Source organism: Pocillopora verrucosa, chromosome 5, assembly GCF_036669915.1.
Source record: "Pocillopora verrucosa isolate sample1 chromosome 5, ASM3666991v2, whole genome shotgun sequence".
NCBI lineage: Eukaryota > Metazoa > Cnidaria > Anthozoa > Scleractinia > Pocilloporidae > Pocillopora > Pocillopora verrucosa.
In genome coordinates, this window is record NC_089316.1 from 11,239,983 (window position 1) to 11,472,160 (window position 232,178).

General features: G+C 38.7%; 17 protein-coding genes across 31 annotated transcripts; 6 read left to right on the plus strand and 11 right to left on the minus strand.

Annotated features, from left to right (window-relative positions):
* Positions 1-25,792: 25,792 nt before the first annotated feature.
* Positions 25,793-37,659, minus strand: LOC131777294 (insulin receptor substrate 1-B-like). The gene is made up of 7 exons (XM_059093566.2): positions 37,302-37,659; positions 36,080-36,374; positions 33,302-33,584; positions 31,540-31,817; positions 30,205-30,324; positions 29,728-29,810; positions 25,793-29,232 (listed from the first exon to the last, which is right to left on the minus strand). Exons 1-7 carry the CDS (start codon positions 37,371-37,373, stop codon positions 27,970-27,972), a joined length of 2,394 nt encoding a protein of 797 aa, XP_058949549.2. The 5' UTR covers positions 37,374-37,659; the 3' UTR covers positions 25,793-27,969.
* A 468-nt stretch (positions 37,660-38,127) lies between these two features.
* On the minus strand, positions 38,128-61,104 carry LOC131777293 (ATP-dependent RNA helicase DDX54). The gene is made up of 29 exons (XM_059093564.2): positions 60,857-61,104; positions 60,187-60,364; positions 59,585-59,655; positions 57,976-58,027; positions 57,337-57,401; positions 56,395-56,466; positions 55,898-55,947; positions 55,585-55,626; positions 55,080-55,175; positions 53,345-53,407; positions 52,488-52,546; positions 52,098-52,159; positions 51,511-51,547; positions 51,048-51,142; positions 50,605-50,662; positions 50,222-50,289; positions 49,501-49,585; positions 49,189-49,247; positions 45,077-45,241; positions 44,146-44,275; positions 43,727-43,800; positions 43,237-43,298; positions 42,885-43,014; positions 42,276-42,345; positions 42,108-42,183; positions 40,981-41,082; positions 40,062-40,160; positions 39,515-39,612; positions 38,128-39,289 (listed from the first exon to the last, which is right to left on the minus strand). The coding sequence occupies exons 1-29, from the start codon at positions 61,001-61,003 to the stop codon at positions 39,096-39,098; spliced, it is 2,559 nt and encodes an 852-aa protein (XP_058949547.2). The 5' UTR covers positions 61,004-61,104; the 3' UTR covers positions 38,128-39,095.
* On the plus strand, positions 46,082-49,157 carry LOC131777295 (kelch-like protein diablo). Its single transcript, XM_059093567.2, has one exon. The coding sequence runs from the start codon at positions 46,192-46,194 to the stop codon at positions 47,878-47,880; it is 1,689 nt and encodes a 562-aa protein (XP_058949550.2). The 5' UTR covers positions 46,082-46,191; the 3' UTR covers positions 47,881-49,157.
* A 3,216-nt stretch (positions 61,105-64,320) lies between the features above and the next one.
* Positions 64,321-73,893, minus strand: LOC131777292 (dentin sialophosphoprotein). Of its 2 annotated transcripts, XM_059093563.2 has the most exons (7): positions 73,635-73,893; positions 73,045-73,147; positions 67,475-69,251; positions 66,983-67,052; positions 66,104-66,344; positions 65,422-65,750; positions 64,321-64,711 (listed from the first exon to the last, which is right to left on the minus strand). In XM_059093563.2, the coding sequence occupies exons 3-7, from the start codon at positions 69,225-69,227 to the stop codon at positions 64,642-64,644; spliced, it is 2,463 nt and encodes an 820-aa protein (XP_058949546.2). In that variant the 5' UTR covers positions 69,228-69,251; positions 73,045-73,147; positions 73,635-73,893; the 3' UTR covers positions 64,321-64,641. The 2 variants fall into 2 exon arrangements, with proteins under 2 accessions (XP_058949546.2, XP_058949545.2); XM_059093562.2 differs by lacking the exon at positions 73,045-73,147 and having other exon boundaries at positions 73,635-73,892.
* Positions 73,894-74,484: 591 nt separating this feature from the next.
* On the plus strand, positions 74,485-78,457 carry LOC131777289 (probable NADH dehydrogenase). The gene is made up of 2 exons (XM_059093560.2): positions 74,485-75,486; positions 76,775-78,457. Exons 1-2 carry the CDS (start codon positions 74,517-74,519, stop codon positions 77,203-77,205), a joined length of 1,401 nt encoding a protein of 466 aa, XP_058949543.2. The 5' UTR covers positions 74,485-74,516; the 3' UTR covers positions 77,206-78,457.
* A 5,808-nt stretch (positions 78,458-84,265) lies between these two features.
* Positions 84,266-88,994, plus strand: LOC131777280 (uncharacterized). The gene is made up of 2 exons (XM_059093545.2): positions 84,266-87,185; positions 87,310-88,994. The coding sequence occupies exons 1-2, from the start codon at positions 84,266-84,268 to the stop codon at positions 88,992-88,994; spliced, it is 4,605 nt and encodes a 1,534-aa protein (XP_058949528.2).
* Positions 88,995-92,078: 3,084 nt separating this feature from the next.
* LOC131777279 (ras-associated and pleckstrin homology domains-containing protein 1-like) lies at positions 92,079-95,178 on the minus strand. Its single transcript, XM_066166366.1, has 2 exons — positions 94,851-95,178; positions 92,079-94,319 (listed from the first exon to the last, which is right to left on the minus strand). Exons 1-2 carry the CDS (start codon positions 95,176-95,178, stop codon positions 92,089-92,091), a joined length of 2,559 nt encoding a protein of 852 aa, XP_066022463.1. The 3' UTR covers positions 92,079-92,088.
* A 1,030-nt stretch (positions 95,179-96,208) lies between these two features.
* LOC131777278 (uncharacterized) lies at positions 96,209-106,871 on the plus strand. Its single transcript, XM_066166367.1, has 5 exons — positions 96,209-96,390; positions 97,002-98,789; positions 99,270-99,281; positions 102,659-104,545; positions 105,271-106,871. The coding sequence occupies exons 1-5, from the start codon at positions 96,219-96,221 to the stop codon at positions 106,869-106,871; spliced, it is 5,460 nt and encodes a 1,819-aa protein (XP_066022464.1). The 5' UTR covers positions 96,209-96,218.
* Positions 106,872-108,531: 1,660 nt separating this feature from the next.
* Positions 108,532-142,446, minus strand: LOC131777281 (neurogenic locus notch homolog protein 1-like). Of its 6 annotated transcripts, XM_066167131.1 has the most exons (39): positions 141,676-142,446; positions 139,657-139,764; positions 137,128-137,238; positions 136,089-136,199; positions 135,333-135,449; positions 134,614-134,733; positions 134,144-134,254; positions 133,571-133,681; positions 132,571-132,681; positions 132,186-132,296; positions 130,115-130,225; positions 129,551-129,661; positions 129,283-129,393; positions 128,455-128,571; positions 127,953-128,063; positions 127,551-127,667; positions 126,940-127,056; positions 126,382-126,492; positions 125,988-126,179; positions 124,969-125,082; positions 124,121-124,264; positions 123,700-123,807; positions 123,227-123,337; positions 122,074-122,112; positions 121,406-121,516; positions 120,900-121,010; positions 120,340-120,450; positions 120,028-120,135; positions 119,369-119,473; positions 118,631-118,741; positions 118,048-118,101; positions 117,733-117,825; positions 117,021-117,143; positions 116,269-116,421; positions 115,539-115,840; positions 114,746-114,827; positions 114,463-114,588; positions 112,377-114,073; positions 108,532-109,538 (listed from the first exon to the last, which is right to left on the minus strand). In XM_066167131.1, exons 1-39 carry the CDS (start codon positions 142,343-142,345, stop codon positions 109,323-109,325), a joined length of 6,798 nt encoding a protein of 2,265 aa, XP_066023228.1. In that variant the 5' UTR covers positions 142,346-142,446; the 3' UTR covers positions 108,532-109,322. The 6 variants fall into 6 exon arrangements, with proteins under 6 accessions (XP_066023228.1, XP_066023225.1, XP_066023227.1 ...); XM_066167128.1 differs by lacking the exon at positions 108,532-109,538 and having other exon boundaries at positions 110,763-114,073; XM_066167130.1 differs by lacking the exons at positions 108,532-109,538; positions 124,969-125,082 and having other exon boundaries at positions 110,763-114,073.
* Positions 142,447-144,847: 2,401 nt separating this feature from the next.
* On the minus strand, positions 144,848-152,011 carry LOC131777277 (uncharacterized). Of its 2 annotated transcripts, XM_059093542.2 has the most exons (5): positions 150,171-152,011; positions 149,608-149,721; positions 148,752-148,862; positions 148,295-148,393; positions 144,848-147,814 (listed from the first exon to the last, which is right to left on the minus strand). In XM_059093542.2, the coding sequence occupies exons 1-5, from the start codon at positions 151,993-151,995 to the stop codon at positions 145,764-145,766; spliced, it is 4,200 nt and encodes a 1,399-aa protein (XP_058949525.2). In that variant the 5' UTR covers positions 151,996-152,011; the 3' UTR covers positions 144,848-145,763. The 2 variants fall into 2 exon arrangements, with proteins under 2 accessions (XP_058949525.2, XP_066023452.1); XM_066167355.1 differs by lacking the exon at positions 149,608-149,721.
* A 2,257-nt stretch (positions 152,012-154,268) lies between these two features.
* LOC131777276 (neurogenic locus notch homolog protein 1) lies at positions 154,269-167,359 on the minus strand. 2 transcript variants are annotated; one of them, XM_059093541.2, is made up of 19 exons: positions 166,156-167,359; positions 165,953-166,063; positions 165,293-165,403; positions 164,656-164,766; positions 164,300-164,413; positions 163,738-163,866; positions 163,107-163,175; positions 162,425-162,577; positions 162,125-162,235; positions 161,617-161,745; positions 160,961-161,071; positions 160,423-160,551; positions 159,770-159,889; positions 158,884-159,039; positions 158,080-158,205; positions 157,149-157,247; positions 156,650-156,751; positions 155,998-156,102; positions 154,269-155,078 (listed from the first exon to the last, which is right to left on the minus strand). In XM_059093541.2, the coding sequence occupies exons 1-19, from the start codon at positions 167,285-167,287 to the stop codon at positions 154,762-154,764; spliced, it is 3,435 nt and encodes a 1,144-aa protein (XP_058949524.2). In that variant the 5' UTR covers positions 167,288-167,359; the 3' UTR covers positions 154,269-154,761. The 2 variants fall into 2 exon arrangements, with proteins under 2 accessions (XP_058949524.2, XP_066023453.1); XM_066167356.1 differs by lacking the exon at positions 163,107-163,175.
* A 1,847-nt stretch (positions 167,360-169,206) lies between these two features.
* On the minus strand, positions 169,207-170,463 carry LOC136280707 (RYamide receptor-like). The gene has a single exon (XM_066166368.1). The coding sequence runs from the start codon at positions 170,461-170,463 to the stop codon at positions 169,207-169,209; it is 1,257 nt and encodes a 418-aa protein (XP_066022465.1).
* Positions 170,464-172,518: 2,055 nt separating this feature from the next.
* Positions 172,519-178,191, minus strand: LOC136281007 (uncharacterized). Of its 3 annotated transcripts, none has more exons than XM_066167149.1 (9): positions 176,596-178,191; positions 176,014-176,262; positions 175,601-175,720; positions 175,157-175,267; positions 174,879-174,989; positions 174,474-174,587; positions 174,267-174,296; positions 173,789-173,897; positions 172,519-173,257 (listed from the first exon to the last, which is right to left on the minus strand). In XM_066167149.1, exons 1-8 carry the CDS (start codon positions 178,088-178,090, stop codon positions 173,800-173,802), a joined length of 2,328 nt encoding a protein of 775 aa, XP_066023246.1. In that variant the 5' UTR covers positions 178,091-178,191; the 3' UTR covers positions 172,519-173,257; positions 173,789-173,799. The 3 variants fall into 3 exon arrangements, with proteins under 3 accessions (XP_066023246.1, XP_066023245.1, XP_066023244.1); XM_066167148.1 differs by having other exon boundaries at positions 176,014-176,199; positions 176,293-178,191; XM_066167147.1 differs by having other exon boundaries at positions 176,014-178,191.
* Positions 178,192-178,843: 652 nt separating this feature from the next.
* On the plus strand, positions 178,844-184,564 carry LOC131777284 (notch homolog 2 N-terminal-like protein B). Of its 4 annotated transcripts, none has more exons than XM_059093553.2 (8): positions 178,844-179,699; positions 180,228-180,332; positions 181,005-181,118; positions 181,271-181,381; positions 182,001-182,111; positions 182,605-182,715; positions 183,360-183,511; positions 183,848-184,009. In XM_059093553.2, the coding sequence occupies exons 1-8, from the start codon at positions 179,282-179,284 to the stop codon at positions 183,878-183,880; spliced, it is 1,155 nt and encodes a 384-aa protein (XP_058949536.2). In that variant the 5' UTR covers positions 178,844-179,281; the 3' UTR covers positions 183,881-184,009. The 4 variants fall into 4 exon arrangements, with proteins under 4 accessions (XP_058949536.2, XP_058949535.2, XP_058949537.2 ...); XM_059093552.2 differs by having other exon boundaries at positions 178,846-179,699; positions 183,360-183,467; positions 183,848-184,564; XM_059093554.2 differs by having other exon boundaries at positions 178,849-179,699; positions 183,434-183,467; positions 183,848-183,985.
* A 394-nt stretch (positions 184,565-184,958) lies between these two features.
* Positions 184,959-201,223, plus strand: LOC131777282 (fibropellin-1). Of its 2 annotated transcripts, none has more exons than XM_059093550.2 (21): positions 184,959-186,092; positions 186,409-186,525; positions 187,180-187,290; positions 187,741-187,851; positions 188,175-188,288; positions 188,892-189,005; positions 189,441-189,557; positions 190,120-190,242; positions 190,427-190,546; positions 191,308-191,376; positions 192,891-193,010; positions 193,555-193,671; positions 193,759-193,869; positions 194,723-194,833; positions 195,230-195,355; positions 195,785-195,925; positions 196,283-196,393; positions 197,125-197,223; positions 197,710-197,805; positions 198,103-198,198; positions 198,629-201,223. In XM_059093550.2, the coding sequence occupies exons 1-21, from the start codon at positions 185,030-185,032 to the stop codon at positions 200,074-200,076; spliced, it is 4,635 nt and encodes a 1,544-aa protein (XP_058949533.2). In that variant the 5' UTR covers positions 184,959-185,029; the 3' UTR covers positions 200,077-201,223. The 2 variants fall into 2 exon arrangements, with proteins under 2 accessions (XP_058949533.2, XP_058949534.2); XM_059093551.2 differs by having other exon boundaries at positions 198,555-198,714.
* Positions 201,224-202,699: 1,476 nt separating this feature from the next.
* LOC131777285 (microfibril-associated glycoprotein 4-like) lies at positions 202,700-213,391 on the minus strand. The gene is made up of 4 exons (XM_066167398.1): positions 213,071-213,391; positions 210,316-210,430; positions 209,811-210,222; positions 202,700-203,331 (listed from the first exon to the last, which is right to left on the minus strand). Exons 1-4 carry the CDS (start codon positions 213,389-213,391, stop codon positions 203,100-203,102), a joined length of 1,080 nt encoding a protein of 359 aa, XP_066023495.1. The 3' UTR covers positions 202,700-203,099.
* A 6,293-nt stretch (positions 213,392-219,684) lies between these two features.
* Positions 219,685-224,866, minus strand: LOC131777290 (microfibril-associated glycoprotein 4-like). Its single transcript, XM_066167144.1, has 4 exons — positions 224,543-224,866; positions 223,540-223,654; positions 223,034-223,445; positions 219,685-220,911 (listed from the first exon to the last, which is right to left on the minus strand). The coding sequence occupies exons 1-4, from the start codon at positions 224,861-224,863 to the stop codon at positions 220,680-220,682; spliced, it is 1,080 nt and encodes a 359-aa protein (XP_066023241.1). The 5' UTR covers positions 224,864-224,866; the 3' UTR covers positions 219,685-220,679.
* Positions 224,867-232,178: the final 7,312 nt, after the last annotated feature.

Sequence of the window (232,178 nt, forward strand, 5' to 3'; positions counted from 1 at the left end):
AAAGAAATTCGTTGCGGAATGGCGAAACAATCTCACACAGTGGATAAGGCCTTGTAGTTTTGGAAATTTTCGCTGCTCCCAGTCGATCAGCAACCATTCATTTTTGCCGCGGCGTCCTTAGGCGGCTTTTTAAGTTGAAAGAAAGAAGAAAAAAAATTAAAATCAAAATTGCCGTTCAGCAGAATTGAACTTAAGGTCTGTCACGGGTTACTGTTAAGTAGTTACCGCAAATCCTGTTTTTGCTAGGAACCCCTGAGACTCTGCAGGACGCTTTTATGATTTTATTAGGGGTTGGCATTTTAAGTTTTTCCGAGTTTTGACATAACTTGACATGTGTTCACCCAAAGACGTGAATTACCGGGAAAACCTTAGAAGCATAAAACAATCTACGTCGTTTGCACGTGAAGGTGCATTTTTTTGAAGAGTCAACAGGGCATGTAAACTTTACTTATTGCCTTATAATTTGGTCTGAAGACTCCCAAGATATCAACCTAAACGACCGTGTGAGGGAATTGCGTCTTTCAAAATGGATCTCCGTGATGGCCTCTAACGTAATGTAGACCGGTGAAGTTTTGATTGGTAAACTTGACAGTAATAGACCTCGAAGGTCTACCGTATCATTAACTTGGTAGTTATTACTTCTACAGAATAAAACGTGTAGGCGAAGTAACAATTGCTCAATACAATTTGATCTACCATTTGACCTACAAACATGACGCCATCGACGTTGTTCATCCTAGCAGTATGCAGGACGCGTGTCATATGAACTTCATAATAGACCTCGCTCACCGTAAAGTCTCTGTGGCTCAGTGGTAGAGCGTCGAAGCGCGGAATCCTGGAGTCTGAGGTTTGATTCCTCATGGGGACTCAGAATTTTTTTTTTCGTCCTACGCTCGAGACCAGACGAAAAATATCTTTTTCTACTTGTTTACCAAGCTCAAAACCTACCACCTCTTTTACTCTATTAACCAAAAGTCTAGTTGTTTCTGGAATTTACAATTAGTAATAGATATATATCTATATGCATATATATAGGTATGTATTGATTTATTGAAAGAAACATCATGCCTGTTTCATTGATGGATCTGGCAGTATAGAATACGTCGAAGTTATAGAGAGCTGTCCCGATAAATTTCAACCACATGTATCGTCCACTGGATCTCACTACTCCAGTTCCGTAATCTCCACAGAATTCACCAAGAAGATTGGCTGACTGACTGCTGCCATCACGAATTTCAAGATTAAATCCCCACAGACATAGTCGTGGAATGTTGCTGCGTATTGTAAAGTTTAGTTCCACATAATTTCCCCGTGAAACTGAGAGAAATTTTTTCCCGTCAAACTCCTGGACTCGTTTCCAATCTTGTGCACGTACTTGCGTATCATACTCAATCAGACCTGCAATAACTGCAACGAGTCAATTAGTCTGATTGCAACAAAAGCAACTGATAGTTATTATGAAGAAATTATAAATGATACATTAAGACCAAGAAAAAAGACAATGGCTTGCAAAAAAACTGAGATCTGTCTTGCGAGCACAATTACTCCATTTATTGAATTTTAGACCATTAAACAAATCCTAAATAAAAATATACTTTATTTTATACTCCGCGCAGGAGAGAGTGAAGTAGTACCCACAAATCGACCTCTGCTCCGGCTGGGACAAAACGAATGACGATTTCAAACATTCGAGTTAAATTAAATCTTAAAAAAATCCATTTATTACCCCGCAGAGGTTATCCTAGCTTGACAGAAACAAAATATACAAAAGCTAAATGAAGAAATAAGCACAGACATTGTGTGAAGTAACTAGCTCAATAACACGACATAAATTGTCGGTCAGGGCTAGGGCTCACCAAGCTTGGAGTATAGCCACTGCACCAAAGAGTCTCCGATTCCAAATGGAAAAAGTGCCAGTGATTTAGAATTAAGACCGTTAATCTAGTTTCCTTGTGAAAAAAAGTGTATCGAGGATAGAGAAAAGTTGGTTTACCACTGGTTTTCAAATACATTTCATTGGAACTATTTTATTGAATTTTAATTTGAGTTAATTTTGTTGAACTTAAAAGAGATATAAAATATGCAGGAGATCCTTATTTCAACCTCAGATGGGACAATCGTGACGTCTTAGACAATTTGTAACAAAGAATGCGCCCATTTCACATGTATAGTTTTTAACTTAAAAGTTGCATAATACATTCATATTCAAGAGATAACGATCTCTTGCTCATCTTTCAGCAGATGCCGTCTTCTTTCATCCTCTAACTTTTTAATGCCCTCCTTTGACGAATATCCTACTCATTATCTCTGTTCCCTTCCCAGTGGCGCCCACCCCACCCATGGAGCCTCCCCTCCTTCATAATTAGAAAAAAAAAACGAGAAAGCTTAAAATTTTTAGATAATGATTGTAAACAACCAAGGCGCTTACAGAAAACAAGGATGAAACTCCACTTGGCCATTGAAGATACCATCACAATGTTGTGTGCTCTAGAAGTAAAGTTCATATGCTTAATTTTTCCTTATTCACTGTAGGGTTACATCAAGCCAACAGAGATTTGTAAACAAATCCATGTAGACACAATGAAATGCAATTATTGTTTTCAAATAGAAAATTATGTTTATGTATGCTTTTATCTTCGACGAAAGTGATTCTTTTTTTCTATGAACCATTATTTCACCTGAGTTTTGGAAATCAGTGCTAGTTTGAGAATCAACTCTAGAAAAAAGTGTATTGAAAAGAAGCCGAATCTCTTGTTCAGTCCATTACGTAGTTTGGGACCAAAATTGAAAACAACAAGATCATTTATTATACGGTTTATTCTGGATAGTCCATAAATGATGAATCTTGTTTTTCTCGACACCTATTTCCTGAAAAAAAATGTTGATATGTTGAGAGAGTTAACTCTTTTTTAAATCTGAAATTGGAATAATGTACTTTAATTACCGAGGCTGATGTCATCTAATATCAGCATAAAAAAATATTAATTCTTGGAACCCTGACTGACTGATGGATGACTTTTCTGCATTCAGAATCTAAATATAAATTGAATTCGAATGCTGTCTTTTTTTTTAAGCTTTCAATATTTCATGGTAAAGGAGAAAAAAGTCCCTGCCTATGGTCAGCAAAAGCCAACAAGAAAGATTAATAAACCGGTTGTAAAATCTTTTGTTGGACTAAGAATTCCAAAATAGGAACACGAAATAAAAAGGAAAAATAATTGAAAGAGCAGCTTTGTGAATATAAGTTTTTGTCTTGTTTTAACGCGTGGAGTGATATATGTATCTAAGGAAGCTGTAGGATTAGGCTTTGCATTGCATGCTGGGTTAAAGGTCGGCCATCTTGAATAAACCTCGTGCTAGCTTGTGTTTACTCGAAGTCTCCTTTCTTCTTCGTCTGATACTACAGAAGCCATATGTATTCACATTATAAGAAAGCAATTTTTATATTAACTTCATCTACATAGAGTCGGCAATTTTCGAAAAAAAATTGCTGTTTCCCTTTTATTTTGATCATAGGCAGGTAGTAATGATACTCCTTTATTCACTGTAATTACTAAAAATATTTACAAAATAATGATAAAATCCTTAAAAATCGAAAAATACATGAAAATGTCAAATAAATATCTAAGAACAACTAACGAATACACGCTTCGTTTACGTTTACTTCTTGAACTTTGAATAAGAAGATAATTGGAAAAAAAGTAATAATAGTAATGTGAAGAATATTAAACGTTTTAATCCTAAAAAATCTTGGTAGTTCGCTACCGATTCCAAAGCCCCTACTAATCCTGAATGTGAGGAATAGTAAAAGGTAGTAAAAGCTAGTTCCACTTTGATTCCTTATCACTATTCTTGCCTTTTTTTTAAAAAAAATGACCTCAAATACACGTACGAAATTTTGTAGAGCGGATAATTATTCTTCTTTTCCTTCCTTAGCCAACATATCTTGGAAAAGAAGCAATTCAAAGTATCTCGATAAGTTCATATTATCAGGTTTAAATTACGCAGTCCATCAACATGCACCCGAAATGAATCAGTCTCTCAATTCTCGCTTATAGACTACTTAACAACCCAATAAAATAAAAAATAGGAATTCCAATGTGATCACTGAGCTTAGTTAGAATTCAGTTACGAGATGAATCATTGATAAACTTATTGCTAATTCATGGCGACCGATAAAAATATTCCACACTATATTTGGCGCTTTTCATTCTCTAAACATGAAATATAAAGGTGATTTTTATTCCTTTGGAAAAGCTGAACAAAATCCCGACCGTTGCGCAAAGTAAATATTATGTTCGTGCATTTTTAATGTAAGGAAGAAAGAATGTACAAATTTTTTGGACTTTCCTTCCTAAAAAGAAAATGCTTCTCTTTTCCCTTGTGGTGTTCTCCAACCTCTTCGGCGAAGATATTGATGACACATTTACAGTTTTGGAGGAAATAAATTGAAATCCTCGCGCTGGGAATAGTTATCCTTTTATCCATCACTCAGCTGATAATTTTACAAGTTGTATGCTTTTTGTTTGTGCTCTGATGTCATTTAAATTTTTCATTTGATCGAGTTGATCGTTTTCCAAAATTCTCAACACTAATTTTCTTGACAATATAACGATGTTGGATGAGGGAAATGAGATTTCGATAAATTGAATGAAGTGTCATCATGAATTGATTAAAGTTTTACTCATTTTGTCGTGTACTGGTTTTGACAGGGCGTCAAATGCACATCTAGAGCATAACTCACAGATACTATGGTTATAAACTGAAAGGAATCGAGTTGATTATGCAGTGGAAAATATTTTAGACATATTAGAAACTATATTGTGGTAAAGCACGTAGCATATTCATCAACAGGATCGACATCTGTACTGACTGTGTACATGTAGTTATCTCGCAATAAAAAGGAAGGCTCGCCACCTTTAGATAAAAAGAGCTCGTAATAGAATAACTCGGTTCTTCATTGTTCCAAAACTTACCTTAAATTCTAAAACCGTTACTATTCGTTCTTTTTGGTAAGAGAACGGCTATTGCCCTTTAAACAACAGATGTTTCAATATCTATATATATGTATATATATATATATATATATACTAGTTATATTTTGCATAATTTATGGTGCGAATGTCGCGAGAAACTATTCAAAAGTGTTTTTTAATCTCTAGATGAAGAAAAGCCACAGAAATGTTAGGTTTGCGATTTTGTGGTTTAACCGGTCTCGTTCTTCTCAAAGTAAATCTGCTTAATATCATCATATATTGACAATAGAAGGAGAAATTGCGCTTTTATCACTCTACTGCAAAAATTACAGCACATCATCAAAGAACTGACAGGAAAAAAGATCTGTATGCGTTGCACGCTTTCTATATCACGTAAAAGAATAATTAATTCAGCAATTTTTCCAATCTCTCATCAGGACAGATTTTTGAAAAAGTCTTCTGGAAAGACTCCACAAAATCGAAGAGTTGTAAATTTTTTTTTCTAAAGATTATGTCCGATACTCTGTGAATATAACTGTTAATCGTTCACAAACTGACTTTTTCGTGTCTTTTTCCTCAGGTGTCATTTGACTTTCAAATTAACGTTTGAACAACTTACAAGGAATATGTTTCCCTTTCAGTAAAATTCGATTCTCCATTGTAAAATACCATTACAAAACATACACTCTTGTTTATTTTTTCGAGGATAATACTACTATTTGTGTTTTTCGAAGAATTTAGACTCTTTTCTATGTCGATCAATTAGTCGATTAATTTGTTTAACTTTTTTCGTGTCCTTTGTTTCTCAAAAAAGGCGGAAACGATAACATAAAAATCACAAAAATAGAGAAAACAAACTAAAATGATCGAATTACAGAACTCAGAAGCTAGAATAGTTTAGGATAAATATTGTTGTAACAAACATAACAAAAATGATATCATCGAAAGGATCGCCATCTGTCAACATCTAGGAAGCTTATATCCTATGAACAAAAAAATTCTCTCTACTTTCAAATCTAACTTTTGTACCGTATAGTGAGCGAGAGAGATGAATTAAACTATTATGAAACAAGAACAGAAAGAAACGAAGCTCTTATGTTTAGTACCTGAATGTTGATTGTCCCTTTACTCTGAAAGAATCTGATCGCGTTTATCCGCATAAGCAGAAGATAATTAATTCACACAAGGGTAAAGGGTTTTACAGCTGTTTTAACTGTTGTTTTTAATAAATTAAGTTTTAAATAGACAAAAATTTCCATCACGTAATTTTCTAAGTCCACGTCTACCTCAAAAGAGGAACTGAAATAAGGTATATTTGTTTTTTTTTCTTTTCCCTTTTCTCTTTGAGCAGTTTTAAAAACAAATGAAGTCCTGTCATCGTGAAAGCATCTGAAAGGTTGTGTTCAAATAAGTGGTTAAAGATGATCGCGTACGTTTAGAAAATACTGTCAACTTACTCTACGTATAATTCATATCGAGCATCCATAGTACACAATTCTATGTAAACACAGCGCACTTCAAATACGCTTTCTTGAAAAGTTTAGAGTGATAGATTTCGTAATTCCAGTACCTAGATGCATATCAGAATTAAGTATTAGGACCTGCCATTTCTTTATTAAGAAAAAAGACGCGTGCATAAGCGAACACCGTATAAACGGAAAATAATGGCGTCCTTGCAAGCTTTTTCTTCTATCGTTCCAAGCATCTCGCAGGCTCACCCATAAGATTTGCTTACTGTCTAACAGTTTTCTAACGTCGCATTTAGTTTTTAGAAGTTCTCTACGTAAAGGGCATTTTGCACGGATGACCTTTCATTCACCAAAGCGCCCTTGCACAACTTTCAAGAGAGTTAATGTAGTCCAGGAAGCCAATGGAACCAGATTTGCCCCTGCAACAAAAATGTGTTTTTTCCATCTTCTGCGCCAGACAGCCATGACAAGCCACGGAACATGATCGCTGATCCAAAATACAACGGCACTAGCAGGGTGTACGAGTATCCTGGATGAATAATTCTCGTCATGCGCTGAGCGCAAAGTCTTAAGATTACCTTAAAGATAACTGCAAGGAGAGGTGAGAAGAGTGCAATAAGGAGTTTACCATGTTCAGTTTGCTTTTGGTACATTGGATAAATAAACGATTTTATAATGAAGCCAGTAGAGACAGTGAAGAAGTAGGGTGTTGTCAATTTTATAAATAAACTCGTTCTACTCGACAGGTTCCGGAAGTGATTTGTTAGAAGATGAACTGGCCAACATATGCTCATTAGAAATAAAACGTTGAGAGGAATCCTCTGAATCATAGAAGTATGAAATATTCCAAGGGCTCCAAGGACAACACGATACAATGCATCCATACAGAAAAGGAAAAAAGCAGCAAGAAAGAGTTTTCTTTTCACACCCTTTAACTGATACGGTCGAAAGAGAAAAAGCATTCCTACAAAGAACCACATATAATAAGAGGTAACACGTATTATGTATAACAATGTTCTGATCCACTGTATTTTAACTGGGATTGTCTCCTTCGGGTGAAATTTCCAGTGCCGCTTCGGTTCGGATGAGAAGTAAGAGATCATGATATAAAAAAGGCCGAGGATAACAGCGGTTAGAAGTGAAATCAATGCGCCGATGTACATTGATTGACAAACTGTGCGAAGAACGGATGGTCTGAATCGCTTCCAGGCCATTTCATCATCTTCATTTTGCTGTTCGTCTTCGCTCCCTTCTGGTGAGCTTGCGTTGATGATCCGATATCTAACTCGAGAGTTCCCTACTGACAAGAAATAATAATCGTTGTCCGATGGCGGTGAATATTCCTGATAAATAGGTTTATCAACGGGCTGACAATTCCACTCTCGACCCTCACTGCTTAAGCTATCGTCATATCCAAAGATCTCCACTTCAGGCTCATCAGTGTCGTAATGCTCTGTCACGCCGCGTGTGAAGCTGAATAAAATATGGGCTAAAACTTCAACCAGAAAACTGTTATTCATTATCTGCGTTAGAGAGTCTTCGAGTGAACACTTGAGATCTTCGATACCGAGCGAATGTGTTTCGAATCAGCTCCAGGTTTTTTATTATAATGTTTTGAAAGTGGAAATGCTAACAAAGGAGAAACAATACTCCGACCATCTGCATCTTAGTGAAAGTATTGATTATTCCACTTTTTTACTGAATATTGAAGAAAAAAAAATGTTGACGATTAATATCATTAATTTATACATTTCCATCATTTGAATTTTAAACAAATGCTGTACTCATCGCTATATTAGGCGTGACGTAAAATTTTGTTTTCTCCGAGGTTTAGCCCATTGTTCTTTAATATCCATTACTGATTGTAGCTCTGAAAGTGAAAATACTACACCGAATCAGTTCTACGTCAATTTTAAGCTGAGTAGGTTGTCCTTAAGGCAAACACTTCTTCAATGACTTCAAGATACGTTCCCTAAGTATCAGTCTCGTAAAATGTCTCTTCCAATTTTTGTCCACGATTGAAAATGGTTAGAGAGTTTTTGCCAAATAGGTTCGAAAGCCAAATGATATCAAATGACCGTGACTCTTTTGCATGGATAAAAAACTTCCTTGGCAGAAACGCCGTGTCGAATAATAAGTTTTCGGTTAATATTTTGAAGCTAATGAAATAGCTCTTACCAACCGAGTTGGAGGTCCGTACTTATATATAAACTATGGACCAATTTTTTTCTGCTTGGATTTATAGATCAAGCTTGAGGCTTAAGTAAAAGAACTGAATGCTTGTAAATTAATCGCATGGAACTGTTTAATTTCCGTGGAAGATTAGAAAAGTATGAGCAAACGCAGACATTATTTATTGAGGATGCGAAGTCCTGTCATTCTATACGCGCATGAAAGGATACTTTGACCTATCAAGTGGTTACTTTTTCAACAAAATTGTAAGAATTATGATTGGGGGAGGGAGGCTTAATGGGCTCTATGCATTGTGAAATGTTCGCTACACTCGCTCAATTAGTAATGGATATCGATTCACGATGCACCTGAAATCAGGAAGAATAAAATAATTTATTCGACACATTACGAAAGGTAACAATGATCATTGGAAAAAGCTTAAGGCAGCTTATTTAGAAATAATAAATGGACACTGGGAAGCTACAGTTAAGTTGGCCGATCTTCGTTATTTTGACTTACTCCGTAACTGTTGACCGAACATCACTGAAGCAGTGAAATCTAGGAACTCCAGAAGTTCTTACCCTGAAATGCGATGGAAACTTTTTCACTCCGCCCCCAAGATTCCAGCAACAATTTTCCTAACTGTCTACTATTTACTTCAATTAACCTTTCAGTTCTGACAATTTTTTGTCGAATCAAACAATTTCCTTCATTATAATGCTTTAAATTATTGACTGAAATTATATGTCAACGAGCTGAAGTATTCATTCGACCACTATTGTAGGCGGACAATTGTCAACCTGTTGATAAACCTATTTATCAGGAATAGTCACCGCCATCGGACGACAATTATGATCTCTTGTCAGTCGATAATTCTCGAGTTAGATTTTGGGTCATTAACGCAAGCTCACCGGACGAAGATGAAGACGAACAGCAAAATGAAGATGTCGAAATGGCTTGGAAACGATTCAGATCGTCCGTTCTTCGCACAGTTTGCCAATCAAGGTACATCGGTGCATTAATTTCACTTTTAACTCCAGCCTTCATTGGCCTTTTATACGTCATAATCTCTTACGTCCCTTACGATACATGTGGTTTTTTTGTAGGAATGCTTTTTCTTTTTCGACCGTATCAGTTAAAGGGTGTGAAAAGAAAACTCATTCTTGTTGCTTTTGTCCTTTCCTGCGTGGATACAGTGTATCGTGTTGTCTTTCAAGTCTTTGTACTATCTAATTCCCAACTTTCTGTTTTTCAGAAGATTACTCTCAACATTATATCTCTAAGTAGCATATGTTGGCAAGTTTATCTTCTAACAAATCACTTCTGGAAACTGTCGAGTAGAGCGACTTTATTCATAAAATTGACGACACCCTATTGCTTCACTTTCTCATGAGATTCTTAAAAGTAATCTACTGAACTTCACACCTGAATATAATTTCTGATGCACTCATGCAAGAATTCCACGCAGTGAACCAAACCCCTGGTTTAGAGTTTCAGGCTCGAAAAGAATTTTTAACAGTGACCTTCAATATTCCGGCAAAAATAGACTTAAACCAATCTATTCTAAAGTTTTAAAAATATTCGCTAGACAATGTTAGATGCAGTGTTAGTAAACTTTTGCCCTCTAAGTACAACTGCTGGTGCGCAACTGAAAAGTCCCCTACTTCATCCTGAGGGGTGAGGTGAGGATTGAGAAAAGAGGACGCACAATTGGCTATAATGTCTCATCTTCCACTTTTATTTACATAATGACTGAGTGGAGGAACCAGAAAGGAGAATATTTGACTGGAGATCCTGACCGAGAGCCAAACATTTTCCTGTCCTTAATATTATGCGAAAACCTAATAGGGTAATTGTTTTATTATACATTTTTTTGAAACAATCTGCCATGAAAGACACTTCTCTATGAGTTTAAAAAAAGTTTGAGAACACTTCACGGACGAGGGGCTTGGAAACTAGGAATACTCAACATAATAACCTAATATCTGCTGCAGATATTGGGTTATCATGTCAACTTCACACGCCTATGTGTACTGTCTCTCAACCAATCATAGTTACTCTAATGTATAATATTCCATATCATTTTGTTAATGTTAGAGAAGCAATGGTTGTTGTATATTAACAGAGATTTTTACCCCAAAATCCACTTTCGTGAAAGAAATCTAATCTCACTTACTTATTTGATTGTCAACGTATTTGTTCTTGGTATGTTTGTTCTAAAAACACCTGAAAATCGTTTGATGTATATCGTTGTGGACAAGCACCAGCGAGCCGCGTTGAAGTTTCTTGTTTGTGTTAACTGGCTTTTTACCAAGCAAATGAACATGGTTATGAACATGTTTAATCACAACCTGCTATCCCCTTTTTCACCTTTAAGCACTGAAGATGTGATTTTGTCTGCAAAAATTATTAACAGTATGCGTTTGGCTTTACTTTTGTTTGCATGTAACTAAAAGGACGTGGAGTGGTCAGACAAACATTTTGTGGTGCTCCGCAGAGAAGTGTTAATTATGAAGCCCTACTAACATCCGTATAGAAGCAAGGAAAGAGGGGATGTATGAAGCCATATAGCTGTAAACCTGAATGGCTTTGATCATCCGAAAATCCAAGTCAATAAAAGATCCACAAGAGACAGACTGACCTTGTTAATAACCAAGAATAAAACGGATATGCGCCAAGAGGAAAATGACTCTGGAATCGCTTGCGAAGAAACTGAACTAGACCAAGCTCTCAAAGAGATAATTGATAAGGAGAAGTTAGCCAACGAAAAAGGCTCCGAAGCAAAGAAAAAAGAAAAGGAAGAAAAAGCAGCTGCAGAGGAACTCAGAAAAACAGCTATGGAACGTTTAGGGCACACTCAAAAAAGGAATTCAGAAGGCGAAAGCGACAGAGCCCAAGCAAAAACGAGTAGAAGGAGATCTTTTGATGACGTGCCTTAAGGAAAAACATGAAAGCGATCAGAGAAAGGAGGGACTGGAGTTGAGAAAGATAGAGCAGCAGGCGAGCGTGGAGCTACAAAAGCAGCAGCATGATATGATGAAGCTATTCATGCAGCAGCAGCAACAGCAAACTCAAATACTGCTGTCTTTGCTTGCCAAAAAGAACTAAAGTAGAAGACCATTACAGGTATATGTGTATTTTGCAGAGTAAAAAACCGAAAATTTGTGTTGAAGATCAGTTACCGTTTTCCAAACATTGGGCCTAATAAGCTAAATATCTTCTGATATTTCTTCCAATGACGTTATTCATTTGTTGTGTTGCTGATTTATATTATTTTCTGACACTGGTAAATAAGCACTTTTGACTGCAGTTTTGGTGATATTACCTTACTGGAAAGTATCCCACTTTCCCAATAATTTTCCAGTTGTTTTAAAGAAACATTATTTCTTGTGAATAATTGTTGATTGTGAAGCAGAATTAAATGGTTTTATCTGATACATTTTGGCAAAGTATTCTCTATTCTTGGTGGTTCCAAATAACCAAAGCAAAGTACCTGTTTCAAAATATAAGCAAATGTGGGCATTTATTTTTTTCAAATACTGTATGTAACGAGCATTAGTGACTACCATTAGTTTCAACACCAGAAAAATTTTTTCTCCCAATTTTCGGTTCCAGAAAATATCCACTCCTTTCTTACAAGGGGGGGGGGGGGAAGGAGAGGAAGAGAAATTCCAGGGGGCTGGAAGGGGTCAATTTGTGTTATTTTTACAGGGGGTATTTTCCACAGAACCTAATATTTTAAATTTCAGAGTGGAGGCTAGGTGGGGGTCACTAATCAAACTCCATAAGGAAAGGTAATTTTGTGTTAACAACTGGGTTGAAAACGTAAATTAGCTACCGTAAAGAGTAAAAAAGCTGACGTTTCGAGCGTTAGCCCTTCGTCAGAGCGATTGGAGGAATTGTGGGTTGTGTGTGGGTTTACATGCAGAAAGTGGAGCTACGCCATTGGTGGGAATATGGTGACGGAATTTTTGGAACAAAAATAAACAACAGAGAAACAATGCGAACTTGACATCAAACATTTGCCACTAGCTAAATTTATTTGTACAAACCCCACATAAAATATATCCATGCTATTGAGATAAGTTTGAAAAACTATCACTGTGTGGAAACAGGACAACAGTACAGTTTCATATGGTCTGGTTCGGGTTTACTTAGGCCCCTGAGATGAGGGACACCACAAAATTTACTTACATGACCAATTCATATCCATCATGTACTGTTTAAACAAAGTACTCGTGCCGAGATGGGGGATCTAATTCAAAGAAACTGGAAGTTTGATTCCCACAAAGACATACGAGGGCATTTCTGAGGATTGCATAAACCACATACATTTTCCCTACACTACCCAGACCAATTTCAAGTTCTTCCTTAAGGTCTATAAGCTAAAAATAAGTAGCAATATCATTAAAAAGCCACTCCACAGACACCCTAACTGTGCTCATGGACGTATTGAAACCCATCATCAAAGGAGTTAAGGCTCTAGCCTTTAATGGTGCATGTAGGCGTATCCTTAAGGGGTAAGCAGGATCCCCATATAGGCAAAATGAATTACCCAATGGTGAATCTGTATACAGCTGCAGCAGATCTAGGAGTGTTGAGTCTGTGAGCATCCACGCGTCATGTTTCCTTCCCCCTAAAAAAAAGCGAAGTAACTATTATTTGATGGATTGGTATGTTTAAATCTTAACAGAGCAGACCTTTGTTGGGTAAACAGTAGCATAATTTCAAACGAAAGCAAAATTTGCTGAACATTAAAGTTTTGTAAAAAAAAATATAAAGCAATACAAGTTACGTTTATGGGGTCATTTTCATTCCACAGGTTGAAGTTTTTTGTATGCTTCGTGGTTTAGCCCTTTCAAGTGAAGGAACGCGACGGAAACAGTTTTAAATAAATTTTGTTTTCAAGAGAATTGCGCTAAATCACTAAAATGAACACTAAGAATAAACCACTGATAATTTCAGAAGACAAATAAAGACCTAAATATTTTTAAATCGCTCGGATGCACTTGGGTGATAGACCACTATTACATAAAAAATGGCAGACTAAGCGCGCAATGTCTTGTGGTTGACTAGGATCCTTTAATAGCCAAAATGCTAAAAAACTCGTAACCCTTAATTTATTAAATAAATAATCGAACAGATAAAAAAAGGGAAAAGCAAAACAAAACGAAACAGAACGAGTTGTATGAAGACTATATCAATTTTTTAAACCCTTGTCCTAAATTTGATTTAATTTGATGTTTGTCTTACAAAAGCAATTATAACAACAACGACGACGACGACGACGACGACGACGACGACGACGACGACGACGACGACGACGACGACGACGACGACGATGATGACAAAGCTTAAAATGGAAACTTCTCTGAAGACGAAAGTGGCAGTTCTCTCCTGGCCCGTGAGTGGCCAATGCTAGTCAAGGCGGGCAGCTTTATAAAAATATACTTAGGAGAATTCATAATCAAAGGAAAAACATATAAGCCTCAATAAGAGAGAAATGAAACGATATGAAATCGCGAAAAAATGTCATTAAGTGTGTAGATGATAAGGCTGTTAGATGAAGAACAACTTATTTTGGTTTTCTTCCATTTCTAAAAAGTTTTGAACTTCTCTGTCATTAAAGGTGAGTGACGAGTCAGCGGCAGATTGGTCCCGCCAAACGATACCATCCCGAGAACCCATTGTCACATGACCTTTCGTTGAAGACTGTGACGTAAGTGCTCCTTCTATCGGCATCACTCAGGACTTTGTAATTAATACGTGGGTCTTAAGACGCCTGTTACTCGTAAAGCGTCGTTTGCGTCGGGAAAACAATTTCGATTAATTCTTTATACTCTTTAGTATTCGTGTTCTCCTCGCTGTCCTCTTAAATTTACAATAACACTGACAAGGAGAATTTGTTGGACAATCAAGAACTTCTTGAATTTTTTATTTTTTATTCTCGTGACCTTTATATTTGATTCAAGGGCGATACTGTCAAGAGGAATTTACAAGTTAGTCACTCTTAGGAGTTAAAGGGTAACAGACTATAGAACGAAACTCCAACAATATGAATTAAGTTAATAGTTAATTTGTAATTTTTACTTTCTAATATTTTTCAGAGCTCTGATCTCTACACAGATATGGATAAATTATAAGGTCACTCATCTAGAGATTTTCATGACAGTGATACTGACAAGTTGTCATCTATTATATTTTTTTAAATGGACTCAACAGATGAACAGGAGGTTTGCTCATCTCTATAAAGCTATGGTTCACAGACCAACAGTTCTGCAGCTCAGCAGCCAAGTTATTCTTGCAGTAATATCATTACTTTATGTGGGGTATACTTTGAGGGAGATACCCGTATCAGCTCCTCTGTACAATCAGATTTTCATGAAGTTCTAGATTTGTCAACTTTGTAACCGGACAATTCCCCCGCCACATCTACCCCAAATATTGTTGAACACTCTGGTCTGAAAATTTATCAGACAGATGTGAAAAGCATCCAACAAATGCTATGATCACTGACACAATACTTTTTTTCTAGTTCAAGTGAGTATATAATTGTCAGTGCAATCAAATATATATTGTAAACATAATTTCTGTTGCTTGCAATGTATAAAGAAACATGTTTACATACATAATAACAATTTTGTGTTTTGGTTAGGCAGTCCTTCTTCACGCCTACAATATAACCAGAAATAGATTATGTGAAAAAGGATGGTCTGTCTAACTCTGCTACATGTGCTTGGACGTGAACTTTTTTTACAAAATAGACCTTTATTAAGTATAAGTTAATTTGTCTACCTGTGTAGTGGCAGGTTTTCTTTGAGTCCAGTACTTTCTCCATAACGAAATTCTTCACACTTACTTACCAACTGAAATCGTACACGTTCATAGAGTTGAAATAGGTTTTAATTTTGGAAATCAACGCTTACTTCTACGTTCTACAGCGATTCGTGGGTACTAATCTCCTATCAGACGTGAGTTTATTTGACAACCTACGCACTTAAAATCCTGGAAATACCTGATCAGATAAATCACTGTACGCAGAACTAGTTCGATTATTCCATGCCACAATTCTTCCAATCACATTCTGCGCATCTACTTCAACGGCAGCAAAATAACAACTTTCTTGATAACCAACCAAGTAAATGACAAAAGAAAGATGTCAATTTTGAGCGAAGAAACGATTCTTGAAAGTGGGAAGTTATTTAAGGAACTGAAATTGCCAAAGCCGAAGTTTGGACATGTGTGCTGCGAGCTCAACTCAATGTCCGAATATTCGGGGTTTGGTTACATCAAAAGTCACGTGACACTACACGTGAAATCTGAAGCCCAAAAGGTGAATTTTGTATATCTGTTATAAATTTTTTGTCGAATTCTCAGTTGTTCAGTTTGATTAAACACAGGATCAGTTAAATGCTAACCAAGAGGTTGGTTTCCTGTACTTGAAGAAGTTATAATCAGTAATAATGCAATCTAGTTCTCGAGTTAAAGGGCTCTTCGGACGGAAGCTTGTTCCAGGGATAAGCGATTGAATGGATTGTTCATGAAGTCGGTTAATATTCCACAATTCGTTAGATAAGAAATTGCATAGCTGCCAAAGGGTCTGATGGCTCAAAGAGGGAGATTTTAAATCTCTCTGTGGCTTAGTAACGTCACGTCTTCGAGACAGTGACAGTAAAATCATCTTTACTCGAACGTTGAAAAGTTTCAATGTTCAAACGCCATTTTGGAAAAAGGATCTTCCAGTGTATGATGACGAACACGTGGCATTTACTGCTGTTATATAACACTAAGGGCCCATAGAGTTACTGAGTTAGGTCATCAAATAATTGCCTTCTCCCTCGCTTGTTATTTGTCTAATTATAGTGCGGGGTATTTGATCACTAGCAGTCCCTCCTTTTCGGCCAAGTCCATCACGCGAGTCAAAAAACAAAACATACTGCGAAAAAAAAATATATTTGCGCGCCGCGCAGAACTCCTAGGAGCCCGTAACGCTCTGCACCTCGCTCCCAGAGTTTCACGTGGCGCGCTACCATCGATTCATTTTTTTGCTGAAACACGCGCTACCATCAATTAATTTTTTTGCTGAAATTTTTGACTCGTGCAACGAACTGCTCCAAAATTGAGGGACTGCTCGTAGTCTCCTTGAAATAATAAGGAATAATTTTATTTTATTGAACGATGCTGATGTTTTCAATGAAATTATTACAAGACTGGTATGGTGTGTTTGTTCTTTGTTTCGTGGGGAGTCCTGTTTCGTCAATAGGGAGTTTAAGCAACGACGACAGCTACGCCGTGGACAACGTTGGTTAAAAAATGAACTTATTTTTTACCTACGAGTCTTGCGATACTCCAAAGTCATTTAGCTTGTTTCTCACTGTCAAAATTATCTCGAAACTGAATATGGAACACAGCGTTGAATTAGAAATAGGAATTTGAAAAGACTAGTCGTCATCGTTCACGTTACCCAGACAACGCAAAGTTTGGTCATTCCACGTTGTTGTTTTTCAGAGGATGCAAAGAAATTTACAAGGGTTTATGACGCACGTGCACAGCTATTGTTCTGCTCATTAAACCTTTTGTTTAGTGACGTTCCCGTTACCATTGCCGTCGTGAGTTTCTTAAAACTCCCCAACGCTACGAGACACCGGAGTCCGGGAATAATACAAGTAGATTTTTAAAACGGCCTTCTTCTGAAATGCTTTCAGGTTTTCGCTCCTTCAAATTGCGTTCCAGACACTGTTTTATCTTCAAAAATCTCGAGCTACTTATTTATTACATGCTGGCTAAAAGTGCAGACCCGAAATTGCGTGCAACCCTGTTACTCCCAAGATCTCATTTAGTAATTTTACTTACTCTCTGTCATCAAAATTCTTGTGGTAATTCCCCAATTTATATTTTTCTTTATTCTCATATCTTATCTGCTTGATATTGTATTGATGTTGTAAAGAGAAATTCTATCTTAGTCACTCATTAAGAGCAGCGTCTCCTAAATGCGCTAAATATTTAACAAATTTACAGTGATTTAGCGTGGTCTGTACACTCTTATTGAAGACGATATTCGCCGTCAGAATGGCCAAAATATCTGCTCCTTGTGAGTCCGTAACAACGAGCTTAATTTATGTGATGAAAATTATATACAAAAATAGGAAAAATAGGTTTGCTTCAATATGCTCGTTTTGAAATTAAAGTAAACAAAAAACGTCAGTACAAAGTAGATAATTTTCTTTTTAACTTTTCGAAAGTAGTATTATTAGTTAAGCTTCTTCTGAAAATGACTTTACCATGTAACGTCTGATATGGGAGGTTGTCTGAAAAAGATAAATATCGTGCTAATTTTCTCTCTTTTTGCCACGTTTTATTAAAATATGTTTTCATTTACCATTTGTTTAAGAACTTTATTTACAAAGATTTGAGATGAATATGTCTCTATAGGTTAAATAACCTCTATATGAGCAAAACACTTTGGAATTCTTCTGTTCACAATTTAAATCCTCAAAAAGTGATTGAAATTAATTCCAGTTCTTGGAAATGTTTACCAATTAATTCATGGGATTAAACGCCAAGAAAAAACTGGAAATCCCACAAACAGTTTAATGATAAAACCAAATTTAATTTCGCATAATAATCAGAATATTAAATTTCGGATGTACGTTAGGTCATAGGAGAAGTAACTGTAAACGTTTCTTGCGCTTTATCCGTCAGTTAAAATTAATGTCTGTCCCACAAACCTAACTTTTCCCATCTATCAAAGAGAATGACGAAAAACTTGTAGCGTTTTTTTGCTTACAAATGTAATTAAAACAAGAACTGCGGTTTAAATTAATGTTGCGTCATGTGTATCAGTAATGTCAACAACTTAGTGAAAAGTGAAAATTTTCATCAATGCTGTTATTGGTTCATCACAGGCAGCTGCTAAATTTGTAAACCAATAATCAGAACACCTTTGTTTCATGATAAAAGTATCAGGAGCCTCGCTCCTAAATTTGCCACTTCTGAGCGATAACTGTTTTGAAACTCAAACAATATTCGTGGTATGTCTGAGATATCAATATAGAAACTCCGTTGTCTTTCGATCAACCATGGAGTTTAGCGTGCTATTTATGTTTTTAACTTGGTCTGCAGTGATGACTTATTTGACGTTTGGTATCGGTGAGTTGCAAACTGCGAAACATTTTTAATTTTCAAAGTCATTCTCCGTGCGTGCAATTTCGAACGTATGTTTAGTTTTCTCGTTTCCCTGTTCAAGTCATAACTGTTCATATCTGTCTGTTCAGGTGCCTGCGGGAACCAATTTAGGCAACGATTCATATTTCCGGCGTCCAACCAAAACGAGAAACCCGAATTCAACATCAATGATTGGAGAATCTCTTGGGTAGAAATTAAAGGGGAAATGAACGAAAGGGTATTTTTATCGAATGCCATTTAGAAAATCAAGAAATTGGTCATGAAAGAAAGTAAATAATTTCGGATGCAAAGGAGAACTTCTACTTTTCTCCAAGCTTATTCAGGAAAAGTATTTTCTAATTGCGAAAGCACTGGGTGGGGCATGGATTCCGAAGGTCTGGGGTTCAGTTCCACAAGGGAATTCAGAAGTCTTTCTTTGTCCTACGTTCGTGACAAGGTAAAAAGATATCTTTAGTATATATTTTAACAGTGGACAGTGTTGAAAGCGTGATCTAATATTCACCTCCAAGCAACTTGCGCGGGATTTGCGCCTGAAAAAATTGTAATCGTTGCAGGAATAAATGAGTTCATGTGAGTTTAAATCATCTTTGCGATGCGCTTTATCATCTGGCTTCGAGGCTCGGTAAATATGTATCACTAGCCACCTCCGCTTCGGTGAAAAGTTGTTAATTATTATTGAATTGTTTTATTTTAGAGAGAGATCGCACGATGCTTTTTCCTGATTACTACTTCTTTGCTGAAAGACGTTTGGTAAATCATACGATTGCAACAAAATACGTCAAGAACTTTGATGACTGCGAGCTTTTGTGCTACTTGAACGACAGCTGTGTCAGTGCTAACTTCAAAAAGGATCCAGAGAATGGTGGAATAGCTTATGCCTGTGAACTGAATAACGCCACTCATCTGGAGCACGAGGTGGACCTGATAACTGATATCGTTTTCTATTACCGTGGGTCTAAGGTGGGTTACAACTTAATTAGTTAGTGCAATAGTCGTCTCGGAATGAATAATAGGGAGCTTAAGGAAACCCCGAGGACAGGTGTAATGAGTTTAACAATGGCTGCGCACACGCGTTCAAAATCTTTGTAAATTTCTTTCGTCCTCTACAAAACAACAACCTAAAATGACCAGACTTTGCGTTGAAAAGAGAACGTGAGCGACGACGAGCAATTTTTTTAAATTTTTATTTATAATTTAACACTATAGACTATATTCAGTTTCGAGATAATTTTAAAAGTGAGAAACCAACTGAATGACTTTGGAGCATCGCGAGATTCGTCGGTAAAATTTAAATATAAAGTCATTTTTTAACCAAAAACGGCTGCATCTGTTTACCGTCTAATACGGCGCCACACCTCAACTTCAGCATAACGTATAAAAGAAGCGTTAAGTTCTAGATGGAAATTAAAATAATTTGCCGTCGCGGTTCCGGTTCGCAGATGACGCAAATTGTGGTGATTTCACGCTGTTGTTTTGCATAGGACGGCTAAGAAATAGACAAAAGTTAACGTACGTGCTGAGCCATTGTTCTGCCAACTAGATCTTTTGTTTTTCCATGTCCTCGTTGCCGTCGCCGTCGGGGTTTGCTTAAGGTCCCTAATAGGGAGTGTAAGGAAACCTCGAGGACAACAGTAACAGGAACGTCTCTACACAAAAAGGTTAAATGAGTTGAACAATGGCTGTACACGCACGTTTAAATCTTTGTAAATTTCTTTTTGTCTTTTGCGAAACAACAACTCGAAATGACCAAACTTTGCGTTGAATGGAGAACAAGAGCGACGACGAGTAATTTTTTTAAATTTCTATTTATAATTTAACGCTTTAGTCTATATTCAGTTTCAAATTAATTTTAAAAGTGAGAAACCAACTGAATGACTTTAGAGCACCGCGAGATTCGTAGGTAAAATATAAGGTCATTTTTTAACCAACGTTGTCCAAAGCGTCACCGTCGTCATTTCTTTAGGGACCTTAAGCAAACCAGGACTGCGACGGCAACGAGGACATGGAAAAACAAAAGATCTAATTGGCAGAACAATGGCTCAGTACGTGCTTTTTAAAACTTTGTACATTTCTTAGCCGTCCTATGCAAAACAACAACGTGAAATCACCACAATTTGCGTCGTCTGCGAACCGAAACCGCAACGGCAAATTAATTTCATTTCCATTTGGAACTAACGCTTCTTTTATACGTTACGCTGAAGTTGAGGTGTGGTCCTGTATAAGACAGTAAACAAATGCAGCCATTTTTGAAATTCTAATTAAAGACAGAAATTCATTTTTTTAAATGAAGTCTTCCTTGGCGTTACCGTCCTGACTGCTTAAGGTCCCTTTTAACTCCCTAATTAGGAATCTTTAGCACTCTGAGCGGCAACGCAGAGGATGACGTCGATGAAAAAAATAGATTTTCATTTTCACTCAGAATTCCGCCAACGGCTGAATGTATTTGTCATCTCTTACGACGCCACACCTCAACTTTAGCATCACGTCGTAAACAAATTTGAGTTCCAAATGGAAACTTACATAATTTGCCGTCGGGGTTTACGTTTTCAGAGCAGGCAAATTTTGGTGAGTTCACGTTGTTGTTTTTGCAGAGGACGGCTAAGAAATGTACCAAGTTTTAAAACGCTCCTTCTGAGCTATTATTCTACTCATTAGATCTTTTGTTTTGCCACGTCCTCGTTACTGGGGTTTGCTGAAGGTTCTTTTACAAACAAACTCTTGTTTTTCTTTGTTTCGTTATTACCCTTTCTCTTTCGTTAACATTTCTTACTTTTAAAAATCTTTCTTTTCTGATTCAGAACGCCTGCAGCAAAAATCAACTCTGCCAAAATAACGCAGCTTGTCATTCTGGTTACACAATTAAGGGATATCGATGCACGTGCCCTCCTGGATTCGAGGGCGAATATTGCGAAAAAGGTAAGTTTTAGATTTCCGCACAAATGTCGCTCTGATATTCATGCTAGCACAACGCTACTACCCGTGGGTTGATTAACAGTGCGTTTGGTTGTTTAACGTGTGTCTCGTTTAGTTTGACGTTTATACTGTACTCCTTCGAGTTTTCTGCAAGGGGGGAGGGGAGAGAGGGGGTCAGGTTAGTTATATTTCATTCCATACGTTTTATCTCAACGTCTCTTTAAGAAGAAAAACGAAGTGTCTCATCATACGCAGAGGATGCAAAAGTACCCTTGAACTTGCATCTAATTCATCTGCAAGGTCTAAATGAAGAAACACAGGAAAATACTAACGTTACAAATACGAGGATCGAGAAAAGTGTATGGTATTTGCTGAGGCAGTATGCATTGTTGGTGGAAATCGTGAAACTGAAAAAAGGTTCCTCCGCTCTCCCTTTTTTTTCTTTTTCACTATTTGTCTAATTTTATGTTTCTTTCGATCACCTTTTTTAGACATCGACGAATGCAAAACAAATTCTCACGATTGCAACGCAAATGCCTACTGCAATAACTCAAAGGGATCGTATCACTGCTTCTGCAAACCTGGATATATCGGAAATGGACGGAGTTGTACAGGTAAAGTCGAGACCTTCTGAGACCTCTGGGTTCTCATATGCAAGGCCTAGATACAGAAATCCTAAAAAAATGGCCCAAAAAACTGTTCTGAAATCGTTTATGTTCTAAAAACGTAGTTTGACCCTGAAAACCTAACAAAATCCGGATTTTTGTATCAAGCCCTGTCATAGGCAGCAACTGAAAGGATATTTATCTTTTTATTTATCTACCTTTTCATTTATTTGTCTATTTCATCATTGATTATGTGGTTTTTTTTTCTGATTGCTTCTTTTGATATCGAGCCAGTGACAACACTGAAAGTCGTTTACTTCTTTTAGATCAGAGCGTTTGTTTCTATTCATTGTCGTAAAATTAAAACCAAAGCAATGACAACAGCCAATCAGAGCAAGGGAAGTATCATGAGGAACCAATGAAGCGCGGAATCTGCCTGAAGCGCGGGAAAAGCGAGTGACCAAGTTGTGTTTGGTTTTAGTGTTGAAGCTGATTGGTCGAGAAAGTGGCGCGAATTTTCAGGACCAATCAAAGAGCGAAGTAACGAACGATTTTTAGAGAGAGCTATACTCTATGTGCTCATGATGATGGTCCACCACTTTATAAAGTTTTACAACGGTTTCCTTTCGTTTTTCCCTTTAAGTTGATCCATGTCAATTCTATACAGTTTTAAATGATGAAGATCGAGACATTGAGAACGATGAAGAAGGCGAAGAGTGTGATAGCCAACTAAACACTAGCTGGTATCGTTTCTTAGAAAGGACAGGGATACGAATGCCGAATAGGTGTCCATCGAATAATTTTAGGTGTGGTACATCATGGCCAGGTTGGTTAAAAGGAGATCATCCGACGGTGGAAGAAGGAATAGTAACAAGGACTGTCTACTTTAAAAAGCGTCAGAATTGTGAAAAAATACTTGTACACAGCATAAAAGTGAAGAACTGTTCTTCCTTCTTTGTTTACCTTTTGAGACCAACCAGTCAATGTCCTTGTCGTTACTGTTACTCCTCTAATTAACCACTCCACCCCTAGTCACCAGCATGTAATTTATCCTTACTATATCGCCCCTTAATCAAGCATTAAGGTCAGGAGAATGAAGGAAATGATCAACAACTAAACAAGCTTTAATTTAGATGGCAAAATCCACTTGTAAGTACCTCAGGAATGTACAGAAAAGGATCTAGAGACTATGCACACTGATGTTGAGGTGTAAACAAAATTGTAAAGACAACTGAACAAAAGCTGGTTTTCAGTAATTGTTTACACTTTTTGTTAAAGGGATCAAAGAATGGTGTGCCTTTGTAAACTGTATAACAAATAAAAATTAAAGATAAAGATTAAAATATAAATAAAACGCTAAGGTAGCAGTATATGAAAAATTAAGTTGTAAAAACTTGCAAGGTGGCTCGAAAACATTATTTATCAATTATGTAAAATTTGTTCACTTAAATGGCCAGACTTTTCGCAGATTTAATCAGTTTAAAAGGATTAAATGAATCACTTTTACAGGTATATTTGCGGTGTTGGCTATGATCGGCCATGTTAGATTTTGATAACTCGAACCCAAAATAACTCAGTTTTTCAGTTTTCTTTTTTAATTCTTATTATTGTTTGACCACGTTTCCTTTCTTATTAGTACCTAACTTCAGTCTATTGGAGCTCTACTCGGTAAATTTAACCAATTTTACACTGAACACAATTACGCTGGTACACTCATAATAGCGGAGCTGCAGCACTCACAGAACCCTTGCAGGGTATCCATACTTAAGAGAAGACGGTCTGCAACCAAAGGAAATTTGCTCAACGATTTGTACCGCGATTAAATACGCCAGTCCCTTCGTACAGATAGACACACGTAGCCCAACGGATATCCATGAAAAACCTCGACGATGTCGCTTTCAAAAACCATTTACCCGTCCATCTAAACCATTTATGTTTGAATTCGATCGGGTCCATAACGATTTTAACGCCAGCAAAAAATTAATCAGCCGGAGCTCCGCTTTCCATCTTGGCTTAATCTTCGTTTAAACTGAAAAATACAAGCCTGAAAATAAGCTTCCTCTTGCTAGTTTGTAAAACGGAGATTCGGATAGTTTTGCTTGGTTATAGAAATTATTTCCAGTATAAAAGATCCTATTGTAGCTCACTTTCGGTGAACACGATGATTAATTTTCCAGTGGTGTGTCATGACCTAAATGTTAGAATTAATATATAGTATTCCTTTTAGCTGACAACAGTTAACGATATCGATGATGAAAAAAAAAAATTAGAGTTTACAGAGCACAAATTACATGAATGTATGATCACACGCACTTCACAGAAAATAAAAATTCTTGTTGATGATGACAGCTAATTAAAATTAATATCAAATGAAAATTAATCAAAAAGTAACAAAATTTAATAATTCCCTCGAGAGAGGATAAAATTACTAGTAAGGCAACAAACTTAGAAATCGCCTGAAAAGGTAAGTTTTGAGATTACGCTGAAAAATAGATATGGTGTCCAAGCCAGTGATGTCACTAGGAAGACTATTCCAAAGGTATGGGGTTGCAAAGGAGAAGGCCCTTGTTCCGAGTGTAAGAAACATCTTGCAATTTGGGACCAACAGGAGAAGTTTCCGATCAGACTTTAGTTCGTATTTAGTAGAAATCTTGAAACAAATAAACTTACAAATATAATCAGGTATTTTATCATGTCTTGCTTTGAAGTACTGTAAGAGAATTCTGAATTTCCTACGGTACGTACTTAACTGATAGCCAGTGTAGCTGGAATAATAGTGGTGTTATCAAATTCTAGAGAGAGAGTTCCCTCGTCTGACACTAAAGGCCTGAGGGTGGTTCTTGCACGTGAACCAGCTTGTTGTCCTCTATGATTCCTGCATGTCAACAGTTCTCCCCAAAATATTCACATTTCTCTTCCCTATGAACGTACGCTTATTTTGTTTTGAAAAACAATGGAAATGAGGTATTGACTTATGCGGCATTATATTTTGTACCCGTTAAACGGTTAAATTTGCTTAATAAACAGTTTTTTTAATTTTCCCATGATCGGAGATTTTTTTTCAGCCCACACAAGAGGTGTAATGACACTCGCTAAAATCAAGGCCAACTGCGCGCTTTGCAGCAACCGATCTGATCTCCCTCAATTGCCTATTTCGGGTTGATGCTGCGGCAAGAACACTCCAGCCACAGACTTTCGTATGCGAGTTAAAACAACCCTTCTCAACCAAGGTAAGAGCACTCCACTGATTAAACCTTCAAAACGGATTTGGTAAGTCGACCAGGGCTGTGACTTTCACTTCTGCACACAGTAAATCGCATCCTCTCTAACGCTGTAAAAATTCTCTCCAAAATCCTTCCTACGCCGCCAATTTAAAAGCATGAAGATTGAAAAAACAGAATTGCATTAATGAGCGCAAAGAGCACTAGAAACACAGCCGACCACACTCCCTTGAACAGTCAATTACCAATGCTACAAAAAATTCAAAATAACTTTATTTGAAATGTCGTTCGATTGGGCAATTAAAAATAAATACAGCGTGATTCTATCAATTCAAAAAAGTTTTCTAAAAGTTCTGACACCAACCACTTGTAAACTGGGTCCAATCGAATTTACCTTGTACTAATTGTGCTAGAATAAACAAGATTCTTATTACGCATTTTTTCTTAACTCTTGAACTTTAAAATCATTTCCGTGTGAGTTAGTTTGTTGTCCTTACTATTACATAACATTAGCGCCCTCTGAGTCAAAAGTTGAATTTCTCCTTACAATATCAATACAACATCAAGCAGGTAGGTGATGAGAATAACGACAAATATTAATAACAGGATTTTTAGATGATCCAATAGCAAATCCTCTGAACTAACATCACAAGAATTGTATCGCAGATAGTAAGGAGAATTACCAATGAGATCTTGGGAGTGAAAGGGTTAAGGGTTAAAATTTCGTGTATGTAACAAGGCTGAGTGAATAATTATGAAGAAAAGTTAAACGCCGATAAATTCGAAGCTTCTAATTTCCCCCTCCCCCCCAGGCAACTCAGTCGTCCGTGCTCGGGCGTGGGTAACTTAAGCCCTGTCTAGGTGGGGTGGGAAATTTGAACCGGAAGTGTCAAGTATTCCAGTGGAAAAAACGTGTTTTATCGTATAATATGCATGTATTCTGGGATAAAGAGTTCACTTTCGCAAGCCTATGGCTAAGAAGAAAACTTGAATAATAAGACCAATTGCTTATCAATGACCAGAAAGTCACAGTCGCCGATCTTGCTTTTCACAAAAAAAATTGACCATCAAAGCCGGGACTTGGGTTGGGTATTTGAGCACAATTTTGGCCTTGGGGGACGGGAATTTAAACGAACCACTTTCCAACTGTTCAAATGCCCAGTAGGGAAGGCGGGGGGATGTTGAAACTTCAAATTGATCGACGCATGATCGACGCATTAATCTTAAAATCAATTATAAATTGGACTGCAAGTTATTGTGTGCTTCAAGAATTATATCCACCGGTCTTTCAGCTCTTACAACAAACTTACTCTAACTGTCTAGTTGGTTCAATTTTATTCTATAAGTAAGTGGTAAGTAAACCCGACAGATTTCTTGGTTTCGTGGACGTGACTGGACACAACGTTTAATGGTATTCCGATAAAGAACAACTTGCCCTCTTAGGGACCTGGTACCGGGTTGAGCAATCTCTGTCTTCATTCGGACGCCAAACTAATACGCAGTTAGGGAGCTCCCAACAAAACCTGCAGCACTTTTTTATCTTACACATTAACAGGCCTTCCCTTTCAGTTATCACTTCTAACATTGGTCACAATAAAGCCGAAGTAATAAAAAATATCAAAATCCTGGGTTAAAAAAAATCATAGAACTATTTCCTCATGCATCGCAATCGCTAGCGAATGATCACTGCCTTAAATAGAAAAATATTGTTAAATCAATTCTATCATAATATTTTCCAACCAGTTAATATCGATTGGCCAACCACGAGAGGAGCGACCCTCGGCCAATTCTCGTCAAGAAACACGATTGTTTTCGGATCCCCGAGCAATCGCCGAATACGATCTCGTTCTTGGAATCAAAAGTAGACTGAGAGACGTTTCACGAGATTTCTAACGAAATAAAAAAATTTCTGCGACATTAAGCTGCAACAATGATACAAATCGGCTCGTGCAACATCGCCTTTTACAAAACTAATTGAAAAGATCCTAAACAAAACATTTTCAATGAAATTTCTTCTATGCTATCAATTTTCAATCAGCCCTCGTTCAAAGGATGTGGTTCAGGCTAAACTTGGCACACCTCATATTCTGTTTGTCACTTGCCACAGACCTACTGATCTATTTTTCAAAAGTTAAGAACTAATTTAATTTTCAGCTACAAAGTTTCCGGAATGAGCAGCCACAAGAAATCATGTCTTAATTGGAAATGTTTCTTCTTAGGAAATAGTTACCTTGGGCAATCCCACCAAAGTGAATCTCTACATGCTCATCCAAACATAAATTGCTTCTGTGATCTAGCAGTAAATAGAGCTTCTTCTCAGTCCCCAATCGTTTATATAACGATGCAGGTAAATACGCTTGCCACATCGACGGTTCAACAAATAGTTTGAATCACGAAGTACCTACTTTCGTCCGCTCTCGTCTTCTGCTTAGTTGATGACAAGAGCGTAAGCTGATTCCCTTCTCTCCTGCCTAGCTTGCCTTATCCCATCAGATTTAGTGAAGTCCACCTCAGCGTACGCACTTCTGATGGGAGCAGATTTTGGCCCTGGCGACCCGCGCTGACACGAGCTTAAGTCTATGTTCGGAGGTCGTCGGCGCTGACGACTTGGAGACTCAGAAGAGTTGTCGGGATTGCTTAAGTCGAGCATGACGTAATTAAGCTGCTTAATTTCCTCATCTTCTTGAGTTGTGTCTAGTGGTGCGATAGTCACAAACTTTGGCGTCTGTATTCTGGCTGGTTCACTGTCTCTTCTGTAAGAACGAGGTGATTTTCTCCATCTTTGTCCTTCAACTTGAATCTTTCCAGGAGAAAACTCGTCATACTCTTGGGCCTTAACTAGGCCGGTGTCCGGATCGTCATTGACTGAGAAAACGTCATTTATGCTACTTTCGCAGATATCCCCTGGAACAAAGTTTACGTACTCGGGCACATCTACTGCGCTTTTGCTTTTTGTAATACCTCTGAGATCAATGTTTTCGTACGCGCGAGGTTTGTCCAATAAGACAGACTCCAGGCTATGCTTCTTAAAACTGTTGTTCGAGTTCTTGTCATCAGTGATCTTTCCGGGACTAAAGTTAACGTAACTGTGCATATCTTCATACGAAGATGAATCACCTGAGTTGTTGAGACGTTTTAGTGAAGTCGGAATTTCTAGATATTTCCCCCTGTTTGAAAATTCTTCCCCAGGGGTAAAGTTTACGTAATAACCGTTCGAGTCCTCTTTACGTTGTCTCACATCGGGGTTCGGAGACCGCGACCTCGGAGAGTTCATCCCGGGCGAAAAATTTACATAACTAGGAGATCCGCCTGATTCTACAGCGAGGGGACACATCGAAACATAATCCTGGCTTGATCTTCTGCGGGAAGAGGATGGAGACATTTTGATGGCAACGAATTCACGAATGTCTGGTTTGTTTGGCAACGCACTTTCTGTGGTTCTCAGCTGCCTGGGAGACGACGATTTGGACTGCTGTACAAACCCAGCCCGCGGGCTCGAGCTTTGACTCTTCGCAGTCCCGTTTTGTATGTCACTGTGTTGTTTTCTTAGTGACGTCATGTCCATGTAGCCCCCATCGGGGGCTGTGTGTGTCGTTTTTTTGTTCAGCTGTTCATTGTCGACGATCTTAAATGCTTTCACAGCCTTCGACTTGGTTGCCTCCATATCCACGTAGGAATCACTATTTTTGCGCTAAAAAAAAATCACATAATGGTGACCATTATTGCTCTCTCCTCCCTCACTACTCTGCTAAAGTTTAATATTACCCTCCTCTCCCCCTCCCCCTTCCCCTCCCCAACTATCACCAGCAATCACCTCGTCTGTGTTCTACTGTGAGTTGTCAGTCACGAATGCAAGATAAAGGAAGGACATACCCAGGTGAAGTACTACAGTGACAAGCTTACTTATTTTTTTAGGCGAAAAAAGAAAAAAATCAGCCGACCGATAAACACGTTTAGACAGGCTACCTTCGTTCCCACCTACATTTTTTTCGCACACAGAGAACATAAAGATCCCTCTTGGGTCAGCTCATAGACTTCTTTCCGTCTAATACCTCGGCCGTACAATTCACACCTTTTCGACCGAAACAGACCCACCCTCCACTCCCTGGCGCTGGCTTGGTGAGAAAGACGATCAAAGGAAAACTTGAGACAGCAAAGAGTCTAAGCAAAAGAATTTGATACTTACGCCTCCAGTTACCCCATTCATCGCCATGTAATCCTGCATGCTCGATGTTTCTTCTACATTTTTCGATCCAAGATTCATGTACTCTGTTTAAAAAGGAATCACCATTTGTAACATATTTAAACAAGAAAAATATCTGAGTATTTTAAAAAAAGACAAATCACTGTCGATACCAAATCATCCAGCCTCCCATTCCCCGTTCAGAGGCCAGCGGTCCACCCCTTAGTTCATACTTTTTTTAACAAGTGTTATTTCCAAGCCGAAAAAAAAGTTTTAGAGTTGTGGTCGCAACTGAATTTGTCAACAGCTTAAGTGCCGATGAAAACTAAAAGTAAAAAACAACAAAACTGCTTAGAGCACGAGAAAAACGCAAACGATCAAGTCGTGATTGGTTGAGAAAGTGGCACGAGTTTCCTGAACCAATCACAGAGCGAAGAAAAGCAAAACCAGGCCCTTAATTCCATGTTTTTCCCCTCTTACCCGGTTGGTCATCTTTCTGTTCTAGTGGTTTTGACGGGGGGCGCATCAATACTTTGTCACTGAAGTCTGAATTTTTTTCTTCTTGGTCCTTGACTTGACTTTCCGAGCTCATATTCAAACCTAAGAAAAAACTAAACATTAAACCTTCTTGCAGATTTTGGTAGGGACTCAATGGAGTTTCCCAGAACTATGTAATCATGTAATGAAGGATTCCCATAGCGACATATCCATTAGCTGCTGGCGCTTTACAATAGTTTGCGGGGAACTTTGGCCAGACTGCATGGATTAGTTTACTATTATAAGTCTTCAAGGTCATGCGCATCATATCCGGGGCTCAAGGGTCAAGAATGACTACATAATAAAAAGATAAATCCAAATCAACTTGCAGATCGCAATATCCTTAAACTGTACACAACTTATAGGCTCTCACACAGGAATGGCATTTAAGGAATGGGCATTCAACCCTCGACCCACCCCACCCTTAAAGTATCATTGCTTGACTCTTTCTTCTCCAACATCAGTTGGTATAGTCTCCATACTGTTTTATACATATTTTTTTAAAGTGCTGAGAAGGAGAATTTGTTTAACAATTAAGAGCTTATTTAGTTGCTGATCATTTCCTTTATTCTTGTAACCTTAATGTGTGACTCAGGGCTGATAATGTAAGGAGAATTTCGATTTTAGTCACTCTTTGGTGTTAAATGGTTAAAAAAAAAAGCTGTTCATCGTTCAACCAGGTGCTTGGAACTCTATAAAAAACAGGAAACCCCAAGAGGGACAGAACTTCAAACCTTTGAATTTAACGCTTCGATGCTTCAGTTTTCTCCTTAGTCCTAAGCTCGTGACACAACAGATGTGTTCTTTCTTCATTCAACGAACAGGCTTGAAGTATACTATCTTTCTTATTTCATTCACTCAATGTTTTTAGAAATTCCGTTTGAACCTGTGCAAATCTGTTACACAACATACCAAAAATCTAAATTTGTGAAAGGGTGCCAATTTGAAGCTACAGTTATAAAACACATTTGATGACGGGCATAATCAAGCACCTAGTAAAGGTAGAAGAGTCAACTCTTCCGCCAAAATTACGGGAAATTAGGAGTAAAGTTATATTCACTCATATTCAGTGACATAATAATTTGAATAGCCGGCGAGCAGCCCCTCGTTGTTATCAGCGGTGCAGTACTCGTTTCTCCGCTCGTGGGAGGATTTGAAATGAGTCTGGCACTAGTGCTAGACTCCTTGCAGGCCTATAGCCAGACAAAGAAAAGTTCGTGCCAAAATGCTGATAACAGGTGCCTGCTCGCGGGCTCAGTGATAAAAATACGCAAGTACCTTCCTTTGATCTTCTCCGCGGCCGCAAGCGATTCAACACAGATGACGTTTTGTTCTTGGGACTTTCAAACTCTGTTAAGTTCCGAGTTGAAACTGAGGAGCTCACAGTACGAACCAACGGATTCTGAGAAGTTGGCTCAGTGTCTGAACGACCACGACTGGGTGGATACATGAGAGCTGACACTGGACGAGGTCGAGACTTTCCTCGTTTTCCTTCACTATCACAACGTCGCCTAGGAGCCGGTGGAAGATCAGATGAGGAGATGTTGTGCATGGCGCTGTTAATAGTTAAAAGATACAGGATTAGTGAAATATGACAAGAACTAAGATTTATCATATAGACTACGTGTAGCCGTACCCTCCCCCGCAATGTGAAACGGAACAGAAGGAAAGTCTACGAAAACCTGACACTAATCGTGTTCTGTGACGTCACTCTAATCTATGCAAATTATGTAACTGGATAAGTTTTTTTTGTGAGGTTTCACCTTGGGACGGGGGGAGCACGGCTGCGCTTATGCTACTTATTATACATTAGACTTCCTATGAAAAATCTTATTGGTCGAGAGCACTCAATCAGTATACAATAGCGTTGAACTCAACATGATAAATGCACTCTCTACAGTGGATGTTACATTTATCATGTCAAGCTCAAAGTCTGCTTCGTTTCTAAGCCCCCTCGTCCGTGTAGTGTTCACTCAGAGAGAAACTCAAAGCTATCAAAAACTGTTATATAAAACAATAATTGAATTCAGTTTTCCCACTAAGTCACGAATTATCAAACTTCACATCTGTGTTATCTACCACGGACCTCTCTTTTGAAAATTCTTGATGTCATGCTTAACCTCGTCCAGTAATTGCTTTTTGCTTACAGGCTTCAAGCACAAATTTTTTCAAATTGTCTCTGCTGCAAATTCTACAAAGCAAAAGCAATGATCACACCTTGGACAGGTGGTTCAAAGTCATGCAGGAAAAGTTGCAATAAATCCTTTCACTCCTAAGATCTCATTAGTGATTCTCCTTACCATATAACTTTTACAATGTTAGTTCAGAGAATTTGGTATCAGATCAACTAATAATCCCCTAATTATATTTTCTTAATTCTCTTTGTGTGTCTGCTTGATATTGTATTGATAATGTAAGGAGAAATTCTGTCTTGGTCATTCATGGGAGTTAAAAGTGTAAAGGCAAAAAAGGTAAGTCTTCACGCAAATCAAAGCAAGTTCAACGCAGTTTTTGTTCCATGATGGACCTGGGAGAGTTCCTGGTCCCTCATATGTGTAGTCCATCACAGATTATTCTTAGCATTTCATGAGATTTCATGACCAGTTTGCTTATACCCCAGTGGCAAGTATATCCCTGAGTGAAGGGGATGGAGGGGGAAGCAACTATGTTCTGTTCAAGAAAACAACAAAAGAAATCCTCTTGGGGCTTAACCTGGTTCCATGTCTCCCCAGGTAGGTAAAGTCTGTACTTGAACCAAGTGGCACCAAGTGACAAGGACTATTACTACCCTCCCCTTGCATGGAATGCCAGTCCGGTGCAAGGTTACCCCTCCTGCATTTAATCAGGCTTCCCTAAAAATTTTTTCCAACCAATTTGTACTCCTAGGTAAAACAGCACTGTGAGAGTAAAGTGTCTTGCCCAAGAACACAACACAAACACTGATCCCTTCCCCACAACCCCACCCCCTTGTCTCAAACCCAGAACCCAGCATCTCCCTGATTATTCAGCAAATGTTTACAAGCTAATGAAAACAATTTACCTCAATATAGCTTCATGCATGTTCTGTGCAATAACTTGATCATCAACCTGAATCCACAGCTCACCAGCCCCAGTGGCTGCAGACCTCCCAAGCTCCATAAAGAAAAAACAGTCTGTATGGCCACAGCGTCTAATATTGACCAGCTGCACCTCTATGGCTGGTTCTTTGGTGTCCTTTTTAACCAGTGCTAAGTTACGAGTTGACAACTGAAGGTCATACAGACCAGCTAGGTTCTTGCTAGTTCCCAATCCCCTTGGTTTCACAGCGACAGGCCAGGTTGATACTAAAGGATTTAAAAGAGTAAAGGTGACATGTAGATGTTACTTGGGACACCACAGTCTCATGAAGATGGGTTTAAAAGGGCTCCATCTTTCAACAGCTGTCCTTCATTAAAATGGGCACAGAGTCATTGATTAAGTTTACAACCTGATGGATCTTAATTGTCATATCTTAATCCTTTACATCCTAACATCAGTATGCAAACTCTCCACACTATGCTCTATATATTTTCAAAGGTGCTGACAGAGAGAATTTGTTTAACAGTCAAGAGCTTATTTATTTGATGATCATTTCCTTAATTCTCATGACCTAAATGTGTGATTCCAGAATGATATTGTAAGGAGAAATCAGTTGCTAATCATTCTTAGGGATTAAAAAGGTTAACAGAGTTTTTTGTGATATAAAAAAATCTGGAGTATTTCCTTTCCCCTAGAAGGAACACTTGTCCATCACAGAAAGCCCCCTGCCCCCACCCCCTGTAACACTACACCATATACTGGACCAGACCTCATCAATTTGAACAGGGTGTGCTAACCACTGGATAGCCGCTGATCTGGAAGAAGCTCTTGATTGTTGAACAAATTCTCCTTTTCAGCACCATAGGAAGTAAATAGAGAACAGTATGGAACATATGCATACTGGAATCATTTTTTCACTCCTAAAGAAACTGAAGTTAATCAGCCCACTCAGCTGGAGCTAATCTTAATTTTGTTTGCAAGAAGCCTCTGGGAGTAGTGCTACTCTTTATGGCTGTAGGCTAGACTATGATAACATAAACTTCAGCCTTTAACTTCCAAAAGTAATGAACATGTAACTTCTCCATATAATATCCAAACATTATTTAGCACACAGGTAACAAAAATACTCAAACTTATTGGGTGGAAGTTTTTATCTTGATCTGATGTCAAATTTCTTTTACCAATTTACAAGGAAATATGCAGCAGTCAAAGGCGGAAATTAGCGATCAGATTTTGGAAGTGTAAGAATTTCCTGATCTGCCAACCCCTGAAAATATTGAACCAGGAGACAATTTTTTTTTAAAATTTTTCAAAACAGCTTGATTTAATTTGGGTTAAGATTTCTCATTTTACTTTCGTCTAGGAGTTTTAGTCAAATTAACAGGTTATCTGGATTATTCATTGATGAACTCTCCTTCATAAACTGAACCAAGAGAGTATAGACATCCCATGCATCAATCAAACATCACGCCAAATTTTGCCTTACTACTTCTAATGACAATTTTTAGAAACTGTTTCAGTCTCCATGGTTAAGTTTAGTCAAATATTAATTGATAAGCTTTTCCATTTAAAAATGTAAACCTGCAAATTTTTTTGGGATGATTTGATGTATACTCCCCTTAAAATTTTCCTTTCAAAAGCCTGTCACCTCCACCCTCCCCCAAATACATAATAGGAAATACCATTAATGAATAATTAAAGGTTTCTTAAACAGCTGGTGTACCATGCTTGCCAGACCAAAATAAGACTTTTGACAAAACCAGTCCTTTCTTATTTTTGGAACCTCAACAGATGGGTGAATACATCAATATCACTTTGCATATTTTTTTTTGCCGATTTGTGCAAAGAGACATTATCATGATAATATAAATTTGTTCTGTCGTCTCACAACAAAGTCAGTAAATGTAGATCGCAACATTTCCAGCTACCACCATGAATAACTACCTATTTCTTAATAAACATACTCATGTTAAGTGTTGTCAGGGAAAAGACAGAAAAGAGTCCTCTGTTAATTTAAATTTAGAAGTCACTATAATGCAGACCTTATTTCTTTTGAATAAGTAAAATTGAAATTTCCTGCATTGTTTTTTTTTTTCAAGAAGTTATAGCAAACAAGAAAAACACCTGTACAAAGAAAAGATGTTGGCTTTGTAACCACACACAGGATTTCCAGAAAAATACCATATTTCAGGAAATAATTATTTGGCTTGCAATGCAATGAACCCTTTAACTCTAAAGATCTCATTAGCTATTCTCATTACTGTCTGTTATGCAGTTCATGTCATGTTTGTTTGGAGAATTTGTTATTGGGTCAACTTATAATCCCCTAATTGATATTTTTCTTTATTCTCATCACTTGTCGGCTTAATATTGCATTGATGCTGTTAGGAGAAATTCTAAGTTGGTCACTCATGGAGGTTTAAGGGTTAACGCCTGAACTACAGGAAACTGTTTAATCATAATTTACTTGTATATATTTTCAGGGAGAGGGGGTTGAATGTAAGTACAAGCTAGGATTATGACATAACTAAAGTTTTTAATTTTATATATTTCTAGTGAAAAGCTTTTGAAAAAAGTGAATTATAATCATTTGAAAAGTTGTCATAAATATCCTCACCCCTTCCAGGGTAAAAAATGTTTCAACCCCCACCTGGTAAATGGGTCACAACGGGTAATAAACATGCAAAGGAGCAAATCCATAATAACAATGATTTCTAATTGCATGATTCCATGCTGTGTTGTCATCAAAGAAATCACTTACCAGATGCATTAAAGATCTCATCTTTTCTCTTCTCTATATTCAATATTTTCATCCAAGCGTTCAATTCGTCCTCCGATTCCGCGATTAAGCCAAAAACATCTTCCCGTGTGTACAAAGCAAACACCAATTTGTGCTTAGAGTCCTCTTTCTTTGCGATGTTTAGGCAGCTTGCTAGGTAGATCACTCGCTTTGGTGGGCCTTTTGAGCGGAATTTCTTCTCGCTCTCGAAGTATTCTAGTCGGGATTTGCCTTTTCTTGGCGACGAACGTAGAACGAAAAATCGCTTTTTCAGCGTCTGTTGAAAAATAACACACGATCAAAGTACTTTGTCGCAAATACTTGTCACGTATTTGTAAGCGCGGTTGTTGCTGTGAACATTTCCTGCGTTGTAAAATTACGATCTGGAGAAAAATATTTTCAAAAATTCGAGGAAAAAATTATGGCATGTATAACTAATCAGTAATACCAATCAACAAAGCACGGATTTGCATTCGCATCAACGCGTTTAATTTCCTTACAAAGAAAAATGACATTGTCTTTCAATTTCGTTCACATGGGCACTTGAATTCGCACTGAAAACAATGGGTGAGTTTAACAAGTTTTAGGTCCCGATCGTAATAAATAAATAGGAAAAACATTTTCAAAAATGAAACATTGAAAACACTGACGCAAAACTGTAAACGATTTAGACCCGCACACAAAAGACAAAGGCAAGCTTTTAAGCTCACAAATCTCCTTAAGAGAGGGCATACAAGCGATGTAATTACCCCATAACGAAAATCGTGTAGTAATGTTTCAATTTATGCAAGGCTTTAAACAATCAAGATTCTCTTACAGATCTAGATAACGATGTATCATATAAACTTCACCATTATCAACAGAAAATCGTTCTCGAGAACTCAAAATTCGTTCAGAATGAAAAGCTTAGACTACGTCTAAACATGCTTGAGTTTATTGGGCAAGAGTGCAAATTAGACTGTATAAACAATAAAAAGCATTCAAGGAAAACTAACAGGACAGACCCCTGGTTGAGGTTCACAACTGATTGCAAAATGCCGCAGAAAATAACAAAAATACTAAATAACATTCAAACATTCAGCGTTTACTGCTTACGATCGATCCAAACTTGAGCCAATATTTGTAAATTACAGCGAAAAGAAACTGCCGATCGAAGAATCTATTGCAACGATTGAGCGCGCACATTTATCAAAGAGATCTTTACCTTCAGTCTCCGAAGATGTCCTTCTTTTACAATATCTCCATCGTCCATAATGTCTGATTTCCGGATAACCATAGAAAGCGATCGCCAGATTCCAAAAAGTATCCTTGTGCCCTTGGACTTTGACGACACTTTGCGCGCTCCAAATAAATGGTAAGATTTCGAAGATTTCGAAGATTTCCAACTGGTTCGCTCGTAGCAACGTCACCCCTAGGCAGTCGATGTCATTTTCGATCTAGTATTTGTCATGCTTCATAATAAAGTTGTTCTTCTTAGAGTTGGACAAAAGTGCTTGAAAGGCAATTATCTAAAAGAGAAGTCTTTGTGAAACCCCATTGCATTTTTACGACTCAAGTGATGTCTCTCTTGTGGCAAATCGGTACCAGTCTCCACCAAGTGGTGTGGGAAGCGATATGAGAGAGTGCGTAGCGTGATAATATTTCATGATCCGATGTGATAACAACGGTCTTAAAACGAGAAAGAATTTATTCCTCAGGAAGTACCAGAGGTGCTATTTTTTTTATTTGTGCTCATTTTTTTTAATAATCGTGTGCAAATCTGACAAAGGAATTGATGACTTATGGACGTGGACGTGCTGACAACATAAACTCGCTCTAGGCGGCTAGGTGTAATTATGATGGAATAGAAACCTTCTTTTAGTTAATTTGCTTCTTTGTTGTTCACGAGAAGGCGACAATAATTGTTTTGACAAACTCTTAGCTTCCATTTCATTTTTATTTTCCCTCCTTCAAAAACAACAATAACATTTGAAATCGTGACAACGGCATCAGAAAAAATTTCATCCTTCGTAATTTCATTGACCGTGAAAAATGGAAATTTCTGATGTCCAATGTACATTTTTCTGGATGTTATTTCGTAAAGTTTAATTTAGAAAATACTGAAACTTTCCAACTCACCAATAAATCTTTTGTTTTTTGGTATGGCTGATTTTCAAGCGCGAATATCATCACACATGGAGGGTGTGCTTCTTCCTCAAACCGGTAAATATTTTAAACAAAAAAAAGAGTTGACCGGAAATTTTACAGCTTGCCAATACATTTCAATCTTAAATTAAGGAACAAGAAACCAGCCTCGAGGCACCTTGCAAACTGAACTCAGAAAAACACTATAATTAATCCACCTCTAACTTTTTTTTTAACTGAAGGAAAAAATGCTTTATGAGACCTACAGGTGAGTTTGGTTCCCATACAAAGAAGGGGAAAAAATAATACCTTAAAAAACCACTTCTCAGACGTTATGTAAAACAGTTTGATGAACCATTCTACAGTGAAGTCGTTAAAGATGCGTTTCGAGCACGTATCAAAATAGAGAAGAAAAATTAACCAACGAAAAAGATGTTTCAAACTTGACCCCAAGTTGTCTCAATCTGAAATATCTTTAAGATGAACAAGAGAGATACTGACCAGAATAAGATATTAGGATATTCGGTTTAAAAGTGGAAAAATATTAATTGCTACAGACTTCCGCTTTCAAGATTCTGCGCACTAATTCCCTTCCACAAAGTTGTATTCGTGTACCGTCGACTGTTCAGTTCGTTTCGTCGACGAAGTTCAAGCCAACTCATTTTTAACGCAATCGATGACCTACTGCTGGTGCCCACGGTTTTCTATTTAAAGCCATACTGAACCTGAAATGAGCATAGAGTTTATCATAGACCGAGTTACAACTTCCAAAACACGTAGCCGATTATGATTGGAGAATATTAAGCGGTAACTCCTTGGACGGCTTCCGAAGGTTCCACGAAAAGGCGCCGGAAACGTCGCTAATTCCCCGCCTTCACTTTTTTTTGCCCGGTTTTCCTTTTACGCCTTTTCCCTTCTGTGTTCCTCTATTTTGCCGCTGCGTAGTTTGTTGCTTCCTGTGTCGAGCTTTAAGTATTTGTTCCTTGGATTTTAGTTCGTTCCCACGCGGTTTGAAGCTTTTCCCCGCCACTCCTTTCCTGTTGGCCGAGTATTTGCTTCCACCGTTACCTAAAGCGGGAAAAAGAATCACAAAAACCAAAATATACATCAAAACCATCGCCCCCTCGACAAGAAACTCCTTAGGATATCACACTAATGAGGAACAGCCTGAAATGCAGTTCCGTCTCTGCCCTGAGAATTCAGTCGCCCAAAATGACGGTAGCTCAGAGCAATGCATATGCTTAGAAGAAAAGGAAAAAAAAAAACAGTCGAAGTCTTCGAGGTCGTTTTTACCTTTCTTGCCTCTTCTATATTCCGGTCTCGCTCCATTCTCCTCACGATCTTCGGATCCGGGAACGTCCATCTTGTGTCTTTGTAACCAGTCCCGGTAGCTGATTATGATCGTTAAAGAGGTGAACAGAAAATCTTCAACTTCTTAAAAAATGGTGTCATTGCGGCTTATCTGGCGCTGACTAGCAATAAAGCAAGGCGGTTTTTAACGCGGTAGTCGACTGAGGAGCCGCCTTCTCGAACACATCAAAACAGGGAAGAAGAGAAATCTCTCTTTCCTTTACATTCACTTTTGACACTGCGCGTGCGTTGCCCCGCTGCTTGTAATAGGATCATTATTTCGAAAACAAGAAGACCCTTCATTGAGAGAAGATCATAGAGTAAAAAGTCATAATAATTTGGTACGACAGAGAACATCAATAAAAGGTTCAAAAAGAGCAAAATGAGAGAGGATGATTAAGACTACTATGGAGTGCAAATATGAAAATTGAAAAATTCTAAGCTTGACTTTCTAGGGATCAGAGTGCTTCCATTGGCGTTTGAAGGATACATGTTTTTTCTGTAGGAAGCTGGAATCCTAATGCCACTTTCAGTTCGGATTTTCTTTACATTTCCATCCTCACCAACGAAATTTTTCCTTTTACGATCCCTGTAAAGAAAACGAAAGATATTTTCTTTCCTTTCAGTCAGCCATATTGTACTCATAACACTTCTAAAACTTGGGTGTTCTATAAAACAATATCCTCTAGCTGAAATATCACTTTATTTTCATCACCTGTCTGCCTGAAAGTATAGTGAAATCATCATTAAAAATTGTTTCGTGAATAAAGGGGGTAAGTTTCTAAGGGAACTTTAGTGCCACGTTGGTTGAGGAGTGTAACAAGATCGTTTACTTTTATCAAATGAGTTGAAAATGTAAATTCGCCACCGTAAAGAGTTTCTTCGTCAGAGTGAATTCGCTCTGACGAAGGGCTAACGCTTGAAACGCCAGCTCAGAAACTCTTTGCGGTGGTCAATCTGCATCAATTCAGTTGATAAAACCAAATTAAATTGTGTAATGGTTTGGCGTAAAAGGGTTATAAATCCAAAGAAGAAAACGCTGAAGCTCCTTAAAATAAAGAAGGAAGAATATGGAGGAATATATTCTCAGTTTTCAACAGTTTTCCCCCCTAGAAAAAACATGTTTTGTTCGACGCACTGATCTTGTTCTTTTGGTCTTGGCAAGAGGTATTTGAATCCAGAGGAATATGTTATTGTCTTAAAGGCTTTCGGTTATTTCGCCAACATGTAAACTTGCCGACATGTCAATTCACCAACAATCAAATCGCCGAAACCTTTGATCAACTCGCACACACCATTGTTCAACTTGCCGACAACGTCGATCAGCGAAGGCGGAGTAACCAAAGGCCACTGTGGCGAGTAGACCAAAGGTGTCAGCAAAGTGACCAGGTAACTTCCTCAATATTTACCATTTTTTGATTGTCTTAGCCTGTCGCATTCCTTCAGCTTCGTCAGCTTGTATATCCATAACAGCGCCAGATACATCCTTTTCAAACGACTTCAAGCCAAGCCTGGAAAGGAACGGTCATTGATTCAATTTTTCCTCACTATGACAGAATAGTAGTAGTCTTATACTTAGCGTTACGGACTCCACATCGGAAGGTCCCATATCAGGAACCATGTCAAGGACCAACCTCGTTCCCAAGGATAGGGCGTGAAAAAGAGAGACCCTAGGAACGAGGTTGGTCAGAAACTGGTGTTGTGTTAATCAGCCTGGAGAACAGATGACATTATTTTAGAGCGCAGGTTAGCAAGAAACGATAGCAGAGACGAGTGCTGCGTGACTCTCCCACGACAAACGCGTGGAACGTGTCTTTCACTTCATTCCTTCCTCGCTATCTCCTTACGCTAGCCTCTGCTCGCCTGAAAGATGCACACACACACACACACACACAAAACAAAAACAAAAACAAAAAGCAAGATAACAACAGTCCAGCAAACTACGTGTTTCTTGCGTAATGATTGTGATGAGTTATTGTTGTAAATAAAAGCTTCTAGAAATCTCCAGACTGCTTAGTCATGCTGACTTGCATACCGTAGAACTTTCCAGAACATTTCATCGAATCACGCAGTTATTAATTAATACTACAAAAATAGTTCTTTTTTTTCGTAAGCTTCTGGAAGATTTCAGAACACTTTGTGAATGTATTTAAAGATTCACTTATGTAGTAGTAGTTAGACTGTTTTGAAAGCTATACCGAGAGAAGGAATTTGGAGACAGCAGTGAGATTGTGTCAGTGGTGAGCTAGGATATAGACTGCGGTGGGCTTAATTAAGCTAATTAACGATAAGTATTGTACCGCTTTTAGGAGTCGCTCCTTGTTAAGAACATTACTCGCTGTTTAATAAAGCAGTTGAGTTTGTGGGATTGTAGTGTTTTTCTGTCGGTTAGATCATACCGTAACAGATGAAAGAAACTAAACCTCGGTGTTTCTCAGTCAGAGTAAAAAGAAAAAAAATAGCTACAACTGTCTTGCTGGCTATGGGCTCTTGGATGAAACACCTCAAGCTTGACCTTGACCTTGCAACAACTCACCCAAGTCCTTTCTCTCCGTGGTGATCCGCAGCGGTATGGGGAATGTAATTCTCGTCTCTGAAATTTTTGACAAGGCCTGACAACAGAAAGAGACAGTATTTAGAACTGTTATAGCAAAATATACCAGGTTGAACACGATGCTTTTACAAACAGTTGCGAACAAATTACCTTCAGGATCAAACTTGGACCCTTTACGCTTCTTTTTCTGGCTAGGATCAAACACAGTTGCGAAAACTCCCTTGAAAAAGAAAAAAAAGGGAATGGGAAGATGCAAGCAGAATCAGAAAGACAATGCGCATAGAAATAAAATACTAGTCTAGAAAAGGAAAAGGAGTAACGCCTTAAAAATTGGTGGTCAATCAAGCAAATATTAGCCTCCATTGGCCTTCAACACAAGTCATGGAGGAGCTGTAAAAAACATTTTCAACAACAAATGAAAAATGATCGCAGGTTGTTCGAAGACTCTTGTCGAACAAACTGAGCTGGACCTTAATGGACATTCTTCATTTGGTAATCTTATAAAGATTCGTTTTGGCTGGGTAATGTTTCAGCCGAGATTCTGTAAAAAATCTTACAGACTTGTACACATATAATCATCGGTAAATATGACCACACTCAGACCGTCATTTCTACGATAATGTTAGTTGTACGGGCACGAAAAATTGCATTGGGTTCAGTTCTATGTCATGCGCTTTCTTTGCTCTTGTAACATTTTCCTTCTAATCAACATCTTATTTTTACCCTTTCTTACTCAAGGGTCTGCTCGTATTTACTCACTTGGATTTCATCTGTAGTTAGACCGGTCTCCTCGGGCTCTTGTTCGGCACCACCACCCCTCCCCTGATCAGAGGTCAAATCATCTAGTTTCAGCCGCCGAGCTCTTTGAATTACATCACTGTGACGTTTTCTGCCAGCAGTCAAACCGAAGGGGAAAAAGAGGTTTGAAATGCACAGGTTGTGTGAATCTCACAAGGATTACTTCTCTATTTCGAGTTTGAGTTTCGCATTACGGTCCCTTATGACCAAATTCTCACTACTATTGCAGAAGGAAACGTGTAGAAGCTAGAAAGGAGAAACGGAAACGGCTCTTGAAAGCAAAAGGATCAATCACTTTCAAAATCAGACTCACCGTTTTGACATCATAATGGATTGTGCCGTAGATTTTGATGTTGAACCAATCTCAAAAATAGTCTGCAGAGGAGATACAATAAGACATAACACCGAAAAATATCATACTGTAATTAAAATCCCAAGAATAAAATCTTTACATCATTCTGTTTCTTAGCTAAACTTAACATTTGAAAGACTACGGAAACCGTAATCCGTTAACCCCTAAGAGTGACTAGCATCTAATTTCTCTTTACAATATCACCCCCAAAATCACACATAAAGGTCACAAGAAAAAAGGAAACGATCACCAGTGATAGAAGTTCTAGATTGTTCTACAAATTCTCCTCGTCAGCACCTTAGTAAGTGTATTGAGAACAGTATGGAGAATATGTATACTGATGTTAGGGTGTAAAGGGTTAATCCGTTGATCCCTTTGAGTGACTAACATCGAATTTCTTGCGCTTTCAGAGAAACAATAATTTGACAAATACATATGAAAAGTCTTTCACCTGTTTAGGTCTAAAGTTCTTCACACCATCCAAAATGTCGACCTTGGTAGATGTCGTCTCTTTGGAGGATAACTCTACAAAAGGTAGTTTGCAAAAACCAAAAGAAATAATCGTTGCTACTTTCCACCACAATTATTCAGTTATATGAATTTACTTTCACTCGTGACCATAAAAACCTCGTTAATCCCTAACAGTGACCAGCATCTAATTTCTCTATACATAATCACTACTGAATCAAATATCAAGGTGATGAGAATGAAGGAAATAACCAGCCAACTCAAAAGCTGTTGATTGTTGAACAAATTCTCCTGGTCAGTGCCATAGCGGTCTATAGATAACAGTAAGGAGAAGACGCATATTGATGTTAGAGTGTTGAGGGGTTAAAGCTTAAGTAGAATATAACAAACGAGGACGCTCACTGAATAAAGGATGACTAGAAAGCGCGCCAGTATCAATCTTTTTCGCCCTCTTCACAGATTCTGATGAAGCATTCGGCCTGGATTTGATGTACTGCTTGTATCCATTAGCAGCAACTTGTCGAAGAGAAACCTGAAGATAACAAAGATAAAAAGCAATTACTTTTTACATTCTAAACAGCTCTGGACACCGAGTTATTCGGACACCTCGACTGCCCTCTCCTTGTTTAAAAATGCCCCTCAGAACTATCCCAAAGAAATGGTCCGTGCAAGGTGAGCGGCAATCAAATTGAATGCAGAAAAGAAGCGTAAGAAACAATTTCAAATTTCGATGAGGTCATACACGTGTCTCCCCCAAACTAGTCGGGCGTGGCTACTACCAACTGAGCTACAGAGACACATGCAAGGAGCAGTGAAAATTTTAGTGAGCTCTTCGTTCCCGCAGGAGTCACTGGGGACCTTTAGCAGTTAGGACGATAACGCCAAGGAAGACGTCGATTTTAAGATAAATAAATATTTTTAGTTAAAATCTCGCGAATAAGGGGTGTGTTTACCATCTCTTACGGCGCCACAAGTTCACCTCTAACGTTTGAGAGCGGCGTTGAGTTTCAAATAAAAACTTAAATAATTTGCCTTCGCGGTTTCCTTTCTCAGACCACGAAAAAAATTGATGATTTCACGTTGTTATTTTGCGGAGGACAACTAGGACACTATTGTTCTGCTCATTAGATCTTTTGTTTTGCCCCGTCCTCGTTGCCCTCGCCTCGCTAAAGGACCCCTGTTCCACCGGCCGCTGACCGGCGTGCGAGTCTGGTTATCAACGAGCAATCAGCGCTTAACAGTCAAGAAAGTCGTGCAAATGTTCTTCATCCATTACTCATCTGTCATCGATATTAATGAACCAACAAATATCAGTGACATCCAGAATACTAACCAAGTCATGTGATTTGTCGTGCGCCGTTTTCATAAAATTATCTTCGTCATCTACGAGCAGCTGAGGAACCGTACCTATAAGCCCATCATCTTGAGCCTGCGAGTCCTTTCCAGCAAACTTTAGCGGTCGACCAAGGAAAAGATGAAGATCCACCATATGGGCTAGCTATGGAGCGAAAACAAATATAATAAGGGCAGGTTCCTGATAAGATTCATCACGCGACCCTTCCCAAATCTTCCCCGCTTTTACACTGCTCCGCTTCCATCGCGCCGTTTATTATCGCGCTTCGTTTTAAAAAATTCATGCCTGGAATAGGCTATGATTATTACAAAAGCAAGAAGAATGGTACATTAACAAGTCTCTTCTCGACCCAATTTCCCGCCTGGGCGCCGAAAGGAAACTGGGGCGAGGAGAAAACCACCAGTTACGTTTTACGATTTAAGACTACCCCTGTGTTTTGCCAGACCAAATTTTCGCCTTCGCGGAGTTCAGAAATAAACGTCGAGAACAAACTTTTGCGATTTTTCGTTAAGGAAAACATGGGCTAAAACTCTATATATTCATCCTTTACTGACCATTGCGTTGCAAAAAAACTCTCCAAATACTGAATTGTCAAGAAGGTGATGCCTACTGCTTAAAAACACTGACTCAAAACACATTATAACAAATAAACCCTACTAGTCTCCCTGTTTACTTCCTTGGGGCTTTTATTGAAATAAAAAATAAATAAATTTTTTTCGCTTGCGATAACAAATCAAATGCATATCGCGAAATCCGCAAAATTAAAACCTGTGTGATATTCATTCCACGTGGTTAACTCTAAACAATGCAATTAAACGATCAGAGGGATATTCGCGAATATACATGTGGGTTCCTAGCTCGATTTATTTCGCTATCGAGCTGGATAAGACCAGCCACTAATATTTTGTGTAGAGCGTTTCACATCAGAGGCAAAAAATTCACGAGTACACCTCAATTTGAATTAGTCGAATACTGAATACCGCTGACTCTGTAACAAGATCTGCCCACTCAGAGATAAGTTGCTTTGCGCTTTACTGTGCATTATTCGCTGTGTTCCTAGAATTTAAGAGAATCTCGAATACCTCGTCGCAGTTATGGAGCCACAAGCATGTATGAGCAGAAGGAAACATCAACAACAGCAAGACATGCTTCGCACTATGAATTCATTCAGGAAATCACAAACATTTTGCGATGTGATTCTCGTCGTCGAAAATCGAAAGCTGCCGGCACACAGAGTAGTTCTAGCAGCGAGTAGTTCTTTCTTCAAAGCTTCCTTTACGTCTGAGTTGACTCAGGAAAAATCCAGTGATGAACTCGAAGTGAACCTGCCGGATTTTCATCCCAACAGTATCGAAGAACTTTTGAATTTTGTTTACACCGGGGAATGCGGAGTTTCGGAGAAGAATGCCGAAGAACTTTTGGTCATTGCCGACTATTTCGATATTCCCAGCCTAAAAGAAACTTGTGCGGAGTTCTTGATGATAAGCCTCAAACCGTCCAACTGTTTATGGATTCAGATTTTTGCCGAAAGATACAACCATGAATTGTTAAACGAAGCCGCCACTGAATACATTTGCAATCATCTTTCGTCTATTTGGAAAACAAATGAATTCTTATGTTTGGATTTTATCGAGTTAGAAGAGCTTATTTGCGGGAAAAGACTCGTAATCAAGACACAGAAAGGCGAAGAAGAAGTGTTCGAAGGAATAAGGGCTTGGATAACACACGATACGGAAAACAGAGAGCATTTCTTTGAAGATCTTTTCCGCCATGTTCGCTTGTCGGCCATGTCAACTCAATTTATCTCCGAATTCATCGAGCGTGACGAACTTGTCACGCGAAGTCACGATGCTCAAAGTTGGGCCACAGCAGCATTACGTGTCCCGGATGAAGAGCGTGACGAGCCTCGTGGTGTCACGGAGAGTGTTGTGCTTCTCAGCAAAAACGGCTGTACTTCTTGTTTCACTCCAGCCACGGGAATGTGGTATGACTTGGCCCGACTGCCGAGCTTCAACGAAGCTAGAGCAATAACAATTTGCGAAGGACATCTGTTCGCCATTGGTTGGGAAGATGATCGCTTGACGATCGAAAAATTCGACACGCAGAAAAACATGTGGTCTGAAGTGCTATCGAATTCGACCAACCTGCCAATGGCAGCTGTTAGTGTAGAAGACAGTATATTTCTTCTCAAGGAAAATGGCGTGACCCGTTTTAAGCCAAGAGACCATTCATGGGAAGATATGGCCCCAATGGACTCCTTGCGACGGGGCTTGTGTGCGGTGTCGCTAGGAGGCCTCGTTTACGCGATAGGGGGCCACGATGGACTTAGGCAGCTAGGGCTCAATAGCGTGGAGCGGTATGACCCTCGAAGCGACCAATGGGAATACGTGTCCTCTATGGACGAAAGACGCGCCTTCGCAAGTGCGACTGTGATGGACAACAAAATCTTTGTGGCAGGAGGTACTGGAGATAACTTTCTACCGCTACAGAATTGTGAGCTGTATGATCCTGTAACGGATACGTGGAGCCTTCTTTCCGCAGAGTTGTGCGTTCCTCGGTCACAAGCTGCTATCGGCAAAGCAAAGAGAAAGATCTTCGTGTTCGGAGGAACTTACAGCAATGGCATCGTGGAGTACTTTGACAGAGACAACGAAGAATGGCTAGAAATCGGAAAGATGCCATCCACATTGTCTTACAATCACGCATGCGTCACGTGGTTACCGAAGGCACTGTTTAAACAACTGAAAGGCAGTAAGCTGCTCTGTGATCAACAGAACGGATAGATACTCAACAGCTTAAATTGGCTGAAGTAAGGACAGCACAACTTCTCAACCCTTTTGATCGTAGGAGAGACCAGCATCTAATTTCTCATTGCAGTAATACAGCTCAGTCATTCCCTTAGATCATGAGAATAAAGGAAATGATCGTCAACCTAAGAAGCTCTGATTGTTAAACGAATTCTCCTTGTTAGTATCAAAGAAAATGTATTGGAAAGGGTATGAAGAATATGGTTTCTGATGTTCGTGTGTAAAAGGTTAACATGCTGGGGTATTCTTGTAAAATTTAGGTAGCTATTTACAGAAGTTTTTTTCGAGCATGGTATAGCTCAAGCCAGGTGGTAGTCATTTTTTCAAAAAATCGAAAAGGGTTATATACTCTTCTCTCTGTCTTGACCTCGTTTGTAAAAAAAGATTAATTTGGATCCGATCTAATCGCTATTTGTTTCATAATGTTATCAACTCCGACGACGGCGCTTGTTGAATTTTCGCCCCGGAAGATGTAGCTTCCTTTCGGGGACGGCGATTGTTCAAGGCCTTCGATCATCTAAACTTCGTCATATTCTTCAAGAAATAATGCACAAAAAAAGTATGTGTGTATATAATGCGTCACTGTATATGTCAATAAGTTTTTTCTATCTAGATTTTCGAACCTTTTTAAGTTGTTATTGTATCGTAATTAAACATTCTTGAATAGAGCGATTATAATTAGCTCTTTCCTCAAATGTAACGCTCTTTTCTTTCCTATCAGTTGTTTGGTCTTGTTATGCAGCCCGCTCTTTCTGAGAAGGTAACGCGTTGCGTGACCAGACCAGCCGACGACTGCGAAGAAGACTCGAGTGGCTGTCGCCTATTTGAGGAAAGGTTGTGTAGTTACTTTCTCTCGCTATATTCAGTATTAGTCGCCGTAAGAAAATTCCTAATCACTGACAGTGATCTTAAATTAAAACTAAGTATCGCAAATTTTCAGTGTCTTGAACAACAATTTGCCTAGTGACTTGACACTTGTAGAGTAATACGGGAACAAGCACCCTGTAAAAAAAAAGCTTCCTGCTCATCGGGCGTGTTTAAACGCCCAGCCCCTCGAAGCCTAATATTTGCTCAGTAATTCTCTCTCTAGTAGTTAGTGGACATCTCCATGTAAATTAGAAAAGAGAATTTTAGTGCTTAAAAAATTAAAACAAGCTTCTAGCTTTCTTTAATACCAGCAACACAATTCTCCGATTTGTTAGCGTGTGGACATTCTGCATCTAAACAAGCACACCTACATCGTAAGAACACACAACACCGCAATACATAGAGCAATATACATACCTCATCACCGCTCACAAGGGAGTAAGCTGTCCCACTTCGACCGGCTCTTGCAACACGACCTGATAGTATGCGAGGTTTTAACGAGATGGAATCAGAACATTCCTTAAATGTGAATATTGTTGCCTAGCCCCTATAATCCAAGATTTAAAAAGAAATTCTCGGCTTCTCGTAACTTTTTTAAACTGGAATTTGGTGTCGCATCACATACTATCCCTCATCTGAGGTTTCTACCCCTACAATTACCCCTTTGAAAATGGATTATTACTGTGAGTATAAATTCCTTTTTGATCACATAAATCTTTCTTCACCTACCTACTCGATGAATAAAAAGCTTCGGTTTGGCTGGGAAGTTATAGTTGATCACGTTGTCTAACATGGGAATATCAATTCCTCGAGCCTATAAATTAAAACGATGGCAAATAAAAAAGAAAAAAGGAGAGAATATAATGACGAAATACACAACAACCCTCAAACAGGTAAATTACAAAGAGATCCAAGAACAATAAAAAGGCAAGTAAAAAATACAACGTTAAACCATATACACGAGCTTTCAGCGTTGTTTCAAGCGCAACGGCGCAGTTTGTGCAGCTTCAAAAGTTTGGCGAAAACTTGCCACTGTTCCAGTTTGCAATCCTTGTCGATCTTCTTTATATCTCCTTTATCAACTAACACCATTACTAGTTTGGATCAAAACTTATCTCTTTTGTTGTTTTGTTGTCTTAGCCGACTGTAATCATTTAGCCTCTACATAATCAAACTACGCTTTCAAGGTCAAAGAAATGACTCAAAAACATGATTACTCTGCAAAACAGGTGCCATTTATGTCCAATCAGGCGAACCTAGGCTATCGCGAGGCGAGCACGAAGCGGGATTCTCGCGTGAGACTCATCCTTCGCGCTCCCCTTTCTCGTGTCTCGGGCTCAGCTCCCTTAAAATATAACACCCATTCTGCAGGACGTATAAAGATATCACTTTTTTTTCCTTTCGATACCAAAGATACTATATAAAGCTTTTTAACGTAATCTTTACTTACGGCCACGTCGGTAACAACCATCACGTTCGTCTTCTTGTGTTGAAACTTGCCAATGTTGATCTTTCTTGCTGCAAAAGTGACACAATCATAACTCTTGTTATCTCTTGTACGAGCCTTTTTAAAGAACTGCGGTACGGTTTGCACATCTCAGTCAAAGCAACCAGATTTCTCAAGTCAAAGGCTCACAACCATCATGATATCTAAGCAGCATCTACAGAGGGGAGAGGGGCTTTTTATCTTTTTTTTTTTTTGGGGGGGGGGGGAGGTGTGCACTAACGATGGACAGTTCACTTGGCTCCAAAATTGCTAGTAAACTGTATTCCCTTGATGCCCTACAAAAGGGCAAGTTATATCTTAAAAGCAAGACGGTCTTGCCCATATACCTGTTTGGTCCAGGGTGCTGTAAACAAAGGAGCTCTCTATTCCAGCAATATCTAGCAGCTGTGAAACAGAGAAGAAAATTATATTACGTGCATCAGTTCACATGAGAACTTTGTGGCTTGATGGGTAGCAAATGAGGGCCGCACTGTCTGCGATGGACTAGGAACCGGCACAGTTCTAAAGACAGGCGAGCTGAAAAGTTCAGCCTATTTATGTTGCAACGTCTTTCAGCGGTTTCCTAGTTTCTAGTTCCCGCGCAGCATTAACATTCTAAAACAATTTTTCGCGTCAATTAATTATCAGTCAGAATTTTTCCTTGAGTGTCTCTATGTTGTTTCGTGCAAGTATCTCAACCGTTGGGTATGTTCATGCTGTCCTTTCTTCGTTTGATATTCATTTACCTTGTTTGTTTTCATTGCAAATTACTGTTATATAAAAGCGTTACCTCCTTCAAGTATTCTACATGATGCTTTGTGGCCGTAAATATAAGGGTCTGTTCACTTGGTTTGATCACGTTTTGAAGAATGTGCAATAGCACAGCTAAACAAAAAGACAAAAAAAAAGTTTTTCTAATATCAATTACTATGATCCATCAGATATTTTACACGTGCTATTGGTCTAGACTTGATGACCACTTACACTCCGCCCACGACTGTAAAATATTCGAAAATAAGCTAATCAGAATGTCTTTGAATTCAATCGCTCAATTTTATTGATCCATTCATGGGTCTCAAATTCTGCTCTCTCATTAGTCAACTGCATAAACGAGCTGAATTCGTATTTGTTAAATACTGTATGGCACATATCAAAACACTCACGTCACCAAAATCTCAAAACTAATTCTACAAAAGACTGCTAGCTAATAGAGACTATTGATATAATGAGGTGAGTCTGGCCATGATTCTTACCTGGTTTATCGACTACCCTCACCGAAAAGAAAGCCAGCTTAAAAAAAAAGAAAAGAAACACCGTTCGATAAGAAAGACATTTACAAGAACTGTTCTTAAGAAGTCATCACACTGAAGTGTACACATTTGGGAGAATGAATACACAGTAAATTCAATGTGAGTCGATGAAACAGCATCACTTTAAGGAGACACATTAATCTATTGACCCGTATGAAGGACTAGCGTCTAATTTCTCCTTACAATATCAACATCAGTCACCTTATCAGCACCGTAGGAAATGTATGGAGAAGAGTGCATACTGCTCTTTCGATTAGTTTGAAAAGCAGGAGAGCAGAATAAATAAGTTCATAGTGTAGAATGTCTAATAGTCAGATGAAGAAAAATCAAACATGTGATCACAACTGCAACCAACACATTCTGCTAATTCAACGAGTACTAAAATTCTGTCAAATTTTATTTACTTCTTATCTAGCTATCAGATCATTTCTGGGGTAATTTACAAGAATTTCTTGCTCCTGCAAAGAGCAGACAAATTGGATCAATAAATTTATACGGTATCAATACGATGACCAAGAGTGAAATATTACCTTAAGCTGTTCACTAAGTTTGGAGTCAACATCCAGTCTTATAAGCACAGGATCAGTCAAGCCTAACAAAAATGAGTAAATAATTTGTATTTATTGACTGAGAGGGAGGGCAAGAGAATAACAAGTTCTCAGACCTATCAGGTAGAAGTTGTTATCTTGATCTAAAATCAAATTCTTGTAATTAATTTACAAGGAAATGTGTAGTAGCTATAGGGAAGAATTGACAATCAGTTCTCGGAGTTTAGGGGTTTAACTATTAAAATATTATAGAGGCACACAGTCAGTCAGTTCGGCTTCATGTAGGCTGTGGCAAGCATTCAGTTGATAACCAGAGTCTGAGAAAGAAGAGCACCCAAGGAAGTTCATAATGACAACTGAAGCCAAAATTACCTGCTTTGGTAAAATCCACCAGTAGCTTTGGAAGAGTTGCAGAAAACAAAAGAGTTTGCCTTAAAGATAAACAAATGCTCACTTCACTAAAGCCAAATATTTCTGCTGCCTCAATATTTCAGATAAAGATAAAAGAGGCCAGAAGAGGAGTTGGAGAATCCAACTCCAAACTAACAGTTCAACACATGTATCGAGTTTATCTCTTTCTTTTTAATTAATCTTAATTTTAATACAATTGTATAAAATTTAACAAAATTATATTACATATTATCATAGGTATTGTTTTATTTTTGTGGGTTACTTCCAAATAGCACTATTGCCTTCCTGTGCTTTTGTTACCAATATATTCTATTAAAAAAATTTAATATGAATCTGTGTAGCATAACCTTTAGTCATTATTGGAAAACATCTTTGTAAAGTGTAATTTAAATTGTAACAGAAGAATTTGCAGCTGAAGATGGTGTGAGAAATGTTAAAACATGTCTTAAAAACTTGAAAAAAATAATAGAATAGAACTCAAACATCAGTTTGGTCTTTTCTAATTGAATCTAATTATCATCGCCATCATCACTGCCACCACAACTCTTTGTTGCAGAGGCAAAGGACTTCATTATACAGTCATGTTGTTTAATCTTATCAAAGGTAGAGAATGATGTTCTATTTTATATCTTAATGATCATTACCCTCAATATCATTCACTACATGTTCTGATGTGTCACATTGAAAGAAAAAATGAAAAAAATATGAGAATCAATTGAAATGATGAGTCAATTAGTCAATTAAAAGTAAGCTTTAATCCATTTGATAAAGAATAACATGCTTATCTATGTATAAGCCCTTTGAATGCTTTAAAGTACCTGGAGTCTGGAAGACGGTTCAGGATTTCATGAAGTTGCTGGGCAAACCCCATCTCAAAGAGCCTATAAGTACAAATTAAATATTCAAAGCATGAGTTTAAGTCTGGAAATATTACCCTCAGTATTCTATTACTAGTAAATTTGCTCATAACAAATGAGCATGGAATAGACTGAATGTTGACAAGATAACAATCCATTGACACTACTTTCAATTGGTAGCTATTTCATTCACAAAATAAGCTTCATGACTGCAAGCTTCATGAAAAAAGAAACAAATCTCTAAAATGGGACAACCCCTATCAACTAAAACCACCAAAAAAAACCATAATATAGCCATAATATGGGCAACTCCAATTTACTCTGACCAATGGGAAACCTCTAACATGGAATCAGTTCATTTTGAAAATAATTAAAGGAATCCTGATTCTCTTTGTAGAACTCCCACAACAGGGTTGAGTACCTTTTCACACCTTTCATTGTCAGCTGGAAAGGCAAGCCATAAAACAAGATTGCAAAAATGTTACAGAAAGGGGCAGTTTAGGTGGTCTGCCCCCTTAGAGGGGAGTTTATGGCCACAGTTTTTCTAGTAAAAAGAAGGAGGGGTGGAACAGATGAGCTGTTATAAACTTAAAACAGTTGAACAATTATGTTGTCTACCAACACTTCAAAAAAAGGAGGGGCTACATTTACTGGAGCACACCAGAAGGAAGATTGAATGATAAAATTTGATCTAAAAGATGCCTTTTTTACAGTGTCAATAGCCCCTTAGTCTCAGCACCTCCTTCATTTTATTTATGGGGGTACAAGGTACTAATTTTGGTGCCTTCCATTTGACTTGGGTCCACCAACCCCTTTCTAGTTACCAACTTTTAAAATCAACTGTAGCCTTCCTATGAAGACAGTCGTACTCAAAAAGGTATTTCACTGCAGGGGCTTACAGCAGCACCTGGAAACAACACAGTAACTGGTGGGATCAAAGGAAAATGTATCCCTATTTCTCCATGATGACCTCTGTAGCTGACTACTTTACAGGGCTGGGTAATAAGGGCACCATTAAAAACCATAGATCACCCATATTGGCATTTCACACACCCACTGAGGGTGGGGTAGCATAAGTTGATATATAAGGTGGTCATTGCTTGTTTCATGGCCAATCTGCCACAACCCAGGTATATGGTGACTTGCGATGTCGATAAGATGCTTGATTTAACATTCACTCTCTTGTGGATAACTCTACCCTATCAGACAAATGTTTGACCCTACACCTATCAAATTTCTGTACATAAAATTCTTCAAATTTAGATACTGTGACCCAAATCTTTCTTGGTATGCACAAGCCAATTTCCCCTCTTTCTATTCCCATGTCACATTTCACCTCAGAGTGGCTCAAGAATATCTGCAGTGTAACATGATGATCGTTTGTTGACAGGGTTTTCTCCTGCTTGCATCTGATGACAAACCTAAAAGTTCTCTACCTCAAAAGGGTGTACTGCAGAGCGCACTTTACAAGACTGCAAGTGTTTTTAATTGATTGAAATTGAAGATAGGCGGCAGTGTATTCCACAAGTTTTCTAAAAAAAACTCAGGATTACTTTTGTCCACAAGAGTGTTTCTGGTGATCCAGACACTGTTGTCAACATAACATAACTGGATTCAATCAATCAGCCAACTGACTTAAACTGTTCCCACAGTTCTTGTTTCACATCATGTACCACCAATTAGACTTGGCACGTACCTGTCAGCCTCATCAAACACAACATATTCCACCGATGTAAGTTTCAGGTCCATTTCCATCACAACATGAAGAAACCGTCCTGGAGTGGCTACAATACTGTTAGATGAAAAAAGGAGAAACAGGTAAATTCCACTTGATAATAACAAAGAGGAAAAAGCTGTTCTTAGTTGCAGCGCTGTCTTATTTTTATTTCTGATGTACATGTTTACATTTGATTCTTGGAGATTGTGGATCATAGGAGAAGCTTTCAAGTCTGACCCCTTGAACTGCCAGAAGTGATTACCTTGTAACTTCTTCCTATAATATCCATACATTAATATCCAATAAACAGGTAATGAGAATACTCATAATCAGGAAAGAATTTTTATCATGATCTAATGCCAAATTCTGATAACTAATTGACAAGGAATTGTGCAGCATCAACTGAGGGGAGAACTAACAATTAGATCTTGAGAGGTAAAGGGCTAAATCAGTAAACAGAAACATGCAGAGCAAAATTACTTACATATCTGGATTCCCATGCAATGCAGCAAACTGACCCTCCAAACTGAGAGCAAAATAAAAATAAAAAATTAGGTGGCAATGTTATCTTGAACAATTTAATTCATAACTAGCAGTTCCTAAAATTACATACTGAGGCAATCCCTCTGAAAATAACAACTAGTACAAGACTAGTACTAGAATATCATGAAAAAAAAAATTTTAGTGCAAAGTGCTACAGTGTGTAATGAGGATACAGAACATTAATCATGCTAATAATTCAGACTGTTTTGATGACGTTTTTAACATCTCCAGAGGGAGACAATTAATATACTCACCTGTCTCCACCTAGCACAACAGCAGCCTTCAAGCCAGTAAACCTTCCCAGCTGAGAAAAACAACAGTTTTAGGAAATGTTTCCCAGAAGAATTGACCAAAGAGTGTTACTGTATATCAAATATAGTGAAAGATTAATTAAAAGCAGAAACTCCCATGCCTTAGGTGAAACTCCCATTTTTATAGACTAAAAACTAACATCTCAAGCTAGCTTATGGGGCCAGTAACTTTCTCACACCCAAAAGATAAATTCCAGCCATAACAGCAATAACTAAGACTTTTTCTTATAAAATATTCAGTTGTGGAAGGGAGTCAGAGCTCTAGATCTAGAGACAAAATGTTTGGCATCTTTTCAGAAATGTTCCAAACATCTTGGGAAATTTTTGGCAATCCTAAATCCATGAATCAAGCTCTGAACAGATGGGCCCATTGGCTAGAGAAAAGTCTTCATCTGGCTTATAACAACAAAAAACCTGTCAACTTCTTAACTTGTCCCAACCTCTTTGGTGAATTTCAGGGTCTGGAGGGCCAGCTCACGGGTTGGTGATAGGATAAGTCCTCTAGCGCCAACCTGACAGAGAAATTCAAAAAGGTGATTGACATTTTTTAGATAAACCACACTTCTTGCATTCTTACATAACAATTCAGATCATGCGGCTTGATTGTCTGGGGAAGGGCAGCATTGAGAAGGACTGTTGTCGGCAGCAGTGGCAAACTTTCGACAAACAAACCAAACAGGACAACCTCTCATTACAGATGGATTGAAACTGACCAATAATGACCAACTTTTTTTACTGACTCAACTTTAACTGAACTGATAACACTTCTCTAGATCCTGATTATGATTGATTAAGGTTGTTCAAACATCCGTCACCACGACCCACAATAGTCCTTCACAGAATTACTCTCACAATTGGACTTCATAATCAAATGTTACCTTCAGGTAACACCCTAATATCAGTATGAATAATCTCCATACTGTTCCCAATACATTTCTTAAGGTACTGACAAGGAGAATTTGTTTAGCAATCAAGAAATCCATTAGTTGGTGATCATTTCCTGCATTCTTGTTACCTCAATGTGTGATTCAGGGGGGGTGTGGTTAGGGGAAATTAGATATGAGTCAATTTTTCAGGGTCCAAGAGTTAACTAACCACCTCCAGAAAGAAAGCTTCAAGGTCACTTTTGAGAGTCAGACAATTCATTGATATTATAAATCAAGTTATTTATAGACAAGGCTACTTGTAATAGTTCACAGCCAATGAACTTTACTTTTGCCTTCAACATTTACCCCATATTTCTTCAGTTTTCAATTAAAGAGGCTGCTTAGTGTGGTATTATTATGTACAGCAGTGTTGGTACTGAATGATACTGTACCCTCTAAATAAATACACTATGTCATGATGATTAAGAGTTTATCTATATGGAATTCAAACACTACCTTAGCTGAATGGGCCTTGAGTCTTTCAAACATTGGTATCAAGAAGGCTGCAGTTTTACCAGAACCTATCAAAAAGTTAAGAAAAGTATTTTTTTTTAAAAAGTAAGTTTTACTACATGTATGTGCACATTCATTGAAATTCCAATATCTCATATTTTTGCTGACTCAAACCTTGTGCTGAATCAGTTTACTCTGTATTTCCTTGATACATTTTATCTGTTATTTTGTCCCCTTCCCCTCTGCCAGTAGCTAGAAGCATTGATGACTTGAGCCTCCCATGAACTCACAGCAATTTGGTTGACCCTTAAACTCCCAGTTCAAATTTGTCATTCTCCTTACTGTCAACCATACCGTTCTTATGATGTTAGTTCAGAGAGTTTAGTATTGGATCAACTAATTATTCCCAAATTAATATTTTTCTTTATTCTCATCATTAATTTGGTTGATATTGTAAGGAGAAATTCTGTCTTAGACACTAATGGGAGTTAAAGGGTTTACCCATCAGCAGTTTTCTATAGTGACAATATTTGTTCATTCACAAAGAGTAAGAAAACTGTATTTAAAAAATTCAACCATAGCTTACAATGCCAAAAATTACTTGAACTCCCTAAATCTTATAAAATCATGTGTGTTATTTACCTGTACGTGCCATGGCCACCACATCCTTCCCATCCATAATTACTGGTATTGTCTGAAGGAGGACAAAAAATGGATTTGAATTTCACCATTAGTTGACTCCTTTACAAAAGTTACCCTGTTACAGAACATTGAATGTATACATGTGCAAAAACTGACCCTTTTTTGTGGTAATAAAAAAGGTACTCATGAAATATATAGATGAATAGACTCTCAGTAATCAAGAGCCACATGATAAAGAGTTAATGGTTTTCACCTATGCTGCTAATGATACCAATGATGTGCACACACAAATACATGCATATATAGAAGAACTTCTTCTTGGATTATACTGTATTACACATTACTGGAGTTGTGATCATGTATGGACTAACAATATTTCAAGCTTCTGGTAGGGTGAACAGAAAAATCAAAACTTTGTATGATTAAGAGGAAATTTTCATGCAGTTATATGCAATTTAATTGAGTTAACAACAAAGAGCATCAGTGTTCTCTAGTAGTAGGTGGTTTTCTGCATGTGCACATGGGTCAGAATTCCATTTGCTCTTTGATTCAGGTGTTCTTGCATGTGCTTTGAGCATGAACTTGCAACATTGTAAGGAGTGGTAGCTCATCATCCAGGCAGTTTTCCCTGCCTTTTCCGTCCGTCTTTCCACTGCTTATTAAGTGTGACGGGTGCCTATCTCCCTTTCATATGTCAGCCATGGGAGAAGTATCCGTCTAGGAGCTGGCTGCCAATAGTGGAAGCTCCTGAATGTCTCAGGCACCCAACCTCCACTTAGCAGTACAGTTGTAAACCAGAATTGTTGAAGAAATGTAAAATGGTTTCTGTGTTTACATAGCCTGATGTAAACATGCAGGAGGTTGGGAGAACACGAGATAAGCATAGGAAACCACGACGCAACTTGGAGTGGTTTCCAGCTTATCGAGTGTTCTCCCAACCTACTGCATGTTTACATCAGGCTATGTAAACACGGAAGCCATTTTACATTCCTTTTATAAAATAACTAATGAAAGAGGAATGAAAACCGTGTTTACATACGCTCATGTAAAATGTGTCTATGGCCAATCAGAGTGGGCATACTATTTGAATTATTTTATAAAAGACATTGTGCATCACCTCTTAATATTTAAAACCCATGCGTGACCATGAAAGGATTTTCTCATCATAACATCACGACATTATCAAGTAGACAAGTGATAAGAATCAAGAAAATGTCAATCAGGGGATTATTAGTTAATCCAATATCTATTTCCCCAAACTAACATCATAAGAATTGTGTCACAGACAGTAATGAGGATTATAACTGAGATCTTGGGAGTGAAATCATAAAACATCTCTTATTGCAATCATGATAATCACAGACTGGACCTTTATTTAAAGGAGAATCATGCAGATAAAAGAGCAAAGGCCAATGAAATTTAGCCAGATAATTTTCTGATCTCCAATCCCCCTTAAAAATCCTGCATTTAAAGATGTAGTAGTAATAATGACACAAACCCAAATGAGTAATTCCTCATTGAATTCAATGACCAGAAGATATACACTTATAATGTTAACTATTAATCGCTACTACTATTATCAATCTTGGTTAGCTACATGTAAACCTACCTTTCTTTGAATAGGTGTGGGAAGTTTGTAGCCTTTCTTCATAACTCCTTTAAACACTGGGAAACTTAAGCCTGTAGATATAAAGATAAAGTTTACAACAGTACTCCTCAAATTCTGACTTGTTAACCTTTAACTCCCAGAAGTAATGAACATCTAACTTCTCCCCACAATATCAATATATTATTCAGCAAACAGGTAAGGAGAATACTCAAACATATCAAGTAGAAGTTGTTGTTTTGATCTAATACTAAATTCTTGTAACTAATTTAAAAGGAAATATGTAATAGCTGGAATGGAGAATTGACCATCAGATCTTGGGAGTTACAGGCTTAAAAAACTTCAAACCCTTCCTAACAAAAGTTACAATAAAATAAACTGAATGTTCATAATCAAGGACAGGTAAAAAGAGGAATGTTTTCAAGGAATTTCACACATCAACTTATAAATGGTCAAGCACTGGAGCAAGGATGTGAGGGTCTGATGTCCAATTCCTCTCGAGGATGCAGAATTTTTGTTGACCCAAGCTTGTATTAAGACATAAAGACATCTTTCTCTACATCTATCTTTGTCCAAAATATAATATTACTAAAAATCTTCAATACCCATAGATTGAAATCCTCCTGATTTTTTCTTCTTTTTGATGTGTTGAGTGACAAGTCCTCTGGTATAAAGTCCAGCCTCATCGTCAACATCATCATCATCATCATCAACATCATCAACATCATTATGATGTCTTAAATCTTCATCTTGTTCATGATTATAGAGTCCATCAGTTTCCACCTAATATAAATACACACTTAATTTGCACACTTTACTCATTTCATCACAAAATTTAAGAATAATTTGACCCAAAGTTAGCAAGTTAGTCAATCTACTGCCTACGATTGACTTAATTGTCACATAGAATGATGAAGAAGCTGAAGAAATTAAAAACTAGAAATTAAGGAAATTAAAGAACAACTGATAAATAAGTAAGAGGTTAAGAGGTGTGCAGTAAGGATTTGCAGAAGAGCGATGTGAAACGTATCAATTTCAGTCCAAATTTTGACATCGATACGCGAAGTAGTATTCTTTCATAGGTGTATTTTTAACAACATGATAAGCATGCAACGTACGTAGTAATGTATCTATAACACGTGAATAATTTGGGGAAATCGAGAGAAAACTTACTCTCTAATGCAAGGTCCACCAAACTTCCTTTAAATCTCAGGCTCTAAGAATTTCCTCCTCGAAGTCGATGCAACGAAAAATAAACAAACAAAAAAAGTTTACCTCAACAAACTCATCAGCCTCTTCGTCTCTTCTTTTCTTTCTCCTGAACTTCGATGGAAGATTGTTAGTTTTTTTCTTGTTCTTTTTCTGTTGCAAAGTTTTATTTGGTTTTCCCTTTGAAGCAACGAGAGACTTTTTCTTAGCCATGATAAACAGCAATATTAACCATTTATATTTGATTATCGACCATAAAGCGAAAATAAACCATTCAAATGTGGAAAAGTTGCGTTGCTACACTATTCACTTCGTCCGCCATCTTACCATGCTTAAGGAGCCTGCGTTTAAACAGGATAGCGGAAGTGTGACATTTTTTAGTTATTTCATTGGTCAATGCTATGACAACGCAAAAAGAGTAAACCAATCACAGCCTGGCCGAGAAGGCGGCAAGCCCAAACACGCGGCAAACTTGTTATTAATTGTCACCTTCGTTAGTTACCATCGACGAAGAAACGTAACGAGTGTAAGCGTCGTGCTGGAGGAACTTCTTGTCAAACCACAGCATTGTACACTCTCGTAATCTAAGCACGATAAAGAAGATGGAGAGATGCCCATCGACTGTACAAGCAACTCCACCGATAGAGGACAATCCTTCCTTCACTCAGCACATTTTGTGGGCACCGAAGAAGAAGCGCTTGCATCGAAGAGTTATTTCATCAGAACTTCCTTCGAGCGCAAGAGCTCATTCACATTCGAAAATTAGAAAGCGCTTGATATACCCATCTCTGGAAGACGATGACAGAAAAGACGAAGAAGAAGAAAAAAGGCACCTGCTTGAATGTAAACAGGATTCATACAACGAGGAAAAGCATTCTTTAAGGACACCGGATTGTGCAGGAAACAAGCGAAATGATGTTCATCTCAAATTGTCGAAGCCAACGGATGCACGCGCTCAGCTGCTCAAAACTAACCACAAAGGCAGAAATGTGGATCCACAGCGCATTAAAAGGAAGTTGGCTTTGAGCAGCTTTCGTTGAAGACACGGAAAAAACTTTAAGTGAAGGAAACAGACATTAAACATTGCATAAAGTGCATGTCGTAAAGTTGTCGAATTTGAAACTTTGATGCAGTTAGAGACTGCGGAACTTTGAAAGCTATGCAATTTTACAGCAATTAATTTATGAGAACAGCGTTCTGAGAGCGTGCATCAATCTTTGCTGATTGACATTTAATTCAAACTGTTCTAAACAGTCGAAGAAATGCGAATTTAATTTATTGTAAGCTGGACTTGCGATTGGCCGGTGCAATTATTTAACTTGCCGAAAGCTAGCTTTGCCTGCAAGTTTGGAAAGAAATACCTTTAGATAAGACTGGCCCAAAGAGACTTGTAAAACCATAAAAATTAATATATGAATCCTGTAAGTTTTAAATATCATGTAAAAATATGAAATTAATTACAGTGTATTTCAACAACTGGTGTACTGGTAACTGCTAAGAAGTTCTGTTCCCCCATCTTAACAAAAATTTTGAGTTAAACGAAAAAAAAAGGAGCCCTCATGACAGTCTCTACATGACGAAGAGCCAATGAAATAAGAATCTCAGTGTGACTGAAACAAAGGTCGTCCATGGATATCTGTCATACTAATTTTCTAACAAATTTTCCACCGAAACAACATTAGTGCCATATGCCATAACAGTCACCATTTACCAAGCTCAAAACAATAAAATTAGCCTTTCACAAACAAATTCAAACAAAACAATGATTCCTAAGTTTGATTCGGCCAATGATTGCAATGGATCAAACCAAGGACAGAGAACAATAAATTAACTCCTAATTAATTGCATGTTTCCAGGAAATACATTGCTTTGATTTGTGTAGATGAATCTCTTTATAGTTGTTAAACTATCAACCCTTCACACAACCCTCACACCAATGTGTACACTCTCCATACTGCTCCTTACACATTTGCTAATGTAATGACTAGGCGAATTTGTCATAATTCTGAGCTTCCTTATCATGGGATCATTTTTCTTTATTCTCATGACCTTAATATTTGATTCAGGAGTGGTGCTTTAAGGAGAAGTTGGAAGCCAGTCACTCAGAGGTTAATTTACATGCTGAAACATTAAATTTCCTAATCCTTCAGTATTGAACTTTCTTGTGCAATTTGTGAATGATACAAAGTTTTATATAAACAATGAGCTATGGATGGAAAAAACCTAAACGACTCAGTCTACACTAGCTGACCAAAGGTTTCCAATGGTCTTTACTCACAATGACTTCATGTGAATTGTTACATCATGAACAGTTGATGGTAAGGAAACTAGAAGTTTTATTTACTAGTGTTTATTGTCAGGCCAGAAAAGCCACTTACACTCTCCAATTTTAATTAACAAAGGACAAAACTGAGAACAAAATTGGAAGCAGTATTCAAAGTGAATATCTCTTTAATGAGAAAACCAAAATAATGTTACGTTTAAAACTTAATGTTGGCAGTGCGGCTATTTAATTTTTTGATATTTATTCACAAGCAATGCTTTCATAGCAAGAACTACAATATTATAATCTTTCTGAATCTTAAGGCCCAGTTGGTCAAAGGGTAGATAAACCCTATCCAAAGGATAAATCACCAACCACTGTGCTGTCTGCCATATGGAAATTTATCCAGAGATTAACATTATCCACCCTTTGAAAAACTGCGACCTGGACTGCAAAGTACAGCTTCACCACCATTATGTTCTGTCTCCCCTTCAAATTTTGCTATTCAAGAATGTGAAAACATTTGTGTTTATGAGAACAAAAATAATTATCAATGGTAAAAATTGTTCAACATCAAACTCCATATTCTCAAAATAAATTTCTAAGAGAAGCCATACAAAATCCTGAGCCTCTGATCATGTAAATTTGTTGCCCACATAAGCAAAGATCCCACAAAATTGTTACCTAGGAAACTATCTCAAAATGCTTTCACATTATTAAATTAGGCAAAATTTGTGGCATAATTTAAATCTTCATAATGACCAAAAGAAAAAATTACAACCCAGTGCTTAGAACACAGTGTATAAAAATATCCAAAGAGGGTGTATGACAGCTAAGATTCTAAGGCTGAAAGATGTTTAATTTTACATACACTCCTATGGTAGAAACTGTATCATTCATAGGCATGTTTGTATAAAAAAAAAGTGGTACCAATAGCCATTATAAAGATCATATTTGCTTTTCTAAAGTATAAGATATATGTAAAATTATTTGTAAAATTTTTCTTCATTTCTTATATATTTCTGAAACATTTAACAAAATTAACAATATAACTTGTTCTCTTGTGTTTCTCAACCTCTCCCAGATCTTGAAACTTGCAAAAAATATTAAAGTTGAAGACACTATGGTCAAAAAAGATGCTAAAAGTACATAGCATAGTAGGTACAGTGACTCAAAAATTGTCTTGAATCAAGAGCAACACCACCACAACTATATTTACAATAACAAAAACAACAACAATAGTAAACAAATTCACTCTTAGAGAGTCTTTTGGTTTTTTTTTTTTTTTGCACCCGCTGAGTCACCACTCCACCCACACACACACACAGATGACTCAACACCCTCCCATTATGGTGCCCATTTGTTTCTCAATTGCCTCACTATTTCTTGAATTGTCTTCCTTTCCCACTGTTTCTTTCTTTCTACTCTCTCTGTCAAAAATTTTACACAAAAAAAATGTGTGTTGGATATTCCAGGTTAAAACTATTAAAGTATTTCTGATCCATTGCCACTGGTTAAACTCACACACAAAAGTGAAGACCAGCATTCACAGTTCTAAATAGTCACTAAAAAAGGTTTAACCTCGAAATTATGCTTTCATTCCTTCTCCACAGATTATTGATCCTTTCTTGATGGAGTCCTCCAGTTTTGAAAACCACCTACAAAAAAAGCCAGAATAAAAATGGCTATTATTAGCTTTACTGGCTTTATCATTGTTAAGTCAGATAATAATTGAACTCTTTACAACCTAACATCACTATGTATATTCTCCATACTGTTCCCTATACATTTTCTTACGTGCTGAAAAGAAGAATTTGTGTAACAATCAAGAGCTTCTTTAGTTGTCATCATTTCCTTTGTTCTCCTGACATTAATGAGTGATTTGGCTGTGATATTGTAGGGAGAAATTAGATGCTAAGGGGACAATTGTGAATGGTTATTCCCCATTGCCAACCAGCCGTGGATCACAGCTGACATAAGATTGCACTAAGACCAAAAAAAATTGAAAATGGTGCATAGCTGCTGGAGAACATTTCACTGCTGATCATAAGTGTAAAGATTGAAAGATGACAACTGAAGACCTATCTGGCAAACTTGGACTGAACTCTTTACCCTCATAATGTCTCTCCCTTTCTCTGAAGGAAAGAATATACCTATATGGTGCTGGCATACATGTATGTTCAGAAAATTTGAATACATGAATCCCATCAAAATACCTCATGCTACAGAGGAGCCATAAAACTCAGATATCATAACATTACAATAACGTGTGACCCTAACAGCAAAATCCACAGGCCAACCATTTTGGAATTGATTCTCATGAATGATGTCATGATGGTATTTCACATCTACAACTAAGATCTCCTACCTATTCCTGTCCATATCACTATCAGCAGCAAAAAAGTAAGTCCTATATAACGGATCTGTAGAAACAGCTTTAAAGTAGTATTTCTTTTCCTTCTGCTCTCCTATTTGAATTGTGTAGCCATGAAGCTTTGCCACGCCCAAGGCAACAGTGTTGGACATGTCAGAGTAGTAGTAGAGAAAGCCATCCTTAAGGACAAAATAGCGTTTCCTCCAAACCTTGATACCCTGGCCTTGCTTGTGTAGGTAACCATGGCAATCAGGATCCCTGATTGATAGGGCAGGAATGCTAACATTGTGGACACTTCCTTCCGAAAGAGTGAATGGATTGGACTGCATATGAGAAGGAAAGAGGAATATATGATATGCATTGTTGACAAAGTTTGTTTCATTAATATGGTTGGATATTGGAAAAACCAGCAAACAAACAATCAAACATCAAAACAATGCCAAAAGCCAATATCCAACAGGAATCACTAAAATACCTCAATAAATCTCAGTCCATTCAAAGCTCATATTCTGTGACCAAATGTTTCTTATTCTATTTCTAAAATCTGAGGTGGCAGAGGGAGGTGGCATGCACAAGCAAAAGAGCCTGTCAAATTCACTAGCTGCCAGCTCTTACTGAGAGCTCTGATAATTACTTGTGATATTTGTTAAATAAGAGATTAAAAAAAACTACATACACTGCCACATGACCCCTTGATTGCATCCATCATGGCCATCATCCACTTGCGCATGTCCACATCACTACCTGCGCACATGTAATATGTCCTTGCACCACCTTTGGTCAGCTTGAAGCAGTGGGGTTTGTTAATCTCAGGTGCTTTTGATATTGAGTAGTTTGCCAAGATGATTGCACCACAAGGTGATTTATCTTTTTGTTTGTTGTAGTAGTACAGGCAGTTGTCACTTCTCAACACAAACCTAATGCAAGTAAGTAACATATCAAGACATGTTTATTTGATTGAAGGTTCATAATAGTAATAGGATCATGTGGAGTCAAGTTTGGTCTGAAATTATGTGAGTGATTAACAAAATCAGATGATCCCGAAGTGGGAGTCCAATTTGTAAGTCAAGAGTATGATTACCAACAGAGTTGGACTATGCAAAGTCCTAAATAAAGAAAGATGTTTTTTGTCTTGTCACAAGCATGGGACAAAGAAAAATTCTAAGTCCCCATGAGGACACAAAGTCCTGTTACCAATTAATCAAAACAGTTACAATTCACTAAAATGAAATACCTTTTGGACAAATATCTCTGGTAGAGACAATAACTAAGTAAAAAATTCCTCAATTTTGGAAATTCCACTGTATTTTTCAGGACAAGTGGTTGTTGAAAGGACTAAGTATGATTGGCTGCTTCAACTGTCCAATTAGAGGTGTCCAATTACAGCCAACTGTTGATTACACTGTCTTATTACAACTGTACAGAATGATTAAAGAAAAAAAAAGCAGCTGATGCTCTAATCACATTTGAGGAGATTGTAATGGATAAGATTAGAACAAAAATTAATTGCCATAGACAGTTTGCATCATACTCCTTCACTGGACAATTTTCTTACCATCTTTTCCTCCAGTTCTTTGGGGTTAAGCCGGATCCACCCATCTTCAACAAGTGTCCTCTGATGTAATCTAAACAAAAAAAAAATTGCATTGCATAAGGTAGAAGAATTTAATCTCTTCTTTCCTCTTCCCTCTTATGCCTGATGGACTGATCATACATGTAAGGAAATGATTGTGTGGTGTAGTTGTCCATCTTCTGCTGTCAGCTTCCATGCATGACCTTATCAGAGTTGCATCAGAATGGAAAGTTTAACCCTTAACACCCTAACATCAGAATGCATATTCTCCATACTGTTCTCCAAACATTTTCTTTTGAGCTGACAAGGAGAATTTGTTAAAAAATGAAGAGTTTATTTGGTTTGTGAACATTAATCCAATATTCTCATGAACTTAATGTGTGCAGATTCAGGAGTGATATTTTAGGGAGAAATTAGATGCTTGTAACAGGATCAAAGGGTTAAAATAAAAAAATCACATAGGTCAGCACTAACCCTCCTTCGTTAATTTTCCATCAGGAATGTCACTTTTGGAAAAACTTTCACGGAAGTCTCTCTCAGAAACAGTTGATGAATCTGATGACAAGCGTTCCCTGTCTGTTTCCAGAAGCCATGACTTTCTATTAGAAGCTCCAAGATTGTCAGTACCAAAGGCATTATTCTCCTCATCATCTCCATAATCAGAAGGTGTGTCTGAATCTATCCCATCCTCATTTGATACTGGTGTTCCTGGTCGACTGTTTGATGAGCTTTCCTCTGTTCCTGCTGATATGCCACTCTCGTCTGTTGTAATTTCAATATCTGGTATTGCTGCTTCCATGCCACTCCTTGCAACTTCCAAGTCAAGTTCATCTGCAGAATCTGACTTCTCAGTGGAGGCATTGTCAGGGTCATTTTTGCATTCCTGTCCTGTTACTTCTTGCAAAGGTTCCTCTGCATTACTTACTTCTCCTGATAATTCACCTTCTTGCCCTACATCTTCATGTCCATCTGCTGGGTTACTAGTCTCCAAGACACTACTGTCTTCAACTTGTGAATCCTCACTGCATGGTAGAACTTTCTCATCAGATACACCATTTTCCTTTTCCATGACTGGTGTTTCAGTAATGTCCACTTCAGTTTCCCTGTTGTCATTATCAACTTCATCTGCTATCTTCTTACAACTCTCTTCATCTTTGTTTCCATTGTCAACATTTTTTGATGTAACCGCCTCAATGCATCCTTCTTTGCCACTTTCTTCTTCTATTTTCTTTTCATTTGATTGTTTCATCTGAGTCATTGCTGTACACAGTTGCTGTTCTAGCCCTGCTAGATCCTCCATGGCCTTTGATAAGCTCTTGGCAAGATCAGTAGTGGTTGATTTTGGGTAATTCTCACCATCAACCTCTTGGACATCACCACATGAAACATTAGCACTGTCAACACTATCAGTCTCACTACTTTCAATTGTTTGTACTACAGTATCAATCAAACTCTTTTCTAAACTTTCTTCTGTCCTTACTGACTTACTTGTTGCATCTGGATTTGACGGAACAACAACAGTTGTACCATTTTGATCAACTGATTTCTCTTCATCACAAATCTGATTAGATATTGCCATTTTTTCAGATGGTACCTCTGTAGCACCTTGCTCAGGTGCACCATGTGAATTTACCTCACCACTATCAGAAATGTATGATGCAGAACCACCTTCCACTCCATCTTTACCTTGAGGACATGACTGTTCATTCTCACTGTTGTTGGATTCCTTAACAGGTGATGACAGATCTGAAGATTCCACTGCTTCCTCTTGCTCAAGTGTTCTATTCAAAGAATCCTTAAGATCACTTTCTGTTTTGTTCTGATCATTTTTTCCAGTTTGAGCATCAGTTTGTAGTTTATCAGTGATGCTATTAGAATCATTTTGCTCTAAGATGGAAGGATCAGAAGAAGCATTTGCTTCTCCTGGATTATTTGTTCCTTCCATTTTATCGTGTTTCTCTGCATCACTACTGCTGTCTTGAAGCTTCTGATCAGGAGGGTCAGAGGGCTCTCTTACTCCATCTCCAACTCCACTTATAGCATTAGCCTCCTCTTCTTGGAGTTTAGGATCATTAGCAATCTCCATAAAAGAATCAAACAATTCATCAGCAGCTATATCATCAGCAGCTATATCATCAGCAGATGATAATTCTTGTGGGGATTTTTCCTCAGGAGTTTCTCCTTGATTCATGAGACCAGTACCATCCTCTCTTGTTTCATCAGCCATTACTCAAACACTCAAGTCAAAAAGCTGTATAAAAAAGGTAAATAAAAGATATCTCCATAAGCTGAGTCCTCAAATTTGCATATTTCTTTCATTGAGCATCCTCTTCGGATAAACTCCCCTCCTAAGACTGAAATTTTAGATTGGCTCCCCTACTTATGTTACCAAAATGATGATGTGGATGCATGGTAAGTTATGTCTGTACTCGAGGCAGGTGGTCTGTTCAGCCCCAGCTTATCTATAGCAGGAAGCAACTACGAGTATAACTACTCCCCCTTGGATGGGATGCCAGTCCATCACCAGGTTCCCCCTCTGCATTTCATCAGCCTTCCCAAGCAATTTACTGGTACCCTTTTAAACTCCTAAGTTGGGAGAGGCACTGATCTTTATGACTTTAGGAGGAGAGCTTATCCAAAGAGGATGCTCAATGAAAGATGAAAGTAAAGTGTTTTGCCAAAGAACGCAACGCGATGACAACTCAGCAAGGTCATAAACCTGGACCTCTTGACCCAGAGCCCAGCATACTAATCATAAGGTCACTGCTTCTCCCGATAAGGAGGCCTAGGTTATGTTTATCCTTCCAGTCAAGCTTGTTTTACAATCACTAGTACTCGTAATTACCCCTAACAACATGCACATAATTTCAAGGAAAGATAACAATTTCTTTTATTCCAAGTTGAATCCTTCAACATGCTGGTTTTCAATCAAACATTATTCTGTCTGTTGTTATTTTCTCTCTTCTCGTCACCTCTCTGCTTCACAGGACACTTACTACTGAAAGGAGAAATTACTTATTAGTTACTCCTGGGAGAGAGAGAGATAATTCAGTTGTGCCCTTGGCTTCTTGAGTGGAACCATCCACTTTTTTTAGAGATTCTTTCTCCAGAAAAACTGACATAACACTGTACAGCTGGATTACCACTGTTGCATGATTTCTCATGTAAGAGAGCATGATTTACAAACTTTTCTCATATTCTCCCAACATCCCAAGTGGGTTATTTTGCCAGCAAAACTATAGGAAGTGCCGTTTATTGCTTTTATAAAATAACTTAAATGGGGTCACCTGTACAATAAAAGATAAGTTTTTGACCAATCTTCCTATCTCAGTTATTTTGAAATAGTGCCTATGCTGAAAATAAAGAGAGTTGTCTAATACACCCAGATTGAGTTGATTTCTCTAAGGCAGTTTACAAATCAACCAACCAGAAGTCAATCTGTGTTGATTCACAAGTTGCCTTGTGATGCCAGAAATCAGTTGATTTGATTCAACTCCAACTGGACAACTCATCTCAGTTGAAGTTGACCTGTCACATTTGGAAGTTGTTTTGCAGGACACTTAGAAAATATTCCACAATGTGCTAACAGGGATGGTTAAACATGTTGTCGACTTGACTCACATCAACATGAATGATTCATCTCCTTTTAAGTGAACCCATCATACCAGAAGTTAATTTGCAAGACATTTAGAATATATTCCGCAACCTACTATGAGGGAGGATTGAAAATGTTGTTGAGTTGACTCCATTCAACTGAAAATCGCATGATTTGTCTCATTTGTCATTCTGCAAGTTGCTACATTGAAAATGTTGTCCAATCAACTCAATTCAACTTGACTTTTTTGAAATTGAGAATTGAACAATTCATCTCCTTTAGAACCTGATGCATACCTGATGTTTAGTTATCAACACTGAAGCCATTGGCTTTGCACAATTTGGTCTAAATCGATAGAAATCATGAAATCAAAGCTCGACATTGCCAAGCTTGGAAAACAAATACCACAATCTCTGTTTCACCCAACAATTACCTCTTTTTCTTCACAGACATACTTCTATACAACCGACATAAGCCCAAGTTAGTTTAACCCTTAACACCCTAATGTCATCATGCATATTCTCCATACTGTTCTTTATACACTTTCTAAGGTGCTCATAAGGAGATTTTGTTTACTGTTCTTTTGTTGGTAATCATTTCCTTCGTTCTCGTGACCTTAGTGTGTGATTCAGGGGTGATATTGCAGGTAGAAATTAGATGCAAGTCACTCTTAGGGTTTAAAAGGTTAAAAAGCTCCTTCCTACAAAATAAAGAACTGTTAAAAGACAAAATAAACAAACATGATCAAATGAAAAAGTCAGCCATATAGCTTTCACATCACACTAAGCCTTCACAGTTGTTGTTTTTAAAACAAAAGCTTAAAAATAAGGTAATCAGATGTACACAGGGGGGCTTGTGTGAGCAGCTAGCAGAATGGGATCGTCAACAGCTCTAGTGTATTCAGTTCTCTGCAAACTTCCCATGCATGTAACAAATGGAAGATGCTAAAAAGAAAAACCAGATATAGCATTGATAGTGTCCCTATCTTTTCATGTTAAACAAGAAAAGTTCATATGCTTTTTACCTAGGACAATTTTACCTTGTTTCCCTAAGACAAGTCAAGTCAACTCATGCAAATCATGTCAATTGGTCAACATTTATTACCCTTCATTTACTACCCTCTAGTGCTTGTAGGGTATAACTTTGTTTTTCCACAAGTCAGCATCAACTTAACCAAAAATGTATAGAGTCAACCCAAGCAAATCATGTCAATTTGTTAACATTTACCACCACCATTTAACCCTTAAATGTGTATTGTGTTCTTCTGCAAATTGATTTTGGGTGAAATGGATCTACTTATGAACTAAAAACAACTCAACCCCTGCGTATCATGTAGATTTGTCAGCATAAACTATCCCATTTAACACATGAGTGTTTATCGTGTTCTTCTGCGGATTGACTTCCAATACAGATTGACTTCACTATAAACAAGTCAAGTCAAACCATACAAATTGTCACTTCCTCAATATTAGTACCCCCATTTAACACTTAAGTTTGTATGGTGTTCTTGAGCAGATTGACATGCGGTGAGATGGATCTTTTCAACAAAAGATGAGTCAGGTTGACCTGAGTGAATTGTCCCAATTCTTCCACATTTATTACCCTCTAACACTCAAGTGTGTATGGTGATCTTCTATGATTGGACTTACAGAGAGACCAATCGACTTAACTGAAGACGAGTTGCGTTAATCTGTGTTCTTCTGCGATTTGACTTACAGTGAGACAGATCGACATAACCAAGGATGAGTCAAGTTGAATCGAGTCAAATTGTATGCAGGTTCATCAATATTATCTTCTCATGCAAATTGACTTCTGGCTGTTTCACACTCAAAGAACAAGGAAGGTTCAAGTTGCCACCATCACACTAGCTTGTGCCCCCCAGCTACCAGCATGTTAACATAATTCAACTTCCGCAGGGTAGATTAATCAACTACCCCTGATGAACCAAGTCAGTGGGGTGTATTGGACATGTATGCAAATAAAAACAAAACAACTTGTGGACCGTTGCATCTGTGGAAAATATTCACCAACATTCAACTAGCACTCTAGCTCATTTCCACAGATGAATCCTGTCACTGCATTATTGCTATGTTCTCAAGAAACCTGTACTGATTCACAGCCAAAACAATGCAACCCTGATCATGTATGCAAGAAGACAAATTCGCAACGGAAATCCATGGGGCGAAGCGGCGGAAATTGAAGATTCATGAAATATTCAAACACAATGGAAATTTCAAAGTCTCTCCAGTAGAAATGTTGCCTTAGAATACCTCAAGACTTTATTGTAGCCTCTATTTTGCTAATATAAAACAGATGCATGTCATTGACTTGGAGAGATTGCCTCACAAAACACTAATTAGTGATATTAAAGCCCCATTCAAACCGCTACAACTTGTTTTGAATCGCGAACAAAATCAAGAGTTCACCATTTTAAGATAAGAAACAATACCTTTCGCCATTTCTTGCGCGCGAGGTGTTTCTCGACACGGATGCTTTGAAACTTAATTGTTAGCTTCACTGATCAAAAAGGACAAATTCCTCTCCGAACTCGTCTGAAGAAGTAGAATAAATTATAAATTGGGTTCAGCTGGGTAAATGAACTGAAAAGCTTAGTTATGCAAATATCTAGACGACCTGGAGAGACAAGAAACACCGGAATGAGTAATGTAGTTTCCGCAGCTGAACCTCTAAAAGAATAACTATTGTCCAAAAAAAACACTCTTGGTTTATAAGCACTTCCTAGCCCTAGGCATCAAACCGCTTGTAGTGTACGATGTAGCTTACAGCCAGCGCCTAAATATCTTACGTTAACCAAGGCAGCTTAATTAGCGTAAATCTTTTTATTGATGTCTCGAGGACAGACTTGATTTCGCATGACGAACGAACTGATGCAACTTTTGTAATTGGTTCGCATAAACATGGCTATGGTCTAACTCAGTAATACTCACAAGGAAGATTGATTCACAATATTCCATACGATGAAAGGGCGATACCGAATAAACGAAATCAACTTTGATAAGATATTAAAAAAACACTCACCTTCGATCGAACACTTAATCGCAATCTTCTGACGTACTCGATCACACTCAGGCCTGTTTTCTCCCTTGCGGTCACGTTTTCAATCAAATTTTCTCTCTGAGTGAGTGAACATCTGAGCAAGACAAAAGTTCTATTCTTGAAAAGCAATTGAAAACGTCTGAAATATAGAAACAGCACGACCTTTTCAGCTCATACGGGAAGTCACGGCTGAAATTGGCTACACACGAACGCTAGCTGTCAATCATTTGTTAAGCGAAAGCCGCGGGCAAGACGCGGGAAGCTTGCTACTTGTCAAAGCTTCTCGAATCTTCTCTAAATGTTTACTCAAGATAATCTCTTTGTTTTTCTCAATTAGTAGCCTCATGATACGTCAATTATTTGCGTTGACGTTTTAATGAACAAAAGATCCACTAGTTTTGCACGGGATAGATATTTGATCCGTCGAGGCATGATAATTTATGCAATAACAATAAACAAATATACCCTTTAGAACAAAAACAGGAATTAAAGGTTGTAAGAGCATATCCATCTCTTTTTAAAGGAGGGTTAGTATTAATTGTGAAAAAAGAAAAAGAAAGTAGAAGAGTAACCCAAAAAACTCAGGAAGGCATAGAATGTCACATTGGGGGAGAGAAAAACACCACCACCCATCCCCTCATTCCCTTTTTCTGCCCTCATGTTTTCTCAACACAGTCGAATAAGGAAAATCAACAACAGTTTTATATTTTTGCGTGGTTTCCTTTCGTACGCAATATCCGCTGATTTTTTTCCCTTTGCACGCGCGAATCTGCGCGAGATCGCGCGAGTAGTATCGCGATTGGCATGCTTTGCATAATAGCAAACGTCCCAGTCAAGGGTTCAGAAACAAGATGGACGACATATATGCTGATTAAAGTTAAACAAAAACTTAAATTTGCAGCTATGATTTCAACATCAAACTTAAAAATACTTTCTAGACTGACTCTTTCTAAATGCTTTGTGACAAGAAGCCTTCGAACCAGCGCGATCGCTGTTCAAAACACGCAGAAGAAAGAACTTGGCGATCGACAAAGGCTGGTCATCTTGGGAACTGGTTGGGGAAGCTACAGCGTGTTGAAACAAATCGACAAGAAACTATTTGATGTTATTGTGGTCAGTCCTCGTAACCACTTTCTTTTTACACCGCTGTTGTGTAGCACAACCGTAGGAACGTTGGAATTTCGAAGTATTATCGAGCCGGTGAGAAACACTGGCTTTAGAGACGAGCATCACTTTCAACAAGCAGAGGCCGTAGAGTTGCTTCCAGATGAACATACGGTGGTCTGCAAGAGTACTTTGAACGGTGATCGATACGATTTGAAGTACGATAAACTGGTCATTGGCGTAGGAGCTGTTAGCAATACATTTGGCGTTCCGGGCGTTTACGATCATGCCTTCTTTCTCAAGGAAATTTCGGATGCAAGGATGATCAGGAATCAAATTCTCAAAAATTTTGAATTGGCAATGCAGCCCGGCGTCAGCGAAGAAGAGAAAAAGCGCCTGCTACATTTTGTCATAGTTGGGGGTGGCCCCACTGGGGTGGAGTTTGGTGCTGAGTTGTATGACTTTGTGAAACAAGATGTGACAAGGCTGTATGTTCATGAGCGCAGCAATGTGAGAGTGACTCTGATTGAGGCAAGGCAGATCCTGCCATCTTTTGATGAAAAACTCAGAACCTTTGCAGAAAGCAAGATGAGACAGAGAGATCAGTTTGAACTTCTCCAGAGCAGTGTAACTCAAGTATGTGCTGATCACATTCAGTTGAAAGATGGAGAAAAATTGCCTTGTGGTTTGGTGGTGTGGTCAACTGGCCTTGCTCCGAGGCCATTCACTGGTAAGCACAGCAGGCTTTGGAGTCTTTATCAACTGAAGTTAACCCTTTAACTCCCAAGATCTGACTAGTAATTTTCCCCTCTCGTTGCTACACATTTCCTTGTTAATTAGTTATGAGAATTTGGTCTTAGATCAAGATAACAATTTGTACCTGATAAGTTTGCTTGTTCTCAGAACCTGTTTGCTATATAATGTATGGAAATTATAGGGAGAAATTACATGTTCATCACTTCTAGGAGTTAAAGGGTTAAAAGTAATGAAGGATTGCTTTGGTTTTCATGTCACCTTGTTCTTTGATTGGTCTAGAAAACTTTTGTCATCCTCATCAAATGAGATGCACATATTCTTTGGATTTGATCATTCATATAAATTTTGAAGGGTTTAGGCAGCTTTTAAGTACTTAGTTTGAATTCTCATTAGCTCTTTATGTTATTTTTTTTGCTTTGATTGCCTATCATAATCAAGCTTTCATATATAAGCTAGCACTTAGAGAGAAGGTGGACAACAGGTGAGAGAGCAGATGAGGGGGAAGAGAGAATCTGCAGGGGACTGACCAACTACCTTTAAACCTCTTTTATATTAAATTGAAGCTCTGCTCTGTATGTCAAAGAAATCTGAAAAAACAGACAACTATGCAAAAAGCTGTAATTGCAGAAACATTTTATTTAATTACAAAGTATGCCAGTATAGGAGCAATAATGTTTTTTGTGTCTCCCCTCCACTTCTAAATCAAATTGGATTGGAAAACAAAATGCTATTACTCCATTATTTTGCCCTGTTTGAGGGAAGATTTGTCAATAACACAAATGACCAAAAAAGTTAACAGATGGGGTCATTAGAATTTACATACAAAAACAGGAGCATGAGAACATAACATAAATTTAAAAAGGATTAACAGGCTGCACAGCTAGCAGTATTGTCTGCTCATCACCACACACACAAGAGCAACACATCCTTTCAGCAATAAGGGGCTAGGAAGGGAGAAACTTAAAAATCACAAGTTCAAGTTCAATGTAAGAGAAGAATGTGTGTTTATCAAAAATACAGACTATGTATCAGAGCTGACACCTCTGATTACTGCACGTGGGTTTGCAAGCTAACTTAGCTAAGTAACCCAAAATCAAACCAGAAAGACAGTGATGATCTATTGAAAACTAAATACCCATCACTAGCTAAATTTCGACAATGTTTGCTCATGTCAAATCTTATGAAAAGTGACAAGTGATCAAATAGCTACTTTTTTATTTGTAGTTTCAATTAAATTTTTTTTCGCATTTATTTTATTTTAGCTTCAGTTAAACTACCCAAGAACAACAACAGTCAGCTGGTAGTTGATAAGTTCCTCAGAGTCCAAGGAATTGATGATGGCTCAATATTTGCAATTGGTGACTGCTCCTTTATTGAGGCCAATCCATACCCCTGCACTGCCCAGGTAGCAGAGAGGGAGGGCAGCTATGTGGCCAAATCCCTGGGGCTCTCAGCTCAAGGGAGGGGCTCAGAGGTGGAGCCCTTCTCCTGGAGGAACATTGGTATGCTGGCTTATCTTGGAGATTATCAAGGACTGGCTGATTTTCCCACAAGCAAGTTGCAAGGCTTTAAATCATGGATTCTTTGGAGATCAGTGTACTTTACCAAACTTGGGAGCTGGAGGTTGAGATTTCAGGTACCTTTTGATTGGATGAGAACCTTCATTTGGGGCAGAGATGTTTCTCAGTTTTGAACAGGCCTTAACACTTTCACTCCCAGATCTCAATAGTAATTCTCCTTACTGACTGCCATATAACTGTTAGGATGTTAGTTTGGAGAATTTAGTGCATCCCTTTGTTCTCATCACTTTTCTGCTCGATATTGTACTGATACTGCAAATAGAAATTCTGCCTTGGTCAGTCATGAGAATTAAAGGGTTAGCATTTTGCCACAAAAAAAATGTGTAAGCAATGGGATAGGCACAAGACTGGTCAATGTTAAGGATAACAGTCACGTTTCATGCATATATGGACCAAGAAAGAGGAATTGTAACTCAAATTCTGGAATGCTCACGAGTACAGCTCTTTTCGAATTCTCTTTCAGCATCACAAATTAATTTCTATTCACATGAACTAACTTAAGGTAAAGGCAAGTGTGGGTAAAACAAGTTTTGTACAGTAAAATATGTAAATATGTTTATATAAATATAAATACAATGTATGAACCAGCTCTTCAAATGTATTTTTATCTTTACATAAACTGAATACTTTATCACAAATTCATTTTTATTCTAATTTAATATTTGGTAGTTCAAACATCAATTCATTGGCCAGAGATTGTAATTCACTTACATTTGCATGAAGGCATCAAGTGAGCATAATAATATGTCTTTATTGCTTACATTAAATATGATAATGAAGCAATTGAGTCAACCATAATTTTTTTAGAAGCTTGTGACATCTGTAACATATAGACTAGAATTATCCCATTCTATTCTAATTCAATAAACTACTGTTACACAACAGAGATCTAAATCTTGCATTTATAGATTCATTCAGTGTCAATAAAGTAGTCAGTTAAGTAATCATTTTAGCATGGTTTGTAATGTTTTCAAACTGCCTGAATTGTTTGGAACAAATAGAGTGGTTTAGATAGTTATGCTAATTTAATTATCCTTGCTTTCTCTCTCAATTTACTGCGCATTGTATTTGCTTTCCTGGACCTTTCCGGTTTCCCCGAATTTTTCACTTTTGCATAAGCATGCATCACACCCAGATGTCAATGTGTTAGAGAATATCTCTAACTGACTTCAAGGGGAGCAGGGGCCCCACTTGACTAAATAACAGACACGTACAACCAGGCAGTAGTTTACAAAAATATCCTAACTTGAATATCACGTGATCATTGCTTCCTCGCAGTTAATAAATCAGATGAATTTGATGAATTTGATTTTAAATCTGGTTTGTTGACTGTTACCTTAAAATGTTTCTTCCCACAGCTTCGTGCAGTTAGTAAAACTAAGCGCAAAAGTACACGGCGCAAGTGTAGGAACAGCGGTTAGCGAAATGGCGCGAGGACGTGCTCTGATTTTCTCCTGCTTTTACGCGTCAATACTATTCTTATCGCTCACCAAATTCGCCGAAAGACAGCCTTCTCTTCAAGAAAATAGCAAAATCTCCATCACGAAGAATTTCTCGTGGTCGAGGCGTTTTCTCATATCAGTATACGCAAGCCTCTGCAATCAACGGAAGACGAAAACGATCCGCCATCTTGGCCTGTTGTGGCATGTGCGAGGTTTTCATGCGACCAGGATATGTTACTATGCGAACTCGCACTCAACATTCCATCAAATGCGACTCTACACAAGTGGGGACATCGACATAAATCCTGGTCCAGATGAATGTTCAGTGTGTAACAAGCGTGTTGCCCGAAATCATCGAGCGGTAAATTGCGATAACTGCAACATGTGGTGTCACATAAAATGTGCCTCGATCAGGCCAAGCGAATATAAGAACTATCAAAGACTTCCTTCATTTTCCTGGTGGTGTCCGATTTGCCTTTGGTCGTCTTTACCATTCGACAATGAGACAAACCTAGATTGCTCATCTGACTCGCATCTTTATCCATCTTTCGAAGTGGACCTGCAACTACCAACACTAGGTTATTCATCTGATTCGCATCTTTATCCATCACTCAAAGCGGACTTGCAACTACCAGGTTTGAAGATCTCACACATCAATGTAAATGGTCTTCCTAACAAGTTATTGGAAATTAAAGCTCTTTTACTTTCGATGAATTTTGACATTTTAGCCATAACTGAATCCCATCTAGGTAAGGATATTACTGACGACGAAATCGCCATTACTGGATACAAAACTGCTCGATGCGATCGAAACGATGGTCGAAAAGGCGGTGGCACGGTCATCTACTTTGCTGAATACCTAGATGCATATGAGCGTCGAGACATAAATGTAAACAACTCTCTAGAAGCTGCGTGGATTGACGTTACGGTGGCGTCTCAGAAACTTCTAGTTGCTTCAATGTATCGCCCACCCGATGACACTACGTTTTTAAATAAATTTTCTTCTACTTTGGATCGCATATGGATGAAACGAACGAATATAATTTTATTGGGGGACTTCAATTTTAATCTTTTGCCTAAATCCAGGGACACAGATTCTTCAACCTGGAAATTCCGTCAACTTTTGAATAGATTTAATCTAAAGAATGTCATCAACAAGGCAACAAGGATCACTGACACCTCCACAACGCTGATTGATTTGGTGATTTGCTCTGACACCTCAAAAATTTCTCACCAGGGTGTTTGTGATTTAGGAATCTCAGATCACCACTTAATATATGCAATCGTAAATCTCAAAAGAAAACGTCAGAAACCAACGCTCAAAACAGTCTACGATTATAAAAAAGTAGATCTAGACTCATTAAGAACGGACTTTGCTGCAGCCCCATGGAGTATCTGCAATGTCTTTCACAATCTGGACGATGCTACTTGGGCTTGGGAGTATTTATACAAGGACATTATGAAATCTCACCTTCATGCTCGACGAGTAAAGATAAGAAGAGGGGGCCTACCCTGGATGAACTCTTCCATACGTAAAGAGCTGAACAAACGCTACAAATTACTCCTTAAAGCACAGAAAACACCGAAGGGCTCACAAGCCTGGATAGATTACAAGAAGGCAAGAAATAAATGCACCAAACTCCTTAGATTAGCGGAATCAAGTTATTGGCTAACAAAATTTAATGAGACAACCTCTGCTCGAGATTTTTGGAAGACAGTAAGATCTTTCGAGGGAAAACAAACAGCTACAAATATCGGACCGATTAAAGATAGTTCCGGAGTTATTCACGCAGACGATACATCAAAGGCCAACACTTTAAATTCCTTTTTTGTCAATGTTGGAAAATCCCTCTCGAAATCAACACAAGATTCTTCAGTAAACTCTCCTTGTCAGTCCGCAAGAAAAAACAGTGCCTCTCTTTATAACATAGCCCTTAACAGAGATCTTTTAAAATCTTCTCTAAGGTGTTTGAAACCTGGCAAGGCGAGTGGACCTGATGACATATCCAGCAAAGAGCTGTACCTTATTGGAGACGCATTTTTGGATTGCTTTATGCCACTGGCTCAAAGAAGTATTTTGGAATGCAAACTCCCCAGCCAGTGGAAACAGGCACAGGTAAAATGTCTTCACAAGAAGGGGAATACTCTCGACTGTGAAAACTACAGGCCTATTTCCCTTCTTAGCATTCCGGGCAAGCTATTGGAGAATGTTGTAAGCCAACAACTTGATAACTTCTTATATAGCAACAATCTGATCTCCTTAAATCAATGGGGCTTCAGAAAAGGAAGCTCACCCGAGCTGCTCTTACTTTCCGTTACAGAACGATGGCGTTTAGCCTTGGATGAAAGCAATATTATTGGCGTAGTCTTTATTGATTTTCGGAAAGCGTTTGATTGCGTCAACCACACAGTTCTTATGGATAAATTACACTCTATAGGTATTAGTGGCTCTTTTTACGATTGGCTCTTAAATTATCTTGATAATCGTAAACAATTTGTCACCGTAAATGGTTCAAACTCAGAATTGTTGGAAATAGATACGGGTGTACCCCAAGGGTCTTTACTTGGTCCTAGACTTTACAGCATTTACTCAAATGATCTGCCCGGAGCCACAACGAACGCTTCCGTTGAAATGTTTGCAGATGATACTACTGTTTTTTGCATTGGAAATACTGTTGATGAAGTTTTATTTAAGATACAGAAAGCGATCGTTGACTTAAACAAATGGGCTAAGGATAACTTCATGACTATTCATCCCGCAAAAAGTGAACTAATGTTGTTATCAAAATCAAGATTCATCGGACCCCTACAGAAAATTTGTTTAGGGCAAAATGAGTTGTCATTTGTTTCCAAAGCTACATGTTTAGGGATTCTTATCGATAATAAACTCTCTTGGTCGCCACATATAAAATCTTTGAGCAAACGTTTTTCGGCAAGAGTGAAGAAACTCAAACACCTAAAAGGACTCGACAATCGCCTCTTAGAGTCAATTTATTTCAAAGGTATCATTCCAAGTATTGCGTATTCTATTGCATTATGGGGATCTTCTAAGTCACTTCAGACACTGGAAGACATTCACATTGGAGCCGCGAGATTTATTTTTAACCTAAAGGAATCTACCCCCAATACTGAAGTTCTGGCAGCGACAAAATGGAAGTCCTTATCATATTTCTATAAAAAGAGGATTGCCACTATATCCTATCAGGCATTTTACAATAGAGCTCCGGCTGCTATAAGCTCTTTGTTTACTAAACACTCTCCGTTGAGAAATCTAAGGGACAATCTGAAGCTATTCGTGCAACGCCCTAAAAGTGACTTCCGTCGATCTTCTTTTTCTCACCATGCGTCTGTTCTATGGAACAACTTACCCGTGTACTTGAAGAGCAAACCGAACATTGTTTCTTTCAAATCTGCTCTCAAAGCAAAATCCGACATTTTAGATAAAATAACATTTAATGGTTTACAGGGACTAAATAAAGACGTTGTAAATTACATATATTAAAGCTATTTTACTACTTTTATTTATTTTATTACTTTTTATTACTACTGTAAATCAACTGTATATTATATTACTAGGTCTTACATCCTTTCTTACTTACCATAATTTCGCAACTTGTTATTGTTATTATTTAAATTTTGTAGACACTCTTTAGTTTTGTAGGTCCACATCAGCTTTTTAGCTGCCATTTATCGACCTACGTGACAAATAAAGTATGTATGTATGTATGTATGTATGTGTAGCAGAGGAGTGAAGAACGAGGGAGGTTTGGGTCGGGTCGCGTAATTTGCGCTACGCTTTACTAGCTGGACGCCCGGAACAGGCCACCCTCAGTTCAGATATTATAGCAAACTTTAATGATTGAATACAGATGTACTCTTACTTGGAACGGTATGTCAAATGAGGCTGAGCAAACAATTAGTTTAAGCAATTTTTTATGCAATAGTACATCGGATACGATTTATTATGAGACATTTTACTGTTCATTTCTTAAATTAATTAACTCTTACAGTAATAATTATTATAGTGCTATTATATTTTCCAGTAGTCGTAGTGAACGGCTACTTGGGAGAGCACTTGTTAGTGATAATGGAAACCGTGGACAGATAAAATAATACATTTTTCATGCCGTGTTGCATTTGGGTTCACTTGTATTCTCCAAAGAAAGTCAATGAAACTAGTGTCCCTTCTAGTACAGGTCATAGGAAGCTCCAGCTCTTGTTCAATTATTTTCTTAGACTTGACCGTCTAACTCCCGTGAGTGACCAAGACAGAATTTCTCCTTACTATATCAATACAATGTCAACCAGATAAGTGATGAGAATAAAGAAAAACATCAATTATGGGATTACTAACTAATCCGATACCAAATTCTCCAAATTAACATAATGAGAATCATTTGGCAGACAGTAAAGAGAATTACTAGTGAGATCTTGGGAGTTAAAGGGTTGATCAGTGGCGATAAAAATAGCAGTTTCACAATTTTGGGGTTTCTATATTTCTCACAATGACTGCTAACAAAAAAGGGTCGGGGCTCCTTTAAAATGAGTAAAATCTTGACGACCTGTTGATTATAATTAAAATAGTATTTCAATGACCTTGTCATGTTTGTGTTCCATCTTACAATTCCGACAATACGGCCCAGCACCAAACAGTCCTACAGCACTGTTGACTACACCGTACGATGGAAATCAACTGCTAAATCGTCTACTGTTGGTCTGCTGCTCGATAACACTGGAGGGTCACAAACAAAGGGTTGATCTATTCAAAAGGGAGAATTGCTCCAAGAGCAAAACACCTGAGGTAATCTGTAAGGATCGTTTTCAGAATCGGTTTACAAACAGCACACCTAAGCCATCTTTTCCCAGATTACTTAGAAAGAGAAACGATAAACAACAAGGGCATCACGCAAAATTACAATAAACCTGATGACATGAAGAGATCTTGATCCACATTCAATTTTTCCCCTTTTGTCAGCTTAAAATAGTTAAGTGACTTGACTGGACCCTAACGTCAGGACGGGACAAACGGATGACGCTGGAAATGTCACCTATCTAAGAATAGGCAATCGCCTAGGAAAGAATTTAGAAGTCATAAAGTCATGTTTTTGAATGAAGAAGCCTTAAAGTATTCAGCGTTTTCTAATAATATTTGCAAGACCATCTTTCTCAGTTTTATACATTGTGGTCAGAAATAATTAGTTATGTGAAAACTTTGATCTAAACGCTCGTAAGTGGCGATACAAGCAAATGTTGACATCAGGGGGACATACAGAGGTCATCCGCTCGGGTGGTGCATAAATTTAATCACTTACAGCCCCGCCCTCTGCTGCAAATGTCAAATGATGTCATGAGTTGCTGTCTTCCGATCGGCTAAACTAAGACAAATGATCGCAATGTCGGCAGTATAATTTCGTTTAGCTTTGGAGAAATTTTGTTGGAAATGAATTTGACTTGCTCCATGTTAGCCCTATGGCCAATTGTTGTCCTCTGGCCATTTAGAGCCTCAGTTGGGCAAATTAAAAGAGGCACCGACAATTGGAGTTCTGCCCCTCAAGCCGGGTACGATCTAAGCACAAGGTTTCACCAGAGATCACCAGTCTACAACCTTAAACATGAAGTGAAGACTTCAAGCAGAGCGATACCACTACAAAGCGGACTTGGAAGCAAATGGACTGTTCTTCAAAACTGGAACCCTCCTAGAACAATAATGTTATCTACGTCCAGTTCTAGAATGAAAATACCTGCATTGGCATCACGATTTGAGAAAGGAGCTAACAGTAGACCTCATGTTCCAAAAGTATGGAGTTCACCGAGACCGAAACTTTATCAAAGAAGATTCTATAGCCCCAGACGTAGATCTAAGATCACAGCCGCTGTTTTGGGACCAGCAAAGACAAATGGATACAGGCACAATATCTATCAATATTGGAACCATCCAAGCCTAGGCCCTCACCAAAGACCTGACCAAACTCCGAAGCGAGAAGTGCAGAAGACGAAATTTCCATTCCAACTCCAGTATGATGTTAGAGAGTATGGTGATGTTAGCCGAAATCCCAACCAGAAACTGGCCTATGATGCAGCTGACTATCCACCAATCTGGAACCGTCAAACAGCTATTCCTGTTTATAAGCAGTTTCGTGTTGCCAGAGATAGCATCAGAAAGACAAGTTCGCCATTTGTTGGCCAGAATGGTTTCAGGAAAGGACAAAAACTTCGTAAAGACTGGATCCCTCTTAAACCCGGACTTTTTATTCCACTTTATGGTTCCGCAGCAATGACGAGAAATTTCCCCATAATAATGCACACTCGCGTAGGCCTGAATCCATATGAATCGAGTATCTCTCCCAAAGCTCCTAGCTGGTTGTTTAAAATGCAGCGCAATCGAATATCTCACATCAAAAAGATGAGCAGAATTCCAGCTCGTGCGTTAATTTTGTCCTCAGAAAACGGGAGGGCCACTCCAGGCCTCTACATACCAAGCTTAGCAAATAACTACCATCAGCGAGAATTAGCATTGCAGCGAGAGTTAGAACCTGAGTCCAGTCAAGATCTGAAAAATGCATATGACAGCAGTGATACTGCACTTCCAAACGTGTTAGGAGAGGTTAATCTTGGTGGAAGTAACTTGATTTCTGAGAGTGCACTGAACCAGCCCGCCTCGTCGAATTCAGGGTACAGGACATCCGGAGCAGAAGAAGAAGGAAGACCAGTACCAAGAACTTCGTATGGAACTACGAGCTACATAAGAAGGAAAAGCAGACTAAATGATCCGAAGCTGATCAGGTTAAGGCACATTCTTCGTAATATGAAGAAGCGGAGTCTTGATCTAACAAAAGCTCACAGAAATGATGACTTAAGTAGCTATACGCTAGGAGAAACACAAATATTGCACGATTCAAATGATGCTCGTCTTTTTGATAAACGTAACGTCAATGACGAGATAGAGAGGAGATTTTCCATGCGTAAAGCGAAGGGAAGACGGAACTGGGGCGCTCTCAATGAATTTGCATCTAACGTTACGTGGGCATCTATGATTTTATTAAAGCAAAGAAAGCAGAACATGCGCAAAAGGGCACTTCAGCAGCCAGATGATCTTTTTCGAAACTCGACTGCAAAAATCGCGAAGGGGAGGTCACCTGGGACTGCAACAGTTGAAGGTGTACCAGCGGTTTTGAAAAAGGACAAGAAAAGGGAGAAGTCACCTTCGTTATCACCAGAAAACGTTTCGTCAAATATGCATCATGCGCTTCATCCTAGCAAACGAAAGAAAAATAAACAAAAACATGCTAGGAATTTCATAAATGTAAACGGCGGTGGAATATACTTCAATACAAGAAACGCGTACCTAAATCGCCACTTAGCACCTTTTCATGACAATGGTGCGACAGAAAGATACGAGCCATTCTTCAATACTAGAGGGCCCTTTGAAGCCCACCAAATGGCTATGGCGAGACGTATGCGTGCGATGCAGTCACGTGGGTTGTTTCATTCCTTAGGCAATATTAACCCACGGTTTTTTTCTTACAGTCCATTTCGGTTTCCATTGGTGCCTATGCCTCAGCAGTTTATGGCGATGCAACGATTTGGATTACCAGTACGAAACTTTCCATCTGAGTACAGAACGCTACCTTTTCCGTCGACCCAGAATCATTTTGGCATTCCTTGGTACATGAGAGTGCAAAACAGGCTGACAGAGACACAAGGAGGGGAGACTGAGGAGGTCGAAAAAGCAACTCCACATGACTCCCACGACCAAACTGTAATACCGCAAACCAGTGAAGGTTTCAAGACTTCAATCTCCTCACAAGTAGGCAAAGGCAACTACGCTGAAAGCTTTCAAAGCCCTACGACAGAACTATCCTCCCAGATCCTTAAAATAGAGAACAATAGGGCATTTGAAGGGCAGCCTATACTTAACGCAGAAGGCGTCGATACTAGTAATCCAGGCCTAGACGGAAAGGCGAAGAATGTACAGTTGACGGGAATCCAAGTGACAGATCAATCAGCCACCATGCTCAACAAGTGGTACCCTCTGCGCAAAGGCAAAGTTTCACTTATGTCTGATCCTCGAAAGTATACCTCTCAATGGCCATCTCGTCTCCCAGGATTAGATTTGGTTGCTAATTCTGACAACCTTCGGTCAAGAGATGACTTTCCAGCCATATATACGCCTGGAATTTTCAATGCTTTTTACCCTAAAAATTATCAGAATTATCGTTCTCCTCCTTATAAAGATGATGTCTCAGAAGAGGGTAACATAGGAGTGGAAGAGTATAGCCGGGGTACTGAGACACCACCGACTGTACCATCTGTGAATCAAGGCTTTAAGTTTCACGGCATATTGGGTCAGGAATATATTCCAAGTCCTGTTCCATATCATACATCCCCATTCAAGAATCACTTTTATAAAAATTTTCCGAACATTGGAAGGAGACGAATTCTCAGGAAACGTGAGGTTCGCCGTGGTAAGACACATGCCCATAAACACCATGAAGTGTTTAATGGGCCATTCTCTTATGGGCGCCAAAGAAAGTTTAAGTCAAGTTTTAAATTATTGGACACAAACCAAAGGGAATATTCGAAGATAGAAGCGAGAGGCACACAAGCACATTTAAATGAGACAGATATTCACAACAAGAAAACAGTTTCAGGTGAGTATTCCTCAAAAACGAAATAAATGGAAATAGAAGATCAACACGAAGTTTTCTAAATACGAAGCGTTATTTCATATAGGATCTAAAATCGTTCTCTACTTTTCTTCCCTTTTTTTTTCAGTTGCTAACGACCCAAGAACACAAATAGTCTATCCCGTGGAGGATCCAATGAACGAGATCTTGAGCAAAGGATATTCAATAGCGCCTAGATCGTATGGCGTAGACGTTTCACCGGGAATTGCACCATGGCCCTTAACATATACTCCCGTTGTACCACAGCAAATTTTTCGACGCTTTCCATTGCTCTCTTTTCCAAAGGGCCCACCACGATCATTGATGGAACTCTCTCAAGCGGTAGATCAGTTCCCAGACAAAGTCTCAGCCGGTGCAAACACTCCATATGGTACAAGCCGACAGGCTTCATACACAGGCAATGGTCCTGCAAGGTCGTGGCAAGAAGTCGGAAATCAGCCAAACACTGTCAGTACAACTTTGAATATTCTTCGTAGTCAAGAGGCTTTGGGATCCACCGAGAAACCCACAAAGGAGATGCCAAGAGACGAAGGGAGTGAGGAAAATGAAACCGGCCAGAAAGGATCTCAGTCTTCAACTTTTTCACTGAACGCGAATGGCTTCCCAGAAATACTCCAACAGTCTATACCGGGGCTTGCAAGCCATAGCTACTCGGAATTTCCAGAAGAAGCTGCACAGGCTACGCCAGAAAACGAGCAGATAAAAAAAGGCACTCATGGTTTATCTGATGGAGAAGAATCATATTCGGAAGCGGGGAAATCCATTGTTGACGGGGAACGAAATGAGGATGGAGAAAGCGACTCAAATTTCACTCCAGGATTACTTGGCGGCTTAGATACCATGCAGACAGGTTTACTCAAGCAACAGTTTGATAGCACCCCTTCCCCGAAAGGGCGAGTAATGGTTAGTTCTCGTACATTTGGGCCTCACCAGGAGGGAAGGAGACTACATTCTCCTACATCAGCCGAACGAGAAAGAGCTGATTTACGCCAAAATGTTAAGGCACCTCAGAATTCTCTTTTGCAGGAACGGGCTACATTTAGCACTAATCGAGATGTTCACAAAAATGTTCCAGGGGGTCTTCAAGAAAATGGTTTTGATGCGACAGTCCCAGGAAGAAATAGCCACATGCTGACCCTGCCGAATCTTTCTTTAAACTCCATCGAAAAACTAATCGATTCAGCGGCTGAGGAACAATCGGCAATTGATGACAAAACAAGTACAGGCCATAGTTATGGTTCACGTTGGAGGGGTGAGGCAAATGAACAATTTAATGATGACAATCTAAGTAATCATGGTTATCCTGCTAAATTAGGTCAAGGCGTTCTCAAGAAAAATGGGGAAAACATACACAATTTAGACTGGAAATCGCCTCTCCTAAGTCAGTCACAGGCACCCTTCGATTTCAATTGGAAACTTGAAAGAGCTCTTACACAATGGAAAGGACCAGCCTATTCAAGACCAGATACCGCTTATATGGAAGGGAATTTGGCAGATGATCAGCCTGAAAATGCCTTTGTGAAACCGAAAGGATCAAATGATAACCCCGATGTTGTTCCCGGCTATACATTTGATACTCAGGGACAACGCTCCGTGCCGCTCTTTCTGCCTAACCCACCATCCGACCTTGCTGATGACAGCAATGCAGAAACAGTGTTGATGGTACCTGCACCAGGAAACAAGGCAAAAGAAGAAGCAGATTCTACGAAATCTGGTGCAAAAAAGGAAACCATTTTTAACAAAACGAGCCAAAAGAAAACATTTAAGGGCTAGAGAGAGAATGTTAAAGATTTCTTGTGTCTTTAAGTATTACAAATTTTTAACTATTAGTTTTGAAAATACGTTCTTCATATTCCGCAGCTGAAGAGTCTAAGATTGAAGACACCCATTAATCAACATAGGATATACATTAATTTCGTTTGCTCAGAGTAACTTCCTATTGAGATTCTGCTAGCGCAACAATAGCATAAAAGTATATTAAATAAATATTATATATAAGTGAAGGAATCAAAGACGACGCATCGATTCTCTGTTACTCTGAGTTTCGCGCCTAAGCGCTCGTCAGACAGAACTTTATTAAATGAAGAACATACCTCCCTATATACAAATTAAATGAGTAGCTAATTAATTCACTAGTGTGATGATCTGATCTATGTGAGAAATAAAGATTCTATAGAGCTATTGTTATCGGCTTGTGAAATTGGCCAAGTAAAACTTGTTCTCGTGGCGGCATTTAGAAATGAGTTCTGTTCTTTTGTTTAATAAAGACGGTTTCTTAGCTCTAACTAAATAAAGTTTTTCTGTAAGGCACCGCTTGCTTTTGTTGCTGTAGGCCGGGGCGGTCGCTAAAACACTCAGTTTATTGTAAAATTGGCGTTGCTGTCTTTGAGTGTCCAGATATGCTTTGATAGTTCCGTGCTGTTTGAATAGTTTCTGTTCCGAAAAGAAAGTTTGTGTTGTGTGTAACGTTGCTTAAAAGTTCTTTCAGTAAGTCCAATGTAATTATTTCCGGTTGTCATTTTCTGTTGTTACGTTGGCGTTGTAGACGATGCTTGAAGTGAGGAAGGTTTTTTCCAGAGGGCAGTCGTTTTTTTTCCTGCAGTTGCATTTGTTTTCCGTGGAGGGTGTCTTGCTTGTTTCGAGTATTTTTCTGTTGTGCCTCTTAATTATGGTTTGTAGGTTGTCTGTGCAGCTACAACTAACTTTCATGTTGTTTTTGTTGAAAATTTTGCTGTACCGATGATTTTTCGGGAAATGTTTACTGACGAGGTTCAGAAACTCTCTGCCAATGTTTGTTTGTACATTCATGCTGAAGGGCGGATTAAACCAAATTATGTTTCTTTGTCTGTTCTTGCGGCTGTTTTGTACGGTGTGGGTTACAGGTTTCTTGCGTTTTCTTTGCGTTTCTTATAAATTTCCAACTTCAAGACTTTGGCCATATTGAGAAGTCACAGAGGATAAAAAAAAAAACTCGTAACGTTACCTTCCACAACTAGAGTGAGAAGTTCTCTATAGCCTTCTAACCTGTTTGTCAGCTCGTGAATCAGCGCACTGCCGACTCTTCTGGTCCTCAGAATTCAATATCAGTTTTCCCTTAGTTTTTCACTGTTTGTAGGAATACGAGTAAAAAATTTGCTCGTTGGAGAAGACACAACTTCCACTAGCATTTTTCCTATCTTTTCTTCCTTAAGCTTTGCAAAGACCTGCATGGTTTGAAATTACGATAACTATTACGTAGTCATATCTGTAACAGAATTGCAACTGTTATTATCTCAAGTCGGCACAATCTCAATACAAACAATAAAATATTTACTAATAACGAGTTTGTTCGCTATACTAGAGGCTTATCTGGCTGGGGTTTATTTTGGTTTCCGTAGCATAAAGTGGCTAGGAATGTTGTCACTTCCCTTGAATGTGATGCTAGTTAATCGCTGGTTTTCCACGAGCATATTGTCAGGTTTCCCTGACAACTAAATGATCCTTGCCAAGGGCGCAACTAGGGGGGAGGGGGCTTTCTGGGGTGCCCGTAACCTCCCCTTTGTAAGCCTTTTTTAAGCAAACAACCTACAATATTCAGATGGTGATAACTGGTGAGTACCCCCTGTTTGACATATTGTGCCCCTCCCCCCCTCTTAGGAATGCAACACATTAACCCGACCAGGGCTCAAAACCTAACCCTTCGGCCCCAAATTCAGAGTGCTAGTCACCAGGTCACCGTCTTTTTCACGAAAAATAAGAAAATTATTGATATTTGTTTTTACAGTGGGCGTGGGTAACTGTCATTAGGTTGTTATCTAAACTCAGGAGCTTACAAGAGTACTCCGAGTGAACTATCTTATGGACTCTTCCTTTTGACTGGAAGCTTTATAGTTTTTTTGAAATATTCTTTAAAAAGGCACCTTTCGGCACTGGTCATATTTGAGCATAATTGGGTAATAGTGTTGTCGGTGCGTTACGCGATGTACATTCGAAAATATCGGTATTGAAAAAAGTTCACTTTCATTTCAGTTTACAAAAAAATTTACCGTAAAATCCATACCCAATCGAAGAAATTCGTGGAAGTCCTTTGTATTTTGAAACCGAGATAGTTGTGGTTGAACATCCATTTCTAATTCCTAAAATGTATTAGAATCGACCAGACAGGTGCTTCATTTCAAAACCTCGCTTAAAGAGAAAATACAGTTCTCCGGCTTCACTAAACATAGGTAATGTTTTATCACATAGAGACAAGCTTTAGGCGCTACTTACGAAACAAGCTCTAAATAGACACTTAAACGTTTAAACAAACAATTGCAAACCACCGTTTAATTTTACTGAAGTGCCGACGACTAATTAATTAAGCTTACGGCACACACTTACCTACACTCTAACTGTAAAAATATCAAATCACGTCTTTCCTACAATCCTGCTGAAATAGTCTCGTTTCGTATTGGGAAAAAGTGTTGAGGAAAATTTTACGTACTTTTCAGATTTTTTCTGCAACACACTTACTGGTCAACACGTCAATGAAAACGAATTTTAAACTTTTTTTACCTTACAAAACGTTAGTCCCGTGACCATCTTACGGGTATGTTCAGCTTTATGTTTTCCTCAGATTTTTTTGGTACTACCTGAATATAAAGTAGGCCTAATTGTCTTGGGACTGCTGCATCTTCAAATTCCGTTGTCCATTTAACGTGCATGTTGAACGCAGCGTAAGCAACGGCACAATTAGATATACACAAACCCTTTACATCTCTTGTTTTTACGCTGCAAGATGGCAAAATTTGAAGCAGCACATTTACGAATCTATACAAAAGAATATGGTTGAATTTGTATTTACAAAATATATTTTTTACTTATCTCACAGGTTGCTTGAAGTTACGAACTATTCAAGACATCTCTGGCAAATGAAACAGGCTCTGGAGTAACAAGGGTGAACAACACGCCTCCAGAATGTGCGAAACATTGCGTAATATTTTATCATGTCCTTTCCTTCCCATTGATTGATCATACGATGTATTTTTTCGTACTTATAGTCGGGAGAGTGTGCATATAAAAGAGGAACAAATGAACGAACATTATAATGCTCGTTATTATCGTACCGACCATCGCTATCGGCTTTGTGATGTCTGTGGCGAGACCCTTTATGTTGTCTTTTATCTGGACGTGTGTTTTGACTGGCAACTTTTCTTGCCGCCTTTATCAGGGCATTAGCTAAAGCCTTTCCAACTGTATTCACAGAATACTCATTTCTACTTGCGTTGGACCTTGAAGCCCGAGGGGGAGCGTCTTGTCTCGTCACAGTGGGAACCACTTCATATAGCGGCACTGGAGGACCGGAACGTTGTGGTGGGTTTGGTGGCGGTGGTAACGAAGAGGCGGGAGGTGCAGGGGCAGGAGCAGGGTTGGGGACCTGCCGCATGCTAGGTTGAGCCTGTGACAGTGCTTGCGACAACGCTTGCACTAATCTATCATTACTGATTGGTTGAATACCTTGCTGCATGTCTTGTGCCAAGGCTTGTACAAGAGCAGCTGTTAAAAGGTCTGGCGGCTGGTTTCGCGCCTGAGCTTGAGTTGCAGCGAGAGCCAAGGCAGATGCAAGGGCATTCGGCTGAGACTGGGTCATGGAAGAGCGAATGGCATTGGCAAACATTCCGATTAAACCATTATACAGAAGGGGATCATAGCCTGTTTGGCCAATAGAGGAGAGGACATTAGGGAACTGTTGGATACCAGGTAGCGAAAGAGGGGAGGGATACATGAGTGATGAAGGGTATTGTAATTGTTGGTTGAGTGGGGAAGCGTACGAAGGCAAAGGTAAGCCTAAAGATTGCATTAATGGTGACTGCAAACTGCCCATGCCTCCGGGATATAAAGACCCTCCCTGTGTCATAAGCCTGTTGTTTAAGAGAAGAGGAGAAACTGGATTTAACGAAGGTAGTCCCATAACAGGGTTGGACATTAACATGTTATTTAGTCCTCCCATTGGTGCCGCAGGTGCTGACGAGGACACCGTTATTGCTGCCGGCGGTGATGCGGCTATAGTCACTTGTCCAGGTAGAGCAGCAAAATTTTGTGACGAAGGTGTGGCAATAACGGTTCTGGGTGGCGAAGCTTCAGCCAAATACACTGCAGGGGCGTAAACGGGGGCTGGAGGTGATTGCACCATTGGTTGTTGATACATTATAGGAGCCGGTGGTGGTGCAGGAACAATTACGGGAGCTGGAGCTGGAGCCGGTTGAGGCTCTGGTGGAGATGCAATTATGTATTGTGGTGGGGGAGCTGGCACTGGGGGTGGAGGAGCAATAATGTATTGTGGTTGTGGCGGTGGTGAAGGAGCAGGTGCAAGGGCATACTGGGGTTGAGATTGTGCTTGAGCAGGTTGTGCCATTACTATTTGAGGTTGTTGACCGGCTGGTGACGCTTCCGAGGCGGCAGGCATTTGTGCAATGATTATTTGGGGAGAAGGCTGTGGGGTAGATTCTGCGGGAGCGGGCAAGGTTTGAGCATAAATCACGCGTGGTGTTGGTGACATCGGTACATTTTCATGTTGTTCAGCCTCAGCCGTTTCGCCGTTATCCCCAATCTCAAGATTTAGATTGATGTTGGCAGGAACTGGTGGTGTCCCTCTTTTAAGTAAAGGGTTTTCAGACTGGATGTCTATGATTTGTGGCCGTGCAGGCGGCGGTGGAATAGGTCGTGGGGTTGACGGCGCGGGCTGTGGTGTCGGAGGAGTGGTTGGTGGGGTTGTTGGCAGAGGGGTTGTTATCGGGGGTAGGGTAGTTGGAGTTGTTAACGGTGTCGTGAGCGTCGTAGGTGTTGTTGTGGGTGTAGTAGGCGTTGTTGGTGTCGTAGGCGTTGTAGGTGTCGTGGTAGGTATCTTCTTTGCCGTTGGTGCCGCAGTTTCAGCTTCCTCGTCCAGTTTGAAAGCCTCATCTTTAGTGTTTATTGTGTTATCAGGTGGCAAAACAATGAAAGGCTCATCGTCTACCACTGGTTCATTGTTGGAAATCTGTTTTTTATACAAGTTTGGGTCGTACCAAGGATGTAGGCCTAGGAAATGTCCCCAATAGGGCTTTCTCGCTGATGGTAGGTAAGTTCTTTTCCAAGTGAAATCTGTTAGTAGAAAAAAAAAACAAAACAAAAATTAGTTGTGATTACTTTTGGTTCCTATGGCCTGAGATGAGCTAGGGTATTGCTTGTTATCCAATCGAGGATAGCCCATCAGCCTCCGGTCTTTTTGACAGGTGTCCTTAACGTTACTCACCCGGTTGGACAGAAGCAGCATCATGTACCTTCGCCCTAAACATAAAAATACTGTGACACCAAGAATTTTTATACATTGCAGTACAGACGGTATACCTTAAATTGGCTATAGCGGTCTGAATTTTACCTTATCGGCCTTACAAAAGCGAATTTTCTGGTTCTGACACAATAATATGGCGTCGATTAGTCGGATTGTTCATGTCGACAATAGTGTATCAGGTGAAACATACATAGACTGGCCCCGTGAGTAGCATAAAACAATTTTTTTAAATTAGAAACGAATATAATCGTCTTTGTGTGACCTCGATCGGTTTACGTGTAACATGAATATGTTGGTCACATGTGATTAAAAATGTAATTCCTTGATTATATGCACCTTACCATTGGATCTTCTTGGCTTTGTTTCACCAGTGTGCAAGGAAGCAATTAGATTCCTTTTGTGATTTAAAACTGTCGTAATGAAATAGCCATTTGTATCTTTCATGGGTCTGACATTTTCATTGTCTATGGCTCTTTTGACTTGCGGGTCACCATCTCCGTGTGAAGCTCCGGCCCACTTGTCGGTTCTCCGTTTTAAAGTGATTGTCTTTAGGTGTGCGGTCTTCCTGTTATGAAAAGCAGTTCCTTCATGTATCGTCACCATGAAGATGAAAATAGAGACACATAGCATCACAAACTCTCTCACATGGAGGGCATATAAACGTTTCATGTTGCCCCTGGCGAATTCTTGGCCCTTTTCGCAATCATTTCGTCCCAAACAACATCCTCACCACAGGTCCTTGATATTTAAGATATACAGAGAAGTAAAATATCTATCTTAAAACGATAAACATCACTGGACTGTTACTAATTTTTCCATCGGAGTCTTGTTTTACTTAGAGTACATAATTAACCAACTTTTCGTTTAAATATTTATGTCACGAAGCAGAAAACTAGTGTTTGAAAGACTAGCAGGTTTAATCAGGTGCTAAGTTACCATACGCGCAGGATTTTTATCCAAAAACGCTAATTTTAGAGGTTATCGTAAATGCAGTTTTTTCTCGGAAATAGGTACCTTGATAACAATGATAACTTCACTTTTGAGATCGTATTTAACTTAAGTAAAGACATGCTAACTTATCATCATAACTCAAAAAGTTGAGTCGACTTTCCCGATCGTGAGTTATAGGGAATAAAAAAAACTCCTCTACAGGTTGAATCATCAGCCTCCCTCCAGGTTCGCCAACGGGCTTTAAAACGCCTTCTCCGTATTGTTATAATAACGGAAAAAAGGTGTAATTAAACGAGCCTAATTAAGCTACCCAGTGTGATATTATTGTTCGTATTTGGTATGTAAGCATGCAGACAAAAGGAATTGTTAACTTTTATTTAAGTAAATATTTGTTCGACTCTTGGAGTCCTGGATAACACATTCACCCCATTAAGAGAATTCCGAAGCTCCTAGTTGACAGTTTTATGAACAAAAGCTTAACTACAGAAAGTATTACTAATAGCGCGGGGTGACCTAATCGTAAACGACCAAAACTCTCACAGTGATTTTATCGCCCAGGAGATGAAAACCTAAAATTGCAGGGGGGAAGTTCAAATGGTTAATTCGGTCACACCTGCCCAATTCGGACAATAAAGCGACCAGCATGGAAACGGGTGGTGCTGAATATTAAATTTTGCCGTTCTTCTATGTAGAAGTAACCACAAACAAGATACTCTTTCTTTCTTTCTTATTCGTTTAAGTCTCGATATATTTAAGCGATGAGATTTGCCTTGTTTTGCGTGTCCATACATTTGCTTTTTCTGGGTCATGTGATAGCAAGGGCAGCACAATCAGTGAGACTTCAAAGCCGCCGATTTAAGTCGTCACATCGAATTCATTCAAGGTTATACAGTCATGGAAAGAATCAAATTGACAAGAACAACAAGCATGGTATGTAAGGCGATGTAAAAGTTAACAATAATACATTCGTATGTTTAGTCAGTGACATCATGAACTATTGAGTGTATTTTTATTGTTTTTGAACTTAAGAATAAATAAATCTTATATTAAAAGACAGCTCACTCTTGACAAGAGTCTGCATTCCGTTAGGTAGCGATCTCAAGACGATATTTCTATTTTTGCACTCCAAATGTGATTTGCCTTTATAAGCATGACTGTTAAGAATAATTGCGACTGATAATTGCAGAGTTTCTTTTTTTTTTTTTTTTTAATTTTAGATGACCCCGTTACACCAACATTGTCTTTTGTTTTTTTACTTAAAAAAAGGGGTCCATGTTGTTATTCTGATCCAAAAAGAGCCGTCATTATCCTTTCATTATTAATTCCCCTGTGGTTCCAAACGACTGGCAAAGATAGGTTTGAAATACATTGAACTTAGTTAAACTTCTTTCCCACCCGTATAAATTTCTTTAAAATTTCATTTGTTTCCTCAGGATTGAAAAGAATCTCTCCTTTGAGGCGACAGTGCTAATCACATGTTTTTAAGACCGACCTATTATACATGGCTTGAGATAAGCTGACTTATCCCTTTTTTTTTACAGGACCAGGAAGTGTACCAATGAATGTGAGGCATAGACATCTTTTTCATTCGATATTTAAGCACCGTAAAAAGTTCTTAAATGCTAAAGGTTCCCCAAAAGAAGTGATCGTCAGGGTGAATGGACAAAATGTTTATTCCAGCAAAGCTCAAGGATCAAACTTCTCCATCAATGCTAGCGTGCCAACGACTTCTCCTCCTCCTCCTCCTCCTTCGCCTCAAACACACAATATCAACCTCCACATTAACCTTACTAGACCAGTAAGCCCCCCTGGGAGACCAAGTAACCAGCCGATTATTATAGCTCCCCCACCAAGGCCACAGCCAGTTGTAGCTATAGTTCCTCCGATGGCATCACAACCTGCGCCAGTACAAGTTCAACCCATGGTGGTTCCTCAAGTACAACCTCAAGTACTACCACTTCCTGCTCCCACCACTGCACCAGCGCCCCCTGAAAAGAAGGGCCAATCAAGTCTCAGTAAAATATTACTTACGGCTGCTTTGTTGAAGACTCTATCGGGAGGAGACTCTTCTGAAAGCGCAACACAAGGATTTCCATCATTGATGCAAAACCCACTTGCCTCTAATGGCTATTCTCTTAATTCTCTGCTCCCGGGTACTTCAGGTGTTGCTGCTTTGCCATCAATAGGGAATCTTCCTCTGGGCTATCCTCAGATTGCGACTCAGCCCATCGGAAATCCCTCACTGGGATATCCTCAAGGTAATCTCCCAGTATTAGGATACCCAGCGCAAACTGTTCCACAAACAGGGTCACAAGCCTTGGGATATCCAGCAACGTTAGGCGTCCTGGGAGGCCTTAATGCGGCAAAACCTGGCGTCATGGGATATCCAGCCATTGGCACAAACATGGGATATCCAGCCGTTGGCACAAACATGGGATATCCAGCCGTTGGCACAAACATGGGATATCCATCGACGGGAAATCCAGGCATGGGATATCCCGCTGTAGGGAATCCAAGCTTGGGATATCCTGCCGTTGGGAACCCTAATGTGGGAAATCCTGTTGTAGGAAACCCATATTTGGGCTACCCTGCAAGGGGTGTCCTGCCGGGCGGTGTAAACCAGAACGTAAGGTATCCTGCCAATTGGAATCCAAATAACAGGTATTTAGACGGCAATAAGCAAAACAGTAGAGATCCTATTAGTGGGAATCAAAACTTGGGCTACCCAGGAGGAGCTAATCAAAACGTAGGGAATCCATCCGGAACCAGCCAGAACTTGGGTTTTCCTGCTGCTACGAGCCAAAATATGGATGCTGAACCAACGATACCAAACTTTCTGAGTGGGCTAGCTCCTGAACCTTCTGCTAGCCCTCTTGAGGCTAACAATCCACCATTACCTGGTCCATCACCTGGTGTACAATCAAATGCACCAATCGCTACTGTGCCTCCTCCAATATCTTATAATGCCCTATTGCCTGCGAATGCGTCGCCTGTTGGTACCGCTGGTGGGAACCCTAACCTTGCTCAAGGTCAGGGCCAGACTGACACTTCAGAAACACCCGTTGTGCAGCCTAATGTAGGAGTAGCAGGGACACCTGGAGTAGTGACAGGTCTCTCTCAAGCTCAAGGACAGGGCACTGGCACAGTTCTGCCTGCAACAACATCAGCAGGTGTTCCAGGATTTGATCCCAGTTTGTGTTGGTGTGGTTGCGAGCCGACGTGTGCTAATCCGTGTGACCTGTGCAATAGTAGCAGAGAGAATAGTTATGGCAACATTTTAAATCAGTACAATACTGGCTCAATAAATCCTTCCAATGGACGGAAGAAATAATCGTTCGTAATCAGCAGAGGCTTCCTCGCAATTTTTGTAAGAGAGTTAGAGAGAGGTCTTCGTTTTCTTATATTGTATTATTCTTCATTGTCAGCAAGGCTGAAATGATAAGTAGTGGAGACCTCAACATGAAAGTGTGTTGTTAATCTCACTGGCATTTCTGAAAATTGACTTGATATATTGGTATGCCGTATGTATTGGTGCTTGGTTAGTAGCTCGAAGTTAAATTGTCTTTGAGAGAAAAAGACCAGATTGGCGCCAGATTTCCTCTCATGAAAGATGGAAATAAACAGTAGCTCAGAATATTTCATTCCATTTTACGACAGCTATGAGGTTTTAAAATGGCTAGGATAAAATTGAATCAATGTACGGTTCAACTTAGTGTAGTTTGAGGTTCCCCTATCAGAGTAGACTGCTCTTGTGGTTACTGAAGTTTGAAAAGCTTGTTACTTAGCAACTCACTTTCTCACTTACTTAGTCAGAGAACGAAGTGAGCCGTGCTGAATGGGATGGCAAAATATATCACGTCGGGCTAAGATGATGGGTCTTCATTGGCACATTTCAAGTTTCTTCGTTCACAGACTTTGGTGCTAGATAATCCTTTTGCATAGAGATACATTTTAAACAATTTATATTAAAAAGGTTTTTTATTCAACGTTCATGTTGTTCTGTGATAATTGTCCTTGTACATTCTGTTTCAACAATTATCGTCGATAACAATGACAAAAGTCTCGACAACTTGATCTGCAATTGTTATCGAAGTCAATGATGACTTCCGTTCCGGTTGGTAAATGTCACTCACCGGTACTGGTATGGGGTGATGGCTGTTACAACAAACGATCAGTGTGTTTCCATTGTTATCACCAGAATTATTTTCACGGTTAATTTTATTCACCACTAATGATTATAATTTGTCAATTTTTACGACGAAGGCTAACGGTTAACCGCATTGATACCCCTGTTACCGAAATTAGTCCCCCTCAAAACTAGCCTCGCCCTGAAGATCATATGATGCACTAGACTGTTGCTCCCACCCTCAGAATACTTACTAGGTTTGAACTGCACTGCACGAAAGTGCTTGAACCTGCCCTGGGCTGAAATTCTTATCACTCGCCGAAAATAGTCCATAAAGTTATCCAGGACAGAGGCTTTTCATTCACTAGACTTTTGCAATTCCATAAAATATTTTTTAATGCATTAGCAATTACTTTCCTCCGCAAAATGCTTGTGAATGGTTTCCTCCAACTAATTTGAAAATCTTTCAAAATAACAGTCAGTTAAGTGTATTTTCAAGACATCAGAACTATTCTTGAAGTATTCAATTCTAATCTACATCTTTTCCTCAATTTGCATTTCTTGCCACGCAAGTAGCTCAGGATATTTCAGACGAAGATGAAGTAATTCTAGAAGCGTTCAAATGCTATGACGAATTGATTGCATGTAGGGGAAGAACTAATTTGTAGATGATCTTATGGACTAAGACCATTTTTATGGCCATTGATTTGTGCTGATTTTTTTTTGTTCAATTTCCTCCTTTCTTGTTGAACAAATGAGCATTATCGAAGCGCCTGTAACAGTCAACGGGTAATTCGTTACCCTGCTTTCTTTTCGTAGTCGTAAGAGGAAGTAGGATTCCATAACAATGGAAGTTTTGGTTTAAGAAACTTCCATCACGACTCATCTAACGTCTTAAAGAACCCCAAGCTGAATCCAACAGTTTAAGTTATAAACTTTATTTTATGAGTCACGAAAGAAAGAAAGATTACTTGTAAGCAGTCAAACTAATCTTCCCATATCTAAAAAAAATGAAGAAAGGATCACTCAGGAACAATGCAAAACCAGTTTTGTCGACTGGTGTTTATAAATATTTGATGCATGGCGTTCGAGTTAAACGGGGCATTTACAGCACTTTAGTGCTAGGTAATAAAACATGGAAAGAAATAAGGTTTGTGACCCATAACTCATAGTATGAAAATCAAGGGAGAGGTTCTTCTGCTATGGCAAGTTCTGTGTGTACATTGGGTGATCACTCTGGCTGGATATCATAGAAAAAACGGCCAAAGGTCACGAACAGAATCTGACGTGAAGGATAGAAGACACAAATTAAACAACTACTTTCTCCAAAGGAGGATAAATGGTAAGAGTTGAGTGGAAATGTTATCATGAACTATCTTTTTTTCTGTTAGTTGAAGTGTAACGGGAGTGGATATAGGATCTGAGTGAGACAAGGATGACCTAACATTAAGTATTAGGAAACTTAATCTTCCCATCCTTTACTTGACAATGAAATTGAACCGTGAAGCGCACGATCTGTAGAGACAGTATTTATTACATATACAATTAGATGCTGGAAAAATAACAGACGGTGATTGAACTTAGAATCGACCCTGTCGAATGTGAATGTGCCCAGCCGTGGTTGACGTGACAAAAAGTTGCCGAAAAATGAAAACAGATCATACGAAAACGCTGTTTGTAAAAATTTTTTCAGGATGTTTTGACTTTGTGTGAGATGAAGTGAAAAATGGTCGTTTCCTGTTGACGAGGTATCGGGTTTCAATATCAGTAACAAAATCAATGTTTGCACAAATTTGGTTGGAACTTCAATTCAGATATGCCTTTTGTATCGAAATGACGGCTGAAATCTGCTACAGCGCATGCTGTTACACTGCGCTTTAACGTGATTTGATATTAAAGCGCTCGACCTTTAAACTTAGAAGAGACAGTCATATGAACTACATGCCACCAATCAACCTGACTTTAAGATCATACTAAGGATGAAAAATGTATTCATTTATTATTTCGTACAATTCATTGGTACATTAATTGAAATTCAAAAAGAGTGCTCACGATATAAATAAGAGGAAATATGTTAGATTACAAGTAGCATAGTACAAGTTAGAAAACTGCCTTCAAATGAGAAAAAAAAGTAGACGGAGATCGTAGTTTTAAAAATGACTCAGCAACCTGACTGGACACGTGAAACGAACGTGTAATTAACGAGCATCCGCTAGGAAAGCCTTCGAATAGAAAAAAAATAATTTGAGTCATATATGCATTGTTTGTAGCTTCTAGTAGTTTAAAAAAGATCGCGATGAGATTGAAAAGAAGGCTGCGGGATTTCGTTATGTCAGGGTAGAGAGATTGAACATGGAATCCTCTTTGGTCCAATAGTTTTCTTAGAGTTGAAAATTAAGTAATGATTTCAAGATAATTTTCAAAGGATGATATAGGAATCATTTGGCTTTCGGATCTTTTACTTCTGCCATAAAATGCGTGGATTAGTGACGTTCTGAATGACCAGGATTGTATTTTCAATCATTTATAAGAATGAACTAAGGTACCTCCTAATATGAGTAGTGCTCAAGTGTATTGTGGAGTTTTTACATCAAGTGATCTAACACTTGGGGGATGACCGTGGAAACTCTTTAGATCATTATAGTACACTACTCTGAACTACAATCGTGTGGTCCCTTTTATTCGTGGTAGTCTGAGAAAATGCAAAGGACAATTGAGTATAAACTTTCAAAATGTAGTGGTGCATGGTTTTTTTCCTCTCTACAACAATTGGTGCATCCAACCCCGCATTTATAATCTTCTCAATTAGTAAAGGATTTTGCATCAAGGCTGTGAAGTGTCGCTCGGAGTGATTCAAAACCTATATCAATTGTTTGTCAAAAATGACCAAATAAATATATGTATTGATGTTACCATTTTACTACCAGAAAACAGTAAGAATTGTGGTTCAGGAAATTGAGCTGGAGAGTGTAAGGGTAAGATAGAATTAGGACTAGAGCCACGTGTTTCAGAGCAACATTTTACACCGAGAACATGTGCAGTAAAGGTGAAAGAATTCTAACTCTATTTTAGGATCTCTTCACCATCCGCTTAATCATCTAGGATCCATCAGGCGATCTTTTATCGGGCGTAAGGTACACATTAAGGGTGCACCAAAAGGTGTTATCGTGACCATAAATGGGCAAAGAGTTGACCCAAATACTGGCAGCACAATATTACCCATACAGCCACCTCAGCCAGCACCCCAGCCAGTACCACTACCAGGTCGGAATGTTCCCATTAATGTTCATGTTCACGTAAATAAAAAATACAACGATGCCAACATCATTGGTCAACGTAAGCAACCCATTATAATCACTGCAACCAATCCTTATCAAGCTGTGAGACCAATTGTGATTCCGATGCCAGCACAAGTGCAAGCTCCACAGCCCATTATATTACCTGCTCCATTACCTCCTCGTCCGCCTCCGGCTGTCCTTCCAGCGCCTGTTCCATTACCTTTACCAGCACCTCTACCACCACCAGTTGCCATTCCAGTTCCAGCTCCAGCTCCAGCTCCACCTCCAGATAAAGAAGACTCAAACTTTGCAGAAATTCTTCAAACAGCTGCATTGCTTAACACTCTAAACAAAAAAGAGGAAAGTCGCCCAAAAGTTATACCAGTTGTTCAGCCAGTAATTACTCCAATGGCTTATCAGCCTGGCAGAAATCCAGCGCAGGGATATCCAGCGCATGGAAATCCGAATCAAGGATATCCGCCGGATGAAAATCCAAATCAGGGATATCCGGCAGGTGAAAATCCAAATCAGGGGTATCCGGCGGGTGAAAATCCGAATCAGGGGTATCCAGCGGGTGAAAATCATAACCAGGGATATCCACCCGGTGGTGGGAATCAAAATCAAGGATATCCAGCAGGTGGAAGCCAAAACCAAGCCACAGCTGGAAAAGCTCCAGTAGGAGGTACAAATACTCTTTCTGGACTATCTGGAATCCTGCCTTTGTTGCTTCCCTTCAATTGTAGATGTGGATGCGAAAGAAGGTGCCCGGACCTTTGCAACCTTTGCAAAGACGTCGACGAGGAAATAATTGACACATTAGACTGTTGTAAGTCAATGCCATGTCCCTGTGTAAATGCCGCAGCAGGCACACAGCCTGTAGGGGCAACTGCAACAGGAACTGTGTCATCTCCCAGTGGGGGTGCCGTAGTTCCTCAGCTGCAACAAGGTGTTGTGCAGCCGGCACCAGCATCAACCGTAAACCAGATACAACCTATGCAAATCTCTAACGGTGCTACTGCCCTTGCAGCTCCCCCCCAACCTGGTCTGGTGCCACCATCGCAGCCAGCTTCAGCTCCACCTCTCCCTTCATTATCTGTATTACCTGGACCTCAGGCTCCCGGTGTATCATCGCAACTTGCATCAGCACCACCTCTGCCAGCCTCAGCGCCTCCTCTCACTTCATCATCTGCATTACCTGGAACTCAGCCACCTGGTCCAGCATTACAGCCAGCTTCAGCGCCCCCACTTCTGCCACTTGTTCCTACATTACCACAAGCCCCTAATTCTCCTGTTGTTTCATCGCCTGGAACTCAGTCTTCTGGCACAGCATCTCAGCCGTCCGCTCAAGCACTTAAACCTTCATCATCTGGTTCTGCTCTAGCGCCTGCTGTTCCACCCCCACTCCCACCCAAACCAGAAATTTCTCCTCCAAAAACAACCTCATCAAAGCCAGGTCGGGTCCCGGCTCCTGTATCCCCTGAAGCTGTTCCATCACCTGAGCCAGAAATTCCAGCTCCAGGTCCTCCTGGTTCGACTGTCCCACCTAAGCCGGAGATTCCAGGAAAAGGGATAAGTACTGGAACGAGTACTGAACCGCCTGGGAGCGAAAATACTGCACCTGAATTAGAGCCACCTCCCACTGATACAGGCTCTCCAGGTCCTGATAATTCAAAGACTCAAGGTGAGTTAGTTGCTCCTCCTCCGGACAACTACGGACCCATCGAGATACCAACAGTTCCAGTCTTACCGGGTGAATCACCAACTACTGGTGAGTATCACGTTTAGAGAAATTATAAGTAAAACCGTCTTTGGAGCAGGCACGTTTCTTAAACATAATTTTAAAACCGTTGGGACGTAAAGAATGTTATATTTGCAGTATCCTTTTTGAAGAAAACTGCGTTGAAAGATAATGAAGGAAAATTTTAGCAGACGTAACTTCATTTTATTGAATGGAAATGAGGAAAGGGTCGAGTTTAACGCGTGAAATGTTACAAAGAAGAAAAAAAGCATAGTTGGATCTAATGATCTACTATCCTTTTGAGTTGATGAGTGATCGAAATGGAATGCTCTCCAAACTCTTATCTGTTGGATGGTTATTTCTACAATAGACTCCTTGAGAAGTTTACTGACAGCTTTTCGTACTTTTTGAAAATATGTTGTTGCTTATTTGTAGGTATCTATATAAAAATGTTCTCTTTGCGCTGATTTGAATATATTTATGTAGAAATGCTGGAATGCTTTGTAAGTGTTTCCATTATCTTTTAGCGATTTTCACTGTAGACTTCAAACATGAGCATATCACCTTTAAAGTCTAAATCAAGCTGATGGTGTGCTTGGCTGGAAGCAGTTTGGAGATATTATTCTCTTTCCTTATGTGACATTCAAATCTATTCTTCCCATTTCCAGGTCCTTCTCAAACTACAAGTTATCCTGTTGGTCCAGGGCCACCTGGCGCGAATCCAGCACCTCCTAGTTCATCTACCTCTTCCACAAATCCTTCGCCCCCTCTTCCGTCATTGCCACTCATGAAGAATGCATATCCAGTTCCTCCTCCAGCCCCTCAGGTATTTATCATAAAGGAAAATAGCAATCCAACAAGAGGCCCAGAGGACAGTAAAAGTGCTGAGGCACTCAATAGTTTAAGCGAATCATTTGAAAGTGCTTTTAAAGAAGCGCTTAAATCAGAACGAAGGAAAATAGGAACATATAGAAGTCATGCTAAAGGGCATTTTAGTATTAAACCCGAGGAAGAAGACAATTGGAATACAAAAGACAACGAAACAGATGATCAAGAGGAAGAGGAGGACGAGGAGAAGGTGCAGTCTCATGGCGGCTCTCGGAGAGATTTCACTGACAGGGAAGACAGTAAACTCAACGAGGATTTTTCTAACGATGATATAAATGATAATGGCAATGAAGATGACAGTAATGATGATGATGGTATTGATGATAATCATGATAATAATGCTGATTCTAATACTGATGAAATAGATGATGATGATCATAGCGATGATAATAGTGATGACGATGGCAATAATATTGATATCAAGGCGGAAAAAGAGCCGCCATACGACTTGGACCAACCTCGTCATTCTCATGCTCTACCATACTTCAGAGGAAATGAGCAAAGATACGAGGGAAGACGCAAAATGCATCCGACAAATAAAGGAAGGAAGTATCTAAGACTTCATGATCGGCATCGAAATGGAAAACTACGCAATGAAGAAACGAGAGAGAGTGAGCTGTTGTATGATCGTTCAGTCAACGGTGCTCTCAACAGTGATCGTAACAATGTTCATTCTCGCTATCACAGAAAGAAATTTCCATTATCTAAAACAGAAGAGGACAAGGAAATGTCACCAGAACATGATTCCAATTCAATCCATGTAGAAAATGTTCAATACAATCCATTAGAAAATACTGAAATTTCCCGCCTTCGTCATGGAGGTGCAAGTAGGACCTTCAAGAGCCCAAAGCATAATTTAAAATCTCCAGAATCCTCTAAGGAAAAGCACCATGTGCCTTATAATCATGATAGAATCAAATTTCGTCATTTTCAGGACAAAGGCTCAGACAAGCATGCAGGCCACGATAAAGAGGGTGACCACACCTTCATCAAGGAACATCATGGTCATCATTTGAGCCATTCAAAAACTGCAATGTTACCTGAAGATGAAATAACTGAAGAGTCAGCCTCAACAATTGAAGAAACTAGTTATTCAGGGCATAACGAGAAGGTTAAATCCTTAAAGTCATTGAAGAATTTCTTAACTTATACACACTACGCGAAAGGTGCGTCTCATCACCTTGTAGAAGACACTCGCACTAAAGACAAAAAAACTCCTCTTGGTACTGTGGAGTCATTTAAATCAGGCAATCATAGGCATTTTAGCAAACATAGCAAATCAAAACAGGAAAAGGACATTGCAGAGGATTATAGTGAGAGTTCGGGTAATGAATCTGGTCAAAATTATAACAGTGGCGATTATGAAGATATTGACAGCTAGGCAAATTTAAGCACATCGTTTAAAAATAAGGTTTCTTGTAATAATCTAGACAACTGTCACTTTAAATAAAAAAAAAGTTTTTTCTTTCTTTCTCTGGCTGAATTTATTTTGTCTCATTTTAGTCATGGGAGGGCTTTTTATGATGTGAATCGCAAAATGCACATGTAGGTTTTCCTTAGCTTTCGATTTAGGTTTGCTTTTTCTGCGAGGAATATTACAGCTGACTGTTTTCAACAGTTGTGGGCTTTCAAAGGATATTTATAGCGACCTTGCAATTACGTTATATGTCTTTTTAGACGGGACACGTATCGAGTAAATAGATGAAATTTGGGCCAGTTCACATGGAGGTAGAGGACTTCAGGTAGGTGGGGTAACCCGCCAAGCCGAGGTGGAAAAATAGCCCGCGTTTACATACAATCTTACAACCCCGGGATCCCTGGTTGAAGTTACTTTAGAGGTTACTGGCGCACTTGTAAGTGCAACCTGAGCGTAACCCCGGCTTGGCGGTTACCCCACCTTGACACTTTTACATTGCAAATCGTGACCCTAGCTGTCAGGGTTATCCTACCCAGCAGACCAGGCAACCCGCCTGGCTGGGTCACCCCACTTATCATGTAAACGTGATCAAGATAAAATAAGAGATTGTATGGACAGGCGGGTTACCCCAACTAGGCGAGTCACCTCATTTACCAGGGGTCTCCCACCTCCTTTAAAACAGGCCCTTAACAAATTTGTCCTTTACGGGGCATTGGTCATTTGCCTGTTGAATGCAGAGAACGAGGTATGCGCAGTTCGAAGGAGGGAGAGGATTTACAGTACCGACTTTTAGTTAACTTTGAGTTAAGTTGTGCTGTTTTCCTGATAAAAGTAAACATGACGATTGTATTTTTTTTTCTCAGAGAGCACGGTAACGAATCCTGCAATCTGATTGGTTCTTAGCGCGGTCCGTATTTTCCTATCTCTGTCACGGGCAACGATAACTCTTTCGTGAGTCGCCGAGTACATCCCTTCCTTTGTTGCTATTTTTCATAAATGTATCTCGCTTTTCTGGCTAGGTAGTATTTTTTAAGCAAAGACGTTCGTTGGTCACTACTTCAAGCCGATAAATAACTTATTCCCTCGGTCTTGAGTACGGCCCTCGGCCTTCGTCCTTGGGCGGTACTCAAGACCTCGGGCACAGTTTTTCCTAATACGGACCTCCCGGCTGGCGAATAGCATATGCGGTTGCTTTTTTGCGGTTTTTCTCGCGTACGAGCCGTACACCAATGGATATAAAAAAACTTCACAAAAGCAAGAAATACACGAACAGCGCAAGCGCTTTTTTAACTTCTTTTCTTTTTTTTACCAGGTTCTTGAAAAAAATCACCTTCTGACGCTAAATCGTCGTCGGTAGAAGTTTTGTTGCAATTTTGAACGCTTTGCAAAATGTTCTTGAGTCTTTCCTTTTTACTTATCATGTTATACAATGAATACAGCTAACGGTTTATTTTTTGGAAGAATGTGATATAAAAAAATTGAATTGCCGTCTTGTACCTAGTTATACTTCCAGCATTGACCTATCAGGGTTAGGATTTAGGGTTGGAAGGAAGGAATGGCAAAGGAAGGAATGACCACTTCTTTTTAAACAAAAATATATTTTATTTCCGAAGTAGGCCTCTTTACAGCTCACATGCCATCGTCACAATTAGGTTATGAGCGGTAATTAAAGATGAGATGAACGAATGATGAATGAATTTTTCTTAATACAAGGTTCTTAGTTTTGATACAAAATGAACACAAAAGGAAATTTTTATGGTTTAACTCGATACAAGCCAATAAGTGTGGCTTTGAGATTTTCCCATTCATAACGAAGAATTTGTAAATGAAGGAAAATTATAAGTAACAATTGTTATGTAATTATGATATGAAACGTCCTATTTGTACCATATACTTAAAGATTATTACATTCTCGTAACAGCTGACTCTAGTAAATTTTTTTTTTCCTTTTGAAACCTTTTGAATCATAATAATTTTCTTAACATTGCTATAAACAAGTTTATGATGAATCAGGCGATCATTTTTCCTATTGTTTTTCTCTTTTCTATCCTGAAGCATGATTTTACGTTGTCAGATATTTCAAACATTGCCTCTTCTTTTCAAAGTAGATTGATCAATTTACATTTTCCGAGTTACACGTATGGTTATAGCAGAAAAGAAATAAAACTTCCGTCTTCCCTCTCTTATCTGGCATTTGGCCGAGTTCTGCGATAAAATAAAGAACACAGAGCTCTTTATTTCGCAGGGTTTTCTTCCTTCTTTCTCCCTTATGAAAACATCTTATAAGTTGTTTAAAAAACTTCTCAGTTTCCTACAAACTGTATTGCTCTACGTTGGTAAGCTGCATTCCTGAAGTGTAGATGAAAACTTGTACAAATTTTTCTTTCCTCATTGCCGAGTTAAATTTGCGAGCTATCATCTGTTCGGTAGCGCCAACAGAGCGAGTGCCTTTGCTAGTTCTCTTTCATCGTTCATTCTTTGACTCTGTCGCTGTGTCTGTGGAGGTAACCTTCTGCGTTCCGCCTGGGCTTGTTGGTAAGGTGTCGGTGTGCTTGCTGTAAATGGCCTGCGAGATGAGCCGTAGGGGACTCTCGCCGATGGCGGTATTGTCTTCATGGGTACTATATGTTGCTGAATATGTATTAAAAAGGAAGCTTAATAATAAATGACAAAGAAATCGTAAAAAAGTCACAGAAAACAATGCCGCAGCATGATTAGAAATATTCTCAACTAACTACTCCTTTTTCATATTGCTTGGTTTCATCAAATGAGTTGATGATGTAAATGAGCCACCAAAATGAATTTCTAAAGACGACGTTTTTAAGCGTTAACCTGTCGCTCGAGATGTTGATTTTACAGCATTGCCATGCTTCATCTTTTATCATCATTGTCATGATTATAATTTCTATCTGTCATTGCTATTCGTTTTGTGAATTACTATCGTTAACAGAAATTGGTCAGAGATGATTGGTGAGTCACCTTCTGTGTTAGTGCAGTCTTAATCACAAGAAACAGGCATTTAATGAAAATTGTTCTTTTAACTCGTTAGAAAGCAGTCGAATGGTTATAAGATAGAAGCCGCAAAGCTAATTGGTGAAGATAAGACGAAGAAAACAGCGTTAGAGTATGAAACTTACTGTGTGCCCCTTTGATTTAATAGTTGCAAGAGAAGTCTTAAGTTATCGTTATGTAGCAGACTTACGTCAGAGGAGGTGTCCACGCATCATGCCTTCCATACACGTTGTCACGTTGTAGTCATCAAATATCGTCATAGTTTCATTAATTAATGACGATTTATGCGTAAGTTAACGAAAGCTAAGCTGCAGAAATGTTGATGCATTCATGCCTCATTGCAACATGCCGATGCATAACAGAATTCAGAGCCTAAGTCCAAAAACCACTGGGAACTCACGTAGTCCTAAGGAGTTATATTTGGCAGTCCAATGCAAATGAAAATTCCGATTGAAATACCTTCTCATGTAAGAGCACACAAAGAAAATGGGATTGCAGCAGTTTATGCATCATTTTTTCTGTAGTCCTCTTTAAATAATTTGGATTTTATGGTTGAATAATTTCGTTAAGGGAATAAATGATCCAAAATTTCCACTAACTGTCACCAAAAGTGATTGGGAAGAGGACAGCTAACTCTTTCTGAGACGAAGTCTCGCTATTTCTGTTATTGCACGAATACAGTACGTTTTCGTCCCGTTATGTTTGCCTCAGTTTTGTTGTCAGGCAACAAATTAACAATATTATGGTACCCTTTTACGGTTAACAGAGGCTTTAAGTATTAACATAAGATATTAGCTTATTAGAAAGTATCAACCTGTTGATATATTATCTATTTGCCGTGATTTTTTTTATTTCATTATCTTTAGATAATTTCCCTCTTCAAAATTATATTTAATAAGTTAACTGATGAGCAAATTGCGTTATGAACCAACTTTTTTTGTTACATCACTTCTATTTACATCATTTTTACATACTAAAAATCGTCCAAAAAATACTGTTAGATATTTCCCTCCTACTATCATTGTTCAGAGCTCAATTTTAAAAATGTTCAAAGCCTTAGACCGACTCGTAGAGTTGCTTTGTTGCTCTTACATAGCATTTTGCAGAAATATGCAATTTGCATATACGATATTTGTTTTGATCTTTTCTGTATCATGGTTATGGGTGAGCTGATTCACAGATATTCTTTTTATGAATTGGTGGTGGTCGTATTTTTTTTTTCGTACGTCCAAAATCGTGGTTGGTGTAGGTAGACGAAGGAACGTCGTTATCGGTCTGCTTATTGCATCGTGAGTATGGGTGAGCTGTTGCTCACTTCGTTTTTGGAGCTGGTAGTGTTGCATAACTGATCTAAGTTTCTGTTTCGTCTACACTCAGACGAATCTCCTCCCTGAGAAAAATTATTCGCGAGTGTGGATCAAAATGGGACTACCTATGAAAATATTTTCAATTGAGAATTGCATTGCCAAATTTCAAGTTATCAAAACTGCCAGCTACGGTAAACATCACACCAATGAACGACTTTAAAAACGGAAAAAGGCAAGATGCTGAGCCGTGATTGGTTTTGAATTATGCAGCTGATTGCGTGAGAGGCTGGGAGCATTTTCTGTACCAATCAAGTAGCATTGTGAGGTGCAACAGTGTATTGCTGTTGCTTCTCATTTGCAGAAAATGGCCCCTTCTGATCCAGTAGTTAGCCTGGACGAATGTCTTTCATTACGTTCCTTTCACACCTTTTATGCTGTTTTTACTTTGGTGCAGCGTAGTTTTCTCTTTAGCACCACGTTTTTTCTTTTTCTTTTTACGCTTACCATATCTTAACCTGAGAATATCATTTAATACCCTTTGTAAATATTGCTGTGTGCTAGACTGTGTGTTAAGAGAAGGTAGTCTTTGAAGTTGGTAGTATAGTTGGTACGGTACAGTCTCTATGTAGATAGGTCGGTTGGAAAGTCCGTTTGCTAGTTGTGACTTTCTGCTTCCCAAAGCAGAAACCTGTGGGTAAACCGTCTTTTGTGCCTGTGCAATCGAGTTTAGTGATGTCATGAGCGGAAGAGAGCTCGGCCCTCCTTTATTTTGCCTTGGTTGAGGAAGTGAAAGAGGAGCTTGTACCTGTTGCCTTCCATATGCATTTGTAGTTAAAGGGGCCGCTGGTGTCTTCAATAAGCTTGTTAGAAGTCGGTAATATGGAGTATAAGGGGTCTGTGAGAGTTGTTTTGGATTAACCTGGGTGACCATGTTGGTTTGTTCTGTTGAAATCCTCCCTCCGGTTTTTCCTGTCATTGTAGGATTTGTATATGTCGTAACTTCCCCCGGTTTGTTGTTAAAGGCAGCACTGGAAATCTGTTTCGTTAACGATTGTAAGAAGTTTGTATTCCCTTCTTCTCCTTTGATGTTTGCTACTTTTGTTAGCGCCTTGCTAATTGTCTTAGGATAAAAATAATAGTAGAGCAATACCTGGGGTGACACTGTGTATGGAGAAGATTGCAGACTGGGTGAAAGACCAACTTTTGGAGCATATGCTGGAGGTTTGTTACCATGAGCTTGAGGACGTAAGGGGGAGAAAGACCGACTTGAAGCTGGTGCCATAGGCAAGACACGACTTCTCCAAGCAACCCAGGGCCAAGACGCTTGCCCATAAATCAAATGTGGCCTGAATGGAGAAATTTTAGGCTGTGCAATCCCTGTGGCACCCTTCCGTGTAGTTGACGAAAGCGGACCCTTTAAACTTGACTGCGTCCTTAAGGCAGGCATAAGGAGTCTTTGCTGTAGTTTTGAAGAATATGGCGCCTTTGGATAATAGCTGGCATAATACGGGTGACCAGAAGGCAATTGTTTTTTAATTGGTGGGACCATCTTTCTCGGCCATGGTATGGTCGTCAAAGTGTTGCTTGTCAAGACATGATTGGGTTGTTCAAGCATGGCCATCTTATATGCAAGTGATTGTTGTCGACTGGGAGCTGTTGCTAGCTGGGCCTTAACTCCCCCAAACTGAGTTTTCACGTTACTCGGAACCCGAAGGGGAGGCATGAAGTTTACTTTCTGCCTTTGCTGGCTTAACGCAGAATTTCGTATCGATCCACCGGAAGGATTTTGAATGCCTACTGTCTTGTTCTGCAAGGGCATACCCTGACCGATGCTTATCGGCCTTGATTGTCCTAACAGTCCTTGACCCGTCGAAAGAGCAGGATAAAAGGGCTTCTGACCTCCAGGAAGTCCTTGCCTAATGCCACCTACGGGAATGTGCCATATGATTGGTTTCTGGAATCGTGCATCATTATTCACTCTATTGGGAGACATGTTCGGCTGAGTTGTTATTGATTCTTGTTTAGCATATTGCTCTTGAAATCCTCCTGGTAGTCCTTGCCTCGTACCTCCCAAGGGAATGTGCCATATAATTGGTTTCTGGTATTGTGCATCAGTATTCATCCTATTCAAAGACATGTTGGGCTGTGTTATCTTAGATTCTTGTTTTGCATATTGTCCATTAAGTCCACCTTGAACATTAAGAGTATTTAATCTTTGAGGCTTTCCGGCGCCATTTTGCACATAAGGAGCCCGTTGGCTTCCTGGTGTATTCATTTCCATCACACTCGGAAGTGAATTTATATTCACTTGTTGCTTATTAAACAAAGCTTGCGATGAAAATGATGGCTGATGGTTGTTATTTACCCTCTGGGCAGTAACTGGAGTATAGTGCCTTATTGAAGCTTGTGTTGCATATGGAGTAGTCACACCAGGCGGATGGTTGTTCCACATATTACCAGACAAGAGATGAGGCACTGGCAGTGAGCTACCTGCTGCTGACTTTATTTTCGCGTTATATGCAGGTTTGTAAAATGTTTGTGGTTTTTTCTGTTGTGGAGGTAGCGAATACCCCTGAGGTGGTCTATAGAGCATTGGCAGCTGCACATCATAACGAGGAGGCACACCAACATTCAGACTGGCCAGTATTTGCTGCAAATTATTGGCGACGTAATCCTTTATGGGAGGTGTTTTTTGATAAGCTGATGATATTGCATTCATACTCTGAGGCTGAGGCCTGTAAAAAGCGGCTGGTCCATTCTTTCGTAGCCCATTTACGGGCGGTGTCATGATTGCGGTAGAGCCTCGTGTGGTCGATGACTCCTCTGTCACTTTCTTTGGTTTATGTGCTGGGTAAAGATAAATAAAACTGTGTTAAATAGGCTGTAAAGTCTCCTACCGACTCCAGAGAATGAAGGCTGGACTTGTCATCTTATGGCCCTGGGTTCAAGCCCTCCACCTTACTACTCAATAGACTTGTTCTCGGTTGTCCCGAGTTTAAATTTTTGGCTGTGCTTTGCATATAGCCAACTAGTATGCTACGTGTCTGTTGGGGTCCTGAGCATTAAGGGCCACAAGCTTGTCAGTTTGTAACTGTATAGGTTTACCTTAAGTAAATAAAGTCTCATTACTATATGTTATTATTATTATTATTATTATTATCATTATCATCATTATTATTATTATTACTATTATTACCATCATCACTATTATTAGATTAGCAGACTCGGAAACTTACTGAAGTAGACGCGGCAGTGTCTCATTAACACAAGTATTTCCAGGCGTGGCAGCTCACAGGGGAAAATGTAGAACTCGTCAATCATTCCTCGTAACAGGCGATTTCCAAATTGATGCTTATGACGACCTGTGGGTAGTACGAACAAACATAAACAATTGGGCTTACTTTAAAACTTTTAGCTATAATATGTTCAGAGCCATGATAATTCTCAAAGCGCAAGGAAAACCTAACGGCTCAAAAAGCCTTCAGGCATGATTTATTTTTGTATCCAAGGAACACATACCTATTCCGGCCTTGCCTCCCCAATCTTGAGACAAAAAACCTTGCCCTTTCTCCTCCTGAACCATATCTCCATTAACAAAAACCTTGAAGAGAAGCGTTCACTTGAGATAAATGTTACATAGGGGAAATGCTTCTAATATTTTTGTATGTGAGAGCACTGATTTTTTAGTTGAAGTAGAATGTAGTTATAATTAGAAAGAAAACCCAATTTTGAAGAAGAAGGGTTAGTAAAAGCAAATGAACAAACGCAATGGTTGCGGAATGATCATGGAATTAAGCTACTACGCGAGTGATTGCAGGATTAAGAATGTTGCGTTCAGAACACGACCTCGTTTATTTGCTGTTAAATTACAACGCCAAAATTGAGTGACGAACGACAGCCAAGGCAGTAAAAGGTACGACATCATATTCAACGACGGTGCCGACTTCTTTAACTCGATGAATTATGAAAAAAATTGAAGTAAGCATTAGGGCAAAATTAATTTTAAATCAGAAAATGATAGGAACAGAACAGGGAGATCTTTAAATGCATGTAATTCGTGCTTTCTCGGCCATCATTATGCTGCTTCTGCCAATGAGAATTCAGAATTTCTCACAGTGAGAGAAGTTTGGGTCTCTGATCTGTGTAAATAATCAGCATAAGCTTCATAGCTATTGGTTATTTTAGAAATTTGCACGCGTCTGAATAATGTTTAAAGCGCGTTATGTATGTTTTGAATAAAATAGTAAATAAATAATTTTACTTGTTAGTGCGTTAACTTCTTGTCATTCTTCAGTTTTATTTCAGTACTCACTCTTGCCCGCTGTTTCTTTGCACTGTAAGTCGCTGTGATTTGTGTCCAGACTCCTTCTCTCACTACGGGCCGCGACAGTAGACTGAATATGGTGTCATGGTTTTCGTTTCTGTGAAACCAACGCACTTTTCCATTTTCAATCTCAAAGTGGTACTGACCATCTTTGTGCCTAGAATGGCTCCCAACAGTGTCAAATATTGATTGTATTCCTTTGTTTGTGTCAAGTTTAACCCAAGTTGATATGGTAATTCCTGCCCTGGGGATTTGATGAAAGTGTACGCCATCCAGTAAAACATCTCCACCTGTTGTGATAATAAGATACAAAATAAAACATGATGGAAAGTGTTCATCGTTGTCGAAAAAAACGGCATCGCAACAAGTTTTAGTTTAACATAAACTGCCTGTTGACGAGGGAAATTATGATTTGGTTGGCTCCAGAACCGGACAGGATGACGGGAATCCTTGGTTAGACACATAATAGACTCCGTAACTTTAAGGCATATTTTTTGTAAAATTAAAACAGTTCACCGTCGTTTTAGCGATCACTGCTTTAAAAACACGTCTTGGACATAAAAAAGGTCAAGAAGAATTGTGAGAATCCTTTGAGTAATTATTAGCTGTAGTCTTTGTACCACATCATAAATCCACCGGGTGACATGGAAACGGTAGCAACGATGGTAAAAGACAAGGTTAAAAGAGTTCAGAAACTCTTCAAGTCGTCTTAACTTACCTAGTAAGTTTGCTGCATTACCACATTTCCCACCATGTGGAACGATTTGTGCCCCGTTGGCGAGGAAACCTCTGTTTTCACTTCCGGAATCATCTAACAACGCACTCTGGGAATACTTGTCAAAACTCAGATGGACTGAGGGTGGGCAATGGGCTGGAAGTAAAAAAAAGTTGCCTCGTTTGAAAAACTCCTTAAGCATCAGATGAAGAAATTTGAATAAGGAAATATATACCTATCTAGCTCTCCATGATTAGTTTCCGAGAAGATTTATATTACTAACAAAGGATACTTCCTAGAATAAATCTGCTTGTCTTTTTATGATAGTATTTTTGAATTCTTTTGCAATTTTATTAATCCTTGTTTCTTTGTAAGTTCTTCTCCTTTATTGTTTAATAAGTCGAATTATACTTTCATTTTGATCAATTCTTACTTACGATCTATTGGAGGACAGACGCATAGATGGCGTCACCATTTAACAAATTTTGCTTCTTTATTCTTTATTTTTATTTATTAAAGAAAAAAGTAGATTCCATACCGCCTTGAGTCTGTATGGTTATTGATCGCAGAAGACACCAAAACAAGGAGGGAGAACATCGGTGACAAACTCGGCTGCGCTTCATTTTGCCAATTTTTTTTGTTTTTAGCACATTTTGACGTGATCTGTGATCTATAACTGAACAGACTTTTAATTTTTTTCTCATTTTAAAAATAAATGAGCGTCTGCAGTTCGAGTGCATGCTAATGAATCTCACATTCACAGTAGTCCCCAACGTATCCCAGCCGGCACACGCATTTAGAAATGCCTGGTTTGCATGTTCCACCATTCTGGCACGGAGACGCCAGACAGGTCCAGTCCTTGTCCCTTGGGGTTTCCACTGAAAGGTACACAACAACCAAGGTATTAAGAAATGGTCTTTAATGCTGACTCATATTTAAGGCTCATTCAACTTCAAACAACGGTGCTTTTAAATGGAGTAAGAAAGATGATGAACTTTGAGCTCCCGTTGACTCAGAAAATTTTCTTTGTCCCACGCTCGTGACAAGACGGAAAAACTGACATATTTCGTAATGGTGCGTCATCTATGGCGGAAAGGGACTTGCCCACAAAACCCTTCGACAAAGCTCACGGTGATCGGAAGAACTTTTAGCTTGACAAACTGACTGAATTAGGGATTGTAAATGGACATTTGGAACAAAGTAGTTTTCACAGAGGTAGGTAAAAAAAGCAGTTACAACGCTGTGGTTATGTAGCCAAACGGACGCTTGCAGGGGCTGAATGAAACGATTACCGTACTTGTGGAACTACTACTGTTTAAATAATTCTTTCATTCGAAATTTTTCATTTACCGCTTTGATAATGAGAAAAACGCTAAGGGATAGAAACTGTAGTCTAAATCGCAATTGTGTTCTTTTTATTATGAAAACTAGAGGATAACTTATGTCTCGAGTTGTCCCCTATCTCACCCCAGCATTCCAAGCCGTCTCCAACAAAGCCATGCTTGCAGATACAATGTCCTCCCACACAGTGCGCGTTAAGGTCACAATGCTGGCATTCCTCTGTTTAAACGAATAAGTTCAATTCATAGGTTCAATTTTAATGCGAAACATTTGGTTAAAGGTAGATAGAAAGCGGAAGGAAAAAAGGAAAAAAAATCCACAAAGATGTGAAAAATTGAACGATAAACAGACACAAAATTGCAAAAAAAAAATGCGTTGCGTACAATCTTCTACGGACTGATAAATTATACCTCTTAACAATTTCATAGATTTGCTACTCACCGCCTCTTCCGGGAAAGAATTTAGGAGCTGAAGAGTAGGTGTATGCTCCAATATCTAAGAAACAAAGTACAAACCGAAGTTAAGAGTGAGTCTGAGACATAGAGAGTTAAAAGGCGCCCTACGAAGTCTTATGCTCGACTGCGTGCTGTCGCTGGTCTTCATCCTTAAACTTACAAGATCTGATCGTTAGTTCTTGCCTTTACCTACCATGCAATTCTCTCTCATTGCTTATGAGAGTTTGATGTTAGATCAAGATAGCAACCTACGCCTGATAAGTTTGATAATTATTCTCATTACCTGTTTGCTGGATAATGTATGGATAAGATAAGGAGAATTTACACGTTAATCACATCTTGGAGTTAGGAGTTGAGGTAGGATGTTAGTAGTAACAGAATTTACGTTCTCGTGTAGATACGTAACTCTCGTTACGTTGAGTAAACTTCTTTGTATTCAATGGGAGAGGGACATAACTTGGGGTCTAACACTCCTCGACCCTCGTCAATCACATGAATTATGAGAGACTTATTTGTCATGTTATTTGCTGTGTAAAAGTGAAGTACGTTCAGTCAACAGTCAGTCAAACCTTCGCATCTTGGTCCGGAAAAGTCACCTCGGCAAAAGCACTCGAAGTCATCGTCAATCGTCTCGAGGCACACAGCAGAGTTGCGGCAAGGATTTGCAGAGCAAGCGTTGACTAACATTTGTTAAATAGAAATGTCATGTCACTGTTTGTCACAGATGGGTACGTTGTCATTATCTTTTGAAATTACTGTATTTTCTCACTGGTAATACGTTATCGTCAGTCGTAAAGGATCTTCTGTCTTCAGTGTTTAGCTCAATGTAGGTGTCAAAGCAACTACAGACCTACCCCTCTCCTAACCCAACATTAACCCTGACTTGTTTTCACGTGGCTATTGTTGGGTATGGGAAGGAGTTGGTGCGCAATTACCCAGACGCTGAAAATGATCGTAATTTGTTGCGTTTTGGACCTACGTACCTCTTTTTGCATTATAATTGGTGCAGTGAATTCTCAATGGTTTTATTTTATTATTAGGTGCTATTTTAAGGTACATGTTAAAACAGAGGTGAAGTGACAATGTTTTCAAACCACTTGCACTAAGTACCGTTAAAGATCACTTAGTTACTCTATTTCTTATTGTAAATTGCTACGCCGTTATGCACAGAAACGATCTAAGTCGTTCGAAGGAAGATATTAAAGAGAAAAGTGTCTCCCACTTAATGGGTATGAATAATTGTCACTTGAGTCATTTGTTCCTACAGATTTCATGGTGCAACATCCCCCACAGATAGCAATTCTCACCTTTGAAGTGTTGCGTTGTCTTACGCACAGGGGATATCGCCGTCATGAAATTGGCTGAAGGTACGGGAGGTGGTGGAGAGGCCAAAGCTTTTTGTGGAATGAGAACTATAGGAAAATAAAGAGATGGATACCGTCAATTATTCCTACAAGATCATAAAGGCATTTTGAAATTGGAGGCTTCAAACGGAATTTACTCGAATAGCGTCCTGAGCTTATCTCGATTACTCTATTATAAAGGTACTAAGAGTATTGTCACTTCCTCTGGATGCCAGTGGTAGTAATCCATCGTTAGTTATTGACTTAAGATTCGGAAGAGGCGCGATAAGTTAAAAATGTGCACCGAAGACAACAGCTCTATGACTGACGTTCGAGCATAGGCATATTCTGATCTAGTATTTGGCACACCGAAATATTGAAATTTATATACATACATGAAAAAAATGCACTAAATGAAGGTTCAGAGTAACCATTGACTAATGCATATATCAACACTGAAAGTCAACACTCGATCAACACTTAATTTCATACATTTATCGGAAAACAGAGATATGTAAAAGCCATTTTGTTAATTTACCCAAGCTAATGTGGTCTCTTTTCGTGCCCCATGCAACAGTTGTATACAATATATGTAACGACAAGGTGATGAATTCAGCACTTACTATTGCATCGTGTTCCTCTGTAAGCCGTTGGACATTTACAAAGGTACACAGTGTAAAAGACCAGGCAACTGCCACCGTTATTACAAGGGTTTGGATAACATGGATTGCCTAAAATATGGAAAGCTCGGAGTTTATAATGGTTTAATAAATCACAGCTTGACCTACACCCTCGTACTCAGCATTTAAACTACTGCTGCCAGATTCTTTTACATTTTCTGTGTTTTTTTCGCTCGTAAAAATTAATCTAGAACCAAAAACATCATGTGACAGCTCTCAAACCTTTTAAGATGGTGAAAAGAGCAAGGAACTTACTCTCACAGTGCGGTCCGTTGAATCCATCTCGACACTTGCATTGGTAACCCTTTCCACGAACAGTGACACATAATCCGTCATTTTTGCAAGGGTTGGGGAGGCAAGAATTTACTGAAGAAACAGGATAAGTCAAAATAACATTATACAGTTCTCGTATTTGACTTAACAAACAATCTTTAAACTTCAAAATTTGACTCGCCTCTAAAAGTGGTATCGTGTTTCTTGTATCAATCACAGTTTTTTGAAGAATTTCTTTTATATATCATTAACAAAAAGTCCTTTCCTTCAACAAATGAAGTGAAATGTTAATTATATCATGATATATGTTAATGATACCGCAGATGCGCAATCCATATGTAAAGAATAATGTGTGATATGCTCAGATTTGTCACAGACACAGTGAAGATATCATCTTTAATATATTTTATCCGATTATCTTGTCAATATTTTGCGAGATTTAAGCCCCCTCCCCACCCTCCTTTAGGAGTCCTTTAGTGTCTCAGGCCTACTTTATTTTCACAGTCATTTAGGGAAAATAATCAATAATTTACGCCACTTACCTTGACAGTTGCGCCCCAAAAAGCCATTATGGCAGTTGCACTTGTAATGACTGGCTTTATCCCGTGCACATAGCCCTTGGTTCTTGCACGGATTAGGGTTACAGTGGTCCACTGGAGAGATCGAAACATACTTATTAGTTCTTAAGAAATCTGATATGATTAGTTGTATTCACCATATACATCTCCGTTAGAGATTCATTAGCCGTCTGACAAACTCGGTTCCATCTGGCCAGCTTATTGCGTAGTTATGCCAACTTTTCAAAGATTGGTTCTCAGAAAGTCTTTCCTCGTCAGGTCCAATAACGTCTATTTTTTTCCCGGGAGTTAGCTAACAAAACCTTATTTATGACTTACAGCATGCTGTGTCCGAGCAAAGAAGTCGGGAAATATATGTGATCCGTAACACAAAAATTAAAAAGATATTTTAAGAATAATAATCACAATAAAAACGCTTTGCGACGAAGCCCACTTCGGTTAACCATGAACTTGAACATGAAGCCAATTACCTTGACAGTGGAAACCGGTGAATCCCGGCTCACACGAGCAACTATATCCTTTTCCTTCCTCTACGACACAAATGCCTTTGTTTTTGCACGGGTTGGGAGTGCAGTAGTCAACTATGAGTGGGATTGAAACTTTGTTAATTTGGATTTAAGTACTGGCTCAGTTTTATCACTTTACTAATGTCGTCTTGTTACGGCAACTGATGTTAGGTATTGCAATCGTCGACTATGAGTGAGATTAAAACTTTGGTTATGTAGATTGCAAAACGGGGTCAGCAATGTTCTTTCACTGTTTCCGTCTTTATATATGATATTATATTTTGTTAGAAATGTTTATCATTTTTAATGGTTCAATATTTTGGAAAGACTAAGTCTCTCCGAAAAGACCAACCCAGTAGGAAGTAAATGGTCTTTCTAAAGTCTGATTTGAGTATTGTTGAGTTAGTAAAATGTGCAAACGTGAGACAATGTGAATATGATCATAAATGGATGAACACGTCTATGATTCCTGTGAGCCATAAGTTGCCAGTCGTACTTATTTGCTTCTCTTACAGTCGTCTTCCAATCGCTATACCAAGAGAACCTATCACATCACGCCCATGCTACACACTTTAATAACCTCACTGCGAACAGAAACTAAGCGAGTTGAAAAATGCACTTGGTCGACTTACTATGAGGCTTCAGACGAAGTCTTTGCGCCTTTGATGCTTCTGCAATACCAAGGTCTGGTTAGAAGCTTGCATAAGTTGTATCATTCATTTGGAAATGTCTGGGGCTGTTTACGTTTCAATTTCGCGATGGTGAAGACGAAATATCAAGGTATTTTTTTGTATTTTTAAGCACATTTTGATTACTAAAATTAGAACATCTTCTTGCTAGATTTTTATCGAAAATAATTTTTGTGAAAAGGAGTGAAGTCCATTGAATTTTATCATTGATCTACTGTCAAAATGTTAATCTTCTTTATTCCTTTTGCTGGCTCTTCACTGGCATTTACTTTATTACTTTGAAGACTTCTTTCTATCCATTACTCTTTATGCCTTTTACACATGTTGAAGCAATTGTAAACATTTATCTTAAAGCTGACAACTCATTGGCTTTTCATGGTTAATGCTAGTGTAAGGTGAACTTGATTAAATGATGATGAGTGTTATGACGAGAGAAATGATCTATCTAAGATTTCAGCAGTGTGATTAACCCTTGTTATATAATCATTTGGCCATCTAACGAGCTGACTGTGTTGTGCTGAGTCTGCTTTGCTTCCCGTCAAGTAATACGATCTTGGAAATGAACTCTTTTAAGTGATAAATGGGGGTGGGGGAGGGGGAGGGGGAGAAGGAAAAGGGGGTGGAATGGGGTAGAGGGAGATGGGGGGGGGGGGAGAGGGAGGAAGAGGAAGAGGGGGAGAGGGGGCATAGGGGCCATACAGAAGGGGATTGAACTTAAACATTTTTAGTAGTTTGCCTCGCCTCTTTGATCTGCAAATTAAACAGACGCACGCAAGCACGTGTAGACGGCAAATGATGATTTTTCTAGGGATAAAAGATATTGCTCATGGATAGTACGATATTACCGCTGCGGATGAAGCTCAAGGCTTTTTAATGATTTGCGTTGGAGCTTACCGTAATGCACACTATAGAAGGGGTTAATATTTACTGACTATATGCTTTGTTATATAAGTATCCGTCGTGTGGCAAACTTTAAACGCTCTTGCAGTTAGTTACTTTTTTGTTTATGGGTGATAAATCAGATGTTATAGACCGGCAATTATCTCGATTGTTCTTTCAACGCGGTTTTAAATTTTTTTCTTCAAATGGGACTTGCCTTCACACAACGCGCCTGTAAACCTTGCAGGACAGCGGCAAACGAAGTTGCCTTCCTCTCCCAAAAGACACGTACCGCCATTATTGCATGGATTTGGGATGCAAGAGTTCTCTGTGAGCGAGCGCGGAAAATATGGCGGGTACAAGTGAAAAAAAATCATTAATTTTCCACTAGGTATAAAAAGGTTGCATGGACATACTTACTACCATCCAACACCTCAGAGTATCTTCACTACGCTTCTAACACAAAATGACATGAATGAGCGAGCTCCTTTTTATAATTTTTTTAGTAATCGTAACAAACTCCATGAAAACATTTCTGTTGGTTGGTGTCTGTAAATTTTTACTAATCGGTCTTGATCTTTTTTCCATTTAAAGTTCAGAAATGAAAAACCTTCGAAATTGATTGGACATGAGGTCTCGATATTTAGCACAATGGAGATGGCATAATCCGAATGGAGGATTACAACTTACTTATCTGGCAACGGCGACCTTTAAAACCCTTTGGACACGAGCAACCAAATGAATCTCCGTTCCTGGCACAAGTTCCTCCATTCTGACATGGGTTTGGACTGCAAACCACTACAAAGCGAGACAAAGAATACATATATTTAGATCGTAGCCGAAAAATACAGCTATTTAGATTAGTTACAAGCCCCTCAAGAGGAATCACCAGAAGATACGTTTGTCCCAAACGTGCCACTAAAAAGCAATGTGACTTGTAGTACTACTATGTAACAAGGTATTTATTGCATACTCAGTCCATAAGTCTGAATTTTTTCTTCGCTCTTGGTGTAGGAGAATGTTAACGGTATGCATCTGAGAATAACTAAGGTATACTTGAATATCAAATTAAATAATACTTTCATTAGCTGAGGTCATAACGGGTACTCACATGCGCTTGTTTTCCTATTTCCTTGCACATCCATACTTGAGACAGCTTGTGTTGGAGATGTAACTTTCAAGTTGTTTGTAAGCGACGTTGAGTGAAAAATGGGAACTTTGTGTCTGCCGTCTGCGTTTACTTGGTTTTCAAACACTAGGAATAATGGAACGAAAAATAAATTACAAATTTAATTTTGAAGGTTTTATACCGAAATTCATTGTAATGCTGTACTTGAAATTTTCAAGTCATGTAAAGGAAATTATAGATCGAAAGAAATGCTTCAAATTCCGTCTCTCAGGATTAAGACACAGGGAACAGCTGTCGAAGTTTGTCACATAGTAACAAGCGATGTATAGAAGGACTGACGGGAGAGTAAGCTATTTACCCGGGTATTTCTTTCACTATCCCACCCCGATTGTGAACATCCTTCCCTCAACTGCAAATCTAAAATATGTTCGGATTATATGCTTTTTGTTAGCCATAACAGCTCCACATCTATCAAAAAGGCTAAAAAAACGTCTGCTTAAGGATACCATAGGATCTTCTGTTGTGAATTAGCGCAGTTTTGAAGATGCGGAATAGATGTGATGTTTTCCGTTGTAGTCACGACGGAGGTCTAATAATTAAGTATCTCTTGTATCTCAAGTATCTCCTAGCAATTCAGAGGCTTGTGCTCAGCTTACTTGGAATATCATGTGGCTATGGTAGTCAATACGCCTTCTAAACATAAAACCCGTTTTTGCAGGCCTTCATATATCTTCTAGCGAAGCTGAGTGAGATCAATCTATATAAGCTGCAGTTTACCACTCATTTCTGGTCTACCACTTGTTACAGAAGTTTATGTCGTTGTTAGTCACCTGTACAGTTCGGCCCATTATATCCTGGTGTGCAAGCGCACTTAAAACCGCCAAAGTCTGTCCTGGAACATGTTCCACCATTCATGCAGGGGTTTGGGTAACATAAGTCTAGCTCTTTGTAATACAAAGTTAACGTTGTGTTAGTAAACATTCCTTCTGTTATTCCTAATTATAATTTGGCTATTATGTTATTATTTGGTACATTAGTTACATTTCATCTTTAACCCAGACAGGATAAGTTATGTAGGTAGGGCTACGGGGCATAAAAGAGAACCTAAGTCTTCTTATACAAAAGCAAACAGGCATAAAGTACTTTGAAATTCAAATAATGGGATAGGCGTAAAATCACATCGTCTGTTTATTCTCTGGTTAGTTACCTATTTTTATAAGATGTTTTAAACATTTTGTCATCGGAGGCTTTTTTGCCAAAACCCTCGGTAATGTTCCAAGAATCAATCAATTAGAAATAATCTAGAATTTTTAAGTTACTTCCATCTTTTAGGTGTGCGAAATTTGTGGTGGCAAAAATTATATCGCTGTGATATTAGTAGAAGGAGTGTCTTGGTAACATGTCGAGGGTATTAGCGAGATTTATTTTTTCTTAAAGATAGGAAGCAATGCAGGTTTGAATCTGCTGTCATATTTTGGACGGAGCGGCAAGACAGTAGAAGTGTGTCAGTGGTCAGTTCTTTGTCAAATTGTTTGTAAAGGCTTCCTAGTGTTCTTTAACCCTCTATATCCAAGGATTGGTTTTCATAATCTCCGCAATGTTCTCTTTAAATCCTCTTTTGTACGGACAAGGAGAATTTGTTTGACAACCAGGAGCTTTTTCCTTAATTCTCATGAACTTTACTTTTGATTCAAGGACGATGATATAAAGAAGAATTATAAGCCAGTAGCTCTTAGGGGTTAAAGGGTTTAAGCTGACTGTTCTTTCACGGAGAAACATCTATAAACTTCATCAAATTTGAAAGCCTAACGTTTCGCTGTGAATTGCAACTTTTCCTTTCAGAACTTACCATGACAATTCTTTCCTCTAAAGCCTTGCTTACACGCACACAGGTAATCTTCATCATTGACCTCAATGCACCGTCCATCATGCATACAAGGACTGGGGTTACAAAGGTTCTTCACGCACTGATAGCTGTCCACTCCTGTTTGGTGACATTTGTTGCCAAATTGGCAAGGATTGGGTTTGCAGAGATCTCGTTCTGAAAATGATTGATTCGATGTTACGTCTGTTACTTACTGGAATCAATCCATAATCTTATGGCCATGGTTTTTAAGTATGACTCATGTCCCGCATCTTTTTTTTAAAAAAAAACTCCTATTCCCAGGTATGCCAGTTAGAACTGTCAGCTCCATAATAGTAGCCAATCAGAACTAGGTGGAAAGATAGTAAGAAACTGATACCTTGGCAGTGTCTTCCTTTGTATCCTCTTGAACAATTGCAGACAAAACCATCATCCGTGTGAAGACAGGCACCGGAGTTCAAACATGGATTAGGACGGCAGGGATCCAAATCTGTAAAAAGCAATGGATTCAAATTCTAACCATATCAATGAAGAACATCATCAGGATAGATTTAAGCATTAATAAAAAATTGCTCCAAACCTAGCTGAAAGTTTCTCTCGTACACTTACCTGTTTCGGTGGTTGTCAGCATCTTTTTTAGTGCTGAAGATATCGTCATTAGATATTAATTAAGTGCAAATTTATTACACTTAAAGTAAAGATTGTGGGCGTTTGAATGTTAAGACTTGCCTAGCTCTCTTAGACTAGCATATCACAAGAAACACCATTAGACGATATATTAGCTTTTGCAAAATGGCTGACAGTTACAGCTATCAATAACAAATGAACAACATCCGCTGGGGATAACAACAACAATTTGAACAGAGTGAACTAACATAACGTTGGTGTGCTGCCAATCAGGAGTTACCATGGATTCATGGAAATTGACGTGGCCTACCTTGACAGTGTGTGCCACGATATCCCGCTGTGCAATTGCATAAAAAACCCAGTTCGTCGTTGATCTCCATACACATGCCATCATGCAGGCAAGGATTAGGGTGACATCTGTCTTTTTCTGTGGAACAGAAATGCACAATAACTGTTCCGCTTCTATTTCACATTTCATATCAAAGCCAGGAAATCCTGATCTCTGTCATCCCCCAAATGAAAGAACAAATGTCTATCCTGATATTTTCAAAATCTTTACAAATATATTTAATGTAATTCAATTTATTTAACTTCCCCTGATTATTTTGACTTTCCCATCATTTTCTAAGATTTCCTATTATTTTTCAAGGGCCTTTGCAAGATTTTCCGGAAACCTTTTCCTTTACAAGCGTATGAGTTACTTCTTACAAATTATTAGGTGTAAAGGATCGTAGACAAAGAGGGAGTCGTGTGCGCGCTGAAAATCTCTTTCTTCACCTCGGCGTTGATCATTTCCCTAGGCCCCAAGAAGCAATCCACCGCTCATCCTCGTCAAAGCGATTTACCACGAGCAATACTTACGATGAATGTCTAAAATTCATCTCATTTTAGCGAAAGTATTGCTTGCAAAGGAACACTCACCGCCACACTGCATGCCTTTATATCCAGAGATGCACTGACAAGCAAACCCGGGCCCTCCTACAACTTCCCGGCAAACACCACCATGTCCGCATGGATTTGGATGACACTTATCGATATCTAGGGCCAAAGAATTAGTTTCTTTCAGAGATGCAGTAATTTGGAACTAGTTTTTCCTTGAGGAAGATTCTCAAAAGTATTCTGAAAAAACCGTGTGGGAAATTATAGACCAACCTCTTAACCAATCAAATGTAAGAAACTGAAGCTCATGGTGACTTGGTGACTTAATTTCTCCCAATTCTTTTCTTCACTACTCTTCAATTTACCAGACTTGACCCAAATCGCTCTGAAACATACATTACTAAAAATACTTTCTTAGTACGAACTAATCAGCCATTTTCTTACCTTGGCAAGTGGGTCCTTTGAACCCCAGAGTACAATTGCAGGCAAAACCTCCGCCGATTTCTGTACAAAACCCGCCATGACCACACGGATCAGGTCTGCAAGGATCTTTGTCTAAAATTTTCATGAAAGAGAAGTTTGAATTCCAATTTGACATAAAAGATGAATTCAAAATAGCTGTGATATGGATAAAAATTCTATTGCCCGATACGAAGCAAGGGCTTTTGGCTTATCTGCAAAGGTTTCCTTTTTTTCTTTGTTGAACAATTTGAGTCACAGAAACAAAGTCTGTCCCAGCCAAGAGACAAGGCCCTCAATTTCAGGGGTGAGCTAGTAATTTTGAGCCTGAGCCTTGCCAAATTACTCACTAAATATACTCTTATTCACAACCCTTGTCATCTGACAATGCTTGGCACAAAATTGTTTCCTACTGGGAGAAGGGCAGTCTATTCATTCCTCTATCCGTTGATGAAATTAAAATTTGGCAAACTGAAATTAAGCTGACCTTGACAAGTGGTCCCTCTGAATCCCATGGGACATTCACAATCGAAACCACCACCAAAGTAATGTGCCATGCATCTTCCGCCGTTTTGACATGGATTTGGCTGACATTCATCTTCCTCTGAGGATCGAAACAAGACAGTTGAAACACTATATCTTCGAGTGCCGCAGGAGCACTGATCAGAAACCGGTTGTCAGGGCACAAGGGGGGGAGGTGGTATGGAGGACTGGTACGTCAGGGAGGTAGCGTGACATAGTGAGATGTCTGGGGTGTGTCAAGGAGTTCGGTCAGTTACTCGCACGAACATTTGTTTTTTGGACTGAATTCTTTTTTCCGTTTTCCAAGTTTCCAGTGATGTATTGTTTAACTTTTTTTTGGAAGCATAGTACAGCTAAATTAGGAACCAAACCTGAACAGTATTTTTTGTGTGTGGCATACCAGGCGTAGCTCGGAATATTTTTCGCAAATCTCCCCGAAAGTAAATTTGTTTTTATCCAAAAATGGACTGCAATCGTTGCAATTTTTCCGTTTTCCAAGTTTCCAGTGATGTATTGTTTAACTTTTTTTTGGAAGCATAGTACAGCTAAATTAGGAACCAAACCTGAACAGTATTTTTTGTGTGTGGCATACCAGGCGTAGCTCGGAATATTTTTCGCAAATCTCCCCGAAAGTAAATTTGTTTTTATCCAAAAATGGACTGCAATCGTTAATTTCGAGTTGATTGCTTTTTTCGGTGTGTATACAATTTCTCTTTTCCTTTGAGAGTTAGAGAAAGCGGATGGATAGAGGACTGTATAATAACTTGCTTATTACACACCCATAACAACTGACCTGTGCATGTCTCTCCTCTGTATCCTGTCGCACATCTGCAAACGAACCCTTCAGATGTTGACAAACATCTTCCTCCGTTGTGGCATGGGTTTGGATGACATGGTTCCCTCTCTGTTTTGAAAGGAAAGAAAATTGTTAAAAGAGGGTTTGATTTTATATGGAGGGATGATCGACTCTAATATGATCGATCTGCTGTTCAAATATTCTTTGAAAATACCTCCATACGGCTTAAAATAAAAAAAGTATATTGTGCGTTACGAGTACCAACCGTTGCAAAATGTCCCCCTGTGGCTGGCAGGACAGGAACAGACAAAGCCTCCTTCCTCCGCCTTACAGCTACCGCCATGTTGACAGGGATTGGACAAACAGCTGTCAACGGCTGAAGATGTAAAACAAAAAAAAAATGGTTAGGTTTAGATTATATCATACTGCCTTGAAAAGCATCCTCGCAAGTTATGAAAGGTGGAAATAGAGCAGCATTTGGATGGTTTTTTTTGTTTGTTTGTTTGTTTTTATGTATCTATTTTAGATGCTACTCTATTCGTCTGTTTATTAGTTAGTTTTTTTATGCGACATCTTAAGCAAAGTGTTTGTATTTATTACACACAGAGTGACTTTTTCGAGCATTATGAGGGCAAGATATATGTGCATCGTTTTATGGAAATTTCTCGACAAAGCCATTTTACAAAAATACAAGACATTTTTGGCCTTCTTGTTGTCTATAGCCAATGAGATGGATGTTATTTCGTTAGTATTACTTCAAAAATAGTTTCGTTTTAACATGAACGAATGGTGGATTTATTTTTTATTCCAGATGCAAAGCTGAGCTTACTTTTACACTGTTCGCCTGTGTATCCCCGTCTACAAGAGCACGTGTAGTGTTCTCCTTGTTTTGTACACGCTCCTCCATTGTGGCAGGGGTTGGGTTCGCACGGGTTCTTTTCTGAAAGAAGAAAGTCACTCTCTGGTTAGAATCCGTTTCATTTGCCACTTGAGCAGTTCCTCCAAATACGGTAATTGTCTATGTTGCATTTACATCAGCAAGTTTGCAATGCAGTTTCATTTAGTTTTTGAACAAGAAGACTTGGCATTAAAATAACTGTCACGGACGGAATTTGGTACTGTTGATGACTTGACGTGGAATGTCCTTTTCAATGATAGTGAAGAATACTTTGTAGGGTCACAAGAACATCGGAATCCCTCAAGTTCTCTTTGATAAGTGTCAGTGATAATGTGTGATTCACAGTTTACGTGCCATGGAAAAATTGGCGATGCGAATACGGCTTTTATGAAAGACGACCTGAATTCTTTATCATTAAGTTATTATCGCGAGCAATAAATTAATATTTGGTCTCGTTTGTCGCTATGAAATCAAGTCAAATTTTGAATCGCTGAGAGTGAAGAAGGACATCGCACTATCATATGTGGCCTGAGAAAAAAATTCCATTTACCAGCCCAGCTAGACAAAGCAGTCACGCTTGTTAATTTGGAAAACATGCACTTGTAACTAAGGTCGACTTGCTCATCTCTGCCATTTCACTTTAGGAGAGGCATTTCCAGTTTATTTTAAAGTTTTTAGTGGCCGCAAAATGCCATCAAATGCTGATATTGCTCTGCTTATTAATCAGAGTTTCACACCCAACCTTGACCTTAGTTAGTGGCAACCATTTAAGAGCCCATTTTTATCCCACGAAGTCATTTCATCGCACCTTATACCACTTTGTCCTTTGACTTCTTTAACAGATTCTTCGCGTATCTAAACGGCGCGACCAAGACTCTTCGCTTAATTTCCGTTTTGTTTTAGGGCACGAAGTGAATGTTGGTATTTTGTAGCCTCATTAAGCAAAAGACAAGGAAAAATCTGACCCATAAAGTCCACCAGTAGAAGACATGAATTTTTTAATGTTAGCAAAAATACTTTCAGTGAAGAAAAAAAAGATGTGGAACTTGTTTATTAATGGTTAAATTTTTTCTGGGAAGTTAACACGAATGGTGAAACGACGATTAAAATGATTTTTGGGAGAGAGAAGAGGAGAATCAGAGTTTCTTTTTTTATCAGACTCAGGCGATACCTGCAGTTGTGATCTAAATATTCCCTGGTACCAGCAAATGCAACATACGTAATACCACTCTGTGAGATCTAGGTTTTCATCGACGAAGTTATTTGACAGTCTGTTAAGGTACATTTGCCGAAACTGACCCGTAGGCTTACTCAAAGTATATAATATAGATCCTTTTATACTGAAATGCATAGTAAATTTTTAGGCTAATAAACAAGTGCATGAGAATTTGCTTTCGTTCAAATCAGGATTTTTTAAACAAATTATTTTGTCAGTTAAATTAATGATAGTGTAGTCTTTAGTTGAGTTTAAGGCTCAATTCCTATAAACTAAGTAGTAGATCATTAAAAAAAATAAAAAACGGGATTCTTGGGCGGTACGGTTTCTACATGTCACATAAAACAATATTCAGGGATTAATGAATGCCTGATTCTTTCGTTGGCCTGCTTAACAAGATTTCCTTAAAGTCCGTAAAATAGCTTACGTTTGGCGTAAAAATGTGGAAAAATAGTGATTCAAACATAAAAACTACTTTTCGCTCTTTGCTCTCGTTTTTCCTCACCCCTGCTGGGCTCGAACAAATACTACGCCACTTGCAAAATATCCGCTCGTATCCCTCCATCGAAAAATATGTATTTATTTGACATTAGTAAGCGGTAATGAAGATATCCAAAAATTAAACATTTCATAAAATGGGGATAGATTTGTGATAGTTGCTCTGCTAGAAATTGTTGTTGATTAAGTTTGCCTTGCTCGGCTTAGAGTTCTTTAAGGATCTGACAAGAAAGCTTTTTATGCCTGAAATTATGTAGTTGATAAGGCAAATAAAGAGGAAAATCTCACCGTCGCAGTTTTCTCCTTTATAACCAGGAAGACAAATACATTTGTGACCACCTTCGTATCCTAAACACTGTCCGCCGTTCTTGCAGGGGTTTGGTATACACATATTAAGTTCTAAAGATAAAGAGGGAAAGTTCTTGTAACTGTAAAGAATTGCTGGGTGAAATGATGCGGGACTCGCCATTTTTAAAATACAAGGGTGCTTTGCCGAGACATTCATAAATATCACGATCAGCTATCGGCTTACTTTTTGTAGTGCACTATTTGAAAAATATCGGGCTCTGCTGACAAATGATCGCAAGGGAGTAGATTCCCAAGTTGATTTTAAAATGAAATTTAAAATAAAGATCGATCAATTATTTTTTACCTTAGTTTTTCGCCAGCTTACCTTCGCAACGTAATCCCTGATACTGTGCTTGGCAGTGACATTTAAAACCGTTTTCTGTTTCTACGCAGTCTCCGCCATGTTGGCAAGGATTGGGGCGACAGTGGTCTATTTCTAGGAATTTTAAATCGCAAAGAAACCGTCGGTAAGACGTAACATATTATTGAGTGATTCAATATCAAGTAAATAAATAATAATAATAATAAACGCAAAGTCTCCAAAGGCAAGTGACTCAAACCTACCCGATCATGTCTCAATTTATGTGTATTAAACTACTAAGAGCATTCACTCCCCCTGGATTGGACGCAAATCCACTGTAGGTAACCCCACCATGTGTTAGATTTCCTAAACAACTCATGGGTATTCACTGATACTCAAGTGGATGTCCCTAAAAATTATCTTTCCCAAAAAAAGAAATGATAACATCAGATTAAACTGAATGAAAGCTATCAGTTTCTTTTGCATTTAATTCGAAATCGAGGAGGCTAAAATGTTTCCTATCGTGAAAGTACAGCCAAAGAGCAATCTTAAGGAAATGATAGCCTGTTACAAATACTCGTATTTTGGTATTTGATTTAATTGTCTACTTGACTGTATTATTCGCAATTATGATAATGATAATAATGATAATTTTAAAATCTCAATTTACAGCAAACTGGTATTTTGTGAAAAACACCACAAGGTTTTTCCGGGCAATAAGTGGTCGAGTTAGGTTCTTCTAAACATATAAACTTCCTTAGCGAGTTATCTTGCACAATAGGGTAAGTTAGTATCATCACCTGAGTCGAAATCGTTAATTGGCAACCGTAAAGAGTTCAAAAGCTGACGTTCCGAGTATTAGCCCTTCGTCGGAGTGATTAGAGGAATCGTGGGTCGTGTGTGTGTTAATATGCAGAAATATCTTGCACATTGTATGACTTGTTATTATCTTGCAGTATACATTTCTTTTTCGAGGGAAGAATGAGAGCATATGAAGGTTGCTGTCTCATTTCACGTGACTTACCATCGCAATAAGAGCCTTTGTATCCGGAAGGACAAATACATCGAAAGCCACTGTCATGCTCAATACACTTGGCGCCATTCTTACAAACGTCTGGTTGACAGCTATGCCGCACTGGATATACAGATCAAAATGTTTATCATATAAGTTAAAAAGGAGAGAAACGCATGTGTAGTGAATAATTAAACTTCCAAAAGTGTTTGCTGACTTCAGATACACTGCACACAGACATACTTGTATATTTTTAGCCAAAGGCTTTCAAGTCTCTCTCGTATTATGTTCATAGATTTCCCTGCTCTTTTGAAAATACGTTTGGCGTTTAAATCATTCGTTTTTTTGCATCAGGATTGATATCTGGGTGTATACTCACTACTAGCTTTTAGAGTGATTTTTTTCACTTCTGGAGAAATTTATAACAAGATCTGAAATAGCTCAAGCTGAGACTGATAACAGATAACCTTAGTAAAATTCTTTATCTGAAAGCAAATTCTGTTTTTTTAGCATTAAGAAGTCCCAACGAGTATTTTCGGGAGATCTATTGAATACGATACGCCACATGTACTTCTTAGGTATTACCTGAACACGTTTTTCCACTATAACCCGCACGACACAGACATCTAAAGCCACTCTCTGTTTCGAAACAAGTACCACCGTTTTCACAAGTGTCCGGTTGGCATGGACTTCTTTCTGTTAACGGAAAAGAAAAATGCAAATTTTAAACAGAGATCCACAATTTCAGTTGGATATCGATTGTAACTGTTTCCTTATTCAATGGGAAAAATTTCCAAGGACAGGAGAATATTTCCTTCTGCTTAAGAAGAGATTGGTCGCATAGGGACAACATATTTTTAGAATCCAATATATGATGTGCGAAAGAAGCAGCAGCCAGTAGCAATTTAGAAGCTACAAATAATGTGCTGTTCTGTACATTGGAAGGCTGCGTGCGGATGTGAGAGAAGCGCGCAATCAATAGCTCAGTTTTTTTTCGTCAATTCTAGCTGGAGGTCCTTGTCAGCTTTCGAGAAAGCAACGATGTTTGCCTTTACCTGCGCAGTTGACTCCTTTGTATCCGTTTGGACAACGACACTCATATCCCACCCCACCCAGAGAATCAATGCAAGTCCCTCCGTTTTCGCATGGGTTTTGTAAACACTTGTTCTGAGTCACTGGAACGTAATGATATAATACATTTGTCAACAACAAGACAATGCGGAAAAAGCATCAAAAGTGACGCTTCTATAAGACCCCAACTATAATAAGTCCCTCTGTGTAGAGCGTCAAGTTTCTGAAAAGTTCACTATCCCTTTCAACTATGCCTCCTCTGCCCCGTGACCCCAGAAAAAAAATTTTTATTGGAAATCCCACTGAAAGATGAATCTCGATGAACTGTTTAAGGTAAAAAGTAAAAATAAAGGGGTTTGTAATAGGCTTTTCTATTGTGATGGCAACTTCTTGCTCAGAAAAAAAAAGCTGTTTGATTCTAAAATGATGATTAAAATTTGTATAATACTATTAGCGGGGCTAAAAATAGGAATTGTGGTTGTATTTATCCTTCACAATTAAAAGTTAACTTAATTGTTTTTGCCCCCATAAACCTAAAGTCCGAGACTTTCTAGTCAGCTTATTAGGAGTCGGTAAGAAAAATTTCCGTAGTAACATATACTTTTAAGTCTCTACTTGCAGAGAAGACATGACAGAGTAATAGCAGCTTCAGAGGATGCCTTCTGCCTGATCATAGAGAGAAAAATAAAAGATTGATGTGTACCTGCGCATGTCACTCCCGAAAAGCCCGACCTACAAACACACTCAAAGTTTCCTGATGATGTTTCGATGCAGTGTCCATCGTTATGACAAGGGTTTTCAGAACAACCGGACCTTTTCTCTACAAAAAATTGTAAATTTCTATATTAGAAATTTCTTCACTTGAAGGTATATCATTTTCGAAGATCGTTGCATCGAAGAATACTCATCTACGACCTGAGATAAATCTAACTAGTGTTAGAACTGTTCAACAGTACGCGAACCAGAAACGGCATGCCGAGAAAGACATATCAAAAAGCCCTGGTTTATCTTCTTTTACTACAGCTTGTAGGATTGATAGCAAGTTTCAAGTTTGAGATTTTCTCTCTACTTGTCAGTATAGTCAAACAGAATGCTTAATTCGAGGAAAGAACAATTACTAAGATCATGCAGTACCCTAAAACGACGGCATCAAACGGATCAGACTCTCTCGCCAAATGAGTCTGGCAAGTATGTAAAATCATCTAATATTTTTAATTGAGGAAATACTTCGATTTTCGTTTGCAGAGGAATTATTTTAGAAAATGAAAAATGTTAAAAACGTGACCCAGTTCTCGGAGGGGTGGATAACGCTATCGGTTATCCACCGGATAGCGTAGTACGTTTGGTAAGACTTATCCACTGGATAGCGATTTATGCGCCCTATGAACAACTGGGCTCTGAAATGGTTAATGTTTTTTTGGAGGACGCTAGTTGAACTATAATTCAAAGACAATTTTACCTTCACAGTTTTTCCCACGAAATCCATGTGGACAGGTGCATTCATAATCAAACTGCAACGCTGTGCAAGACCCTCCGTTCATGCACGGATTAGGATGGCATTTGTTGGGCTCTGTGAAAAAAAACAAAAATGCATTCTCTTTAGCTGATTTGCAAAGCTTGCGTCTTAAGTAACTATTTATCGTAACGTAGATCTTGTGTAATGTTTTATATGGGCCAATAACATAGCTGGTTTGGTTTTTGGTGTAAAGGTGTGTTCCGGTCATGTGGTGAACGTCTTACCAGTTTATTGAGCTGTAACTCCTCGCGTAAAATTAAGCTTGGTTACCGGACTTATTCTTAAAGATAAATTTTTACCTTATTTACCGAGATTTCAGTCGCTAAAATGGAGATTTAGACAACCTTAAAAAATATTAACAATGGACGCTATGTATTGGCTCTATATTTCCAAAAACCGACTGGACTGATTCTCGAGATATAAGCCAGGTTAAACGGAATTTTACAGAAAGATTTGTGTGGAAATTAAAAAAAGATTGCTTTAAGTGATCTACGTGGATTTTATCGACTACCGGTGAGTACAAGTTTCAAAGAACCTGAAAATAGCGAACGCTGATATCTATAGCTTCTTTCGTGAGTTGAACAATTTAGCGTTGAATAACCTCCGTGATCAAGTGATCCATCTGTGAACCTCCACCTGTAATCCCTTACAAAAACCAGGTGATTGGAAAGACCTGATTACGACGCCCGATCCGCTAAACAATCAAAAACAAAAGGATAAACAATAGGTGGTGCACTTGTTCTGTCTATGCTATCGTCCCTGATCCTTTAAATGCTACATAATCAACAAGGACGATTCAAACTGTTTTGACACGAAAAATGTGCTTGATGCAAAATAGGCGGTGGCATTTCCTCTCCTTAAGCGTAAATTCATCCAGTGAAGAGAAAAATCTAGTTCACTTAGCATTATCGAAAATTCTGGTTTTGGCGAAAAATAAAAGTATGTTCTTTATTGAGAAATACCGCACTCAAGTCGTACCTACCTTCACATCTTTCCCCTTTCCAGCCAATGGAACAAGAACAGTCGAAGCTTGAGCCTGAAACTGCACACTGTCCCTCATTTTGGCAAGGATTAGGCAAACATGGATTCCGCTCTGAATCATCATGAGAAGAAAATGCCAAAGAAAATTGAGCAGGCACCAACACTACCTCCGTAAGCAGAAAAATGCCTACGAGAAACATTGATTTTCCTACATATGTCCTTGGGCAAGACAAAACCTAATAGAAACCTTTGAAGCATGTAATTTCCTTAAGGATGGTAGGATTTGTCGATACGGAGTTCTAAACACTTGCCATGCCACATGTATGTTCACTGATTTTCTTTCATTACATCAGGAGCTAGGAACGACCCTTCTGTTTTACGAAGACGGGTGAGTAAACGCCTTGCTAATTAAAAGTCGTCGCCTGGGCGGAGACACATGCAGGTGGAGATATTCAGGACGTGTCCTTAGTGCTGACAGTTTGTGATCTTTGGCAATCGGATTGGATCAATCCGCTTTGCCATGTAATCACGAAACCTCTGCACGTTTTGACTTTCAGATCTTGCTTCTTCGAACTTCATCGTTATTTTCAAGCGTGAAATTATCTTCCCATGCCTTGTATAACTATTAAAATTTCTAGTTTACCGCGAAAAACGTACTGGTGATCACCAAAAACCCTTCGAGAGTGACTATCCTTAAAAGAAATTGATTGAAATTGCGTCCTTCAAAAAGCAACTCAGAAATATATTTCCTGTGATGTACAAGTTTCATAAGGTTCGATATGGATGATAAACCGTTTTATGTTTGCACTTAGAACGCTTAGGAAAACATAACCGATGAACCATAAAAGTGCCAATTACTGTGATAGGTGTGAAATTTTGACTTCTTTCAAGTGAAATTTTCATAAGTAATAAGGTGTAAGTCTAAACATGAATAACGTAAATTGAAATAAAGGCCGCCTGAATCTATGATCTTGAAATATATCCATAATCTTTGTTTCACGCTCGTCTTAGCTATATTTATTCCTGTTACCGAACATTTACTACCAATTCATAGTGTTTACTGATGCTCATAACCCCATGTAATTTTCTTACAATTTTCAGTTTATATTATATTAAAGGCAGTAATCCAATTTATGTTTTATTGGAAAAATTTAGTTGTTTCTACGAAACAAAAAAGGTTACTCTTTGTTCAAAGCGTAATGATTTCTCACTGCGCACAATTATATTCTCTTAATTTTAAAATGTGGTTCCAGAACAAGTTATGGATTATTAATTAAGTGGATTTTGGCCGTAGAGGTTAGCAAATGTCAAACATAAAAATATGGTGGATTCTTATTTTCAATTTGATCAGGATTTGCTATCAAGTAAGCTTACAAAGGTAAAGTTAGGAAATAAATTAATTCACTGGCGAAATTATTCGGTAGTACAGCACGCAAAAGCTGTCAAGCATCTGTTCTGCTAAGCTAGGCCAACTATTGTATTTACTCCCTCATAAAGAGTTATTTTGAAAAAGGGAGCTTGAAATTCCTCAATCACTTTTAAAAACAAATCTTAGGTCCTACGAAAACTTGTCACTTTTCATAAAGCATCTTATCGGGCAATTATACCAATTTTTGACTGAGGATCACTTCGATCTTTAAGAAATGTCTGGAGGTTAGAAATCTTAAAATGCGTTTTAATTTTGTGAATTCAATTTTCTTGAAGCTACATAATTAATGATTTTCCATCAATCCCTATTTCTGGGATAACACAATTGCAAAGTATTGTAGAATAATTTATGCTAGGAAAAAAAATTGTACAATAACTGCTAAAACGTATTGATATAGCTGATCAGTATTAGAGTTCAGCGAGCCCGAGAACATTTGGTTATTGCAAATTCTTTATCATTAAGAGATCGTTGCTGGATGAATAGTATAGAAAAAAAAGAAGTGATGAACAAGGAAGAACGAAACATTTTAACCTTTTGACCGCTAAGAGCAACTAGCTTCAAATTTCTCTTCATAATATCATCCTCGAAGGTCACGAGAATAAGGGAAATTATCAGTAACTAAAGAGGTCTGACTGTTTTACTTATTCCCCTTGTTAGGTTCTTAGGAAATGGGATCAATATCAGTATCTGCGACAGTCAACAACAGTCTATTGATAAAAAATTAGGGTTAATGTTGGGTTAGGGGAGGGGTAGGTGGGCAGTTGCCCAGATACTGATATTGACCCACGAAATGTATAGAGAACAGTATAAAAATATGCATACTGATGTTGTGCATACTGACAAAGGGTTAAACTTGAGCTAAAGTCGAAGTCTTGAGGTTTCATTCTCTACAAAAGATTAATCAGTTAATAACATTGCTAGCTTTCTTTCCGTGAAGACAAATGGTAGGTTTGAGATTAGTGACCAGACAAGCCTTTCTTCCTAAAGGGTAAACATCAGGGTTTCTACAGAGGAGAGATGGCTGAGGTGCCACATCAGTCGGCTGAGTTCAGGCCTTCGACTCAAAGGAAGAACGGCATGCCTTTTGCTCTTTGCGCTTACCTTTACACCTTTTTCCAGTAAAACCTTTTCTGCAAATACATTCAAATGTTTCACCAATGTTAACACATGATCCGCCATTGTGACAGGGTTTCGTCAAACAAACACCTCCTAGAATGAATCGTCAGAAAATTTTTCGCTCCCATTGTAATAATAAATTATGTTAGAAAAGAAAGATATTTGCCTTGCATTTGACGGCAGTTTGCTCGCTCACAATGCTTCCTTATTTACCGTTATGGCGGTCACCTTTTTGCTCCAAAACACAGCAAATTTTGGTGCGGATTGCAGTCGAACAATGATAATTTTGTTATTTATCACTTTGAGAAAATTGTTTGTCTGTCTCAACTGAACCTTCTCAGAAGAGTCCTCTCATAGTAGTACATTGCGACAAATACCGCCTTGGACTTTTTTAAACATTTGTTTATAGCAAATGCTATTCTAAACTAAGCTGGAGTCCCAAAGGCACGCTATTATTCGCCTCTGTTTCCTTTATCCAAGAACTGTGCACTTAATAAGGTTTAGGGCTTTGGGAAAATCTTGCCCTAAATTTTTATTCCTTAATGCTTGATTTTAGCGCCTTGAAAAGTCTCGTTCAAATTTGTATACATAGCAACGAACTGTGCTTAGCAAGTGCTAAAATAAAACAGAAGCCTGTTGTCACCCTTAGAAGATTCTTGGATCAAGATTGCTGGTGCTATAGTGATAAGATGTCATGCTTTCAACAAGGCATGAACGAGGGTGTTAAGGGTGACGTAACGTGTCTCTTAGACAAAAATACCTTCATTATTAGCATATCGTTTTCGTCATAACAATTTATTTTCAAGTAAAACACAAATTTCTAGCGAAATGAAAATCTGTCGTGGATACGAATATTGAACTAAGATCAAGGGCAACTTTGGTTATTAAACAAATCATAAAGAGCTCAGAAAATAAATGAAAATAGGAAAGAATGAAAAAATGTGGAAATGATAAATAAAATCGATGTCATGTCTGGTCTACCATTCCATTAAAAATGCGTCATGAGATGGAAGTAATTTGTCGAATAGACGCTCAGCGCCAATAAAAGGGATGGTAACAAACAGCTGAAAACTGAAGAAAAGCCAATAAATTGAGCCAATTCCCTAATTAGTTGTTGGTGTAGTAATTAATTGTCAATGCTCTGAAATTAAAACGCAAACAAATACTTGTTTTGAAAAATAGCGTTTTCGTTTGTTCTCAAATTGCGATAGTATGGGACACTTTTCTAATAAAAAATATCGCTACAACTGAGACCCAATGTAACGAACACGGATTTCGATTAATTTGTGAACTGCTTTATTTTCTCTTAGTTCTTATCGGACTACAGAAAAGGTAGACGACTTTTAATTTTCTCTAATGTTTGCTATGTTTTTATTTCAATCATCTCCCAAAACTTATAATGAAAAGTTCACAAGGTGTGATCTTTTTTTACCCTGAAAACTCCGCTTCCTCAGTGTTTGAAAGTTTGAAAGCGTATTTGTAATAAATGAAATAACTTTTTTTTGGGCCGTGAAGATTACTTGGGAAGGGAAATTAACGTCTTTAAGATCAAATACTTTGGGTCACTTTTCATTTAATAAGGATTATTGAAACGGAGATTATAAAACCAATTCGACCAGAAATTGGCATCATTTTGAAGTCATTGTTAACAAAATTCCTTTCAGGAAAAGTTGAGCCAAGAACAATTATAATTAATTCCAGAATCATCTCTCAGACATCTCCAAAAACCGGTGCTCCTTAGTCTTCATTTGAGGAATTGTAAATTGGGCTCTTGAATTGGTGAACAAAAAGTTATGCACTCAATCAGAGAAATAGCGGGAGACATTCTTCAGGGTGACACGCATGTAATTTTTTTTTTTTGAAGCACCTGAGGCCATAAGGAAATGAGCTTTATTTTCGAGAGAGCAGATATTGAGTTATCGCCCATTTTTTAGAGAGAGGAAATGTAATCAAATCAAATTGAAAGTGCCGTGGCAATAATACAAAGCAAAAGATATGACATACCAAGCTCGTCCAAGTCAGCTTCACTTTCATCTGACAAGTCAGAAAGACCCTGAACCCCAGCGGAGCTTAGCTGAAGCAGGGCAGGTAAACTCAGTCCGTTTCCCATCAACTCCTGTTGCTCGATGGAAGGTTTAAGAGGAATCGAATCGTATTTCAATCTATTAGGATTTTTGTAAACGTGCACGTCGGCAGCCATACCTCCTGTACTAGTTGGCAGTTGTAATCTATTTCGATAAAGATTCAAAGCAGGCAACAGCCTGGCGAGTTGAATTCCGTATGGAAGTCTAACAGCAGCTGGGCTTTGGATCAATCCACCAGTGGTTGGGACTAGCTGCTGCAAAGCAGGGGTTTGCTGATAACCCAAAGAAGCCAGCCTTGTTCCATATGGCACCGTGAGAGGGTTGATACCAAGAGCTGCTCGGTTGAGTCCCGCAAGCGTAGCTAATGAAATACCTCGATTTTTCCGCGTTTTACCGAGACGTTTACCAGAAATGGTTGCGTTCGTTTTGAACTTGTTATTATGATGTGCAGATCCATTTGTAGAAATGTTTTGAGTTTTCGTTGCGTTCAAAAACTGGCCATGTTTTTGTTTGACATCTCGTGTGCTGCCTTGTTGAACAATAATCATGAAAACAACCACAAGCAAGAGACGGACCAGGTCTTGAAACATTGTCGCCGATCATAGCCGAATCCACATTTTATCCCTTAGTTTAACCCATAATTGTACGTCGGAAAACCTTGAAAATCCAAAAAACGGACGATCGCATTAGTCACTCCGATGAGATTGTGTCGCTGGTAATAATAAATTAAAAACGGGTTCTCGGTTACATCATCTGGGTACAAATGCCTCTTGAATGACGTAAAAGATTGGCTCAATCGACATATTGATCTTTTTCAATTGAAAAATCGTACTATTCAAATTCGTTTCTATATTGGTATACCAAAAAGAGATCAGAAGGACATAATCTTTTGCAATTTACCATTTTTTATATCTTGGACAAACTTTCACACCGTATAACCTGTTTCAACCTGTCGTCTTCCGGTCAACCCATTTCAGTCTTGTGAGTGTGCCCTTGTCAAATTACTACGGGGGTTCTTCGATTACTGCAATGTTACCCAATCCTCACTTACGTTACATTTCATTGCATAAAATTTCCTAAAGAATATATTTTCGACTTAATCGAGTTTGTGGTCTAATTTTCGCTCCAAGCAAACTCATAGATTCTAAAATACATATTTGTCCGCTAATTTGGATCGCTTCAATTGGTTTTTACCCAAGAAGCATGACCTTGAGATTTATTATGGACAAACATCATTAGCATAAGAAACGTCAATTTTTTTCCTTCATCCTTACACATGAAGATGTAGCGGAAGAATCACAGAAAGATTTTCAACGAAATGATGGGTGTGTAGCTACTTTAAAGTCACCTAAGACGTTTAAGGTAAGGTTATTTCTTTGAAGAAGAAACTCCACGGTCAACTTAATTATGCAGGTATTTTGATTGCTCAATAGACTATCCAAAACGCTTTCAATCGTGAAATTCAGGTGATGACGATAATTCTAAGTGTCTCGTGATTCGGACTGATCCGTTTATCAAAAACCACAAGCAAAAACAAACCACTGGCACGAAATACAGGGGAAAATATTCCCATAAGAAATTTCTAGAGCAATCCAGGAAAACCAAAACGTTCCAATTAGTTTCGAAATTCTTAAAGCTCAGCTACCTTAGGAGGTATTGAGCCAAATTCAAATAAAAAAGTTGTATATATATATATATATATTCATATATATTCATATATATATTTGTACACATTGAATTAACTGTTTTTAAAATGCATGGAAAGTGTGAAACTGCGACCCCTAGTTTTAGTCGCCAATCAGCGCAAAAGTTTATCCACATCTGACTCTTCAGTTGTCAGGTACCGTTACAATTGCCCTCTCTTTTTTCAAGTGACACTTCAAGATCTTTTCATAAGTTTTTTAAGAACTGTATACTTCATATACTTCATACTCGGCGGAGTGTTAACAGTTGGTGTGAATACACGATATCTATCGCTTAGCTGAACAAAGCGTTCAGATTTCTATAGTGATCGCATACGAACAGCCTTTATGTCCCATCTCCTTATAATGTCATTTACGGCATGTTTCGCTTCGCTGAACTTAGCGTTTAGTTTGATACTGTAAGTTATCACATACGAACAACCCTGCGCCCCGTCTGTGTCTGTATTTTTGAGATTTTGATCTTAAGTTCATGGGGACCTTTAACGCAAAAGTAGAAGTAGTTTCGAGAAAACTTGCATTTGATCTTTTCTTTACCTGTGTAGTAAACGTGAGAACGTAATTGTTTGAGGCAACAGGTGATTACTTTGTTAACAGGATGACCTCTCTTCAACCTGTTTTCACACCTCAGTAACTTGCAATTTGATTAGACTGTGCTCAGTCAAGCGGAAGGCACCTTTGCTGACACACCCAAAGCTGAGCTGGGCAAGTCTAAGGCTAATCTGGGACAAAAAACTGAGTTAGCGTTCATTTTTCATGAAAGGGAAAAATCTTCCGACCCCATAAAGACCACCTTGTGTGCCTTTTTCGCCTTTCAACCTTAACGAATAAGTTAGGACGTTCGCTGTACGGCACGCTAAATTTAAAAGTTTGTTTCGATCGCCAAAATGTCTCTTGAAGAAAAATTTGAAAGAGACGCAAGCAAAATACGCAAACGAGGAAAGAGAGTAAAAATCTGAACTGTAAGTTCCGAAACCTCGTTTTCAGCTTCCGCTCGAATTTATGGCCTGTGCGCTTCGCTCTTGGGACATAATTACAATTCGGCCCTCGAACTCGGTTATTAAGAGCTATCCAAACAGTTACCAAATTGTTCACGATTTCTCCGTTAGAATTTCTTTGTACTTTGAAAATGCAGGATTAACCCTATGATTTCTTTCCCTTGAGTCTTAAATAACAAAACTTTATTTTCATTTGAGTCTAAACGTTTTTCATTTATTTAATTCCTTCGTATTTCCTTTCAAAAATTTCTAAAAGCAAAAAAGCTTCTGCACGGGCGCTGAATACTCGAGGTTATGTTTTTTAGATCATTTTTAACTATGCGAATAAATACGAGACAAGTAAGAAAATTGAAGGTTATTTTTTTATTAATAACTTGCACAACGTGTTGTTACACAGTTTTGTTAATTTAAGAGTGAAGATTAAATTTTTTTCTTTAAGGCGATCTGTTTTATAGATCTCAATGACCTCCTGCAATATTCGTTTTCGACCAAATGATGTTACTGAGTTTACACTCCCAAAAGACCGGTCCAAGATACTTTGAAACATATAGAGAGCGATTTGGGAAATAAATTTATGGAATGCATGCATAGCGTGTAAACTTGGAAACATTTTGCAATTATAATCTAATCGAATGTACTCCCAGTAAAGGGTGTTTTTTGTCAACGAAATTTGGAATTTTAAACTATCATTTCGGCTCGACCTCTTGTAATAGTGAAGGCCTGGCCGCTTATTGGTTCTTAATCTTACGAATGCGGTTAAAATAAGAATTTGGTCACCAGTGATCAAGTAAAAAAATCAGATTCTTACAGTCATCGGTAGGTCCACCGTTGCCTTAAGATGACTACAATTATAACAAATAACTGCTAAGCCTAAAAGCTCCTTATTATACCAATAAGGGCAACAAAGATATATCGGTCAAGGAAAGTAGAATAATTTTACTGCTAGGGTTCGTAGTTATCTTGTTGATGGAAAAAAATTTTTTTCAAATGCATATCTCTATAAACAGCCTGTCGACACAGAAACTAGCCCATGAACTCAAAACACGGCGACTATATTTCATTCTTAGTAACTTGTCTGTTCATGGTAGATTCAGACTTTGCAAGGTCCGGTCCTTAAGAATACTTTTTTTCCGGATGCATTAATTCAAAAGTCATCATTGCTCTTCATCTCTGAGATCTTAAAATACGCGAGGTATAGAAAATTTCTTTCGTCTAGTGTTCTTTGGTTGCTTCCATCAGATAATCAAAACCCGTAGCTCAGGTGTCCGACGGCAAGCGAATTCATTTGAGAACTTTTATGAAAGAAGTGATCACCCAAGTATTTTAGTCCTCTTTTTCACAATACGCTTGCCAAAAGCTTTAAAAATGGGTTTTACAGTTGGCGTCTTAGCTCTCCTCACGACGCCGAATTTTTTCCGTAGATCTTTATAACCACGTCTTTTCAAATCTGGTGTTTCGCTTCGTGGCAGGCAACAATCATGATGACAATAATAAAGACAATTGAACGGTCTGCAGTCGGACGGACAAGGTACTTTTATGGTCAGCCGGGAAGAACCACCGACCAGTTTTGAGTGAAGCACCCTCAAAGCCTGGGTCGATGCTCGGCAGCACGATTCGTCACAATTTGGATAACAAGATCGTGAGCAACCAGGATGACAAACGGCCGCTGGAGGTGGAAGCGGAAATAACTCAGTTCTTGAGGGAGGTTGATGTTCTCTTCTTGTTGGACTTAGAACAGGCATGTTAAGGTTTGAACTGCTCTTTATAAACCCAGCTTTGCAGCAGCTGATTGTACAAGCAGGGAAGCATTGCGAAGCACAGCTACCTGGACAGAGAGGTGTATTGATTGACGGAGAGGGCGCTGCCGGTCGTGATGTTGTTGGTGAAGAAAGAGGGCGATGACAACATCGTAAAGGGCATGAAGGACCACAGTTGTTTCGACAAACCACTGGACAATCTTGGCTAGGGCCATTAGGTTCCTTAGCAAAGAAATTATCATATGATTGCTTGCCTTGAGTTTGGGCTTTTAACTCCTTTGATGGCTTCTTCTTGGTAACCTCACCTCTTTGGCAGCAGTTTTCCAAACATTGAGGATAGCAGTAAGCTGGACAGATAGGCGTACAAGCAGCAGGAGGCCTAGGTAGAGAAGGAGGTGGGGCTGGAGGTGGAGCCGGTTCCGGACTATGTAGAGGTGGAGATATGGATGCCGACTTGGCAACGTTAATTCCCCCGGTTGGGTGCTGCTCTGATATCCTTTGAGGGTTGCTCTTCGAGCAACAATTTGAAGGACAGCTTTTAGAACAGTACACCTTGCACGATGATTGACAAGTCAGTGGGACTCCAACCGCTTTCAAAGACTTTAATTCTGGCTTGCCTTCACAACATTTCGGGGGACAATCATGTCGGCAGCTCTTATTACAATAATTTGGACATGACAGAACAGAAATCGCTGCACTCTCTGGGACGCCAACCTCATTCACTTTTGAAGGGTTTAAGATGCCCGAAGTTTTGGGTTTTGTAGGTTTTAGTAGGTTTAACGTGTCAGTCGGTTTGAAAGGGATTTTAGTTAAATGCTTGGTGCCGTAAAGGTCCCCGTACATGTTGTACATCATATTGAAGAAATTCATCATTCCAAACCAGCTCATCGCATTTCTGAAAGAGTCGGTGCTGTGCTTGCCCTCAGTTTTTAATTGATGAACGTTTGTACTCTTTATGCCTCCAGAATCAGACGAGTTACGTTCACAACAAATGGGCGGACAATTTGAGTTACATTTCTCTTTGCACGCTTTTGGACAGAATTTTTCGATCATAGTTTTCATGAAGTTTTCCTGAACCTTTGGATCCAACACTGGTAGCATACGGTTAGTTCCTGGGGAATAACAGCAGTTCTTAGGACACGACGGGTGACAGCTCCCCATGCAACTGAGAGGGCATTTTCCTAAACAACATCTTACTGGGCAAGAGTCGTGACACTCCGTTTTACATTCGTCTGGACACTCTTCTTTTTGGAGAAGGGGTCTCCCTTCCATTTCTGTTACTGAAAATCCCCCTGTAGGATTTTTCAAGTTGATTGCTTCTAGACTAGCAGCCTCTGAGTCATCAGGACGCTGCTCAAAATCTGGTGCAAAGTTTGCTAGGTGTTCGTCCAATTTGTTTTCCGGCCTAAGAAGGACTGCTGTTGGGTTTGGAGAAGAGGCGTTTTTGTGAAGCAGTTCATTTGGTGTAACAGTCATCTGCTGGAGATTCCCATCATTATAGTGTATTTTAAGAACTCTATGATGTTTACAGCAGTTTTGTGGACATCTCGCACGGCACTCTGTGGTACACTGAATGGGACAAGTTCTGTGTGTTATCTTGTATGCTAGAAAAGTGAAAAAGGAATGAACTTAATATTCATATGCTATGTGGGGTAACATAGCATACGGCAAACCTAAAAACAATGTCCTACGACGAAATCAGAGGAAGGCACAAACTATAAAAGCAGGGGCAATCGATGCTTTTGTACTGATCAATGTCTCATAGAATAGTGCATATATTCTGAACATGTTTTGTCACAATTAGTTTATCACGCCATCTACATTAGAGCTAAAAGACGCAACAGGCTTGTAAAGATTCAATTGTTCTGCCAATTTTTCTCGATGACAGATGCGCAGATGAACGCTTATCGCTTGCAATATCTGGCTTAATATGAAGAGAACGTCCCGTGGTTGATTATGATCCAACTGAGTATGTATATGCCATGTATTTTTTAAATCTGGAAATCTAGCCTTCCCAGGTTGAAAACTTGTTCACATTTGTGAAACAAAAAACAATTTATACTGTATACAGAGAAGAAACTTACGTGCACACTCATATCCATTAAAATAGTGGTGATGATCGCAGACGCAAAAACCCTTTATGCATTTGCCATGTTGCTTGCAGCCTGGTAGGCAGGTGTCAGCTGCGAATAGATTGATTAAAAAGATAGTGGATTGAAATGGTGACAAAACCGATACGAAATAATTAAATACGAGTAATGAAAGGACCTCGTTTGAAACTCTTTACAAGACCTGCGGCCAATTTTTTTTATCAGCAAGTAGGAAATCAAACGTCATACGAATAAAGAAAGCAGTTATTCTCTAGCAAGCCTGTTTATGAAACTGATCTGAGCCGATAAGCAAAAGTCCAGTTTCTTGACGGTTGCCATTTATACGTGGTGAGAGATTGCAGCGTGACCTAATACGAGGATTTCAAAAACATATTGTGGGGGTGTGGGGATGGGATAAAAGCACTTCATCGCAGAAGTAAATCGTGCTTACGTCTACAGTCGAATCCGTCTCCTGTGTAGCCAGCTTTACAGACACATCCTCTGTTGATGCATTTTGCATTGTAATGACAATCTTTGCATTCACTTGCTTGAGGCTCTTCTTCTGCAAAGGAACATAAATATTTATTCCGTTTCGTTCGTCTTCAAAAAAGTGCTTTACATCAGAGTCTTTAAACCAAAGTAGATTTTGATTCGTATGCGCCACAAGCGAGCATCTACATTCAGACATCAACTATATTGACTTGTTAAGAATAGAGTAAGTTATTTTTGTACTAGAAAATAGTGTTTTAGAGTGACCAAGCCCTTATTGGCTTAGATACACTAAATTAGATATACATACAAAGAAATTAAATTCCTATGATTTTCCTATGTCCTTGTCATACACACTGAGCCCCTGCGTCCGTGTTTTATAGAGGTAAGGTATTAATCTTTATAAGGTGAACTGTCGAATCACCCTTCATAGCGGGACTCAGTATGATAAGACGTTTTGCAAAATACAAAATATTCTCTTGAAACACCGTAACGATAAAATCCGTTTCCTCATATTTCCTTCTTACGAGAACAACAACAACAACAAATGCCCAAATTGGCAGACCAAAGGCAAAAACTATTTGAGTGTTAAAGGGTTACTGCTGTTTATATTAGGAGTCTATTCGCATGTTACCTTTACCTTCGTTACCGAACATTTCAAATTTTTGCCATCAAAATAATAGACTACTATTGGGCAATACAAATTGTGTTTGAGGGACTGAATCGTGAGAACAAATTGCCCATTTTTTTGTCGCAATTTCACAAAAATGTTCACCGATTTATGGAGAAAGTGAGCCTGGACGATATTACATGCATACCTGGTTCCGAACCGGATAGAGCGTTCAGCATATGGGCCAGAGGCTGATCACCATTGATTATGCACACTTTGTCTATGCACTTGGCATGGGGAGGGCATCCTTTGCATCCCTTGACTGCACATGATGCACAAAAGAAAAATTATTTTGCAACTGCGCATATGTTGCGAAGCAATCAGGTAAAGTTGGGAAAAATTTCCTTATGGACTTATTCTATTCCAGACTTTTTTCTGTGTTTGTTGGAGCATAGGTAAAGCGTTAGAAGAAGTTGCAATATAGATTATTATTCTTGTTATTGCATTAGAAAATTAAGCCTTCTTGATGCCAAATGATTTACTTCAAAAGAAGAATTATTGTATTTTACTGTTTGCTTTCCATTGCTACGGCTTTGGAAGAAAGTCGTATTTAACTTTAAACGGAAACAAACGTATATTCAACGCGGTCTTAAAAAGAACTCACAAATTTGGCGGAAAATGTTAAGAATATTATCATGTAGACCACGACGTACGCTATCATTTTTTAGAGCGTCCACCTTTCCCTGTAACTAAGACGAAGGGCATATTTACCTGCCGTGGGACCATTTTTATTTGCAATGTTGACGATCTTATAAAAATCGTCTTCAAGAGAGGGCACCTTCGGTCTTGGACCTGGTTTCTGAAATTGTTGTTCAGCAAGGCTGAATGGACCCTGCCCCTCTGGAGAGGAAGCGCTCGGTGATGGTTGATTTCCGTCGAAACCCGTTGCCTCACCGTTTGAGGTCTGATCATTTTCGGACGTGTATGCGTTAGCCTCAGATGTAGTTTCTGGTTGTACGGTGTTCCCGTTATCATCAAAAGCAGCAGACTGATATGTAGACGGGGCACTTATAGTTCCTGCTCCTATATAACCATTGGATTCTTCTTTAGAATCTGAACCTCCACCGATGTTAATGACATTCGCATTTTCCATTCCTCCGAGGCTACCCTGATTTTCTCTTCCATCGTTAGTACTTTCCTGGGGATTCTCTCCAGGCTCTTTAAGTGCTTCCTCGATCGAAGAGGCGTACTGAATACCAGGAGGTGTACCTTTCCCTCCACCTTCATTAGGCTGTTCATTTGCGTAACTTACTGTTCCCTGTCCTTCTTGCTCTGCCGTTTGCTGAGCTTCTGAACTAAATAAGCCACCAAGAGAACTAGAGGACGTCGGGAGAGTTTGCGATTCTGTAGATGCACCCTGTGATTCTTGGGGTTCCTCCTGCGCTTGAGACTGGTACCCTTGTGACTGCGTTTGTTGTTGAAACTGCTGTTCAATGCCTTGAGACTGTTGTTCACCAAGATTTTGTGCCTGCTCCTGCTGATAATCCCCTTGTTCAAAACCTGTTTGACCTCCGCCCTGTTCTTGAGCTCCTTCCTGACCACCTTGCTCTTGTTCCTGAACTGTTTGCTCACTCTGGTATTGTAGCTGCCCACCATCAGCTGCCTGGCCTCCTTCTTCTTGTCCTCCCTGCTCGGTACCTTGCTCCCCCTGTTCTTGCTCTTGAGGCTGCTGAGTGAATGCCTCTTGCTGTAACTGAATAGCCTGTTCCAGACTGGAAGGCTGCTGTCCTCCTTCACTCTGACCAGCGTCATCGTTGTTAAGGCCCGCGAAATTTGTATCGGGTGACTGACTGCCCTGTTGATATCCTGCACTGTCGTACTGAGACATCGAATTCGAATAATCTATCTGCTGCTGCTCTTGGGCCTGTCCCTGGTCTCGAATCTCACCTGTTTGATCACTTTCAGCCAATGAACCATATCCCTGGTCTCCACCACCCGCTGCAATCGGCGGGTAATCTTCAGAAGACTGAAGTGGAGAAAGTGACTGAACCAAAGCATATTTTTTAAACAGCTTTTTTTTCTTCTTAGGAGTAACGTTGTCCTTCTGATGAAGTTTGGTCGATTTTTCAGAAGGCAAGTTTTTTAATAGTTTTGACTTTTTAGAGTGAGTTGCCTTCCTCACATTTGTTGGGCTACCAATAGACTTGCTTCCAAACTCTCTAGATTCTTCCTGACTTGGAGAAGAAGTGGGTGAGCTCGTTAATTTGTCAGCCGCCGTAACTCCATTTTGATCAAAACCATTCTTTTTAGTATTAATATGAACCCTGCTAACAATTCGTCCTCCAGCAGAAATCGAGAATGCTTCTTTACTTTTTACCGTTGAACTGTCTTCTCTCTCTTTGAGTTCCACAATGTTATTATGTTTCAAATCCTTTTCCAAATCGTACTTGTTGCCATGTTTTTTAAAAGTCGGATTTCTCTGTGCGGTTTTTATGTGGCTGTCCTCTAATTTAGCATCTGCTTGACAAAGAAGAGTTGCCAACAGCTGTGAAGCGTACACAAGGAAAACTGTTCCAAAATATCCCAAAACTTTCATATTTTGACTACATATCTTCATCTGGTTACGGAGAAACACACGTCTACAATTAATAATACAAACAATTGTCTTCAAAGCAAAGAATATAGGTAACACGAAAACAATTCGGCGCCTGGTGGTTTTTATTTGATTATCATTAGATATATGTCAATCGAAGCGTTCTACCTGTTAAACAGCTAGGCTTCTAACTTCTGATTGGTGTGAAGAAACATTAAAGAGAATAGAGCTGGTGGTTCAATGGATTCTCGCTAGAAGTGTCATCTCTTCATGCAGGTAATTTTTCTTCAGTGGAAATTGCTCGAGTCAGTTATTGTTATGACACATATCAGGTGCTAAGGGTTCTTTGTTTAGAGTCAAAAGCAGCTCATAAATATCACAAAAAACGATTAGTCTTCCAGAATTTTGATACCCCCGCGGGATGAGAACTCTTATAAGGATACGTATTTTGTTTAAATTTTATTTGGTGCTCTAATATTTACAGTCAATATCACTTAAAAGGAAAACGGATTGAGCCATGAACCTCGAGAAAGAGCTTTAGTTATGACACTATTACATCAAGTTTTAATGGAAAAGCTAAAACAGTTGCAGAAGGAGAAAAAGTGTACGAAAAGCTAATTGGGTAGTACTTTAAAATGCACCAAACAAGTTTATTTTGAAATTATTTTTAGATGGCCTCTTTCCGTAATTGTTTTTGTTTACTGATTTGATAATTTGAGTTGGCCGCTGTAAAGAGTGTCTAAAGCTCACGCCTCGTTTTTTATAAGGTTGTTTCTCATACTTAGGCTATGAAATTTGGAATAGAATGGGGATCCGCATAACGAAAATGGCTGTCTCTAATGGTAACCTTAACACTGTGACTCGAACACTAACTAAAGAAATTCGAGACTTGAATCTGTATTCCATATTGAACCCCCCCCCCCCCCCTGCGTGCTACTCTTTACTCCCACGTATTCCATAGAATACATCATGGAAAGTTTGTTCGTATGCTATTTGCGCAGGAGATGGTATAGTACCGGTAACCGAACAAGCGAGCGCACCGGTCGTGTGATTTTTCTGATACAAACCCACTAGTGCGTAAATAACGTAGGGACAGACTTTCCATGATGTATTATGTTTATTATATATCGGGAGATTCAATTCTTGTCAAGGACAATGCATTGTTCAACAGATTCAAGTCAAACTCTCATAAATCGGTCACGAAAGATGTAAACGACGTAAATTGCCTCAAGTGAAAAAAAAAATACCTGTCAATAATTAAAATTAAACTTCATAAGCTTGATGGCTCATAATCTCTCTGCCTTCTCGTCGAAAGGAGCGAATCTACTCCTCAAGATACATGTTTACTTTCCTCGTTTTTCCGTGGAAAAAATTATTCGAACGGTTTTAAATCTCGCCGCTTTGTATTCTCATCGTTTTCTCCTTTGAGTTTTAGTTCTGCATGCTTTCTATTCCACATTATCACGAACAGAAGTTCCTCAGTCATCTTTTATAGGTAACTTGACGTAGTAAACAGCACTGGGAGCTGCTCCTGATTAGACGTGTCGTTTTCCTCACTCGACAAAAAAAATGATACGCGCCATTTGATTGGCTCTCGGCTGCCTCGACCAGCTTGCGAACGTAGATTTATTTCGCGCCTTTCTAATTTGTACATTTCACCATGTATATTATAAATAAAGATCCAAAAACTGTTATTTCGGACTGACTTATATATTACTTAGATGGATGGAAATCTCTTACGGCGGTTTGTTTCTGTTTTTTTTTTTAAATGATTGTTTCTTTAATGCATGCTGTTACATAAACATAAACATCTGAGAATAAAAACAAACTCTACATATACGAGAGACCCTCACTCACTGAGGCGATTTTTTTTGGGGGGGAAGGGGGGTAACAGTGATGCATGACAGAAAAAGAGGTTATCCATCATCAATTTCCCTATTTGAAATTCTTAACAATGGGCGTTTTTGAAAGAAAAATGGAGATCTTCCAAACATTACATGTGATTTAGAATCGTGAAACATAGGATCAGTGTTGTCTGTTATACTTATCTGCTTTCAAAGCTTCCTTAATCAAGACGTTTTAAACGGTTTGAAAGGCGCGCTTAAGCTGTTTTTCTTTTCTAATTGATAATTTCGTTATAAAACTTTAGCACTCGCATCACGTGTGATGTTTGAAACTAACGTGTTTTATTTATCCTGAAAACATTGGAAACAAGCTTCGATGCATCCTTTATTGAACAATAAGGAACAAGAAATCTTTTTCGATTACACCGAGTAGTGACATGCTAGAGGTAGCCAAATATTCCACGGTATGCACTAGATTTTCATTTATTCTGTGAATCTGATGCGCAAGTCTTCTCCACTTACTATCCAGCTGTTGCATGGAAATGATTTTATAAACTTATTCTCTGTTTAAAAAGTAGAGTACTTTTCAGAGTAATGGTTGCAGCTTTAAAATCATCGTAATGATTCTAATGATTGCAAAAGGAAAGTACTCGGAAATGCAATAATTAAGTTTTAAAAACTACTCCTTTTTCTCTCTTTGAGAGAATGCATCGTTTTTTCTATATGAAAATTGATTCAAACTTATGTAAAAACTTATACTACCGCACTTAAAAAGCTCAAATTTTGCTGAGCGGTGTTTTAATTGTTCATTGCACCCGTGCCTAACCTGCAATTTTGCTTTGGATAATGCAGGTTCAGCCTCCTGTATGATTGCTAGAAGGCTAAGGTGCTTTCCCAAAATAAGAAACATTTGCAATCGTAACACTCAGAGCTTGTAGACGTCGTTGGCCAAGGGTCCCCCTACTCCGTCACCGCAGTTCTCAGACGATCCATACCTCTTGTAACTATTGTCATCAGCGCCACCAAAACATTGACCTCCATTTTGTATGGCAAAAACTTTAAGACCCAACCTCTTGGCTACGTCAGCGCACTTACTGATTGGCTGTTTTCGCTCGTGGTAATTGTCGGCCAAATTGGGATCTAAGCCTTCCATCACCATCATGGCGCGTTTAGATGGATCTCGCCACTCGGAGGTGTCGGCCCAGCAGCCTAGACTACGGTATTCTGTGACAACAATGTCTTCTGTTGGGAGGAGGGAGACAAGGTAGTGAAGAATGTTGAAAAATTGGTTACGAGCTCAAGAATTTGTACTACTCTGCACCAATTTCGATTTCAAGGGTAAATGCACTTACAAGCTATGCCATATGCTAAGTTCATATTTGATTGTCGCGAATTGCTAAGGGGTACTTTGTCCTGGAATGTTAGTAGCTTCGGTTGTTGTTATGTCATTAACGTATTTAAAAACTGTTATGCTATCAGAGTTAGTTTTAACATATAAAAAAGCTTATGTTAGAAGCGTTGTCATTGTAACACAAGTTGGTTATCAGAAATCGTAACTTGAAAAGTAGTTGTGTTTTAATTGTAGTACGTAACTGGAAATTGCGTAGCTTCAGCTCCACTACCTTAAGATATATTTCAACGCGTAATGTTACGTTAGTGGGATCGGTAAGGTTGTAATACTCTAGTGTCGTAGAATAGACAGCGAGTTAGTAAATAGATGAATGGAAAAGTTCAGATGTGACAAGCACTCTACAAACTGTTAATTAGTGTCAGTAATCATGAAAGTATGTTGAGAAAGAAGTTAAAGTTGGTCTAAGAAATGCAAAAATAAGTTTGCGCTATATTTGAAAACTTTAAGATATAACCATTTGGAAGATTACGATCTCCTTATGATGGGACCTCAATGAGTATGTACCAAAGTTGTCGCAAAGGTCATTTTCGAGTCCGTATTACACAGTTCAGTGAGTTGTCATACGCCTAACATAACTTGAATAAAACAGATTGAAATAGTGAATGTGCATTCTAGTCGATTTAACAAGGTGAGCCCCGTGTAAAAACGTGTATATGTCAGTCGATGCTCATTATCTTAAGAAAAACTTGCTGCCGCATTAGTACAAATTAAAATTTTCCTGCATCCATCCTCGAATTTTTCTTTTTTTACCTGACCACTGTTGTCCACCTCCAGTTTCTGTACTGCCGAGTGCTGGTGGAGGAATCTGCAGCTGAGTCCCATGCTGCATTGTTGTTCGAGATGTCGCCGTGATCGCTAGCATTGGGGAAAACACCAAGAGTTTAATATTTAAGTCACAGTGATCTATAAACTTTTTACTACACTGCATTCTTTGTTACAGAAAATTACTTCAAGGGTAAAGCGGTAAAGAGTTTCTTAGGCCTGCGTTGATAAGCATTCACGTTGAGGCAAAGATGAGCGTCTGAAGTCAACAACATAACCTTTTTTAGTTGCCTCTCTGGTGGATTTCCTCTCCGTGAGCCACATCGAGCGCCTCAGATATTAATCGAATTGAAGAAGGATTATACCACTTTTCAACAAAATTACTAAGCTCCTCTCCTGACTAAGCCTTTATTCTTTCTCCCTCCTGTCTAAGCCTATCTTCTCAAAACTTAATAACAAATACTCACTTTGTTTGACCCGCGATTAAACCCTGAGCGATGGGGTAACTGATCAATAAATGTAACGTATGTCTTAAGGCTAGTTTTACATGTTATTGTTCTTTTCGCAACGCTTGATTGAATAAAGAAGCATCACAAAATTATTTTCTTCCCTCTCTGAGTGACTCATGACGAAAACTTACGGATACATGCGCGCTTCCCGGTATTGTTCATGTAGTAACCTGGGTTGCAAATGCAAATGTCGCCGGTAACTGTGTAGGAATACGGTGGACACTTTGGTTTCACTACGAACAAAAATAAATGACATAATAGTATCATCATTTTCATCGACTCAATAGTGACAGTTAAGTACTTACTAGTGTCCATTTTCAATCAAATCAGTCCTCATAAGTAACCATAATCATTCTTTCTTATCTTTCTAAACAGTCTGATAATTAAGGGTGCAAAATATAGCTAGATACTAAAGGTATAATTATTCATTCTTTAATCTGCGGAGGACAGTACATTGAAGGTTTCACTATGCAAGTTAGCCATCGAATGAAATGGGATAAAAATACTGAGTGGCGATAAGTGGTGATTTCCTCATAGCATTGTACGCGCCCAAGCATTTCGGATTCACGAAAATAATTAATGTTCGTCTATCAGTGATGAGAGACTTCTCATTTTCATTAAAAGGCCCACCTCTTTTGCACGAAAAGCCGTCGCCAGAATACCCTCTTCTGCAGAAACACTTTCCATTGATGCACCGAGCATGAGGATCGCATTCGGCACACATGTCCACTGTTAGGAAATTAAAGATTATAATCAGATTCCTTCTCGAGAAAGAAGTACCTTCCAAATTGTGCCCGCTCTCAGCGTGCGTCCTCGTATCTCAGTTGATAGTAGCGTCCAACTATTTTCTGGGAGGCAAGGATTCGACTGAATCCTGACGAAGCGTGACGTGAATTTTTTTTATCAGACTTCTTTTTGCAATTTTTTAAATTGCAAGGACCATTGCTTTACTCGGTGTAGAATGTGTTGATAGTCATCTAAGCATCAGTGAATCGAAAATGTACTCAATTAAATTACATTCTACAAATAGGTCTTTTAACAGTTGTGTACTTAGTTGCCTAGCCTTTGATTTGGAGTGAGGCTGAAGGTGACCTTGTTGTGATAGAGACTAGTATCTAGTTAGCATGATAACAAAGTAATTTGCATTTGGAAAGCAGCAAGGTTTGTATCATAGCAAGGTCACCCTTAGCCTCACTCCTGTTCAAAGGCTTGGCGACCAAGCATGTAACCGTACATCGAACTATTGGAGAACGAAAGATATTTAGTTTCTTACACCCTCCTCCTGTTGAAAACTGATCGTGATCATGTAAAATGTAGATATTATCTGACAGTTTAAATTTACAGTTCAGTAAATTAGTAATTTGAACGTATGATTCTCACAATGAAACATTCTCTCAGCCTTTTGTCAGAAGGTTTATTTAAACTTATTACAATTTAATGGCAATTAGCAAAATAAAATAATTACCTATAACAAAGGAAATGCCATAAGGATGGTCTGTAAAAGAGTCCAAGACCCCATCCTCAGACAGAAAAAGAAAGAAGCTCTACTTTCTTCACTCACCGTCACAAAACCTCCCTTTAAACCGAGGGTTTGGACAAATGCATTCAAAATCCTGGTTGACCCCCGTTTCTTTGCACATTCCTCCATTAAGACAAGGGTTTGGATGACACGCTGCTTTGGGTGGAGCTATCATGAATGAATTTAAAATAAAAGTTTCTTCAGGGTCACATATCGTCTTCATTACGGGCAATACTTAGCTACGCATGCTTATACAACTATCATCAAACTAGAATAACAACCAAATCACCAACCATTAATGATGCACCTAATACATGATAAACTCAGAAAATGTGTTTACTATTGTGATCGTATTATGACAGTTTTTAACAAATCGGATTGGAAGGTACTTTCTTAAAGCTGAATACTTCAAATGCCTCTTACACGTTTCGTCAATGCATTTGCCAGACTGGGACTCTGCAATTTGGGTGCAACCGCAGCATTGTATGCGGTTACGGTCAGGTCCTTAAATAATTAATATCACTGTTTAACGACTATCTTAATTGTCTCTTCAGAAATTGAAGCCCAACAGTTTTAGCTGAAAATGAAAGATATGCAGAGAGGGGAATGTCAAGCCGTCATTGACTATACTCAAACAGGTACATTAATTCAGTACCACAATTAATTGTTATTTACTATCATCATTAGTAGCATTATTTTGGCTTTTTTCGGGAGGAAGGGGGCGGAGTACGCAGCGGCCTTGCAAGTGCAATTCATATCAGTATTTCTTGTTCGAGAGATACAGAGGGAATTTGGAAACTGTATCCGGCTACCGTTGGAGTTATTATTTTGATACATATATCATACGTGTTGTGGGTGTAATCTTCTTTTCACACAGCCTGCCGAAGGTGCCTTCGGGACAAACGCAGAAAAAAGTAGACTTTCCTTCGATGCATTCAGCTCCATTTTTGCATTTGTTTGGATTGCAGCCGTTTGCCAACTCAGACGGATTGGTAGGCGCCTCTGAAATAGATAAAGGTGTTACCAACAGTCAGTGTTATTCCAATAAAGTGTTTCGAACTACTCAACTTTTAGCCTAACTAATTCCATATTAATTCCGATCGGCATCAAAATTGCAACATAGGACAAGGCCTTCAATCGACGTTAAAGTCGTTGTATCTGTTGAATTATACTTGTCGATTTCACAAAGGTTATTTCTATATGGAAAGGGAGTGTTTATTCAGTCGTTCGCTATATGCTTCCGAATATTTCCTACAGGTTTTGACGTTGTTTCATCAAGAAAACTAAACGTTGTTGCTCTCACTGAATAAATCATGTCGAGTTAAGCCTTGACGCGAATATTTCGGAAAGCAATCTTTCCCTAAGAAAAAAAATTCTAAAAACTAATGATCTTCTTCCAAGTTAGCATAAGTGAATGACCCTTGAAAATATTATCGCTAACACTCAGAATTTTAACCTTTAAAACCTAGGTAGAAGACTTTATTTTGTAATTTGTTCGCTGAGTACCTAAAAACCGTTTTTCTCTTTTTTTGCAGAAGGTATGAACTTAAATACATGAGGCTTCTTGATCATTAATTTCCTTCTTTATGGGAGTTACGTTAAAGCCGTCAAAATAAAGTCTGTTCGCAATGATGCATTCGCAAAAAAAAAAAGGAAAAAGAAAAATCCTGTCAATCAGCAGGATTGACCAACTACAAGCGCTTAGGAATAAAATAATTTATCTTAATCTAACTTTTAGGTTTTTCCTCCTCCGGATTCGTGCAAGTGATTCCGTCTCCTTCGTATGGTGGGCGACACTTACAAGCTCCATTTTCGCAATATGCGTTTTTGTCGCATTTAGCGCATTTGTCAACTGTAAAAAAGAAGGAATGACAGGGCGTCATAATTAGATGCTTATAGAAATGGTTCGATTAACATTTAATTAATCTAAAGCGGAATTGAAATGGCACGCCTAAAAATGAAACGAAAAAGCAGAACAAAAATACAGAGTAAACAGAACAAATAAAAGCAATAAAAGAAGCCCAAAAATATTAAAAAAAAAACCGAACAAAAACGGGAGGAACGTATCTTTTTGGCGTACAGAGTAATTCTCGAGTTTGTGCCAAAATGAACCCGAGATTGCACTGGTTTTCCTTAACTTTGCACTGTGATTGGTCCAGAAAACTCGTACCACTCTCTCAACCAATCAGATGTAAAACTAAAACTAAAACGCCCGTGTTTTCCCGCGCTTTAGAAAGTTTGGTTGGTTTTGTTTTAAGCTTTCACTGGCTTTTAAAAGCATTTTAGTTCATTTTGATTGGCTGCCGTGATTACTTCGGTCTTGGTTTTACGACACTCAGTCGAAAGGTGCTCTATGAATAAAAGTACGTTTATAGAAGTACTCACGTGCACATGTCGGACCGTCATACCGAGTCGGACAAACACACGTTACTTTGCCGTCGGTGAATTCACATTTTCCGCCATTATTACAAGGGTCCCTCTTTTCGCCATTCTTTGGTAAACAAGCGTTATCGACTGAATTAAGACAAATATTTGTTAATTGTACCATAATTTAAACGTCTTCTTTGATGAAACAGCAGGGGAGCATCATCAGGGTAATACAACAATATACCATCATTCAAGGACTACATAGATACACATGTAATAACATAAAATTAATTGTAAGTGAGGCAGCTAATGCCTAATATGTTATCAATGAATAACTTTTTGGATGAATTATAACTCTTCCAAGACAACAACTTTTTATAGGTTATGAGATGGTTTCGAATGTAAATTGGGAAAAATGAGCACGCCGAAATTTTTCATTCGTATTTTCAAGGGTGATACATTTTCAAATCATGGCGTGAAATTGCTCGCAGGACGCTTTTTTCTCTTAGTGATCTCTGATTAATGTTAAAATGTTCAAATGAATTCAATGTCTTACGCAGACAACTCTCTCCTTCATATGGCTCGTCGCAATTACACTTTGGTTCTTTATCTATTACTTCACATGTTCCTCCATTGTAGCACTTCTTTTTCGAACATGGATCGAACTCTGTAGGCACGAATAGGTAAAATTGCTATACAGCTTTGATTGTGAATTTATATGCACTTAGGTTACATTGAAACGCTGATATTGTATGTAGTAAATCAGTATATAGTTAAACAGTAAATAGCGATGAAAGCACGCTCTGATTAGCCACTCAAACACCGAATATCTTTTAGTATTCACCTCTGAACAACTCGTACAAGATATGAGCCCGATAATATTGTAATCGTTGCGGAAATAAATGAGTTAAGGTCATTTTTTTTTGTATAGTACAAGCTAAAAAACTGTTTACCTCAGTATTGGTGGCTAGCACTGGATATTTTTCTCGCCGGATCGTGGCTTGGTAAAGATCAACAACTAACCACCTCCACTTCGGCGAAAGGTTGTTAATTATACGCAGTCAGCGGTAATTATAATAATAATATTCTGATTGTTTCCCTATCTCGTGCTATTGAACACCATAATTCCCCAGTTGGTTAAAAGTGCATGGTTTTCAAACCACAAACGTAACGGTGATTCTTTAACACACGGAGTAGAAGCAGATACCATACCGTGGCAGCGTTTTCCGCTGTATCCCTTGGGACATTCACACCACCAGTCCGATTGAGATGTTTCAAAAGTATCGTTCTCTCGACAAGTACCACCATTCTCACATGGGTTTGGATGACATGGAGAAGTTTCTTAAACAAAAAAAATTGCTAAAAAGTGAAAAAACAAATTTTTCTGAGATATGTGTTGGCCTAACCTTTTTTCTGTAAAATAAATCGGTCAACTTACTTTGCCTTTAGATGAAGTGCATACTCGCAAATTCCCCCGCTAACAATCGTTTCATTTAGTAATATTTGTACTCGGTACACGATAAGCAAGGTCTATCAACGAGAAAACGTTTCATTTATTTCCTCCCTTAAATGTTCACGCTACGTGAAGTCGCTCGATGTTTCCGAAAAGACGTTTTTCATTTCCCCAAAAAATCCCTGCAAAGTCGTTTACATCACCGTATTAAATTTAGGGGCTCGACTGCCTCACGTAAATTCGCAACGAAAATACTTCATAACTTACTTGGTCTGCATCTATGTCCGTCACCCCAGTATCCCTTTCGGCATGTGCACTGGCTAGAGATACAAACAGCGTGGTGATGGCAGCCATTACAGCTGCTCTCGTGAAACAAATCTGGAACAAAATTTAAAAATATTTCAATAACATTAAAACAGTGTTGAGGTACCGTCTGCATATACTTAGGAGGCACGTATGAGGATTTTGGGACGAACTTGCAGAAATCAAGGTGGAGAAATATATATGTATATATATATGTATATATAGTTATTTATTTATTTATTTTTTTAATTCCGGGAGGCTTACGTTCGCAGTGAGATCCTCTTCGATCAGCAGGGCATAAACAAGTGTAGTCCTCCCCGTCCGGAAGACAATGTCCACCAAAAAGGCAGGGATTAAATGGCGCACAAGGTGAGTTGGAAAGCGGGTTGGAAAGAACGAGAGATTGAAACCCTTTTTCTGAAAGAATAATATAATAGTTTAAAATCATTTTTAAAAAGCTTAAATCTCTTTATCCTTAATTCAATTTTTCTATTTGTTGTAGGCATTGCACTGTTTTGGTGAGGATAATTACGCCCCAAAATTTGGTGAAAATCACTATTTTAATTAAACGCTTAAGTATAAGTGCCGTATATTGATATCTTCTCATCGCTCTTTTTAACAAATAGTGATACTTACTTTTCATTTTTAAATAATAATAGTTAGCGTTTTCCCAGGTGTTTCCAATTGAAAGAATTCAAATTGTGAGCTTAAGGAGGCGAAAAACTAACCCTAACTTTCGTATCATTAGCCATGTAATAATATACGTGAAAAAAATAACACTCTTCTAACTAGCTGAAAACGAGTGAAAATAGCTGCGCACCATTTCAAAATTTCGTCTGTCTTGCCTCTCTGTGATGTATTTTTTTAACGTAAACTATTAATAACATCACGAAAAAAGTCCCTATCTGAGCTCATCAGTGACCATTCCTCCAAGGACAGGACGTACCTTCGGATTGGATACCTGCTTTACACACTCCCTTGATGCATATTCCTGGGCAGCTGTTACATGCAAGTTCTAGTACCATGCAAGTCATGCACGTGTTGATAAAAACAATGGATTTCAAATTAAGGACGAGAAATGAGCTAAGAGGGATTGTAAAAGCGAAGTAAAGCTTGTTGTAGCTTCCGAAGCGTACCTCGGTTTCTCGAGCGTGAAGGGAACAAGGGGACAAGAAATTCGGCGTTTCCTCGAGAGGTTGAATGCTCATGATCAGAGAAAGTCAATGACAGTGTTTTGCTCGAGAAAGCATATTGACAATGACCACGTTGAAACCTACGTCTTTTTATCAGTTATTCAATGCATCCACCATCATGATTGGGCCACAACGTGTGGTCTACTTAAGTTGATTGATTGGATAGTTAAATGAAATAGTGAAATAAGAAACATTACCGGCTAGACCGGTCATTAGTCAATAATGAGAGATAGAAATATTCTTAAATCTGTTTGACTAAGAGTGCCATTTCTGACTACTGACTAAAAAATGTGGGTCACTGCAAACCAACAGTCAGTGCATGAAGTATGTTATTTTTGGATAAGATCTAAAGTTGATTTTAGGTTTTAAATCTATCGAAAATACCTTCACAGCTTAATCCCGTAAAGCCAGACGCACAGTAACATGAAAATTTTGAGAAGTCGTAGATATCAGTGATGCAGGTCCCGCCATTCAAGCAAGGAGTACTGTCACAAGAAGTGCTTGTCTGGCGAACTACAAACGCCAACAATATCATTAAAATCCTACGTAATATAAGTTTATTATGGCATTGGTCAACGGAGATGGCCTTTCAGAGAAGTCTCCCTCAACGAGATAAATTTGTTTTATCACATGAGTTGATAATGTAAATTGGCCACGGTAAAGAGTTTATAGATGGACGTTTCGAGTATTAATCCTTCTTCGGAGCGAATCTTTTGCAATTCAGTTGATAAAAACTAAGTCATTTTGTTACACCCTCTCCCCCCTTTTGACGAAGCATTACAATTTCTCTAAAAACTTACCCTAACAAGTCGACCGTTTGTGGTACCCGCTGATTTTTACGTACATATACATGTAAATAATCCTCTACCAAGGTTTTTTACATCTGCCTTTGACATGGAAATAATAACAAAATAGATGATTGTGTTAGATTCTGGGGCTATCATACCTTCACAATTGATTCCGTCAAATCCATCTTTACAGTTACATTTGTAACCGCTCAGGTCTTCCGTGCACATGCCGCCATTTTTACATGGGTTGATTGGTAAACACTTTGATTCCCCTGTTGATATGTCACATGTTAAAAAACAATTTATCTCACCGGTGAGGTAATACTTTATATATGATGGCTTAAACCTTTATACAAAACATATAACATCAGACTTTCATACAGCTATAAAAGGTAATAGTTGTAGTGCACAAGGCCAAATTCATTCGTATCGAAATCTGTCTTTTCTTTCCACAGGTCTCCTGTATTAAGTTCGACGAGGTAGCACAAACTTATAACAACATCAAATCACTCACGTTCGCAGTTTTTTCCCATAAATCCAGCTGCACACGAGCAGATGTAGTTGTCAATGTTTTCCGTGCACACCCCACCGTTTCTGCAAGGATTAGGCTCACACTTACTTTCAACTGAGGAAAAAAAGCGAAAAAACAAATGTTGGATGAAATCATGAACAATAAATTAATATTTTGCAGCTCGGTTACTTAATTCTCGCAAAATGTTTCCGACTGTTTGTTGTGTTATCGTGATTATTACCAAAACCAAACACTTATGTGCTTCTTGCTTGTTTTGTTTGGTATTCTCCTATACTCAGAAAGTTAAGATTTGGTAATATTTTCTGACTGCGGGGCTTATCACTCAGCGACACTTAACACTACATTTGCCGGAAAAGCGCGGGAAGAAATAGTCATAGAGCAGTCTTAACTTGCAGACAATGTAAGTTTGAAGACTGACACTAACAATTAACATGGTTGTAACTGTTCAGTATCTGCTGGTCAAACTTATACCACAATGAAGAGGCTGTGCGATCAATTCTTGCTAAATTGAATTATTCAATGAGGGATGTGTTTACAGCCAAGATGTATTTAGACACTTTCTAAATGCAAGCGAAAACCTCTCCAAAAAATTTAAACAAAAGAATAATTTCCAACTTACGGTCACAGGTTTTTCCATGGAAGCCAGTGTGGCAGGTGCACTCAAAATCTTCAGGGAGCTCAGTACATTTTCCAAAGTTCTTGCATGGATTTGGCAAGCATCTGCTTTGAACTGGAATATTAACATAAAATTAATTTATTAGGTAAATAGGTCAGCTTTTAGAATAGTTTAACGACTTGAGGAAAGTCAATGAACGTAAAGTAGCGAAAGGAAGGATGGATTAATGTCTTTCTCAAGCATTTGCCTTGTGGTTTAAGTGATATAATATTAAAGCCGAACGATACTTTTTCTGTGCTCAAATTACGGAAAGGACTAACATTCATTAAATGGTATAAACATATATATTTTTTGTGCAGATGAGTTCATTTAGCTTCTAAAGGTTTGTCAGTTAACAACGAAACTCTCGAAATAATCGTGAAAAATAATTTAAATATAATGTAACATGGTGTAAAGCGCCAAAATTGGCATGAGAAAAACCTTGTTCTATTCACGGCAAGGTTAAAGACTTGAATTAGGGATTCACGGAGGAAAAAAACGAACAGAGTTAAAAAAGAAACTCCAACTAGCCAGGCAGATGCAGTCACCAGTCAGGTAAAATATGGAGCATGATGGATAAATTAATTATTGAGCAAACACGCTAAGCCATAACTGATGCGCTACCTTCACATCTTTCTCCTTTGTATCCCACCGGGCAGATGCATTTAAAATCCGTGATTACTGCTGTACAAGTACCTCCGTTTCTACAAGGATTGACACCACAAGGGTCAATCGCTGGGAAAGTAAAATCGAATAAATAAACAAAACAAACATACGCAACGATTGGGATGATATTCAAAGACGGTTTCTTAAATCTAAAAACACACCTGGTCTTGAAAATTCTCTGTGTACAACGATATATTGTGGAGGCCTCGGCCCGGGGATTGGAACAGGAACAGGGACCTGTTGGGGTGGTAGTAGTACTGGATGATGGATCACAGAAATCCTTGGAGGTCCGTGCACAGGCACAGGAACAGGAGTATGAATGGGCCTATTTAAAATGATGACGCGATTACCATGGCGAGGTGGACCTTCAAATAGAGGTGGCATCGGTGCACCTTCAAAAGGTCCGTTTGAATCGCCCCTGGTATCGAGAGGGGCGAAACCTTCCCTGTCTGCATCCTTAAATAGCACTGGAGATGACAGATATCTGTGAATAGGTTCACCAGAGAAACGATGTTCAGCTGGCAAAAACTTATGCACTGCTGGGGAAAAGAAATGAGATGAATGGAGAATACGTTGCTCTGGTTTAGCAGCCAATGGATTGGCAAAAAAACTATCGGGGTTTTCATTAAGCTGCATGCCCTCATTGAGAAACTCGTTGGGTTTATTAGCAAACATGACTCTATCTGAAATACGCTGTCGTTTCATTTCCATCGAAGCATTAGTATTTTGCGGTCCTTTTGTGTTCAAGGTAATGTTTTCCTTCTTTGGAAGCCACTTATTTGACGATTCCATATTTCTAGCCTGTGTTTTTTTATTTTTGAGTCGCACTCTATTTCGAGACCTCTTTAAAACTCCATCCTCGTCCCGGCGAGCCACTTTGAAATCCAGGTGTGAGGGGAACGACGGTGGCTTATGATACGCAATATTTCTCCTTCCATGATACACATGGTTTTCAGTTTCCTGTGGAATTTGCTTCAGGAAGCCATGTCTTAATTTGCTTATCGCAATTACTCCTCTAGATATGCCAGCAATTTTTCCGGTATTTAGTCTAAAAGCTTTTCTTCTCTTAATTATTTTCTTCGGATTGTGCATTTCACTTGATAAATGCTGTTTTAAATGAGTTCGAATGTTGCTCAGTCTTTGATGAGATTGTGATGATTTTTTGATCATGTTTCGACCGCGGACTGTCGACTTTCCCTTCTCAGCCACAGGGAACGACATGGCTCTCAGGGACCCAACGCACAACCCTAACCCTAGCCAGAAAACCACTATCGTCAAGTGCCTAAGATCCATGTCTTCAGCCGTGGGTGAAAGGTGCAACGTTACATTTGTCGTGTGATTTTCCGAGCCATTTTCTCAAAGTTGCATTTGTGTTTCAACCAACATCTCGAAGCGCCATACATTATGCATTGCCCACAATTGTTCCAAAATCCCTATGACATCATTTCTCTGGACATGCACTATTAACTCTGAGAGGGTACAATACTATGGGATTTTTAAAAAAACGACAAGATGATTGAGCAACTTTATGAATCTTAAATTTAATTTAGATAGCTGTTTTATACAGATAGAATTAATTTGAATGAGATTTCGGTAGCCGCTATATTTGCGTAAAAGCTGACTGTTTGTTTCTTTTTCATTTTAGTACAAATAGCGACTTCAGCACCTGCCTGAGTTTAAAAAGCCTATTTAGTTAGCAATTAATAGAAAACGTAGAGTTAAATAGCGTAGGTCAGAAAGTGATTGCTTGACTGCTCACGAAGTTAGAGATTAGCAGGTTATTGTGACGGCCAAAGAGGAAAGTGAAGCAGTTCTGGTAACCACCCCGTATAGGAACTTTGCTGATTCAAAGTGTGATCTCAAAACAGTATTCCCTGAATCCAATCCAGTATTACTGTTTTTTCTTTTTTTGTTTGTATCTCTGGTTATAAGTACAACCGGAAGTGGTAAACTCTGGCAGGCTATTTACCTCTTGACCGAGGGGTCTAAGTGTTTTTTTTTTTAACTCCGGCGACTAATTTGTGATGAACGCGGATACTACTTTGAAAGATTACATTTTACACAGATGTCATGTTTTTTTGTCCTTTTGACGGAAGGTTTAGACCGCATAATGATTCGCTTCGTTAAGGTCTATCGCCATCGACTAAAGCATTTATGCGTAAAAGAAGGAAACATGAAAGCGCCAGAGTTAACTAATGCATGTAATTAACAAGCCGGCAACTTTCTTTCTAGAGGACCTAAAATTTCCTTTGCTGGGGGCAAATCGCCATTTGAGACTCCAATGTGGTGGTAGATTTCATTTCCTCATTCAATTTTTTTTTATTTCTTTCATTAAGCTGCTTTAGAGTGAGGAAAAGACCGAATTTAGAGTAATTAACCCTGGCAATGACCACAATTGAGTTAATTTAAGCCTATCGGTTGTTATTTACCGACAAAATCGCAGTATCTGAAATATCAAAAGCTCTAGTCTCAAATTTTCACTTTGCTACGTACAAAAAAAAAAAAATTCAGTGTTGGCTGTTTCTTTATCTTCAACCTAAACTCCCTTTGGGTTCACTTCACACTTCTATATGTTACAGGAAATATCGATAACCCTACAAACAAAGGTTTCTCGGATTAAAGGAAATTGCACATTTAATATCGTAGACAAAAATCGTATATGAGCGATCTTAAGCACTGGGTGGAGTATTGCAAGTTCAAAACGGGGGGTTTATTTCAAAAAATAATTTTCCTTTGGGGCATTTTTCAGGGGATCAACAAATCTTTTCATTGAGCCTACCGACAGTGAAGAAAGAAATTCAGACGTTTGAGTTAATTTTATTCTTTTATCAAAGTGGGGGAAACAACATCCTTCTTCCACATAAATTTTGCAAATAAGAAAATTGCTTTTAAAATGTTTTGTTTCATTTTATTTGACAAAAACAGTCTCTCCGTTTTCATTTTGAGGACTTAAAAAGGAATGCCCTAAGGCTTTCTTAATTTACATTTCTCGAGGCCGATTTATCTTCAACGAGGCGGCACCGGAATAAACTGTGAAAAACGTTTACTTGAGTAGGATATCTCTTCGCCACACGCACGCAACCTCTGTTTTTTATTAAATAACCATACAGATACGAGGTTTTAGAAAGCTGAATTCACGCTGTTGTCGATAACTTGATTAAAGGAGCCAAAATATACTATCGTAAATGTTAAAAAAAGAATTTTTCAAAACGTTAATGTCTGTTAAAGGAGTGAACTAATATGTTAGGCAAGGAATTGTCTGTGTTGCCCGTATGCCTCCTTTTTGGACAGGTGTTAAGCACTTCCAAGTTAGTTTGTGTTCCCCGGTTCACGTGGTATGCTACTTGATCGTTTTCAGATTCAATGTGCCTCTCTTCATTTTCCTCATAAATTGTTACCACTCGTCGACTTGTGCTAAGCTGATGGATATCTCCATAAGATGAGGCTTCTCCAAGAAACTCCCGCGGTTTTCCTCGTATGGGTCTTTTTCTTGATTTTCTAACCTCCAAGACTGTTTGACCTCTGAATCCATTTTTTCGCACAAGATTTGTTTGGCCTACAGAATTTCTTTTCCTCCATATCGAACCCACGAAAATGAAAGGATTAGCAAGGTATTTAACAAGAAGTAACAACTGTAAATAGATTCGTACATCGTTGCATAATACACAGTTTTTGACACCTCCAGCGCGCAAGCCAAATGACCATAGAGTCGCTGGAGCTACGGTAACCAAATAGACAGAAATAATTTTCACTGTCAAAATAATCATTTTCTTTTCTGAACGAGCATGGTTTTTCTTAGATGTGTTGAGACTTCTAGCCAGGTTTCTCATCGATCTTACCGAGGACCAGTTGTTTGTCACCACAAAACTGCAGGTTAGTACCAGGATAACTGAGAGCAAGACTACCATAGGTTCGGAGTAAGGACCTTCCGCGGATGAGACCAGAATACAATTTTCTGTGTTGATTTTTATCACAAAATTGAGAAGTCCAATCACAAAAGGTATTGCCCAGATTGCAGCAATGTAAGTTTTTATATTCCGTTTCGTTATCCTTCGTCGAAACGGTCTTGTAATAAAGTCGTTGCGATCCAAACTCAAAAAGCAAATGTTCATACTGTCGGTGAAGAAGAAATAAGTCAAAGAAAAATACCTTATTCTGCAAAGGGCAGCTGGTACAGAAGTCCGTTCAATGAAAGAAACATATATAACTGCAAACAGACTGGGAATCCCTATCAAACTGCTTAATGCGCCTGTTAGACATAAGTTGTAAACCAACACTCGATAAACTGACATGCTTCGATTGCAGTAACTTCGTAGAGTGGAAAATACAGCTAAATTGGCTACAACTCCAAGGATAACTTCAAGCCCAAGTATTATCAAAGATATCTTGATTGTTGACGGGGAATAAATCAAATCCATTTGAGTAGAGTTGTCTCGTTTATCTTGATGAAGCTGTGTCACAGGCCGCATGTTAGAAATACTGGTTCGATTTGAAAACATCTTTCTGTAAAGCAACGAGCACTGTTTCGTTTTTTATAGTCCTTTGGAAAAAAAAAACACCATTTTTAATTTACACTGGAGCCACTTCAGCATTAGTTTATTAACGATTGAAAAAACCATTTGTAGCAGTGTGAAAAAACAGCAATAGTTAGCAATCTTCCGATTTGGCTAACGTTATATAACTCGACCTATAGGAAAACTTGAAATATAATTAACGGAAGCCGAAAAGTAAATATCCTAACATTGAAAGAATATACACTTAAAATTATTTGTTGATAGGTTACATTATGCCCTCAGGTAACTCACCACGCGGAGTGTTAAATTGAAATAGTCTTTATTTCTAGAGTCTATGTTTTAATAGAGTGAATTGTTCATTTTTCAAAACGCGATACAATAAAACACGCGCTCCTCTTAGACGGCTACATTCTCTTATTCAAAGTTTTGTTACTTTCATCATATCTTGAATAACAATGCCTATTTTATTGTAGGCATAGTATTTGTAAAATATTTTAAGAGCACTCTGTTGCTATGTCTAAACAGCGATTGTTTGATGTGGTAGTGGAGATAATCTCTCAGTCGCATAACATTAGTCGGGAATTTAATTGATTTCTCATTTTTTTCCTCCTTTTTAAGATAAAATAAAAAAAGCCAGAATTTAAAATATGTGAAACAACCGACGTAGATCACTTAAATCTCTTAGGGTTAGTTTTAAATGATTTAATTTAAAAATTCTACTTAATGATCTTCCTCCTGGTTCAAAAAGATGATTAAAATGGATGTAAATATTGCGCGATTAAAAATCGCCTTATCTCCGGCCAGAATATTGAAATATGGCTCAAGGGGAATGGAGGGGACAGTAATCAGTGATTTCTGGAAAGTCATCCGACTTTATGTAAAGACCAATATGTTTATTATCATTTTAGCAAAAGCCTATATTTATGCACCTCCCTTAACAGGCCGAAATCATTGGCCTCACGAAGTAATTCCCCGCGATGTAGATCGACGACCGGATATTGCTTAACTTTTCAAGGCCAAGAGATCGACTGGTCATGCGTCAGCCCTTCAAAGTATTATCCTCAGCTGTGATTGGCTTATTTTTAACAGCTTTAATCGGCTTATTTTCAACAGCTTTAATCGGCTTTTTCTCTCAGATATCGGCATTGGTCTCAACACGTCAGATTTGAGCTCTTGCATTGCCAGTGAAAGGCTAATGATTTAAGCAAGGCGTCATCCTTTCCCTCTGCAACCCTTGCCAAGATTTATTACGTGATTTGTGATTTACCGTCTCCATTTGTTTCACGTTGGTTATTTATCTCATTGAGGCCAAAGCTTCTGTTCGCTGGCTTCATTAATGATGTAGAAAATGTAAGCATACATGTTCGTTCAATTTAAGAATGGTTGACCATGAATTATAGGAGAAATTCATAAATAAAAGATCTAGGCTTACAATAAACGAAGAGCGGCTTTAAACCAAAATATTCCGATAAATATACGGGTCTTGCTCATCTGGTTGAAACTGTACTGGCCGATAAATTTATCAATATTTTGAGGCTTAAGCTAAAATGCATATTGATTATTCAAAGAGGAATTTGTGTTTGGGCTGGGAAGACAAAACGTTTTTTCTTTTCATAAACTTATACTTGAGTGTTTTGTTAGTCACGTACTTATTTAGTAGACTTTATACATGAAGGTTCGCCTATTTGCTGACAAATGTATAAAATCAACACTTCATTATGGTTACCAATTAATCAAACCTATAACAAGAGCATTTGAGAAAGAAGCTAGCTATCGCTTAAAGGTTTTCATAAAAAATAACAACAGGTAACTCAGCCACAACAGCGACAACAGAGCGCGCACATCACGCTTACTGTCCACTTACACAGGCATAATGTGTCAAACTTGCTAAATGTCCTATAACACTGTCCAGTTATAAGCATGACGCGTACACTATCCTATCAGTGCTCAAATCGGGCTGGTGATAACCAACCAGGATTTTTTATAGTCATAAACAGCGAAAAAGAAACAAATGCACACAATCACGTTTATTATGAAAAGTTATCCACGCACTTTACTAATGCGCAGAAAAATCACTTTTTTTATCGTATTTCTGCAATGTCAATCAGCCATTCGTTTAAAATAAATCAGGTAATAATTACATATTCGTTTATCAGTAAGCCCTGAGCATGATGCATGACCTTAAGTTACTTGAAGATACTTTAAATGTTTTCAAATAAACTGCTGAGAATGCTGAAAAAATAAATCAAGTATCAACTGGCAGACTCCTCACTTAAGACCCTTAAAATGAGTTATCTGATAATTTCTCTATGGTCACACAAGACCCTGCAATTACTTTATGGCTACTCAATATCTTTTGAGAAACCTGTATTACTACTTCACGATGTGGCTTGAATGCTTCTGTTTTCGTTTCCAGATTAGTTAATCGAAATCCTATTTAGTTACATTTATATGAAGTCATCTGATAACTTTTTAGGTGGGAGAGATTTAGATTTAAGTGTGGCTTCCCGAGTGAGACGGCTCTTCATTTTGTAACTGGATGCATACCCTCTCATTTTTTAACCACATCCAGAATATTAGAAAGCAGAACTTCTTAAATGTAATTTCGTGCTATTTACAATCTTGATATAGACAGCAACAAGGATCTTGTTGAATGTAGAAGGTTGTCTGTTAGTTTTCTTCGTCGTTAATTTTGTCTGTTAGTTTTAGGTCTTCGTTGAGAGTGTCTTCAAGCAAGTGTCTTCAAGCGCTGTAAGTGCGAAATGAAATCATGAAAGCGTTCAATAAGTATGAAAAAGACACCTTCACTGCGCATCGTCGGTGTCAGTTATGAGATATCGTTACATTGCTTATGCCCATGAAGCAGTTGCAGTTTACTGGTGCAAAAAGGGCTAGTTGAGAAGTTAAGAAACTTTGATGTTGACTAAGCTACGAAGGGTGTGATATTTATCCGCATAATATGAATGTCATCAATAAGCTTGCATGCAGGATGATTTACCCTTTTTCGTTCACTAGCTTCGTGTTAGTTATGCTTGTGCGATCGGAAAGCTCTGTGGGCCATGCTTGAACTTTTAAAAAGTAAGGAATAATCTTTACTAAGGAAATATGCAGCTTAATTTTCATTTTTCCACTATGACGAGTGCTGATTCCAGCGCTGACCATGCTCAGACCTCTGGAGCTTCGCGAAAAAAGCTTGCAATGGTGTCTAAGCTTGATAACTTAGGTGCGTCAAGTAACTCGCTTTTTGTAGGAGCAATAGACTTAGGTTTATTGTCATTACCTTGGTTATCCTTAGGTACCTTTCCATTTCTTTATTGCTGTCAGTCTGTGACGCAGTTTATTTCTTTGCTCAATAATGTCATCCGAAGTGTGACAATTATCGCATATTACTAAAAAATTTGCAAAGAATTAAGATAAGTTTTGAATCTAGATGAATAAATGTCTACAAGTTAGTTTGTGGTTTAGTTTGAAAACTGTAATGTTGATAAGTGATGATAGCACAGGTGGGTGATAGTAGAATTAGAAGAAGAGAAAGTGGTATCCCAAAAATAAAATAACCTTAATGAGCTTAAGAGTCTCAGTGTCTGTTGCGTTTCAGATCGAAAATGGCAAGAGGATAATTAGATCACTGGTTCACCTTTCAGCACACCTTTCGAAGAACTTAAAATTCCTCGCAAGATGATCAATTTCGTTTGTTTTCTCACGAGGAACTGAGCTATTCAATGCTCAATATGCATACTACAGATAAACTGAAGTACCTCTTTGATGAAGGGTTTCCGGAGCTGACACTGTAAGGAAAAAAGTTTAGAATGGTCTTTTTTTGCATAAAATAAATACCTTGGGTCTCACTTCCCCCTCTGAAGGAGACCATATTAGCTACTTATCAGACTAGATAAACATATAATTCTTCAACGCTATAATTTCATAGAACAATTTTTGTTAGCAGTTGTCATTCTCTCCGTTACCTTCACAGCTTAAGCCTGACCAACCGGGAGTACAGTCACACTGGTATCTTCCTTGTGCCTCTGTGCAAGTTCCACCATTTTGGCATGGGTTAATTGGAAGGCACTTTGATTCAACTGTGGAAAACATGAAATAGAATAACAATTGGTATAAGAAGATACAACCTGGGGTCAACAATATCTAAAATAGAAAGTGTGTAAGTTGCTTGGATCTCTCGTGTAAACCGCGACATATTAATTTTTTGACGTGGACCTTTCAGATAACCAAATGAAGATTTCTATACAGAGAGGTAATCAGGGGAATAGCTATTGTCAGAACTGACATCATCTCAGCGCTCAAAAAGTTGTTTCTGTATCGGAAAATGCCAAAAACACTCCTTGCAACATGATCTTATATTATGAAAAAACCTTGGCAATTCTTTCCTATCCAACCAATTCTGCAAGTGCAAGAGTATGACGATCCGTCTGATGAACAGGTAGCCCCGTTTTCACAAGGAGATGGGACGCATGGGTCTGCTCCTGTAGAGGGAAAATTTTTTTCAATGTCATCAATATTTTTCTTATTGAAAGGGGGAGAAGAAGAAGAACGACATTAATGCATTTCGCCACTGAAAATCGAATATTGAAGGAAGAAGTGGATATATAGCTGTAGTAGGAAATTCACACTGGCCTTTTTATTTACTTACTGTCACAGTTCTTTCCAATAAACCCCTTAGTGCAGGTACATTCGTACTCATGCTCAACTTGGGAGCACGTACCAAAGTTTTTACAGGGATTTGGCTCACACATGTTTTGCTCTGAAGAAGAAAGAGATTCAAAGTTAGCTTGAACGATTTCTCCTTACATCAAAATGCATGCTCATAAAAAAGCTAAAAACAAGTTCACCTGAAAAGGAACATTGAGGACACGTTATACCAAACAAAGCAATTTCTTAAGAGTTAAAATAAAAATGAAATTAACCACATAAAGGAAGGGTTACACGTATATCAAGGAGAACCTTGTTTTAACAAGTTTTAGCACAAAAAATATCAACTAATGTTTACGTGATATTTTTTTTCCTTTGGTCGTATCAACAAGAATGCAAACTTGTTGCTCAAACATTTTTGGAATAAGCCTCTCGCTTCTCTCACCTTCGCAATGCTTTCCTTGAAATCCGTTTGGACAGTGACATCGGTAGGTGTTCATGTAGGCTGAGCAAGTGCCCCCATTAAGACAAAGATTCACCAAACACTGTCCATTACTTACTGACTCTAGAAAAATGACACAAAGCAAACATATCATAATTTGTATCACAAGCAGACTTTGATGCTAAAAATAGGGTCATTTTATTGTACTTAAAGACAACTCTTAACATGTTTTTATCTTTCAGTATCGAGCTTAAACACAAACAACTTACCTAAGATTACCCGATTCTATGACAGTAGATCCACTGTAGATGTGAATTATAAAAATCTGGATGAAAGAGGTGTGTGGTAGAGATATTTGCTCTCATTGAAAAAAAAACAATTTGTATATAAAAATGATGAAACAGAAATGTACTCACCTCTTGTATTACCGACGTCCTCATGGATGTGATGATGTTGAACAACAAGCGGAACAGGGTAAGGAACTTTTTGCGGAAACATGACTGGATAAGGGACTCGATGGATAACGTAATGTGGCGGTGAAGGTACTGGAACGGGAAAGGGCTTTGGAGGTAAGGCAACAGGGAACGGAACTCGTCTTATTTCTGACGGATAGCGAATGTAAACAGGAAACGGAACATGGTGAATCTGAGACGGTTGAGGAACTGCTATGGGATAAAATACTTTTTGAATTTCACCTGGCTCTTTCACGGGGAGGGCGACAGGATATGGCACATGCTTTATCTGAGGAGGAGAAGGAACGGCTACTGGAACAGGGACAGGTACATTCTGAATCTTAGGAGGAGATTCTACCGGAACAGGCACCCGCTGAATCTGGGGTGGTGATGGAACTTGGACGGGCACAACTAAAGGCTGAATAGATGGTGGACCTGGAATGGGAACTGGGTAAGGTACATTCTCTATTCTAGGTGGTGATGGAACCGCCACAGGAAAAGGGACGTGATGAACATGATGAGGAAGTGGTATCAGTGGCTCCTCACCTGGCATAGAGATTCCTTGTAAAGCAGCCTGAAGGGGTGACATAGGATTTCCTTGCGGCGGTGTCATGTGAAGATTACTTGGCATTCCAATAGGTGTATCCATCGGAGGATTTGTTTGAATAGGTGTCTCTGGAGGTGGCATTATCTGAAAGTCAGGCGGAGGCATAGGAATTCCTAGTGGCGGCGTAATTTGAAGGTTACTCGGGGCTCCAGTTGGTGCATCAATAGGATGATTTGTATGAACCGGGATCTCAGCAGGTGGCATTATTTCAAAGTCGGGTGGTGGAGGCTCAACCCCAGAAGGAGGTCTTGGTGGTAAAACGGGTGACAAGTCTTCAGGTGGCATGCTCTCCGGCAAATTGATAGGAGGCGGCGGCATGGGAATGCCTCCTGGCGGCAGCATTTTGACGTCCCCAGGCATAGCTGCGTCATTTCCGGGTGAGTGGGGAGGTTCAAAGCCTACCGGTGGATTTAAAGGTGGCATTGGCCCACCTAATATTTCTGGAGGTGGTTGAGGAAAGGGAGGGATGTTTTGAGGCATTAGATTAGGGGGTGAAAGAGGAGGCTCTAGTCTGGGTGGTGCGTTTATGTGGATGGCGTATGGTGGAGGACCAAATTGATGGTGACGTAGATGATTATGGAAATGGGACGGACCAGTCATGCGATGGGATAAGGGATTACCGACGAAAGTAGCTGGTATGTGCGGAAAGTGGACAGGATGCTTTCCCACGTGTAAGCCATTATTGACTCCTTTTAAGAATGGATTCATCCGGTGCAAGTGGGCAGGTACAGGTGGCCCTGCTCTGGTCTCTGGAGGCAATGCTAAATTATCTGGTCCCGGACCAGCTCTCAAAGACGGAGGTTTCTGCTCGACGTATTCTGCGGGTGCACTATTGAAAAAGAAACGCGGTCTCATCTCGCCCGTGGGATCAGACCATCCCTGTCTTTTATCTCCAGACTGGTTCATTGTAGGCTTGTTAATCAGCGTAGAATTTTTTACTGTAATTTTTTTTGTGTTGTTATTAATGGTGGTAATTGGCTTGAATGGCCTATTTGCCGTTGCGCGAGTGGCAAAGTTGCTATCTTCCCCAGGTCTAGCATGATCCAACATGTCAAGTGCTTTGGCTAAGAAGACAGACTGTCTTCTTCGACGGCGATTTACCACTGAACGCCTCGGTTTGGTTTTGAAAGGCTGTTTTGCACTCCATAAGCACGAATTTCCCTTGCATGGCTTTGAATTACTGTCATTGTTAGCCTGCAGGTGGCTGTTGTCTCGTTTGATCCTCCAACTTTTTACAATGTCGATGATAGGACCGCCCTCTGTTTTAGATTGGCGACTGTTAGACCTTATGCTTCTTAACCCTTTTGTGCTACGTCCATCCCGACTTGGAAGTCGATTTACATGACTCCTTTGTAAACCCGTGATTCCATTTGTGCCGATTAACGCCAAAGCAGTAAAAAGGTGAACAAAACTTAAACATGAAAACGGATTCATATGCAAGTGTCATCTGAGGTGGTCTAAAAAGTAACCATTTTCATGGGATGATAAGACTTGAGGGATTACACTGGCCTTAACCGGAAACCGTTCTGAGTGAAGAAAAGAAGACTAAAAAGTTTCTCTGTGAAATTATCTCATCTAACTCAACAGCCATCAAATATTTATTCATGCCCTTAATTTTAGAGCTGATAAATTACTCATTGTGGTCAATCGCCATGGGTAGCAGATCAAAAAGCGTGAGATGCATGAAGAGCACTTTTTAGGTCTCTGAAAGAAGAAACAAAAGAAAACCAGAGAGGTTGCAGTGACCTAAACGATCTAACATCTGCTGGAAAACTCCTTCCTCTTATCTACGTTCTCATTTTTTTGTTTTGCCTAGTAGTCGTTCCAATTGGATCAAGTTAGATCGTTTTCAGTTTTCAGTTTTAAGAACAATCATGACCTGCGCGTTTATGCCTAAATTTAAATTCATTGTCTTAACAATTGCTCAGTTGCCTCCAATCAATCTTTTCACTGACAATTGCTGATGGGGATGAGAAATTCAACAGATTTTCTCACCCATGATCTCACTCCTGGAGTGCAAAATCTATCATCGACCAAAAAAAAGCTTGATTTGATTTTTTACAAAGAAAGTGCCATGAAAGCAGGTCGAATTAATCGCTCAATTCATGAGACATATTTTTTTTTAGTGCACTTTTCCCGCACAGATTTCGGCTTGTACATGTACATTTACAAACGCTTTTAAACGCTTTCATGCTGAGATCGTGACATAACGAATAAAACGAGCCAACTGGTTGCTAATTATTGCAATGGTGTCTATTGACTTGCAGCTATATCTAGGGGGAAATTAACCGAGCCCTCGGTATCGAAACAAAGAGAATGAGAGAGACTTGGCTTGATCAATTTTAAAAGGTGCTATTCTAAAACAATGACAGTTTTTGCAAGGACAGGTTGTCCTTTCACGGTTAATTTGGCGTAGCGATCGCAAACAAAGGAAAATGGGTCAAAGTTGACAAGTGCGGAAAAAACGTTCAATCTTTAATGATCAGAGCGCCTCGGAACCGGAACAAGTTGTGTTTCTTTGCCTTTCCTAATGGAAGATGCAAAAGACAACCGTTGACGGGATTATCCTATGAGCTTTTTGGGTGACAGAACTGACACCAAGAAATGTAAAAACAAGTCATCGTCATGCTGTTGTGTTGTATTTTGATGACCTTTCTAGATATTTTGACAATATTCTCTTCGATGATATTTGTTGAAACAGCGATGATTTTAAAGAAAAGTCCAATCTGGAGGAGTATCGGGAAGAAACAAACAATTGCACAAATGGATTATGTGTTGTCACAAGGAAGTGATATTGTACTTAAACAGACGCAGATCCCAGGCAGCATAAAACTACGCACAAAGCGCCACCAATATTCTACTTCACTGTACGATAGCATGAACAAAGCCAGCTCTTTAAAGAGAAGGCTGAAGAAAGGTAACGATGCTAAAAAAACTGTTAGTTTTAACAAGAGGGACTTCTTTTTCGCGCCAGCTCCTCCCTATGAACCGATGTCAAGGCCCGTTGACCGAAGGATGTTCCTGGTTCATCGAGGAGAGAGAGGTAGCTATTGAATGACCTTTGCCTTTTACGTATTTATTTTACTTTCCATACCCTCTGTCGCGGTTTCTCAAACACAGTTCAGAATTAACAAATATTCCAAAAGAAATTAATGAAACACTGCCTAGTGTCACCGAAGTGGAAGATTGATATCAACTGCCTCTCACCCCAAAACACTGAAAACAGTTTTCTGACAATCGAGGATGCTAATCGTTAAGAGTCAGTTGCCCGGGAATTAAAGGTGTAAGCACTTTATAGAAATATTTTGTGAGGCTATATTAACAACTTTGGTCCTAGAAAGGCTTCAGTTACCCCTCACGGTCGATTTGACATGTGAAATTGTAGTTTTTCGCTCTCAGGGTCACTGCATACACCAATGCCACCAAGAGAAAAGTAAATATATAAAATATACAATGAATATTCAAGTGCTACTTAGAATTACATTATATGTCTTTAACCTTTTGATTTCAATGCACTTTTTTGAGTAGTCCTGATAGCTGAGTTGAAGCCCTTTTTTTCTTATCTACTCAGGACCATGTTTTTTCCATGCGTGCCACCATGGCGGAATGTGCGTTCCAAGGCGCCATGGATTTTATTGCGAGTGCCTGCCTGGTTTCATTGGAACAAGATGCGAAGGTTATATATGATGCAATAAAAAATATACGATGAGTTAAATCCTTTTATGCTCTACGTTAGCCCAGCTTAGAGAATTTGTTACAAAGGCTCGTGCAAATTGTGATTTAGCAATACATGATGATATAAATTTGTAGGCATATTCATTTAATATTGCTATGTTTGGAGTTTGTTGCATTTTTTTTAACTCACGTCGCAAAGAGCGACTAAGAAGCTTATTCCCTTGATTAGATTCAACTCAGTGTGCTGTATTTGGCGCGGGAACAGATGCAATTGCTGCTTTGTTTGTTATTCGAGGTGAAGGTATATGAATGTTCTCAAATGTGGGTCTTAGGATTTGAAAGTGACGATTTGATAACAAAATCACAAGAAAGAAGAAACAAGCAAACAAACAAACCAAATAAAGCGCGAAACCTTGGAGTAAAACACTTCCACGAACTTCACGTTTCCAGTTAGAATCTTAAAATGAAACCTAAGTGATTAAGTGACACGTTTGTCGTGCGAAGAGTGAAAAATTGAAAGTGAAAGTGAACTTTCAATGCTACTCATGCCAGATGCTAGTTAGCTTCAGATTTTGCTTGGCACAAGTTGCCAAAAAGGCTTAGGACAATTATTTTAATTTGATACTTGGGAAATCGCTTATCGAAACTGATTTATATGCTGTTGAACGTACAGTTAAAAAAGAGTGCAGACCTTCAACATGTAAAAACGGAGGAACATGTACCGAAATAGCAGTTGGAAGACATCTGTGTACGTGCCCTGTGGGGTTTCTTGGAGAGAATTGCGAAAGTAAGTTGTTGATTGTCCAAGCAAGGAAGAATCCCTAAATTACGTCTCCTATGCATAATTTCTGCTGCCTTAGCACGTTGTTAGTACCTGACCAACTTTTAGCTGTAATTCTTTTCAAATACATATAATTAGGACTACTTTCATCCTTGTAGCACGAAGTCTTTGCCACCCAACCCCATGTCGTAATGACGGCACATGTAGCGAGTCTGAGGATTCATACACTTGTGTATGTCCAGAAGGATTCAAAGGGAAAAACTGCGAAAGTGAGTATCATCAAATTACATATTACTACTTTTAACTTTTTGTCGCAAGTACCTCTATCTTCGACGTACGCAGGTCTTAATAATGAAGAAAAGAGGCATAGCTTTGATACAGCGGTGCTTCAAGCACATAGTTATCTTCGCAGGTGGACTGCAATTGAAGCAATTGCAGAAAAGGTTCAGGCTCCGACGAGATTCGAACCTGTGCCTCCCAGATGCTTGTCTAGCCCTACTACAACCCGAGCTTTGAAGCCACACGCTGGGGGTGAATCTCGTTTTAGAGGGTTCTTCTTTCCCGTTGATGAATCTGGATCAATATCAGTATCTGGGCAACTGTCCACCAACCCCTCCCCTAACCCAATATTAACTCTTACTTGTTATCAATAGACTGTTGTTGGGTTAGGGAAGGGGTAGGTGGGCTGTTGCCCAGATACTGATATTGATCCAGGAATTTTATATTTATAAACATTGGAGCTGGCTCGTTATAAAGTACTTTTAACAGTAACCAAAGTTCGGTTATCATATTAATAAGTTCACTTCTTAAAAAGCTTATATGTCCACCATCTAGTAATTTTTAATTTTAAACGTCATTTAATTTGGTTTACTTTGTGTTTTTCTTCAGTTGACAACAAGTGCCTACCAAATCCGTGCAAGAATGATGGTGTATGCTTTGAAATGGGCAATAGTTTTATCTGCAATTGCCCACAAGGTTTTAAAGGAAAAACTTGTGAAGGTCAGTGGTATTATAGCCTGATGATAACCATGCCCATGCGAGAATAGTTTCTTAAGAATTTATTGAAATATATTTTAGAAAAAAAGTTGAATTTTGCAAAATAAATTTTAAAAAGTATTTGTAGATATCGGCCAATTGTTGCACACGCGGAGCTGTATACGGGTATACCAATTTGGTAAACAGTAACTTAACTAGCCACAATTTTAAGCAAATTCGATGAGACCCGTCAGTCATTTTGCCTCGCAAAGACAACTCTCGACAATAATTTCGGTGGCTTAAAATTACCCCTCCCTTGTCAGCGATGATACAGGGCTCAAATTGCGATCTAAAATAATAAAGTAGACTGACCATTTGATGCGTGTAAAGTTTAACCTGCTGCTAGAGTCGCAAAGTTCAAAGCTCGATCAAAAGTTTTGTTTGGACATCAAATAGAAAAACCCTTTTTCGGTCTATGTTTGACTCCATTCTCGCGCTATGTTTTCATTCCTTTTAGTTATCAGCGAGTGTAATTCTGTTTACTGTCTGAATGGAGGAACATGTAGAGATGAAAGCTCTGGGTACAGGTGTGACTGCCGCTTTGGATTTTATGGAAAGCGGTGTGAAGGTAACTATCATTTAAATCAGTCATTTCCTGAAAGCAGATCGTTTTTTCGTCGTTTTGTAGTAATTTATGTCTAAAGAGAACAAGAAAACAATCAGACATAGAACCTTGACCACGAATACGCCTTTTTCAGTCTCCTCTTCACTAGAAGTCAGTAAAATTTGTAGGATTGTCTGTAATATAAAAAAAAGGAAGACATGTTCCCATGTATGTTCTTTTTATGGTGTACTCGACTTAAAGGCCCATGATCCAATCATACAAATCCGCAGAGTTATCTAATATAACTTTTATCATAGTATTGCCTGTAGATATCTGTCTTTATCTGCTTAAAAAATAACGCTAGATATAAAGATAAATAGATCAGTTAATAATTTTTTAATTAAAAGGCATAACTCGATGGTATAACATCAATTTAAAAAAGCTCAATCTGTCCCTTCACAAACCTACCTCTCCCATTCTTGGCTGTGTGGCCGTATCGAATGGACATTGCCCGAATTAGGAAGGGACATGGATATTTGAAATACGGCTTTATAACTGATTAAATATTTCTCGAAATAACGTTTATTTTAATATCGACAGCTAATATATTTAATCATCGCACTTAAACTTTTCACTAACCATAACACCGACGCCGTATCTTTGTATAGCCTCTGCATGCCACCCTAGCCCTTGTCATAATGATGGGGTTTGTCTAAGATTTGGTAATCAATACTCCTGCCAGTGCAAACAAGGCTTCTCTGGAAAGAGGTGTAAAGGTACGGAGACTTTGCAGTTTTACTTCATTATCTGTGGAATACAGGTATGTTGTGTTGTCCAGCGTTAATTCGACCCTCTCAAGGCAGAATAAGTATAATTTTCAGAATATTTTTTGTTTTAGGCTACAGTTCTCAGCTAATTAACAATTTCTTCATAAAATTCAATAGATACTAAAAGCTAAAGGGAGAGAAAAAGGCACTCAATACGTGAACTTCGTGAAAGAATAAACCTAATCAACTAGAGCTGCTTATTGATTTTATCTTTTGTGGGCGCTGGATGTATTAACTGAAGTGGTAACAACAGAACTTTTCCGACTACCCAGCAAATAATTCCAAATAGTTTTTTCCATGTACTGTACTCTGTCTGTTTCCCTATACAGTCTCAAGACCGTGCTCCCTTGGTATTTGCTTAAACGGCGGCACATGCGTAGATGGACCATACACCAATAGTAAATATGGATTTGCATGTGTGTGTCAGCAAGGGTTTGACGGTATCATGTGCGAGAAACGTCTTCCTGACAACTTTGGAGAAAGACTTGCCATTTTGTGAATTGGAAATTATCTACAGTGCAGCAAGTCGTCATGTAGAAAAAGAGCTCAATTTCGAATCAATGATTTTACCTGTAGAAAGTAATTCTTAAAACAATCTGCTCGCCTGACTGGTAAACAAAGCATTTTTAATAACCACTGGCAGAAATTTCTGCACGATCTAATATGAAGTAGACATATTCAGAATGAAGGACCCCCATGATGTGAAAACTTTTTCGGTGCCATTGCTTCTAAGAAAGGGAAAGAATACTCTAACACTTGCCACCAAATTTTCTATGAACTGACTGCTACCAATTAAAGTAATTAAAAACAAACAATAGAAAGAAATATATTTGAGTAGACAGACAATGTGACAAAGCTAATTTAATGTTAAAATTGTTGGAATCGAATTAGTGTTTGCACGTAGTAATGAGTGCTGGAGAGTGGTTTATCAGTAGAGATGAATTAAAAAAACATGCTGTTAGAGACTGAAAGCATGCGAGGGTATAATTAGCCATCTATTGTCTAACGTGTAAGCGTGCAAAGGAAATTTGTCAAAAAATAAACTGAACAGCTTTATTTACTAGACCACTACACTCCAATGTTTACAAATTTGAATACTTTTTTTAAAATTATTTCCTCTGGCAAAGGTTGAAATCGAGTTTTCGAGGAGAAAGTTTGTTTAAAAATACTGCTTGGCATTATTCTTGCTGAATACCGATAACAGTAAATATCAGTTAATCGAGGACTGTTGAATTGTTCAGTGAATTTGGATGGATTTCAGAATTCATTCACAGGTCAGCGCTTGATCATTTAGAATTCAGACATCACTAAAGACCGCCCATCTCTGACATTTGACTTGTAGCGGGTTGTTATTTGGTAGTACTTTGTTGTTAATACTTGCGTGATATCATCATATCGGTGAAATCACTTCGACCGTGAAAAGCGATCGAAATAACCGTGATGTTTGAATTTAAGCGGTTACAGGAAATTTAGACAAAACAAATGGCGGGATTTGTGGCAATATTTAGACAATGCGTCAGAAGTTCGCAATGAAACAATTTTTACATATCGCGATTCTATGGTTGGTCGTCCTTTCAACTAATTACTCGAATTGTAAACGTCTTCGAAAGAGGTCTTTGAGGAACTCGTCTCGTTCCGTGAAGGGATTTCATCCAAGATATAGAAGAGACTTAACTTATCCCTATCACACAAAATTAAAAAAGCAGCTTTTGAAATATGGACAAGAAAGTATTTTGGAAGCTTATTCGCATTCGACAGGACGACTTAAACGTGGAAGCAATAATATCTCTGGCAACAAAGCTTCCAATGGAAAGGCTTCACATGCATCGTTATTACCGCAACCAGCAAAGCCGTTACGAGTGGTTGCAACTTCTGCTGTGATAAAAAACCGACTTAAAAAGACCAAACCTCTGAAGGCTATTCACATATGGGGACCGACACCCTTCAAAACTGTGATGGAAAACCTACGGAAACTGAACGTGAATCTTCAAAAGCAAAGAGGAGCTGTTAAAAGATTATTCCTTCCAGTTCAACTTCAGCGAAAGCAACTATTGAATGCTTTAACCGGTAGATCGCCTTTTCCAGGACCAACAGGGCCTTTTATACGGCAGTTTCCCCCTTTTAACCCAGAAAGAGAGTTTCCGGCTGTGTCTCCTCCGATACATTCCCCCAATGCTATTCATCTTGAAGAAGGACCTCCTCCCGCCTCTCTCGTACCAGGTCCTATTGGACTTGGTCCTCCACCGTTACCATTTCCACCCCAGCCCGTTTCCCATTTACACGAGATGGAACCTGTGCACCTACGAGAGGAAACCCCAGACCACGCGTTCCTACACCCCCCTGACTTTGCCCCTGTTCCTGAAATAACTCCTATGCATGAGAGTGCTCCATTACCACCTTTCCCTACGACTATCGGTCCACCACCCGACGAATTTCCAGCTAATTTCGGTCCGCCTGATATACCTGCGAATCTTCCAGCTAACTTTGAGCCACCGCCAGGTTTGTTTGAACCGCCACTCCCCTTTCAGATGGCTGGGGAAATACGTCAACATGTGAATCGTCACGTCCACAAAGGTAGGTTTTCAAAGGAAATAAGCTGTAAGGAAATTGCTCGGAGACAAAAATGTGAATGTGTTATCGTTTGTACATGCCCACGTTATTTACCTCTTAAGTAAATTAATGTAGGGATCCCCGTCATACGGATTATTTCCCTTGACAAACATAAACTTACCTTTGTATTTGTTAAGTGTTCTGTCGAACTTGATATGCGGCGTTAAAAACATATCCCGAATCGTAGCGAGAACATTGTCCACGAATAACATAAATGCTAGTTTCGTCAGTAAGTGTTTCTCTACAAGCATAGGTGAGAATAATGTACAATGTATTCCAGGTGTTTCAAAAGCGAAATGTAGTCCTAATCCGTGCAAGAACGATGGTGTATGTACAGCTTTTGAAAAGCACTACGAGTGTGAGTGCCCTATGGGATTCATGGGAAAGGATTGTGAAGGTAAGTGCAGATTCTCAAAAGAATCGGCACTCTCCACTAATTGCTTGACTAGCTCTATTTGACAATTACTTTCTGAGCACATCCATCTCACGCAGAAATCGAAAGTGAACAATCAAAATGCTTTCGTCCAAATGCACTAGTGGTACAAAACAACGACAAGACAAGTTGGTGTTGTTCTTTTCTTTTGTTTCATCTGCAACCGCACACCCTTAAGCTTCTCACTTTACCTAATCTCTCTCACAGATCATCAGATTTTAGTATTTGTAACAGAGCGCTAATAGACTTATCTGAAATACGGGCAAAACTGATTGTATCTTTGATACAAATGAACACTTGGGTACTTTAAAACTTTCCTTGGTTGAGCAAATCCATTTTAAGGCGCGAATCACTTAAGAGATCAAAATAGTAAAAGTATCTATTAACTTTCCCTTGAAAGTATGAAATCGAAGAAATTTTATCATATCGTGATGGGACCTCACACTATCATCAAATTCTTTTGAATTTGTTACCTACGAGGTAGTTTATTCAACAGAAAACAACTGAGAGAGTCTCAGAATTGATTGCAGATGGCCAGAAGTCTCTAGCAGTGACCACACCTCGATGTGTTATAAACTTACCATGCGCATAGATCAATATTATAATTATTTTATTTAGAAGTCAACCACTGCCTCCCGAATCCGTGTAAAAATGGAGGAAACTGTTATGCAACGACAAGCGGCTACCACTGTACATGCGTCAAAGGATTCAAAGGACCGAACTGTGATAGTGAGTGACAATTAAAAAAACCTTAAGCTTTTCACTACATTAACTGTTGTAAAGTGAAAAAGCATTGCGAATAAAATCTGATCATTTGCCTATTTTTATCTAGAAGTATATCGTGGAGTTGCGCATGCGCCTATCAGTAATAAAAGTTGTTGAGAGGGATAATAATGCTCAGCAAAATATATGCCTTATACGCTATGCACTCGATTCGAGTTTTGCACGAAAACAAGATAGATAAATAAATTATAGTCTACTGAGAAGCAGTTGACTTCTTTTCTTCGCTCTTCTCGTGTCGGTTTGTCATTTTTTTCCGAGTTCTCGTTCAATGCGCTTCTTAACAAGCAGTCATGTCTTTTACCGGGCACATAATTAGCACGACTAAAAGAAGGGGTGGGTGGAGACATTTGATTTACGGTAAGGGACGGAGTATGATTGTTTTTCTGATTTCCACAGTCACTAGCAAGTGCATCCCCAGTCCATGCAAGAATGGAGGCACGTGTGAGGAGAACGGTGGCTCTTACAAGTGTCTTTGCCTTCCTGGATTTGAAGGCAGTAATTGTGAAGGTAAACTAGATTAATGATGTACGCCATCGAATGGGTAGTGCTGTGTCAATAGTGGTGTCGCAAAGAATAAGGATGATAGATGATCATGAAGATATCCAGTGACAAGTATACATGTCTGGCTTACTAATCCCATGTTAAAAGATACTAAAATCTTCTATTTGCCTCGCTTTTAATTCATTGTTAGCTATCTATCATTCCGAACAGGCCTAAGATGGCCTCAAGAGATCTCTTTGTCCAAACGAAAAAAAAAGGTTGCGTGTAAAACGTCTGGAAGGATAGCAGAAATCATGTTAGTGACGAGATAGTTCATTTCAATTTCACAGCTGCTGACCATTGTGCCATTGGAAACCCCTGCAAAAACGGCGGGACCTGCTTAAATGGAGAAAAGAACTTTGAGTGTCATTGCTTACCAGGATTTTATGGCTCAGATTGTGGAGGTAGGTGACACCTGATAGCTTGCAAAATCAGCTGGTCTGAGCAGAGATGTCTAGAATTGATTGTCAATGAGGTTCTTTTTCTGTGCAGTAGGCATGATGTTCTTGTCAATAAAAGTCCATTGAAACTCATATAACCATGTCTAATATCAGGGTATGTGAAGACTTAAAACAGTAATTTACATCACTATGGACATAAACGGGTCTAAAAACTACATAAGCTATAGAGTGCCAGATTAATTGAAAGATTAAAAGGTACAAAATCTCGCTTTGGGTTTCTACGCTTTAACCGTTTGTCATTGCGTTGCTCTGGAAACTTCCGGTAACGAAGGATGATTACTGTATTCTTCAATTTCTGATGTATAATTCATTTATTAACCACTGTCAAAACTCTTGATCGTGCTTACCTCAGCAGTCGTTTCAAATTTTTAAGTCTTAAAATTACCACCAGGATCACTCCTCGTTAGACCGCTGGTTACATACATACTGCGTTCATATTTGTTCGGAAAAAAAAGTCTGAAATAGGAACACTTTTAACAAACTGATAGTAATACCTCGTGACTCATTACTCGTTTTGTTTTTAATTGTTTCTTTGATTTTCCTCAGATTTAGACATGTGCTACGCTAATCCATGTCAAAATTCTGGAACTTGTCACAACACCGGTGCTGGGCAGTTCATGTGTTTATGTCCTGTGCTGTTCAGAGGAATCACGTGTGATGGTAGGACGAGGGACACTTGGTCTGTTATTCAAATTTCCATTATTGAATAGTTGGTGTTATCGTTTTGACAATATATGTTCAAAACATACAAGCATTTGGAAATCTGGAAGTGTCGCAGCACACTATATATCTTTTTAGCATAAGTAAAAACCATTACAGTGTTAATACCTGCGAACATTTTATTTAATCAGTCGGTTTGGACGGCCTGAAATTCGGCTTTTCTTAGGTAAATCTCAAGTAGTGTTGAATGCCTAATCTCATCAAACAGGACAAAATGCAGCAAATGTAGACATATATGTACACTGTGCTATAAATAAAGCGGCAGGCTGAATTAGTAATTACAATAATGGTGCAAGTTGTAGAAGGAGTAACTTTAGTCTCTAAAGGAATGGTGTTTAAGTAAAGTACATACTATATTGTACATTTTCTTTCCAGAAAAATTTTCTAAATGTGAATCTCAACCATGTCAAAATGAAGGAACGTGTGAAGAGGACGAGGAAGAAGGCTTTCACTGTATCTGCTCCAGCAAGTATCAGGGACGGCATTGCGAAGGTATTGTATGAGGGAGCTACTGAAACGATGTGTATAGCGGGCTCATAATATTTCAAATTTAAAAAAAAAGCGTTGTTATGCATAATTTGAAATCGTGAATTACTTTACAAGGGATCTTAGGATGGTGAAGTCATGTGCTTATTCATTTATTTCCTACCATGTTAAGTGGGCGTGACCAGAATGATATCTGATGATAAGGGTCCCTCGAAATTTCGGAACTGATGGAAACATAATTTGTTGGAATTACGGTTACCTCGCTCCACGGTTAGATCTCTTACAGTCAGTTTGCTCCAACCAAGAGTTAAATCACTCCACAATACAAGTTACCTCGCTCAATACAAAAGTGACCTCGCTCAATACAAAAGTGACCTCGCTCCACACAGAGGTGAATTTGCTTCATTTAAGAAATTAGAGCAATATTGGCGTGAACTTTTTTTATGCGTGATCGATGATCGACTGATTGAAAAGAAGCGATGACAACAACAACGTGGCGCTAAGTCTTCTGAAATATATATGTCTTTACTCTAACAAAGTCAGAACTTATGCCAACTTTGAATTTTAGTCCCTACAGAATTACACAGCGCCTGCTTCAATAATCCTTGTGTAAATGGAGGGAAATGTGTTCCCGTAGAAAACACATATAAGTGCATTTGTAAAAGTGGATTTTCAGGAAACACATGCGAAGGTTGGTTCCGGCACTACAGAAATATTCACCATAAATGATGCAAGTTTGTTTTAGTCAAACATGACACAACAATAGTTAAGGCGGTTCTCAGAAAGTGTTTATTTGTAAGTATTTCATTGGGATATTAACGGACAGTTTTTCTATATCTTTAAACAAATTGAATCTTTTTATTTTCATCCTTGAGGTTCAGTCAAAATGACGGCCGTTCCTGTGTTGTGTGCCGATTGTCATGCGCACGCCAGATGTCTTGATGGGAAATGTGTTTGCGAAGAAGGATACGGCGGAAACGGCAATGTATGTGAAGGTATTTATAAAATTTGTTTTTCTGAAGTTTGATTATAGCAAAAGAGGATTAAGCTCAGAGAACTTATCCCCTCCTATGGAATCTTTAACATTGGTAACATTACTTAATTCAATGCAAGATATCTATTCTACAGGGAATAATGCCAACTTCAACTCGCGCGTTGCTCGAATATTTCGGTGGGAGCATTAAAACAACCCGTTAGTTGTCCAAAGGAATTTAACAAGCGGCACATAATTACTTTTCATGATTGTTCAGAATCTCCGAAAAGAACAATGATCTGTATGATACTCAAGATTTAATTGGGATTAATGTCATAGCTTGGTTTCCACTCGGTTATAATTCAAAGTTCCCCACCTGGTTGTTGTAAATGTGTTCATAGAAGTAAGAAAAAGTGCAGCTGGGTGATAAAATGGCAGTTTTACAGCGTTTGTCCATCTTTGCCTGCATCCAAACACGTGCACACGAAATCCGATAAAAGGGGAGCAAAATAGCTAACTATTAAGAACGAAAAAAAAAATCAGTTAAAGAAAAAGTAAGTTCAAGGAAAAAGATAACAGTGAAACCAGAAAGCAGGCAAAGAGACCAGCCGAAAAAAAAAAGCCGGATCTACCAACATATAAGAGAGAGCCATGGGAAAAACCACTTAAATGATCAAGAAAAAATAATAGGAATTTTCATTTGAAATTATCTCATAACGAACTTCTTTCACAATATATACACGGTAAGCGAAAGGCATTGTAACAGAAATCTGTGTTTTATAGTGTTGAAAGTTACGGAGATCAGTGAGCACACACCAACCGCGCCGCCAACTAGTCTTCACGTGATTACAGGTAAATTTGATTGAGTAGTACACTAAATGATTTGAACCGAGTAGTAATAGTTGATCCTGTAGTCTGATTGTCTGAGTAAAAGTAGTCCTCTAAAAGACTGTTGTTAATGGGAACAAGTGACTGCCGCTTCGACAAATTGAGAAGAACCTCCTAACTCTGTTGATGTCCTTTTCTCAGGTTGTGAAACGGCAGTCTCTACTGTCATCTACTAGATCAGGCAACACAATCGAAAAAACTCATTTTCGATGTTCATCAATTTTTTTCATGACAAGACACAGAGGGAGATCGAAAATTTGTTGATCATGAGGGACTTGTCAGAAATTAGCAGGGGGGGAGGGGGGGTGGGAATTTTAAATTTGGGTTCGGAAATTAGGTGACCCATCCCTGCAATGGGAGTGAAATTTGCTAACCCTCCCCTTGAGCTTGGCCTAAAATATCATGACCCTCCCCCTCTTGTATAAATGATAAAATCTAGTTCTTGCAATACACAAGGGTGCGTCAGTATTATGAAAACTCCAAATATATTTCTAATCTGTTCTTTGTCATGCTACATACATACATTTTCGATGACAGCATTAAGAGTCCGACTGATCACTCGACTCTCCTATTTCTCCCAATACAAAGTCTTCATCACTAGAACAAGTGGGTAATGCCTCATCCCCTTCATCTACCTCACATTCATCATGATCATCCGCCTCTTCCAAATAAAGAACTTCCTTTTTCTTCTGTGGGTGAACCTCTACATGATCACGGGCAAATATTTGCATGACCCTCCCCCTTTTAACTGCCCATTTTTCATGACCCCTCCCTTTTCTGAGGCTCAAAAAGTTGTGACCCCCCCTCTGTTTCCACCCCCCCCTCCCCTCCTGCTAGTTTCTGACAAGTCCCTGAAAGTAATTAAAAAATAACGTGTTCATCCATGTTTAATGCACAAAATCTTTGTCTAACAGATCAGAATGGAGTGAGTGAGTGAATAAGAGATTGAATTTTTTAGATACACACATAAATATTATAGCTTGACTAACCTCATACCACGAGGTAAAGATGGTTAAGCTGAAAAATAGATCATTGCCAAGCTCCAAATCCCTCACTTTCAAGGTGAGGCCAAGCGCAAATTCTTCACACTCATTTCATTTTCAAGAGAAATTAAATTTGCTTTTTAATAAAAGGTTTCGCGATTGGACTTGAGCTAAAACTGTGACTTTGGGTATCTCGAAAATGCCATATATATATATATATATATATCGACCCATAAGATCGTTTCCTTTAAAGTCCGTGAGGCAGGTAGCGACAGTTCAGTTGTTGTATCATTGTTTACGTTAAGCACTGTCTAAAATGGATTACGACTTTGTTATTTATCTGCAGTTTTGATTTGCTGTTGTAGTTGTTGATTTTTAGTGACCATTATGGTCTTATCCACGGTCATTGTAGAGTATGTTAGGTAGAGACAGGTTTATAAAGCTGCAATAATTGCAATATCTTTTTTTTCTTTTTTTCCTTTTTTTTCCTTACAGGCTCCCCCTTGAGTAATGTTTGTCATCCTAATCCCTGCTATAATGGTGGCTCTTGTCATGAAACAGCAAAAGGATTCACTTGTGATTGCGCTGAGCATTACATGGGACCATTGTGCAAACGTAAGGCTTTTCTGAGATGGATATGATTGCCAGTTAATTATTACACATACATATTGGGTGATTTGATTACTTAAAATTTGAAGCTTAAACAATAAAATAAATAAGCACACATCGCCAGAAGAGGCGAGAAAAATGAAATATCTTAGGTGGCTTAACTTACATTAAACACGAAAATGATGGAGAATAAATGAATATGTCGAGGAGAAGGTGTGAGAAGTATAAGGTATGTAAAAGAAATCAAGAAATTAAAAAAATCTCCAAACATGAAGGGGAAACAGTATACTTCAAGGAGGACCTGTGAGGCAATTGGCAAACGCTAACTGACATATACGATTTTCTGGATTTGCTTTTACCTTGATTCGTTTGCTTTTTTGTCATGTAAGCGAACTTTTTGCATTTTCGCTGAAACTCCAACAGGTTGCATGTCGGCGTTATGCATTCTCGTGCACGTCTCTATATTTACATGACACATGCATAGAAATGACACCTGAATATTTAAGATTAACTATAAATGATCAACATTCCACAAATTATCTCTTTCAAGATGTCAGCCCTTGCCTGGGAAATCCCTGTGAGAATGGTGGGACATGCATTGAAGGAGGAGTTGTAGGCGGCTACATATGCAGATGCAGAGAGGGGTACAATGGGGAGAACTGCGAAGGTGAGGCAGTTATCGCATTTGTAATTAAAGTTTACTGTAAGGGCTAAAAACTGATCAAATGATCATTTTTTTCCTTACGAACCCTAGAAGCCAGTGCCTGCGAGCCAAATCCGTGTAAAAATGGCGGTACCTGCCACTTGAAGGCGAAGTCCTATGTTTGTCAGTGTACTCAACGGTTTGAAGGCTTCACATGTGCAGGTATCTGTATTATGGAAAGAATCCTCCTTTGTTCATCGTCATCTATCAAGTACACAATAATAATTGCTAGACATTTTCTCAAGTATGATTCCATCTCAGTTTCTATTTACATTATTATTTATCTACTGCACTTCATTCTTACCTTTGGTATCAGTCATGCACGTTTAAAAGGTGATATTTAAACAACTGATTCACAAACCTTATAGTTATTGAGAAGAAACTTATTATGAGTTTTTCTTAGCGTAAAATCCTGAAAGGAGACTGGTACCTCAACTGTTAGGTTTGAAGAAACTAACACAGTTTCAAAAGTAAACAAAATTTATTTTGAAGCTTTGTGTGACCATTTTTCTCTCACACACATATAGTAATGAACTTACGTTGCTTTTACTTGTGTCTCTGTTAAAAAAAATTCACCGCTTGTGAAGAAAATCTCTTTGGTTTTTCAATTTTAAGAAACAGCTTTTCTCTTCGTTCGCATAAATTTGTTACTCCTGCGTTTGGAATTTTAAGAAGTTTCGGAATTTTCATTTCAGCAAAATGTTGTGGTTCATTTAATAAGTTTAATCTATATTTTCTACGGAGTTTGGACTCTAGCCTCTTTTTTCGTAAATCGAATTTTTACAGATGTTGTTGTATTCACCATGTATCTGGCCCCGGTTGTTTGATGGGTAGATAGCGCTATCCAACGGATGACGCACTGTCCAACTGATAAGTGTTAACCTGATAGAGATTTATCCAGTGGATAGCGTTATCTATCCTTCGAATGAGTAGAGCCTAATCAATAAGTCAATCATGAATTTCTATCAGGATGGATAGCTGCCTTTTCAACTGATCTGTGGCTTTTCTTTCACAGAGGATAAATGTGCAAGATGCGATGTCCATGCCCACTGTGAAAATGGAAAGTGTGTGTGTGATGGAGGTTATTACGGAGCTGGGACTTTGGGAGAATGTTTCCGTGTGGGAGGTATGCGGAAACGGTGATCAAAGAAGTAGTAATTTCTGGTACAATCTCGAGTTATTTATCGTTGCAAATAGAGAATGTACAATGCATTACATGTTCTGACACTGTGGCCCATATTACCAAGTAACTATTTGTGTACAAAGGTCATTAAACGGGGTGCAGAGAATGAAATTATGTAGATCGTAAGTGTTTGAGGACCTGTATTTGTCAATAGCAGCGTCATTCTTACATGGATGAATACCTGATATTTAGAAAAAACCAAAGACATTCTTAAGATTTTTAACTTAATAATTGGTTTTTTTAGTTGCTAGGTTGCATGCTCCCAAAACAGATCTATCTTCAGCATTTAAACATTAAAGTTTTCAGTTATTTTTTTGATGCATTTTAGTTTTCTTGTAGCTTCAAACCCAAGATTCTGTGTTCCGAATCCCTGCCAACATGGTGGATCTTGCTTCGAAGAAGCAAACGGTCACAGATGTGTCTGTACATCTGACTACGATGGAGAAAACTGTGAGCTATCCACCAGTGAGTAAGAAACTCGAGCAAGCGTATTTTTATTCATAAAACACGTTAACCCGAAAAAAATAATGGCAGCTCAGGTGATTATAAGAGCGTTTGCACGGCAACAGATATCATCATCATCTACAAAGAAAGAAAGAAATCCATTATAGAGTTCACCTATTTTTATTATCTTAAAGCATCGAAATTTCTATGGCACCATCATTTATTTCCTTGCTTACATTTTGTTTGCTTTTTTATATTACTGTTACTTTGATGTATACAATGTACACGGGTATATCAGAGGAATATATCTATTTAGACCACATGCAATCCCTACCCTAGACATAAGGCGTAACCAGACTATCACAATTCTATTTAAAGGCATACATTAAGGATGCTGATTTCAATCAGAGCATTCTAACATTTTCGTCAAGATCTATGTTTTTTTTACAGGAGCAGCTCCGCCTTCCCACAAAATACCGGACCCTTGTGCAGGCGAGCCTTGTAAAAACGGAGGGAGCTGTGTTCCAAAAGCGAACAAATTTCAATGTTTGTGCTCCATGGGATTTGAAGGGCCAACGTGCGAGGTGACAGGTTTGTATAAATGCGTTTTCTTCATACTTATTTAGTATCGATGCGCAAAGTCTCTTCGCTCGCTGCGACAGTTTTAGAGTGGCAAAGTAGATAAGGTCAGCTTCAAACTTACGCGCCGCGATTTTTAAGAGGACTTACTCACTCTTTGCGAATCTGGTAGCCCTTCTTCATTTATCGTCGGGGTTTAAAGGTCAAGCTTATACATACCCTTGACTGCGCTTATGTTACTGTTTTTAGTTGTTGCTGCTTTTTTTAATTTAATTTTTTTTCCTGAGCTCAATAATATTACCGTCCTTAAAAAAATATTCTATTTCCATTGTATGTGGACTGACCCACGAGAGTATATTCGCTCCTCAGCAAAGTCATATTGCCATCCCAATCCTTGTCTACATGGAGGGAAATGTACTGACAGCAAAAGTGGATACACTTGTAAATGCATCGGCTCGTACAGAGGGGTTAATTGTGAAGGTATACAAGCACTTTGACCATATCGTATGACAGTTGAAGTTCAAACAGTGAATATTTGAATCATGATCTACTGGATTATACAATGTATGATGTTGTTGTGTTTCAGCGAAGGACAACGTTTTGTAAGGGAACGTGAAAAGCTTTTTATCGTTAGAGACACAACTGCTAACTTACTTCACTTAACCTAACCTAAATAACATGGAAAACTGAATATATTCATGCTGCTACTTACACAACATTACGTAATGAATTGAAAGGTGATCTCAATTAATTATTCGCAATTTTACAACTCAAAATCAGCACTAAGTTCGGATCTTATTTGCGATCAACACCAAAGTCATGATATCTTATCTTATTTTACTTATCTAGACAGATGCATGTTGCGCTAATATTGCATGGAGCCTGGGACTATAAAAAAAATTTCCAGATCATATTTCGAAGCGGCGCAGTAATTCAATGGGAACTAAACTTTTCTTTGTTTGGGTGCTAAGTTTCTTTCCTACGAATAAGTTAGTAGAAATGAAACAAAGGAAAAATATCATAACTATTAATAATAAGAAGCTAATATTAGCTATGAAGGCTGAGCAGAGTTCTTTTCCTCCTCTCCATATTTTTCTAGCGTCTTTGAACAATAAACCATTTAAATCAATGTTGACTGCATGAAGATAACATTTGCGTCGTTGAAAACTGCAACTTCGATGTAGCATGTCAATTCACTTTTGTCTCAATAGTGGATGACTGTGAGCAATGTCATATTCACGCCATATGTGTTCAGGGAGCTTGCAAATGCAGAGTGGGTTTCAAAGGTGATGGTTTTGAATGCAAAAAGGGTAAGCATCGCTTTACATTCGTTTTTGATAGCATTAAAATAAAGTAACACGACTTTTAGAACTTGTCTAAATGAACTTCGTATCCAAATATAGGAAACTAGCAGACTTAACCTTTACGCGTCCAAACACATGGATATTTGCAGATATCAAATACAGAAGCGCACATTTGCTTCCAGAATTTCCCAATAAAGTTTCTTTCCTGTCGCAAAATGATAAACTCAAATATCTCGTCATGAGGTAGATCTTCGAATCAAGTTTACTCGTACGTAGACTGTGGTGCAACGCCAGAAAGATTGATATTTTAGGCGCTATTCTGGTATTAAATCTCTATGCAGGACTAAACATATAGCTGGCATTTCTTTTTTTAATTGCATGACGATAGGTACATGTGTATATGGAAAGAATAAGCAGAAAATCGAAACATTCTAAGTTATGAGTTTGGTAAGATACACCTACTGACGCATTCGATTTTCTTGATTAATCCAGTTAAACGTTGCCATCATTGCAGCCCTAATGCAACGTGCATAAACAACGAATGCGTTTGCAAGACTGGATTCATTGGCAACGGCCAGCAGTGCCAAAGTAAGTTGAACAGCTAAACCTTATTGAATTTGCTCTTGATAATCCAGATTTTTTGAACAATTTACAACTGAGTGTCAAACGTAATTCAAAATTGCATTGGTTTTGCATACTGGACTCTGTAATTAGTTCACAAAACTCGCACCACTCTCTCAACCAATCAGATGTAAAACTCAGATTACGTCTTAGTCGCCCGCGTTTTCTCGCTTTCTTTGGTTAGGCATCAGAATTCTCAACGGCTGGTTGAATTTGCTAATTTAAGAATTTTTCCCAATCAAGTTTCTCTGCATAATATTTTAGAGGATGACTGCCAAGGTTGTCCACTTCACTCTCACTGTAAACGTGGAATCTGCATTTGCATACCTGGATTTGTTTTTGACGGCCACCATTGTGTTGGTAAGTAGTAGATATTTAACCCACAATCGTGACCAAAATTTGTTGGGACATCTTTACAATAATAGAGAGCGCGTGAGCAAAATTTAAACTTCATACTTGGAATTCCGTTCCATATCACGAGATTTCTGGACAATTTCTTTCCAAATAGTGATATTATATATGTAGTTTTAAAGTTGTACATAATTATGTACTTAGTTAAAATAGGTAGGTGCGCACGCTTGATCATCATTAATCATTATACGAAAAACCTTTATGTTCAATTTAGAGCTCGCGAATGAACCAGCTTGTTGAATTTGACCTCGAGTAGCTTTTTCTTCTTTAAGTAAAGATTCTAAGACCTGAACTTCCATTTGCAGCCTCCGTGCATGTACCGTAGATGATTTCACGAGAGGACTTCTGACGTTTTCGTATATTCTTCCTGTTTCCAAAGCCACGTTACCAAAACCAGAACCAGCGAGCTGTCCTGCAGAATGTAGCAAAGGCCTAACCTGTCCGGAAACGTGTCCGAGCAAATGCTGTAAGACCTCTGAACAGCACCCAGTATGTCCAGATCATTGTAATCATATCTGTGGACCAGCTTGTCCAGATCATTGCTGCCCTCAAACTTTCAATCACCCTTTATCGCCAAGTCCTCTTGTTTGTCCGCCCGAGTGTCACATAAGCTGTCATCAGTCATGTCCTGTTCACTGTTGCAAAATTGTCACGCTAGCATCAACGGCATGTCCGAGTCAATGTCAGACTAGCTGTGCGCCATCATGTCCCAGTCACTGCTGTACACCACAACAAGCCTGTCCACCTGAATGTCACATAAGCTGCTCTCAGGTATGTCCTGGCCATTGTTGCAAAGTTTTGAAGCCAATAGCTGCGGCATGTCCAAGTCAATGTCAGACCAGCTGTGCGCCATCGTGTCCGAGCAACTGTTGTACACCACAGTATCAGCCGACGGTTGCGCCAGCACAACTCGCTTGTCATTCGATTTGCAAGACAACTTGTCTTCCAGCCTGCCCGAAACACTGCTGCGTAATCAGAATATTTCCAGTTTCATTTTGCCCTGATCAGTGCCAGGAGACATGTGATCGGTTCTGTCCTTCATTTTGCTGTTCACTGCCACGACTTTCCACACAACAGCCAACATCAGCTCCTCAAATATGCCCCTCTACTTGCAGTGCCAGTTGTTTACCACCGTGTCCAAAATTTTGCTGCAAGATATCGATTACACCATTGAATAACTGTCCAAGCACTTGTATTGATAACTGCCTCCCAAGCTGTCCAAAACATTGTTGCGAGGTTCCATACCTTTCAAATAATTTGCCATCGCCATCACCGGATGCGTGTCCGTCGCACTGTACTTATCACTGTGACAGTTCCTGTCCGTTAAAGTGTTGTTTAGGAGCAACAGATCATCCACTTTACCCACCTCAACCATCGGCACAGACTCCAAATAGTAACGGATCAGATTTCCAAGGGTCCTTCCTTTCAGTATCCCCTCCTTTGTCAAAGTGCCCAGCTTATTGCCTGTCATCCTGTATCCCTGTATGTCCTATTTATTGTTGTCAACGACAAAATATATCTCCGCTCTTGGTGAAATCACCCGAAGAAACAGTTCCACCACTTGGAAGATCCCTAAAGAATATCGACGCAGACTACAAAGCAAAAATGGTGCATCATTTATCTGAATTGTTAGCTAGTCCTCTTCTACAATGTCAACCTTCCTGTTTCTCAGAGTGCACGGATGCCTGTCCCAAAATGTGCTGTGACATAAGAAAGAAAAAGAAAATGTACGTTTTCAGACGAAAAAAGAAAGCCCATATCAGCAAACCCTTCACGGGCAAGAATGGGGATAATAGGATTGAAAATCGTCCGAAAGGAAAGGAATAAAAAGAAACACGAAAAAGCTATTTAAAATTCAAAATTTAAATCTTACTTCTTTGGAGCAATTTTGCCTTTTTTTTAGAAGTGCACGCTGTTTAGTTGTCTCTGTAGTGGAACGTGACTAGTCGTACTAGCATATGCTTTGCTTATTTGTATCCATGGGCCTCTTAAAGAAAAGAACATCGGCTGGTTTTTCATGAAGAACGATAAATCTGTAATATCTGAGGCGTCGTTTGTAGGGTTCTGGCTCCCTATTTGACTCTTTATTAACTTGTTGTTGGCCAAAATACTTAAATACCCACACTACTGTAGGCTCTCTCAAGTCAGAAACAATTTGGAAACTCGAGGGAGAGAACATTTCCATTGCGTGTTGGAAAACAAAAATCAAAGTAATCTCAACAGTCAATTAGGGCAAAGGGAAATACCGCAAGGAGTCAATAGATGCGGTTACAATCTAGTCTGGCCAAGGTTTCCTCAAGGGGTAATTGGCATTGGATGGGATCAGCTTGGGCTTCCGGTGTGGTAAAATTTCCGGTTACGAGACAAATAATTAACCGATGTCAATCCTTAAATTTAGTTCTTATATAGCGAAGCGCGAAAGTTGGCCATTCTTTTTGCCCAGGCTCTCGAATTTGTTAAGTGTTTGGCAATATGGCGCAATTTCAACGTGAGATCACAACAATGGGTCCATTGTGTGGTGCAGTTTCCTGTATTTACCATTTGCTGCTTCCCGATTGGCAGACTGCTCTCGGTTGGATAAACCATTGCTAAACCCCACAACTTGGTTCTGGGAATATCATGTGAAATTCCATGTATCCATAGGGATTTTTCGTGGGCTATGTCACTGTAGGAATAGAGGTTACACACGAAACATACATAGATATAGTTTGGGAAAGGTCCTCCTTTCCATGGAAAAATGGTCCACTGGAATCGCCATGAGTGAGAACTTAAAGTGAAACCGAGTAAATTGTGCATGGCACAGGTAAACGCTGCCGAAGAAGTCACGATTTGTCTCAGGTTTAAATCTGATTGTTTCAGAGTCGTGTGATTTCTGGAAAAATCACATTGCGAAGTAAAGAGAAACCGAGAACACCCGATATTACTTCCAAAACTCAATTGAAAATTGCTCTGTTTGGTATCCTGGGAGTTATCAATTTTTACAGGTACCTTGTATGAACTTTATTGTTTCTTAGTAGAAAATCGCAACGGCTAAAAGACCTCCCATATCGCAACGGCTAAAAGACCTCCTATATCAGAACCCCCCCCCCCCCCACCCGAGTCAGACCCTTCTCCTTCGTCTCAGGCTCCCGGTCCCTGGAAAGGTTGGATACCAAGTTGGCTGAGAAACAGTAGTGGTTGCCAAAGTTTTGTTGGAAAAACGAAAGCAAAAAGTAGAGGTGAAAATCGAAACATAAAGGAGACGAATGATGAGGAATATCCCGACAGACTATTTTCAAGAGTATAATTTACTTTCTCAATAAGAGGGGGGTTGGGGTGGGGTTGAGAGGGTGAAGGGGTGAGGGGAGCGTGAAAGCCGACACGGTCTTATCCAACCATAAAGAAACATCACAACTTGTGACCCCTTATATGTCAAGAGTTTCTTGGTGGATGAACGCGTATGACATTAAAAACCGATTTTCATTTTTCTTCCACCCATCTCGTCGCTCTACAGAAACTTTCGCTTTATGATTCGGTCAATCAATCAATCAGTTAACACCAATTAATACTTTATTTACCGTAAGTTAAAAAGTTAAAAGCAACAGAGCTGATATGGACTTACATGTACTACATAAAACAATACTCTACTAATCAAAAGTTTCAAGTGTAAATCAAAATGTTTTTAAATAGTAGTCAATAATAAATGCAGTTTTGGTATTTATTCGAGATTGTATAGATATCCCTCTGAAATAACATGTTGACGGTATATTCTAGGCTAAAAGCCCACTAAATCTTAGAGAGGTTCTCCCTAAATCTTCGTTAAGATGTGGTAATTTAAAACTTGGGTAGTTGCATAAATTATAATTCGAACTTCTACTCTAAAACTTATCAAAAAGACAGAATATCATCTGCCTCCATATCATTATGTATCTTGTACATAAGTAAAAGCAATTTTCCAGTTTCATACATATTTTAATATGAATGCCTTATAGTCAAAGCTAAAATATCCCGAGTGTCCCAAGGCAGTCTATATATGGTTTTAGCAGTACGTGCATGCATATACTCAAGCTTTAGCGTTAATGATGGGGAGCATGTGCCCCATAGTAAATTGCAGTAAGTAACTGTGAGGACTATACAAGTGAAATAGATACTTTCTATTAAATTTTAAGTAGGTCCAGGGCTTATTAACCTTTGGTTAATAGCAAACACGGATGCAACACACGGTTTTTATTTTAAAAAAAAATATGGCATGGTTTGCTATAAGTTACACCTAAATACTAATCCAATATTAGAAATTGAATTGAAGTTATTCACAAAATGAAATTCAGTACATGGTGTCATCATATATACGTATCAACTTGCTGACTTAGGTTTAGCGCGGGTTTCAGTTCAAATCGTTTTCTTGTCGGCCAAGCGTCGATCAATTCAAAAAGCTTCATCCCCCCCTCCTCCCCGAAAACCCCTTGGGCATTTGAACTTTTAAAGACTGGCTCATTCAAATTCCCGTCTCCCGGGGCCAAAATTGTGTTCAAACACCCTACTTAAGTGCCTGATTTGATAGCCAGTTTTTTTGTAAAAGGCAGGATCAGCGACCAAGACTTTCTTGTAGACCTTTTCTTCTGAGCCATCTACTTGCGAAAGCAAACTCTTTACCTTTAAACAGCTCCATGTTAAAAGATAAAACACGTTTATTGCGCTGGAGGGACTTGACAGGTCCGGATAAATTGCCCACCCCACCCAGACAAGGTTCAAGTTCCCCACCTTTTGGAAAGAACGACAGTCAAATGCCTGAGTGTTGACATGGAGGGGGGGGGGGGGTTGTTGTTGAAGCCTCGGTTTGATTGGCGCGTTATCTTGGGATAGACATTGTCTTATACTTTGGTTCTCACTTTCATCTCGGTGCGTTTTAGTGAGTAATGATAGCCCCTGAAAGAATACCAGTTGACCCCATTAGCATAAGACACATGGGAGCCATTGAGGTACAATCCGTTTAGATTGGAGTAATGGCAGCTTCCGTACCACCAGGCTCCCTCGTACCTTTGGGAGCAGTGAAGGCTGTTATGTAGATCATTGTCTTGATCATTAGTAGAAAACTCCATATTGCTGAAATGAAATGAAATTTCATGTAAGCTTGTTTTCAACATGTTTAGACACATAGAAAGCAATAGTTATTTATTAACTTACGATATTTATACAGGCTGACCAAGTTCAGCTTTAAAGCTGGTTTGGATGGTAGCCCGTACAAACTAATAACAACTAGGCCAGACCAGAACACCGGGAGTTTCTTTCCCTTCTCTTTGCAAAAAGTGCGTGGGTTCTTTAACATTCCGTGCTAACCAGTAAAAAGAAGACGGGGCCTACGGTTTATCGTCCTTTTTCAAGAAGCTTTGAACGTTTATCCATTTGCGGGTGTTAAAGCAAAGGCGGCACATTCTTGGCAGTCTAGGATATTGGATTACGTAATCAAATCACATGACTTATGAGATTGGTACCTTGAAAAACATTTGAGATCTCAATCTTACTGAAGTCTCACACATTACTAGAAGTGTAAGTTGATGTAGTTTGTTTGAGGCTCACAAAAGTCTCTTGGTTTACCAGTTCCTTGCATATATAAAGTTAGGGCCTTTCCGCACTAGCGAATAAGTTGTTTTCTGTCATCATCAACATTTTGCAAGATGGTTTGTCGCGACTTGACAAATTTTGTCCGAGGCGGACAAATCTTCAGACGCACCACCGACAAGATTTGTCCCAGATAAAAACTGAATAAAATCGACTGAATAAACAAAACCGTTATAAACTTGTCGATCATTTGTCGTAAAAGCTACGACCAGGGTGTAGTTGAACTGAAAGCAGTATAGTAGGAAGGCAATAATTATCTTTTGCTGCAAAACACGCGGACTCTAAAATTTTAAAACAACTTGGACAATTCCTGGAAATTGGAGGATTCATCCTTTGGCAAACTATGCAGATGCAACAGACGAAGCAAAAAAATTACATGAAAAATGTGTCCGTTCATTTTTAAGTCGTGAATTGCGCGCATGCGTAAGAGCGACTTATAGATATGATGTGGAGATTGGCGCTCGCTCGCTCGATTGGTCGATTCCTGTAAACTTTTTTCGATTGTAGGCTTTTGAGTGCATTTGATAGTTTTTGGCGAGTAATAAACAAACGAAATGGCGACCTTTGTTGCTAAGAAGAGAAGTGGGGTGAAAAAGAAGCCGATGATATTCTTAAAAGAGTTTATTTTTTTTTCGTTTTAGTTTTCAACAAGCGGCGTCAGCGACTGGCAGGCGTGCGATGATTCACACTGAAATAAGAGAACAACCTTCGTTTTTCATAAAATTGTAATTTACAATCCTTGAACTTGAAAACGATCCGAAGATTAATTAAAAATATAACTTACTCCGAAGCGCTCGGAGTTTACAGGTGATCAAAAGCTTTTTCTGTAATGGCGTGAGATTGGGAACAAAATCGATCGTTACATTTCGTATCGTGTATTTTTTCTGTGTGAAGCAACAAAAGGTGCCGGCGACTAACGAAATTGCAGGTTAACACGAAAATCAGATAAATCCCAAACAAATAATTTTGGCTACCGATTTTCAGTGAATTTTTAAAGAACAATTTTCTTTTAAGAGAGTGTCTCTGTAAGAGCGGTCCGGTCGATTTTGCTTGAGTCACGGATTTCGCTCTTTTCTTGTGTGTTGTAAGACATTCGTGTACCTATACTAAAACAACAACCAGTTTGATGGGATCTCTTTACTTTTCGGAGTTTTACGGAAATTAAATTTCACTCGAGCGAAGGCTTGTCGTGAAACTTTTCAAGACTTTATTTTCATACAACTTTGGAGGACAATTTACAAAAAACTACGGAACTCAGAAAAAAGCAAATACCACAGCCATGTATATTAACTTTATCTTATCTATCGAGGCGACTTTCGCAGACATCACATTTCAATCAAGGAAACAGTAAGACTTGAATGACACCTGATCGGTTCGCCTAAATCACACACGCCAAAACCGATCAAATTCAAGGTAAATTTTTGAAAAAAAAGGGCGTTCTAAACTGATCCAACTAACATAGCTAGGAAGTAGTTGTCATAGAAAAGGTAACTAAAGAAAAAAAACTTTGCGGCCCGACCTTTACGAGAACGTTATAACTCCGTGAACTTACCTAATTTTCGGTAATCTACAAGTTTGGCCGCCACTTTGAGGGACTTGTCAACATGAAGCGTAACCGATATAAATCAAGCAGGTAGATCTAAAACCGTCAAAAATACATACGAAAGCAATTCAATGAACTTTACTTTCAATTCAAGCGGCAAAATTTGAAACTGTTCGTTAAACTTATCATCCCTATGCGACCATTTCTTCCTACAATTCAAACACTAAGACTAGTGTTCGAATTCCCCTCGTCGATTCCACCGTAAGAAATAACCTGTGCCACCCAAGCTTCGACTCGAATGTGAAGTACGAATCAAATAGCACAACTGCTTCATCTTCGCAGCAATATCACGCTGGTATTTTGATTTTTCGATCTACAAGCACGGTGATCAGGAATCGATCGGTGTGTTTACCTCATAAACGTGACCGCTGACCAGCCACTGAGTGAAAACAGTATAGTGCGGGGTGGGGTGGGTGGCGGGCTTATTGTCATAAGATATTCGAACACATGCTTAAAAAGCTTTAGGACTATCAGTCTAAATAATGGAGGCATGCTTCGTGGTACAGAAAACTTTTGTTTTACTTTCATAACTTTCTCCTTTAAATTAAAGCTGGTATTAAATAATAGAGTTAACAATATATTTTTAACCGGGGTACCCATATAACCTTTTTGCCTGTCATCAGTGGTATAAAATATGGTGTATTTTCCACCAGAACCTTTTATTTATGCCCCAGTGCACGGAATGAACACTAGAATGTTTGTACTAAGTAATTTTTGCTGTTCCCAAGAATGTGTGCAAAATGATAGAAATTTGATTCACTCCGCACGTGCAGGTTTTCCTATCAAAAGTCGCGCGTGCAACACACCGGAATTGAAAATTCGTCGTAAAATCGCACGAACCTTAGAATGAGTGTAGGAAACTTTGACTTCTGGCGAGATGAGGTGGATGGTTCAAAGGACCCCCTGAGATTTTTTTCAGGACTATAACTGAGATTTGTTTATAACTATGATAATCGTCATCAATAGCGGACGGTGCTTTTTACCCATTGTTGTCATCATTATCGTTATCACGCCGGAAGAAGTATAAAGCCGGCATGTCGCCTTACCTAACTACACAGAAAATTGTTCTCTCTTTTGCTCCCCTTGGATCCTGGAAACTGTTATTATTAAGACGATCAACAAGAAAGCCTTTGTAATTATTGAAACTTTTTATTAACAGAATGTAAGAAAAAATCGGTGGGGAGAGTTATTCGCGTATCTTATAACCTGAACAATAGTTTTCAATAAAACAAATACCCCTTAATTCAATTTACCTTAGTTGTCTCGTGTTTAAAAGTGGCGTTTCTGGGGACCGTAGATTCTTCTCTGATTCTTCTTGTCTCCGCCAAGACTCACTATCATCAACTTTTTTCTTGTGCCTCTTACGGCATGGGACACAGAGAGCTGAGGTAAGCGATTGCAAATTTCTCAGTTAAAGTAAAGCCCAGTAGCATCCATCAGGAATTGAAAACCGTGATGCACTGTTTTTTCCATCTTTGCTATTCAAAAAGAAGTCCTGAGACATAATGAACGTCTCGCTAACGAACGACTTCTTCCTGTACTTGTAATTGTTTCCAACGCGATACTAGTTCGGGAGATCTAAAGGAACTCACTATAACTTTGTATACTCGATACGATTTCAATTTCCGCGTCAAAGGAGAAGCCTACTGTGGTCAGTGGTTTCGCCCGTGATGTAAAGAATGGGTTTGTGACTTTCTCACTCAATTGAAAGACTCGCGTCACTCTTATGAAATGGTTGAACGGAATACAGACTTCGAGTAGTCTCTTATTTTCCTTAAAGATAGTGAGGTCACACGTATCCTGTGAGCATGGAGAAGCCGCGAGACGCGAGACGCGAGACTCGTGTCTCGCGTCTCTGCCTTTCCACGTTCTCAGAGTTGGGCGAAGACAAGACACGTTATTTCTGGTGCGATACAAGAGGTTTAATGGTTATCTCGATTATCTAAACACATTTATTTACGTGGTAAAGATTTGTTTGTAAATCTATGAACTGATGCTAGTCCTATTTGGAACGAAATGTATTTGAAAGAAAAAAGGATTACTAAGTAAAACAAAAGTTGTCTGCAACACGAAGCATGCCTTCACATTAAGACTGACAGTCCTCATGTTTATCATGATACTTTAATGCATATGTTCGAATGTTCCCAAAAATCTTCTGATAATCTGCCCGCACCCACACCTCACCCCGCCCTCACCACTGAACCGTACTGTTTTCACTCAGCGGCTGGTCAGCGATCACGTTTATAAAGTAAACATGGCGATCGCTACCTGATCACCGTTCTTGTCGATCCGAATGTCAAAATACCAGCGTGATATTGCCGCGAAGATGAAGCAGTTAAGTTATTTGATTTGTACTTCACGTTCGAGTCGAAGCTTGGGTGGCACAAGTTATTTCTTACGGTGGAATCGACGAGGGGAATTCGAACACTAGTCGTAGTGTTTGAATTGTTGGAAGAAATGGTCGCATGGGGATGGTAAGTTTAACGAACAGTTTCAAATTTTGCAGCTTTAATTGAAAGTAAAGTTCATTTGAATTGCTTTCGTATGTATTTTTGACGGTTTTAGATCTACCTGCTTGATTTATATCGGTTACGTTTCATGTTGACAAGTTCCTCAAAATGGCGGCCAAACTTGGAGATTGCCAAAAATTAGGTAAGTTCACGGAGTTATAAAGTTCTCGTAAAGGTCGGGCCGCAAAGTTTTTTTGTAATTACCTTTTCTATGGCACCTACTTCCTAGCTATGTTAAATGGATCAGTTAAGAAAGCCTCACTTTTTCAAAAATTTACCTTGAATCTGATCGATTCTGGCGTGTGTGATTTAGTTGAACCGATAAGGTGTCATTCAAGTCTTCCTGTTTCCTTGATTGAAATGTGATGTTTACGAAAGTCGCCTCGATAGATAAGATAAAGTTAATATTCATGGCTTTGGTATTTGTTTTTTTTCTGAGTTCCGTAGTTTTTTGTAAATTGTCCTCCAAAATTGTATGAAATTTAAGTCTTGAAAAGTGTCACGACAAGCCTTTGCTCGAGTGAAATTTAATTTCCGTAAAACTCTGAAAAATAAAGAGATCCGATCAAACTGATTGTTGTTTTAGTATAGGTACATGAATGTCTTACAACACACAAGAAACGAGCGAAATCCGTGTCTCAAGCAAAATCGACCGGACCGCTCTTACAGAGACACTCTCTTAAGTTTCAAGAATATTTGAAAATTCAAAATAAATATTACGTACTAAAATGCGAACGTTATACACCACAAAATTGATAAATAGGCCTGAAATGAAATTCTACCTTGTTCTTGATTATACGTTGCCTAGCTCGTGACCAAAATCTACCCAGGCGGAAATCCAAAATGACATTGGCAGTCTGGGCTTAGTCATATCACTCAAAACTCGTTCCCGTTTGTCTCATTTGATAAAGAGGGAATCATTAATGTTTTAATTACGACAATATTTCCTTGATTTTCCAATATTTACAATGATAGACAGCAAATTTCACTTTTCACCTACATATAAATTTTTAAAACACATGACATCATCCACCCTTGTCAAATGTAATAGCATGATCATTTCAATTGTAATGCCTTCTTATCCCAACGTTACTTTGTTTCTTTGCTACATCAGCGAACACTGAACTACTGCTCGTACTCTAAATATGAAAATCGACCACAAATTCCCTAAACCAGATAACATTAAACATAATCCAAAAAATCATGTAAGTCATCTGTCAATTCACGAGTTTGCTCACAGAGCACTTTGATCTAGGAACAAATCTAGTTTTGCCTGTTAGTGAAAAAAGGCCGTTTCCTTATTTTGCATTAGGTTTTATTATTTCGTTTTGGTTCTATTTCAGCATTCAATCGTTCTAAACCTCAATCGTTCATTCCGTCAAATGTTCTTTCTTTCGTTTAAACAATCTATGGTTTCTGTTTCCACCGTCGTATTTTTAAATTTCAATACAGAACGCCTCTATTTTGGTAACACTTTGCTGATACTGGAGTTTCTCTCATGATAATGAACGATAAAACCAGTTAGCTCGGTAGACCAGGATAGAGAGAAAAAAAACCTGACAGTCGTGCAGTTTAATTATACTTACTAGCGATTACAGAGGGATTCAAAATTTAAACGAAGATGGTGACCAATAAAACATCAAACTCCCAAATAAACATCAAAGCCAGACGTTTTCCTTTGTTTTATCTGGAAATTTTTCTCTTTAGATACAAAATTCAAACTAGGTGTGATAAGCCGTTCATGATTAGTTCCCTTCGATATGAATTTCTAAAGCTACACCCCTAGTCAAAACATGCTTCCCGCGGTTGGAAATGGATTCTCTCTCAGTCAACCTGAATTCCTTTCTTACCTATGTAGCGTCATAGAGTCACCAGCGGTGCCCTTGTATCCCCCAATCAAAAGCCGGTACTTGTCAGCTTCGTCTGCCACATTGAAATTCGTGTACTCAGCGTACGTGATGTGCCCTTCAAAGTCTTCCAGATCAACTCTCAACATAACGTCATCAGCGGCTGTTAAACGGTGAAGATTGTCGTTTCCAAGCCAGAACTCTCCGCTCAGATTTCCGAAGCCGTTTTTGTAGGATTCCCATTGAAGATAGAAGTCAACAGAGCCGTCCAAGCGTTTCTGAAAAACGGTCCAGCCTCCACCGTCTGTGGTCATGTCACAAAACACTTGGATTGGTTTGCCGCCATCTGGATTGATGGTGTACATGCCACTAGAATTAAATCCATCTTGAAACCATTGGGAGCAGCTTTTTCGTTCTATTTTGAGGAAAAAAAGAACCTATTCAAGCTGACTTTTTCATATGATAAGCGAGACTTTTTCCATGCCTAGGCAAAGTGATATATACCTACCGTAAGGTTTTCCTTTGAAGCCACGCTTACACTGGCATCGAACGCTGCCATCTTGATAGTTGGGAACGCATAAACTCTGATGACCACATTGGAAACGGTCCTCTTCACATGCACTCTAGAGAGAAAAATTGTTCCAAGTAACCTCCTAAACATCCGTAAGTCGAAGGAGTTTCTTTCTTTCAATAGCGCAAGGATATTCTAAGAATGGAACTCATTTTGTTGCGGACAGCATTTGCACAAATTATTTTACGATATGGTCTTCGGGTTATGCACGTTGTTACTTACAATAGGAAACTTGTGATAGGTTGGGAGGTAAACAGAATCTATGAGACCGTACGCAAACCTTGTTCTAAGGGAAAGAGAGACCTCGGATATGAGGTTAACAGTATAATAATGATGATGATGGGGATATAGCGCTATTCTGTCGGACTTTATTAGTTCATATAGGAAGTTATACAATTGTGAAACTGCATTATTGCGGCGGACAGAGGACTGGAGGCGCATGCGTGATAAAAGGGAACTGGTTGCGATTGTCGCTATTAACCTTTCTAAAGCTTTTGATGTCATTCAGCATGACTTACTCTTAGTAAAACTCAAAGCATTTGGAGTTGGCAAAGGAAGTTGCGCCCTACTTAAGGACTACTTGTCAGGAAGACAGCAGCGAGTAAAGATTAGAGATACCTTCTCCAACTGGGCGGGCACCAGAAGAGGAGTTCCACAAGGGAGCGTTTTAGGACCAATGTTTTTTAATTTATTTATTAATTACTTGTTTCAGCATGTGAAATATGCAAATCTAAACGCATACGCAGACCACCATCAGATTTATTCATCTAACCTAGACCCACTTACACTGGAAATTAAAGTGCGTTTGTCGAGAAGTTAATGTCGCAAATCAGTGGTATAAAAACAATGGCATGACTGTTAAGTATAGGTAATCACATGAGGCCAAGTACTATTAAGGATTAATTGCACGAGAGTTTTCAAAATTTTCCAAAATTTGGAAAATTTTGAAAACTCAAGTGCAATTAATCCTTAATAGTACGAGGTCTCATGGGATTACTTGTTTATCAATAAAGGGCAAAATTTATACGAAGGAAAATCACGCGCGCAGTCTATTTTTATCTGGGAAGCAACGGATTAGCAATGCAACGGATTAGCCAATCATTAACAGGTAATCATGCCCTCTCTTGATTACTAAAAATGCCCTCGATTAAGAAAAAAAATGCCCTCTCTCTCAACCAATCAGCGCTCAGTAATTTTGCACTTTATTGATAACGAGAAAAAGCACCAAGCTCTAATCCTGAGAAAAACTGAGCACAATTTTTGTTTCCCAGTAAATAATTCGATAGATATATTTGGAATAACAACAGCTATTAGGCTTTCTATTGATAATCACGTATCGGTTATCTGTAAGAAAATAAATAATCAATTAAACGTAATGCTTAGATTTCGGAAACTTATTAATAAGGAGACGCTATTGAAGCTTTATAAAGCCTTTATTTTGCCGCATTTTTACTACTGTTCTTCTGTTTGGCATTTCTGTGGTGCGCGCAACGCCGGCAAAGTAGATAATCTAAATAAGCGCATTCTTAGGTTTATACTACAGTACTACAGCTCTCCATATGACATTTTACTAAGCAAAGTTAACTTAAAATATCTTTTCATTAGACGCCTACAGAACTTCATGATCACGTTATATAAGAGTCTGTTCGTTACGAATTATCCATGTTATTTAAAAGATATGTTCACCCTCCGGTCTTCATCCTACAATTTGCTCGGAAATCATATCACGTCCCTTCCCAACCCAAAAAAAACGACATACGGTCTGCACTCCCTTTCATACTTAGCTAGCAAAATATGGAACTCTCTCCCAGACACCTACAGAACATTAAATTTTCTAGAATTCAAGCAAGAGATCCTCAGATATGAAGCTTTTCACAGTAGATCTACAAGTTATGTTTCCCTCTTAGTTTTCCCTCTTAGCTTTTAGTTGTATATAGTTTATAAACAATATTGAAATTGTAAGATAGCATATTTTTATTTCATTTTAGCTTTTTTCTCGAAGATATTAGCTCTACAGCTACACTCAATTTCGAGCTTAAATAAAGTATGTGTGTATGTATATGTATGTATGTATGATGATGACGATGACGATGATGATATCATGATGAATAGCAGTTATTATTATCATCACTGTCACAATCATTACTTTTATCAGTATCTTTTCATCATCATTGACGATGGTTATAGCTATGAGTGGGTCTCCTTATGTTCTGTCCAAGAAAACCATATCTTGCTACAATATGTGACAATTTTATTACGAAGCGCAACAGAATACACATCCTTTCCTTTTGGATAGCAAAACGCGACTAGTTCACATGCAAGATATACTTCAAAAGAAAATCAAGAATGGAGGCTCTACATATGCCACTCTATATCAGACTGATTTATACTGTCTTTAATAGCCTCCCAGCAGGTATTCATCGCTAAAATGAATTCAAAGTCATTTGAATTATTTTTCATGAAAACCTAGCTGTTTTTGTCAGAGGAGTCTCTTTCCCCTAACGCCAACAGCGGGCAAATTTCTATCATGGTTATTGTCGGTTCTTCTTATGCCGATAAGTTAAAGCGTGGGACAAAGTAACTTTCGTCCAGGGGAAAAAAATGAGAGATGAAAACTTAAATATTTTAAAGTTAATCAAGATTTTTAGGAAACTCCGCCTCGATTAAACATAAAATCACAGATTTTGCATACCTTTATTCCCCTGTAAATAAAACCTTTATCCTCAAGAAAGTTAGCAAATCCAGCAAATCGATCAGAGTCGCTTAGTTGACACTTGAATTTGTTTGGGTCTCCCTCTATGGTTCCAAAGTTGTAAGACTGACATCGCTCTTCATTTACACACTCAAGCCGACAGGAACTTTCTGAATCCACTTTTATATCTCTTATCAGGCTTCCGTTCAGCTTTTGTCCGTTTATCTTTTCCGCAAAGTTAACAGCCTTAAAATTTGGCCCTGAAATACGGCTTATGCCGTAGGCAACGGTGCAAAGAAGAGATATTATGCTAAGATGCATATTTAGTCTTCACTGTCAGAAAGAATATGATGAAAAAGAATGAGTTATTTGATATCTATAGCCTACTGGATAAGCAGGTGCAAGAAAATTGCGAGAATGAAAACAGTACGAGCAATATGTTTTGTTAGCCTACTCCTAAGCTGGTTTTAATTTCCGGTAAATTAGTACTAACAGCTGCGTTGAAAACGTAAATTTTCCACCGTAAAGAGTTAAAACGCTGACGTTTCGAGCGTTAGCCCTTCGACAGAGCTCTGACGAAGGGCTTATTCGACCTCCGTCGTGGAGTCCCTGCCTGAACCGGTGAAGTTGTAAATCAAATGATTTAAAATGTCTAACAGTCCAAACGGCTAGTTCACAGAAATATTGATTTGTGGCGTCTTCTTTAGAGAAATATAGACCCACTCGCAGAACCAGCTGTCGACTGCGGAGGCGATTTCCACAAACAAAGTCTTTAAGTATCAGCGGGTATTTTTTAAAGTTCTGCCTCATTCATAGCGTTGAAATCAGTTCTAACTTTGTGTTCTGCCATTCTGAGCTAGTACTGTTCTTAAAGGTTTCACAGAATCTCCCACATGCGTTACTTAAGGTTACAAAAATTGCTACATAATACGATACAATACGAAATTACGTGTGGGCATCAAGGCTTGCTTACGTTTTACAGCGAACCGTGGGCGCAAATTTCCTACCAAACATGGGTTTATTTGAAAGTCTGCGTACTTATCTTCCTGAAAATACCTGATGATTTGATTATTTCTGGCTGAAAGGCTTCCTGCTGCATTCGATCTTTGCATCTAGTTTAGTAATAGCGAGATATCCACTCGCTTGATAAATAATGAAACACATAATACAAAAAATATTTCAATTTTGAGCACAGAAACGCTTCACGACAGTAAAAATAATGAACAACAAAATGCCAAAGCCGAAGTTTGTCCGAAGTCTAAAGCCTAAAAGGTAAATTATTCCATTGATTTTATAATTACAGCCAATAAGTACTCTGTCATCGCTTCCTGTGTTCCAAAAATATCCCTGAGGCTTTTTAAAGTGTTTGAGTGTTGCTTTCCCTTAGCCGGTCTCGTGCAGTGTGCTTAATTACAACAGAGAATGATAAAAATATAGATGAATATGAGCCATTTATCAGGAGATAATAAATCAAAAAGTAAAAACCAAACGTTTTCGACACTAGGTTATCATCAGGGTAAATAAGCGCCATCCGCCAAACTGATGATATTTTATATTCCTTAGTAATTCCTGATGTTCGATTAGCATCGCGCTTACGAAACTAGATTTCAACGTTCACGAGGTTTCTGCTTGCATTTGTGAACAGTGCCACGGTCGTCGCAAAAAGTTGGATCATTTGCCGCAGAGTCTCAAGGTCTATAGATATTTCTTTAAGAGATAGTTACGCTGCAAGCGTGAAAAAAAGAGTGACTCTTTTCTCAGTCGAAAGAATCGCTGCAAGAAACAACTAGCAAATTTAATAGCTTCGCAGCATCACCCGTAAAGAGACCAAAAGTTGAAGGCAGACAATTCTCTTGGCCCAAGTACATTAAGTTAGTGAGCTTGGTCTTCTGTGAGAGCTTTAACTAGCGGTACAATAAATATAGTGATCGGTTTCTTCTCGAGGGGAGACGAGATCGATTATTGGAGTTGCTTGATATACTAAAGATCTTCCGTAGGCAGTTGGTAACAAAACGGAGACATTGTTATCTTCGAAAAACATCTTCTGATCTTCTTGAAATGCTTCTATCTCAAAAGTCGCGCAAACTTGCCTAAAACCTCGTCGTAAATCGTTGTTGTCTGAAAAGTTGACCCTAAAATAATTTTGTTCACCACTTTATTCGTCAGTATGACAATAAATTACTAACTCTAGCCAATCAGAATTGACGTAAGAATCGACAAACGGGGTTAACCGATAAAAAGTCACGTCAGAGTGACATTACGGGACACGGTTGGTGTCAGGTTTGCGTATCGTTCCCTTGCCTCCGTTTGACCTTGGGGGGGGGGGCGGGGAAGGTTGTTGCATTTTTTTGTTTCAAGATTTCTGTTCAGAAATTGGTGTGACAGAAAACCCCCTTCGCAGTGGATATGCATTATATTTTGAATACATGTATGTTTGTCACAACTAAAATATTATCATAAGCATTTTTGGATCATAAGCTAAATTTTATTAAATAAATTAAAGACTGTTTTTGTCTACGTTTAGGGCGATAAAGAAGGGGTTACAAGGTGAAAATACAGCTTAGTATACAAAGGAGCTGGCTAAAAAGGCTCATATTATACATTACCTCGTCCATGAGAAAAAACTCAGGTATGCCATCTATTTTGTCCCATTCCACCAACAGAATGCCTGAAACAGGCTATTTCCTGATGTGTGTTGGGTGAAAGCAAAGTTTGAATTACTTACTGATGGCCGTGGAACTCTTTTTCTTTACAGGTGGCATCTGGTGCGTTGACTGTAATTGGTTTATTTGGTTCATCATCAGAAGTAGGAACATTCAAAGGGTCATTTTAACTAATGTGGGGTTGTTGAGTGTCTTTTTTTTGTATTTTATAATAGGATTGACTAAGTTCAATCTATCGGGTGTTTGATGTTATTGATTATCACTATTATAAATAAATAAGTGCTCTTTGGAAGTTAGAGGAGGGATTATGAAAATGCAAATCATCAATTTTCAAGATTGAGCTTGATTATGTCAAGCCAGCGACACCCAAGTGTTTTTTTGTGCCTATGCATAAGTTAACGGATATATCCTCCCTGGCGTTACCCCTTGCAATTATACTCATTTTATTGGTGGTTACTTTCAACTGACCGACCTTTAACACCTTTACCAAATCAGTCATATCCTTGATTATTACATTCTGTTCTGTCAACCATAAGAAATTTTTAGAGATGGCCACAATATTTTCGATATGCATTCAGTGCTTTTTAGAAATGTCATAAAGGAGATCATATGAAGGGAGGCTAAGTGATTTCCATAGTCAAAGACAGAATAGTTTTTTAACCATGACCCCTGAAGAGAATATTGATTAAAGAATATATTAAAAGTTGGAACAGTTGCTTTTTCTTTTAATCTTATTCCATAATTGTATGCCAAACTTACAGACAATCTCTCACCTTCGTTCTTAAGTTGACCACTGGCCTGCGTATTTCACAGAGGCCACCACTCGGTGTTAAGCCTTTATCTCCCAAGATCTCATTAGTATTTCTCCCTACTGTCTGCCACATAATTCTTCTGATGTTAGTTTGGAGAATTTGGTATTGGATCAACTAACAATCCCCTAATTAAGATTTTCTTTATTCTCGTCACTCGTCTGCTTGATATTGTATTGATATCGTAAGGAGAAATTCTGTCTTGGTCACTTATGGGAGGTAAAGGGTCAAATATAACGAAGGATTTGCTTAGAAAACTGTTCCAGCACACTTTTCTAGTGAAACTCTTAAAAAACTACGGGTAAGTAAGCTCGAAAAAGTATCGATGTGAAAATTTGGCAGTTCATCGAGAGAGGGTCACCGGTAACTGTACCATCTTCGCACCTCGAAGCCATTTTGTGAATGAAATTTCGAAAGAACCGGCCGCGCGCCTGAACGGGAAGCTCTCTTGTAGCTGGCTAATCATTTTAGTAACCATGGCGACACCAATATCCTCACACGTGAAAGATAAAAATAGTATCTTTACTGCGCGCGATGAAGATATGATTTTTTAGTGAAATGAAAAATCCTAGTATTTCATAAGCATCTATATAATAAAACTGTATAACAAAGAAAATCATACTAGATTCCAGGGGGGTTGGGGGCCTTCCTCCCTTGAGAAATTTGAAATATTGGGTTGTCTTAAGACTGTATGCGGTGCATTTTGAAGGCCATTTATGAATATATATATATATATATATTTTTTTTTTTGTGATAACTTACTTTGTTATCCAGTACCTGGACATTCATGGTCCATTGGGGAGGGGGGGGGGGTACACACCCATTGCACCTCTCGCTCTATAGGTCTGTGAGGGAATCGTCTGCTGTTTCGAAAATATTTCGAAAGGTTCAGTTTGTATAGTCTCTCCATTTGAGTCCAAGAAGTACTCTATTATATAATAAGTTCAGTTATGCACGCATTCTGATTGGTTCTCATTTATGATCTATTGGAGGACAGACGAATAGATGACGTCATCATTAAAACTTTTGCTCTCTGTTATTCTAGAATGGCGGAAAGTTTTGAAAATTTAGACGATATTTTAGCTGACTGGGTGAACGAAGATTTCGAAAAAAGTCTTGTCGAGGCTGTGGACAGTTACGATAAACAGGAGAAAGAAAGAAAATCACGTTTATCTGTCGAAAACGACTTCACAAAACTACTTGAGCAGTCGCAGTCGAACGCGACTAAAAGAAACACAAAATGGGTAATAAAATTATTTCAAGGTAAGAAGCCATTGAAAAAAAACATTCTTTTCTCAATGTCAAAATAATTGTTTGCACAGATTGGTGTCTGGAAAGAAACATCACAACACCACTTCTTAAAATGAACGGTAAGGAATTAGACCAAAACCTTGCAAAATTTTATGTGGAAGCCAGAACAAAAAAATGCGAAGAGCACAGTCGTTCAGCTCTTCTCGGTTTTCGCAATTCCATCAAATTACACATAAACAACAACGGTGTTACTGTGAAAATATAAAAAAACCAAGTATTTCAAAACAGCAACAAAATTCTCGACGCCAAGCTCAGAATCAACCGCCGCGCTGGCAAAGAAAATATTCAACATAAGCCAGTTATTGTACCATCTGACCTTGCAAAAATTCGAGCCAGCCCGTTCCTCAGTCTAGTGCTCCACTCATGCAAAGTTCGAACCGAATGGCCTCCAACGTTTCCATGTCGACCGCAACCGCAAGCTTTCCGAGTGGCTTTTTTAACTCCTGTAATATTCAGGGCAACGTCCAGGTGTTTTTCGGCTTACAGAGCCGCTCTGATGACAAAAAGTGACTTGATTTTTTGCCGCATTTTGTTTCAGATTTGTTGATTACGCAGTTTTGATTCAGCTTTCAAAGCGATTGTCTATTCCAGGACAAGCGACGCTCGATTCAAATTTGACAGTGGCGTGATTCTTTGAACCAATCACAATTCTTTGCTAAGCATAGCAACCAATCAGTTCGCTTCATTTTGTATAGACAATAGATTACGTCAAAATCTATTTTCGTGTCTGTCAAAGTGGGGAAATTTGAAATAAAAAGGCTTTTTTCCGTATATTTTAATTCTTTATAATATAAAACAAATAGATTCCAAGTTGCCGTGCGTCTGTTCAGTAATCGATCACAGAGGACGTCAAAATGTGGTAAGAACAAAAAAGTGGCACACGAGGCGAGTATGTCACTGATGAACTGACGCACAGAAACTTGGAATCTATTTGTTAATCTGATAACTCTTCAAATCTCTTCACAATTCTATCGCACTGCCTTGCAAACAAGTAACAAGAACTATGCTGAGCATCAGCTAAGAAATATGGTCATGACAGGACATGGCATTTTGGGACAAGACAACGTAGATGTCTGGTTGCTATGAAGAATAGAAGCTTTCTGATTATTGAATACGAATGAAATAACCTTCAAAGAAATTATATAACTTGGTCAGCCCCAAGGAAAAAATATGAAAAAAGAGACCAAAAAACAAAGCAAAGCAAAACGAAGTAGGAAGGTTTTCGGATAGATATGAAGGGAGAAGGGAGCTCATGATATTCCTTTAGTTTTTGCTTTAAATGTGCCCCTAATTGCTTAAAATATTCTATTCTGTAATGTTATTGTTGACTTTATTACTCGGAAAATGTTATCGACCATAGTAAGACCCCGACAGACTATTTCCAAGGGTATAATTTACTTGCTTAACAAGAGGGGGGGGAAGGATAGGGTGGGGGGGGGGGGTGAAGGGGTGAGGGGAGCTTGAAAGGTGACAGGGCTGACCGCCCCTATCCAACTATAAAGAAACATCGCAATTTGTGAACCCACTTATGTCAAGAGTTTGTTGTGGATCTGTCATTAACAGCCGATTTTCATTTGTTTTCCACCCATCTTGTCGCTTTACTGAAACTTTCACTTTATGATTTGGTCAAGGATATAACATTCTGAGTGTCCCAAGGTATTATATGTATGATTTTAGCAACACATGCATGTATATACTCAAGCCTTTATTATGAGGAGCATGTGCCTCATTGTAAATTACAGTCAAATAGATACTTTTTATTACATTTTAAGTAGGTCCAAGGCTTTTTAAACTTTGGTGAATAATAAAACATAGATACAACAGACGGGTTTTATTTTTGAAAAAAAAATTATGCCATCGTTTACTATAAGCTTCACCTAAATACTAATTCAATGGTAGAAGTTGCATTGAAGCTACTCACAACATTCAATTTAGTGGTGTCTCTATATATACGTATCAACATGCTGACTTAGGTTTAGCGCGGACTTCAATTCAAATAGTTTTTTTGCGTCGGTTTAGCTTCAATCAATTCGAAAGCTTCAACGCCCCCCTCCCCCCCAGAAAACTGCCCGGGCATTTGAACTTTAAAGACTGGCTCGTTCAAATTCCCGTCCCTAGGGGCCAAATTGTTAAGTAGGTCCAGGTGAATAACAAAACACGGATACAACAGACAGTTTTTCATAATAATAAAAACAAATTATGGCATCGTTTACTTTAAGTTATACCTAAATACTAATCCAATGGTGTAAATTGCATTAAAGCTACTAACAATATTCAATTTAGAGCATGGTGTCATCATATATACGTATCAACTTGCTAACTGAGGTTTAGCGCGGGCTTTAGTTCAAATTGTTTTCTTGTCGGCCAAGCGTCGATCAATTCAAAAGCTTCAACATCCCCTCCCCCGAAAACTCCCCGGGCATTTGAACTTTTTAAGACTGGCTCATTCAAATTCCCGTTTCTCGGGGCCAAAATTGTGTTCAAACACCCTACTCAAATGCTTGATTTGATGGTTAATTTGTTTGTAAAAAGCAAGATCAGCGGCTAAGACTTTCTTGTAGACCTTTTCTTCTGAGCCATCTGCTTGCGAAAGTAAGCTCTTTACCTTTAAACAGCTCCATATTGAAAGATAAAACAAGTGTATTCCGCTGGAGGGACTTGACAGGTCCAGATAAATTGCCCACCCCACCCAGGCAAGGTTCAAGTTCCCCAACCTTTGGAAAGAACGACAGTTAAATGCCCGAGTGTTGACATGGGGGAGGAGGGGGGGGGGGGATTGTTGAAGCCTCGATTTGATTGACGCGTTATCCTGGAATAGACATTGTCTTATGCTTTGGTTCTCACTTTCATCTCGGTGCGTTTTAGTGAGTAATGATAGCCCCTAAAAGAAAGCCAGTTGACCCCATCAGCAAAGGACACTTGGGAGCCATTGAGGTACAATCCGTTTAGATTGGAGTGATGACAGCTTCTGTACCACCAGGCTCCCTTGAAGTGTTGGGAGCAGTGGCGGCTGCTATCTGGATCATTGTCTTGATCATTCGTAGAAAACCTCATATTGCTGAAATGAAATCAAATTTCATGTAAGCTTGTTTTCACCATGTTTAGACACATAGAAAACAAAAATTATTTTTTATTTATTCACGATATTTATACAGGCTGACCAAGTTCAGCTTTAAAGTTGGTTTGGATGGTAGCCTGCACAAACTAATAACAACTAGGCCAGACCACGATACGAGGAGTTTCTTTTCCTTCTCTTTGCGAAAAGTGCGTGGGTTCTTTAACACCCCCTGCTGACCAGTAGAGAGAAGACGCAGGATACGGGGGCCTACGGTTTATCGTCCTTTCTCAAGAAGCTTTGAACGTTTATCTGTTTGCGGGTGTTAAAGCAAAGGCGGCACATTCTTGGTAGTCTATGTTATTGGAAAACGTAATCACGTGACTTATGAGATTGGAATCTTGAAAAACTGTTGAGATCTCAATCTTACTGAAGTCTCACATATTACTGGAAGTGTACGTTGTTGTAGTTTGTTTGAGGCTCACGAAAGTCTCTTGGTTTATCAGTTCCTTGCGTATATAAAGTTAGGGCCTTTCCGCACTAGCTAGGCTCTTACCGATGGTGCTCGTAAGAAAAGCGTTAAATGCTTAAGGCAGTGCTTGTTTTTTGCCAAAAAAAAACTAAAAAAATGCCAATTTTTTTAAAAATTTCTCGTGGGTTACAAAAAAATGCTTACTTTTTTCCGATTTTTTTAAACATAGAGTATTTCTATAGTCTTATTTTTTTCACTGATTGATGGCAAAGTACGCTCTCGAACTATCTCTACCTTGGCTGGCTGACTTCCATTGTTCCTCGATGATGCCATCTTGGAACGAGTGTGGTGGACTGGGTTTCTAGAAGGCAACCGCTGACCTATCAAACCTATTTCCCAGGTCTCCTCGGCTCCTTTGACTAAAATGAGGGCAAGATGAGGCTTTGGACGACATTAATAAAGTCAGATTGTGCTTTTTTACACAAAATTATACAAACAATCAGTCGAAAATTCAAAATAATGCTAGCAGTGCTTTTTGGGATAAAATGTAAAATAATGCTCGCGAAGCCAAATAATGCCAAAAAAAGGGCTAGCACTATCGGTAGGAGCCTAGCACTAGCGAATAAGTTGTTTTCTGTCATCATCAACATTTTGCAAGTGCAGATGGTTTGTCGCGACTTGACAAATTTTGTCCGAGGCGGATAATCTTCAAACACACCGCCGACAAGATTTGTCCCAGATAAAAACTGAACAAAATCGACTGAACGAACAAAACCGTGATAAACTTGTAGATCATTTGTCGTAAAAGCTACGACCAGCGTGTAAATGAACTGAAATAATCATCTTTTGTTGCAAAATACGAGGACTCTAAAATTTTAAAACAACTTGGATAAATCCTGGAAATTGGAGGTTTAATCCTTTGCCAAACTAGGCTGGCCGGTCTTAAGAACACACCAGGCGCTGACGGAATTTGACGGCTTTGAAATTTTTTTGATGCGGATGCCACAGACGAAGTAAAAAGTTCACATGAAAAATTTGTCCGTTAATTTTTTGGGAACAATTCTAGTTTTGCCCGTTAGTGCAAAAAGGCCGTTTCCTTATTTTGCAATAGGTTTTTTTATTTCGTTTTGTTTCTATTTCAGCATTTAATCGTTCTAAACCTCAATCGTTTAGTCCGTCAAATGTTCTTTTTTTTCGTTTCTATTTCCACCGTCGTATCTTTAAATTTCAATACAGAATGCCTCTACTTTGTTGACACTATGTTGATACCGGAGTTTCTCTCATGATAATGAACGATGAAACCAGCCAGCTCGATAGAAGAGGATAGAGAGAAAAAACCTGACAGTCGTGCAGTTTTTGTTGGACGTAAACCTATGTAATTAAACTTAATAGCGATTGCAGAATGATTCAAAATTTAAACGAAGATGGTGACCAATAAAACATAAAACTCCCAAAATAAACATCAAAGCCAGACGTTTTCATTTGTTTTATCTGAGAATGTTTCTCTTAGATACAAAATTCAAACTAGATGTGATAAGCCGTTCATGATTATTTCCCTTCGATATGAATTTCTAAAGCTACACCCTTAGTCGAAACATGCTTCCCGCGGTTGGAAATGGATTCTCTCTCAGTCAACCTGAATTCCTTTCTTACCTATGTGCCGTCATAGAGTCACCAGCGGTGCCCTTGTATCCCCCAATCAAAAGCCGGTACTTGTCAGCTTCGTCTGCCACACTGAAATTCGTGTACTCAGCGTACGTGATGCTCCCTTCAAAGTCTTCCAGATCAACTCTCAACATGACATGATCAGCGGCTGTTAAACGGTGAAGATTGTCGTTTCCAAGCCAGAACTCTCCGCTCAGATCTCCGAAGCCGTTTTTGTAGGATTCCCATTGAAGATAGAAGTCAACGGAGCCGTCCAAGCGTTTCTGAAAATCGGTCCAGCCTCCACCGTCTGTGGTCATGTCACAAAACACCTGGATTGGTTTGCCGCCATTTGGATTGATGGTGTACACGCCACTAGTATTGAAACCATCTTCAAACAATTGAGAGCAGCTTTTTGGTGCTATTGCGAGGAAACAAAAGAACCTATTCAAGCTCACCTCTTTATGTGATTATGGAGGCTTTTTCCATGACTAAGTAAAGGGATATATACCTACCGCAAGGTTTTCCTGTGAAGCCGTGCTTACACTGGCATCGAACGCTGTCATCTTGATAGTTGGGAACGCATATACTATGATCACCACATTGGAAACTGTCCTCTTCACACGAGCTCTAGAGAGAAAAGTTGTTTCAAGTAAACTCCTACACATTTGTAAGTCAAAGGAGTTCGTTTCTTTCAATGGCGCAGGGATATTCGAAGGACGGACACTCATTTTGTTGCGGACAGGATTTGCACAAATTACTTTGCGATACGGTCTTCGGCTTGTGCACCCTGTTACGTGCAACAGGAAACTTGTAGTAGGTTGGGAAGTAAACAAAGTCGATGAGACTGTATACAAGTCTCTTTCTTAGGAAAAGAGAGACCTCGTATGTTAGGTTTCTGGCATAATAATGATGATGGTGATGATGGTTTGATGATGAATAGTAGTTATTATTATCATCACTGTCACAATCATTACTTTTATCAGTATTTTTCTATCATCATTGACGGTGGTTATAGCCATGAGTGAGTCCCCTTAATAAATAAACCAAGTCTTGCTACAATATGCGACAATTTTATTCCGAAGCGCAACAGAATACATATCCTTTCCTTTTGGATATCAAAACGCGACTAGCTCACTTGAAAGATTTACTTCAAAAGAAAAGCAAGGATGAAGGCTCTATTTTTGCCAGTATATATCAGACGAATATATATTGTCTTTAATAGCTTGTCAGCAGGTATTCATCACCAAAATGACCTCAAAGTCATCTGAATCATTTTTCATGAAAACCCAGCTTTTTTGTTAATCGAGTCTCTTTACCTTAACGCCAACAGCGGACTAATTTCTATCACGATCATTGTCGGATCTTCTTATGCCGATAAGTTAAAGCGTGGGACCAAGTTACTTTCGTCAAGGAGAAAAAAAATAAGAAATGAAACTTAAATACTTTAAAGTTAATCAATATTTTAAAGAAACTCCGTCTCGATTAAACACAAAGTGACAGATTTTGTTAGCTTACCTTTATTCCCCTGTAAATGAAATCTTTATCCTCAATAAATTTAACAAATCCAGCAAATCGATCAGAGTCGCTTAGTTGACACTTGAATTTGTTTGAGTCGCTCTTTATGGTTCCAAAGTTGTAAGACTGACATCGCTCTTCATTTACACACTCAAGCTGACAGGAACTTTCCGAATCCACTTCTATATCTCTTATCAAGCTTCCGTTCAGCATTTGTCCTTTTATCTTCTCAGCAAAGTAAACAGCCTTGACATTTGGACCTGAAATACGGCTTATGCCGTAGGCAACAGCGCAAAGAAGAGATATTATGCTGAGGTGCATGTTTAGTCTTCACTTTCAGAAAGAATATGATGAAAAAGAATGAGTTATTTCATTTCTATTTTCTTAACTAGATGAGCAGGTGCAAGAGAATTGCGACAATGAAAACAGTACAAGCATTATGTTTTGTTAGCCTGCTGCTAAGCTGGTTGTAATTTCCGGTAAATTAGTGTTAACAACTTAGTTCAAAATATAAATTGAAGGGCTAATTCAACCACCGTCGAATAGTCGAAAATCTTCAAATGATTCAGTTATAAGCGGAGAGTCCCCGGCTTACTCGGTGGAGTTGTAAATCGAATGATTAAAAATGTCCTACAATCCAAACGGCGGCGACGAGTTAAAATTATTCACAGTCCTTAGAAAAGATGTTTGGGAATTGGTATTTCATGAATTGGAATCGTATGCCGCAGAAAAATGCAAAAACGACAATCTACCTGTCTGCAATAAACAAAACTCGCTACGTTTACATTTAAACAATGACAAGCATCAATAAACATTGATGGCGCAGTTTTTAGATTCTTTTTTCTGGAAAGATGTTTGAACCTCACTGATATTTGTCACGATTTATTTGCTTTCCTTTAGTCTAGAATATCCCCAACACATCTTAAAAAACTCTAGAGGTAGTCTGAAACAGGTGGTGGATAACAAAAACATTTTTATTATCTATCAGCCATTGAACCGTCAGTTTAGGAGGAAACAGCTAATCGGAAAATTATTGTGAAGTATTATGCGTGTGTTTAAACGTTACAAATTACTATTGTTGTAAATAGGTTGCAGTCACTAATCGTGATGAAAACAGTTGTTTACGATATGAATCGAACGTGCATACAGGATACACCCGCGGCTGTGTTCTTTGATCGTTGAAACCACGCGGTCAGATGCGATCGATCGAAACGTCGCGATCCAAACTGACCCCGTTTAAAAACGATTTTAATTCTTCACCAATTCTTAAACTTTTTCCATTTTCTGCAAAACTTTGATCCCCTTAGTCTCACATAGAGGATTCTCTGGTGTTAATCCAAGAGTAAATATTCATTATGCATTGAAGACAGTGCCTGTTATGTTTCTTTTACCTCATTAAAAATTCTTACTGCGACTTAATTTTGGCGGAGAAGAAGTGATATTATGCTGAGATGCATGTTTAGTCTTCACTAACAGAAAGAATATGATGAAAGAGAATGAGTTATCTCATTTCTATATCCTAACTGTATAAGCAGGTGCAAGAATATTGCGAGAATGAAAATAGTACAAGCAATATGTTTTGTTAGCCTGTTGCTAAGCTGGTTGTAATTTCCGGTAATTAAGAGTTAGCAACTGAGTTGAAAATGTAAATGGAAGGGCTAACTCAACCGCCGTCTCATAGGCGAAAATCTTCAAATGATTCAGTTATAAGCGGAGAGTCCCTGGCTGACTCGGTGGAGTTGTAAATCGAATGATTAAAAATGTCCTACAATCCAAACGGCGGCGACGAGTTAAAATTATTCACAGTCCTTAGAAAAGATGTTTGGGAATTGGTATTTCATGAATTGGAATCGTATGCCGCAGAAAAATGCAAAAACGACAATCTACCTGTCTGCAATAAACAAAACTCGCTACGTTTACATTTAAACAATGACAAGCATCAATAAACATTGATGGCGCAGTTTTTAGATTCTTTTTTCTGGAAAGATGTTTGAACCTCACTGATATTTGTCACGATTTATTTGCTTTCCTTTAGTCTAGAATATTCCCAACACATCTTAAAAAACTCTAGAGGTAGTCTGAAACAGGTGGTGGATAACAAAAACATTTTTATTATCTATCAGCCATTGAACCGTCAGTTTAGGAGGAAACAGCTAATCGGAAAATTATTGTGAAGTATTATGCGTGTGTTTAAACGTTACAAATTACTATTGTTGTAAATAGGTTGCAGTCACTAATCGTGATGAAAACAGTTGTTTACGATATGAATCGAACGTGCATACAGGATGCACCCGCGGCTGTGTTCTTTGATCGTTGAAACCACGCGGTCAGATGCGATCGATCGAAACGTCGCGATCCAAACTGACCCCGTTTAAAAACGATTTTAATTCTTCACCAATTCTTAAACTTTTTCCATTTTCTGCAAAACTTTGATCCCCTTAGTCTCACATAGAGGATTCTCTGGTGTTAATCCAAGAGTAAATATTCATTATGCATTGAAGACAGTGCCTGTTATGTTTCTTTTACCTCATTAAAAATTCTTACTGCGACTTAATTTTGGCGGAGAAGAAGTGATATTATGCTGAGATGCATGTTTAGTCTTCACTAACAGAAAGAATATGATGAAAGAGAATGAGTTATCTCATTTCTATATCCTAACTGTATAAGCAGGTGCAAGAATATTGCGAGAATGAAAATAGTACAAGCAATATGTTTTGTTAGCCTGTTGCTAAGCTGGTTGTAATTTCCGGTAATTAAGAGTTAGCAACTGAGTGAAAATGTAAATGGAAGGGCTAACTCAACCACCGTCTCATAGGCGAAAATCTTCAAATGATTCAGTTATAAGCGGAGAGTCCCTGGCTGACTCGGTGGAGTTGTAAATCAAATGATTAAAAGTGTCCTATAATCCAAACGGCGACGAGTTAAACTTGTTCACAGTCTTCAGAAAAGATGTTTGGGAGTTGATATCTCATGAATTTTGAATCGTATGCCTCAGGAAAAAACGCAAAAGCAACGAGCTACCTGTCTGCGATAAACAACGGCAAGAAATAAACACTGATCAATGGCGCAGTTTCTAGATTTTCTTTCTGACATTTTTTCCATTTTCTGCAAAACTTTGATCCACTTAATCTCACATAGAGGATTCTGTGGTGTTAATAAAAGAGTAAATATTTATTATGCACTGAAGACAACACCTCTTAAGTTTCCTTTACTTCACTAAAAATTCTTACTGCGACTTGATTTTGGCGGAGAGACCCGACGTCAATAATTTGCATGGCAGGGTAATTAAGTGTAATCAACTGAGTCGATAACGTAAATTGGCCACCGTAAAGAGTTTAAAGGCTTTAAAGACTGGCGTTTCCAGCGTTAGCCCTTCGTCAGAGCGATTGGAATCGCTCTGACGAAGGGCTAACGTCCGAAACGTCAGCCTCTAAAGCCTTTAAACTCTTTACCGTGGCCAATTTACGTTATCAGCTTAGTTGATCACACTAAATTACCCTGTTATGCTCTCCCACCGACGCGGCACCACAGTTTCTTTAGAAACTTACCCCAATTATTAATTTGCATGACAGTCAACTTCCTACATCATATGCCAGAAAACAACATATGCCTCAAAACAACATTAGGTGACTGGACTCAAAACTTGTGAACTACTGATGAGTTAGCCTGCAGAGCAGGCGTAATTTGGCGAGCGAGTGCTCGGTATTTTCTCAACAAAAATTATGGCCGCCATCTTTGATTTTAATGGCAGCGGAAGGTGGGGAAAAAAAAATGAATTTGTGACAAGCTATGGCAGTCAGCTGTGAGAGCTTCATGGTTCTGTAGATAGAACACAACCTACATAAAAAATTCTTCGCACAAACCTACATGTATGCCTGAATTTTCGCGATGTTTTGTTTTCCTAACCATTAGACCCCTTAGAGTGACAAGCTTCTAATTTTTCCCATGAATCAAAGAGTATGGAATAAAGGAAATGATCATAAGCTCAAGCTTCTCGTGATTGTTAGAAAAATTATCCTTGCAAGTACTATGAGAAATGTTTAGAGAACACTATAGAGAAGTTGCATACTAATGTTGAGGCATAAAGGGCTAATGATCGACTCATCATTTAGAGAATATTAAACCTGCAACCATCATTTGTGGCTTCTAAAAGTGTTCATGGAACTAAAAAACAGAAAGAAATGTTTAATAGACGACTGAGTCAGAAGAAATTAAGAGCTCAATTCAGGTCCTGCGTGCAAAATCTAGGCTTAAAATTATTTTTCTCGGGGCTGTGCGTGTAGCCTTCAATTAAACTTCGTTTTACGGAAGACAGAGTCAATATGCCGGTTCAGGTTTCTGCAACTAGAGGAATGTTTGAACAGTTTAAAGATGTCGGCACACTGTTTTAATGGGCAGATGTTGGATAAGTTGACTGTTGATATCAAACAAGTATTTGAATGATTGCTCATGTTTATTTTCCGGTGCAAATGTGTAAATATTATATATATTATATTATATATTATATATCAAAGGAAGTGCTTTTAATTCGTAATCGGCTTTAAAGTGCATACAAGTTATTGAATCGCTGTAATTTAGAGACTAGTTCGGGACATTTGAACTTTTAAAGATTTGCTCCTTCAAATTCCCGTCCCCCGGGGCCAAAATTGTGTTCAAATGCCTTACTAAAGAGCCGGATTTGATGGTCAATTTTTTTTATAAAAGGCAAAATCAGCGACTGTAACTTTCTTGAAGACCTTTTCTTCTCAGCCATCTGCTCGCGAAAGTGAAACAGCTCCATATTAAAAGATAAAACATGTGCATTCCGCTGGAGGAACTTGACAGATCCAGTTCAAATTGCCCACCCACCCAGGAAAGGTTCAAGTTCCCCGCTCCCTGGAAAGAACGACAATCAAATGCCCGTGTGTTGCTTAGGGGGATTGTTGAAGCCTTGATTTGATTGGCGCTTTATCCTGGGATAGACATTGTCTCATGCCTTGGTTTTCACTTTAATCTCGGTGCGTTTTAGCGAGCAACGATGGCCTCTGAAAGAAAGCCAGTTGACCCCATCAGCATTAGACACATGGGAGCCATTGAGGTACACCTGTTCAGATGGGATTGATGGCAGCTTTTGTACCACCAGAGAACTCCATATTACTGAAATGATATGAAATTGCAGATAAGCTCGTTTTCACCATGTTTAGACAGATAGAAAGCAATAATCATTTATTTATTCATTTATTTACGATATTTATACAGTTAGCACAAGTCAACTTTAACGTTGGTTTGAATGGTAGCTTTTAGAAACTAATAGGAAGGCCAGACCACAACACCGGGAGCTTCGCTCCCTTCTCTTTGCGAGGACTTTGTGTGTTCTCTAACATCCCCTGCCAACCAGGACAGAGAAAATGCAGGAGACGGGGCCTTCGGTTTATCGTCCTTTTTCGAGAAGCTTTGAACGTTTATCCATTTGTAAGTTCCCAGAAAAGCCGGCATATTTCAAGACTCTGAGTGTTGGTCTGGTTTGGGGCTTCAGCCCTGATCCTCCCGTACAGCAGTCTAGGTTATCGGAGGACGTAATCAAATCACGTGACCAAGGAGATTGGAACCTGGCTCCTCACGCTCATTTCTCGAATGATCTCAGAAAAGTGTTGAGATGTCAATCTCACTCAAGTCTTCGGAAATTGTGGGAACATTTTCTGTCCTCACATGTTACTAGAAGTGTACGTTGATGGAGTTTGTTTAAGACTCATGAAAGCCTCTTAGTTTATCAAATTCTCGCGTTTATAAAGTTAGGGCCTTTCTGCACAAGCGAAAAAGGTTTTTATTTTTATGAGGTCAACTCTCAACATAACGTCATCAGCGGCTGTTAAACGGTGAAGATTATCGTTTTCAAACCAGAACTCTCCGCTCAGAGTCCCAAAGCCGTTTTTGTAGGATTCCCATTTAAGATAGAGGTCAACAGAGCCATCCAAGCGTCACCGTCTGTGATCATGTCACAACAACCCTTGGATTGGTTTGCCGCCATCTGGGTTGATGGCGTACACGCCACTACAATTAAAACCATTTTGAAACAAGCGAGAGCACCTTATTGGTTCTATTGCGAGGAAAAAAGGAACCTGTTCAAGATCGCTTCTTTATATGATAATTGGGGCTTTTCCATGCTTAAGCAAAGCGACATATACCTACCGCAAGGTTTTCCTGTGAAGCCATGCTTACACTGGCATCGAACACTGTCATCTTGATAGTTGGGAAGCATATACTATGATCACCACATTGGAAACTGTCCTCGTCACACGGGCTCTAGAGAGAAAAGTTGTGTCAAGTAAACTCCTACACAACTGTAAGTCAAAGGAGTTCATTTCTTTCAATGGCGCAGGGATATTCGAAGGATGGACACTCATGTTGTCACGGACAGGATTTGCACAAATTACTTTGCGATATGGTCTTCGGCTTGTGCACCCTGTAATGATGATGATGATGACGATGATGAAATCATGACGAACAGTAGTTGTTATTATATCACCGCCACAATCATTACTTTTATCAGTATATTTTTATCATCATTGACGATGACTGTAGCCATTAATAGGTCTCCTTTATCTCTGTCCATGAAAACCAAGTCTTGCTACAACATACGATAATTTTATTACGAAGCGCAACAGAAGACACATCCTTTCCTTTTGGATATCAAAAGGCGACTAGTTCACACGCAAGATTTACGTCATAAGAAAAGCGAGAATTAAAGATCTATATATGCCACTCTCTATCAGACTGATTGACTGTCTGTAACAGCCTCTCATCCGGTATTCATCGCCAAAATGACCTCAAAGTCATTTGAATTATTTTTTCACGAAAACTTAACTGTTTTTGTTAGTCGAGTCTCTTTTCCCCTAACGCCAACAGCGGGCAATTTCTATTACGATTACTGTCGGATCTTCTTATGTCGATAAGTTAAAGCATGGGACAAAATAACTTTCGTTAAGGGGAAAAGCGGTGAGAAATGAAAATTTAAATAGTTTAACGTTAATCAGGATTTCCAAGAAACTTCGCCTCGATTAAACATAAAATGACAGATTTTTTCTCACCTACATTCCCTTGTAAATAAAACTTTTATCCTCAAAGAAGTTAGCAAATCCATCAAATCGATCAGAGTCGCTTAGTTGACACTTAAATTTGTTTGAGTCTCCCTCTATGGTTCCAAAGTTGTAAGACTGACATCACTCTTCATACACACACTCAAACTGACAGGAACTTTCCGAATCCACTTCTATATCTCTTATCAGGCTTCCTTTCAGCTTTTGTCCGTTTATCTTTTCGGCAAAGATAATTGCCTTGAAATTTGGACCTGAAATACGGCTTGTGCCGTAGGCAACGGCGCAAAGAAGATACATGAAGATACATGTTTAGTCTTCACCGTCAGAAAAAGATAAAAGGAATGAGTTATTTCGTTCTATTTCCTAACTAGATAACCAGGTGCAAGAAAATTGAAGGAATGAAAACAGTACAAACAATATGTTTTGTTAACTTTCTGCTAAGCTGGCTCTAATTTCCGGTAATTTAGGTTTGTCAACTGAGTTGAATACGTAAATTGGGACCGTAATGAGTTAAAAGGCTGACCTTTCGAAGATTAGCCCTTCGTCAGAGCTCAGACGAA

Bases quoted from the DNA above. Each gene is read 5' to 3' on its own strand.
- LOC131777295 (XM_059093567.2), top strand. From the start codon at position 46,192: ATGGAGCCACAAGCATGTATGAGCAGAAGGAAACATCAACAACAGCAA.
- LOC131777294 (XM_059093566.2), bottom strand. From the start codon at position 37,373: ATGGTTATCCGGAAATCAGACATTATGGACGATGGAGATATTGTAAAA. The intron at 30,325-31,539 runs GTACTTGCGTAT...GTTTTTTCTTAG, and splicing joins GCGGAGAAGATCAAAGGAAG to GTTTGAATATGAGCTCGGAA. The intron at 29,233-29,727 runs GTAAGTATCAAA...ATTTTTTTTTAG, and splicing joins TGAATGGGGTAACTGGAGGC to CGCAAAAATAGTGATTCCTA.
- LOC131777284 (XM_059093552.2), top strand. From the start codon at position 179,282: ATGCTGTTGTGTTGTATTTTGATGACCTTTCTAGATATTTTGACAATA. The intron at 182,716-183,359 runs GTAACTATCATT...ATCTTTGTATAG, and splicing joins TTATGGAAAGCGGTGTGAAG to CCTCTGCATGCCACCCTAGC. The intron at 183,468-183,847 runs GTACGGAGACTT...TTCCCTATACAG, and splicing joins CTCTGGAAAGAGGTGTAAAG to TCTCAAGACCGTGCTCCCTT.
- LOC131777279 (XM_066166366.1), bottom strand. From the start codon at position 95,178: ATGAAACGTTTATATGCCCTCCATGTGAGAGAGTTTGTGATGCTATGT. The intron at 94,320-94,850 runs GTAAGGTGCATA...TTCTACTAACAG, and splicing joins AAAGCCAAGAAGATCCAATG to ATTTCACTTGGAAAAGAACT.
- LOC131777285 (XM_066167398.1), bottom strand. From the start codon at position 213,391: ATGCATCTTAGCATAATATCTCTTCTTTGCACCGTTGCCTACGGCATA. The intron at 210,431-213,070 runs GTATGCAAAATC...TTTTCTCTCTAG, and splicing joins TTATTTACAGGGGAATAAAG to AGTGCATGTGAAGAGGACCG. The intron at 203,332-209,810 runs GTAAGAAAGGAA...ATTTCATTTCAG, and splicing joins GACTCTATGACGCTACATAG to CAATATGGAGTTTTCTACTA.
- LOC131777290 (XM_066167144.1), bottom strand. From the start codon at position 224,863: ATGCACCTCAGCATAATATCTCTTCTTTGCGCTGTTGCCTACGGCATA. The intron at 223,446-223,539 runs GTAGGTATATAT...TCCTCGCAATAG, and splicing joins CTTCACAGGAAAACCTTGCG to CACCAAAAAGCTGCTCTCAA. The intron at 220,912-223,033 runs GTAAGAAAGGAA...ATTTCATTTCAG, and splicing joins GACTCTATGACGGCACATAG to CAATATGAGGTTTTCTACGA.
- LOC136281007 (XM_066167147.1), bottom strand. From the start codon at position 178,090: ATGAATCCGTTTTCATGTTTAAGTTTTGTTCACCTTTTTACTGCTTTG. The intron at 175,268-175,600 runs GTGAGAGAAGCG...TTTCTTCTTCAG, and splicing joins TCAAGGAAAGCATTGCGAAG to AGCAAAACATGTGTGAGCCA. The intron at 174,297-174,473 runs GTAACGGAGAGA...TTTTCCTTACAG, and splicing joins GTCAGGCTTAAGCTGTGAAG to TGTCAGCTCCGGAAACCCTT.
- LOC131777289 (XM_059093560.2), top strand. From the start codon at position 74,517: ATGCTGATTAAAGTTAAACAAAAACTTAAATTTGCAGCTATGATTTCA. The intron at 75,487-76,774 runs GTAAGCACAGCA...ATTTTATTTTAG, and splicing joins TGCTCCGAGGCCATTCACTG to CTTCAGTTAAACTACCCAAG.
- LOC131777278 (XM_066166367.1), top strand. From the start codon at position 96,219: ATGAGATTTGCCTTGTTTTGCGTGTCCATACATTTGCTTTTTCTGGGT. The intron at 96,391-97,001 runs GTATGTAAGGCG...TTTTTTTTACAG, and splicing joins TGACAAGAACAACAAGCATG to GACCAGGAAGTGTACCAATG. The intron at 104,546-105,270 runs GTGAGTTAGTTG...TCCCATTTCCAG, and splicing joins TGATAATTCAAAGACTCAAG to GTCCTTCTCAAACTACAAGT.
- LOC131777280 (XM_059093545.2), top strand. From the start codon at position 84,266: ATGAAAATACCTGCATTGGCATCACGATTTGAGAAAGGAGCTAACAGT. The intron at 87,186-87,309 runs GTGAGTATTCCT...TTTTTTTTTCAG, and splicing joins CAACAAGAAAACAGTTTCAG to TTGCTAACGACCCAAGAACA.
- LOC131777292 (XM_059093563.2), bottom strand. From the start codon at position 69,227: ATGGCTGATGAAACAAGAGAGGATGGTACTGGTCTCATGAATCAAGGA. The intron at 67,053-67,474 runs GTTAGTGCTGAC...TTTTTTGTTTAG, and splicing joins TGGAAAATTAACGAAGGAGG to ATTACATCAGAGGACACTTG. The intron at 66,345-66,982 runs GTAAGAAAATTG...TACTTGCATTAG, and splicing joins AAGAACTGGAGGAAAAGATG to GTTTGTGTTGAGAAGTGACA.
- LOC136280707 (XM_066166368.1), bottom strand. From the start codon at position 170,463: ATGCGGCCTGTGACACAGCTTCATCAAGATAAACGAGACAACTCTACT.
- LOC131777276 (XM_059093541.2), bottom strand. From the start codon at position 167,287: ATGGATCTTAGGCACTTGACGATAGTGGTTTTCTGGCTAGGGTTAGGG. The intron at 164,414-164,655 runs GTGAGTGATTTG...ACATATCAACAG, and splicing joins TATGGGAAAAAACTGCGAAC to GGGAATCAAAGTGTTTACCA. The intron at 157,248-158,079 runs GTGAGTGAAGAA...ATTTCCTAACAG, and splicing joins TAAAGGGAGGTTTTGTGACG to TGGACATGTGTGCCGAATGC.
- LOC131777281 (XM_066167128.1), bottom strand. From the start codon at position 142,345: ATGTTTCAAGACCTGGTCCGTCTCTTGCTTGTGGTTGTTTTCATGATT. The intron at 129,394-129,550 runs GTTGGTACTCGT...CTTTCAAAACAG, and splicing joins CAGGGGGACATTTTGCAACG to AGAGGGAACCATGTCATCCA. The intron at 120,136-120,339 runs GTAAGTTCCTTG...TCCATATTTTAG, and splicing joins CAACGGACCGCACTGTGAGA to GCAATCCATGTTATCCAAAC.
- LOC131777282 (XM_059093550.2), top strand. From the start codon at position 185,030: ATGCGTCAGAAGTTCGCAATGAAACAATTTTTACATATCGCGATTCTA. The intron at 189,006-189,440 runs GTAGGACGAGGG...TTTTCTTTCCAG, and splicing joins CAGAGGAATCACGTGTGATG to AAAAATTTTCTAAATGTGAA. The intron at 190,243-190,426 runs GTTGGTTCCGGC...TTCATCCTTGAG, and splicing joins TTCAGGAAACACATGCGAAG to GTTCAGTCAAAATGACGGCC.
- LOC131777293 (XM_059093564.2), bottom strand. From the start codon at position 61,003: ATGGCTAAGAAAAAGTCTCTCGTTGCTTCAAAGGGAAAACCAAATAAA. The intron at 58,028-59,584 runs GTAGGTTTACAT...GTCCTCCTTCAG, and splicing joins CCACACCTATTCAAAGAAAG to ACAATACCAGTAATTATGGA. The intron at 52,160-52,487 runs GTAATTTTGGCT...CATTTTTGTTAG, and splicing joins GGTGGATTTTACCAAAGCAG to GCTTGACTGATCCTGTGCTT.
- LOC131777277 (XM_059093542.2), bottom strand. From the start codon at position 151,995: ATGAAAGTTTTGGGATATTTTGGAACAGTTTTCCTTGTGTACGCTTCA. The intron at 149,722-150,170 runs GTAAATATGCCC...CATCATGTGCAG, and splicing joins TAAAAATGGTCCCACGGCAG to TCAAGGGATGCAAAGGATGC. The intron at 147,815-148,294 runs GTAAGTTTCTTC...TCACTTTTCTAG, and splicing joins TAATGGATATGAGTGTGCAC to CATACAAGATAACACACAGA.